General features: G+C 39.8%; 2 protein-coding genes across 2 annotated transcripts; one reads left to right on the top strand and one right to left on the bottom strand.

Moving 5' to 3' along the window:
- Positions 1 to 68037: 68037 nt before the first annotated feature.
- On the bottom strand, positions 68038 to 226095 carry ODAD2 (outer dynein arm docking complex subunit 2). Its single transcript, XM_052650822.1, has 19 exons — positions 225872 to 226095; positions 219618 to 219775; positions 217105 to 217306; positions 216372 to 216478; positions 216069 to 216205; positions 213187 to 213303; positions 199474 to 199670; positions 188524 to 188622; positions 180653 to 180800; positions 162866 to 163012; positions 162234 to 162443; positions 157238 to 157480; positions 156558 to 156668; positions 153877 to 154031; positions 152632 to 152874; positions 128176 to 128290; positions 113271 to 113459; positions 111125 to 111346; positions 68038 to 68151 (listed from the first exon to the last, which is right to left on the bottom strand). Exons 1-19 carry the CDS (start codon positions 226093 to 226095, stop codon positions 68038 to 68040), a joined length of 3138 nt encoding a protein of 1045 aa, XP_052506782.1.
- LOC128058384 (60S ribosomal protein L9-like) lies at positions 158183 to 158794 on the top strand. The gene has a single exon (XM_052650823.1). The coding sequence runs from the start codon at positions 158210 to 158212 to the stop codon at positions 158792 to 158794; it is 585 nt and encodes a 194-aa protein (XP_052506783.1). The 5' UTR covers positions 158183 to 158209.
- Positions 226096 to 227513: the final 1418 nt, after the last annotated feature.

Raw genomic sequence — 227513 nt, 5'->3', positions numbered from 1 at the left:
TGCATCCGGCAGACAAATAGTATCATTTGTTCCCGTTTCCAGATGCGTTTGTGGCACTCTCGCATCTTGCCCTGGGCGCTGCACTTGACTTTTGTGGGGTGGGTTCAGTGTAGTCATGGGTCTACAGACCTCGCAGTGGGGACTTGAAGTCAGGGATACACCATAAAATTCGAGCCACTGACTTGCAGGGAGTAAGTTTCACAACAAAAGCAGATCCAGTTTATAATTCATAGGAAGAAGAGGCTGGTTCTCTTCAAAGGACTGTGTGACTGATAGTGGTCATCAGCCATATATAATGGAATTGAATCGGCTGTAACACGCCCCTCTGATATATATTTTGGTCAGCTGTGCTGGATAAGGCACCAGGCATGCATGCAGTTGCTTGCAATTTCACAGTATTCTACTGCTTACCTAACTGTTTCTTGTAGTATTTAGTCTAGTAGAGGACAAGTGAATTTCATTGTTTAGTCTTAACTGTATTTACTCAAATGTAAAATGTATTTGAAGGATTTTGACTTTTTGAGGCATTTTTACATGTAAGATCATTATAAATCTGATATACACAGCAAAAAGTCTTTCTGCAAAATGTTTTTAATTTGTCATAGGAATAACATACACCTCAGTCTCAAGTCCCTGAAAAATTAATACATGGTAATTCCTTTAGACTGTAGCCTAATCATTGGAATCCATTTTAAAAATGAAAAAGAACAGTGGAAGGTCCATTTTAAAGTGAAATAGTGTGGAAAATCCCTCTCTAATATACAAACGAGTGTATACTGTGTAATAGACCAGAATTTTATTTTTGCAAGTGTCATCTTCTATGCAAGAGAGAAATTCCTTCTTTTAATCCACAGTCCAGATGCATTTGTCATCTTAAATTTCACCTTTTTCTAAAATGAATTTTACTCAGTTTCTTATGCTATATTCCAATCTCCAGTATATGAAATACTGTTTTATAATTCTCAGAAGTAAAACTTTTAGTTTTAGAAAGAACTATCAGAAGATTTGAGAAAGTGTGTGTAGTTTGTGGATACTGGCCACATATGGGGGAAAAACCGAAAACTTAGGCCACAAGTCACAAAACTTGAACCCTAATCTTAATTCTAATTAACCTGATGTTGGTTTAGCCTGAATTTACTGAAGTGTAAAATACAGATTTTAAGTTTTCCATAAACTTGCCTTATGCTACTAAGATTTTTTTTTATGTGCAAGTAACAATTGCTATTGCTAAAACTAGAAAAATGTTAAGTAAGAGCATTTGGCAGAAATCTTAATCCATCCTATTGAACTTTGAGTGTAATTATAAATGTAAGTAATTTGAACTTTCTAATAAAGAAAAAAATAAGAAGCCTTCATTATAAGCCTTTTGGTTTATTACCAAGGAACCTGACATTTCAGAACAATTATTGGTCAAAGTTTTTGAAACTAATATTGCTTTTAAACTCTCTTTCAGTTATTACTTATAAGCAATGTAATGAATTACAAAGCCAGGGAATGACTGTTGCTCCCCAGCCAAATAGTATAAAGTGGTAAATTTATAAACAAATAGCCAGACCTCCTCACACTTGGCCAGTTTGACTTGTAAAGATACACACTGGAGTGCATAAGTAAAATAACAGAGCAAGCAGCGAGAGAACAAGCTGTAGAGACATCCTGAGCAAACTAGGAGAACGGATGGCCCCAACGTATCTCATTTTTGCTTTCTTTATAATGTAACTCTAACGGCATACACAGCACAGAATAAACTCCCTCAGAGAGGGCCTTCTCCATAAATGCACTCTCAAACATCAAAGAAAAGAGTACAAGTGAAAGTTCCTCTTCATCCAGCTCCACCCAGTCACATTTCTGAGAGGCAACAGCCAAGAGGTGGCCATTCTTTTAAACTTTTTCTCCATGTAGTGACATACACAAATATAACCAGATCATTGTTTTGTTTTATGAGTTTTTGAAATAAATGAGACCGTACTTTACATATGTGTACGTACACACACACACAATAGTAAACTAAAACTTGCTTCTTCACTCAATGATTTCATAAAGAACTTTCATGCCGGGTCCATATAAATGGAACTCCACCTTTTTAACTGGTATGACATGCACCATAATCTGCTTATGCATTCTCCTAGGAACTTAGTCTTTTCAATTTTCACTATTATAAACATTAAATACTCTTGTAGGGGACTCTTTCTGCATGTATGTGTTTCTCAAGGAATAACTACACAGAAGTAGCATTGCTCGACTAGGGGAAACAGGATTTAAAAATTTCGATAGGTCCTTAGAAATTTCCCCCCAACTTATACCCCCAGTCTTCTCCCAACTTATACCCCTACAATGTTTCCATTTCCTCACATGCTGCATAGCATTTCATATGTTTGGTTTTCATCACATTTGTCTGTATGATGAGTAAAAAAAGGTCTCATTGTTTGAGAGACTTTTCATTAATTTATAAGCCATTTGTATTTCTTAGTTGAAGAAATGTGCTTATATCCTTGTTAGATGCTTATTCACTTATAAAAAGGTTCTTTAAAAAACATTTTTCCATGAAATATATACTTTATATATTAACAATGTGAATTAAGAAGACTGCCTTTTACCTAATTTGGTTTTTGTCTTTGGTTTAAACATGGACACAGGTCAATAGAGGGCTTCCCAGATGGTGCTAGTGGTAAAGAACCTGCCCACCAATGCAGGAGACATAAGAGACATAGGTTCAATCCCTGGGTTGGGAAGATCCCCTTGAGGAGGGCATGGCAACCCACTCCAGTATTCTTGCTTGGAGAATCCCATGGACAGAGGAGCCTGGTGGGCTACAGTCCATAGGGTTGCAAAGAGTCAGACACAACTGTAGCAACTTAGCAAGCATGCAAAAGTCAATATTTTCTTCTAATACTTCAAAAAATGGTTTTCACTCAGCTCCTTAATCCTTTTGGGATGAATTTGCATGTGTTGTAAGGGAGGACTCAAATTTGATTTTTTTTTCTTCTCCAATTGAATGGTCAATTATTCCTATGGAATTTATGAAAGAGCTTTCCCCCCATCAATCTGAAATAACTATTCTCATATATGTGGTGAATTCCTTTCCATATATAGATTGATCTAACAAGGTTTTGAGAGATGTTACACCCAATAGACTGTAATAAATTTAATCTTCAAATTTTTAAAATCATCTTGGGCTCCCGAAACTTTCAATATTATTCTGTTTCTAATTTCAGAACATGTCAAGTATTAGAATAGTAATATGTGCAGCCTGGTATGGTTCTCATTTAGAAGGCTAATTCAGTACTGTTCTAGGATGAAGCTGCCTTTTTTTTTTTTTTTTTTTTTTTCTGTCTTCATCCTGCTAAGAAACAAGAGAGTAATTTCAGGCAGCCATATTCTCTAGGATAGAATACAGCTGATTGGAGCTCTCCAAACATACCAAGTGATAACCAACCACCAGCAACATAACATTTTTTGTAAAAGTGATGAGTCCCTGCCATCAGTGATTTGAAAAAAGAAAATTCATCTTTTTTCTTACATAAATACTTAAAGAATGTGAATTAATCCCCCCCCCCCCCCAAAACAGCACATCAAGAAGAGGACCTTTGATAGGATCACAAATTAGGCAAGTTCACTTGGACAAAAATGCAAAAATTTTATCACTGCAATTAAAAAATATTACGTACATACAAGTACAGAAAATACTTGTAATAAGCAGTCAGCAGAGCTGAGATCTGGGTGAGTTCATGTCTTCTTCTACCTCATAGAGCTTGAGACAGGACTGGAAGTAACTCTGGAGCCCTAACTGAGGCTTCATCTTTTCTCTTGATTCCAGAATATTTTCTGTCTTTACTGCATGGGTCCTGAGGAGAACCTGGAGAACATTTTGTCCTCAACATGTGCATTGAAATATGAGAATTTCTTGTAGAAGTTCTAGCTTAAAAATCAATTTGCCTTCACATCAAAAAGTGGCCATTTTAATAAATATCGTGAAGACTTTTCATCATAAGCAAGGATGACTCTCCATATTTGGAACCTAAAATGGACTTAAGGCACTCAATAGGATTTTAAGATTTAATTACAATACGTACCCCATGGCTGTATCAAGTTTTTGGTTCACTCCACCGCCTCCTCTATCCACCCTCCCTGCTTTCACTTTCAGCCTCCTTGTTTTCATCTCTGGGTAGAATCTTTCTTAAAAAATTTATTGGATGATTTACATGGGTGATTTGCAGTGGTGTGTTAGTTTCTGCTGTACAGCAAACTGTGTAGGATACCTGAATAAGTTCACCCAAGGAAAGCTTGTGAACAAAACTGATATGTGCAATTTCTGCTTACCATGCTGAAAAAGAAATTTCGTTTGCCCTTCTTTTTAATTGTCCTTTGTTAAGGAGGGCTGGGGCATGGATGTGGGAGTGGCCTGAATCTGCCAATCAGAAAACAACCTCTAAAATGGGGGAGCCAGGGGCAAGATGAAAAGAACCTGGAGCCTTGGATGGACCACCTGAGTTAGAGCTCCCTGGCCTGGGCTCAGCATACTATGTCTGTAAAAGGCCAGATAATAAATGCTTTAGGCTTTGTAGGTCATAACCTCTCTGTTCCATTTTGCCATTTGTAGTCCAAAAAGTAGCGGTAGATAATACTCGACTGTGAATGAGTTGTGGGTCAGTGTTCCTGTAAAAGTTTATTTAATGGACACTGAAGATTGAATTGTATAAAGTTTTCATGTGCCATGAAATATGCTATCTTTCTTTTTTTTCCCCCAGCCATTTAAAGATGTGGAAACTACTCTTACTTTAGAAACAGACAGCAAACTAGATTTGACCCCAGGTGGGCTTCCCTTGTAGCTCAGTTGGTAAAAAATCTGCCTGCAGTGCAAGAGACCAGGGTTTGATTCCTGGCTTGGGGAGATCCTCTGGAAAAGGAAATGGCAACCCACTTCAGTATTCTTGCCTGGAGAATCCCATAGACAGAGAAGCCTGGCAGGCTACAGTCCATGGGGTCCTAAGAATCAAGACACAACTTAGCAACTGACTAAACCACCACCATGTTTGTTCCCCTTCCCCCTCTCTCCCCCAACTCCACCTAGGCTACTGAGCTCTGGACTCTACTGGGGGACAAACTTCCTCTTCTTTAAGTTGCTATATTAAAGGAACTTAGCCAGTACCCTATGTAATACACTCCTCTGCAAAGATGATCTTAGTTACCTTGAGTGAACTTGGAGGAGTGCTTTTTGCACGACTAGAAGCTGCCGCAAACAAGAACTGGAATGGAGATGGAGTGACGAATTCCTTTCTCTTCTCCTCTCCTACAAACAGGCTATGTGTTTAGAGAATCAGTCTAATTACTCGCACAGTAGTTTTGAGGCTATATACATTTAAAATTTTAAGTGTCTTTTAAGGTATTGATATTTGACTTTTGATGCTTGTTTTTTGTAGTCATGTACAATAGGGATTAATTGATAAGAATGACTATTTCTGGCTTAGCCCTCCCCTACCAAAAAAGTCCCACAAAATTTGAACTGTTTTTTCATTGTTTTCTTTTTTAATAATCAACAGTCAATATTTATGGGGCACCTGTATGCAAAATCCTGCCAACAACTGCATTAAATTTACTTTAAAAGACGTGATCCTTGCCTCGCTTTCAGACCTGTTAAGAAAACACAGGGAGACATACCTACCTCATCTAGAAAGTTTTAGAGTGTCTGATATAAAGATCGCTTGAATCCAGTAATCTGCAAATCATCTGTGGAAACACATGAGGGACCTTGAAGATGATAGAAGGGCCATTTGGTGTGTCTGCTAAAAATTTTGTAACCATATTACAGACAGTCCTTCCCAAAAACATGCAAAAAGAGATCGTTATTTCAGAAATTTGAGCCTGATTGAAAAACAGCATCTTGACCTCTTACATCAGACTTGTTCTAGGTGTATGCCCCAAACCTCTGGGTTTCAGGAGAGAATTTTAGGGCTTCTGTTGAACAGCAACAACCAAAACAGTAAGAATAAATAAATATACTGAGGTTAGTGCACCATCTTTCTTCCTTCCCATGTCCAGGCCTCTTTGAACCTTCCTCCACTTTTACACTTTTAGGAAAAGTGTTGAAGAGAGAGAGAGGTTGCAGGGGAGAAGTTGTAACTCTGGCCGATATGTCTGGGCCACAGAGCCACAGGAAAGCAGCTGCACCTTGGACTGTGTTTGTGGCCCTGAGTAATTCTCTGTCTCTTTGTTTTGATGTTCACTGACCTTCCTGAAGTGGGCTTTGATGTTGTGTTGTTTAGTTGCTAAGTCATGTCCGACTCTTTTGCGACCCCATGCACTGTAGCCTGCCAGGCTCCTCTGTCCATGAGATTTCCCCAGGCGGGAATACTGGAGTGGGTTGTCATTTCCTTCTCCAGGGGATCTTCTCGATTTAGGGATCAAACTGGCATCTCTTGCATGGACTGGGGGATTCTTTACCACTGAGCCAGCAGGGAACCCCTTTGATGTTGTAGGCTATCACAATACTGCTCAGAAGGGAGCTTGGGCTGGGAGAAAGGGAAAAGGCAAAAGATGTCAGGCCAATTAATTATTCTGTTTAAGTGACCTAAAGTCTAGGATAAGGGGAGCCTTACAATAGACAAATAGACCAGATTTTTTTTCTTGGACCTGCAGTAGTGGTCCGCTCAAAACATATGACCTCATTTTCAATAACTTGGATGGATATGGAGGGTATTATAATAAGTGAAATAGGTCAGACAGAGAAACTGTCCGATATCATATGTGGTGTCTAAAATATAAAACAAAAGGATGAATAACAGATTGGGAATAGACTAAGATAACACTAAACAGAGAATGAGCTAGTGGTTACCAGTGGGGAGACGGCAGGTAAAGGGATGAGACGGGGTAGGGTATTAAAAGAAGTACAAATTACTATGTATAAAATAAATAAGATATAAGGATATATTGTACAGCACATGGAATATAGCTAACATTTTATAATAACTTTAGATGAAGCATTATCTATAAAAATATTGAATCATCATGTTGTATACCTGAACCTAATATAATATTGTAAATCTACTATACTATAATTCTTGAAAAGACATATGTCCTAATACTACTCCTTCAGATCTTTAAAATGAGGGCATAATTAAGAATATTTTTATTTGCCCTTACTACATGAGATGGTTAGATAGCATCACCGACTCAATGGACATGAATTTGAGCAAACTCCAGGAGATAGTGAAAGACAGGGAAACCTGGTGTGCTGCAGTCCATGGGGTCGCAAAGAGTCAGACACAACTCTTTGCGACTGAACAACAGGAACGCATGCTCCCACACTCTTCTAGGAACCCAACCCATACAATTCTCACAGCCATCCTTTGGGGAAAGTACCCATTTGTATCCATCTTGTAGAAGAGGGGTAGAAGTGCCCTACGTCCCTAGTTGGTAACTGGCAGAGTCAGGATTTGAGTGGAATCAGGCAGAGACCAGAGCTTGTTTGCTGAGTCGCCCAGCTCAGACTAACCGCTTCTTTGAAGGTCCATAGGCAGGACAGAGAAAAAGAGCTGTAAACACTTGCTGGATAATTGTAGGCACAGCTAACTGTGTGGTTGCACATCTTCTGGCTCCTCACTGAACCACACGGCATCTGAGGCCACCGTGTTCTTTTTCCCTTCTGTCCATGGCCTTTCTCCTGGGTGGGGAGAATGTGGACTCTCAGTGTCACCCAGATGTGACGTCCCATGGCTCAGACATGGCGGTGAAAAGGCTGTAGGTCACATCAGTCTGCCTGTGTGAGCTCACTCAAAAGTCAGTGACTTCTGCATCTTCTGCAGGTTCTCTAAATCCAGAGAGGCTCCTTCCCATTTGGGTATTGAAGTGGTTCAGCAATGAAAAACAGCATGCTTTAGAACAGCCGCAGCAGGCTGGAACGTTGTCTGTTATAGGAGTGGGCACAGCACGGTTGAAAGTGGCTTATCTTGAGTGCGGTTAAAGCCCAGCAGCTTTGATTAAGAAGCTTTGGTTAAGATGACAGTGGTCCTTACAACTTCCTAACCCTCGGCTTGCTGTTTTGTCTCTGTTATGTTTTGTTTTGTCTTGTTTTCCTTTGTCAGGCCTGCCTCTAACATTTGCAGAGCCCACGGCAAGAGTACAAATGAACGCCCACAGACCATATGTCTAAATATTTAAAAGTTATAAAATCAGCTAAAACACAGTTAAATAAAATATGTTCCATCCTTCTACCTTGACAAATATACCATCATGGTAAAAAATGGAAAACTATGTAAAGTTATGGCTTTTGTTGGGAAAATATCAAAGACAAGTAAGCATAATTGTTATTGCATATGTCTGGGTGTTATGTTGTTGGGCTGGAAATGTTTAGATGAGTGATGAAATGAAAGAGAAATAATTCATAATTTACTATTTATCCAGTTGAATTGATTTTTTGTCTGCATTTCAGTAAGAATCACTATACCGTTTAATCAATATTCCATAATTGGTCCTGAAGGGTTGCAAATACACTGTAATTCTACTAAAAGTGTCCAAAAATTTGAATATATGTTAATCAAGAATGTGTATTAATATAAATATGGGAAATTTTAAGTTAAATTTATTTAAACATTATTTATAATATGCTATTTTATTCTAAAATACTCACATTATACATTCAAATAGAAAAGAAAAATTATAACTAATGAATATAAGATTTTTTTAAGCTGAAATTTTATTTAATTTTTGGAAAACAAATTTGAACTATTTTAAGCAAATACAAGTATTTGCTACGCTAATGTAGCTGGTTTTCAAGGTAAGGTATTGGTATTCGATTTGATGAATTACTTGTGTGGATTTATAGAGTTACCAACCTAGTAGTGATATGAATTGACAGTAGAATGTTCTGCTGCCAGGGGCAACTATTGTAAGGATTTGCTAAATGTTCAAAACCTGCAGAGCTGTGTATTGGAGAAGCAAGAAAACAGTGCGAGGCCTGCTGGGAAATGATACTGCATGAGGGAAGGCCTCTGTGGGGTCTGCCAGGTGGATTCATTTGTCTTTTCTGCCTGCTCTTGGAGCAGTGTTCACCTCCAGTGTTCTGAGCAGCATAGCCCAAACCTTTACAACGTTTGGATGTGAACACCTTCTACTTTGAGGACACACAGCAAACCCATTTCCATGGGTCCTGAATGGAGTTAGTCACAAGAGCAGATGTTGAATTTTAAAGTTGCACTGTATCCTTGTTGAGTCCTGACTCCCAAATGACAGGGACATCGTATGTTCTTTAATTCCCCTCTGCACGTGTGTGTGTGCGTGTGATACAGGGCCTTACAAAGAAGGGCTCAGGGCAGTGGCCCTTTGCCTGGGTCTAAAAGTGATACCATTTGGGGAAATGTTTTAAAATTTGTGTTGTTTGTTTACTTACATTTTATTTATTCTTTTTTTTTTTTCAAGTTTTAAACTTGGACCCTTAGCTGCAACAAAATGAAATCACAGTTATGGGAGTCTTTCCATGAGCTTGTCCTCTGATGATCCTGCAATGATTAATACAGGCCACCGCTTCTGGAACTGCAGAAAGCAGTCATTTTAAAAATTAATTATTTACTTATCTTGGGTGGCACTGGGTCTTTGCTGCTGCTCTCAGGCTTTCTGTAGTTGCAGTGAGTGGGGGCTACTCTTCATTGCAGTGGCCTCTCTTGTGGCAGGGCACAGACTCTAGGCACACAGGCTTCAGTAGCTGCTGCACTCGGGCTCAGTATTTGTGGCACACGGGCTTACATTCCAAGGCATGTGGAATCATCCCGGACCAGGGATAGAACCCACGCACCCTGCTCTGGCAGGTGGATTCTCATCGACTGTACCCTAGCGAAGTTCAGAGTCATTTTTAAAGCCCTTCTGGGGGCAATGTAGATTTTCAACAGGGTTGATTATTCCAGAATCATCCTTTAGGAAGTGATGTCTTCATTGGGAGTCAGGGGTTTATACACTGGGGAGAGGTCAGTTTTGCAAAGTTTTTCCTTCAACTTTCAACAAAGCTAGGAAGGAGACAGCTGATGATGGTCATTGCCTATGGCACGTGGCTGCCACACACAGGCAGGCACTTGTGGTCTCCATAGGAGGCTTTTTATTTTCTTCAGTACCTTGTATATACATATATATGTGTGTGTGTGTGTGTGTGTGTGTGTGTGTGTATACATACATATATATATATATAGCCCATGAACCATCTTTAGTAGGGGTGCTTGTTAAAAAGGCAGTGTCTAGATCTCAACTATACATGCCCCAAGTGAGGTTTTCTGAGCTTAGGCTCTAGAGTGATACTGACACAGATGCTTTTCAAACCAGGTTTTGAGAAATATTCATCTAGATTCAGTTCAGTTCAGTTCAGTTCAGTTCAGTTGCTCAGTTGTGTCCGAGTCTTTGCAACCCCATGAATCGCAGCACGCCAGGCCTCCCTGTCCATAACCATCTCCCAGAGTTCACTCAGACTCACATCCATCGAGTCAGTGATGCCACCCAGCCATCTCATCCTCTTTCATCCCCTTCTCCTTCTGCCCCCAATTCCTCCCAGCATCGAGTCTTTTCCAGTGAGTCAACTCTTCGCATGAGGTGGCCAAAGTACTGGAGTTTCAGCTTTAGCATCATTCCTTCCAAAGAACACCCAGGGCTGATCTCCTTCGGAATGGACTGGTTGGATCTCCTTGCAGTCCAAGGGACTCTCAAGAGTCTTCTCCAACACCACAGTTCAAAAGCATCAATTCTTCAGTGCTCAGCTTTCTTCACAGTCCGACTCTTACATCCATACATGACCACTGGAAAAACCACAGCCTTGACTAGACGGACCTTTGTTGGCAAAGTAATGTCTCTGCTTTTGAATATGCTGTCTAGGTTGGTCATAACTTTTCTTCCAAGGAGTAAGCGTCTATTAATTTCATGGCTGCAGTCACCATCTGCAGTGATTTTGGAGCCCCCAAAAATAAAGTCTGACATGGTTTCCACTGCTTCCCCATCTATTTCCCATGAAGTGATGGGACCAGATGCCACGATCTTTGTTTTCTGAATGTTGAGCTTTAAGCCAACTTTTTCACTCTCCTCTTTCACTTTCATCAAGAGGCTTTTTAGCTCCTCTTCACTTTCTGCCATAAGGGTGGTGTCATCTGCATATCTGAGGCTATTGATATTTCTTCTGGCAATCTTGATTCCAGCTTGTGCTTCTTCCAGCCCAGCGTTTCTCATGATGTATAAGTTAAATAAGCAGGGTGACAATATACAGCCTTGACGAACTCCTTTTCCTATTTGGAACCAGTCTGTTGTTCCATGTCCAGTTCTAACTGTTGCTTCCTGACCTGCATATAGGTTTCTCAAGAGGAAGGTCAGGTGGTCTGGTATTCCCATCTCTTTCAGAATTTTCCACAGTGTATTGTGATCCACACAGTCAAAGGCTCTGGCATAGTCAATAAAGCAGAAATAGATGTTTTTCTGGAACTCTCTTGCTTTTTCGATGATCCAGCGGATGTTGGCAATTTGATCTCTGGTCCCTCTGCCTTTTCTAAAACCAGCTTGAACATCTGGAAGTTCACGGTTCACGAATTGCTGAAGCCTGGCTTGGAGATGAACCTTAAACTTTTTATTTATACACCCTTCTCATTAAAATATTTTGAGCAAGAGTATCTGATATATAGTCAATTATTTACACACTGTATATATGGACTATTATGCTAATATATCATGTAAATAGTAAAACACACAAAACAAAGTTTTCTAAAAGGCAAAATGATATAAACAATATTTTGAAATAATTTTGTTTTATCTCTCGATGATACAAAAATACTTTTTGTTCCCATCAAAATGTCACTGTTAATGGATAATTATTGATATGATAAACAGGCTATTTTTAGTGAAAGCTATATATTTGAATTGCTTTATATATTTTTTAAAAATCTAGATTTAATAATGATTTAAAGATTGGGACTCAAGTTCAGGTTAATTAGAGACTTGTTTTTAATGCCATTCAGGACAAGCTAGGTTCACGCAAAAGAGGTGAATTTCTGACTGTATTTGTTACCTGTTTTCAGTCCTATCCACAAATTATATAAACGTTTTGGCTGAAGTCATGCTTATAAGTGTTCTTTGAGATCTGTCAGTTCTTGTCAATTTGTCATAAAGTGTTACATTTTTATTTTCAAAAAATTGACTTTAATAATTTGCCGAAACTCTTTGAGAAGTTTTAAAACAGATTTGAAAATTCTGTTTCCAAGTTTTTAAAATGTGATGAGTTTCCATTGGCAATACAGTCATTTCCAGGAATAAAATCACACCATGAAGGGGACATTTTTAATCACATGTGTTTTAGAAAGCAGTTACTTTTGCAATTGTTGTGAAATGTCATCTTTACCTGAAGGGGGCAGATGAAGAGTGTTTTATGGTTTTCGTTTTCAAATAACTGTAGATTCTCATGGAAATCACATCCTGGAGAAGGGGAACAAAGTACTGTGGTTTAGGCTGAAGTTGAAGATGTACTGGGCTTACCTGGTGCCTCAGATGGTAAAGAATCTGCCTGCAATGCAGGAGACCTGGGTTTGATCCCTGGGTTGGGAAGATCCCCTGGAGGAGGGCATGGCAATCCACTCTGGTATTCTTGCCTGGAGAATCCCATGTACAGAGGAGCCTGGTGGGCAACAGTCCAGGGGGTTATGAAGAATCAGACACCAGTGAGCACTGACTGAGGAGATACTAAGAAAATAGTGAAAATCATGATACGGCCAAGAAATGGCAAAGGCTAAATAAGGAGAGGCTTGTATTTTATGCCCATGGCTGTTATTTCTATCTTCTGAGAACAGAGCAGTCATAAATGGCAGTCGTGGACATCCCAGATCACTGTGGAAGGGCTCGTGGCCCCAGCGGGTGGACGATGGAATCCTCGCTGTGAGATAGAATAGTAACAGGTACGAGAGCTGACTGTAACAGAGCCCTCGGGTGCAGGCATTGTTCTGGGGCTTCCACGAGTAGCGCTTCATTTAATACACCAACCTAATTAGAGGTACCAAGGGAACATTTCATGTAAAGATGGGCTCGATAAAGGACAGAAATGGTATGGACCTAACAGAAGCAGAAGATATTAAGAAGAGGTGGCAAGAATACACAGAAGAACTGTACAAAAAAGATCTTCATGACCCAGATAATCACGATGGTGTGATCACTCACCTAGAGCCAGACATCCTGGAATGTGAAGTCAAGTGGGCCTTAGAAAGCATCACTACAAACAAAGCTAGTGGAGGTGATGGAATTCCAGTTGAGCTATTTCAAATCCTGAAAGATGATGCTGTGAAAGTGCTGCACTCAATATGCCAGCAAATTTGAAAAACTCAGCTGTGGCCACAGGACTCAAAAAGGTCAGTTTTCATTCCAATCCCAAAGAAAGGCAAGGCCAAAGAATGCTCAAACTACTGCACAATTGCACTCATCTCACACGCTAGTAAAGTAATGCTCAAAATTCTCCAAGCCAGGCTTTAGCAGTACGTGAACCATGAACTTCCTGATGTTCAAGCTGGTTTTAGAAAAGGCAGAGGGACCAGAGATCAAATTGCCAACATCCGCTGGATCATCGAAAAAGCAAGAGAGTTCCAGAAAAACATCTATTTCTGCTTTATTGACTATGCCAGAGCCTTTGACTGTGTGGATCACAATACACTGTGGAAAATTCTGAAAGAGATGGGAATACCAGACCACCTGACCTTCCTCTTGAGAAACCTATATGCAGGTCAGGAAGCAACAGTTAGAACTGGACGTGGAACAACAGACTGGTTCCAAATAGGAAAAGGAGTTCGTCAAGGCTGTATATTGTCACCCTGCTTATTTAACTTATACATCATGAGAAATCCTGGTCTGGAAGAAGCACAAGCTGGAATCAAGATTGCCGGGAGAAATATCAATAACCTCAGATATGCAGATGACACCACCCTTATGGCAGAAAGTGAAGAGGAGCTAAAAAGCCTCTTGATGAAAGTGAAAGTGGAAAGTGAAAAAGTTGGCTTAAAGCTCAACATTCAGAAAACAAAGATCATGGCATCTGGTCCCATCACTTCATGGGAAATAGACGGGGAAACAGTGGAAACAGTGTCAGACTTTATTTTTGGGGGCTCCAAAATCACTGCAGATGGTGACTGCAGCCATGAAATTAATAGACGCTTACTCCTTGGAAGAAAAGTTATGACCAACCTAGATAGCATATTCAAAAGCAGAGACATTACTTTGCCAACAAAGTTCCGGCTAGTCAAGGCTATGGTTTTTCCAGTGGTCATGTATGGTTGTGAGAGTTGGACTGTGAAGAAATCTGAGCACCTAAGAATTGATGCTTTTGAACTGTGGTGTTGGAGAAGACTCCTGAGAGTCCCTTGGACTGCAAGGAGATCCAACCAGTCCATTCTGAAGGAGATCAACCCTGGATGTTCTTTGAAAGGAATGATGCTAAAGCTGAAACTCCAGTACTTTGGCCACCTCATGCGAAGAGTTGACTCATTGGAAAAGACTCTGATGCTGGGAGGGATTGGGGGCAGGAGGAGAAGGGGTTGACAGAGGATGAGATGGCTGGATGGCATCACCAACTCAATGGATGTGAGTTTGAGTGAACTCCGGGAGTTGGTGATGGACAGGGAGGCCTGGCGTGCTGCAATTCATGGGGTCGCAAAGAGTTGGACATGACTGCGTGACTGAACTGTACTGAAGTACAGTCCAAGTGCCAGCCTTTTTATGGATGAGGACCCTCAGTAATGGAGTCAGGAGTCAGCATGTCAGTCAGCACATCTGGGGATGAAAGCTGTGGACACAAGAAGTCACAGTGTTGTTAGGGCCTGGGCCTACTCAGTAGGACTCAACTCTGCCTTCCCAGCCAGACGGAGGAGGCGCTTGAGGATACCTGGGGTCTGAATGCTCCACACTCAGAAACCAAAGTTCCCTCTTGTAGAAGCTGCCCTCTGTGGTCTTAAATCTAAAGAGCAGAGACTGAAATATCTGAGATCATCAGCTGATCATGTGGGGCATGGATTTCCTGAGGTCTTCAGGCACAGCCACCCACGCCTGGAGAATCTCATGGACGGAGAGGTCTGGCAGGCTACAGTTCATGGGGTCGCAAAAAGTCGGACTTGACTGAAGTGACTTAGCATGCATGCATGCAGACTTCTTGGCAAGAATTTTGTCTGGCTGTTTTGAACATCATTAACTTCAAAATGTGTTTCTTTAATTTTGGTGACATATACAGACGTAATATTAGTGACTGGGGCATTTTCTTGGACTGTTGTAAGTATTAGTTTATGTTTTCTTGGAACGCTTCCTCCAAAAGTGTCAATGTATAAGCAACCATTCTGTTCCAGATGTTGTGTTAAATTCTTGAGATTCAGAGGTTTCAAAGATCTGTCACTTACTCTCAGGAAAATGAGTCTGGAGAAAACCAGATAACTGGGTATGTAGTTCATATACTATGTTGAGATTGTTTATAGGGACAAGTGGCTGTTCACAGGACTCCCAGGTTGTTCAGTGGTTGGGAATCTGCCTGCCAATGCAGGGGACACAGGTTCGATCCCTGGTCTCGGAATCCCACGTGCCATGGGACAACTTAGCCCACAAGCCACAACTACTGAAGCCCATGTGCCCTAAAGCCAGTGCCCCACAACAAGAGAAGCCACAGCAATGAGAACCTCGAGCACTATACCTAGAGAAAGCCTGTGCACAGCAATGAAGACCCAGCACGGCCAAAATAATAATAATAATATTTTTTTTTAATGACTGTGCACAGATGGGAAGACAGACAAGGCTTGCAGAAGGAATGGTCTGTGGCTGCTGGGTGGAGTGGTGGCCTTTTTCCATTTGTTCATCTCAGAACCTGAAAACGGATGTCACCTGTTCCTCCTTTCACTCCCCACTTTCCTTCCCATTTCCTCTGCACAAATTTCCTCCCATCCGCACTTCTATTTTTGTCTTCTTTTCATTAAAATAGAATTCCTTTACCATCAGAAGATATATTATTAGCAGTAAACAAGAAGGAGAAGAGCAAATCTTCACCAGTACTCTTTTCCTGGGATTAAAAGTTCTCTGTTTAAAGGAATTTAAATTTATTGCAGTAATAGTGCCAGGTACCAGAAAGGTCTGAAACTTTAAGCTCATTGAATCAAGGCATGCCCAGCTTCAGCGTGTGCTTTTGTTTTTTTTTAATAAATATGTGTTATTGTTACAAAAGCTGTATATGTTCCTTGAGAAAGACAAAAAATAAGATAAAAATAAGAAAATAAAAGCACTGAATTCCTACCACTGGAGATTATCTTTAATATCATTTTGGTTACATTTTCAGGTACCATGTGTGTGTATTTATTAAGATGAAATAATACTTTGCAAGTTGTTTCATATTCTGATTCTCTAGGTTAATGAACTTTACCTTTATAATTCAAAACTTTTGTTTGTCTAATAGTCTATCCACATGTAAATTTCCTCTACTTCCCCCAAAATACACTTTAGACCTAGATTGCCCAAATTTGAGTCTACTTCAGGCCCACATGTTGAATAAAGTTGTTACACCCCTTAGTTTTCTTCTAATGTAGAATCATTTCTAATTTTTTTCCATTACTTTCCCAGACCAAGGATCCCAGAAGAATGATTCACCTTCATTTGTCTGGGTGCCTTCAGGGGCAGTCAGTGAACTTTCCCCATTCCCTCTATTTTCTTACAGTGAAAATTAGGTCTAAAACTCTGCTGGATGCATGTTAAACACTCTGACTAGAATATTCTGCAGCCAATGGTTTGCACTTTATTGTGGGTCACATCAGGAGACATGGCATCTGATGGTTCCCCATTCATGGGGCTAAATGTGACCACTGCATTAGGTGATGAAAATCTGATCCCTCCAAAAATTTACGCTTACATTTATTGTGTGGCTGGGAGGAAATCTCTGTGGTGTTACTTCGGCACCCTGTGAAAGTCAGATTCCCTGTAAACCATGGCACTTAATGCTTGTAACACTAGTTGACGATCCTTGCCCTGGGTCAATAATTTCATTCGGGATTGACAATCATTAAAGTCTAATTCAAGCGTTTCCTTGGTGGCTCAGTGGTAAAAAATCTGCCTGCCAATGAAGGAGACAGCGGTTTGATGCCTGGTCCAGGAAGATCCTACATGTTGAGGAGCAACTAAGCCCGTGTGCCACAACCATTGAGCCCATGCTCTAGAGCCCGGGAACCACATCTACTGAGCTGCAACTACTGATGCCCGCTCACCGCAACTACAGAGTAGCCCCAACTCAGTGCAACTAGAGACAAGCCCTCACAGCAACAAAGACCTAGCACAGCCCCAGATAAATAAAATTATTTTTAAAAAGTCTAATTCAGTCCTTCCTTTTCTCTTAACAGGTAGCATACTTCTGTAAAATAAAGCTTTCTCTCATCACATGAAGTTTTTTTGGTGGGGAGAAGTTACTATGAAATACAGTCTTACTGGAAATTTACTTTTTCCCATTCAGTTCAGTTCAGTTCAGTCGCTCAGTCGTGTTCAACTCTTTGCGACCCCATGAATCGCAGCACGCCAGGCCTCCTGGAGTTCACTCAGACTTGCGTTCATCGAGTCAGTGATGCCATCCAGCCATCTCATCCTCAGTCGTCCCCTTCTTCTCCTGCCCCCAATCCTTCCCAGCATCAAAGTCTTTTCCAATGAGTCAACTCTACACATGAGGTGGCCAAAGTACTGGAGTTTCAGCTTTAGCATCATTCCTTCCAAAGAAATCCCAGGGCTGATCTCCTTCAGAATGGACTGGTTGGATCTCCTTGCAGTCCAAGGGACTCTCAAGAGTCTTCTCCAATACCTCAGAGGAACTTACCACATGCTCAGTTGGCCAGTTGTGTCCAACTCTTTGTGAATCCATGGACTGTAGCCTACCAGGCTCCTCTGTCCATAGGATTCTCCAGGCATGAATACTGGAGCGGGTTGCCATGCCCTCCTCCAGGGGATCTTCCCGAACAGGGATCGAACCTGCATCTCTTATGTCTCCTGTATTGGCAGGTATATTCTTCACCACTGCACCACCTGGGAAGCCCATTGTCAAAGGAAAGAGGTGACCTAATAACTGCTTCAAGATGATGACATATAAGTTGGAGGCTACTTTCTCTCTCTCTCTTTTTTTTTTTTTTTTGGAAAATTATTTTCTATTCATGGATTTTCGGTGATTCAGTCAGTGCCCCTACACAGTTGCAACATTTTTGGTCTAAGAAGTTGTTAAGTTGAATAATTCAGTATCAGTTGTCTTACTGTTTAGTGTTATTCAGGTACAGCTCAATCTACAATTTTATGAACATTTTGAAAAAATGAGATTAACCAGACAGTAAAAATCACTTTCATTACATGGGATGGGTCACTCATCCCAGAAAATGTCCCCCACCAGGTATGGTGTCTGATGTTCAGTGTGTCAACCTCACATGATTAAAATGAATTTACTCTTGCAAAATGGGTTTACTGAGACTTGAAGGGAAATATCATTTCCAGAACTGTTCACCTGTATGCAGTGCAGACAAGATGTTTCTATCTGAGGTGGCACTAGTGGTAAAGAATCCATCTGCCATTGCAGGAGAAGCAAGAGATATGGGTTCGATCCTTGGGTCAGGAAGATCCCCTGGAGCAGGACATGGCACCCCACTCCAGTATTCTTGCCTGGAAAACTCCAAGGGCAGAGGAGTCTGGTGGTCTACAGTCCCCGGGGTTGCCGAGAGTCAGACACGACTGAGAGACTGAAAACCACACCACCATGGCTATTGAACTTTATTCTTTTTTAAAAAAATGAGTTGCTAAATGACTTAACTGCACAATTCATTACATAGCACATCCATTGAAAAGAGCTTTATATTTGGTTATTATTCTCCCCTCTAAAATGACTTTAAACCCACATGAAAATGATAATGGTAAACATGTGTGAACATGCACACACACACACACACACACACACACACACACACTGATAGGTGTTTTGCCAAATTGTAGAGTGACCTGTTGTCTCAGTTTTATAACTGAAGTTATGCGTCACAGTAAGCACTCCAGTCCCAGGCAAAATGGGATGGTTAGTCACCCAAAATTTGTGAGATAAGTAAATTTGTCCGCCTGGCATTCAAGCAACAGATCTCTGATGTATTGTCCTAGTCTTGACTCAGATGTTAAACAAAGCCTTTAATTCAGAAACAAACTGATATGTCGAACTGGCAGGAAAATAACCTTTTAAGTACATTTGAATTGTTAGAAATATCAAGAATGCACTAAAAGGATCTAAAACTGCCAGTGTAAAAGAGTCCAAGTATCTCACTACTTTCAAAGAGTTAATATAGTTTCCAATATTTTGAATATTTTAGCCAAAGCTTAGAAAATGGAATGGTGTAAGGAACAATGTGCTTGAGTTGATTTTCACCATGCAATTTTATTTATAATAAGTACTATTTCTAGAGAGACTAGTCATTGAAGGTTAGGTTGAAAGGGACCTTGAGAAGCAATAATGTTTATCTTCCCATGTCTAGTCAAGGCCACAGTTAGACCATAATGGAATTCTGTCCAATGTATTTTTAAATACCCTCAAAGAGGGGAATATTCTATTACTAATTTCATATCTTACCTAAAAGTTCTCACACTTTCCGGAAGACCAATCTTTTTTCTCTGGATGATGCTAGTAACTGTGAACTGCAGGGGAGCATTCTTTGACAAAAGTTTAGAGATTATTTTTTAATTTCCTTTCAGTATTTTAATTCTGAAAGATTTTAATTTTTTTTCAAAGTTTGTATTTTCAAAACTTTAGTTACATTTGTGGCTCTCTGAATTCCAGGAGCATAGATTTGGGTGCCAACAAAGGTCCGTCTAGTCAAGGCTATGGATTTTCCAGTGGTCATGTATGGATGTGAAAGTTGGACTGTGAAGAAAGCTGAGCGCCGAAGAATTGATGCTTTTGAACTGTGGTGTTGGAGAAGACTCCTGAGAGTCCCTTGGACTGCAAGGAAATCCAACCAGTCCATTCTAAAGGAGATCAGCCCTGGGTGTTCTTTGAAAGGAATGATGCTAAGCTGAAACTCCAGTACTTTGGCCACCTCATGTGAAGAGTTGAAGTGAAGTGAAGTCGCTCAGTCGTGCCCGACTCTGCTACCCCATGGACAGTAGCCTGCACCAAGCTCCTCCATCCATGGGATTTTCTAGGCAAGAGTACTGGAGTGGGTTGCCATTTCCTTCTCCAGGGAATCTTCCCGACCCAGGGATCGAACCCAGGTCTCCCTCATTGTAGACAGACGTTTTACCATCTGAGCCACCAGGGAATCTGTGGCAAAATACAAAAACGTTTTATCGAGTTGACTCATTGGAAAAGACTATGATCCTGGGAAGGATTGGGGGCAGGAGGAAAGGGGGACGACAGAAGATGAGATGGCTGGATGGCATTACCGACTCGATGGACGTGAGTTTGAGTGAACTCCAGGAGTTGGTGATGGACAGGGAGGCCTGGTGTGCTGCGATTCATGGGGTCGCAAAGAGTCGGACATGACTGAGCGACTGAACTGAACTGAACTGAACTGAACTGAATCAAGCAGGGCTGCAAGCAAAGGTTTTTCTTTGGAAGAAAACAATTTCTACTTTTAATGTAAGTTCTTATAGTATAGTGCTCATGAAACTGACATCTTTGTAATGGAGAAAGTATTATATAAAAACCTATTGTTGAAAACCATCAGTAAATTCACATATCAAGGAATAAAATTATTAGTTTAACTTATTAGAGTTTAATAGATTTTGTAGGATCTGCACATGGTTCTACATGTATGACTTCTGATTCTTAGGATTTACCACTAAAATCTCATTCTTCATCTCAGGACCACAGATGAGCCTAATCCTGATGCTTTCTAGTTAAAAAACAAAAAAGTGCTTTGAGCCCATGAAAGGGAAAGACTATGATGCTATGAGACATACATTTTAATTTTAGTCCTCTTTCTGGTTTCCAGATATTTGACCTGAGTTATTGCATTTGGTAGGTTGTTTAGGGATTCAGTTCGGTTCAGTTGCTCAGTCGTGTCCAACTCTTTGCGACCCCATGAATCGCAGCACGCCAAGCCTCCCTGTCCATCACCAACTCCCAGAGTTCACTCAAACTCACGTCCATCGAGTCAGTGATGCCATCCAGCCATCTCATCCTCTGTTGCCCCCTTCTCCTCCTGCCCTCAGTCCCTCCCAGCATCAGAGTCTTTTCCAATGAGTCAACTCTTCGCATGAGGTGGCCAAAGTACTGGAGTTTCAGCTTTAGCATCATTCCTTCCAAAGAACACCCAGGGCTGATCTCCTTTAGAATGGACTGGTTGGATTTCCTTGCAGTCCAAGGGACTCTCAGGAGTCTTCTCCAACACCACAGTTCAAAAGCAGCAATTCTTCTGCGCTCAGCTTTCTTCAGAGTCCAACTCTCACATCCATACATGACCACTGGAAAAACCATAGCCTTGACTAGACAGACCTTTGTTGGCAAAGTAATGTCTCTGTTTTTCAATATGCTATTAGAAGTATTTTATTTAGGTGGTTAGTATTTTGGAGATTCAAAGAGCTAACAGAAGTTAAGGGGTATTTTCCATTTGATGCTAGTACAGAAAAATTGAAAAACAGATTTCCCAGACTTTAACATGCAGGCAAATTCACATGAGGGATCTTATTAAAATCCTTTCCAATACAAGGTAGTCCAAGCTCTATGCTACTAACAAGCTCCTAGGTGGCGGTGATCCTCCAAGAACTACATTTTGAATAACAAGATTGTGAAGAATGTACCTACAGCCTAATTCAGTCTTTCTCTTCTCAACCTAGAAAAACAAATAGCACCCAATGAGATGACATCATTATCGAGATAGGTGGGGACATGGGTAGGGATGAGAAAAAAAACCTTTATGCTATTATTGGTATAGCAAAATACTTGAATTTCTAATTAAAACTGTTCATAATTAGTTTAATAAGGCCACTGGTAAACTCATGAACAACTTTTAAACTTAAGAAAGCTATTTCTGTAGCACAGTGACTAGAATGTGGCTATAAATCTGAATGCTATATACAATGGCAGTTGTAATAGCTTGATGTTTTATTAATAGTTTGAATTTTTAATGCACACTTTGCAGCTAGAGTTACACTTATTTTACTCCCTTTTAATGAAATTTATTTTTCTCTATTTTGTATCGGGAAAATACCAAATAACTTTCTACAGAGAAACTTCATATACTGAAATTTGGTATTACAAATACCATAAACCAATTACAATTTTATATTTTATACCCAAAGTTACATGTACTGCTTACATCAATTCATGGTCATTTAATAATTCAGTGAAACATTTACTGAGCAGCTGTTTATTCATTAATTATACTTTTTGAATTTTTGCCTGATCTATTAGGATTGTTTGGTTGTGAGAGACAGAAGAACACCAAATCAAAATGGTTTCAACAAGATCCTAGCTTACTTCTTATATCCACAAGTCCACCTAGCATTCCAAGATGTCAAGGATCTAGTAGCCTTCTGTTTTGTTGCTTCCCCATGCTTGGCTTTCGGGCCAGAGATTATTATCTCGGCCAAAATGGCTGCTGGAGTTTCAACCATTACAACCACATCCCAACCAGAAGAAAAGGAGACAGAAGATAAAAATGCATGCTGCTTGCACTCCCACAATATCTCTCTGTCTCCCCTAGATGATGTGCCACATTTAGCTGCAAGGGAGGCTGGGAAATGTAGTCTGTATTCCAGGCGGCCATGTGCGTATCTGCAAAGTGCAAGGTGCTGTTACTATGGGAGAAGGGATTGGCAAACTATGATCAGCTGGCTGGATCTGACCACTGTGTATTTTGTAAATGACATTTGATTGGGACCTTATCATGCCCATTCATTTACACAATTCTGGAGTTTTGTCCTATGACCTCAGTTCTCTGATGGATCTAAGAAGAGTTGTTGATTCTGTTTGTTCAGCCTTTTTTCTTTTGAGTGGCCAGGAGAGATAGATGACTTCCAAGCTCCTTGCATGCTGGGCTGGAAACTGAAAGCCTTCAAAACCTTTTACAAATCAACTGAATAAATCCTATAAGAATGGACAACTTTTGGTTGCTTCACTACCCTTGTTTGCTCTCTTGTCACAAATCTGAACCGTATTTTAATCAATCACAACATAATTGTACAGGAAGAGATGTACTGTCATTCCAGCAAAGAGTGCTTCTCAGACATGATGACGATCCCCTATGGTTGAATATTTTAGTGCACCAGACTGTTTGCATGGTACAGAAAGTCTATATAAGTTATACTACACATTTTAGTTAGTAATTCCCTGAACGAAAAGCAATGTATTCTAAATGTATTGATTACAGTATAGCCTAAGCTATAAAAGGAGGAGAGCAGGGCAACCCACTCTAGTATCCTTGCCTGGAGAATCTGGATGGACAGGGGAGCCTGGCGGGCTACAGTTCACAGGGTCGCAAAGAGTGGGACTTGAATGAGTGACTAAGCACACAGAAGCTATGATAACAAATACTTCTTATGTAATAGAGGTATACTTCTCTCTCGAGGGAACTTTTGGGAGAAGGTAGCTGACCGAAATGGATGGGCCAAAGTTAGTGTAGAGACCTGGGCTCCTTATGTGTTGTGCCTGCTGCTGTGTTGCTCTATCTGCATGTTTGAAACTGGTTCAGCTCCTTGTCCAGAATTCAGCTTGCAAAAAGAGAAACTCTAGAGAGCAAGTGGTTTTCTTGGTGATGCAGAGCTTGCACAATCACCTGTATTCCCTCCACTGACACAAACTTAGTCCAGTGGCCAGCTAGCTCTGAGGGAGGCTGGCAAATATAGCCACACATCAGGCTGTGTGGCTAGATGTCTGGAGGATGGACTGAGGGTCAATTAGGGATCTTCTCCAACACTATGTGACTCTGGGCCTATGCATGACATAGCCTTGCTTAGAAGTTTTAAAAAGCATTTTGAAGTCTGACAAAACTACCTGTATTTCTAGGTGATATCAATATTAGTAACTTTCTCTTCTTGAAAGTATGTTCAAATAAAAAATCTTACACAGAAGGCACTCTGGAAAATGCACTTTAGTGACTTTGCAGAGTTTTAAAGAGTAATCAATATATAATCTTGATGCTGGCTGTTTACTTAAGAAATATTGCATATGATCAAAGTATAAAGTGTGTGTGTGTATGTGTGTGTTGAGAGAGTGGCTTCAGATGAATCAGTTTTAACATGGTGTTCCATCTGAATAAATATATATTCCAGTGGCCCAAAGTAACTTAAAAGGAATTTCAATATTTTATATGTATTTCTGCAGAAATGTTAAGATCTATGTTGTAACCCACAACAATTATTTTTAAAATATTATTTCTCTTCCATGCTTCTCCATATTTGTTCCAGAGTCTCTCGAGCTCCCCCAGTTTTCCTAACATCCACTGTTTATGGTTTCTGTCATCTATCTCCTGCCCCTACATCAAAGCTCCTTCTTATTTAGATCAATTTAGAGTTGAGTTTCTTTTTATAGTTTCATTTCTGCTTTGCTCATTACCTGGACTCTCCTCAAGAAGGAACCCAGGGCTGACCCAGAAAGCAAAAATCCTTTCCCTTTTCTTCATGCATCTCCCCTGTCTCCTAATTTCACATCACAAAAATGCCAAGAAATGGACTGGCAAAGAAAGGATGCCAAGACGGTGAAGGAAGGATAGAATCTGCCCCAACAGAACAGGCAGGCTGTGAACACTAATGCATTCAAACGTCTTGTTTCCATCACACATATATCATTAAGAGCTCTAGTGAGGATAATGTGGACTGCTATAACTCCAAAACAGATGGAAAAATCTCTCAGTTTAAAAATATTCACAAAGCTGGATTTATACAGATGTTCCACCTGAAGGCAGAACTGAACAAATTAATGCTCACAGTGGACTATGAAACTCTAATCTATAAAGTGCAAAGGGAAGGGACGGGAACTAAGAGTTATCGAGCACTTACTCAAGTGTTGTGGTAAGCTCTTTAAACAATGTCGAGCCATCTAAAACCCCCATTAACCCTTCAGATCAGTGTTCTCAGCTTGGGGATCTACAGATCATATTCTTGATAGTCCACGAGTGGTGAGATTCTAAAAGGCTTGTGTGTTTGCAACAAAAATAGTATTAAAATGCTTAACATGATGTAGTGTAAATGCCTGACAATAAGTTGAATGGAAGTCCCTGACATTGAGCTTTTGATTGCAGAAGCATCCGTTTCAAAGATGTCATCTATAAATAGATCGCCAGCTGTGTGACAGTTAGTAACTAAACAACTTGATAAGGACCAGACTGAACTCCTTACCCATGAAGTTCCCCTTTTAGAAAGTCTGGGCTAATCTTGACAGCTGATTGCTGGAGGGATTCCACTTTTTCCTTCCTGCACCCTAACTCCCGTCTTATTTTAAAATTTACCAATAAAGAGTAAACCCATAAAACCCTAGGTATCCACCCTCAGACTCCAGTAAAGGCAGAGCCCCAGGTCCACGTTCCCTCTCTTTCCACTTGTGATCTTGCTGTGTGGTACCTGGGTGTGTGTTTACCCACCAGAACCTGTGAGCAATAATCCTTGTTATTGCAGTCCCCTGATGCTTGTGGCTGAGGTGCATCTTGTATTCATAATAAGTACGATGAGGGCTGGTCCAGCCATGGCATTGGCTCTCATTGGTCAAAGTCTGCAGGGCCGCACCCCAGGTAATGTGGGCCCTGGTGAGAGCCTTCTGCATTCCTAGGGATAACATCACTGTAAACAGATGAGACTAATACAAAACCCATGAGCATATTCTGGATCGTCAGGAGAACTGATTTCATAATCAAACACTCATAACCAGAGTCACACAGTATCTCAATGTGCTACTTTAACTGATGTAGACCAATGAGAAAGGCACAACGGCAGACCTAATAAATGACACATGTGTGCCAAGCAGAGGCCAAAAGACTTCATACTTTGTGAAATGAATGGTGGCTTTGCAGGAGTTTAGATTCAAAAGACGGCTAGGAGATTCCCCTGGCATGTGGCAGTAGAGTCATCTTCTAAAGGACATCATCAGGGCAGTGTTAGGTTAATAATTTTGTACAAACAGGACAATATCATCTGTTAATGTTGTTTCTTTGAGTTTTGTTATTTTTATGAGTATTGTAACGAATTTACAAATTTGTGTTGATTTACATTGGTGTGGTAAGTTAGATTTTTCTTCCTAATTTTTCAGTCTTTCTCTATTAGATTATGATACAGCCAAACTTGAGAGTCCCTTGGACTGCAAGGAGATCCAACCAGTCCATTCTAAAGGAGATCAACCCTGGGATTTCTTTGGAAGGAATGATGCTAAAACTGAAACTCCAGTACTTTGGCCACCTCATGTGAAGAGTTGACTCATTGGAAAAGACTCTGATGCTGGGAGGGATTGGGGACAGGAGGAGAAGGGGACGAAAGAGGATGAGATGGCTGGATGGCATCATGGACTCGATGGACGTGAGTCTGAGTGAACTCCAGGAGTTGGTGATGGACAGGGAGGCCTGGCGTACTGTGATTCATGGGGTCAAAAAGAGTCGGACACGACTGAGCGACTGAACTGAACTGAACTGACGGGCCAAAACTGTGTCCTGTGACTTTGCAGTACCTTCTACCAGAGAAGGCAGAATGTTATAGATATCTGTGAAAAAAGAAGCCTATATTACTTGGCAGTGAAAATTAGCAAAATTGTTACTTTCAATAACCTAAAGGCCAAAAAAAAAAAAAAAAAAAAGAAGTACCTAATGAACTTAAAGCATTGGACAGGGAGGTTCTGAATCAGGATGTGGAGTATATGGGCAGGCTGCAATTCACTGCATTTGGAAAAGTACAAGAAAGTGATGAGCTCAGAAAAGAATTGGCCAGTTTGTAGGCAAAGCTAAGAGGGAATGTGGAAGACTAGAAATTCCAGCAGCTGTAGAGGTGATAAATAAAATCTTTGTTTTGTTTCCAACCAGTAAAAGAGAAAATTGAAAAATGCCTTGCATTCGAAAGAGCTACTAAAATAGCTTCAGGGAAACAACAAAATCCAAGTATAACCCCAGTAAGAGAAACCTTAAGGCCATGTCTGACAGTACATACTTTTACCTGGTCTAAGGGACTTTGAGAAAAGTGGCTAAGTGCTCTTGAAGGATACCTGGATTAAGAACAGCCACATCTGGCGCTGGGGAGAGCACAGGTTCTGATCTGATCTGGCCCTGGGGAGAGCACAGGTTCTGAGCCTGATTCCAAGATCATCGGATGAGGCTATGGTGTGTTTTGAGGGGCAGGGAGAGTACTTTGCATAAGAATACAAATTGAATAGTTACTATGAGGGAGATTGGTGAATTGTTCTTGACTTCTTCTCTGTAGACTCACACTTTCATGCTTTTCACTGTGGGACTACACAGCCCCTCCAATACAGAACACACAGAGTGGATTTCAATGGAGGCTGAACTTCAGTGAGATGTTAATGAACGTGACACAAGATAAGGCTTTAAAAATGTATGCATGACTTGGTTTGATCTTTGCTGTCCTGTGATACATCAGAAAGCTTCCCTGACAGCTCAGTTTGTAAGGAAACACTGAAAATCAAACCAACTAAACAAACCCTAAAATTCATGCCCTGTGTCACCTCTGGTATCAGAGTGAAGATGTATGTGCGTGTGGGGAGCAGAATGAACCTACTTGTAACCTATCACTAATCCTTATCCAGTCCAGCTAAACTGAGCCAAACCCCGCTATGAACTGAAAAAAAAAAATGTGTAAGTTGCTGAGATTTAGGGGTTGTCAGCTCTGCTGCGCTATTTTAGTGGTTGTTGAATAACACAGTTGGCATCAGTTCAGTTCAGTCGCTTAATCATGTCTGACTCTTTGCAACCCCATGAATCGCAGCACGCCAGGCCTCCCTGTCCATCACCAACTCCCGGAGTTCACTCAAACTTACGTCCATCAAGTTGGTGATGCCATCCAGCCATCTCATCCTCTGTTATGCCCCTTTCCTCCTGCCCCCAATCCCTCCCAGCATCACAGTCTTTTCCAAAGAGTCAACTCTTGACATGAGGTGGCCAAAGTACTGGAGCTTCAGCTTTAGCATCATTCTTTCCAAAGAAATCCCAGGGCTGATCTCCTTTAGAATGGACTGGTTGGATTTCCTTGCAGTCCAAGGGACTCTCAAGAGTCTTCTCCAACACCACAGTTCAAAAGCAGCAATTCTTCGGAGATCAGCTTTCTTCACAGTCCAACTCTCACATCCATACATGACCACAGGAAAAACCATAGCCTTGACTAGATGGACCTTTGTTGGCAAAGTAATGTCTCTGCTTTTCAATATGCTATCTAGGTTGGTCATAACTTTTCTTCCAAGGAGTAAGCGTATTTTAATTTCATGGCTACAATCACCATCTGCAGTGATTTTGGAGCCCCTCAAAAATAAAGTCTGACACTGTTTCCACTGTTTCCCCATCTATTTCCTATAAAGTGATAGGACCAGATGCCATGATCTTCGTTTTCTGAATGTTGAGCTGTAAGCCAACTTTTTCACTCTCCTCTTTCACTTTCTTCAAGAGGCTTTTTAGTTCCTCTTCACTTTCTGCCATAAGGGTGGGGTCATCTGCATATTTGTGGTTATTGATATTTCTCCCAGCAATCTTGATTCCAGCTTATGCTTCTTCCAGCCTTACCTGAATGGCCTAGTGATTTTCCCTACTTCATTCAATTTAAGTCTGAATTTGGCAATAAGGAGCTCATGATCTGAGCCATAGTCAGCTCCTGGTCTTGTTTTTGCTGACTGTATAGAGCTTCTCCATCTTTGGCTGCAAAGAATATAATCAATCTGATTTCGGTGTTGACCATCTGGTGATGTCCATGTGTAGAGTCTTCTCTTGTGTTGTTGGAAGAGGGTGTTTGCTATGACCAGTGCGTTCTCTTGGCAAAACTCTATTGCTGCTGCTGCTGCTAAGTCGCTTCAGTCGTGTCTGACTCTGTGCGACCCCATAGATGGCAGCCCACCAGGCTCCCCCGTCCCTGGGATTCTCCAGGCAAGAACACTGGAGTGGGTTGCCATTTCCTTCTCCAATGCGTGAAAGTGAAGTCGCTCAGTCGTGTCCGACTCTTAGCGACCCCATGGACTACAGCCTTTGCCAAATTCAGACTTAAATTGAAGAAAGTAGGGAAAACCACTAGATCATTCAGGTATGACCTAAATCAAATCACTTATGATTATACAGCGGAAGTGAGAAATAGATTTAAGGGACTAGATCTGATAGATAGAGTGCCTGATGAACTATGGACTGAGGTTCGTGACAATTGGCATAAGCATAAGCATGAAAAAAATCATACCTAGTTTTCTATTTACACATCAGCAACATTACATTAGAAAACATCTTGAGTCAACACTAGAGTTCTTTTTTTTCCTCTTTTTTTTTATTTTTAAGTGAAGGATAATTGCTTTACAATGTTGCGCTAGTCTCTGCTATACAACAGCATGAATCAGCCATAAGTGTACATATGTCTGGGCTTCCCTGGTGACTCAGCAGTAACTAATCCACCTGCAGTGCAGGAGATGAACCCACAGGTTTGATCCCTGGGTCGGGAAGATCCCCTGGAGAAAAAAAGGCAACCCACTCCAGAATTCTTGCCTGGGAAATCCCATGGACAGAGAAACCTGGTCAGCTACAGCCTATGGGGTCACAAAGAGTCAGACATGACTTAGTGACTAAATGACAAATACATAGGTCCCCTCCTTCCTGAAGCTCCCTCCCACCTCCTACCCCATCCTACCCCTCTAGGTCATTGCAGAGCATAGGGTTCTATTTTTCAAAAGGTCTCCATATGTTAATCAAGTCTTTAAAACCCTTGAAGAGTCCTGATTAACCCCATTTCACGGATGAGGAAACTGAGAGCACTGAACGAGGCCACAGGGTCTGACTAGGGCCTGCCGGATCTTCATCATGAGTATTTTTCTACTACACATCTCACTGTCTCTTTTTATTGGTTTCAGGTAGCTTCTCTTTGGTTTGGGTGACTATTAAATTAAAATTTGACATAAGATCATGCAGAGATCAAAGGAAAGGGAAAAAAAAGTTTTCCAAAAGGAAAGACAGAAAGGACAAAGATAAACTGCCAAATTCAGATGATGAAGCCTGGAGCAAACCTGGAGTTATCCAAACCCTGGGGGATATTTTCACCATCAGAGGACTGCTTCTCATGTGTCTCTACTGTTAGCAGTTAAGCAATGCTTTCAAAATACTTCAAAACCTGTGACTGTCCACCCATCTGACGCGAACATCAAAGCGTGCAGCCTGAGAAGAGCTGTACTCGGGGCGCGGAGAGTGAGGCCCGGACAGAGGGGTGTTCTGGAGATCAAAGGGCAGATTCCTAAACAAGCAGGTTCTTTTTACGCTCAAGAAAGCTTTTCTTCGTTGGAGCATAATTTGAGTAGTTTCAGATGTGAATCACATCATGAAGGCGGGGGAGAAACCCCTTCAGAGGATTATTTTTTCCTGTGGCTTGGTGTTAACAGGTTCTTTTAAACGTGGAAGAAACTCTTAAGCTCCTTGGGATCGTTTTTCACACACTGTCCGTTTGGAACCCTGTCGACAGTCAGGCGGTGATGAGAGTCTTTGCTTCCTTAAATCATTGCCTCCCTGGGTGAGGAGAGACCTAAACACTCGGGTGTGTCAGCAGCCCAGCTCCGCCCTGTCTGTCTTGAGGGACCTGTGGTGACTACATGGGGAGGCAAGTTGATAACAAGAATGTGATGCTTATAAGCATCGGTTCCTCAGGGAACGCTGGGGGAGGGCTCAGTGGTGAAAGAAGGAAAGGGAAGACTCATAAGAAAAGGAGGAGGATAAATCCTCTTCTCCAGCCATGGACGCCCAGTTTCCTTCACTTTTGAAACTCCTTCTTTCCTTCTGAAACATCTCAAAAGATGCCCACTTCTTTTTTTAAAAAACAGATTTTTTTGATGCAGACCATTTGTAAAGTCTTTTTTGAGTTCGTTACAATATTGTTTCTGTTTTATTGTTTTAAGTTTGGGTGTTTTGTGTTTTTGTTTTTTTTTTTTTGCTCTAGGGCATGTGGGACCTTAGATTCCCAAACAGGGATGGAACCTGCACCCTCTGCATTGGAAGGCAAAGTGTTAACCACTGGACAGCAGGGGAAGACCTACCCATTTCTCAATTTACTGATCATCTCTTGGGCAAAGGACTTCCCTCTTTCGTAGGACACTCAAGGACAAAATTGCCCTGGAAACAGTTTTGAATCAGGACAGTTACTGCATGGATTGGGGGTGTCTCTTTCAGGAGCAAAAGCACATTGGTCCAGGCTGGGGACGTGAAGTGAAAGTCACTCAGTTGTGTCTGACTCTTTGTGTCTCCGTGGACTATACAGTCCATGGAATTCTCCAGGCCAGCATACTGGAGTGGGTAGCCTTTCCCTTCTGCAGTGGATCTTCCCGACCCAAGAATCAAACTGGGGTCTCCTGTATTGCAGGTGGATTTTTTACCAACTGAGCTATCAAGGAAGTGAAGCTCCTTATAAAAGCTCCCTTCGTGGCCTCACTCACCATCATGGGAAGGTCCCTTTGAAGTTTGGAGTTTCTCCCCTTAAGTCCCCAGTCCTGGCTCTTTGTCAGTGATGGCCTTGGGAGCAGAGAACAAGGAGAGGCTTCATTCTGCAACATCTTCAGGAAAATAACACTTCAGACTCTCAAACTGACATTGACAAAAATCAAGGATTTTTTTTTTTTTTGGACAAAATTGAGACTCCCATGGATACGTTCACTATTGATTAATGGATTGATTGCTCTTTCCTGGACTGTAGATGCATATATCACTGCCTCTTTTGTGACCACCCCCACCCTCACTCTTTTCTCTGAGTGCTAATTCAATTCTTCATGTCCTGGGAACAGCCACAGACGAGGAGGGTGGCTGCAGAGTTTCAGAAGGAGTGAGGTATCAACCATCTTCTCTGTAGTTTTTGCAATAGACTCTCATTAAAAACTATGTCATAAGGCTTCCCTGGTGGCTCAGTGATAAAGAATCCACCTGCCAATGCAGGAGACACCAGCACCTGCCTCGGAGCAGCTAAGCCCATGTGCTGCAACTATTGAGCCTGTGATTTAGAGCCTAGGACGCCGCAACTACTGAAGCCTGTATATCCAAGAGCCTGTACTCTACAACTAGAGAAGCCATTGAAATGAGAAACCCACACACCACGGCTAGAGAGTAGACCCACTCACTGCAACAGAAGAAAGCCCACACAGTGATGAAGAATCAGCACAGCCAAAAATAAATAAGAAATAAAAAAAATTTTTTAAAACTATATCACATTGAGCTCCTAAGATGTTTGAAACAAACTGATATGAGCAAAATGGATATAAACACATATTTTGACAATTTGAAAACATATTTAAGTGAAATATCAAAAACTCTCAAATGCTTGAAAACATATGCCTAATTATTTTTATTGAATTAGACTTCTTGCTCTGATATAAAGTTAGAGGAGAAATCATTATAACTGTTAGATGCTTGATAAAATGTGTACTAGGCGTAAATCTGAAATTAACACTAATGGAGCCATCCCTTATGCGTGTATGGAGCTTCTTTCACAGCTTTTCTTTTTTAATAGCCGAATTTAGCCTCTAGTTCCATAAGGATCTCACAGTTATAGTGTCTTTGCTTTATTTAGAGAACAGTTTTTCAGGCTTTTTTTGGGTGAAAATGCCACAGTTTCTGCGGGGTCCTAGCTTAGTACTATTCTAAAAAAAATTTTTTTTTTTTTACTTTATTTTACTTAACAATACTGTATTGGTTTTGCCATACATTGACATGAATTCACCACAGGTGTATACAAGCTCCCAATCCTGAATCCCCCTCCCACCTCCCACCCCATATCATCTCTCTGGATCATCCCCGTGCACCAGCCCCAAGCACCCTGTATCCTGTCTACAAGCCTGTAGCTAACTTTAACCTTTAATTGAGGCTGTTCTTCATGGAATGATGGTATTTTGGTATCTATCAGTACTTGCCTACATGTGCTTGGGGCTATGGATACTCACCTCTGGTTTCTTTTGAACTCCAATTGCTTTTTGCCCTGAGAAAATTTTCAGCATATCTAGACTGAGCATATTATTAGAGAAAACCTGGAAAATGAAAAAACATAAAAGGAAGGAAAAAAGATCTGTTACCCAATCACCTCAAAACAATGACTTTTTTCAGCCTTAGGAATTTTCTTGTAATCCTGTGAAACAACTATTTATAATCATAATATAGGTATTTTTGTTTCTTTTAAATTTAGCCTTATGCCAGAAGTCTCTTATACTATAATGGCTTATTTTGTAATGAGTGTATCATTTTTTAAATCACAATTTCCATGGTTCTAAAAACCTTATTTTAAAAATTTATACAAACTCCAGCATCTCCCCCCACTTCCAGCCCAATCCCTGGCACCCACTGTTCTATTATTTGCTTTTATGTATTTCACTATTGTAGATGCCTCATGTAAGTGGAATCGTTTAGCATTTGTCCTTTTGTGACTGGCTTACTTAACTTGGCATAATGTCCTCAGCGTTCATGCATATTGCCACATGTGGTAGGATTTCCTTCACTTTAAGGCTGAGTAATATTCCATTGTATATATAGACTACACTTTATTTATCCATGTTTGTAACATGTAGATGTACTTCATCTCTTTCTGTTTTCAAATAATATTCTGTCCTATGGCTTTTTGTCCAACTCTTTTTGACCCCATGGACTGTAGCCCGCCATGCTCCTCTGTCCATGGCATTTCCCAGACAAGAATGCTAGAGTGGGTTGCCATTTCCTACTCTAGGGGTTCTTCCCAACCCAGGGAACAAGTCCACATCTCCTGCATTGACAGGAGAATTCTTTACTACTGAGCCACCTGGGAAGCGCATGACTTTAGCACATTTTGTTTATTCATCGTCAGCTAACGGGCATTTGGGCCTTTTACCTTTCTCGAATAATGCTGGGATGTCTCAGGAGTCTTAAGTGGGGGAAAACCCCAAGGATTTTGGTCCAGGCATTCTTAGATGGTGCCGTGAGATGTTCCCCTGGGTCTCTCCACTCCATCTTCCTATTCCAGCAAGCAGACTTTCTTTTTCTCCCTTTCTCCTTTGCTGTCTGTCTGTGTAAATCCTCGTTTACTGCTGTCTGCGCCTCATGTTGACTGCTCCCCAGGGTCTGCTGCCTCTTGTCCTTGTCAAGAAAGTCAGGAACAGAGAGTCCATCGCTTTTCCCCGTCAGCGGTGAGATGCTGACAAAGGGCTCGTCCTTCTGCAAGAGCTGCTTCTGTTCTTGTCCACACTGCTTCCCCTCTCTCCCAGTGAGCCTCTCCCCAGACTGAGTAGGGATCACAAGCATGTTTGGGATTCCTTCTTCTTCACGTCCCCACTGTCTGGGAATGGAGAGCCAGGAGTTCATCCAAATGACATAATTTATTGTCTCTTTCTTGCCCCGACTGCCACTTTTCAAGTATTATTATAAGAAGTTGGCCTTCTGAGTGCTGGCTTTTTCCTTCTGCTTTTACCTATCTGTGCTCTTTTCATTTGTTTTTAAGGGGAAGGGCACTTTGCAAGTTGGCTTTGCTTTTTCTGGGAAAGCCTTCTCCAAAAAGATTACAAATTATTTATTTAATTGCTAGATAATAGTCCACTGAGCGAATTGTAGCATGATTTATTGAAGAACTCCCCCTATTTTTGGACCTTACATTTGTTTCCATTTTTGGCTATTATAAATAATACTTGGAGGAGCAATCTTTGCAAAAATCTTTTTGTTTTGAGATCATTTTTTTTGGCTGAACTGCCAAATGTATAATTATCTGACCAAAAACTAGGATAGTTTTTTAGATCCTTGGAACATATATGCCAAATTGTGTCCCACAAAGATTATTTTAATTTATATTCTCACCAGCATGGGTTAAGTGTGCCTCTCTGATTGAATGCTTGCTTTTACTGAAACAAAACATATCAACAAAACACACAACAATTAACTTCTCATCATTAGAATTTATAGTGCTTTGGGCGGTTAGAAAGACCATAGAAATAATTGCTATTGTCTTGCTTGGAGAATCCCAGGGACGGCAGAGCCTGGTGGGCTGCCATCTATGGGGTCGCACAGAGTCGGACACGACTGAAGCGATTTAGCAGTAGCAGTAGCAGTAGTGAAAGGCATAAAGGTGTAACAATGCTAGTATTACTGTTGTTGCTGTTATTATTGCTTTTTATATGTGCACTTTTAAATTATTTATGTCAGTCAAAAAATTTGAAAGACATTTGTTAGTATCAGTGTGAGCTAGCAAGTTTGAGTATAATTAAGTAGATTTTTCAGAATCTTGACTTTATTCAAGCCTCTTTTTAACGACTTTATCAAGGTAGGCATATATACTGAAAGATCAAACCAGTCAATCCTGAATACTTACTGGAAGGACTGATGATGAAGCTGAAGCTCCAATACTTTGGCTACCTGATGTGAAGAGCCGACTTGTTGGAAAATACTCTGATGCTGGGAAGGACTGAAGACAAAAGGAGAAGGGGGCAGCAGAGGATGAGATGGTTAACATCACCAACTCAGCGGACATTAATATGAGCAAACTCTGGGAGACAGTGAAGGACAGGAGAGCCGGGAGTGCTGCAGTGCATGGTGTTGCAGAGTCAGACATGACCTAGGGACTGAACAACAATGACAATAAGTTGCATATTTTAAAGTGTACAATTTGACAGACTTTGACACATGTGCACTGGTGGAAGCATCACCACCGACAATGCTGAACTTTTCCATCACCCTTGAGTTTTCTCTTGGTCCTTCGAACACGTCCCAGATTCTACCTGCTCCCCCCACCCCGTTACCCCATTAGGTTTTTGTCACTAAGGACTAGTTTGAATTTTATGGTTCAAATACATAAAGCCATGAATCATCTACTCATTTTTGTCTGGCTTTTCTTTGAATCAGCATAGTTATTTTGAGAGTCTTCTATGTTGTGTTTCCAGTTCAGGGCTTTTCCAAAACCATTGCTGTGCGCATCCATGCTACAAAGCCTTTGTAAGACATGTGCTCTCTCTTCTTTTCGGTGAGCACCTAGGGATGGAAAGGGTCAGTCACAGGTGAGTGTCTGCTTAACTTTTAAGGAAACTGCCAAACTGCCATCCAACGTGTCTGTCCTGTATCACATCCCACCAGCAAAGTATGACTCCAGTTCCCCCCCACCCCAGCCTCATGAACACGTGGCACAATCTTCTGGGTTTAGAAATCCTAATTGTAGTGGGTAAGTGGTGGTTTGTCACTGTGATTTTAACTTGCCAACTGGGCTACTTTGATGCTGTAAGGAAACAGAGGTATAAAATGGAACTGTTCACTCCCTTTACAGTTTGATGACATTGGATAAATTACTTAATATCTCTGTGCCTTGGTTTACTCATCTAAAAAATAAAGATGAGGAAAACCGTACTGCATACTTTAACAGAGTTGTTATTAAAATTAGTGGATGCAGTGAATGTAAAATGCTTTGTAGGCTACATAAGTATTAGATATTATCATGATGATAGTTAAATTGCTGCATGATTTTAGGCAAATCACTTCAACTTGTTTGAGGATTACTTTCCAGCCCTATAAATTGAGGGGCTACATAAGGTGACCTCTAAGTTTCCTTCAAGTACAAAAATGTTCTTGTCTAAAAAGTATACTGATGTTCCAATACCACATGTATATAACACATTTATGGAAAAGTACTCTTTAATGTGGAAAAAATGATAGCTAAATATTAAAAAAAATGCATACATTGTAATTTCTTATTATTGTAGGTATGCCAGATTTTAAAAGTCGACCACAGGTTTCTATTCTTCTGCATCCCACATGGAGGTAGTTAGTAATAAATTGTTCCTTTATTTCTGTAATTAATCTGATCCAAAGATAAATCAATTTTAGCATATTCAGAGAAACATCTTTTATATTCCAAATCTTCAAAACAAGGTGATGATTTCACCAAATATCATACAATGAGTTCTAAGTATTTTTGCAAAGTTTAAAAAACTTTATCTGTTTATTTAGATCAAGAGTTATGCCAGATCTGGGGATGATAAAAGGTCTAAGAACCACATTTATTTGGATTTGTATATAAATGGAATCATTTAAAGAAATACCTGACTGAAGTTGAGAAGACCAAATGAACTGTGGTCTAAGCTATTAGGAAGATGCCAAGCTCATTTTGGAAATAATATCTGCCAAGCATCTGCTTTATTACTTAAAGTCAGGTAAACAAGTAATATGAAATTTGATAGAATAGCAACTCAAACTTGATTGCTAAATTACTGAGATATTGAGAGCTTTAATATAGTGTCTTGAACCTAATTCGTGTATTTCTTAGTAGTTGACTACTAAGTAGTTGTTTTGTTGTTGTTGTTCAGTTGCTAAATCATGTCTGATTCTGCAACCCCATGGACTGCAGCACACCAGGCTTCCCTGTCCTTTACTATCTCTCAGAGTTTGCTCAAATTCATGTCCAAATTGAGTTAGTGATGCTATCTAACCATCTCATCCTCTGCCGCTCCTGCTTCTCCTTTTGCTTCAATCTTCCCCACCAACAGGTCTTTTCCAGTGAGCTGGCTCTTTGCATCAGGTGGCCAAAGTATTGGAGCTTTAACTTCAGCATCAGTCCTTCCAATGAATATTCAGGGTTTATTTCCTTTAGGATTGACTGGTTGGATCTCCTTGAAGTCCAAGAGACTCTCGAGAGTCTTCTCCAGCATTACAATTTGAAAGCATCAGTTCTTCGGCACTCATCCTTCCTTATGGTCCAACTCTCAAATTCATACGTGACTACTGGAAAAATTATAGCTTTGACTAGACAGACCTTTTGTCAACAAGTGATGTCTCTGCTTTTTTAAGATGCTCTCTAGGTTTGTCATGGCTTTTCTTCCAAGGAGCAAGAGTCTTTTAAACTTCATGGCTGCAGTCACAGTCCATGGTGACTTTGGAGCCCAAGAAAATAAAATCTGTCACTGTTTCCACTTTTTCCCCATCTATTTGCCATGAAGTTTATCGCTGATAGTTTCAGTGACTTCACTGATATACTATGATATGGTTTAACTGTGTGTTTTGAAATATACTCACTGTAACATTTTTTTCTTCAAATTTCCTTGACTGCTTTATAATATATCCATATTTCACAGGGATTAACAGTCATATTTAGACAGATGATGGATAATAGAAAGCAGGTGCCAAGGCCCTCCTTCCTGTTCTTTAGTATTTAACAAAATTACACCAATGATTTCCATTTCTGTTTAAAAATTCTATCTTTCCAGCCTTTATATTGAATGTATTTGACATATAACATTGTGGACATTGAAACTGTACAACTTGTTACTTTACATAATGTAACATGATCATCATTGTAGTGGTATTGATCACATTACATGATTATAATACTACATTATTGTCATATAATATGTTTATCATACTGTACATAGAATATCATACGTTTATTATTCTGTACGTAGACCTTTGCAGCTTATTTACTGCTCATTGCAGGTTTATACCCTGAAACAACATTAATTTTATCCCCCACCCCCCATACCCTGGTAACTGCCATTTTACTCTCTGATTTTTATGAGTTTGACATTTTTAGATCCCATGTATAAGGTTAATCACACAGTACTTGCTTTCGCCCACCTGACTTCCCTCAGCATAATGTGCTCAAAGTCCACCTGTGTTGACACAAATGGCAGGATATACTCTTCGCTCCTGGCTGAATAAAACCCCATTGTTTATCTGTGTCAGATCTTTTAAACATTTATTCATCTGCTGATGGGCGGTTAGATTCTTTCTGTATCTCGGCTATTGTGTATAGTGCTGCAGTAAAAATGGGAGTGCACATATACGTTTAAAATACTGTTTTTATTTCCTTTGGGTATATACCCAGTAGTGGAATTACTGGATCATATGGTAGATACATTTTTTAATTTTTTGAGGCACTTCCGTATTGAGGCACTTGGTGATTGAACCAAGTTACATTTCCACTGAGGGTTTACAATTGCTCCCTTTTCACCATCCTCATCAGCATCCATTGTCTTTGGTTTTTAATAATGGCCAATAGAGCAGGTGTGAGGTGCTATCTCATTGTGGGTTCAACTTGAGTTTCTCTGTTGATTTGTGATGTCAAGCATCTTTTCATGTGTCCGTTGACAATTTTGATGTCTTCTTCAGAAAATTGTCTGTTTAGTTCTTGTGCCTATTCTTTAATTGGACTTTTTTTTTTTGCTATTAAGTTATATGAGTTCTTTATATATTTTGAACATTAACCCCTTAAGCAATATATGACTTGCAAAATTTTTCTCCTATTCTTTTTGCTCCTTTTGCTGTGTGAGAGCTTTTGAGTTTGACTGTAGTTCAGTTTATTGATTATTGCTTGTATTGTTTGAGCTCATGGTGTCATGTCCAAAACATCATGGCCAAGATCAATCCTGAGGACTTTTCTGTACATTGTTTCCTAGGAGTTTTATGGTATCAGGTCTGTTGAGTTAATCTTTGTGAGTGGTGTTGAGGTAGGGGTCCACTTGCTTTGTTCTGCATGTGACTCTCCAGTGTTCCCAGCCCATTTGCTGAAGAGACTATCCTTTCCCATTGGGTGTTCTTGACTCCTTTGTTTAATATTAGTCACTTGTGTATACTGAGATTTAATTCTGGGCTCTCTATTTTGTTCCATTGGCTCATGTGTCTATTTTTGTGGCAGTATCATACTGTTTTTACTACTACAGCTTTGTAGTATAATTTGAAGTCAGGAAACATTTTTCCCCTCATGATTGCTTTGGTTATTCAGTTCCATGCAAATTTTAGAATTGTTTCTTCTACTTCTGTAAAAAATGCCTCTGGTATTTTGAATTGTAGAAGGCTTTGACTAGTATGGACGTTTAAACAATATTATTTTTTCTGATCCATCTTATTCAGTTTCTTTCGGCAAATTCTTGCACTTTTCATTGTACAGATCTTTCACTTCTTGGATTAAATTTATTTGTATTTTATTGTTTTTGATGCTGCTGTTAATGGGATGGTTCTCTCTATTTCTTTTTCAGATGTTTCATCAGTCATGTATGCATTCATGAATGCAACTAAGCAACAGGTTTCTATATGTTGATTTTGTATCCTGCAACTTAATAGAGAAGTTGTTGATTAGTGCCAACAGTTTTTTGATTGACTCTTTGGGATTTTCTCTGTATAAGATTATTTCATCAGCAAATAGCAACAATTTTACTTCTTTCTTTCTGATCTTGATGGCTTTTATTTCTTTGTCTTGCCTAATTAGTCAGGACTATCAGCAGATTTATTGGATAGGAGATGTGAGAGAGGGCATCCTTTTCTTGTTCATTTGCTCATGAGGTTCTTGCTATCAAATAACATAATTTGAAAAAGTCTCCCACCCAGCCCTGGCACATGGTAGTACTCAATAAATGTTGCCTATAATAATAATAATTGCTTCAATTTCTAATATATTACAAAGCAGTCGGTTCTGTTCTATTCTACTGAGGAGCTTGTTATTATATTTAGGTAATCATGTATTTTCTCAGAACTTCCAAGGTCACAAATTTTCTTCTGTGGAGTAATGTGGAATAAATGTAATATCTCTTCCAACTGAGGAGACTCCAGCTATTTGGAAGAAATGTACAATGTTTTGTACTTTGGACAGTCCTCCCCGTCTTTCCCCCTTCTTTTGGCAGATTGCCTCTGCTTCATTGCATGCAGTTATCAAGAAAAAGATAAGCCAAATGAATTAGTTTGCTCAGGCTGCCCTAACAAAGCACCATAGACTGAGTGGCTTAAACAATAGAAATTTATTTTTTAACAGTGCTGGAGGCTACAAGTCCAAAATCAAGATGTCAGCATGGCTGATTTCTTCCGAGGCCTCTCCCCTTGCTTATAGACAGTCATCTTCATATTCATGGGGAATTCTCCCTCTGTAGGTGTCTGTGTCTAAATGTCCTCTTCTGGTAAGGACGCTAGTCATCTTAGATTAGGGCCACACTAATGACCTCATTACAACTTGTGTGTGTGTGTGTGTCAGTCACTCAGTTGTGTCCAACTCTTTGCGACCCCATGAACGGTAGCCCTCCAGGCTTCTCTGTCCATGGGATTCTCCAGGCAAGAACACTAGAGTGGATTGCCATTCCCTTCTCCAGAGGATCTTCCTGACCCAGGGATCGAACCCTGGTCTCCTGCACTGCAGGCATATTCTTTACCTTTTGAGATACAGGGAAGCCCCATTACAACTTAATTACCTCCTTTAAGACCCCCTCTTCGTATACAGGCATCACGTTCTGAAGTACTAGGACTTCAACATACGAATGGGAGGAGGGCACAGATCAGTCCACTACGCCACACTCCAGACTCTTCTCCAGGACTCTGAATCTCAAGCACAAAGACCAAGGGAAAACATGACTGCTCCACCAGGGCAGGAGTGTCTGGGAGGGTCTCTCTATCAGATCCCCATGGTTGCTCTGTCTTAATTTCTGTCCTTCCTGACATATATTTCTCTTCTTTTCTATGAGTAACCCTGGTATCATTATGTCAAATTATTTTTCTTTTCCTATTTAAGCTAGCCAGAGTCCATTTCTACTGTTTTCAATAAAAAGACTCTGAGACCTACCCCTAAGTCCATTCCCCAAATGTGTTTTCTAGACCGTGGGTGCTAGAAACGAGTCTCACCTCTTTGAAGTTCCTGTTACCAGAACCAGCACATTCCCAATTTGAGCTGGAACTAAAGAAAACTCTCTGATTGTGTATGTGTTTCTACAGATATTTCACTTTACAATTGGATTAAATTGTGTATATGTTTCATATTAATATGTGCTGTAAAGTATTAGGATAAAGTGCTCAATGATTTTTTAAAAAAAATATCAAGAACCATTATTATAGGCAAATAATCTTTTTTGTTTGCTTAGTTTACAATTGTGATCTGTGATGAAGACCAGGAAAAAAGCTGAGTTAGAAGCAGTTTCGTTGGAGCACAGGTTTTGTGTGCAAAGACAGGTGTTGCTTGGGAATCAAAGGTTACAATGGAAGGTCAAAGCCATAATGCTTGATTCACAAGAAATAGTTGGCGGCTCTGGCAGATACTGCTAAACATAGTCAAGATCCATGTTTTCCCTTTTTTATATTGTTGTTATTGTCTAGTCACTGTCATGTCTGACACTTTTGTGACCCCATGGACTGTAGTCCACCAGGTTCCCCTGTCCACAGGATTTTTCAGGCAAGAATACTGGAGTGTGTTGCCATTTTTTCCTCCAGAGGATCTTCCTGACCCAGGGATCGAACCTGCGTCTTCTGCATTGGCAGGAGAATTTTTAACCACTGAGCCACCTTTATGGTATTAGACTATTCTAGCTGGGCACATGGCCACCCAGAATAAAGGTGGCATTTTCCAGTGTGTCTTGTTGGGAAGTGAAGTGAAGTGAAGTCGCTCAGTCGTGTCCGACTCTTTGCGACCCCATGGACTGTAAGCTATCAGGCTCCTCCGTCCATGGGATTTTCCAGGCAAGAGTACTGGAGTGGATTGCCATTTCCTTCTCCAGGGGATCTTCCCAACCCAGGAATTGAACCCGGGTCTCCCGCACTGCAGGCAGTAAGTAAGTAAGTGCTGGTAAGTAAGTAATTGTTAGTCGCTCAGTCATGCCCGACTCTTTGCAATCCCATGGACTGCCACCCATCAGGCTCGTGTGTCCATGAGATTTTCCAAGCAAGAATACTGGAGTGGGTTGTCATTTCTTTCTCCAGGGAATCTTCCCTGACCCAGGGATCGAACCTGGGTCTCCTGCACTGCAGACAGATTCTTAATCAACTGAGCTACAAGGGAAGCCCTCTTGCTGGTAGGTGTGACTGTATATGACTGTGCTCACCTGGATGAGATACATACACATATTTTCTTGATGTCATAGATGGTAAAGAATCTGCCTGCAATGCGGGAGACCCAGGTTCAATCTCTGGGTTGGGAAGATCCCCTGGAGAAGGGAATAGCTCCCACCCAGGACTCTTGCCTGGAGAATTCTATGGACAGAAGAGCCTGGTGGGCTATAGTCAGTCCATGAGTTGCAGAGTCAGACACGACTGAGAGACTAACACTTTCACTCTCATCATATATGCAACCTCTGAGATTTGTACATCGTCCTTCTTTTTTCTAATTGTCATTCTAGTGAGTTCTTCTGGGTTATGAATACAAGGCAACACTGCAGAGGATTACTAAGCTAAGAGAGAAAGAGCACAGACATCCAACGATCATACAGGATAGAGCTTTGGTACCAGCTTGGATGTTTGCGTGATGCAGAAAAATAAGCATCTGTCTTCTTTCAGAGTCTGTATTTTTGTTTGACCTGCAACAGTTTTTATGTTCTAAGTGATATGCATGCATGCATGCTAAGTCACTTCAGTTCCTTATGAACCCACCCCCATCTCTTATGTCTCCTGCATTGGCAGGCAGGTTCTTTACCACTAGCGCCACCTGGGAAGCCCAATTAGTTCATTTCAGTTGAGTTGCTCAGTCATGTCCAACTCTTTGCGACCCCATGGACTGCAGCATGCCAGGCCTCTCTGTCCATTACCAACTCCCCAGTAGTGGCCATTAATATGCTTTCTATCTTTGATTAAATATTGGGACAATAAAGACCATTTCAATGAGTTCTGGTGGTTTGCTAAAGGAACGTGTGTTTCAGTCTAACTGTTTTTGTTAATGCTTGATTCTATCACTTTAGAGCCAAAAATAACTTAATTTTTAATGTTGAGGATGAGAGAAGAGAATGTCTTAAGAAAACCAAACTCTGGTGCAAACAGCTCTATCACTATGTGTATGACTTCTCAAACACTGAATATTCAATTTTCTTCCATCTTTAGAGGGCAAAAAAATAATGACATCATATTGGGCACATTATAAAACCACATACATATGCTGTAACAGTGGGAATGCTTTCCAGAGTCCAGTGAAACCAAAGAATGGAAACCATTTGCTCCAAACTCCCAAGTCGAAGCCTACAGCAGTCCAGCTTTTGAGTGTGTTATACTCCTTGATTTAGTCTTTGACAGAATGTTGAAAGTAGTTGGAAATTTCTCTATAATTTCAATCCAGATATCCACATCCATTTGTCAGAGCCAGAAAACATTTTCTGCCTGTTCTGATGAACTGTAATTGTGAGTTAGAACTTTCTTATCTTGTAGAATAAAAAAGAAAAAAGAAAAAAACATTTGGACCTGGACCCTGACCTAATACTTAGCTATTCCTTTTTAAGATTGATGTAGATTTTTGGTAAAAAGATTGTAAATGTTGAAATCCCTTGACAATTACATATATTTTTAAATCCTTATGAATCTTTCTAGAGAAATTTACCTAAAAATGGATGGTCTGTATACACATCCAGTGTTCAATTAGAGGATCTTATAGAAATATAAAGAAAATTACTAAAATTTAAAGAAATTTAAAGAAAATTTAAAAGAAATTTAAAGCAAAACTACTCAAAATCCTTTTTTTTCCCCTAGAGTTTTCATTCTCAGATTCCTTAGGATTGAGATTCTTAACCTGGATCCCTGAGTGGATTTCTGGGACTATAATATGGATAGAAATGACAGGCAAAATTTCGAGAATACAGATCCATGGGTTTCATCAGATGCATATAAGTGTCTGTGACCTCCAAATAGATTAAGAACCTGTAAAGTATCGAATAATAGGTAGTAAATAAGTGTCTAATATAAGCCTGGCTCTGTAGCATGTAGAAGATTAAAGCAGTTTAATCCTGTTGGAATGACAAAAGCAGAACATCTGTTGCAAGAGTCCGTGGTTTTCAAAAACCTTGCTGTTTTTCCTCAAGTGTGCAAAATCCTGCTTGCTGTCTATGACACTGAAGCCAGAGCCTTGCAGAGGCTTAATGGAGGCTATAACCCAAGATTGGGATAAGAGTTTGATGTTTACTGCATCAGTTTCAAAGTCCAGCTGTAAATATACTATAGCTGAGAGATGGAGCAATATAATCTTTTCAAGCTTGAACAAACAGTGATGCATAGCCAAATACTTGGAACTGTTTGCTTATTTAAGAAGAAGTCTATTTCAAGATTTGATTACCACTAACTCAGACAACTTTTTCATCACTAAGTCCTTTCAATTCCATATCATGTGTTTCAAATTTAGTCTGCATAACTTATTTTTGTTCTACTTTTCTGTCAAAAACAATGTGGAAATCCCAGGTTATATAATTGAGGTCTTGGAGAGGCAATATACGTCTAGCCAACCAAAATAAAATGAAAGCTATTATCATGAAACATGCTTAAGGAAGTCTATCCTTTGTTCGGTTATGAGTGCCAACATTTGTGATCCTAGGATGAAGTCAAAGGAAACTAAAATGGGTTTTCCTTAATGCAACCATGTGCAGAATCGCTCTTTATTGTAGCAGATGATCTGTAAAAATATTTGTGGATTTTTAAATACCCATGAGAAGAAATCAACTTAAAATATAACAAGAATGCATTATTTTTATAATGTAGGTGGAAGCTGAAATCATTATATTCATCCTCCTTAGTTAAGTTTATTATCAGCACTATTAGACAAGTCAAATGAGAGACTCTTCTGCAAACCCACTCTCTTCAGGGCAGACACTAAAATGATCATTTCTTCCTTCCTTTTTCTTTGCATCAGGTTGATCACACAGTCATTTGAGTTACAGCTAGAAGGGACATGTTGTATGGTTTTGCACCAATAGAATAACTTAAATCCATAGATTTTTAAATTCATATATGAGGAATGTTCCAGCAAGAAATCACCAGTGTGCAGAGTTCTGAAGCTAATGATGAGTAGACAAGAAGATGGTTAGTCTGGCAATACCTGGGGCAATTTCTTAGTCTTGTGGTCCAAGAAGGGAGTAAGAGACTCATTTGATAATCACCTGATGGAATAAAGAGAACATTCCTCTGTGTGTGTGTGTGTGTGTGTGTGTGTGTGTGTGTGTGTTGGGGGGCAGCACAAAAAGGCTAACCATTACTGAACTGGCTATTTCTGTAAAATTGCCACAAAAATGCTTACTAAAGAGAAAATGAACAGCATATGGACTCTAGTTGAGACTTCACAGAAACACCCACGGAAAGAAAGAACAGAGGGCAGTCTTCCCAATGAGCATGGAAGAAGTAAAATGTTTCCCTAAGTTTTTCTATCAATGTCAACATTTTGGATGGAATATGCTATTAGGGGAAGATTAGCTTCGGTTTGCTTAGAAAGAATTTTCCCTGCAAATAATCCTGGGTGAGCTTTTAATATGTAGGGCTTACATTGTCAATCATTTCTATTTGGCTGTTTTTAATATGATTTCTTTTTTACCCATGAATTATTTAGAAGTGGGTTTTAAATTTCTGAATATATTGATTCTTGGCTATCTTTAGCTATTGATTGTATTTATCAATTGTATTTCTAATTTTAATGCATTAGTTGAGTAGTGTTTTAGGGTGAAGAATATGATCAGTTTTTGAAGATGTTCAATGTGTACTTGAAAATAATATGTAAACTATATTTCTGTGGGATTAGATACATGTACAGTGGGCTTCCTAGGTGGTGCTGGTGGTAAAGAATCTGCCTGCAAATGCAGGAGATGCAAGAAAAGCAGGTTCAATCTGTAGGTCAGGAAGATCCCATGGAGTAGGAAATGGCAACCACTCCAGTATTCTTGCCTGGAAATTTTCATGAACAGAGGAGCCTGGCAGGCTACAGTTCATGGGTTGCACAGAGTTGGGCATGACTGAGTACATGTGCACACACAGGGTGCTTAGAACTCAGTTGAAACACAGCAGAAGAATGTTCAAGGAAAGTAAGAAAGACTAGTAAGTCTGAAGTTAAGACATGTTAGTCTTGGTAACTTACCAAGGAAAAAGTTCTGCCATTTCAAATGCCTTTGAAAACCAATAGCCTTAGTATCTGTGCCTCAGTTTCCTCTTCTGTAAAATGGGATAATAAATAATACCAACTCTCTTTAGGTCTAGTCTGAAGACAGGGTGAACAGAGGTAAAGTGGGATAACAATGATATTATAATTATATTAAAAAAGGTAAAGTGGAAGTTGCTCAGTTCTGTCAGACTCTTTGTGACCCCATGGACTATATCCTGCCAGACTTCTCTGTCCATGGAATTCTCCAGGCCAGAATACTGGAGTGGATTGCCATTCCCTTCTCCATAGGATCTTCCTGACCCAGAGATCAAACCTGGGTCTCCTGCATTGCTGGCAGATTCTTTACCATCTGAGCCATTTGGGGAAATTGCCAACATCTGCTGGATCATTGAAAAAGCAAGCGTGTTCCAGAAAAACATCTATTTCTGCTTTATTGACTATGCCAGAGCCTTTGACTGTGTGGATTACAATAAACTGTGGAAAATTCTGAAAGAGATGGAAATACCAGACCACCTGACCTACCTCTTGAGAAACCTATATGCAGGTCAGGAAGCAACAGTTAGAACTGGACATGGAACAACAGACTGGTTCCAAATAGGAAAAGGAGTACGTCAAGGCTGTATATTGTCACCCTGCTTATTTAACTTATATGCAGAGCACATCACGAGAAATGCTGGGCTGGAAGAAGCACAAGCTGGAATCAAGATTGCTGGGAGAAATATCAATAACCTCAGATATGCAGATGACACCATCCTTATGGCAGAAAGTGAAGAGGAACTAAAAAGCCTCTTGATGAAAGTGAAAGTGGAGAGTGAAAAAGTTGGCTTAAAGCTCAACATTCAGAAAACGAAGATCATGGCATCTGGTCCCATCACTTCATGGGAAATAGATAGGGAAACAGTAGAAACAGTGTCAGACTTTATCTTTTGGGGGCTCCAAAATCACTGCAGATGGTGATTGTAGCCATGAAATTAAAAGATGCTTACTCCTTGGAAGGAAAGTTATGACCAACCTAAATATCATATTAAAAAGCAGAGGCATTATTTTGCCAACAAAGGTCCATCTAGTCAAGGCTATGGTTTTTCCAGTAGTCATGTATGGATGTGAGAGTTGGACTGTGAAGAAAGCTGATCGCCGAAGAATTGATGCTTTTGAACTGTGGTGTTGAAGAAGACTCTTGAGAGTCCATTGAACTGCAAGGAGATCCAACCAGTCCATCCTAAAGGAGATTAGTCCTGGGTGTACATTGGAAGGACTGATGCTAAGGCTGAAACTCGAGTACTTTGGCCACTTCATAGGAAGAGTTGACTCATTGGGAAAGACTCTGATGCTGGGAGGGATTGGGGGCAGGAGGAGAAGGGAACAACAGAGGATGAGATGGCTGGATAGCATCACAGACTCGATGGACGTGAGTCTGAGTGAACTCCGGGAGTTGGTGATGGACAGGGAGGCCTGGCGTGCTGCGACTCATGGGGTTGCAAAGAGTCGGACACGACTGAGCGACTGAACGCAACTGAACTGAATGACGTTTTTGTTTGTTTCTTATGGGCACAACCACCAACTTTAAGTTTTAATTTTAATGCTGAATTAACTGATTTCTCTTTGATAGAAGCTCTGGTCTGAAGGGTATCTGGCAGTCAACGTTGGAGGCATGGCACTCATTACCCATAAAGTTCATGACTCAACCTCTCTATGATGATGTTGTCACTGTTGTCACCTGACTGGTCAACGAAGGTGACAGGACACCTCAGCTTCACCTGTCTTTGAGGGGGTGCATTATTTGGTCACTTACTTGACTAGATCTGCCTACGGATATCCTGGCCCCTGGTGGTAACAGAGAAGAATATCTGAGTGGTGCCTCCATACCACTTCAAATCCACAAGAACCGCAGGGCACACTCCTCGTGGGGTTCAGAATGGTTATTTAAGCAAATGGTAACACAGTCACTAATAACTTGGTTTTTATTACTGCAGCTGATTAAGTACTTTCTGATGTCTTTTATTTCTACCCTACCCTGTATTATCTTTCCCACTTTTGATGTGGTCCTTACACATTTGTTCATCCTTGGTGATCTGGCTGGACGATGTTTCTTAGTTCCCTAATTTGCCTTTCAGACCTTTGCACAGCTCTGGTTTGCCAATTTGGCCAGCTGTTCCCTGTCCCGCACGCCCTGTGCAGTCTGTTTACCTGCCAGAATTGTTTGTTTAAAGACCATCCAGCTGCTTGGGCTCCTTTCTTCCTAACAGGTTTTTTTTTTTTTTTTTTTTTTTGCCAATGCCCTAAACTTGCTGAAATTTGCTTTCCCAGAACTGATTATTTTTTTCTCATCAGCTTCTTTCCTTTTCCTTAGGAATGTTCAGCCTTTTAAAAATTATTACTTTCACAGAAGTTTCAATTCTCTTTTAGTTATGAACCCTGCCATTATTAAAAATTGAATTAGAAAGGATCTTTGCCTTCTGATGAATTTGGTAACAAGTAATTATCTCCAGTGGACTTAAAATCTATTTCACAGTTTGTGGGTGACCTATTTTCTATAGCAAATAGCAGGATAGTTAGAAACCTGTCTGACTACCACAATGGAGTGTTAAGATGCATGTCCTTATGTAATTCTGTATTGGATAAAGCAAAATAAAGAAGCTGTAAATATGTACTTATATTGTTGGCTTATCTTAAAGACACTACAAAATTTTAAATGAAATTAACATCATAAACCCAGGGGACTTTTAATGCCCAATTTTTAATGCCCATGCCCCAACACACACACACTGGCCCTATTTCTATAAGTTCTTACGAAGAGACAACCCAGGGGCTTCCTTGATGGCTCAGAGGCAAAGCATCTGCCTGCCAATGCAGGAGACACGGGTTTGATCCCTGACCCAGGAAGACCTCACATGCCTTGGAGCAACTGTGCACCACAGCTATTGAGCTTGTGCTCTGGAGCTGGAGAACTACAGCTGCTGAGTCCACATGTGCTCACTACTGAAGCCTGTGCATCCTAGAGCCTGTGCTCCACAACAGGAAAAGCCACGACAATGAGAAGCCCTCGCACCGCAACTTGGGAGTAACCCCTGCCCACTGCAGCTAGAGAAAAAGGCCACGCAGCAGCAAAGATCCCAGCAGAGCCAAAACTAACTAACTAAACAAATAATTTCTTTTTTTAAAGAGACAACCCAGAACTTTAAGAGGTGGTCAAAAAAGTCCTCTGAGGGGGAAAAAACATAATTTTTTGTAAAATCAATTTAAGGATTATTGATTGCGGAAAGATAGCCCTAAGGATTTGTCCTGGATGGGGTCAGAGTGAGGCCAAGAGAGCTAAATGGCTGTCTGTCAGGGAAGTAAGAAACGTAGTAAATTACTGGTTGAATGCTCTGGTATTCCCACCCACCCCCCGCCTGCCATGGGCACACCTCCTGCAGTGTGACTTGTGGCTCACGCCATCAATGGAGACACTGCACTTGCTATGCCGACAGAGTGCAGCAAAGAGAAAGCGGGTCAGTTGTTCCTAAGGTTCAAGAGCCTTGGGTGCTTCTGCTTGTTTTTATAGAAACCAGCCCAACCTCTTTGTGAACAAGCCCTGGCTAGTCCACTGGAGGATAACAGACTGCCCGATGGCAGATTCAAATCAGCCCATTTGACCCAGCAGAAGCCCCAGGGAACACAAGAACCCAGCCTCTAAAAACAAAGTCAGTCTGCCCTGTCAGCAGAGGCCTGAGGTGCCCAGCCAAGTCCAGTCCAAATTGCTTCCCAGCAAATTCATGATTCATGAGGTCAGTAAATGGTTGTTTGAAATAGGTGACTTCCCTGGTGGCTCAGACAGTAAAGAATCTGCCCGCAGTGCGAGAGACCGGGGTTCAATCCCTGGATCAGGAAGATCCCCTGAAGAAGGGAATGGCTACCCATTCCAATACTCTTGCCTGGAGAATCCCATGGACAGAGGAGTCGCAGGCTATAGTCCCTGGGGTTGCAAAGAACTGGACGTGACAATTTCACTTTTGGAATGGGTGGTGAAGCAATAAAAACTAATTGATACAGAAATGTTTAAATCTCCAAGGATAGCCTCATGGGGGCCAGGAGGTGGTGTGGGGGAATGGCAAGAGTCTGGGAAGGAAAAATAGGTGGTAAGGGAGAAAAGGCTAATATGCTGTGTTAGTTTCAGGCACATAGCAACATAATTCAGTTTCATTTTTTCAGATTATTTTCCACACAGTTTATTACACGATGTTGATTATAGTTCCTTGGACCATACAGTAAATCTTCGTTTCTTATTTATGAATAGTAGTAATAGTTTGTATCTGTTAACCCCATACTCCTGGTTTACCCCTTCCTCCTTCCTCTGTGGTTTGTTTTCTGTGTCTGTGAGTTTGTTTCTGTTTGGGTATAGATTCATTTGCAGCATTTTTTTTTAATTCCACATATAAGTGATATCATACAATATTATGACAATCTCTAGGCCCATTCATGTTGCTGAAAATGCAAGATTTCATTCTTTTATATGGTTGAGTAATATTCCATTATAATGGAATACACATGTAATATATGTATACATATATATATAATTTTCTTAAACCAGTCATCTGTTGATGGGCACTTGAGTTGTTTCCATGTCTTGCCTATTGTAAATAGTGCTGCTATGAACATTGGGGTGAGTGTATTTTTTTTCCCAAGTTAGAATTTTCTCCAGATATATGCCCAGAAGTGAGATTGCCAGAAGTAGGAGGTTCTTGATGGGGAGAAACACTGGGAGACAGAGCTGAGGCTGGTATCACAGAGTGAAGTTTTCTTCATGCCACCCTAACCCCAGAATCTTCTGCAAATGTCTCCCGCTCATATTGTCTTGGATGAGTGGCATTTTTCAGAAATCAGAGAAAAGGAGTTGTATTACATATCACATACCTGCCATCACACAGTGAGGAAGGGAGGATGGAAAGGGAAGTTGCCAGAGGTGAGGCGGGAAAGAATTGAACATTTAAAGGAAGCAGGCAATGACCAGAATCATGAGGTCACTGGGAAGAATATGTCCCGCTCAAGAATTCCTGGAAATGCTCAGAGTGTTGAGTTTTTCACTCTGTCGAGGTTCAAGCCAATTTCTGTCTAAATCTTAGTGGGCAAAATCACACCCGCAAACCAGAGAACTTTCAGCCACCAGGAGCTGGCATCAAGTTATACAGAGTTTCTATTGACCATACATAATGTTTTTTATTTCATTCATTTTGAAATTGTGTGGCATATCAGTTCAGAATCAGTACGAAGTTGTTTTTGCCGCTTCATTGCTAACATGTTTTTAATACATTTGGAATCAAAGGAAAAATTTCTCACCAACCAACATGAAAAGCCAGACAACAGCAAAGCGAGTGTGAAGTCAAAACTGAATTCCTGGATGTGTTTGAAGGAACGGGAGCAACACGGGCAAGATGTGGAAGCAGCATGGTCCAGCATATTTGGGGGAATAGAAACAGTTTAGCTTGGCTGATTACAGTGGGCAGTGTTTTGAAATGCCATACAATGTCTTTTTCCTCCTTAGTAGTTCCAGAGTTGGTTTTTGTGTTTGTTTGTTTGGTTAGTTGGTTGTTTTTAAAACCCTGCAGCCTTCCCCTCCATTGAGCCAAGAAGCTGAAGATATTTTTTTACAGGGAAAAGAAGACAAATACTACCCAGAACAAAAGAAAGCCTTGCTCGGTTTTGCATTTCAAACTAGATTTTTCAATATAAAGTTGATAGATAAATAGCAGTCTCAAAAAATTAGACTTTCAAGCAGGAATGGGTATTTTTTTCTGACCTCTTCCAGCAGAGTTTTAATATAAAAAGTTTGGAGGGTTGCCTTCAAAGAAAAATGGAGAATATGTTTCTAGAAGGGCCAGCCACACAGAGGAGGACTGAGTGCCTGGCAGAGTCGGGAAGAGAAGGGAAAGCTGTTGCCCCAAAAGCTTGGCCTGCTTGGAGGTTTGTGGGAAATGAGATTGGAGAGAGCCTAGAGCGGGTACGGCCTCCAGAGAAGTTTCCAGTCCCTAACGGAGCGGGTGTGGCTGGGCTGATGGAGCTCAGGGGAGCTTCCCCAAGTCCCCACATCCGGCTTTACGGTCCGGCCCCTCGGAGGGCCTGGCTCTGCCTCCCAGACCCTCCCTGACGCCGGAGGAGGCCAGGTTCCCAAAGGAGGCTGCAGAGATGGGGCGCAAGGGGACCCAAGGCACTTTCAGGGTCAGAACCCCAAGGACACTGGCGGCTCAGCTCCTGGAGGTCTTTGCGCGCTGCCCCCACCCCGCCCCCCGCGCAGGGAAAACTGAAGTCTGTAGGAGTTAACCCCAAGGAGCAGTTTTTGGCTTTGTTTTTTGTTTTTAAATCCTTTTTCACCTTTATTGGGACTTCCCTGGTGGTTCAGCTGGTAAAGAATCTGCCTGCAATGCGGGAGACCTGGGTTCCATCCCTGGGTTGGGAAGGTCCCCAGGAGAAGGGAAAGGCTACCCACTCCAGTATTCTGACCTGGAGAATTCCATGGACTGTATAGTCCAAGGGTTCACGAAGAGTCTGACGCGACTGAGTGACTTTCACTTTCACTTTCAAAGTGAATCAGCCATATATACACATATATCCCCTCTTTTTTGGATTTCCTTCCCAGTTAGGTCACCTCTGTCCGTGGAATTCTCCAAGCAAGAATACTGGAGTGGTCGCCATTCCCTTCACCAGGCGATCTTCCTGACCCAAGGATCAAACCCCATTCTCCCACACTGCAGGCAGATTATTTATCATCTGACCCACCAGGGAAGCCCATTTAGGTCACCACAGAGCACCAAATAGAGTTCCTTATGCTCTACAGTAGGTTCTCATTAGCTATTTTATACATGGTATTAATAGTGTATATGTGTTAGTCCCAATCTCCCAATTCATCCCACCCTTCTTTCCCCTCTGGTATCCATATGTTGCGACTTTTGTTTGCTTTTGAGCAGAGTACATGTGGAGTATATTTGGAGCAGAACCTTGAGGGGAGGAGATGGGGTGGTAGGTTGAAATGAGAACACAGGAGAATCTCTGAAGAGAAAGGCAGGGGTTATTCTTGATAATGTGGGAATAAATAGAAAGCTTTCTCCTGGAGGACATTATGCTTAGTGAAATAAGCTAGTCCTCGAAGGAGAGATAGCACACAATTCCACATCTGTGAGGTTGTCTAAAACTGTCAAACTCACAGAGGCAGAGAATACAGGAGTGGTTGCGGGTGGGGAAATGGGGATCTAGACGTTCAAAGGTGTAAAGTTTTATTTAGAGTTACACTGCCTTAAACAGTGCTAGAGACCTTTGTACCCAACATTGCTACAGTCCCAGACACTGTGCACTTCAGATTTATTCAGAGAGCAAACCTCATCTTAAGTTCTCTCCACCCACAGCACACACACAAAAGCTGCACACAGCTCTGGGAGATGTTATATGTCTAGAACCTTGATTGTGGTGCTGGCGTGACTGGTGTTTGGTGGGACCAAACTCCTCAAATTGTGCACATTTGAAGTGTGCATTATTTGTATATCAATTGAAAGTGAAAGTGTTAGTCTCTTAGCCATGTCCAACTCTTTGCGACCCCAGGTTCCTCTGTCCACGGAATTCTCCAGGCAAGAATACTGGAGTGGGTTGCCATTTCCTTCTCCAGGGGATCTTCCCGACCCAGAGATTGAACCCATGTCTCCTTCATTGCAGGCAGATTCTTTACTGGCTGAGCCACCAGGGAAGCCCACTGCATATCAATTAAACCTCAGTAAAGCTGTTTTGTTTTGTTTTTCAAGAACTGAGGGTTGTCTAATGCTCATGAAGTATTCTTTCATTCTTTCTCTGAAACATCAGTCCTCTGCCTAAAGGGCATAATAAATACCCTTTTTGAAGAAATGACCGACAATATTATCCCCTCCTAAATGCAAGTCTCACACAGCCAGAGTGGAGGGAAGGTCCATTTGAGCACCTCTGGGCCCCTGTTCAGAACCTGCAGAACTCGGAGGAGATGGGCCACAGTCTTGGCTGGAACACATCTGTCTCCTGCATTCATTGACGCTCCTTTCCTTCTCCCCTTCAACTCTGTTGTTTTAGCTCATAAGTAATTCAGTTTAAGGGAATAATCCAAATAAGTTCACCTCAGGGATGACAGTGTGGTTGCTTCTCTTCTGTTTTAAATCAGTGTCAGCAGCTGTTTCTTGCTTCAAACAGGAGATGATAATTAAGGTGACCCCTTCATGTTTTATACCTTGCAAATGAAGATTAGGAACAACCATTGAAGCTGAAAAAGGCAACACATTCCCCTCAAGGCAAAACAGGGGTCTAACTGTCACATCCTCCCCACGTGTGCACAACATACAAGTGAGATTTGGTTGGGGCCAACATCTCTGTGCGGAGAAGGCAATGGCACCCCACTCCAGTACTCTTGCCTGGCAAATCCCATGGACAGAGGAGCCTGGTAGGCTGCAGTCCATGGGGTCGCTAGGAGTTGGACACGACTGAGCGACTTCACTTTTACTTTTCACTTTCCTGCATTGGAGAAGGAAATGGCAACCCACTCCAGTGTTCTTGCCTGGAGAATCCCAGGGACAGGGGTGCCCAGTGGGCTGCCGTCTATGGAGTTGCACAGAGTCAGACACGACTGAAGCGACTTAGCAGCAGCAGCAGCAGCAACATCTCTGTGTCGCAGAAGGGACAGCAGTACAGACACAGACAGAGGCATCTGCAAGCTGTCAGGGAACCAGGCACACCATCTTCATGGGCCTGGATCACACCCATGATGCAAACTGAGCAAATTCTCATGGCAGCTCCCACTCTGGTAATAGTTCTCACAACTCCAGCACTAACTTTTCAAAGGCCTCCAGCCTCTTTTTCTCTCTAAAAGTACTGAATTGTTCATAGGAGTTGCAGAAAACTCACATTTGCCTTTTAGCACAACCTAAACATCACCCAATGGAATCTATGAGTTATGATCATTTTTAGGCCATTTTGATACAATTAGTGGCACAGTTGTAAGACCTTACTATTTTTCCAAAAGTATGACTATGTCTTCTTAAATGCCTAATTTGCACCCACTGAATCACACACTGGGAGAACTTGGCTCACTCAGAATTAAAAATATACTGAACTGACTGAGGTAACACGCGGGGATTCTTTGTCTATGAGTCAGTGGCTGTGCGACTGTTGAAATGTTTAATAAACAGAGTGCCTGCTAGAGACGCTGTGGAGTGCATCTCATGTCCACTGACTCTGCTGGTAAGGATACCCCGAAACAATTTTTTTTTTAATTATTATAGATTTCACTAGTTAGGCTTGAAAAAAATGATTTTATTCAATCCAGCTATTCCACTCTTGGGTGTACACACAAGATAATTGGAAAAAAGGACTTGACCAGACGTTTGTACACTCATGCATATGGTAACATTATTCACAACAGCCTCATGATGGAAGCAGCACAAGTGACCACCCGTGGACGGATGGGCAAGCAAAACATCGCATGTGCATACAGTGAAATATTATTGACCCGTAAAATAGAAGGGCATTCTGACACACGCTGCAGCATGGAAAAACCTTGAAGACACTGTGCTGAATGAAATAAACCAGACACAAAAGGACAAATACTGTAAATGGTGCTGCAAGGAACACTGGAGTAACACAAGTCTTTTTGAATTATGGTTTTCTCAGGGTATATGGCCAGTAGTGGGATCACTAGGTCATATGGTAGTTTTATTTCTAGTTTTTTAAGGAATCTCCATACTGTTCTCCACAGTGGCTGTATCAATTTACATTCCCACCAACAGTGCAAGAGAATTCCCTTATAAACAGGCCTGTTGACACAGCAGAGGAGGAGAAGGTGGGATGAACTGAGAGAGTAGAGCTGAAACATATGCATTGCCATATGTAAAATAGATAGAGAATGCGAAGCTGCTGTCTAACACAGGGAACCCAGCCCAGGGCTCTGTGACAACCTACAGGGGTGGGATGAGGTGGGGGTGGTGAAAGGGAGGCTCAAGAGAGACGGGACATATGTATACTTACGTCTGATTCATGGTGTTATACAACAGAGACTAACACAACATTGTAAAGCAGTCATCCTCCAATTAAAAATAAATTGAAAATTGAAAAAAAATGGACAAATATTGTGAGTCCACTTACATGGGGTAACTAGGAAGATCAAACGTATGGAAACAAAGTGGTGACCAGGGACTGGAGGAAGGGGAGATTGGGAGTCAGTGCTTTTAAAGGGAGCAGAGTTTAAGTCTGGGAAGATGAAAACATTCAGGAGATGGAGAGTGGTGATGCTTACACACAACATGACAATACTTAGTGCCCTTCTGCTGTACAGTTTTAAAAAATGGTTGAAATGGCACATTTTATGTTATGTATATTTTACCACAATAAAAAATAATTGTACACAAAATATAATGTTGACTGTGGTCTTCTAGATGAATTACATTTGAAACTTCAAATCAATTTGAATTTTAAAAGTCACCATGTCAATAGAAATAGTATGACTGAGAGGTCTGTCAGGAGAAAAAGACTAAGATGGCTTAACCCAAAGAAACAGTAAAAACTCACATAAATTGAAACAGTTTTGATAAAAGAAACCAACCCCTTAAACTAGCTAAATGGATAGACTAAAACTTATCGACATGGTACCCTGTGGCCACATAAATGTGGCTAGCCCAAATTGAACTGTGCTACAAGTGTAAAGTATATATCAACTTCAAAGATTTAGCGAAAAACAATGTAATGTATTTCATTAGTAATTTTTATGTTCATTAAATGTTTAAAAAGTTAAAGTCAGTTGCTCACTCGTGTCCGACTCTTTGCTACCCCATGGATTACAGTCCGCCAGGCTCCTCCCTCCATTGAATTTTCCAGGTAATACCCGGGTGGGTTGCCATTTCCTTCTCCCGGGCATCTTCCTGACCCACGAATCAAACCCAGGTCTCCAAAATTGCAGGCAGACACTACCATTTGAGTTACCAGGGAAATGTTTACAATATTTGGGAGACGTTTGGTTAAACTAAGAATACTAAAATTAATTTCATCTATTTACTTTTTTTACTTTAGCTACTAGAAAATCTTATTTTGTATATGCATGCAATGTGTGTACTTTATTTAAATATAACTGATGTACAACATTATATTAGTTTCAGGTATACAGCATAGTGATATGGTATTTGTATCAACTGTGAAATGGTCACCACAATAAGTCTACTTAACACCTGTCACCATACATAGTGACAAAAATTTTTTTCTTGTGATGAGAACAACTCAGATTTACTCTCTTGGCAATTTTCAAGTATGCAGTTCAGTATGATAACTGTAGTCACCATGTTGTACATTATATCCCCATGACTTATTTATAACTGGAAGCTTTGTACACTTTGAAGTTTCACCCATTTTGCTCACCCTCCAACTGCCCACCACTACCACCTCTGATAACCACAGAACTATCCTTTGTATATCCTATCCTATCTATGAGTTCAGTTTTATGGGGATTTTTCTGGGGGGAGGGTTTAGATTCTGCATTTATGGATCATATGGTATTTGTCTTTCTGCCAGATTTCACTTAGTGTAATGCCCTGAAGTCCCATCCATATTGTAGCAAGTGGCAATATTTCATTCTTTATTGTGGCCAAATAATATTCCATTGTATCAGTTAGTTCAGTCACTTAGTCGTGTCTGTCTCTTTGCGACCCCATGAATCACAGCACGCCAGGCCTCCCTGTCCGTCACCAACTCCCAGAGTTCACTCAAACTCACATCCATAGAGTTGGTGATGTCATCCAGCCATCTCATCCTCTGTTGTCCCCTTCTCCTCCTGCCCCCAATCCCTCCCAGCATCAGGGTCTTTTCCAAGGGGTCAACTCTTCGCATGAGGTGGCCAAAATACTGGAGCTTCAGCTTCAGCATCAGTCCTTCCAATGAACACCCAGGACTGATCTCCTTTAGAATGGACTGGTTGGATCTCCTCGCAGTCCAAGGGGCTCTCAAGAGTCTTCTCCAACACCACAGTTCAAAAGCAGCAATTCTTTGGTGCTCTGCTTTCTTCACAGTCCAACTCTCACATCCATACATGACCACAGGAAAAACCATAGCCTTGACTAGACAGACCTTAGTCGGCAAAGTAATATCTCTGCTTTTCAATATGCTATCCAGGTTGGTCATAACTTTCCTTCCAAGGAGTAAGCGTCTTTTAATTTCATGGCATTGAATATATTTATACATTTTCTTTATTTATCTGTCAACTGATGAACACTTACATATCTTGGCTACTGTAAATAATGCTGCAGTGAGCAACAGGGTGCATGTATCTTTGCAATTTACCATTTTCATTTTCTTCAGATAAGTACCCAGAACTTGAATTGCTGGACTATAGCTTAGATGGTAAAGAATCCACCTACAATGCAATCTATCCCTGGGTTGGGAAGATCCCCTGGAGGAGGGCATGGCAATCCACTCCAGTATTCTTGCCTGGAGAATCCGCATGGACAGAGGAAACTGGTGGGCTACCATCAATGGGATCGCAGAGTCACACACAACTGAGCGACTAAGCACATGGTAATTCTATTTTTAATCTTTTGAGGACGCTCCATACTATTTTCCATGATGGCTGCACCAATTTACATTCCCAACAGTGCACAAGGGTTCCCTTTTCTCGACCTCCTTGCCAACACATACACTTGGCCTTTTGACGATAGCCATTCTGATGGGTCTGAGATGTTATCTCATTGTGGCTTTGATTTGCATTTTCCCTGATGATTAGTGATGTTGAGCAGAAAATTTTGAATTACACAGTGTCTTGTCTTGTGTTTCTGTTGGATGGCACTGCTCTAGAGTTGTATGGGGTGGTTCATGGTATGACAGCACAGAAGTAGATTTCATGACTATGGGCTTCTTCTTTAAGGAATAAGAGACCAAGTTTTTAGACTGTCAGTTCTGGTAACTTTCTATTCCTATGCTTTAAACTTGGCCTGTATAGCAGGCCCACTGTTCATTCTTTTCATTCCTCTTTATATTCTATTTGTTGTACCCCCACCTTGAGAGTCCCTTGGACTGCAAGGAGATCCAACCAGTCCATTCTAAAGGAGATCAGCCCTGGGATTTCTTTGGAAGGAATGATGCTAAAGCTGAAACTCCAGTACTTTGGCCACCTCATGCGAAGAGTTGACCCATTGGAAAAGATTTTGATGCTGGGAGGGATTGGGGGCAGGAGGAGAGGGGGACGACAGAGGATGAGATGGCTGGATGGCATCACTGACTTGATGCACGTGAATCTGAGTGAACTCCGGGAGTTGGTGATGGACAGGGTGGCCTGGCGTGCTGCGATTCATGGGGTCGCAAAGTGTCGGACACGACTGAGCGACTGAACTGAACTGAACTGTACCCCCACCAGATTAACTTTAAGGAAATCCTTTGTATACACTTTCTTTTTCATGATCAAAAAAATTACTGCCTGGGAAGTTTGCAGGTTTCCAGGTTTGCAGAAACCCAGGTTTCCCAGAAATTCTGTATGGGTAGGTCGGGGGCAGGACTGACACTTTGCATATTAACAGATATCCCAGACTGGCTTTATGCAGAAGGCCTGGGGAACTGGCCTGCAGGATTAAGCCAATTCCTCAAAATATTTCTCAAGGCTCTTTCTATTTTCATAAGCTAGTTAGTCTAATCTGTCTGAGAGAGAATGGGAAGCAAATACCTAGCTATCCTTTGCAAGAGAATCAGCCTCTGTCCTGAGCAGCTTTGATTGAGGGCAGGTAGTTGAGCCCTAAAGGTATGTCCAGTTCTGTGATTTTTTTACCCTAATCCTAATCATGATTATTTACATCCTCACTTTTTCCAAGCATCAGCCTGAATTTGAGGAAGTCAGCCTCTTCGATGCTGCATTCTGTAGTGCTGACATCATAGTATAAATCAATTTGAACCAAGACAGTTTTGACATGTGCCCTTTTCCACAAATTATTTTCCTTGCTTTTCTACTGATTAGCTCCAGGCATCATTAGGGATGTTCATGTCAGGACTTTACACTCTCATTCAATAGATAAAGATGATGACACTGTAGACTGACAAGCTGAAGGCCGCATTTGGCTCATGGAAGCATTTTGATTTTTCTGCGTGGTTGTTATTCCCTGCATGTGTGTGTGTGTGTGCTCAGTTGCTCGGTCATGTCCAACTCTTTGTGACCCCACAGACTGAAGCTTGTCAGGCCCTTCTGTCCAGGGATTTCCCAGGCCAGAATCCTGGAGTGAGTTGCCATGCCCTCCTCCAGGGGATCTTCTTGACCCAGCAATTGAACCCACGTCTCTTATGTCTCCTGCCTTAATCCCACAGGACTAGTGTTCTTATAGAAGGAAAATATACCAGAGATTAATCTCTTTCTGAGCAGACAGCAAGCTGGGAAAGAGGTCTCATCAGAAACCAACCTGTCAGCCCCTTGTTCTTGGTCTCCCAGCATCTCGAGCTTTGAGAAAAAGAAATGTCTGTTGTCTGTCAACAAACTGGGTGGCTTAAACAACAGACATTTATTTTTCTCACAGCTAGCAAGCTATGCCAATACTTACAATTTGGAAGAGTGCCTATAAATGTCTGAATTTCTCTTGAAAAAATTATAAGATCTGGTAACCATTAGCTAGAGATGAGTAGTCATTTGTCTTCACTCCCCATTTCTCCACAGTCTCCACAACCCCCTCTTGTCTCCCAGACATGGAAGCTAACGGTCAATTGGCAATTTTATCAGTATTATTACCTTTAATCTAGCTCTTATCATTCATTTACATTACTTACCTTGAGATCAGTCCAGTTGCTCAGCTGTGTCTGACTCTTTGCGATCCCAGAACTGCAGCACACCAAGCTTCCCTATCCATCACCAACTCCCGGAGCCTGCTCAAACTCATGTCCACCCTACCATTGTGAATTTAGGTTTGCAACTGATAATGTAACTAATCTATTGACAATGATCAGTTTTCTTCCAATAATGAAGTAGTACTTGCATTGAACTATCCACACTATCTTATCTGAACTCCCTTTTGATAGACGGTCTTTCTTTATGAGGACACTAACCAGCTGTAGATTCTGTATATATATGAACCACACTGAAATACACTATTATACCTGTCTATCATGAAAATAAATTAGGACATAAATCTAAATTGTAATGACAAATCTCAACTCTGAACACCATGAATCAATTACATAATTTGCAAAAGATGTCTTTTATCAACTAATAAATCAGGGTGGCATGAACTGGCAAAAGAAAAGCTCCCTTTTGTCTCGACAGATGTAAATAAAGAGTAAATTACTTTTACCTGAAAATTTGAAAATAATGGATTTGGAGTATAAAGATTCCATCTGTTACATGATTTCAAGTCACTCATGACAGTTGCATCAGAAGCATATTGAAATATTAACTTTATATCTTCCATTTATAGAAATTAAAGCATGAGACATTTTAAGAAGCAGAAAGTAACCATTTGAAAGAGGAAATGGGAGCAGAATCTGGAGACACAGAAAGTAGAACAGAGGAAAAGCAAGGAAAGTAATTGCTTGAATGAGGGGAAATTAATGTAACAGAGGGAAGAAAAAATCACAAAGAAGAAAAACATGATGCTTTATGAAACTGTACTATGTTTATTTATTGACTGGGAGTGTATTTCCATTATACTAATTCAAGCAAAATATATAAAGAGACAGTAAATCACAATAATATTTGTCTTAGAGATCTACAGCAATAAACAAATGAATGGATCAAAATCATTCTTTTCAAAACAACAGTGTTGTATAAAGCAATCCGTCAGTGACTTTTGAGTTATTTTATTTGTTTTCAGTGCCCCTGGAATAGAATTCAGCTGTTAAGACAAAACTAAAAGTTCAGAATTTACTATGGGCCATTTCAGCATGCATCAAGTATTGCTGTTGCTGTCCAGTCGCTAAGTCATGGCTGACACTTTGTGACCCCATGGACTGCAGCACGCCAGCCTTCCCTGTCCTTTGTTATCTCCCAGAGTTTCCTCAAACTCATGTCCATTTAATCAGTGATGCCATCCAACCATCTCATCCTCTGGTGCCCTTTTCTCCTCCTGCCCTCAATCTTTCCCAGCAAGTTCACTGTATATACTTCAAGTATGCTTCCAGTATACTGTACTATTCTTAGCTGTAGTTGAAAGCTATTACAAATGTCTGTTTTGTAGATTAAAAGGTATTATAGGATTTTAGATGCTGAAACAACCATTCTTATTTTATATATAAAAACTTATTTATTTTAGGTATGTTCATGGCATCTGGTCCCATCACTTCAAGGCAAATAGAAGGGGAAAAAGTGGAAGCAGTGACAGATTTTATTTTCTTGGGTTCCAAAGTCACTGTGGACGGTGACTGCGGCCTTGAAATTAAAGCAAACTTGTTCCTTGAAGGAAAGGCTATGACAAACATAAACAGCATATTAATAAGCAGAGAAATCACTACTTTGCTGACAAAAGTCCATCAAAGCTATGGTTTTTCCAGTAGTCCTGAAGGATCTGAAAGTTGGACCATAAAGAAGGCCAAGTGCTGAAGAATTGATGCTTCCGAATTGTGGTGCTGGAGAAGACTCACAAGTCTGCTTGGACAGCAAGGAGATCAAACCAGTCAATCCTAAAGGAAATCAACCCTGAATATTCACTGGAAGGACTGATGCTGAAGCTCCAATACTTTGGCCACCTGATGCTAAGAGCTGACTCATTGGAACAGACCCTGATCCTGGGAAAGATTGAAGGCGAAACAAGAAGGAGGTGGCAGAGGATGAGATGCTTATCCTCTGATGCATCACTGACTCAATGGACATGAATTTGAGCAAACTCCAGGAGATACTGGAGGATAGAGGAGCTTGGCGTGCTCCACTCCATGGGGTCGCAAAGAGTCAGACATGACTTAGCACCTGAACAAAAGCAATGAGGAAAAATGTCTGCCTTAGAAGTTTTCAAAGAATGAAAAAAAGAAAATTCACTGGGAGTGTTTTTATCATAAAAAAGAAATTCATGTTTATTGTAAATTAGTTTAGAAAACAGAGATGAACAAGAGAGACAACAGAAATCATTCTTATTCCACCTTTCAGAAATAATCACTTCTTCGACTTATCACAGTTTGGTGTGCATAAGTCATTTTCTTTCACTGTGACTAGCTATGTGTAAACAATTTTTAAAATGCACTCACACTGTATACACTGCTTCAGAATCTGCTTTCCAATTGAACAGTATCTTATGAAAACCTTTGTCATGAACTATTATCCTACAACATGTTTTTTGCTAAGGTTGAACCTGAATGGAATTAACCAATTTTTCCCAAATATCTTCATCACTATAAATAATGATGTTGTGAATACCCTTGTACATAAACCCTTGCATATAATCAAAAAGCCACAAAAATGTTTAGAGCTTCTGGTATGCATTGCCAAATTGTCCTTGTGGAATAACTGTGCCCATTTCAACAGACCCTAGTATGATGTGAGATTAGCTATTTCACTACTTCTCTATTTTAAATGAGATAGAGGGTCAGTTCAGTTCAGTCACTCAGTCGTGTCCAACTCTTTGCGACCCCATGAATCGCAGGACACCAGGCCTCCCTGTCCATCACCAACTCCCGGAGTTCACTCAGACTCACGTCCATCGAGTCAGTGATGCCATCCAGCCATCTCATCCTCTCTCGTCCCCTTCTCCTCCTGCCCCCAATCCCTCCCAGCATCAGAGTCTTTTCCAATGAGTCAACTATAGAGGGTAGGAAGTACCTAACACAGTGCCAGCATTTGGTAGCATCATATTCCACGTTTTCTCTTCCTACTCCTCTCATTGAGAAGAGATTTCTCACTCTGAACTTATGTATGTGAGGAACATAGATATCTTCAGGCACTTAATGCATTTGAGGCAGCAAGGTTCTTAAATAAGTGGGTGTCCCTACTGTTTTCACTGAATCATAAGAATGGATGTAAACTACTCCATCCTAGTCTTTTATGGAATGAGATTACACACCGTCAATTATTAGAACTATGAAATAGTTTTCCTAAGTGGAAATAAAATTTCCAAGTATTTTGAATCATTGACCTTCAAGTCCATGCAAAATCCATGCCTTAGAGAGGCATAATGGTAATTCCAAAATCTATCAAAATGATAGGATTTGCAATGTCATCTCACAAGACATCTAACCTTCCACTCACTTTCAGAGCCTAGAAGTTTTAAAAAGAAATTATTTTAGTGCAAATCATTCTGAAAGAGGCAAAATAATAGTGACTACAAACAGCAGAATGATTGTGGCCAGGATTTCTAAAAGGAATCCTTGCAAACTAAAGACAGTGGAAGAGCAAAGAATATCTATTTAAAATTCCTCCACCTTAAGGTTCTCCAGGCAGAAATAGCCAGCTATCACAGAAAGCATATTGGATTCCCAGGATGTCCTGGGGAAGAATAAAACCTAAAAAAGAACTTGCCGCTGAAAACTCAGAATGAATGTCACCAGCTTTCAAGCAGAAAATAACACACAAAAATCTTATACAGAAACCTAGGCCAAAAAAACCCCCAAACAAACAAAAAAAAAAAACCAAGGTGTTCTTCCATGGAGAGCGCCAAGAAATGGTCCTTTGGCCCAGAGTAGCAAAGAAACGGTGTGATCCTCAGCTTGTTTGTTCTGTTATCAATGGATACTTTCACTCACTGCCTCTGACATTTTTCTAATAAGGTCAGAGTTTTCTGTTATACCATTATACACACACATACACACACAGCCAAAACTGACCTTTAAATTCAGTGTCTCTTTTATTGAAAGGTACTACATCCCTGGTACATGCATGCTCAGTCCTGTCTGAGTCTTTAAGACCCCATGGACTGTAGCCCGCCAGCCTCCGATGTCCATAGAATTTTCCAGGCAAGAATATTGGAGTGTGTTGCTGTTTCCTCCTCCAGAGGAATCTTCCTGACCCAGGGATCAAACCCACATCTCCTGTGTCTCCTGCATAGGCAGGCTGATTCTTTACCACTGAGCCACCTGTGGGAAGACCACTACATCCAGGGTGCTTACCAATTAAAAGGAAACAACTCTTAGAAATACCCCAAATGATTTTCATGTTAGCTTACTGTATCTGTTCCCACAAGTTCAGTTTCCTTTAAAATGGTACTGTGGCTCTCATTTTATGTCTTTAATAATCATAGAAATGAAAGTCCCACACTTGCACATGGTAAAGGAACTTATCCTTCTCCACTACTCATCCAGTTCTCTTTGTGCTGCTGCAGATGTTTGAAGGTTTGTTTTCTATTGCTTACTTCCCCTCTCATGCATGCATGCTAAGTCGCTTCAGTCAAGCCTGACTCTTTGCAACCCTATGGACCGTAGCCCTCCAGCCTCCTCTGTCTGTGGGATTCTTCAGGCAAGCTCTCAGGACCCTCTAATTCCAAGAATATGTAACAATCTTAAAGTGATGGAGAAAGCTTCCTTTAATAATAATGTAACAATAATATATTTATTCATTTTCTATAACTGTCATAATCCATGATTTCTAGATGTATTTTTAATATTAGTGAAACACACCTAACCAGTGTTTTTCATAATATCTACTGCTGAGAGTTTGAGGATTTACACTATTATTTAAAGGGCTTCCCTGGTGGCTTAGATGATAAAAAAATCTGCCTGCTATGCAGGAGATCTAGGTTGGATCCCTGGGTTAGGAAGGTCCCCCAGAGGAGGGCATGGCAACCCACTCCAGTATTCCTGCCTGGAGAATCCCCATGGACAGAGGAGCCTGGCTGGCTATAGTCCATGGGGTCACAAAGAGTCTGACATGCGTTTGAGGATTTACACTATTATTTCAATTCAATTCTTTGTTAGCATTGCTCTTTTATAACCTCCTTTGAAAAGCAATAAAGATGAATTGGTGTTTTACAAAATCTTAAAATTCTCAGAACTGCCTTACCTTTTCATCGGAGAGTCTAACACCAGGATAATTTTCATCCTGTATGGGGTACTCATTTCATACAAATTATTTACATTTAATTCAATTAAGTTTACGATCTTCTCCAAATTATGACAAACATATACAGTACTTCATATTTTTCAATAAAACCTTGCCTGTTCTTTAAAGCGTGAGATTGTCGGTTTACTGAGTGGGTATACACGAAGCTGTTTTCCTAGCTAGTTCTAGATGGGGGGACGGTTAGTTCCCAAACATTGTAGCACACCACAGTTACATATGTGATTCTTTTAAGTGGCTTCTCATGTTTCTATAACTTGATAAAATGCTATTAATCCTTTGTAGCCACTTTTTAAAAAGTACTTTGTATGCTGAAAACAAGTTCACAAACTCCAAGCAAGTTTATGTGAAAGTAATATTATCCTTGTGTTGTGAGGTGTGCTTACATCAGCATAAATTAATTCTTTCAATAAAAGTGTTGGTGTATCCTGTGAGGGAAATAAAACATTTCACTGTTTATGCCTGGGAGATTCAAAAGTGAAAATCTCACTCAGTGCTTATGTTTTTGTGATTTGTGTTATCTGGTACAGTGACAGTTATACGTTGTCTTCTCAGATGTTTGATAGCTTTAGGAGAAACTTGGAATGACCTCAGGACATTCTCTCTCAACCCAGCTGCTGAACTCTGAATTCTGTTCCATAACCGTTTGCCAAGTCAGCACATCTCAGAGCTCTCCTGTGGGTTGCAAGTGATCAACCAAACAGAACTATAGTGACAGGACAGTTAGACTGGCTTAACAGAAAGGGAGTTCTAAAGACATTCATGGATGACTATAAATACACACAATGGGAAGACCATATCTTTTATTAAAATCACCACAAATACAAAAGCATCGCTGAAATATATATATATATGTGTATATATATATATATATATCTGTATACATATATACAGCTGTATACATGTATATATATTCTCAAATTCCTCAAAAACTATCACAAATATATTGGGTTTATGTGTCACCACATGGCATATCCCTAAATTAGAACAAAAATACCCATACAATTTTGGGATGAATCACATTCTCTGCATTTCTAACTTCCTGTGTTTTCAGTCAGACATTTGTTTCTAAAGGATCTGCTATGAAGTGTTTCCCAATTTAGGCTTCATGGCTCTGGGAGTGACATGTACAGTGTCATGTAAAATTTGGTAGCTGTCATGTCCATTCAGGTTCAACTGTATCTCGCCTTTTCAATAGCAAGAGCCAACCTGCGGATGTTGGATATACAACCTGCAGCAGCTTCCTGGAGTTCCTCATCAGGTGACCCAACCATGTCCAGTAGAAGCTGCCACACATGGAGGGAAGAGGGGGAGGAGGGGAACAAGAATAAAAACATTAATCTAAACCTGTAAAGCCAGGCTATAGAAATACATTAAATATGAAATATTTTTTAAGTCACCAAAAAAAAAAATCCTAGAAATTTCATGATGGCAAAGGTAAATATAAATGGTATTTAATCAGATGCAGGAATCTCTCATGAAATTCTCATGCTTTTTATCTTTTAGAGCTGAGCAAGACTGAAGCTCCAATACTTTGGCCACCTGATGCAAAGAACTGACTCATTGGAAAAGACTCCAATGCTGGGAAAGACTGAAGGCAGGAAGAGAAGGGGACAGAGGATGAGATGGGCATCTCATCACTGACTCGATGGGCATGAGTTTGAACAAGCAAGCTCCAGGAGTTAGTGATGGACAGGGAAACTGGGCATGCTGCAGTCCATGGGGTCACAGAGTCAGACACGACTAAGCGAGTACACTGAACTGAACCTGTTTCTCCCTTCTTTCTTTGGTCATCTGACTTTTTCTGCTTTGGAATTTCTCTTGCATCCACTGTAGCTTTTCTACCTCCTGGGACAAGCCAGCAACATGTCATGCCTAGACTGTTACTGTATCCTCTTAGATTGAATATCTCTTCATTCCAGTCTGCCCCACCATGTCATGACCTAGGTAGGTCAGTCCCTTGATAGAGACTTTCATTGACTCCAGGGCAACTAACTAGAGGCCAGTCTCCTTACCTGTCCTTGAAGGATTTCTGTGCTCTGGCCTCAGCTTACCTTTCTGGCTGTTCATCTTTCTCCATGTCATCCTGTACTCCAAGGTCACACTTTCCCATTTCTTTTGCCTTGATCAGTGCCACTGCTGCTGCTGCTGCTAAGTCGCTTCAGTCGTGTCCGACTCTGCGCGACCCCAAAGATGGCAGCCCACTAGGCTCCCCCGTCCCTGGGATTCTCCAGGCAAGAACACTGGAGTGGGTTGCCATTTCCTTCTCCAATGCATGAAAGTGAAAAGTGAAAGTGAAGTCACTCAGTCGTGTCCGACTCGTAGCGACCCCATGGACTGCAGCCCACCAGGCTCCTCCATCCATGGGATTTTCCAGGCAAGAGTGCCAGAGTGGGGTGCCATCGCCTTCTCCGGATCAGTGCCACTACTTTACCTAAAATGCCCTCCTGTCTCCTCTTTCTGTTGCCCACCCTTCATGACCCAGTTAACTTTTCTGCAAAGCCTCCACCGATTTCTGCCAAACAAAGTGCCATTTCTCCCTCATCGGAGCTCTCACAGTCATTTACTCAAGTGTCTATTGCTACATTTATATTCTTCCCTTTTCCACAGACATTTGTATTCATGCTTTTTGTGCTCCTTTAGATTGTAAACTCTGGAAGAATCTTATACCCTATATATATATATATATATACACATACATACTATATACATAGAATAGAGAATCTACTATATACTGCTTGATACAGAGTAGATGCCAAGTAAATATCAAATAATTTAATTAGAACTTTTAAGATCTATCAATTATAAGTCTATCTAATAAATCTATCTGATAAAAGACTTAAAATGTAATTCGAATTAACCATTTTGGACTCTTTACCAGCTTGTGGCTCAACTGGTAAAGAATCCACGTGCAAAGTGGGAGACCTCAGTTCAGTCCCTAGGTTGGGAAGATCCCCCGGAGAAGGGAAAGGCTACCCACTCCAGTATTGTGGCCTGGAGAATTACATGGACGCACAGTCCATGGGGTTGCAAAGAGTCAGACACGAATGAATCACTTTCACTTTCACAAATGTCATAGAATGAGATTATCTTGATAAGCAAAGAAATATTGTAAATAAAAATATTGTGAAACATCTTAAATATGACAGGCTTAGGAGTCTGGCTTTTATTCTACGGGGAATGAAAGGAAGTTATTGAAGCACTTTAATTAGGAGAGTGATATAGTCATATTTGTATTTTAGAAAGATAAATTTTATGGACTGTGGAGGGGGAGATTGATGGGTACTATAGTACATCAGCCAAGATGGACTGAATAAAGCAAAATCAGTAATAGCATAGACGGAAGGAATTCAAGGGATATTTAGGAACTAATTTATTCAACACATGGCCCAAGGACAGTTGGTTATCCAAATGGAAGAAAATAAAAATGGTACTTTCATATCACACATAAACATCCATCCTAGGTAGACTGATGATTTAAGTAAGAAAGCAAAACATGAAATGTTTAGGAGGCTGTATACGAGACAACCTTGATCAGGCTAGGGTACTGAAGGCTGTCTGGCCTCTCTGTTTCTTGACCCCCGCTCCTGTCAATGGTCTTCACCACATTTGAGCTCCCATTGCCAGAGTCACACCCTGGTTCTTATTTTTCAGCAGTCTGAACAGACTAGCCTCCAAATTCTCTTACAACAACTTCTTCCCCTCTGATTTGGCCACTGAACTTGTTTGTTCTTATCATGACCTCCAGTCCATCAGCCTATATGCTTTTCCTTAAACCATGTCCTATGTTCACTTTCTCCCATGACCAGTTTAGATTCCACAGTCCATCTTCTCATTCTCTTATCGGTTTCTTAAACCTCCTCATGACATCCATCCAACAAAACCATAATCAACTCTGTCTTCCCCATGCCCTCAGCTCATCAAGCCCTACTGGGGATGATATGTGCACAACAAAGCAAATGAATTCATCATAAATCCAACTTCAGCTGGGTTCTCTCACTCCCCAGCAATCTAAGTATGTCTCTCTCTAATTAGGTTACTTCCTGTTCTTCTCAATGCCTATTTTAAAATCCTCCTTCTTTTCTAATTGTCAACTCTTCCTCAGCAGACAACTTGTCAGGGCTCCTTTACAAGCTTGCCAGAAGTCATTAGACAGGAGTTGTTCCAACCAAGTCTGCAAACATCCCTACATCATGGGGCTTTCCAGGTGGTAAAGAATCCACCTGCCAATGCAGGAGATGCAGGAGACACAAGAGACATGGGTTTGATCCCTGGGTCGGGCTGATCCCCTAGAGTAGGCAATAGCAACCCACTCCAGTCTTCTTGCTTGGAAAATTCCATTGATGGAGGAGCCTGGAAGGCCCCAGTCCATGGGGTCACAAAGCTTGGGACATGATGGAACGAACACACATGCATGATGCTACATTAAAAGCTTGATTTCCACAAGCAAATGGGATGTAGAAATAGTCTAGTGTCCAAATGTCCACCATATGTTCTGTAAGAAGTTGGAGGGAAAGAGATTTGCAAAGACCGTCTACAGAGAATTCACCTAATGCCTCCCTCCCAGGGCCTCTGCTCTAGTCTCTGTCTCTCTTCAACAGGTTTTTGTTCTCGTTGTTTTCAAACCTGGGGAGAGGTGAAATGAAGTTCATTACTCAGGTGGTGAACCCAACTACCTGAGTAAGGAACTAGACAGCGCCCTTATGCCGTTCAGTTCCTCTGTGGAAAAGGGTGCATCAAATAGAGGTCAAAGTCATAGGCGCCGAGATCATAGCTGCATAGATGTGTATCCTGATTCATCCACGTACTGGACAAGTTATGGAACCTTTTGGTTCTGCCTTCTCAAGTGTTTAATGGGAAGATGGGTCATCTGAGGGCCATTGGGAAGATGAAATGAGACAGGACACACCTTTAATAGAAATGCTTTTCCACCTGTGTTCATGGGCTCTCTCTCTATATATATCTTTTGATCTTTGTATCTGCCTCTTTCCCTCATCCCGTTTTATGTGATTGTTTCCTGAGCCTTCTGTGGATCCAAGTGTGCCACGTATGAAAGGAAAACTCAAACATGTAAAGAGGCACAGGCAGGGGGAGTTTATGCCAGCAAGGGCAGAGGTTTCCTTGTGCGAGAGGAGAGAACTGCAGGTGGGGAAGCAGAGGAGGGAGGTGAAGGAAGGGAAGAGCTCCCTCTCACCCTGTTTTGAAGAGAGCTTGGGAGTACGGGGGTTATTTGGGGAGCAACTTAGAGAGAGAGAATGCTGAGTGGAGCAAAGGTAGGAGACTTTTAAAGAGCTTCACAGTACATACTTGTGCTCTTCAGCTTCAAAGACAGTGAAGCTAGGCTAACAATTACTTTCACTTGCTCCTTGCCTGCCAGGCTTCTGTGTCTAGGACTTCACGTCCCAGTCATGAATGGACCGTGAGGAGCTTGGCTCTATACAGGTTACACATTCGAATCCCAGAAACCCAGGGCCTAGGACAAGGTTAAGTGCTCCGTAAATGCTATCCATTATCAGAGTGATGACTTCACCAGGTCTGAAGTCTGGTTCTGGCATTTACTCTTTGGAGCCCAGCCCTGGTTAGTCTGAAGGTTAGTGTGAGAGGGACAGGGAGCAGGAGTTTTGGCCCTGGGATCAGTCTGCCCCCATCAGCACTTTGCTCCCAGGGTACCAGGGGTCCAGGCTTCACGTGGCATCACCATTGCCCCCGCTGCCTTGCAGACTCCCTTAGAAAGCAGCCCCTCTGGCTGATGCCTGTCAGAAATAAACCACTATTTTGGCCCTCCTCCCCCCAGACCTGGTGGTGGTTCTGTGGTTCCCTCTCCAGATTTCCAAGAGTCAGAGGCATTTATTCCCAAGCCCTTGATGCCTGTTACATAATGTCATATTACATAAACCATAGACCCCATATGTGGGGTACATGTGAAATGTCTGGCATGCTGTGGGCACCTGGGTCTTTGATGGAGCCCACGGTGTGCTTGCTGGCTGTCCCTGGAGTCTTCCGGACAGGGTTTCTAGAGGCGCGGGCACCAGACCGTCACACACATTATGTCAGAATCCAGTGTTTCCTCAATGCCGGTGCCCTTTATGACTCAACTCCATACATGACATTGTTACCTAACTTATAGTCCTGAGTTCATCAAAATGACTCCTACTCTTTGTGGAGTTAACTCTCCCTAAGTTTCTTGCACTAACCATGAGGTTTCCTTCCACATCCAATAATCGTGGTTACTGAATGTTTAGCCTAAAAGCTTGATCAGTGGAGTCCAGAAGTCCAGACTTTTAAATGACTAAACGGTAGACAAGGGTTGAAAGCTTTAAAAACAGATGAAAGGAGAAAAGTATGGCTTAGAAAGGTACTTGTGGTGGGCAGTGAGAGCGGCTTCCTTAAACAGAACTTCAGTGACTCATTGGCCTCAGGCCACAGCTTACCTAACGTTTGTACAACGTGAAATGATTTTATTAGCTACCAAGCTTACTCTGTGCCAGGCACTGGAATTCTTTCTTTATTGGTTAATTTTATCCTGCTCTGGCCATTTTCCTTAGCCAGGAACATTCTCAATCAAGGGTACAGAGATGGAAGTGTAAAATTTTCTGCATGCTAGAGGCCTGGAGAAGGGCATGACAACCCACTCCAGCATTCTTGCCTGGAGAATCCCACGGACAGAGGAGCCTGGCGGGCTACAGTCCATGGGGTCGCAAAAAGTTGGACACAACTGAGTGACTAAACATAGAGGTATGAAGGGCTTGACACCTGAGAGGCATTTCTAGGGCCCTCTTTTGGTGATGCTGCTCTGTGAATTTACTTTCCCTAAACTTTATTTTGCTCTCAAGAAATGCTACTCATTACATTGGTAATATACGCAGAGGCTGTGCAGCTAATGCTGCTTCACAAATTGTTTAAGGATATGCCACCTTTCCCAAACCACTCTCTGAACAACATGTGCTGGGTATGTGTCTTGGTTTCCAATCAGGTTCAGGAATAGAGGCTTTTATTTTTCTTAGGAGCTTCACAAGCAAACTAGGCCACCCAGAGAAATGCTTTCAAATGGCTCTAAACAGCCACATAATGGAAACTTAGGGCAAAATCTTGCATTTGAAGGGCAGCTAACAGAAAGTAAGGAATGGCATGACTAACACACAAGGCAAGGAGAAGGTGGTATGCAATTCTTTGCAATCATTAATTAACAGGAGTGTTTTCCTTAGGAAGAGGGCTTCCCTGGTAGCTCAGGTGGTAAAGAAACCACCTGCAGTGCAGGAGACTCCAGTTCAATTCCTGGGTCTGGAAGATTCCCTGGAGAAGGGCTAGACTACCCACTCCAGTAAAAAATCTTGCATTTGAAGAGCAGCTAACAGAAAGTAAGGAGCACCATGTTTTCAAATCACTAACACACACGGCAAGAAGGTGGTATGAAATTCTCTGTGATCATTACTTAACAGGAGTACTTTCCTATAAAGTGAAAGTTGCTCAGTCGTATCTGACTCTTTGTGACCCCATGGACTATACAGGCCATGGAATTCTCCAGGCCAGAATACTGGAGCAGGTACCCTTTCCCTTCTCCAGGGGATCTTCCCAACCCAGGGATCAAACCCAGGTCTCCCGCATTGCAGGCAGATTCTTTACCAGCTGAGCCACAAGGGAAGCCCAAGAATACTGGAGTGGGTATAGCCTACCCCTTCTCCGATGGATCTTCCCAAACCAGGAATCGAACCGGGGTCTCCTGCACTGCAAGTGGATTCTTTACCAACTAAGTTATAAGGTAAGCTTCTTTAGGAAGGAGAGATGCAAATTGGGTACAAGTGATTATGGACGTGGTACGCATTTTTTTCTGGAATATATTTTTTGATTTGTAGACTTTTTCCAACTATAAAAGCATTTAAAATATTATGAGAAGGAAAAACACCTCAGGTTTACTTTTTTGAAGTGTTTGTTCCTTTCAGAAACTTTCCTCGTTTTCACCTCCTCCTCCCCCAAACACACCCAGGTCTTACATTTATTGGCAGTTCCATATATGCGCTGAAGGAAAACCAGCTCCCTTGCTTCAGAACTTAATTGCACAGAGCGCTTTAAAACATCATTCAAACACATAACTTTTTACAGTGTTGGCGTGAACAAGAACAAGGGGAGGGGCAACGAGAGTGGTCTGCGGACTGGGCTCACGCGAGCGCTTCCTCCAGTGGCAGAGGCTTTGATCACAGGCACAAACCCTTGGAACACAGCTGTGACCCGAACTTCACATCCCCCTTGGAAGGCGAGACAGAGGTAGCAAGGGAACCTGTATCTGCGTCCAATTTCTGCTTTTACATCTAACAGTTCATGACTTTTATATAATATTTCAGTTGTATGAAAAGTATGTACCAATTTGAGTGATAACAGATTTTCTTGTGGTTTGACTTGACGTTGTTTGGGCAAACCCAGACTGGAAATAGGAGCGCTAATAGAGCCGGAGGAGCCCTGAAATACCTGCATGCACACCAAGCTCAGCGGGTTTTCCAGGCAGTCCTGGCATTTCTGGAGTTGATTGGAACCCATCTTCCATTGTCTGTTTACCAGGCAATGAGGTGACGTTTGCATAACCTGGGAAAGAGCAGGGCCTTTGGATCATGTCCTGCAGGCCCCGGGGCCCCCAGGATGTCCAGGCAGCTGGGCTCTGCTGCAGAGGCTCCCAGTGGGACCCCACCCCCACGCTGAGCCTTGGTAATTCATTTCATATGGCAGCTCCTCAGAGCCATGGGCCTCAAAACACATTTTACATTGGATGGTGGGGGTAAATCTTTGATTCTCTTTGGTCAGCGAAGTGAAGCAAGGAGTTTGTCCTTTGGTGGTGTCTGTTTGCCTCCAGGAAACAGGAGTGCATGCCCTGTGATCTGAGATCCACATCCACACAGTTTTGGAGGGGTTTGTTGGTTCCGTCTAGTGCCCTTTTGGCATAGAAAACATTCCTTCACACTGGAGTAGGCGTTTCCTCTGATTTTTCAGGTTGTCTTTTCATGAGCCTTCCACTACAGAGTTTCTGTGCCCAGAAACACAGCACAGCACAGCACAGCACACCACACACACACACACACACACACACACACACACACACACACACACACACACAGGAATACTACTCACGCATAATAAAGAATGAAGTTTTGCCATTTGTGATAACATAGATGGGCCCTGAAGGTATTATGTCAAGTGAAATAAGTCAGAGAAAGACAAAGACCATATGATTTCATTCACATGGAATCTAAAAACAGAATGAACAAACAAAAACTCATGCAGAGAAAAGATTGGTGGTTACCAGAGGCGAAGGGAGCTAGGATGTGTGTGAAATGGGTGAAGTGGGTCAGTTGTTTGATGATGGACGGCAGCTAGGCGTTTAGTAGTGATCTCTTTGCATTGTATACAGATGTTGAATTATATACACCTGAAAGTTAATGTTATATACCAGTCTTTCAATAAAACAGGGCAAAGGTCGAATATGCAGAAGTTAGAGGAAACAGCTAAAGTCAGAATTTCCAGCTTCTGAAAAAGACAAAATGGGATCATGAGTGCAGTGGGTGGGAACAGCCTGGAGAAGAAATGCTGAAGTGCCAGAGAGATGTTCACACTGAACGTAGCTACAGGTGAATCTGTAGGTGTGGGAAGCTGAGGTAGTTTCAGGTGTACATTATAATTCAATGTCTGTATACAATACTAAGTGATCACCTCCAAAGGCCTAGTTACTTAACACATAGCCTTATAATTTATAATTTCATGTAGAAGTATTTTAAAACAATAAGAGACATGCACTCTTCAATAGAAAACAATTACCTTAATTATGTAAAGGCATTTTCAATGGAAGGATTTTGTTTTGGTTTACAGCTTTGCTCTAGGAAATAGTAAGAATTTATAAAATCTGAGATAAATCTATAAAACTGAATCTTAGCAAGCTAAGTAAGAATTCTAAATTGTTTAAGAATAAGGCCAGGCCAAAAATCACCTAAATATAGAGATATTAAAATGGATAAAAATATTCCATAACAATATAGTCCACAATAACATAACAATATAGTCCACAATATTCCATAACATTGTTGCTGTTCAAGGACTTATTGTATAGCACATGGAACTCTATTCAATATTATGAGGCAGCCTGGATGGGAGATGGGTTTGATGAGAATGGATACATGTATACAAATGGCTGAGTCCCTTTGGCGTTCACCTGAAACTACCACAACATTGTTAATCGGCCATACCCCAAAACAAAATAAAAAGTTTAAAGTTACACACACAAAAAACATGTTGTTGTTGTTCAGTTGCTAAGGCATGTCCGACTCTTTGTGACCCTATGGACTGTAGCCTGCCAGGCTCCTCTGTCCATGGGATTCTCCAGGCAAGAATACAGGAGTGGGTTGCCTTTTCCTCCTCCAGAGGAACTTCCTTACCCAGGGTTTGAACCCTCATCTCCTATGTTTTAGAGTCAATCTAAATTCTTAATGTTATCTTGTTTGCATTTATATGTATCTCTTAAAAACTGGCACATTATTAGAAGGAATTCAAAATTAAAAACATGTTAGTATTTAAAAATACCTTACTGGGTTTGGAATTCATTCCTCCTAGGAGTAAACACGGAAAGATATCCAAAAGAAATGAAGCCAAAGATTTGAAGAGGGGGAAAAAAAAAAACCTTTAGTTAAACCACTTTCCCAACTTTATTTTGATTTCTTTTTAACTTTCAGAAGCAGATTAATATGGAAAAATAAAGCACAAGCCTGGAGGAAAGAGCCACAATTTTTCTTCTTCAGTGTCAAAGAAATAGCTTTCCCTGCTCCTACTAAATTGGAACTAAGCTCATAAGGTTGAAAATAAATGACTAATTTCTTGGGAAATAACCTTAAGTGAAAGAGTCTTTTGGCCCAATGACTGCTTTCTTAAACTGCAGTTGACTTAACCTCGTTCTCAAGGCCTCCTCTCCTTTCCATCTCACTCTGTCCGTATCAAGTGACCTTAAAAGTCAGCCTCGTCGATTGCTACCCATCTCGGGAATGTTTTCCTTTTCTGATACAATTTGTGGGCAGAAATAAGTCAAAAGTGATTGTGCGCTCTTCATTTCTCTTTTAAAAACTTGTCTCTGATGTCAAAGATCTTTAAAAGATGGAACCGAAACAATATCACCACAAAATTTCACAGACATTTTTACCAACTCTGGAAAAAACCATGAGTACCCTCTAAAATGTTTTAATGCATCACTAAACGTTAATTTTCATCTTCTCCTTTTGCTAAATTTATACAGAACGATACTTCTTAGTCTCATCTATATAAGAACCTCAAGTTTCAGTGAAAGAAACAATGAATTTTATAACAGAATGATCTCTTCCTCTTCTGGCAACAACCCTGTTCATTTCAGAGCCCATCTTGCATTACTTTTTACCAACTTTAGCTGTTCAGAACAGCAGGGCTGGCTCTAAGCACGGTATCTAAGCCAGTGATCAATTTTTTTTTTTCAGCAGCAGAACTCCTTTCCTTTCCTTAAAAAAATTTACTGAGTATTTATCACGTTCATTGGAAGGACTGATGTTGAAACTGAAACTCCAATACTTTGGCCACCTGATGCGAAGAGCTGACTCATTTGAAAAGACCCTGATGCTGGGAAAGATTGAGGGTGGGGAGAAGGGGACAACAAAAGATGAGATGATTGGATGGCATCACTGACTCAATGGACATGGGTTTGGGTGGACTCCAGGAGCTGGTGATGGACAGGGAGGCCTGGCGTGTTCTGCTTCATGGGGTTGCAAAGAGTGGGACATGACTGAGTGACTGAACGGAACTATCACTGAATTGCTGTATTAACAATGTATAATCTCATTTCCAGGCATATTCAAAAGCAAAGTTTACAAACATTTATCATAAAATATTAATAGTAAGTAGCAAGAAAAATAAAGTTTTGTTAATCCTGGAACTATCTTGCAATATTAATAAGAATATTTAGGCCTGAAAGTTATTGGTACAAACTGGAATGATGCAATACATCTTTACCAAATGCAGATGCATTTTCTTTTTGTATCACATATATCTCCTCTAATTTTTATTAGCAGTGCCTTGAGTTGGGAGAAATTTTAACATCTAGATGTACCATGTAAAAGTAATACCTATATAATTTTTTTAAAACTGTTTCAGTTTAAATGGAAACATTCCTTAGCTGTGTAATGATTCTTAGCATCGTTCTTTTAAATGTAGTTCTCAAAAAAGGATAAATACATTAAACTCTGAAAAGTTTTGATATATTTTCTGGCACATTTGCAATTGGTTATCATAAGCTTTAAATGACTTAGTAATTTCTTTCTTAATACATAAATGAATTTATATATACTGTTCCCTAAAGTTCTGGAAAGACTTAGGAATAGAAAGTCCTAGGAACTTTAAAGAGTAGGAGAACTCAGTTCTTTTTTCTCCCAAAACAAAAATTCAATTCTTCTATGAAATTCACAGGTACATAAACATACTATGTAAGGCAAAATGGAACATCAAGAGGAGATGCAGGGTGTGGGTTCCTAGAACTCCTCCTGTTCCCTCTTGCTCCCCACACGGAACCTCAGGATCTGGACGACTCATCTCCGAAACCTTTGACCCTGTCACCTGTTCATTTCCATCCTCACAACAGAACAGCTCCATTTGCTGCTCACTGCACACACATCTTCCCAGTCCATGCTCACTCCACCACCAGCTGCCCCACCATCCTAAAAACGGTCACGCCCTCAGTTCTGATGGTCTCAGCTAGACAGTTTGGAAAGGAATAGTTTAAGCATGCCCCTGGCTCAGTTTTAAATGAGCGACAGACTTGCCTTATGCTTCTTGGATTTCAAAATTTGCGTTTTTAGGCTCAATCTTTAGCTTACAAGATTTCAAACTATGTACCAAAGTGATATGTCTTAGGCAGTACACATGAAAGAGCTGCATCAAGGAAGGGCTTTGGGGCCTCCCCTGAAGTGATACATGTAGAATGTTGTTTCTGTGTGACTTGAGTCAAAATCCTCCTGAGGAAACCCAGATGGACCTGCATCCCTGAGCCTGCTCCAGGACCAACCCAGAGCTCCTAATCCAACATGTCAATATAGTTGTCCTTTCAATCTCACTTTAAAGTCAAGGTGGAACCCAGGTACTACTTGTAGTTCATTTGTGTCAATACTTTTTTTGTGTTAATCTAGCTTTCTTCAATGTGTATCTTACATGTCTGGTAAGATTTTCCTCTTAATTTCTTCCCTCTCACATCTTTTTGGCTGTGATGAGCACAGGAGGGCAGGTCTTTGTTTCCTTGGCAACCAGAAAAAGACTTGGCTGGTCACTTGCAATGTGAAGTGAAAGGCACAATGAGGGAGTCATGGGCTAACCCTCGAGGAGGGTAGGGGGTGCAGAGTGAGCCAAGTGGTGGACGGCAGTCCAGGAGAGCAGCCCTTCCTCTGCCCCATGTCCTCAGACTCAGAGAACAGGTGTGGGCTGTATCTCTCCCCTTTTACAAAGCAAAGCCTAAGAAGACTCAGGCAGGCTTTTCTCAGTTCATCACCCAGTCTCTATCAGAAATGACGTTTCCCACCCATCCTACCATAGAGATCCAGAAAAGGCAGGGAGGCTGGCTATCTCTCAAGGAGAAAGGGGGTAATAATAACAATGACCAACATTTCAACCAGCAGTTAGTACTCACCATGTATGAGGCACCATCAAAGTGCCCTGTGTGTACTAATTCATTTAATGCTCTCAACAAACCCAGAGTTAAGTATTATTAATATTCTAGTGTTACAGATGAGGAAACTGCAGCCCAAAGTTACAGAGCTTGGGAAAGCCAGGATTTGAACAATTAGATTCCATGCTTCTACCCATTATGAACACTGCCTCCTTTGGCATGAGTGTCCATGGAGAAGGAGCTGGTCTGGCCTGGTCCCTGGACTCCTGGTGCTGGCATTCCCCAAGGCCATCATGCCTACACCCAGTGCTGAAATCTGTAGTCACAGTCAGCTGCCTGTACTTGCAATGATCCCACTCAGAGGCGCCTCTTTGTTTCTGCGAATGCTCCCTGCGGGTCCCCTGCAGACCAAGTGCAATCTGTGGGGTCCGGGCCCTACCAGGGGCTGACCTTTCAGACGTTTGTCTGCACCAGTGGTGCACCATCACCCTGGCACCACGATGACCTGCAGTATGCTTAGAGCTTCTCCTGAAGCTTGAACCCCTTCCTTTCATCTGCATATCCTCAGTGGCTATGACAGTCCCGCACAGTTTTGAAGTTACGATGCTCTACATATTTCAGCTTCAGCAACAAATGAGGCTGAGACGGTTTTGAAATTACTCCTCTGATCCTTCCAGTCATACCCATTTTGAAATGTACTTGAGCTATTTTTCTCTGGTACAAGAGAAAACTTGTCAGTCACTCTTTCCACTCTTTTGGGCACAATGTCTGAATCTCTCTGGTTTAATATTCCTAACAGCTTACTTGCGTTCACAGACTGCGCTCCACTGTGTATGTTGTTTTTCAAAGTGTTCCATAAGATTCTTCCCAATACTGACCCTGGGAGAATGTTGCCAAGGACGACTGCTTCCTCTGTCTACTCTGCCCCTCGTCAGGTTTCTCACCCATAAAATCTCCCCCTGCCCCCTGTGTTGTTCTGCCTCAAACACACACACAACATTTCTTTTCAGTCGCTTCGGTGCAGAACTTTGTCACAAATGTCCTAGAAGTCTACATAATGGCCAGCTGGCTCTTTTGGGGGGCCATCAAAGAGTCCACAAACTACCTGTGAGCACATTTCAAGGGTTACCCAAATATACACAGCCAGAAATGCTCATTTTTCCCCCTCCAGCCTTATTGCTTCACATGTAGGGCAAAATGACTTAATGATGCATTTCAAGAGGATACAGCGCGCATCTTATTCTCCATTAGCCAATGGTATGTGAAAGCTCTCATGCAGTAAAGCTGAACATCTCCTTTTCAGCCTGTCAATTTATTCTGACACAAGCCGTTGCTGAGAAAATTAAACTAACGAACATTACAGGAATCACTAACATACACAATTTTAAAAAATTATTTCAATAAAGTTGGAGGGTATAAGAAGTCAGTATCAGGGCAAATGGCTCTGCCAACTTGGCAGCGGCAGGTGGAGTCTATGATGAAATTTTTACCTTAATGCAACAGAATAGCTTTCTCCTTTGCCCAGCCATGATTTTGAAGCTTTTCATGTACCACAAAATACATAATAGAGGGCAGTTAAAGTCACTCTGCACCCCCAGCTACATGACCATGGCATATTTGGAGGTGACTGTGAGGTGCATTCCCAAATATGGTGCAATGCCTTCTAAATTTACAGTCTGATTTCCTGCTGCCAGTTATGACTGCCAAATGCTTCTGACAGTGCGGCCAGTTTGTGGTGTCCCTAAAAATCATCAGCAATTTGAAAACATTAGCACCCGGCAATAGTCATACTTTGCCATCATTGCCTGTATTTATCACCTCACTTTTCCAGGGGACAAATTGAAAAAAAAAAAATCAAAGAGAAAAATTTTCTACTCAAGCAGCAGGGAAAAATACAGAGTTGAAAACCAAGTGCATTAGAGGAACTCAGCCCTTTTCTACATTGTCCATAAACTAAACAGTTTGAGCTCTAGGGCTTAGGTGGCTATGGCAAAGAAAAATACTATAATATGTTTCCCTCTGTCAAATCCTTTTCACTTGGTCTCCACATTTTCAGAATATTTGGATATTTGGATATTACGGTTATGTGACAGGACTGAAAATGCGGAGAGGTTCATTGCTTCATTCGACAAATATTTACTATGTTCTGCTGCGTGGCATGAACCGTGCCTGGAAATGCAGAACTGGATGAGATAGGCCTGGCTTCTGTCTTCAGCAGCCGTGGTCCCCTGAGACCCACAGTCCCATCATGATAGAAAAGAAGCAATGCACAAGTCTCAGGAGATACAGATGGGGGCAGAGGGTAGAAGGAGATGTCCTTGAGGTACAAGAGGGAGTCTGAAGCCTGAGAGACGGATGTGGAAACACAAAGTGTGGTGCAGGGGGCTGAAGCGCATTGCAGGCTGAGGAAGGGCAGTGGGGACACCTATAAGGGATTTGCAGAACACAGACATGTGACATCCAGCCTTCTACCCCACCTTGCTCTCCACTTGTACATCCTGGCTGGTGGCTGCCTCCAGGGGCATGTTTTTCTTCACACAAAAGTAGCCAGAGCTTGCCTAGCCATGTCCCATGAATGTATTACTTTGAGTCCAGGATAAACAGTTCTCACAAAACAACCCCCAAACCCTAACCCTAACCCAGTTTAGTGGTTTAAGCAACCTAGAAGTTTGTCTTCCCTTGTGTAACTCTGCAAATGGTCCAGGGCTGGTAGTGCGGCTCTGCTGTCTTCAACATGCTGGCTAAACGCTGAGTCTAAAGCTGCCCCAGTGGCCTCCACCCCTCAGCCATAGAGTTAGGAATGGGACCCAGGGATATGCATGCATCCTTGATGTGTTGCAAGAAATACAAGTTGCCCACATCACTTCCTCACACGTCCTGTGTTGGAGAACTTAGTCACGTGGTCACAGTGAGGGTCAGGGAAGGCTGAAAAACGTGTTCTGTGCTGCACTGAACATGGTGGGGGAAGGAAGAGGCAAGATGGTGGCAGAGAGGCAGGCAAGACTCAGGTTATGCAAGGTCTTGCTTAAAGGAAAGGTTAGTGATATAAGAAGTGCAGGGACAGACTTATGAGAATTCGCTTGCAGGAAAGGCTGGATCACGGTAGACGCAAGCTAAGGTTCCCAGTGAGTCTCCCTTTTAATTATCATGTGTCTTTGTTCAGCAACAATCCAAATTCTGCATTCAGAGGATGTATATCTGAGTCACACAGCCTTGAAGGAACTACTTGAGAGCTTACGTTTCAACAGAAAGGTTTTGGTGGATACAGACAGAAACCTGAAATATTCTGTATTATTCAGCTTTCCCCCGTTGTGACTCTCGGACATGCTCTGAGTTTATGTACAGTCCCAGGTCCCAACAAACCACACCCCTTTTAAGGTGCAGTGGTGACAGCATCTGTAGATAAAAAGTGTGGCCTGCACCCTGGCCAAGCCACAGGAGGACCAACCCACTCTCAGGGGTGGCACAGACCTGCCAGCAGCCTCTCTGAGGAGCATCTGATCCCGCCAAGGGTACAGGATCCATCCACATGTCACTCAGCCCCTCAGGAAAAATGCTGCAGGAAGCCAGCACCTTAGATTGTGTCTACACTGAAAACCCCGAGGCTGAGGACATGAGAGCTGCCATCTGATCTGGTTCACTGCACAAGAAGAGGATTTGGTTCCCAGGAAGAGTGCTTTAGATACCTACCCCACCCCCACAGCCTTCGCCAGTCAAAATTCTGCTCCTGATAAAAACAGCAGCAGCATTTGAATGTACCCCCGGCAGGCAGGCTCTTAATATATACAAATCTCTCTATATATACTCATTCTTCTCCTTTCATCCTCTCTATAACTCTCTGAGGAAAATATCATCATCCTTCTGGAAGCAGTAAGGACAACTCAGGGCATCAGGGTACCTTGGCAGCTGTACCCAAACCAGGACTCAAGCCCACGTCTAGTCTGGCACCAAACACACCTCATTTCTCTGCATCCTGTGTTATTTATTTAACGGGTAGTTTTCTCCCTCTGATTTATTGATTTTCTAAATTGGATTAATGAACAACCTTTGGGATATCTGTCTAAATTACACCTGTATATAGTATATCATGGATCTGAGCCACCTAAAATGATTTTTTTCCCAAAACCTATCTAAATTTGCATAAAATCACTGACTATATCCTATGAAAAGTTCTTACTCTTGCAGAATGGTTCGTGGTAGCTTTAGTGCCTACATGCTGTCAGGATCCTTAAATCATTCTTTTTTATGACAGGCCACCACTTCTTTTAGGATTTCAATGAATATGAAAATATGGGTAAGCCATACTTGGTTTGCATTTTCCCTGATGACTAGTGGCATACAGCATTTTTCACATGCTTCTGTTTGCCATCCATATGTCTTTGCTGAAGTGTCCAGACATTTTGTGAATTTTTAATTAAGCTGTTTATCTTCTTCTTGAATTATAAAAATTCTTTATGTAACTTGTATAATACTTTTGTCAGATATGTACATGTATATATATATATATGCATACACATACTAGTGGCTTTGATTTAATTATTACAAGGGTTATCAATTAAATTCTGATTCATCTATTATTAAATTAATTGAACAGTTAACACAGTTAAAACTTGAAAAGTTGCTAAACCATGGCTGCTGCTGCTGCTAAGTCGCTTCAGTCGTGTCTGACTCTGTGCAACACCATAGACGGCAGCCCACCAGGCTCCCCCGTCCCTGGGATTCTCCAGGCAAGAACACTAGAGTTGGTTGCCATTTCCTTCTCCAATGCAGGAAAGTGAAAAGTGAAAGTGAAGTCTCTGTCGTGTCTGACTCTTTGCGACCCCATGGACTGCAGCCTACCAGGCTCCTCCGTCCATGGGATTTTCCAGGCAAGAGTACTAGAATGGGGTGCCATTGCCTTCTCCGCTAAACCATGGAGGACTGATTTTAAAAAGGTCATACCTAATGAGGATAGTTGTGATTCATGACAGCCTGGGGCTTCTTTTACTTGGCCCAGTGTTTCTGAGACTCACCCATGTTATGGAATGTGTCACTGGTTTACTCCTTTGTGTTGCTGAGTAGTATTCCAAAGGCACAAAGGCACCCACAGCTATTTATCCACTCAATTGTTGAGGAATATTCTGTTTCTGTTTGGGTAACTGTGAATAATTCTGCTGAAACTATTCATAGCGAGGTCTTTGTGTGTATACACATTTTTCCTGTTTCTCTTAGGTAGGTATCTGGGAGTGAAAGTGTAGAGCTACGTGGCATGCTTAACTTTTTGAGAAATTGGCAAACTGTTTCCCAGGGTGGGGGTAGCTGTACCATTTTGCATTTTTGTCAGCAGCGTGTGAGGGCTCCAGTTCTTCCACATCCTTGTCAGCTCTTAGTATTGTCAGTCTTTTGAATTTTAACCATTCTGATAGGTGTATGGTTGTGTCTTGTAAAGTTTTGGTTTGCATTTATCTGATGGTTAGCGGTGTGGAGCATCTTTTCACGTGCTTGTGCTTGCCATCCATATATCTTGCTGAACGGTCCAGATACTTTGTGAATTGTTTTCTTTTGAACTTTTAAATTTGTCCTGTCAGTCAGTCAGTGAGTTCAGTCATTCAGACATGTCCGACTCTTTGCGACCCCATGAACTGCAGCACGTCAGGCCTCCCTGTCCATCACCAACTCCCGGAGTTCACCCAAACTCATGTCCATCGAGTCGGTGATGCCATCCAGCCATCTCATCCTTGGTCATCCCCTTCTCCTCCTGCCCTCAATCCCTCCCAGCATCGAGTCTTTTCCAATGAGTCAACTCTTTGCATGAGGTGGTCAAAGTATTGGAGTTTCAGCTTTAGCATCAGTCCTTCCAATGACCACCCAGGACTGATCTCCTTTAGAATGGACTGGTTGGATCTCCTTGCAGTCCAAGGGACTCTCAAGAGTCTTCTCCAACACCACAGTTCAAAAGCATCAATTCTTGGGCACTCAGCTTTCTTCACAGTCCAACTCTCACATCTATACATGACCACTGGAAAAACCATAGCCTTGACTAGATGGACCTTTGTTGGCAAAGTAATGTCTCTGCTTTTGAATATGCTGTCTAGGTTGGTCATAACTTTCCTTCCAAGGAGTAACTGTTTTTTAATTTCATGGCTGCAATCACCATCTGCAGTGATTTTGGAGCCCAAAAAAATAAAGTCTGACACTGTTTCCACTGTTTCCCCATCTATTTCCCATGAAGTGATGGGACCAGATGCCATGATCTTCGTTTTCTGAATGTTGAGCTTTAAGCCAACTTTTTCACTCTCCTCTTTCACTTTCATCAAGAGGCTCTTTAGTTTCTCTTCACTTTCTGCCATAAGGGTGGTGTCATCTGCATATCTGAGGTTATTGATATTTCTCCCGGCAATCTTGATTCCAGCTTGTGCTTCTTCCAGCCCAGCGTTTCTCATGATGTGCTCTGCATATAAGTTAAATAAGCAGGGTGACAATATACAGCCTTGACGGACTCCTTTTCCTATTTGGAACCAGTCTGTTGTTCCATGTCCAGTTCTAACTGTTGCTTCCTGACCTGCATATAGGTTTCTCAAGGGGCAGGTCAGGTGGTCTGGTATTCCCATCTCTTTCAGAATTTTCCACAGTGTATTGTGATCCACACAGTCAAAGGCTCTGGCATAGTCAATAAAGCAGAAATAGATGTTTTTCTGGAACTCTCTTGCTTTTTCGATGATCCAGCAGATGTTGGCAATTTGATCTCTGGTCCCTCTGCCTTTTCTAAAACCAGCTTGAACATCTGGAAGTTCATGGTTCACATACTGCTAAAGCCTGGCTTGGACAATTTTGAGCATTACTTTACTAGTGTGTGAGATGAGTGCAATTGTGCAGTAGTTTGAGAATTCTTTGGCATTGCCTTTCTTTAGGACTGGAATGAAAACTGACCTTTTCCAGTCCTGTGGCCACTGCTGAGTTTTCCAAATTTGCTGGCATATTGAGTGCAGCATTTTCACAGCATCATCTTTCAGGATTTGGAAGAGCTCAACTGGAATTCCATCGCCTCCACTAGCTTTGTTCGTAGTGATGCTTCCTAAGGCCCACTTGACTTCACATTCCAGGATATCTGGCTCTAGGTGAGTGATCACACCATCATGATTATCTTGGTCCTGAAGATCTTTTTTGTACAGTTCTGTGTATTCTTGCCACCTTTTCTTAATATCTTCTGCTTCTGTTAGGTCCATACCATTTCTGTCCTTTATTGAGCCCATTTTTGCATGCAATGTTCCCTTGGTATCTATACTTTTCAGTATAGCCAATTAACAATGCTGTGATAGTTTCAGGTGAATAGCAAAGGGACTCAGTCATACATATACACGTATCCATTCTCCCCCAAACCTCCATTCTCATCCAGGCTGCCACATAATGTTGAACAGAGCTCCCTGCACTATAAAATAGGTCCTTGTTGGTTATCCATTTTAAATACAGCAGTGTGTACATGAACATCCCAAACTCCCTGTCCATTCCCCTGGCAACCTTAAGTTCGTTTTATAAGTCTATGAGTCTCTTTCTGTTTTGTGAGTAAGTTTATATCATTTCTTTTTAGATTCCACATATAAGGGATGCCGTATGATATTTCTCCTTCTCTGTCTGACTTACTTTACTTAGTACGACACTCTCTCAGGCCATCCATGTTGCTGCAAATGGCATTATTGCCTTCTCTTTAATGGCTGGATAATATTCCATTGTATATATATATATACCTCATCTTCTTTATCCATTCCCCTGTTAATGGGGATTCAGGTTGCTTCCATGCCTTGGCTATTGTAAACAGTACTGCAGTGAACACTGGAGTGCATGTATCCTTTTGGATCATGTTTTGTGAATTTTTAATTGAGTTGTTTATCTTCTTCTTGAGTTGTAAAAATTTTTTACATAGTTTGAATAATTCAAGTCCTTTGTCAGATATGTAAATACACACACACACACACACACACAAGGGGACTTGCTCTTTTGTAGAAAAGAGCTGGACCCAGTGTTGCTTCAGTCAGGCTCCTGAGGCTCCCCTTCTAGATCCCAGACAGCCCCACCGCGAAGGTTTCCAGGACTTGTTCAAGCAAAACTGAGGGACCTTGTGGCACAAGAAAAGTATATGTCCAGATATATGATAATCTGTCATCAATACACAATTTCACTTTCAACAAACCAGCACCTTTGCTGTCTCTCCCAGTCACAGGGAGGACATCACATGTCCATCTGTGCTCTCCTCAGGCCACGCACAGGCGGCTGGCTCTCCTAGATGTGTCTCTAGGTGACCAGGCACCACAGCTTGGATGAGTGTTTCTATCTTTCTTTGGCCAAGGTGACAGTGTTCAAAGAGGCTTTTATTTTTTACTTCTCTGCATGCAAATTGGAATGAAAAATAGTAGCTCAACATTCTGACATGAAGTTTCATTGGCAAGTGACCGACCATCTAAGAAAAAGGACCTTAGAAATTTATTTTCACAGAAATTTGATCAGATTTCCCCCAATCAGAAAATCATGGTCTAGTGAAAAAAAATCAACATTTGCAGTAGTCAGTGTGCACATTTTAAGTTACTTCTTATAATAATCGGAGGTATAAATACTAAGCCCTGAGTTGTAAAGAGACCCCCTCAAACTGCATGCCGATTTTCCTTGCTATAAATGGAGCATTAGGAGGGCTTTTCTGATTTTTTTCCTCCTCAGGGATTCAAACTGTAAACTTGGGTTATAAAGAATGTTAGCTTAAACTTTAGAAATATTTTTCTTACTTTTACTCACAGGTAAACAAAGACCTAGAGAATGAAGTGATTGAAAAACCAAAAGCATATTGCAAACTAGGATATTATGAACAAATCTTGACTTGTTAACCAGAAGCATAAGCCATTCTGTTTGATCACTCCTAAACCACAGACATCGTTGTTTTAATTTAAATATGCATATATTATAATTAAGCTGATTTTTAAAAATGTAACTCTTGTTGAGCGCATGTATTTTTAAATTTGTGTCCAAAGGCATTTCAAAGGGAGACATCTTACGTCATGGCAATGGGTTGCAAAATAGAGAGAGATCACAGCCTCTATGAACTGAAGGGCTTTGTGTTTTTTTAATTAAAAAAAAAACAAAACTGATTGATCTTGAAGGAAATGAAAAAAAAGAAGCCTTAGAAGGGACTGTTAATGCATGCATAATTTCAGTACCTTAAAGACTTCAACTCGCTAATTCAAGCTCTGTTTACTTTCTGTATATAACAGGATTGCTGTTTTCAAGGGAAAAACAGAAGATATTTTCTGAGTGCCAAAAACTACTTATTCATGAAGTCTGAAATACCATTATTATTATTAATTCTTATGTCTAGCATCTGTGAATAGCTTCTTATACGAGAAAACCATTTTGGGTCAGCTGGAGGCCAAAAATAATGAGCTGGCCTCCTGCCTTTGTGCACTGAGGCCAGTAGCTGCCAATTATTAAAATTGATTTTTTTTCTTTTTTGTTCCCGAGATAAATTTCAGAAAGTGAAAACAAACAGTTGTTGGTGCTTTTTCTAAATTTCCAATGGAAACGATGTATTTCTCAGAAGTTTAAAGACTGACAGCACTGTAAGTAACCAAACAATTACGAGAAGCTTCCCGGTATATTTCTGTGGTTTCAAAAAAGGGCCAAGTCGGAAGGAAAAAACATTCCCGGCATTTTCTGAAGCTAGATAAATACAGAGAAGAAATACAGATGAACATGGAACTACTCTCTAGAACTCCTGCCAGATTCCTCGACTTTTTGGCAGGCTGATTGAATTTGGCAAATGCAGCCAGTAGCACTCTTTTCCATTAAAAGGAGCAGCGTATACTTTATTTTACCATACTGTTTGTGCATTTTTGACCCTCTCAGACTGACTCTCTTTTTTAAGAAAGTGATTCTTTCTGCAGAGTTGGCTGCAGTTGCATTTATTTGAAACGGATCATTTATTACCAAAAAAGCTGTGGGACAACAGCTACTGCTGAAGGGCTCGACGGACCTGCAGTTCGACAGGAAAAGCATCTTTTTCTGAGACCAGGAGATGCTTTACCTGTGCCAAGAGCATCTTATGCCAACCTAGCACCTTGATAGCCAGATCCATTCGAATTTCAGGAGTCCCATACTGTACAGTTCAGGCAAGATAAGCTACCTAGTCCTGTCATTTTCTTTTATCTGTGATCAGAAAACTGTAATAGAGCCTGATGTTCCTAATTTTGGTGACATGATTAGGTTAAGAGAAAGACTCACTCTCCAGGCCCAAATCTGAATTCTGTGGACTCCAACACCCCTTAGCCCTATAATTTTTTATTTGGCAGTGATTTCATAGTCAACTTATTAGGATGTATAAATAACAAGCTCTAGAAATGTGATATTCAGAAACAGATATCAAGGTCACAGTTTCTGGCTTCACCCACCTCAAGAGGGGAGGTGCACATCTGAGAGTCTTCCATGCCCTCAGGTGGCAGTGACTTTTTGTTTATACCTTTCATTGGTTTCCTCTAAACTAAATGAAAAAAATTTTTTATAAATAGTGTGTTCACTTTTTGCTGTGAAGTTTTTGAATACAGCGTGACGGACAGATGTTTGGTTTTTAAACAACCCGAAATTCAAGCAGCCTTTGTATTTGAATATTGATTTGACAGTAATTTGAATATATTATTGTTCTGATATTATTTGTCATCTTGTGCATCATTCTTAATCACAAAGTAGCAGCTAATTTAAAGATGGGGAAAAGCATTACCTTGGTGTGAGTGCCAGGTAAACCCTGTGGTTTCAATTTAAAGTTTGGAGCCAACAGTGACAGATATAAAAATAAGAATCTGTAATTTGCCAAGTTTAAAATCCCAAAACCAACATGTGAAAGCTTCACAGGTTTATATGTGCATAAAATGAAGACTGTTTTGCATAGCATTTTAAATGGTGAAGGAGTGTCTTTTCTTAAACTTCGGTTGACAGTATAATAGTTTAATCACAAAGTATCTGACAAAAAAAGAGCCAAAAGTTACTGTTTTAAATTTCAGAATGCTAAATCCATACTAGCAGTTGGCAATAGCAAGATCTGGAATATTTTCAGTAAAAATTATAAATAATTACCTCTCACATTTTATGGTTTACATCCATTTAACTCACAAAGCTTGCTTTATGAAAGAGTTCTTTAATAAAAATAAAATACTAATAATAAATAAAGCTAGCCAAAGCTGTTAGTTGAATTTATCATTTTAACAAAACAGGCACATCATTTTAAAAGTGTTAGGTACATTTTTGAAAGACTTACAATGATACTGTCATAACAAAAGTGTGTGTGTATATATATATATATATATATATATAAACTCTAAATACAGGCAATAATAGCATGATGGATAAAACACAGTCCACTAACACAGAAATTTCTCATGTTGGTGGGTCCAGAAATCTAAGTCGTGGCTTGTCGCATTGGTGTGCCCCTTTCTGCTGCCTTCTCAGCTCACCAGGAACACCCCTAGCTGTCCTCGTCCCTCATCCCCAGGGGCCACCTTGGCAGCCATTTGGTAAGAAAATACACTGTTTTCTCATCCACAGCTGATTGGACTAAGGGTAGGTACTTTTCTCAAACTGTGCCAATCAGATTTCTTTCTCTGAGATTTTTGAATTAAAAATGAAAATAATATGTTGGCCTCCCTGGGTGACTGCAGAGCAAACCTAGTCGAAACAGTGGAGACAAATGTGGAAAAACAGAGACAACTCTCAGAGAAAGAATAAAACGAAACAGACACAGAAAGGAAGCAAGAACACAGGTGAAAGAAAAGATGCTACAAATGCTGAAGCTCTTTTCCTACCCAGCATCTTCTTAGGCTCTGCTGCTTTCTGGCCCATAAGATCTGTCACAATGCCTATGGTTCTCCTTTGGAGCCCAAGTTTATCTGAGCTGTGTTGCTTGTGATTTCTGGAATCTTAAATGGATCCTACATTCTCCCTATGGGACATTCTATCCATGGGACATTGGGCACATCACTGAGACTGTAGAACTAATGCTTCCCAATCTTTAAAACAGGCATGGTAATGTCGGGATCATGGGGTGACTATGAATACAGTGAGAGAAAGAACAAAGCATCTAGCCCAGCAGAAAACACTACGTCATTGGCAGCAATTTTAAGAGGAGATTATCCTGTAATATATGTTATAAAAATATATACAATTATTCATATTAACTAATCATTAGTCTAAGAAAAGCACTGCAATCTCTTATTATTAAGTCTAATAGTCTAATATTTGCTAATTTTTCATTTAATGGATGACTCCAAATTACCTGGTGAAATTTAAAATGAAAATGGACTTGCAAGCAACTGTTATCACTATTACTGTTTCCCTCTTTATAGCACTTGGTCTGTGCTTATGTCCACCAAAAAGTTATGTCAAGGATGCTCAGAGAAGCACCATTTGTAATAGACCTAACTCATTCTCACTCTGGGCTTCCCCTGTGGCTCAGCTGGTAAATCAGCCTGCAATGTGAGAGACCTGGGTTTGATCCCTCGGTTGGGAAGAACCCCTGAAAGGCTACCGACTCCAGTATTCTGGTCTGGAGAATTCCATGGACTGTATAGTCCACAGGGTCACAAAAAGTCAGACACGACTGAGCAACTTTCACTATTCTGACTCTAATAGGTAGAGGATTCTAAAAAAAGAAAAATGCTTCATGTTCAAATTATCCATTCACAAATTTTTCAGAAGTTGGATAAATACTGTATAATTTGTGACCAAAAGTTTGAAATCATATATAAAATAATATATATTCCCTAGAATAAGAAACTGGTATCTAAAATGAACTAGAAACCCGTATCTGGAATAAATTAGAAACTGGTGTCATAGTTAAAAAAGAAAATAGACTGAAGCTACTTGTGGAGTATAAAGCCTTAAAAATAAAATAGAAAGAGCCCATCTGCACACAAACCTGTGTGTGAAAATCCTGAGGATTAGGAAAAGATTCAGCTGGATAAATAATAATAATAATTTGTTTCCTTGGAAAATAAAGCAGTGGATGAACACCATTGTAGTGGATGCTGTGGTATGCTCCACAGTGTAACTGAGTAGAAAAGTAACTGGTTGATGAAAAGCAGCTCTTCATGTACATGATTACTTGAGAGGTAGCTATAAATGTTAGCATTTAAACTTAACAAATTAAGATTACTAGTGGACTAAACGTGGACTAGTTCATCAAATTTCAGGGCATTCGAACAAAAGGATGTCCTTTTCAACTATGAAGTCAGCAATGCTGGGGAAAATAAAAGGTTGTTTTATATGGAGAGTAGGAGATTTAAGGATTTTCTTGCTTAAATGGTGGTTTGGGATAAATATATGAAATACTCAAGAAGGGCTTAGGAAAGTTATAGTGACCACATGTTCTGATCCCTAACCAGAAATTTTAGCAATTTATAGAAAAAAGTTTTATAATCACCTAAAAATTACATCTAAGTCAACTTTGCAGAATGTGTTCAAGCTACAACAAACTGGAATAGCCGGTAAAGGCAGGAATACTGCAGTATTGTTTGGTTTCTTTTTCTAAGTTTGCCTGAGAGGATGTGCCTTATCCAAGGCTTCTCAAACTTGACTGTGATACGAATCATCTGGGAAACTTATTAAAATGCAGACTCCGATCCAGTAGGTCTGGAATAGGGTCTGAGATTGTGCCTTTCTAACAAGCACCCTGTGCCGCTCTGTGCCTGGGACCACACTTTGAATAACAAGCCCTTAGTCCTGGGGCGCCAGGAGAGGCTGAGAGCCAGGAAGGGCCCCCAGCCAGCTGCCTCCAGGCCCCACAGTTTTGTCCATTAACAAATATTGAGTGTTTTTCTGATGACAGGAAAAAAAGGTTATTCTGTAGGATAATCATACAACATACACTTTGATATCCTTTCAAAGGCAATTAAGTTAAACTGGATTGGCCTGGACTGGCACACTGTCAGATCCTACATTCCTATTTTCAAAGCTGCAAACTTTGAAGATGGTATTTTAAAGTAGGTAACACATAAATTCAGTCTTGTCTCAGTCAAAGGAAATTTTATTTTTATAATATTAGCAGAAAGTCCTCCTTGTCGGAACTTCCCTGGTGGTCCAGTAGTTAAGAATCCACCTGCCAATGCAGGGGACATGGGTTCAATCCTTGGTCTGGGAACTAGGATCCCACAGGCCAGGGGCAACTGAACCCCTGCGCCACAACTACTAAAGCCCAAGCACCCTTGAGCCTGTGTCCTGAAACAAGAGAAGCCACTGCAACAAGAAGCCTGCCCAATGTAGCTAGAGAGTAGCCCCCACTTGCCTCAGTTAGAGAAAGCCCGCACATAGCAGCGAAGTGCCTGTGCACCACAATGAAAACCCAGTGCAGCCAAAAATAAATTACAAGTTAATAATGAAAAAAGTCCCCCTTGCCTTGTCTTTGATGAGGAGCAAATAAAGCATCTTAGATAGACTGTCGTCACACTGGCAGAGGTCCTGGAAAACAGAGTTCCACAACTGCCTGCTCTCCCTAATTTCACACACACAGGAGCCACATGATTCCTGTTCACCATGATATCACACCCCAGAGAATTCCGAGTGCACAACCAGCATTTTGTGGGTGCGAAGGATTCATCATTATCGGGGCTCTCTAACTTTACCGGCTGAGTTCTGCGTGTCAGGGGATGACAAATGGCAGTGATGGTCTAGTGCCCTCAGTGGATCAGTGGTTCTCAAACTTCCATGTGCTTCCCCATCACCTTAGGAGCTTGGTTAGAATACAGTTTTCTGGTATTGTTTACAGAGTCTCTGTGTCAGTCAATTTAGGGTAAGGACCAGTGAATATGCGTTTTTTAACAAGTTCCATATTGCTTTGAGATGGGCAGACTGTGGACCATGCTCTGGGACAGGATGCTGTAATGGACCACAGTACACTCAGGTGGCCCAGGAGTGGGGTTGCTCCTGATTCTCAGAATATTGGGTGAGGAGATAGGAGAGTTTTGACTCACAAGATGTTGTATGACTTTAAGAACGGACACTCTCATTCATGATATGCTAAGAGGCCTGAGACTTTTATCCCAAGTTTCCAGGTTAAACTGAGATCTTGAATTTCTTTAATTAGGGACTTTTCCTTTTATAGTGTCATAATTAGTAGTATTTATAATGCCTAGAAGTATGCCCCTTGGTGGTAAGAGATGCTTTTAAAAGTAAAAACAATACAAAGATCATGGAAGTTTGGAATATACCTCATGTAGACCTAAAAACTTGTTGTAGATTAGCAAAAAAGTTTAAATTCAGCACAAAGCTTAATGGAACTGTATTTTAGTTTCAATTTTCTTAATTCTAAAAATGTCAAGTATATACATACACACAGAGCATAAAATGCCATTCACATTACTAAATTAACCGATATTAACTAGTACATTATTACCTTTGGTAAAGGCAGCTACCCTTATTAACATCTAGCTCAGTTGGTAAAGAATCTGCCTGCAATACAGGAGACCCCAGTTCAATTCAGAAAGATCCACTGGAGAAGGGATAAGTTACTCACTCCAGTATTCTTGGGCTTGCCTTGTGCCTCAGCTGTTAAAGAATCCGCCAGCAATGTGGGAGACCTGGGTTCAATCCCTGGGTTGGGAAGATCCCCTGGAGAAGGGAAAGACTCCAGTATTCTGCCCTGGAGAATTCCATGAACTGTATAGTCCATGGGGTCACAAAGAGTCAGACATGACTGAGTGACTTTCACTTTCAAAGATTAGAAATGTAATATTTTAAATCACAAAAACCAATACAGTATTGTAAAGTAAAATAAAGTAAAAATAAAAATTAAAAAAAAATCATCTGGTTTTAAGTTTACATACTATAATTCTTTCTGGTAATAATGTTTAATTGGAATACATTAAGAATATGCAAGAGCTTCAAGGGCAGCATGAGAGGCTGGAAAATCATGAAAACGAAGGAGAAAATTATAGCATTTTGGACATAATTCAAGAAAGGATGTGAGGGTTAGGCTTAGGAGCAGGCACTCGACCACCACAAGCAAGCATGTTCTCTGCCAAGTCCCATTCCTGTTCTTGCCTCCCCAGCAGCTACTCTGCCCCATAAAGCAGTTTCTCAAGCAGACTCAGTCCTTCAGACACAGCCTTCAGTGCCAGAATCTACACCCAGGTGTGCACTGGCGGGGCTTCAACTTGACCGTGCAAGGGGGGTGAAGAGAACAGACTCTGTAACCAGATTCCTTGGGTCCCTCTTTCTCACGACCTGGATGATTTGGGGCAGGTTACTTGACCTCTATGAGATTTTGTTTCTTTATCTATAAAGGGAGAAAAACGACAATTCCCATCTCACTGGTTAGTGGCAAAAAATGAATGAAAGAATATATGTGAATGTGCTTTTAGAATGGAATCTGCACATACGAAGCTGAATAAATGAAAATGATATGACTTTCATTATTATCTAGTGCTTTTGCTTTACGTGCAGCTATCCTCTCATCTTGTCCCACCTTTAGCTTTCAAGAGGCGGCGGATTGTTTTGTAGAGGGGAGGGAGGCTGCGGGGGAGGTGGGGAGAGTGAGTGAGCAGACACAGGGTGGATTCCTTCCTGTGAAGCAGAGCTGGTGTGGAAGAGGACACGTATTCTGTTAGCTCAGACCCTCTGAGATACAGTCAGTTCTCCCCAAATGCTACCTGAATGGTTGAAAGACCACTGACCACCTCAAGGGCAAAAGCACTGCCTAAAGCTCTCCAAGGGAAACTTAGACTAAAAAAAAAAGAGTCTTTCTCATATCAGGTTTTTATATGCAGTGTACTTGTCAGAATACAAAGAATTAAGATTAGAATTCTTATTTTCTACTGGAAAGATTCTTACTTTAGAAACCTTCTATCAAATGAAAGCAAAGTGCAAAATAAATGTGAAGAGGATGTCTCCTATTAGGTTGCATAAACAACTATTAAAGGACAACATGGCTTCAGGCAGTAATTTTTGATTCTTTTTAAAGCAGCCAAAGCTTTTATGAAGCAATCTCCTACACAAGTTTAATACACAAAATGGAAAAAAATAACTGCTCTGACGAACATGGGTGACTACACCCTGCCTGCCCTGCTTTCTGGGGCCTGACTACCGGGTGCTGATTTTTCCCCCCGGGAACTCTAAGGGTCATGAGACATGGTTTGAAATTCACTCATCTAGTGGAAACAACGCTCAACTAGACATCACAATCATTAATGATGTTATGACCTCTATTGACTGTGCAGTTTCAGGAACTTCACTTACCTGGCTCTTTGTTTTCTCATCTGCAAAACATGTGTTTAAAATGGACAACTTGCCTCTGCCAGCTATCACTTTTCATGAATTTATTACATAAGAGAAAATCTAAAAGGAAAATAAGAATTCTGCTTTGTGCCAAGATAGGGTAATAGAGACTGGATTTGCTTTCCTGTCTCAAATAATGGAAAAATATAAAAAACAATGGCCTTCAAGTCATTGGACATCAGATGCAAACAAAGCACAGTGATCACTGAGAAAAGAGAAACAAAAATGGTGAGCCCTAAAGGGTCTCCCAGCCTACTGCCTTGAGAAGATTTACTGCCTGGAGAGACTTTGCTGCCTGGAGAGGGTTTCCAGGGTGCGGCACAGGAAGAGAGAATGCACACACAGCTCAGCCATCTCCCTGAGCTGAGGGTCAGAGAAGGGAGTCGGGGGGACTATGGCGACTTGAGTCTGCAGGGCAGGTTACTAGAGGCGAGAGGCAAGACCTTTCCCCACATCAGTGCCCCTGGACCTCCGGGGCAGCACTGATCATCACCCGTGTGTTGGGAGACTACTCGAGGACAGGAAAAGGACCACCTGAAAGATAGAACAATCTCTGAAGTTCATACACAGTCAGGAACAGTGCCTCAGAGTAGAAGACTTCATAATTTACAGGGTGTCAGGTAGAATAACCAGAAGGATCGTTTGCCTGAGAAGTGGGGAAGAATGAGACCTACTCTATTCCTAAATAGCATTAAAGCAAGAACTGAAAGGACCAACTTGTGTCAGAGTCGCATAACTGCACCCCAGAACAAAACTCAGGGATACTCATAAATACAAGAGAAAGATATCCAATACTCAACACATTAACAACTCATGGTCTGATGTCCAATGATTCATGATAAATAGAAAAGTCAATCGATTGACAGCAACCCAGAAATGATATTAGAACTATAAATAGAACTCAATGTTGTACGTGCAAGAAGCCAGAGAGAAGACTCACCATATTAAATAGAGATATAAGACTCAAACTGAATTTTGAGAGGTGAGAATTATCGTATCTGAAATGTAAAACTCACTGAGTATAAATAAACGCTAATTAACACTGCAAAAAAATTCTCCTTGAGGACAAAGAAATAGAAATATCAGAAATTAAAACACAAAGAAAAAGGACTAAAAAATCTAACACCATGGGAGGGAGCTGTAGGAAAACTTGAAGCAGCCACATATCAGTGGATATGGAGTTTCCAAGGACAGTAGAAAGAGACGGAGAAAAGGAAAATATTTGAAGAACGGTGGTTCAAAAATTTCCAAATTTGATGAAATTAAGCCCACAGATCCAAGAAGCTCAACAAACCTCAAGCACAAGAAACATGAAAAAAAAGGCACAAAGGCACATCATAATCAAGTTGCCCAAAATCAGTGGAAATAACACAATTTTAAAGCAGCCAAAGAAAAAAGACACTTTTTTGAAGCAGCATAAAGATGACAGCAGATTCTTTTCAGAAATAAGGTGAGTGAGAATAAAATGGGGCAATGTGTTTAAAGTTCTGAAAGGAAAAAAAAAAAAGTCAGTGTAAAATTCTACACCCAGCAAAAATATTTTTCAAAAACAAAGACAAAATAAAGTCTTTTATAGACATAACAGAAGCTGAAAGAATTTATCATCAAGAGAAGTGTACTCTAAGAAATGTTAAAAGTGCTTTGGGCAGAAAGAAGAGGACACCAGATGAAAATCTGCACTACAGAAAAGAATAAGTAGTACTTTTTTCCTGTTGGTTTAAATATATGTCAACGGCAACTACTTATAGCCCCAAATGAGAACAATGTATTGTGGATTTTATGGAGTTGCAAGAGGTGGACACAACTTAGCTACTAAACTACCACCACCAGGACTCAAGGGCATGGCAACAGTAGCACAAAAGTTGAGAGGACAGAAATGAACTTATGCTGTCTGATTCTTAGACTATCTGTTTCTATGTATGCTATAACTTGAAGTCCACTACTATGCTGAATTAAATATGTATACTTTATATACATTAAATATATATACTGATTGTAAATATGTATACTAAAATACAACAAAGAATCATAACCAGTAAGGTGACAAAAGAGATTAAATGGAATAATAAAAAACTTAATAAACCCAAGGGGAGACAGTAGAAGGAAAGAAAAACAGATGAGAAAACGAGGAAACAAGCAACATCATATATTTAAAGCCAGTCATGTCAAAAGTACATTAAATGTAAATAGTATAGGCTCTCCCTGTTACATCTCCCACAAAGGCAGAGGCTGTGATTTGAATAAAAAAGCAAGTCCCAACTATATGCTGCCTATAAATAACCACTTTAAACAAAGACATGCAAACAAATAAATGGATAGAAAAAGCTATAGAATTTAGCATGCTACTAGTAACCTAAGAAAAAGTATCAGGGTTTCTATTAATAGTAGAAAAGGTAGACTCCAAAACAAAAAATATGACCAGAGATAAAAATCATGTCATAGTGATAAAGGGTCATTGATAGGACATACTATTTCTAAATATTTATGCAACTAACAAGAGAGCGTCAAAATATGAAGGAAACGAAAACTCACAGAACTGCAGGTAGAAATTGGCAAATCCACAATAACTGGTAGGACAAATAATTACAAAATCAGTGAAAATGTAGATACTTGAACAACAATATTAACCAACTTGACTTTATTAAACTTTATAGGACGCTTTACCCCAACTACACCAGAATACTCATTTCTTTCCAGTGGACATAGAATATTAACAAGACAAACCATGTTCTGGGACATAGAACAAGTCTGAAATGTTTTAAAAGTCATACGATGTGTGTTCTCTGACTACAATGGAATTAAATTTTCTAATTTAATAACAGAAAGAATCATATATAAAGGATCATTTATAATTTAATAACAGAAGGATCTGTGGATCAATAACAGGAAAACCACTGGAAAAATCCCCAAGTATTTAGAAACTAAACATCTCATCTTTAAATAATCCACAGGCCAAAGAGGAAATCAAAAGGGAAATTATAAAGTATTTCTAATTTAACTTATGAAATGAAACAATAAAAATGAAAATATAACTTATCAAAACTTCTGAGATGCAGTATTAGAGGAAAATTTGGACAACAAAGCACATTTATTAGAAAACAATAAAGGTATCAAACCAATTACCCTAGTTTCCACTTTAAGAAACTAGACAAAGAAGAGAAAATGAGGCCCCAAAGTAAGCAGAAGATAGGTAATACAAAAGATCATAAAGGAAATCAATAAAAGAAAAAGCAATAGAGAAAAATCAATGAAACAAAACTGGTTGTTTGAAAAGATCAATAAAATTGATAGAATTCTACCCAGATTGATCAGGATAAAAAAAAGAAGACAGAAATTACCAATATCAGGAATGAAAGTTGTGCTATAACTACAGATTCTATATACATTAAAAAGATAAGGAAATACTTTAAATAACTTTAGGCCAAAGCATTTGACAATTTAGATGAAATGAAATAATTCATTGAAAGATACAAGATATCAGAGCTCACTCAAGAAATAACATGAACAGCCCTTTATTGATTAAAGAAATTGGATCCTACCAAACATTTAAAGAAGAAATAATCCCAGGGCTATAAAACTCTTCAGGAAAATTGAGTAGGAAGAAATACTTCCCAACTCATTCACTGAAGTCAGCATTATCCTGATAGCAACACAAAGGAAAGACATTATAAGCAAAAAAAAAAACAAAAAACCCCACTATAAAAACAAATATAAATGCAAAACTATAAGCAGCATGCCAGCAAGTTAAGTTCAACAATGTATGAAAAGGATAATACATCAAAACAGAGTGGGTTTACCTCAGAATGCTGGGTTTGAAAATGAATATAATGAAAATGAATATAATTCTCCATAATAACTAAAAAAAATTGTAAGGTGATATCAATAGATATACAACAAGCACTTGACAAAATGAGCATCTATTTCTGATAAATTCTCATTAAAGTAGTAATAGAAGAGAACTTCCCTAACCTGATAAACACTGCCTCTGAAAGACCCACTGCTAACATTAAACTTAATGGTAAAAGATTGAATGCACCACCTTAAGACGAAGACATCTGGTCTTACTGCTTTTTTCCAACATTATGCAGAGTTTTCTGGCCAATGCAATCAGGAGAAAAAGAAATAAAAACATCCAGATTGGAAAAGAAGAAAGCCTTTATTTGAGATGACAAGATTGTTTATGTGAAAAGTTGGCAAGCCACAATCTGTTTTTGCATGACTTACAGAATATAGAGCGGCTTTCCCATTTTTGTATGGTAAATAATAACAACAATGGCAACAATAAAAGGAAGAAGAATCTGCAATATAGACTATATGCCACTCATAAAGCCTAAAATATTTAATATCTGACTTTTTTTTAGTATCCGACTTTTTAAAGAAAAAGTTTGCCTACTCCTGGTCAAGGCAGAAAATATGAAAGATCTCCAAAAACTTACTAGAGTAAATAAATAAGTTAGTTTCACAAGATTGCAGGATATAAGATTAATATACAGAATCAATCACATTTCTATATAATAGCAACTAACAACAGAAATTGAAACTCAAAAATACTGTTTACTGTGGCGTCAAAAAAGCTTGATTACATAGGGATGATGTGAAAAACCCATACGATGAACACTATACAATGTGGCTGGGAGATTTAAAGTGAGATCTAATTTAATGGGAACATAGTTCTTTTTAATGGGTCATAAGATTCAATATTGCTAAGGCATCAATTTTCCCCCAAAGATCTCCAGATTTAATGTCATTCCAATCAAAAATGTCCAGAAGCATTCACTGTAGAAAGTTAAGGGCTGATGGTAAAGTTTGTATGGAGATGTAAAATAACTAGAATAGCCAAAACAACGTCAAGACAACAAAGCAGGGAGACTTCGGCTATGCAACTTTACAGCTCTTCCCAAAGCTGTGGCAATGAAGATAGCGTGGCACTGGCAGAAATACGGACGAATACAACAAGGGAACAGAACAGATACGTATTCACTGATTTCTTTCCCTATAACTGCAAAAGAAACCAGTGGAGAAAGGGAAATCTTCTCAACAAATGATGTCCTTATGCCTGTCCCTAAATTAACTTCAATTCACACCTAGCATCATAAACTAAAATTTACTCAGAATGCGTCATAGACTTAGATGTAAAACCCAAAGTTGTAAAACTTGCAGAAGAAAACATGGAAAAGTCCTTGTGTTAGGCAAAGGTTTCTTAGGTGTAACACCACATGCATGATTCACTTTTTAAGATCAATTGGATTTCAGCAAATATAAGAATGTCTACTCTTTAAAAGACACTGTTAAGAGACTAAAACAACTAGCTACAAACTGGGAGAAAATATTTGCAAATTATACCTATGGTAAAGAACTTGTATCCAGAATATATACAGAACTCTTGAGACTCAATAATAAGGAAACAAACAGTGAAATTTTTAAATGGCCAAAAAATGTGAACATTTTCTCAAAGGAGTTATGGAGCTAGCATATAAACACATTAAAAGATATTCTATATTACTAGTAATTAGGAAAATTGAAATTGAAGCCATGAGATATCATTACATATCTATCAAAACGTCTCAAATAAAAATGACTGGACATACCAAGTGTTGGTAGGGATGCTCCCAGACATTGCTGGTGTGAATGTACAACAGCATGAACACTTTGGAAAATAGATATGGCAATTTCTTCAAAAGTTAAACATGTACCATATGATCCAGCCACTCACTCATAGGTATTTACCTAAGAAGAGTGAAAGCACATGTCCATACGAGACTTGGACATGAATATCTACAGAAGTTTCGTTTGTAATAACCTAAAATGGGAAATAACTCAAAAGTCCGTCAACAAGTGAAAGGACAGACAAATCGTGGTACTCCCTACGATGGAATACTACTCAGCAATAAGACTGAACTCGTGATACATGTAGGAACAGAGATGAAGATAAAAACAATTCAGCTGAACTGAAAGAAGTCAAACAAAAAGTTGAGCACATACTGTATGACCCTAATTATGTTAAAGTCTAGAAAATGCTAACATATGAAAACTAATCTATAATGATAGAAAGCAGATCAGTGGTTGCCCCAAGACAGAGCGGAGCAAGAACGAAGGTTTGCCAAGGGCTAGCAGAAAACTTTGGGACATCATTATCTTGATATTTTAAGTTTCATGTGTGTGTGGGTGGGGGGGGGTGTCTGTGTCTGCATGTGTGTGTGTGTATGCATAGTACATACATATAAATGTCAAAATTGACCAAATAATATACTTTAATTATATACATATATATGTTAATTACACATAGAGTTAATAAAGCTATTACATTTGTAAGTTAAAAATAAAAATAAAATGAGGAAAACACTTGACACATGAATAATATTAAAGTTAAATATGATAAACTAAAACCTAACTTACTGGAACACTACTCAAATAGAAGCACTCTTCCCTTACTCTGCCACTGCTGGGACTACTCCAGGTTGCATTTCTGCAGCCTCTTCAATTTCCTGCCTTTCAGAAAGATATTGGTATTTTTTATCTGCCTGGTATAGACATCTGCATAAACAAACCCAATGTCACTATGGAGAAAGCAGTTTCATGCCTCTTAAAGGTACTCATCATCTTTCTATTTGATCACTTTTCTGCCTTAGGCAAGGGCTTGTATTGCTCAGTTTTTCTGCAACTTCTTCCCCTCTTTCAATCATTTTCTTATGTTACAGTTTTGCTATGATCAGCAAATGACTGATATATCTCCTGGATGTCTTATATTTTCAAGAGAGTTGCCAACAGCTCTGCTTCCGTGTTCACAAGATTTTGTGATGACACAGACCATGGGGCTGATACTTGGAGAAGGAAGTCTGCATGAAACCATAAAAGGATAAGAACTGGATTATTCCTGTCCCATTGTATCCATCGGAGCAGGGTATTTACTAGTTCCTACAGAAGAGATTTTAACCTGGAGAGGCTCTACTGCAAGGATTATTTTTAACAACTCTTTATTTTATATTGGAGTATAGCCAGTTAACAATGTTATGATAGTTTCAGGTGGACAGCATACAAGGATTTTTTTCATCATAACTGAATTAGGAAATCCTTGTTGACTGCTTAGCGTGTTTAAACACAAACCCTTGGTAACCTGTTCTTTCTTTGGCTCCCAGAACTCCTGGTTAGCCTGCTGACTTCCTAAGTTCACTGTGATGGCTCTTCCTCATGGTTTACAGGCTCCATGACTGAAAATGTAGACATTTCCCAGGCTTCTCTAAACTCTCTGCCAAAAACATCTTATCCACCCTCCATCATGACTCAATACCTCTCCAGTGACACTTCCTGAATCTTCCTGCTCTTCTGTTCTTAGGCCGATGCTGTGGAATAAGAAAACCACTAAACCACCTATGGAGAACTTGAAACATGGCCAGTCCAAATTGAGATGTATCATAAATGTAAAAACATTCACCAGATTTGGAGATTTAGTACCAAAAAAGAGATAATGTAAAACATTAGCATTTTATTTCAATGATTATATGTTGAAATAATATCTTGAGTATACTGGGTTAAATAAAATATATTACTAAAATTAATTTTGCTTGCTTCTTTACCTTCTCCTAAACTGGGGTTACTAGAAAATGTAAAATGGCACATGTAGCTCACATTACATTTCTACTGGATAGCATTGCTCTAGACCTAAAACTCAAGCTGACCGTTTGAATGGAACACATTAGAAACTGAACTCAATCTATTCCAGACCCTCAAGCCTGCTCCTTTGCTGTTACTACAGAATAAAGACCAGTTGGCATGAGACAGATACAGTACATAATGGCAGCTGCTACTGTTGAGGAAATTGTACAGGGAAACAGCTAACTCTAGAATAAACTACTTATGAACAGGGTGACAGGATGACTCTGGTAATTGTCAAGGAACCTGTCCACATTGCTCAGAAGCAGCTGCTACAGGAGTGCTTGCAGGTCTAGGAAATAAAACTACACAGCTGTCCCTCAGGGATTGGTTCTAAGACTCCCGTGGATATCTAAATCCATGGATGTTCAAGTACCTTATATAAAATGATGTAGTATTTACATATAACCTACACACACTGTCCTATGTACTTTTTTAAAAACTTCTTATTGGAGTATAGTCAATGGTTAATATTATGTTAGTTTCAGATGTACAACACAATGATTCATAATTTGAAAAGATTATATAGTCCTTTAGTGTTATTACAAAATATTCACTATATTCCCTGTGCTGTACAATATATGTGTGCACGCTAAGTCACTTCAGTTGTGTACGACTCTTTGTGACCCTATGGACTGCAGCCCACCAGGCTCCTCTGTCCATGGGATTCTCCAGGCAAGAATACTGGAATGGGTTGCCATGCCCTCCTCCAGGGGATCTTCCTGACCCAGGAATTGAACCTGTGTCTCCTGCAACTATTGCATTGCAGATGCATTCTTTACCACTGAGCCACCAGGGAAGACCAAAATGTATCCTTGTAGTTTATTTACTTTATACATAGTAGTTTGTATTAATGGGCTTCCTTGGTGGCTCAGATTGTAAAGAATCTGCCAGCAGTGCAGAAGACCTGGGTTGGATCCCGGGGTTGCGAAGATCCCCTGGAGGAGGGCATGGCACCCCACTCCAGTATTCTTGCCTGGAGAATCCCTATGGACAGAGGAGCCTGTACGGCTGCAGTCCATGGGGTCGCAAAGAGTCAGAGACGACTGGGCGACTAAGCACAGTTTGCATTAATACTGTTTTAAACCCTCACCCCTATTTCTCCCCATCCCGCTTCCTTCTCCCCTCTGCTAATCGCTAGTTTGTTTTCTGTGAGTCTGTTTCTTTTTTCTTATATTCACTAATTTGTTGTCTTTTTCAGATTCCATATATAGTGATAACATACAGTATTCACTTTTCTCTGTCTGACTTATTTCACTTAACTGCCTCCAAATCCAACCATGTAGTTGCAAATGACAAATTTTCATTCTTTTTTATGGCTGAGTAATATTCTATTGTGTATATATACATACATTATATTGTGTGTGTGTGTGTATATATATACACACACATATTGTGTATATGAAATTAAAAGACGCTTACTCCTGGGAAGAAAAGTTATGACCAACCTAGATAGCATATTCAAAATCAGAGACATTACTTTGCCGACTAAGGTCCGTCTAGTCAAGGCTATGGTTTTACCTGTGGTCACGTATGGATGTGAGAGTTGGACTGTGAAGAAGGCTGAGCACTGAAGAATTGATGCTTTTGAACTGTGGTGTTGGAGAAGACTCTTGCGAGTCCCTTGGACTGCAAGGAGATCCAACCAGTCCATTCTGAAGGAGCTCAGCCCTAGGATTTCTTAGAGAGGAATGATGCTAAAGCTGAAACTCCAGTACTTTGGCCACCTCATGCGAAGAGCTGACTCATTGGAAAAGACTTTGATGCTGGGAGGGATTGGGGGCAGGAGAAGAAGGGGACGACAGACGATGAGATGGCTGGATGGTATCACTGACTCGATGAATGTGAATCTGAGTGAACTCCGGGAGTTGGTGATGGACAGGGAGGCCTGGCGTGCTGCGATTCATGGGGTCGCAAAGAGTCGGACACAACTGAGTGACTGAAATGAACTGAACTGAACTGACATCCTGTTTATTCATCTGTTGATGGATATTTAGGTTCCTTCCTTATCTTGGCAATTGTAAATAATGCTGATATGAACACTGGGGTTCATGTATCTTTTCAAATTAGTGTTTTGATTTTCTTTAGATATACACACAGAAGTAGAATTGCTGGACCATAAGGTATTTCTATGCTTACATTTTGAAAAATCTCCATAGTGTTCTCCATAATGGCGGCATCGATCCACATCTCCACCAACAGTACACAAAGGTTCCCTTTTCTCCACATTCTTGCCAAACTTGATATTTGTGGTCTTTTGATGACAGCCATTCTGATGGTATGAGGTGTTATCTCTCTGTGGTTTTGATTTGCATTTCTCTGATGATTAATGATGCTGAGCATCTTTTAATGTGCCTGCTGGCCATCTGTATGTCTTTAAATCTCTAGATTACTTACAATATGAAATACAATGACCCTGATGCCAGGAAAGATTTAGGGCAGGAGGAGAAAGGGGCAACAGAGGATGAGATGCTTGGAAGGCATCATCAACTCAATGGACCTGAGTTTGAGCAAACTCAGGAAGATAGTGAAGGACAGGGAAGCCTGGCGTGCTGCAGTCCATGGGATTGCAAAGAGTCAGACATGACTGAGCGACCGAACAACAGCAAATACAATGTAAATGATATGTAAATATTTGCCAGTACATGTGGCAAATTTCAGTTTTGCATTTTGGAACCTTCTGGAATATTTTTTTCTGAATATTTTCGATCTATGGTTGGTTGAATCCATGGTTGTGGGGTAGAACCCACCAATAAGAAGGGCTGACTGTCAGCATTTGACTAGAAAGGTGCTGTAGCATTCAGGAACAAAAACAGTCAGGGATTTGCCAAATTAGTGGATAAAGTTTACGTACATTTGAAGTCAGAAATGTTAGCATGTTAGCAATTATACAATGCGACGCATTGACCGCAGGTACTGTAACACCCTGATATGCCTATGAGAGCTGGACCATCAAGAAGGCTAAGAACCAAAGAACTGATGTTTTTGAACTGTGCTGCTGGATAAGACTCTTGAATGTCCCTTGGACAATGAGGGGGTTAAAACAGTCAATCTTACAGGAAGTCAACCCTGAATATTCATTGGAAGGACAGATGCTGAAGCTCCAATACTTTGGCCACCTGATGTGAATAGCCGACTCATTGGAAAATACCCTGATGCTGGGAAAGATTGAAGGCAGAAGGAGAAGAGGGTCACAGAGGATGAGATGGTTGGATGGCATCACCAATGCAATGGACACAAACTTGGGCAAACTCCAGGACATGGTAAGAGACTGCATGCTGCAGTCCCTGTGGTTGCGAACAGTCAGAAAGGAATTGGTGACTGAATAACAAGTGCCTATATTTTCTTGCATTGTCTTGTTTGATGGAAACTTCCTCTTCACTTAGCCCAAAATCTGGAGTTAATTTTGACTCAACACTTTCCTTTACTCCTCACATCCAAGAAACTATCAAACCCCACTGGGTTCTACCAACACCCAGTACACTATCATCCACAATTTTAACTCTTTAAAACCAAAGAAGGGAGACACAGGTCCTCAGGCTTCCCCCACGGCTACATGAGGGAGAGCCCACCATAAAGACAGTCTCTGTGTCAGGACAGAGCAGCCTACAATAAGCTTATAAAAAGCATATATTTACACTCATCCTCTATGAGAAATGGCAGGTAGTTGGGAATGCAGGTGAGCAAGGCAGAGAGAACCTCAAGACACCCTTAGCTGACCTGGGAAGGGGTCTCAAGGGCAACAAACCCAACTTTCTTTGTTGTTCTCTATCCTGTCCCTCACCCTAATCATTTTTGTTACTTTATTTTTTGATTTACATAAGCTATGTGGATGGGTGAACACGGTTTCAACACTTTTCACAGCACAGCACAATTCGTAAATGATTTTAGATTACCTATGGATTTGTGTTAGAAGAAATAATTGAGACTTGCATTTATAGCTGGTATAAATGGAAATTGAAGTGTAACAGGTAAATATTATTAAATCTGAATTCTGAGTAGTCTAGAAATTCTCTTCTTAAAGGAACTGGCAATTGTCTAAGCATGGTCTATGTCTGACACTTTACCAGGTACTTAACTTTTATAGCTTTTAATTTTTTAAAAAGTCTTTAGGCTATGCATATTAGACTGTACTTATTCAATAATAGAATGTATAATTTTAAGTTAGAAAATCTTTTTTGAAGTGTGAACATGATCACATAGAAGTGATGGCATTTTTACCATTCTTTAGCAACTTGAAGTTAACATTCCAGTATATCTTTTATAATTAACTTTAAAAAATTGGTGCTTAGTTTAAAAGGTCCTTTTTATGCCAGTTTTTTTTCTTTTTCTTGAAGAAATCAATATGGCCTAACTGGTGCGCTGTAAAAATGGATTTATAACGGAAAAGCTGACACACTTGGGTTTAATCGGGTTTAAATTCAGAAAAATTAACATCATATTCTTCAGCTCTAATAGGGCTTAAAGGATAAATTAAAATAATCACCTCAAAAAATTACCAACTGGCATTTTAAGAATCTTATTCCTCTGAAGATGTTTTGTAAGCTAAAAGTTAGCTGCTCAGTTGTGTCCGATTCTTTGCAACCCCATGGACTATAGCTTACCAGGCTTATCTTCATATTCAGCACATATAAGTTTGAAAGATACATTAACTGAAGATTTTATTAGCTTTTGTTTAAAAGATCAAGCTAACTTTAGACGTACATTTCAAAATGTAAATGCCTCTGGCTATCATAGGCTCCAAACTGAGACACTGGACAGTAAAATTACATTGTACAAGGAAACAAGCTGTAAGTAAAAAAGAACTGTAACTTGAAACCAATTTTTCCTAATACTTGTAAGCTATACATGTACTCTTAAGTATTTTTATATACATTGTCATAAAAATACTCCACTCAGAAGCTCTAGGTAGTTCCCAACATATAGATACATCAAAGCCTATGCACAGAAACTTTCTGCTGGATATTAGTTAAAGGCAAAGAAAATTTGACGCACAGTTTGTTTTCTTTAAAAAAGTGTCTTTGTATTGGCTCTTTGCTTATGGGTAAGACTGGCAAGACTATCTAGCTGCTGTTTGTCAGCTCCTTTCCTGTGTAGCTGGTGCCTCTATTTACTATATAAGTGCTAGGTAAATAAACCATTAAACAGAATTATGAATATCACTGATTGTTCATGCACTATATATTTTGTTTGAAAAGTGTTGTTTGCTCAGTTGTGTCCAACTCTTTCAGACTCCATGGACTGTAGCCCGCCAGGCTCCTCTGTCCATGGAATTCTCCACGCAAGAATACTGGAGTGGGTAGCCATTCCCTTCTCCAGGGGACCTTCTGACCCAGGAATTGAACTGGGGTCTCCTACACTGCAGGCAGATTCTTTACCATCTGAGCCACCAGAGTCCCTCCCTAAAAACATATGTTTTGTTTAATCCAATTCGAATTATGGAACAATTACTTATTTAACTGAGTACGTATTATATTCTTTGATTTAGAAGGAATCTATTTTCACACAAATTTTCTGCAGGACAAACCATGATAATGGTAACACATAACCCATCCACAGTCGTGATGCAACAAGTGGGTAGTTTTGTGTGTTCAAATACCCGTTCTAGTAAAACCTTCACATTACTTAAGTTTCTTTCCAGTGTACACTGACTTAACTTATCACACAAAGTTGACCAACAGTACCTTCACAGCGCCATTCTCGTGCATGGTAATGCAGTTGTCGGCATCTTCCGAGAGCTGGTACAAGGCCTGGGCTGTTGCTCTGTGCACGTTGGTGTCATTTGATTTCAGGTACCGCACTAAGGGAGCCACTGCCTTGTGCTCGCCGAAGGCCACTCTGTTTCTGCCCCACATACAGCAACGTGAAATCGTTTCTGCTAGGTGACGCCTCAGTTTGTCGTTATTCTGCACAAGGAAAACGTTATTCTGTGGTATGTGCATCGTAATGACCCTGTGGTGTTTATGCTCTAGATGTGGGGTCCCCAAAACTGAACAACAACAAACCTCCAGGCTCTAATGCCTAAAGACCTGAGGTGAAGCCAATAAGAGAAACAAAGTGTACAATGAACGCCAACGAGCTTAAAAGTCAAAGTGTTAGTTGCTCAGTCCTGCCTCACTCTTTGCAACCCAGTGGACTGTAGCCCACCAGGCTCCTGTGTCCATGCAATTTTCCAGACAAGAATACTGGAGTGGGTAGCCATTCCCTTCTCCACGAGATCTTCCCAATCCAGGGATTAAACCTGGGTCTCTTGCATTACAGGCAGGTTCATCACTATCTGAACTACCAGAGAAGCCCTTGAATCATCCTGAAAGCATCCCCAAACCCCACTCCTGGTCCATGGAAAAACTCTCTTCCACAAAACCAGTCCCTGGTGCCAAAAAGGTTGAGAACCACCCTTAGATGTTAATTATGCACTGGCTACACAGTTGGTGTCTTGATGGAAACTAGTATTTTGGGGGGTCACCAATGGATCAAGGTTCTTTTTATGAACTGAATGGAATACATGCAGGCAAAGGTGATCAGGTACCGGGCATTAGTTATTTGCTCAAGGCTCAATTTCCTTCTGAGTAAGTCTACTCACAACACAGAGCTACAGATCAGCAAGTGGTCAAATAATAAAAAATAATTAAGGAGTATTGGACATTCTTAAGGGACCCTGTCAGATAACTTGGATAAGTGGATTCATTCTACTTCTTCACCCAAGGAATACGTACACATCAGCAAGATACCTTGGTTCCTAAGAGGGCGAAGACAACGCAGTAAACAAGGGCAGGTGCTGAGTTCGCCATTTTCCCTTCTGATTGTTTGTGTGTGTGTTAGTCGCTCAGTCGTGTCTGAGTCTTTGCAACCCCATGGACTGTAGCCCACCAGGCTTCTCTGTCCATGGGATTCTCCAGGCAAGAATACTGGAGTCGATTGCCATTCCCTTCTCCAGAGGATCTTCTTGACCCAGGGATTGAGCCCTGGTCTCCTGCATTGCAGGCAGATTCTTTACCCTTTGAGCTACAGGGAAGTCCTTCTGTACTGTTTATGTAAACTATATCCTTCTTTTTGGATGTAATTACCTCCTACAGGCATAATACAACTGAATAATGCTCTAATTTTCTGTTTATTAATTACAGTTATCTTTATTAAGGACTTGGGAGTCCTTAACTGGAACTGGCAGATATTCTTAGGAATTCAGTATTAGACTGGCCCAAAAGTCTTCTAGATCAAGCAGGCTTCCAATCACTGAATTTCTGCTTTATGATTTTTCTGCCAAGTGGCAGACCAAACCATGCTCAAATATCTATGGTCATGGTGAAGTCATTATCTCTGAAGGCTGCTTGTTCTATCTAGTACAGCTCTGGATAGAGAATACAGTGATTGCCAAAATCTTCTAGCTTTCACTTCACTTTTCACTTTCATTCACTTCACACTTTTCAAGACTGCCATCGACACAGGCTTGCTAAGCTTAGAAAGGAGCATTTAACTTCTAAAGTTGGCATGAATAACCATCTTAAAGATCATAATAATGACGACGGTGATATGATAGTTAACACTTCTATAGTAACATTTACATTTGCCACCCCTTTACTTGCCAATGATAAGTGAAAAATAGCCTCTATTTCTACAAAGATTCTGCATATTAACATTTTACAGTTTGAAGTATACTTTCACGATTATTTGTCTCAGAGAAATTAAATGAAATTAAATGAATTTACTAAATCTCATGCCTCATAAGTGACAGATATTAAACTCAAATCCAGGTCTCCAGATTTGGAGCTCATTGTTTTTGCTGCTACTCATGATAATATGCATTTTGAAATAAAAAGATGCATTACTTACTGTATTTGCTAGCTTGGACAGTAAAGGAACAACTCCATGATCTGTGATAACAGCTAAATTTTCTTGATCTTTTGCTATATTGGTAATAACAGCACATACACTGGCCAACACTTCTTTATTATCTGATTTCAGTAAATTGACAACAAGTTCCAAACCACCAACGAAGGAGCGAACCATTTCTCCAGCATCCTAGATAACAATAAAAATAAAGATGATATCAAACATACACCCACATTTAGCATTTTTTTTAAAAAGCACAAAGTAATAATAAGGCTGTGAGTTGTACCTTTGGTATGAAAAAATTCAGTTTATTTATATGTTATATAATTTTTATGTATGTATATGTAACACATGCTTCCCTGGTGACTCAATGTTAAAGAATCCACCTGCCAGTGCAGGAGATGCAGTTTCAATACCTGGGTTGGGAAGATCCCCTGGAGAAGGACACGACAACCCATTTCAGTATTCTTGCTTGGGAAATCCCACAAACAGAGGAGTCTGGTGGGTTACAGCACATGAGGTCACAAAGGATCATACACGGCTGCGTGACTGAACAACAATATACAGCACAGACACAGACACAGCTCAGTTTCAACAAACACGTACTGAACAACCATCACATGAGTCAGTGTGGTAACTACTGGGGATATAGCAGTTAACAAAACACAGCTGAGCAAGGCAAAGGCAATGGGAAGAAGACACAGGAATGTACAGATGAAAAGAGGGGAGGAGTTCATTTCCTTCAGGACCAGGTCGAAACAACATTCACGTATTCTCTCAATCTCCTATCTTACTTCCCAGTATGTTATTGTTGCTGTTAGTCACTAAGTCATGTCTGACTCTTTTACAATCCCATGGACTGTAGCCCACCAGGCTCCTCTGACCATGGGATTTCCCAGGCAAGAATACTGGAGTGGGTTGTCACTTCCTTCTCCAAGAGATCTTCCCAACCCAGGAAGTGAACCTGTGTCTCTTGCATTGCAGGCTGATTCTTTACCACTGAGCCACCTGGGAAGCTCTACTGCCCATTATACTCTTCTGCATAAACAATACTCCGGACTCTAGGATTATTGCTGTTCCCTAAAGTATCAAGTTATTTACTTTACCTGGAGTTTAGCCCTACCCAACTACAAACTTCTGCTCCGTTCTGAAAATCTGACATCTTTTAATAGCAGCTTAAATAACAGCTCCTCCATGAAGTTCCCCACCCATCCACCGGCCTTCCCTTCTCAGTGTGGTCACTCCCTCCCCTCCACATTCTTGTAGGTAGTTTTCTCCAAAAATCCATTTTGTCATCCTCTTCTGTTTGCCAAGTCCTGGTTTTGCTTGGTTGTCTAATTCCCAGACAAGTATCAGGAGAGCCCACCTCTGACCTGGAGCTTCCGCCTGTCCTGGAAGTCTCCTGCCCCTTGCCAACAATTTGCTTAGGGGGAGCCTACACATATGGCCCAATTATGGCACATGAGTTCTGGATGATAAATCAGAAGTCTTCTGGGAGGGTTTTCCTCTTTATAACAACACTGAGAATGGTAGAACAGGAGGAGGACAAGAGCCCGGTCCCTGGAGACACTGCTGAGATGCCGAGTCAAGTAATGCTAAAGTCTGATCTGGCTATTTAGAACCAAAGGAATCTATAGCTGTTTTTTCCGTCATATTGTAATGATGTTCTTATCGGTCCTTTCCCCGTTAATACGTGAGTTCTTCAAGAACAGTCACCAAGTGAGTCAGAAAGAGAAAATCAAATATTGTATATTAACATATATATGTGGAATCTAGAAAGATGCTATAGATGATCGTATTTGCAAAGCAGCAATAAAGACACAGAGGTAGAGAGCATATGGATACCAATGGGGAAGGGGAGGTGGGATGGACTGGGAGATTGGTACTGACAAATAGACACTTTCGATGTTATGTATAAAATAGGTAACTAATGAGAACCTACTGTATAGCACAGGGAACTCGACTCAGTGCTCTGATGACCTAAAGGGGAAGGAATTCCAAAAGGGAGGGGATATACGTATCTGCATAGCTGATTCTCTTTGCTGTACAACAGAAATAAAAATCAAATAATAAAATGTAATAAAAATTAAATAAGATTTTCTTAAATATTCAATAAAAATTTTTTTTAAAAGAGAGACACCTGGTCTTTGACTCTTACTTGGGTTATCTCTGTCACTCAGAGGACTTTTCATAAATGTTTGTTGAATTATGAAAAAATAAAAGGAATAAGGGGACTATAACTTTAAGGTACTTAACCACAGTCACAAACACTAAAAAGAAGAGTGTGCTAGCTTGGTAAAATAGAGTGTAAATGAACTGGCCTGCCAGTCTAGTGACTTCCTGGTTCTCTGAGAGCAGTTATCATGGAGCCTGTGAGCCGCAGCACTGGGCAGCCCCAGGACAAATAGCAAAAGTGACTACACCTGCTTCTGATCTGGGAGCTCCCTGAGGTGTGTGGTGCGAGATCCAGGGCACCGGGGTCAGCAAGGTCACGGGTGCGGCTCACCAGGGTCTCACAACAGTTTATATTGATAATCTGTGCTACACTCTGGAGAAGGCAATGGCACCGCACTCCAGTACTCTTGCCTGGAAAATCCCATGGACGGAGGAGCCTTAGTCCATGGGGTTGCTGAGGGTCGGACACGACTGAGCGACTTCACTTTCACTTTTCACTTTCATGCACTGGAGAAGGAAACGGCAACCCACTCCAGTGTTCTTGCCTGGAGAATCCCAAGGATGGGGGAGCCTGGTGGGCTGCCGTCTATGAGGTCGCACAGAGTCGGACACGACTGAAGTGACTTAGCAGCAGCAGCAGCAGCAGTGCTACACTCGAGGCTACAGGCCCCTCCAGAGTTTGTTTTGAAGGTGAGCTTTCTTTTTTTTTTTTTTTTAGGTTCAAAGGTTTTAGACACATGACTTCTTGCCTCACATAGTTTCTATGGAAAGGGAGACAGTATACTTGAGGATGGAAAAAGTAATTCCTCTGCCAAAACTGTCTTTCACTAATGCTGAGCGACTGGGCAAATTCACTACATTTTCCACCTTCTCACATATCTTAAAAACTAGTCTTTGCCAGTTTCGTCACTGGTACAATATTGGCTATAGACAATTCAACTTTTCATCTATAATGAAAAAATCTTTAATGATGATGATGATAATGATGATGATATTAATAATAGTAGAACAATAACAAGAGCCTTTTTTTTTTTTTTGGCAATTTACAGAAGACTTCTGCATACATGATCTCTTCTGGAGTCCACAGCTCTGCCTAAGGAACCATGGCACCTTCATTTTACAGACAGGCAGTCTGAAGGTTCATGCACAGTGAGTGACAAAGCTAAAAAAGCAGATCTCTTGATTTCTCATTTAGGATCTTTTCACTACACATTGTGTGCGTGGACTTGGAAGTACTAATAGTTGAAGTTGTCACATTAAAGTTAGTTTATAAACAGTCAGAAGAAGCCTCCCAATTTAGAGAGTTAATAATTCCAAAAGGGATGAAGCTATTTGCCAATGAAATTTCCTAAGACAAAAACCATAATTAAAAAGAGAATATGAAACACCTTCATGCTGCTATTAGCTTGAATGGTTGAATAAGTAGGGAAAGGGGTCAAGATCAAATTAAGCAAAATTAAATATTTAATATTAAATATTTTTGGTTAAAATTCAACTAATAGGAAAACATTAATGCAGATTATTATTTACAGACTAATGAATAAAACAGAAAACTGGATGTTTGGCACAGAGCAAGTAAACTAATAGGCTTGAAATTCCCTCTTTTGCCTCCAGCAAAAAGAACCGGCAGCTTTCTGATGAGGTGAGATGCATACAATGCAACTTTAAAGCACTTGCAAGGCAAGTGTAACGTGACTTAAGACAAAAACTTTTGACCAGAAAGGCTATAAAAACACTACACTACTCCGGGCCATATAGACACCACACACTGTATAACATTTGAAACAGATTTTAAAATAGCACACTGCATATAAAAAAAATTTTCAAAAATGCTACATTCACATTAGAATAGCACATCAGAGAAACTAAAACTGAATAGGCAAATCTTGCCCTAAAGGTAAATTCAATAAATTTCTTTTCAAATTCTAAATATACCTCTGTATACTCAAGAACAGTTCGTTTGTGGGCTCTATCATAATAAGGTCCTTGTTCCATTGCTAGTAAACAAGTCCTACAGCTTAAAGATACACACACATACATACATACATATATATATATATACACACACATGATTTGGAATTACCTGACACTTTCAAATATAGTCCTTCAAAACTGGAAAGTAGAACCTCAATTATTATTCCTTTCCTTCTCAACTGAAGGAAAAATAAACTGACTTTTGGTAAAAAAAACAAAAAAAAAAAAAACAAAAACAATGCAGTGGCTCAGTCTAGATCTATGTCACAGAAAATGTATTAAACTTTGAAGGTGGCTTTATCCAATTAATTTACACAAGATAAAATTTTTTTAAGTTAATGGTTCTGATTTTTCTCTATTTCCTTAGCCGAATTTAAGATAATTTTTAAAAATATCACAGTCAACTGTGATTTTTTTCCATTTTACTACGCCTTGTGTTGATTCTACTTTAGATGCAATTCTATTAATGAGAAAGTCTAAACTGTGAAGTACCCTTGTGAATCAGCCTGCAATGCGGGAGACCCAGGTACCATCTCTGGGTTGGGAAGATCCCCTGGAGAAGGGAATGGCAACCCACTGCAGTATTCTTGCCTGGAGAATTCCATGGATAGAGGAACCTGGCAAAGAGTTGTACACAACTGAGCAACTAACACTTTCACTTTCGCTATTGTATATTCAGAGGTTTATAGAGGCAATTAAAGGACATTTTTAACCGATGACATATTTTAAAGAAGTTTATAAGTACAAGATGCTAAATAAGACATATTATCATCTAGTAGCTATTATAGGTAAATCAACTGTGCATATATAAGCTTTATAAATATTTTAATTTTAAAATACATATATTTAGAATTTTTCCCACTTGTAATCAGTAACCCACAGATTAAGATGTGTAAAACACTTTCTGGTTAAGATTGAATCAGTGAATTGTATAGGTCAGGCTAAGAATAATACTTGAAACCATAAACTTAAAAAAATTTACCTGTATGAAATACTACACTCTTTAAAAAAAAGTCTCTAATTTATGAAGAGGTTCTTCTCCAACAGTTTACTTGTTGGGTCTGTTACATTATATTTTCCTGTTGAACAAATTGAGTTACGAAGTTTGCCTCATCTGCCATATTCACCTGACCTCTTGACAACCAATTACACTTCAAGCATCTTGACAATTTTTTGCAGGGTAAATTCGTCCACAACCAGCAAGAGGCAGAGTTCATCAAATCCTAAAGAGTGGATTTTTATGCTACAGGAATAAGCAAACTTATTTCTCGTTGGCAAAGAGGTGTTGACTGGAATGGTTCCTGTTTCGATTAATAAAGATGTGTTTGAACCTAGTTATAATGATTTAAAATTCATGGTCCAAAACCACCATTACGTTTGCACCAAACTAACACCTACAATGAATCCTCATGCTCAGGAATGTTCTAACATTTGAAACTGGCTCTCTGGTCTTCCTCCTCTTCTGTGTACCTGTAACTGATTTTCATAGTAAGTGGTTTTCATCGGTCTTCCCTCTCATTTATCAGATTCTCTGAGAACACATCTAGAATTTAGCAGACGTGGTCTGACCGGAGCAGAACTTGGCAGACTTCTCACCTCCAAGAGCTCCACTTGGTGCTTCTGCTGTGGTGGCTACTTCAGCAGGTACAGGGCCAATGAATTCATGTTAAGCTCTGAAATTCAGCCAAAACTCCTACAACTTTTACAAGTGAGTTACTGTATAGCTAACACTCTCCTATCCTGCATTTGTGAGGATTCTAGCTGCTTTTTATTGTATAAATTGGGTTGGACGATTTTCACGCAAAAGAGATAAGCTTTTGATTAAATTTCACATGGTAAAATTTATCTATTTCTGTTTAATACTGTCCTTTGAGAAACCAAGTAAGCTACCTAGGATATTTAGAGGTCAATAATTTATCCAAGCATTCTCATCTTAAAAAAAAATTCCTTAAGAAGGTAAAAGTACAGTTGTTAAGGCAGTAGTTCTTAAACTTTGTGGCACATTAGCATCACCTGGGAGACCTTTTAATGTTCCATCAGCTCAAGTTGGGCCAAGTGAAACAAAGCATGTGGGGGTGGGAGCCAGCACCCATAAGGTCTTTAAGTGACAATTCCAATGTGCATCAAAGTTTGGGAAGCCCTGGTTTAAGACTTTAAGTCACACAGTGAGAACAGCTGGGAGCATAGCTTGGTTTCATTACTATTGGCTGTATTGCTCGGAGCCGCTACCTTCTCTAACTTTCCATTTCCTCATCAGTAATTAAACAACACACTTGTAAATAACCACTGAGTTAAAGAAGAAATAACTATTTCCTAAAGAAGAAAATAGAAAAACAGTAGAGAAAAATCAATGAAACCAAGAGTTGGATACTCAAAAAGATCAACAAAACTGGCAAATCCTTAGCTAGATTAAGGAAGGGGGGGAAAAAAAGACTCCAAATCCAAAATGAAAGAAGGTACAAGACAATTTAGAGAAATAAAAAGGATTGTAACAGAATGCTATCAACAATTGTATGCCAACAAATTGGATAACCTAGAAGAAATGGATACATTTCTAGAAACACATTGTAGGGAAATAACAATCAGCCAAAAGGGTGGTGGTCAGGCTCTCACCTCATGTTCTATCTTTCTCGTCCCATGTTGTTTACAAAGTCTGTAAACAATGACTTTGCATGGTATGATGCAACAGCTGATATCATTTATAGCAGAGCGCACATGCATCATGCCTACATAAGCACCACGTGAAAAGCCTTTGCAACCCACTGCAGAAGCATCAACCATTAGTGAATAAAGCATTTTGGCCTTGCAGCTGCAATACTGTCTGCAGTACCTAGGGCTCCTCGTAGGGACTTTTTCCAGCTTTCCATTTTCTTCCAGCTTCCCTGCTTGTCTACTCTGGGTTTAGCAAACAATGAGACACACATAACCTACACCAACTGAACCATAAAGAAACAGAATATATAAATAGATGTATAACTAATAAGGAAATTGAATCAGTAATCAAAAACCTCAAACAAACAAAAGCTCCAGGACCAGATAGTTTCACTTGCAAATTCTGCAGAACATTTAAATAAGAATTAACAGCAAACATCAAACTCCTCCAAGGAATTGAAGAGGAGGTACCGCTCCCAAAGGCAGTGTATGAGGCTAGCATTACTTTGACACCAAAGTCAGATGAAGACAATATAAAGGAGAACCACACTCCTCAACAAAACACTAGCAAACCAAATTCAGTAGGATTATACCCCATGACAAAGCAGAATTAATACCTAGTAAATATGAGTAATTCAGGGCTTCCCGGGTGGCACTAGTGGTAAAAACCCTTCTGCCAGTGCAGGAGATGTAACAGACGCTGGTTTGATCCCTGTGTCGGGAAGAGCCCCTGGAAGAGGGCATGGCAACCCACTCCAGTGTTCTTGCCTGGAGAATCCCAGGGACAGAGAAGCCTGGCAGGGTACAATCCAAAGAGCTGACACAATTGAAGGGACTTAGCATGCATGCATGGGTGATTCAACATAAGAAAATCAATATACTGCCCTACATTAACAGAATAAAGGTCAAACCTGTAAGAGCATGTCAGTTGCTGCAGAAAAAGTATTTGACAAAACTTAATGTCCTAATGATTTTTTTTTTAAAGTTCAACAAACTAGGAATAGAAGAAAATGATCTCAACATAATACAGGCCAAGTAGGAAAAACCCACAGCTGAGATCATACTCAATGGTGAAAGACTGAAAGTTTCTCTCCATGATCAGGAACAAGTGTGCCTGCTTTCAGGGTATACAGCCAATATTTTATAGTAACTATAAATGGAATCTAACTTTTAAAAATTGTGAATCACTGTGTTGTACACCTGAAGCTTATATCATATTGTAAACAACCATATTTCAATTTATAAAAATTAAAAATACTATGTGCCCAGAGAGATGGAGAGACACAACACTGCATCAGAAACTGGGGTCCTAGTCAATGTCCAAGTCTGTGAACTGTGTTGGCACAGTTTCTGATGGTGGTCAAGTACAGGGTGTGTTCCTGGGAGTTCTTGGCTGAGTGGGAGATAATGATGTAACTTAATGGATGACATTTTTCATTTAACGAAGTAACGGGTAGCTGATAAGCTGTAGTTCAGTAGCTAAAGTCGTGCCCAACTCTTTGTGACTCCATGGGACTGCAGCATGTCAGGCTTCCCTGTCCTTTACCATCTCCCAGAGTTTGCTCAAACTCATATCCATTGAGTCGGTGATGGCATCCAACCATCTCATCCTCTATCGCCCCCTTCTCCTCCTGCCCTCAATCTTTCCCAGCATCAGGGTATTTTCCAATGAATCAGCTCTTCACATCAGGGGACCAAAGTATTGGAACTTTAGCATCAGTCCTTCCAATGAATATTCAGGGTTGGTTTCCTTAGGATTGACTGGTTTGATCTCCTTGCTGTCCAAGGGATTTTCAAGAGTCTTCTTCAGCACCATAGTTTGAAAGTATCAATTCTTCAATGCTCAGCCTTCTGTATGTCATCTGTATATGACTACTGGAAAAACCATAGTTTTGACTATACATACTTTTGCCAGCAAAGTGATGTCTCTGCTTTTTAATATGCCTTCTAGGTTTGTCATAGCTTTTCTTCCAAGGAGCAAGAGTCTTTTAACTTTGTGGCTGTAGTCACTCTGCACAGTAATTTTGGAGCCCAAGAAAATAAAATATGTCACTGTTTCCACTTTTCCCCCATCTATTTGCCATGAAGTGATGGGACAGATAAACTGTACTTTCAAATAAAATGGTTAAATGGGGATGTCCCTGATGGTCCATAGGCTAAGTCTCCATGCTCCCAAAGCAGGGGGCATCCTAAACTAGCAACCTCATTGCAGCCCTCTTCAGAACAGGGGCTGAGAAGCCTGGAAGGGGAAGCAGTCACAGGGTAGGAGGGGAATCCAGGTGAAAGCAACACATCTGCCCCACAGACAGTGGTCCTTTCAGCTGGGATCTGAAGACAAGCTTAATCACCCCCTCACCTGTTGTGGCCCTTTACGTCCCAAGCTGAAAATCAGCCGCACAGAAAAAATATCTGTAAAACAGTTCACTTTAGTTTACAGGATTTTAGAAACCATGGGCTAGAAAAGGAGCATACTTGGAACTGTTTGGGGACTTGAAAATAACAGCCGACCTTAGATAGGTAGGCCACCAAACACGGATTTCGTTTTAAACAGCTTTTCAGTGTTTTAAGAACCTGTGCAGCTTCTTTGGCACATGATGGACAGCTATACATTCTCTGGCCCAAACATGACCAAATTCGAACTCCTTAAGCTGTGTCTGTGGCCGTCGTCTCAGTGTGAAATTACAGCTCTATGCACTTCTTGTCCAGGTTCTCTCTGGCTTCCTCATTGGACACGGCTCATTGGGCAGCTGAAGTTAAACAGAGGGTGATGTCAGATTCCTGCCCGGTTTCATCAGCTATGTTCTGTCACACCTGTAGTCAGGAAACTAAAACTTCCCAAGCTTGTATTCTAATCTCTCAGAAATTAACTTTTTCTCCTTTCTTTTGGGAAACAGCTCCCAAACATCTTCTAATTGGCTTCTGTTTGGGGCAGATCCTGAGGCCACTGGTTTTGAAGTTACTAGAGATTTTTTCCCTGCCCTGAGATAAAAATTCACAACCAAATACTATTTTCTAAACAAGTAGCAAAGTTGGGTTTAAGAAGGTTACGAGGCCAAGTGATCGCATAGATATATTACTGATTTGGTAGACAGGTTGAGCTTTCTTCCTAGTGTGACAGCTGTTTTAATTACAGAGAGTATTTCAAAATAAGATACCTGTTTCCCATCTAATTCACAAGGAAGTGGTGACTGCAAATTAATATGAATTATGTGAATCATTTCTTATAAAAAGGCCAATGAGCCTGGTGGGCTACAGTCCATGGGATCGCACCGAGTCGCACATGACTGAGCGACTAACACTTTCTACTTTTTATGAACAAAAACTTTTAAAAGTCATTAATGAAAATGAACAGAATTAAGAAAATTAAGTACTATCTCACATCATTCACAAAAAGAAAATATTAAAAAAGGCAGTCGTAGTTTAAAAAAGAAACATGCTCTTATCAATGCTGGAAAAATGCTTGAGGTAAGTGGTGTAACATATTTATACATTCTTTATGTGAATTCTGTAATTTTTCATTATCTCATTGTTCACAGAGCACAAATTTTAGTTGATTTTCTGCAGCAGGAAATTTTGGTTCTTAAGAACAAAGAATTTAATACATGGATCTTTGCCAGATTCAGTTTTACATTCTTTACATCACAAGTTCATAATGCTGAACACCTGTTCAACCACTGTTTTTCTCCAAAGTGTGTTTGATCATTCAGCTGGAAAGGGACAGCTTTTCACTTCCATTTACAAATATCTTGCACTTTTTACAAAACAGCTCTTCATCTGCAGCCAGACTTGCAGCTCATGAATTTTACTAAATAACATCACTACAGAGGTCACATCTTACGATCTCTGTCCTTTTTAGTAATCTTAATGGGAAAACAACAACAAACTTTCCTTAAGTCTTAAATAAATCCTTTTAAATAAAACTACTTAGAAAAATATGCAGTGAATTTTTATACTTAGTTCACTTTTAGTTCAGCCTCTGTTCTTTAGATCTTGAGAGACTGAAGAACATTGAGCAGCTTTTAAACTGAAGATGCTCATTTCATATCTTAAATACTCTTCAAAGTTTAAGGCCATAAAACAGACTTACATTTCACACCCTGATTTTTCAATCATATAAGGTACGGACAGATAATTATTAGGCTGGTAAAACATTTATCTTTTACTTAGTACATTTTTTAATCACCAATAACTGATCAAAAACTATAATATATAGGCTTCCTCCAGAATGAAGGAATATTTGAAGCTTCTAGCTGAGACACTGGCCTCCTGGGAAAAACGTCAACATTTTGTACTACAAAAACCCCACATTCCATTTGTTAATACATCTAATTACAACATAATACAATGCAAGTCCAGTGGCAGCTTACGTAGTGACTCTTAATTTGTCACAATTAATTCATTACTGAACTACTCTTGCCTCACTCATTCACTGATAGGGAGCTTTAAATATTTCCCTGCAAGAAAAGAGGCAGTCCATTCACTACATGTAATTTTCACATCTCATTTTCTTAACAGATCTGAAAATGTGTTCTCATGGATATGCTGTTAACAGTGTAAAGAATGGGTAACATCTGTCTTCAACAGCTGACATCTCACCACGTCGACTCCACATGGACACGTACGTAGTGTGCTCAGCTTTTACGATGCCTGACAGATGTTCAGGGACCCTGAAGTAGAAATGACCTGTCTGAAGACATGACTTCTACTTTCTTCCCACTGTGGCTGCCCTTGGCTATAACTGACAATAGCCGCATTGCTGTCAGTGCCACTAATCTAGACAAAGAAGTTATTTATTTCAAAATGATGCCAACTCCTATGATTCATAAGTTAATAATTTCTAAAGTGACTTGCAAAAGTATCTTACGTGAAAAATGTGGAAATGCTTTCTTACCAAATAAAAGGAAATTTTTCCTAGAAAGCTGAGTCATAAACTTACCTGAAACAAGGATGCATAAGGAAGAGGGGGAAGGAAGAATGGGCCAAAATATTTGGCAGGACCTCATCTGATTCTGTTACTTCACTGTGAGCAGGATGCCCGGCATGTTCAAAGTGTTTCCTGCCTCTGTTCTCCCACAGAACTTACTCTTATTTGAAAACAATTTAAATTCACCTCCAAACAATAGAATATACAAAATACTACTTGAAGATTCTAAATTGAACGTAACTAAGTGGATTAACCTAGAGAAGGGAATGGCTACCCACTCCAGTATTCTTGCCTGGAGAATTCCATGGACAGAGAAGCCTGGCTGGCTATAATCCATGTGGTCTTTGTTGGGAGTGGAGGGCAGTGGAAGGCAAGAGAGGTTCAGGAGGAATGGAGCTCTCTATGGAGGCTTGGCAGAGAAGGCAATGGCACCCCACTCCAGTACTCTTGCCTGGAAAATCCCATGGATGGAGGAGCCTGGTAGGCTGCAGTCCATGGGGTCGCAAAGAGTTGGACACGACTGAGTGACTTCCCTTTCACTTTTCACTTTCATGCATTGGAGAAGGAAATGGCAACCCACTCCAGTGTTCTTGGAGGGAGAATCCCAGGGACAGGGGAGCCTGGTGGACTGCCATATATGAGGTCGCACAGAGTCGGACACGACTGAAGTGACTTAGCATGGAGGCTTGGGTCTAGACTGGTCCTTCGGGCCAAGGGTTTAAACACAGACAAGATGGGTTGTTTTTAAAGTTTGAATGTGGTTAAGTTTAGGTTGTTAGCAAAGAAGACCGGTTGGGTATTCAAGACAGAAATCCTGGGCAAGAATAATGAATACGAAAACATTAGAAAATCTTTTAAAGCCAATTACAGATAAGTAGGCAGATTTTGAGTTGAAATCCATAGGAATAAAGGATGTAATTAACATATAATAACAACATTAATAGAAATGTTATCCATAAAAATGGTACATCACCAACGATAATATTAAATTCCTATTTTCAATGATGATTGAGAGTTAACCAGTATCTCTAACAAGCTTCTCCAGGAAAAGGCAAGACCTTTGGTATGTTTTTACCTATTACCTTCCACTACCTAACATGCTTTCCTAATCATCTGATAGTTTAGATTCAGATTGTTACTGTGACAATACCATGTTTTATTTTAATGGCTTTTATTTTATGCCATTACTTTTAAAGAAATTCTTTCTTAATAATTTGATAAAAATTGAAAGCCCTATTACAATACAAATTCTTATTTAGCAAAAATTCTAATGATTTATTTGTTTATTATTATTTCTATAACTCATGTTATTTTCTTTCTTATAATCTTCTGTTTTGCTGGAAAACATTCTAAAGTAAATTTTTTTTCAGAAAAGACTCATGGAGGATAACTTTCCTGAATCCCAACATTTCTAAAAGAACAATGTCTTTATTCCATCCTTACCCTATACTCACTCAGGTGCTAGTTTTGCAGGACATGGAATTCCAGGATAAAAAATGCCTTCCTTTAAAGACAGAAATATTTTTGTTCCATTTTCCTTAGAATTCACTGTGAATGATGTAAAGTTTAATAATGGTGTGATTCTTGTTCTTATATAACTTTTTCCTTTCCTTTAATTTCTGGAAATGCCAAATTTAAATTTGTGTCTAGGTATAGATAAATTCATTTTCCCTACTTGGCACTAAATGGATCTTTCAATCTGGAGACTAGAGTCTTTCTTCAACTCTTCAGCTTATAGAAACCACCTCTTCCTTTTATAAATGACTGTTTATTCCTTTTGCTTTCCTTTTGTGTGCTTCCCATTCTTATTTTCTTTTTTACATTTACTTTACATTTTTAGTTGTTTACTAGACTTTATCATCCAGATTAATTGCTCAGTCATATCCCAGTACCATACATAATGTAGTATTTGTCTCTTTTATTAAAGTTATTGTTTCCCAAATATATTTTTAATTTCCAAAAGCCCCTTCTTAATCTATGAATACTTTTTATTTAGCCATTTTGGGCTTAGCAGTATCCCTTGGGTCATTCTAAGGATGTTAATTTTAAAAATTTAATTTTGTCTTCTGTTCCTCTGAAGTTAGTTCTGCTTATCAGTCTTGACTTGTCTCCAAAACCAATTAGCTTTTCTTAAAGATAATTAAGATCATTAAAGATATGAAAGATTGTTTAAGGAGGATTAAGATCTTTCTTAAAGAATATCCTTAAAGAAATCCTTCAAAGATGTGTAGCAACCTTTCTTCAATAGGCTTCTTTCTTACTCCCTAAATAATATCATTTATATTTTATATTTTAAAAAAATTTTGGACCTTATATAGTAGGATTATATTGTATCTCTGCTTCTGAAACTTGCTTTTATTTTGGTCAGTATGTTCATGAGATATACTGATATCGATGCAGACATTGCTGAAGTACATTCATTTTTTTACTGCTGCACTGGATGACATAGTATGACTGTGCTGTCATCTGGTTATTCATTTTCCTATAGGCTGACATTTGAGGGGTTTTAATTTTTTCCTCTTTCGTTGTTATAAAAAAAACAGTCCATTAACCAGTTTGTAATAGTCTTTTCTAAATATTAGTATATATCACAATTCACTTTTTACAATTACATCTAGTCACAAATATTAGGAAGATAGAGGCATGTTAAATTTATTACAGGAATTAAATGCTTTCTGTAAAAATACTCGACAGAGAGAAATCTCTAGACTTTACATCTAGTCTTTCTTAACAGATAAGAAAAGTGCAATTCATGACATTATGTGACTTTTTCAAGGTAACGAAGAACTTAGTGATTTTTCATGGTAGTAAATCAGGCAGTAAGTAAGATAGAGGTTATCTTGGGCTTCTGGAAGTAGCAGTAATGTAATTTTCTTTTCACCCAAGAGGTAAGAACAGTATATTTTCCTTCCCCTTGATGTACCTGTGGTATTTGTTTCAATTCCACCAGCCAGGTAGAACACAGTAAGCTCTGCCATTTTAGCCCAGTTTCATTTGACCTCCAAAAACTGACCAGGAAAAAGGTATTCCTCAAAAATTATTTTGGCACAAAAGTTCAGCATTCTTTTTCCCAGGTAAAAATCTGACCATAAAGAAGTGAAAAGCAGTTGGTGACCTGTGGTAACATCATTCACCATGGTATTAGATTCTATGATGGACTGACTTATGGTCTCTTCTTACCTTTGCATTCTGGATGCAGGGACAGAGGGCCCAAGCTGCACTGGCCTTCACGTCCGGGTGAGGATTTTTTAGCAGGGACCACAACAAACGAACTCCATCTAAGCGATCAATTATCCTATTGTGAAACAAAAAACAAAAACAAAAACAAACCCAGAGGTATATACTGTAATTAGTACATGAAAATAAAATTTAAATGGCCTATCCACACAGTTCTAATTATTTTTTTCTCCTTTTGACATTTTGCTTAGCTTTTTTTTCTTTTCCCAAAACTTTAACAACAGCAGGGACTTAACATGCTGTTGATTTGTCAGTTCTCTGATTTCAGTTTTACACGCGTGATGCAGAAAGCAAGCTCTATAATAATTATGATTCACATAAACTAAAAATCAAGCCATGTAATTTTTTAATTAGCTGTATACAGACTGTTGCCTGAATGCAAAAATACTGATTTCTTTCATATAGTAACATCTAAATACTTTCCAAGACAAATATTTACGCCTCAAAACTGTGCAGTAACCTTTTTTATTTGGTCTATGTTTAATTGACTTACCGTACAGCATGACATATTTTAAACTCCTCCAGTCCTAATCTAGCACTAGGAATTAAAATCATTACGCCACACTGCCTCCTTTGTTGGGCAGCAATAACATGTAACTTGTTTTCCATGTGCTTGCTTCCCAGAGAGACTAACATTGCAGACTGTGTTATAATTACTTAAACACACTGTAATCAAAATATCTTCTTGACTAGCTGAAAAATGAATTATCATCAGAGTCATCTCCACACCATCTGTCTTCTGTTTATGCATCAATCAGTCCAGGGAGCATAACCTCACATTAAGGTCCGTTGAGTACTCACAGTTGAAAAGAAGGCCAAACAAAACTTAATATCCTTTACAAACATGGCTTTGTTCAGAAAGATATACTAAACTATGAGCAGATGGAAAAAGATAAAGAAATCAAAATTCCTTTGATTTTAAACCTCGAGTTAAATACATGTAGTACTTAGCCACAGATAGAATAAATATTCCTAGCTTAGTGCCATTCAATATTTTTTCTTAAAAACTGACTAAAAATACTACATTTCTTGATTATCTGAGATGAGTTTGCCAGAAAAAAAAAGTATTATTCAAAAGGTTCCAAGTTGGATATAAGTTTTCCATAACCTTAAAAAAATTGGAAGTGCAAATAGCTTATAGTAAGATATAAACTATCTCTTTAAAAGATGATCTTTAATGAGAAAAAGTACATTGAGAAAGTGTTTTAACCCCATGTTTAACTAAATAGTTTTCTAAAACTAAAGCTCTCTTTCACTATCTTGCTAAGGGAAATTAAAGATTTTATTTCTCAATTTACAGAAAGTATAAAGAAAGATGGTGAATACACTGTACTTCACAATGAAGGATTTACTTTACCAACTTAAAAAAGCTTACTGTTTTACACATGCCACTGAAAACATAATTAATGGAGATCCCTGGGTCTCTATGTATTTTTTTTCACGTGTGATTTCCCAGAGAACAATAGTGAATGATAATCTGTTCTACTCTCTCACCAATGTAGTCAGTACTAATATTTGCATTAGGAATATTTAGCCATACAATGCAGGACATAGCTTGTCATTAGAGAGGAAGTCACTGGGATGGCACACATTTTCAGTTATAAAGAGGGATAATTCAACTTTGGATCCCTACCCCAGGCAAAATTTCACAATTAACAATAAAAATTCACTGTTCATTCTAAAACCAGATATACTGTCCTTGACTGTCACCCCAAACCCTAGACAATTCCTCAGCTGCTTAGTTACAATGGATGAGGACTATGACCTCATTACAGATGACTTAAAAGATAGCATGGTACAGAGTAATTACCTGAGATGAGGAAAACATTAAAAAAAAATTGCAAACAGAGGAACTAACAAAGTCAAGGGCAGCAAACTTCAGAGTTTAACCTTGTTCCTCCATTTCCCTCATCCTCTGCATCGAGTCATACTGTGGATTCGCTTCACAGCAAGTCAAGCGTCTCCCCTACTTCTCTCTCTCCCTGCCAGCACCCTAACTGTAGTCTCTGTTACCTCATATGAATTGCTACAGCAGTAACTTGGTTTTGCGTCTTCAGTTTCTCTCGATTCCAATCCATCCTATAGATCCCTACAGGATGGATTCCAATCCATCCTATAGAAATTAATCCTGCTGAAAGAGTATTTTAGAGTTTCTGCAGTATCTCCTTGCAAGCAAGGCCCCAGGGATATTCATTCTATCCATCGCACCAGCCAACACATTCAGTTAACGCTTGGTGAACAGTTCACAACTGAGAGATCACTCCCAGGGGACAGTCTCGGACGGCTTCCCACTGCCTGCGTGGTATTCACACCCCAGTCTTGAACTCAGTATTTAACATTTCCAACGAGCTGGTTTATTCCTCCCAATTCCCTGTATTCAGGTGTTTGCTCATAAAACTCTGTGGCCACCTACTAAACATTAAGTGCTGAGCATACAGAAGTAACAGATACACTCAATTCTGGTTGCTCAGGGTAGTTAAATTGTATAAAGTCACAGCAAGCAGTGGATTTGTAAATACCAAATCATTGCTCTCTGGGGAATATGAAGTTTTGTTCCTAACAGCCTCTGGTGAGAATACGTTCATTAACTGATCAACATATAATCTTGTTTTATGTGTGTTTCTGTTTAAAGACACTTTCCTTAATAATACATTTTTGATTCATTAACACTGAACCCACGAGCAATACAGCACACATATTTTTCTCTGTAAGGCACATGAAAGTCTTCTTGTACTTTGGCATTAGGCTTAGGGGCCATTTCAAACAGGACGATCACCAGCTCAAAGCACAAAAATGCAAAACATGTGGCACTAAATACTATGAAGATGACACATTTACAAAAGGAGAGCGGAAACAAAAAGGCAGAGTATGGCCGTGTTCAGCTCCAGCTGGAAACACATGCATGGAATAACTGCAAAAGTGCTATAAGGATTAATTAGGGGGATCACAAATACACTTCAGCAAGATATGAATACAAGAATAGTGAAGTGAAGTCGCTCAGTCATGTCTGACTCTTTGCAACCCCACAGACTGCAGCCTCCCAGGCTCCTCCATCCATGGGATTTTCCAGGCAAGAGTACTGGAGTGTGTTGCTATTGCCTTCTCCAAGAATACAAGAATAAAGGCTCTGCAAATAAAACGGATTTTCACTGTCCTTCAGGAAACTGCAATCTAGTGAAGGTGATAAAGAGACCATTGCAATCTATTCTGGTAAATGCTATAGGACAGTGGTTCCCAACCTTTTGGCACCAGGGACTGGTTTCGTGGAAGACAATTTTTCCATGGACCAGGGGTTGAAGGGATGGTTTCAGGGTAATTCAAGCACATTACATTTATTGTGCACTTTATTTCTATTATTATTATATCAGCTCCAACTCAGATCACCAGGCATTAGATCCCAGAGACTGGGGACCCCTGCTAAGAGATGTGGGCATCAGGCTCCATGTGAACACAGAGGGGAGACACTGGTTAACTCACAAGTCACAGAGATTCTCCCAGCTCTAGACCTTTGCCCACACCACCTCCATCTTTTGCTGTGACAATGCATATTTTAAGATCTACAATAAAACCCCTCCTCAAATCCTCTGGCTTCTCCCTCCTCTGAGAGCCTTTTGAGTTTTGCTGCCCTTGTTTCTGGCTCTCATCATATACTGCTTTGCAGTGTGGTCGTGTGTGTATGCATCTTATCTCCCCAAGGGCCGTGTAATCTCCTTGACAGCAGGAATCTGCTACTGCCCACCATGCTTTGCACATGTTCCTGAGCCAGAGAATATTGGTTAAATGGCCCTGAAACAGAAGTCTTTGCCTACTCCTTTTATTGCTGAATCAAAAATCTCTCTCAACACAAATACACTCATTTTTAACCTCATACTTGAAAAGCATATATTCAAATTCAAAATCTAACCAGTAAATTTTTATTTGGAGTTCCTTCTAGGTTGAAAGTGCATTTTCATAGATATTCTTTACAACTTTATTGCTTTTTGAATATACAATGATGGGCTTATAGGTGGCATTAATTACACCACTGTCCATTTTCAATGGACACAGGTAGTGTCTCCTTTTGTACAGTTCTTTAATTTTACTAGTATCTTGCTCTGATTTCATTTCCAGCACTATGTTAACTCTTCTTGTTTTTATTATCAGTAGAATTTTACATTCATACTTTGATATTATAAAAACAAAACTGAATTACATGTTTCTAAAATCTTCAGCTTTATCACAGAAATCAAACTGTGGGCTGACAAAATAACAGTTCTTGAAAGATGAATACATGTTCATTGACGCTTTATAAAAAGAAAAAAACACAAGAAAACACACAACGGCTTGTTATGAGTCTCAGTTTCTTTTGTTGTGTTAACTCTTGTCAGGATTGTTAAGAAGTCTGGCTGGCTTGCCTGCCCACCAAGGCCACATATATGAACAAATGTAGACGGTCTGCACCCACATGGCCAGTATGGCTGAAGTTGCAGAATTGCTGTCTGGCAATGCCAGTACATCTATTTTGAAACCGTAATTTGACATCATGTCTAAAACTGTCATAATATTTGCAAATTATGCTGATAAATACCATTGTCAATGGCTCAACCTAAATGCAGTTAGCCTGAAAGAACATGATGTTCTTAAGCCACATTATAAACTGCAACTGAAATCTATACATTTTAAAACCACATTGGCATTTCTGTAAAAATGGAAACATAAATGCTGCTGCTGCTGCTAAGTCACTTCAGTCGTGTCCAACTCTGTGTGACCCCACAGACGGTAGCCCACCAGGCTCCCCCGTCCCTGGGATTCTCCAGGCAAGAACATTGGAGTGGGTTGCCATTTCCTTCTCCAATGCATGAAAGTGAAAAGTGAAAGTGAAGTCGCTCAGTCGTGTCCGACTCTTCGCGACCCCATGGACTGCAACCTACCAGGCTCCTCTGCCCATGGGATTTCCCAGGCAAAAGTACTGGAGTGGGGTGCCATTGCCTTCTCCAAACATAAATGCAGGTCAGAATTAATGATTGTGAAAAAAACTATGATTAGAAAAATTTTAACACTTTTATAAAATTCTCAAAGTTTTAATGTTTCTATCTCTATGTATTTTTTTAAAGAGACTATAGGAGACCATATAGGCAGCTGCGTGGCACTGGAGCAGCTGTGAGGAGATAACCCACATTCAAGAGCAAAGGAAAAGCCCCAGCAAGATGGTAGGAGGGTGAAACTGCCTTTAGAATCAAACCCCATACCCGCCAGAGATGCTCAGAGGGCCCAAAAATACCTTGTCCACACCAGGACCCAAGAGCCCACAGAGACTGAGACAGAACTGTGTTTGGTTGTCTTCTGTGGAAGTACAGGTCAGCAGTGGACTGCTGGGGCAGGGGCTCTGGGTGCAGGAGACCTGGGTATGGCATAAGCCCTGTTGGAGGAGGTTGCCATTAACCCACCACAGAGCTGCCAGAACTTACACAGGGCTGGGGAAACAGACTCTGGGAGGACACAAACAGAACCTTGTGTGCACCAGGACCCAGAAGAAAGGAGCCATGACCCCACGTGAGACTGACCCAGACTAGCCCATGAGTATCCAAGAGTCTCTGGCAGAGGCATGGGTCAGCGGTGGCCTGCTGCAGGGCTGGGGGCACTCAGTACGGAAGTGACCTGCATGGGACCTTTTGAAGGAGGTCACCATTATCTTCATTACCTCCACCATAGTTTGTCCTCAGGTCAAACAACAGGGAGGGAACACAGCCACACCCATCAACAGAAAATTGGATTAAAGATTTACTCAGATTTACTGCCCATTTAAATAAGACCCAGTTTCCCCCTCAGTCAGTCTACCCCATCAGGAAGCTTCCATAAGCCTCTTACCCTTATCATCAGAGGGCAGACAGACTGAAAACCACAATCACAGAAAACTAACCAAACTGATCACATGGACCACAGCCTTGTCTAACTCAGTGAAACTATGACCATGCTGTGTAGGCGTATCCAAGACAGACAGGTCATGGTGGAGAGTTCTGACAAAACGTGGTCCACTGGAGAAGGGAATGGCAAATCACTTCAGTATTCTTGCCTTGAGAACCCCACGAACAGTATGAAAAGGCAAAAAGATAGGACACTGAAAGATGAACACCCCAGGTTGGTAGGTGCCCAATATGCTACAGGAGATCAGTGGAGAAATAACTCCAGAAAGAATGAAGAGACAGAGCCAAAGCAAAACAACACCCAGCTGTGGATGTGACTGGTGATGGAAGTCAAGTCCAATGCTGTAAAGAGCAATATTGCATAGGAACCTGGAATGCTAGGTCCATGCATCAAGGCAAATTAGAAGTGGTCAAACAGGAGATGGCAAGAGTGAACATTGACATTTTAGGAATCAGTGAACTAGAATGGAATGGAATGGGTGAATTTCACTCAGATGACCATTATATCTACTACTGTGGGCGAGAATCCCTTAGAATAAATAGAGTAGCCATCATAGTCAACAAGAGTCCAAAATGCAGTACTTGGATGCAATCTCAAAAATGACAGAATGATCTCTGTTCGTTTCCAAGGCAAACCATTTAGTATCACATTAATCCGAGTCTATGCCCCCACCAATAATGCTGAAGAAGCTGAAGTTGAACGGTTCTATGAAGACCTACAAGACGTTCTAGAACTAACACTCAAAAAAGATGTCCTTTTCATTAAAGGGGACTGGAATGCAAAAGTAGGAAGTCAAGAAATAACTGGAGTAAAGGGCAAATTTGGCCTTGGAATACAGAATGAAGCAGGGCAAAGGCTTACAAAGTTTTGCCAAGAGAATACACTGGTCATAGCAAATACCCTCTTCCAACAATACAAGAGAAGACTTTACACATGGACATCACCAGATAGTCAATACTAAAATCAGATTGATTATATTCTTTGCAGCCAAAGATGGAGAAGCTCTATACAGTCAGCAAAAACAAGACCGGGAGCTGACTGTGGCTCAGATCATGAACTCCTTATTGCCAAATTCAGACTGAAATTGAAGAAAGCAGGGAAAACCACTAGACCATTCAGGTATGACCTAAATCAAATCCCTTATGATTATACAGTGGAAGTGAGAAATAGATTCAGGTATTAGATCTGATAGACAGAATGCCTGAAGAACTATGGATGGAAGTTTGTGACACTGTACAGGAGACAGGGATCAAGACCATCCCCAAGAAAATGAAATGCAAAAAGGCAAAATGGTTGTCTGAGGAGGCCTTACAAACAGCTGTGAAAAGAAGAAAAGTGAAAGGGAAAGGAGAAAAGGAAATATATAACCATTTGAATGCAGAGTTCCAAAGAAAATCAAGAGATAAGAAAGCTTTCCTCAGTGATCAGTGCAAAGAAATAGAGGAAAACAATAGAATGGGAAAGACTAGAGATCTCTTCAAGAAAATTTGAGATACCAAGGGAACTTTTCATGCAAAGATGGGCTCGATAAAGGACAGAAATGGTATGGACCTAACAGAAGCAGAAGATATTAAGAAGAGGTGGCAAGAATACACAGAAGAACTGTACAAAAAAGATCTTCACGACCCAGATAATCACGATGGTGTGATCACTCATCTAGTGCCAGACATCCTGGAATGTGAAGTCAAGTGGGCCTTAGAAAGCATCACTACGAACAAAGCTAGTGGAGGTGATGGAATTCCAGTTGAGCTATTTCAAATCCTGGAAGATGATGCTGTGAAAGTGCTGCACTCAATATGCCAGCAAATTTGGAAAACTCAGCAGTGGCCACAGGACTGGAAAAGGTCAGTTTTCATTCCAATCCCATAGGAAGGAAAGGCAATGCCAAAGAATTCTCAAACTACCGAACAATTGCACGCATCTCACATGCTAAGAAAGTATTGCTCAAAATTCTCCAAGCCAGGATTCAACAGTACATGAAACATGAAATTTCAGATGTTCAACCTGGATTTAGAAAAGGCAGAGGAACCAGAGTCAAATTGCCAACATTCTTTGGATCACTGAAAAAGTAAGAGAGTTCCAGAAAAAGATCTATTTCTGTTTTATTGACTATGCCAAAGCCTTTGACTGTGTGGATCACAACAAACTATGGAAAATTCTTCAAAAGATGGAAATACCAGACCACTTGATCTGCTTCTTGAGAAATATGTATGCAGGTCAAGAAGTAACAGTTAGAACTGGACATGGAACAACAGACTGGTTCCAAATTGGGAAGGAGTACATCAAGGCTGTATATTGTCACCCTGCTTATTTAACTTATATGCAGAGTACATCATGAGAAATGCTGGGCTGGATGAAGCACAAGCTGGAATCAAGATTGCCAGGAGAAGTATCAATAACCTCAGATATGCAGATGACACCACCTTTATGGCAGAAAGTGAAGAAGAACTAAAGAGCCTCTTGATGAAAGTGAAAGAGGAGAGTGAAAAAGTTGTCTTAAAATTCAACATTCAGAAAACGAAGATCATGGCATCTGGTCCCATTACCTCATGGAAAATAGATGGGGAAACAATGGAAACAGTGAGAGACTTTATTTTGGTGGGGGGCTCCAAAATCACTGCAGATGGTGACTGCAGCCATGAAATTAAAAGATGCTTGCTCCTTGGAAGAAAAGTTATGGCCAATCTAGACAGCTTATTAAAAGGCAGAGACATTACTTTTGCCAACAAAGGTCCATCTAGTCAAGGCTATTGTTTTTCCAGTAGTCATATATGGATGTTAGAGTTGGACTATAAAGAAAGCTCATAGCCGAAGAATTGATGCTTTTGAACTGTGGTGTTGGAGAAGACTCTTGAGAGTCCCTTGGACTGCAAGGAGATCCAACCAGTTCATCCTAAAGGAAATCAGTCCTGAACATTCATTGAAAGGACTGATGCTGAAGCGGAAACTCCAATACTTTGGCCACCTGATGTGAAGAACTGACTGATCTGAAAAGACCCTGATGCTGGGAAAGACTGAAGGCAGGAGGAGAAGGGGATGGTAGAGGATGAGATGGTGGATGGCATCACCGACTCAATGGACATGAGTTTTAGTAACCTCCAAGAGTTGGTGATGGACAGGGAGGCCTGGCATGCTGCAGTCCATGGAGTCACAAAGAACTGGACACGACTGAGTGACTGAACTGAACTGAACTGATAAGAGACCAAGTACCTAGGTAGTCCTTGTCATGGAGAAGAACTCATTCTCAATAAGTGTTAAGTGGAAGTTAGTCATCATTACAGTCATCAGGTATTAGTGCTGTCATAGTGAACCTCTACTCAAGTGCTTTCATTAAAAAACAAAAACAGGTAAAGTGGCTTAACTAATGCTGTATAACGTATTTATTGTATAAGCAAATAAAACAATTTATCTTTTCTTACTTTCATGAAAAAAAGGCAAATGGTTTAGATGGGTGCATTAAAGACAGGTGAGGGAAGGTTCACTCAAAGCAGAAATAAAATGAACCAATGCAAATGTTCATATGCTTGGTCACATCCATATAACCACCCTTCTGGATATAAAAGAATAATTTTGTAACAGTGGTCTGATGAAACTATAAACATCCCTAAACATTTGGAGTAGTAAAATAAACTCTTTCTCAAAGTAGTTAGACATTGTAAATCATTACTGGATACATTTACATTTGTATCTGTATTTGAGGGGTTTTATGATTATGACTTATATAACTGTCATCATATGATTTATGATATGTATTATCACTGGGGGTTTTCCTAGTGGCTCAGATGGTAAAGAGTCTGCCTGTAATGCAGGAGACCTAGGTTCAATCCCTGGGTCAGGAAGATCTCCTAGAGAAGGGAATGCTGCTGCTGCTGCTGCTGCTGCTGCTGCTGCTGCTGCTGCTGCTAAGTCACTTCAGTCGTGTCCGATTCTGTGCAACCCCATAGACGGCAGCCCACCAGGCTCCCCCGTCCCTGGGATTCTCCAGGCAAGAACACTGGAGTGGGTTGCCATTTCCTTTCTCCAACGAGAAAGTAAAAAGTGAAAGTGAAGTCACTCAGTTGTGTCCGACTCTTAGCGACCCAATGGACTGGAGCCTACCAAGTTCCTTCCTTCATGGGATTTTCCAGGCAAGAGTACTAGAGTGGGGTGCTATTGCCTTCTCTGGGAGAAGGGAATGGCTACCCACTATTCTTGCCTGGAGAATTCCATGGACAGAGGAATCTGGCAGGCTACCATCCATGGGGTCACAAAGAGTCAGACACAACTGAGTGACTAACACTTTCACTTTTTCTTTTTTTCATGATTATGACTAAGTGGATACTCTTCAAAAATTGCAAAATAGACAAAGGAATAAATTTAAGAGTAATGAACACCTAAGTGTGTATCCATTGAAAGAGCATAAGAACTGTGGTGTTGAAGAAGACTCTTAAGGGTCCCTTGGACTGCAAGGAGATCCAACCAGTCCATCCTAAAGGAAATCAGTCCTGAATACTCATTGGAAGGACTGATGCTGAAGCTGAAACTCCAATACTTTGGCCACCTGATGCAAAGAACTGACTCACTGGAAAAGACCCTGAGGCTGGGAAAGATTGAAGGCAGGAGGAGAAGGGGACGACAGAGGATGAGATGGTTGGATGGCATCATTGATTCAATGGACATGAGTTTGAATAAGCTCCAGGAGTTGGTGATGGACAGGGAAGCCTGGCATGCTGCAGTCCATGGGGTCACAAAGAGTCGGACACGACTGAGTGACTGAACTGAACTGAATTGAAACTAGATAATTATAAATCATGTATTCAAATACCAGGACTACTACCTAGAATCATGATATTGGGCAAATATTTAATCTCCTGAAGCTTGAATTTCCTCATCTATTAAAATCAGGTCATATTACCTTACTAATGAGATAGCCAATATAATTACAAATAGATATGCAATTAATGTTAGTTTCATTTCTGAGGTTAATAAACATGCAGATAAACTTAGATTGATCTGTGGCTCTATCTATATCCAGTGATTAGGCTAAGTCAAGATTTAAAGTGGATATTTATTCAGAGTATACTATAAACTTACTAATATACACTAGAAATATACAGTATTGAACCAAAAAATTCTGATTTTATTCAGGCATTCAGCCTCACTTGAGTATATGAGCACTACATTATCTGTAGAGATAGGAAAGATAATATAGTTGATTTGGATTTGAATTCAATTAAATAAATTTGCATTGAAATTCAACAAAGATTTATCATACACTATTGATTAGAATATTGCAAGAATTCCACATTTCAGTAGTAAATTTAAATCCCTATTTCAACTTTATCAGAAATGTCAGAATTATATGCATATAGACTAAGAGAAATGAAAGAGGCATTTGCAGGCTAAGAAGATGAGCGGGCAGGGAAGGAGGCAATGTGGGCAGAACAAGAGGGACAAACACTGAGAAATGGAATCAATAGGTAAGGATTTTATATATTTTAAAGTTAAATATGTATCAATAGACTGTCTTCCATAAAAGTTATGTTAATTTAATTCCCATAAGTGCAAACAATTTTTGATCTTATTTTTTTCCTCCCTTCTCACTATGAAAAATTTCAAACACACTTAAGAGTTTTCTTAAAAACAGTAAAAATAAGCATCAATAGACACAGCTTTCAAAATTTGATCTACTTGTGTCATCTATCAATATGAGTATTCATTTTTTCTAAACGGTTTGCAAGTAAGTTACAGATACAACAGCGTATAACTAAAACTTTCATGTTTTAAAAATAAGCACAATCTTTTGCATTATCATTATACTATTCTTGCATTTAAGAAAGGTAAAAGTAATTCCCTGATATAATCAAATATCCAGCTCAGATTCAAATATTCCCAATTCTCAAAACTTCCTTTAGAGCTTTTAAAAAAGCAAATGAAACCTGGATTCAAATAAGGATCATACACTATGTTTTTGATATATCTATTTAGTCTCTTTTAATCTAGAATTTTTTTTATGGCACTGACTCTTAAAAGAGGAAGACTGCTGTAGAAAGTCCCACCATCTGAATTTGTCTGGTTGCTTTCTCAAGATCTCATTTGACTTTCCCCTCTTAACTCTGTGACTTACCTGGTGGCTCAGATGGTAAAGTGTCTGCCTACAATGTGGGAGACCCGGGTTCAACCCCTGGGTTGGGAAAATCCCCTGGAGAAGGAAATGGCAACCCACTCCAGTATTTCTGCCTAGAAAATCCCATGGACAAAGGAGCCTGGTAGACTACAGTCCATGGGGTCGCAAAGAGTAGGACACAATGGAGCGACTTTACTTTCACTTTCTTATCTCTGCACATATCTTTCTCAACTGAATGATGCATCTATATCCTAACAAAAATAAACCCATCGGAAGTCAAAAGTATCATACACTGAACACACATTTAACACATCTAACCTACGAACATTAAGCTTAGCCTGTGCGCATGCATGCTCAGTCGCTTCAGTCTTGTCCAACTCTTTACGACCCCATGGACTGTAGCCCAGCAGACAGCTCTGTCCATGGGATTTTCCAGAAAAGAATACTGGAATGGGTTGCCATTTCCTCCTCCAGCGAATCTTCCTGACCCAGGGATTGAACCCACATCTCCTGCATTGCAAGTGGATTCTTTTACCACTGAGCCACCTGGGAAGCCCTTTTACCCTGTTGCTGCTGCTGCTGCTGCTGCTGCTGCTGCTGCTGCTACTAAGTCACTTCAGTCGTGTCCGACTCTGTGCGACCCCAAAGACGGCAGCCCACCAGGCTCCCCCATCCCTGGGATTCTCCAGGCAAGAACACTGGAGTGGGTTGCCATTTCCTTCTCCAATGCATGGAAGTGAAAAGTGAAAGTAAAGTCGCTCAGTCGTGCCGACTCTTAGCAACCCCATGGACTGCAGCTTACCAGGCTCCTTCGTCCATGGGATTTTCCAGGCAAGAGTACTGGAGTGGGTTGCCATTGCCTTCTCTGTTAGAAGGACTAAATTAAAAAAAAAAAAAAGGAACCCTAAACGTTGGCACCAATGGGAATGTAAAATTGTACAACCACAGTTGTGTACTATCTGGAAGTTTCTAATAAAGCTAAACTTCTACCCAATGAATCAGAAATTCTACTCCCAGAACAGGCAAAACTAAGTGATGGAAATGAGAAAGTGGCTTGGGGTTAGGGTGGGGACTGACTGATAAATAGCATGAGTGCACTTTCCTGGGTGAAGGACATGTTTTACATTTTCTTTTGGCTGGTGGTTATATGATTGTATACAATTGTTAAAATGCATCAAACAGAACAGTTAAGTATTAAAATAACCTATAATTTTGAACAAAAAAAACAGACAAAAATAAACACATACTACATGCTTCCATTTGTTCCCAAATAGAAATAAAACAGAACTATACTTTAAAGGGAGGCATTCTCAAGTGTAAAATGTGTAAAACATGGCAAGATAAAAATTACCATAAAAGGTAAGAGTGGGCTCTCCCCAGCCTGCAGGGAGGTGGGCACGGGGTGGGCTGGGAGAAGGACAGGCAGCTAGGGGGTCTTGTAAGGCGACAACAACATTCTGCTTCTTGGCTTAGGGGGCAGGTACATGAGTCTTCCCTTTTTAAAATTTACTAATATATACACTAACGTATACACGTACTTTATGTATACAACATTTTACAAATTAAAAGCTTTAAAAATGTGTTTTAACTTCATTGTAAATACACACACACACACTCTCTCATACACAGGAAATAATACTGAACAATTAATTTATTCAGCTATTGAATTTATGCACATGCCACAACTAGATGAATAAGATATATAATGCAGATAAATAAAATCCATATAACCTTCAAATTAAACATCCTCAGAGCTTGTTTAAAATGAGAAAACTAAGACTCAGAAGATAAAATGACTCACATAATTACTTTTCATGTGGCATTTCGGTATCTCAGTTAGATTCATATACTTTTAAAAGTATGCAGATGAGAAACAAATAACCAAAAAATGTAAAAAGGAAGGAAAAATATTCTTAATGACACAAACATATGAAACATATATTCTATTTTATATCTTGCATAAGCCCTAAAAGGTCGTAAGGACTGGTTTTGTGGTAAATGAAATTTCTGAGTGGCCTGTTTGTATGCAAACAAGCATAGCTTTATTTTTTCTCCCCTTTTTAAAAAGAAGAAATAAGCCCAATGTAAAAAGAAAAACTACGTAAATGCAACATAATTATGTTTAAACCACAGAAGACAGGAAATTTAGAGTTACAGATTCCATGGTAAGTTTTAATTCTATCCTTGTGTATATGTTTTATAAAAGAGTCTTTCATTACATGATCACATAACACTGGACTATGTAACAATCAGTTCAGCAAATGTTTGTTTTATAATGTGTGGAAGGAAAATATTTTATAGGATAAATTGTAGGAAATTAGTATATTATTTAGCAAAATGTTACGTAAAACTTCTTAGAATCTTGGGCATTTATGGAATATTAATATAAATATTTTTCTTGATTATCTTCTAAAACAACATGAAATTTAACCCTTTTGTAGGCTCAGTAGTAAAGAAGCTGCCTGCAATGCAGGAGCCACAGGAGATGGGGGTTTGATCCCTGGGTCTGGAAGATCCCCTCGAGGAGGGCATGGCAGCTCACTCTAGTATTCTTGCCTGGAGAATCCCATGGACTGAGGAGCCTGGTGGGCTACAATCCATGGGGTCGCAAAAGAGTCGGACACGAATGAAGTGACTTAGCATGCATGTAGGCAGGCACTTACAGCTGAAAGCTGATCTGTAGGTTTAAGGTTAGTCTTAAGTAATGAAAACCTTGAGACATTAGAACTTTAGCATGTTTTGAATCATGTGTGGAAGGAATTCTGTCTTAAAATTAACAGCAAAGACTGAAGTAAACCATGAGGATATATAAGTTCCTACTAAGTCCAAAAAACAGCCTTTATCATCACTGTTGGCATTTGCCAGGGCTCCTGACAACTCATATATCTGAAATTTGACTTTTTCAAAGGGAGAAAAAAGCATTTATCCTGATTTTTCTGTATTAATTCTATTTCAGGTTAACCAAATGATTATCAATGAACTCTAAGATAAACCTGGAGATGCGGGTAAAAGTATTAGATCATAAAGGTAAAGAAAAATTTCTCAAGGCCTCGAAGCAAAAAGATAAAAAAACTCACAAAGAATCACAGTTTTCACAAGAAACATATGAAGTAAGGCAACAATGAAGCAGACTTTTTTTTTAATTCAAGAAAGAAAATGGGAAACAAGAATTTTACATCTAGCAAAACTGAAATAAAGAAAAGAGCAAATATAACAGAATATGAATAATTATAAAATATTATGAGACCAAACATCAATGAGTGTATGTGGGTTTAGCTCGATTATTAAAAATATGTTTAATTGGATGTACAAAGCAAGACCCATCTATAGACTACGTAAGACACCACACCTAAAAGAATGTGGTTCAAGAAAGACTAAAAACAAAAGGTAGGCCAAGATACTCCCAGAAATGGAAAAAATATGCGAGCAGGGGTAAAGATTCTTATATCAAAGTAGAAATATCAAGCCAAAACCCATTAAACATGACAAAGAAGAGCTCTTGAAGTATTAAAAGCTATAATTCACAATGATTAGAACATTTATGCACCAAATAATATAGAGCCTGCCTTTAAGTAGCAAAAGCTATACAAGCTGTAAGACAACACAGGTAGAAGCACGCTAATAATGCCACCACGTTCAGTATGAGACAGATCGTGTGCATGAAAAATAAATAGTAAGGATAGAGGGCTTATCTAACATAATGAAACAGATCTTCAGAATATACATCAGATTCTACCCTCTGTTGTATATTCTTAAGATCTGTTTCATTATGTACCCTCTGTTGACCTCTGGTGGCTCAGGTGGTAAAGAATCTGCCTGCAATGTGGGAGGCCCAGGTTTGATCCCTGGATCAGGAAGATCCCTGGAGAAGGAAATGGCAACCCACTCCAGTATTCTTGCCTGAAGAATTCCATGGACAAAGGAGCCTGGCAGGCTACATACAGCCCATAAGGTCCCAAAGAGTCGGACATGACTGAGCAACTAAAACTTCACTTCACTTCTAGCCTCTGTTGAAAGAGAATATATCTTCACCCAAAGCACCTATAGATGTTTTGTAAAAATTCATCTTATAGTAAGTCATAAAGGAAATACCAGTATGTTCCATAAAAAGTAGAAATAAAACACTCTGAGTAAACTGCAACATAATAAGGAATAGCTAAAATAAACAAAAAATAAAAAGCTTCCCTTTTGTGGAATTAAAAAAAAATGCATTAAGCAACACATGGAAAATGCAAATTGAATTTAAAGAATTTCTTAAAAATAATGATAATGAAATCACTACATATCAGAATCTACAAGGGACATTTAAAGACGTGTCAAAGAAATGTTCATAGCACAAACTACTTTTGTTATTATGAAATGAGGGAATTCCCTGGCAGTCCAGTGGTTAGGAGTCCACACTTCCACCACAGGTGGCCTGGGTTCAATCTCTGGTCAGGGAATTAGGATTCCACAAACTGCACAGCAAAGCCAAAAAAAATAAAATAAAATATCGTCCAAGCTCAAAAAATTAGAAGAATAGTCACAAAATAAACTCTAAAAAGACAACATAAAGATAAGAGAAATTTATGAGGTAGAGAATAAAAGCACAGTGTATCTAATTAATTAATTTTTTTCCAGAAAAAATCAAAATAGGAAACTATACCAGATAATTTCATCAGGGAAAAAACAGGAGAAAGCCCACACACACAAACATAAACTGACAAGTGGGAAATAACCACTGAAAAAAGACAAAGTTTAAAAATCATAAGACATTGCTTTTCAGATCACTGTTTAAATAAATTTGATAATGTAAATGAAATTGATCATTTTATGAGGAAATGCAGATTGCCAAAACTGACCCCATTTGAGTAAAAAGCATAAATGGATCAGGTTTCATAGAAGAACTAGAGGAAACCAATAAAGAACTAATAAAACACACACAGATTGGGCCCACATGACTGGACAGTATACTTCTACCAAACCTTTATGCCATTGTTCAAAAAATTATTCCAGAGCACTGAAATAAAAGAAAACTTCGTAATTTCTTTTTAAAGCACGTATAATACTGATACCTAAATTTGATAGTCTTTTTAAAAAGGAAGGAAAAGAAACAAACTACAGACCAAAATTAACTTGATATCATTATTGAAATACTAAGATTAGCAAACAGAATCCTATACCACATTAAGAAATCAGCACATCATGACCAAGTGAAACTTATTCCCAGAATGCAAGGTTGGTGCAGTGTTTGGAAACCCATGAGTATTATTCATGATGTTGATAGATATAAAGGGAAAATCATACTGGAGCAAATGGAGCATAATCTCCATACATGCTTAAAAAGATATCTGACAAAATCTAATACCTATTTTTTTTTCTGGGAAAAGTCTTTTCAATACCTATACATGACTTAAAAACCACTCTTCAAAAATAAAAATTAAGAGGTTTTGAAAAATATGATAAAATGTATATACCTTAGTCCTCAAGACATTATTTCACCTAATAAAATAGCACTAAAGGCATGTCCACTAAAACCAGTAATCTCCTCTGAGTGAAGTGAGTGAAGTCGCTCAGTCGTGTCCGACTCTTTGCGACCCCGTGGACTGCAGCCTGCCAGGCTCCTCTGTCCATGGGATTCTCCAGGCAAGAATACTGGAGTGGGTTACCATTTCCTTCTCCAGGGGATCTTCCCGACCCAGGGATCGAACCCGGGTCTCCCGCATTGGAGGCAGATGCTTTAACCTCTGAGCCACCAGGGAAGCCACTAGTCAGCATTGTGGTATGAAATCAGCTAATGAAATCAAACAAGAAATCAACCTAAAGAATAAGAATTAATAAAGAAGACATAAAACTTCCTCAGGAATATCCTAGGAAAGAACTCAGCAATTTTTAAAAATTAAGCCCTGGTAAAGGAGATCAACCCTGGGATGTCTTTGGAAGGAATGACGCTAAAGCTGAAACTCCAGTACTTTGGCCACCTCATGTGAAGAGTTGACTCATTGGAAAAGACTCTGATGCTGGGAGGGATTGGGGGCAGGAGGAGAAGGGGACGACCGAGGATGAGATGGCTGGATGGCATCACGGACTCGATGGACGTGAATCTGAGTGAACTCCAGGAGTTGGTGATGGACAGGGAGGCCTGGCGTGCTGCGATTCATGGGGTCACAAAGAGTCGGACACGACTGAGCAACTGAACTGAACTGAACTGAGCAAGTATATCAGTCTTTTTGGGTTATTTGGTCTTTGTCACAACTACTCAACTCTTTCATTTGTAACATAAAAGTCATCAAAGACAATACAGAAATGAATGAGTGTGAGTATGTTACAATAAAACTTTATTTACAAAAACAGGATTTGGTCCATGTGCTATAGTAAGTCAACAACTGTGCTAGAAAATCAGTAATAAAGTGAACTTGATAAGAGAATTCTGTTAGGTAGCAGCATATAGAATTAATACACAAAATTCAACGGTTCTCATGAAGTGAAGTCAAGTGAAGTTGCTCAGTCGTGTCCGACTGTTTGTGACCCCGTGGACTGTAGCCTACCAGGCTTCTCCGTCCATGAGATTCTCCAGGCAAGAATACTGGAGTGGGTTACCATTTCCTTCATAGAGACAACCAATTGAAGAATATAATAGCAGTGAAAAAAAAATTATACCACCAATAAGGAAGATTAAATACTTGGAAATGAACTGAACAAAAAAGGACAAAACCCACATACCACACTCTTCAAATTCTAAAACATTAGACTTGAACAAATAAAATGTTTCTATAATTTCACCATGGTGTGTAGGATGTTAAGAGCATATGGGAACTCTCTATTCCACGCATTCTATATTCTTGCGACTTTTCTGTAAGTCTAGTGTTATTTCAAAATAAAAGTTTAGCTGGTGGGAATGTAAATTTGTGCAGCCACTATGAAGAACAGTATGAAAGTTCCCTTAAAAACTAACAACTGAGCTATATCATATGATCCTGCAATCCCACTCTTGGTCATACATTCAGACAAAACTATAATTCAACAAAATACATGCACTCCAATGTTCACTGCAGTACTATCCACAATAGCCAAGACAGGGAAGCAACCTAAACATCCACTGACAGAGGAGAGGATAAAGAGGAGGTGGTACACATATACAATGGACTATTTCTCAGCAATAAAAAGAACAAAATAATGTCATTTGCAGCAACGTGGAGGGACCTAGAGATTATCATACTAATTAAATAAGTCAGGCAGAGAAAGACAAATATTCGATGTTATTACTTACATGTGGAATCTAAACAAGAATGATACAAATGAACTTATCTTTACAAAACAGAAACAAACTCACAGACAGGAAAACAATGTCATGGTTACCAAAGGGAAAGGAGTGGGAGGTATAAATTGGGAGTAACATATACACACTACTACATATAAAATAGATAAACAACAAGGACCTACTGTATAGCACAGGGATCTATACTCAATATTTTGGAATAACCTATATGGGAAAACAATCTGAAAAAGAATATATATTATATAAATATATATATATATATATATATTCTTTGCTATATACCTTTTCTTCCTATATATATTCTTTGCTATATACCTGAAACTAACACAACATAGTAAATCAACTATAATTCAATAAAATTTTTTTTAATTTTCTAAAGGTAAGTAAAGAGCCTGAGGTATGGAAAAGAAATTTTAGACATATAGGTTTTTAGCTTCAATACTTTTTAGTTGTTTGAAATTTTATAGTACTTTATGTGAAAGTTACATTCCCCAAAACATAAGCGTTAACAGTTTTTTGCAACGTTCGTGTGATTTTTATATACTTGAAGGACAAATTACCTCCAGATGAATTCTGTACATATCAAATAGGCATTAACAAGTCAACAAAAAAAGAAAATCCAGCATGAATAAATCTACTTTTTCATGAACCTAATACATCAGGATACTGGCTGTTCATGTAAGGTCCTCAGGAAGGGCATAATTAATATGAACTCTTTATACTGAGTCTTTAAGTAGTCTGATGTACTGAGAAAAGTCAGTAAAGTTTTCTGAAATCACTGGTGTCTTAAAAACAATTTTTGATTCAGTAGCTAAACTGTTATTTTTAACATGTTTTGTATTCTTACTGAAAAATAGATATGGGAAGAGAATTGTGCATTCTATCACAGAGCTAATAAAACTCTGCTATGTGTATAGATGTTTACCCTCATATGCCACACCTAAGTTTTGGCCACAGCCACAGACATCTCAAAAAGCAACATAAAACTGCTAATCATTAAAACAAGTTCCTAACCTATGAATTATTTAAAACTTACACAAGAGAGAGGTATTTGTCATTTCCTTACCATTTAACTTGAAGCTTGAAGACTCAATAAATCCTACAAATCTAGCAATAATAGCCACATCTGAAATATGACGCCACATGTAATGCTGTTGGATCCTTACCAAACTCAAAACACTGTTTTCTAAAACTGACTTTGTGTGTTTCTAAAAATATCTGTACGAAAACCATATCCACAAGTACAAGAGGGTTCATCAACCTCCTTGTTGCACAAGAAAGAACAGTTTAGTCTTATCTTACGAGACTCTGTCACAAAATTTGACACTTTTGACCACATTTCCCCTTACATGCTCTCTTCCCTTTGTTTTTTTCAGTATCTTGTTCTTCTGGCTTCCCTCACAGCTGGGGCTGTTCCTTTGCTATTTCTTTACAGGCACCTCTTCTCTGGTCCACTCATTCTCTTAGAAGAGCAGGCTGAATAGGATTCTGTTTTCGTCTTCTTTTCCCTTTTCTTTCTCTTCCTCACAACGTCACATATATTCATCACTTAAGCTGCCAAATGTTCATAATACTACATGCCCAACCCACATTCTATCCTAAGTTTTAGACATGAATGAATATCCAACTGACTAGTTATCATCACCACAAAACCTCAATGTGTACTGAATGTAACTGAATTCATCATTCATTTTGTGTACTTATAAATGTTCGCTGAGTGCCTGTCCTGAGCCTGGGACTGGGTTAGACAATGAATGCACCATGATGAACAAACTGGCTTTGTTTCTGCCCTAGTGAAGTTCATTCTGCCTTCACCATTCGTCCAGCTACATTCCCTATTATCAGTAAGTGGTACAAACATCCATCTCATCTATTCATAGTTATCCAAGTCAGAAACCTAATTATCACCCTTGACTCCTCCCTCTTCTTTGCGACTCATGCTCAGTCATTCACCTGGTTTTATCTATTCTCTTATTTTGTTCTTCTTTAATCTTCACTTTTTTATTCTTTAGTATTATATATTATATTCCATATGCTTAGTGTAAACCACCTTCACCTCTGGCCCACAATGGTTTCCTAAATAAGCTTCTCTGTTCCAGGTTATGCCTAAAATCCTTTAGTAAACTTCAACCAACTTTAAAACAAAACCCAAGCTTAGCACAATACACAAAGGCCTGAATTATAATCACCTACTAACATGTGTATGTCACACCCTCAAAATTCCTGATTGCGGCTGAGAAGACCCATTCAAGATCCTCTTATTCTTGATTTATAGCAAGTTAAATAACATGATTAATTTGATAAAAGAGAAATGGACTCATCTATAGACAAGTACAGATACTAGACACTCTGACTTTAATTTTGTATTTGTGTTATTATTGGTTTAAATTGCTATTACTTAAAGCTACTGCTATGTGAATGATACTAGCCAACACTCACCCAACACTATTATCAAGTACTTTACATACATTAATTCACTCAATCATTACAACAATCCAATGAGACAGGTACCATGACTGTCTCCAAGTCATATACTTAGGAGCCAAGGCACCAAATACTTAAATAATTTGCTGTAGGACACATAGTAAGTGATGAGACTGGCATTCCAGGCAATGCCTCCAGAATCTATACTCTGAACCACTGTACACTATTCAGGAGAAAATGAGATTGTGCAAGGTACTAAGCAAGAACTTTATTTTAAAGATGATACATATTTATCATACAAATTGTGTAGAAAATGTAAAAAAGAAAGTACAAAGATCCCAAATACTACCATGCAGAAATAATAATCATTAAAATTATTCCAGGGCTTCCCTTGTGGCTCAGTGGTAAAGAATCCGCCCGCCAATGCAGAGGACACAGGTTTGATCCCTAGTCCAAGGAGATCCCACATGCCACAGGGCAACTAAGCCCGTGCATCAAAACTACTGCACTTGTACCTAGAGCCCTAGAGCCACAATTTCTGAGCCCACATGCGACAACTACTGAAGCCCACGCACCCTTGAGACCGTGTGATGCAACAAGGGAAGCCACCAACAAGGGAAGCCACCACAAACAGAAGCCTGCACACCACAGCAAGAGAGTAGCTCTGCTCACTGCGATTAAAAAATAGCCTGAGCAGCAATAAAGACCTGGCACAGCCATAAATAAAATTATTTAAAAAAAAATCATTTCAGTTCAGTTCAGTTCAGTCGCTCAGTCATGTCCGACTCTTTGCGACCCCATGAATCGCAGCACACCAGGCCTCCGTGTTCATCACCATCTCCCAGAGTTCACTCAGACTCACGTCCATAGAGTCAGTGATGCCATCCAGCCATCTCATCCTCTGTCGTCCCCTTCTTCTCCTGCCCCCAATCCCTCCCAGCATCAGAGTCTTTTCCAATGAGTCAACTCTTCGCATGAGGTGGCCAAAGTACTGGAGCTTCAGCTTTAGCATCATTCCTTTCAAAGAAATCCCAGGGCTGATCTCCTTCAGAATGGACTGGTTGGATCTCCTTGAAGTCCAAGGGATTCTCAAGAGCTTTCTCCAACAACACGGTTCAAAAGCATCAATTCTTCGGCACTCAACTTTCTTCACAGTCCAACTCTCACATCCATACATGACCACTGGAAAAACCATAGCCTTGACTAGACAGACCTTTGTTGGCAAAGTAGTGTCTCTGCTTTTGAATATGCTATCTAGGTTGGTCATAACTTTTCTTCCAAGGAGTAAGCGTCTTTTAATTTCATGGCTACAATCACCATCTGCAGTGACTTTGGAGCCCAAAAAATAAAGTCTTACACTGTTTGCACTGTTTCCCCATCTATTCCCCATGAAGTGATGGGACTGGATGCCATGATCTTCACTTTCTGAATGTTGAGCTTTAAGCCAACTTTTTCACTCTCCTCTTTCACTTTCATCAAGAGGCTTTTTAGTTCCTCTTCACTTTCTGCCATAAGGGTGGTGTCATCTGCATATCTGAGGTTATTGATATTTCTCCCGGCAATGACTCTACATATGGACATCACCAGATGGTCAACACCATAATCAGATTGATTATATTCTTTGCAGCCAAAGATGGAGAAGCTCTATACAGTCAGCAAAAACAAGACCAGGAGCTGACTGTGGCTCAGATCATGAACTCCTTATTGCCAAATTCAGACTGAAATTGAAGAAAGCAGGGAAAACCACTAGACCATTCAGGTATGACCTAAATCAAATCCCTTATGATTATACAGTGGAAGTGAGAAATAGATTTAAGAGACTAGATCTGATAGAAAGAGTACCTGATGAACTATGGATGGAGGTTCGTGATACTGTACAGCAGACAGGGATCAAGACCATCCCCATGGAAAAGAAATGCAAAAAAGCAAAATGGCTGTCTGAGGAGTCCTTACAAATAGCTGCGAAAAGAAGAGAAGTGAAAAGCAAAGGAGAAAAGGAAAGATATAAGCATCTGAATGCAGAGTTCCAAAGAATAGCAAGAAGAGATAAAGCCTTCCTCAGTGATCAATGCAAAAAATAGAGGAAAACAACAGAATGGGAAAGACTAGAGGTCTCTTCAAGAAAATTAGAGATACCAAGGAACATTTCATGCAAAGATGGGCTCGATAAAGGACAGAAATGGTATGGACCTAACAGAAGCAGAAGATATTAAGAAGAGGTGGCAAGAATACACAGAACTGTACAAAAATGATCTTCACGACCCAGATAATCAGGATGGTGTGATCACTCACCTAGAGCCAGACATCCTGGACACATGGATAGATAGATAAAACTTCTGTTTTAAATACTATCTTTTGATTTATTTATGTGCAAGACAGAATTTGCACACCTACTCAACCACTCTTCTCATTTTGTCAGTTGTATTATTATATTGTTATCAATATCTATAAAATATAGATGATTCCCCTAATGATAATTCCACCACTCTTTTGATTGATCACTGGGTATTTTAGTCAGTACCCTCCAGCTTATTCAAGGGAACAATCTGGCTTTGTAAGTCCGATTTGGTCACCTTGTGGTTACTTACAAGCACATTTTACTCTCTCATCACTCATGCACACCAATTCTAAGAGATGACACTCTTCCATGACTTCTCAGCATTCCTTCTAACACTCTCAAAACCTTTCAGCCTTGAGGATCACTTACATCATACTTTCGGGCTCCATCGCACAAGCACCAACTGCTTTTGTGACATTGACAAGTAGAGCTTGGTTTATCCCAACGAGGAGGTTCACGAGTGGCTGGATGCCACCACATCTCCGGATGATGACTCTGTTCTCATGTTCTTGGCAGCATTCTCCCAACGCACCAACCACATTCACAAGCACTTCCTCGGGCTGGTCAGTTAAAAGTCCCACCAGGGTTTCGATGGCTTTGTATTCCCGAAATCTGAGTTCATCACAAAGCAAAAGAGGGTAGGAAGGGAAGGAAAGAGGTGAACAGTGTTATTTCTGATATTAGCTGATAGCAATCTTAGTGATAATATTAATAGCTAAAATGTACTAAATGCTAACTATATGCTCATTCAATCATTATAACAATTCTGTGATATGGATACTATTATTACCCCCATTTTCAAAAGGCTAATCTGAAGCTTGGTAAACAGTGAAGCCTGCATCCACATCCATTGTCTCTGCTCTTAAGTACCACCCTGTACAGCCTCTGAGACAACTATAACTTTTTTCAAATCTGAGTATCGACAATCTCACTGCCCTAGGGGTTTTCCCTCACATTTCAGGAATTATTTTACATGAACAAAGCAAAATAAATCATCATTGTGTTAGACAGAACATGTAAATTTCTTGTCAAAGAAAATCATCACCCTGAGATAGGGAAAAGCTTGCCTAGAACATCCATCATAGAGTGTGTAAACTCTAAAAATATATAAAAAGATAAATTCAAAGATTAAAATTAATCAAATGATCATAAAGTTTACAAATACTTTAAAATTCAATGAAAGCGTATTTGAAAATGACTACACTTGAAGATTAATTGGTTAGTTGGTCTTTAGCTGACTCATCTTGTTTATCTTTAGAAAAAGAATAAAACCAGTTCCTTGTCTAAAGATTCTGTGGGAAATTCATTCTTTCACCTTGAAGGGTCTCTACAGGAAATATCAGGGATGCTTCTCATTTAAACGGCTGCCCACATGCAAAACAGCCCACGGAACAGGGAGAATACGTCAGCCCCTTCCTTCTATTAATGCATGAAAATCATTTCCGGGTGGTGGGGTGAGAAGCAGGCACTTTCATTTCATTTAGTCCAGAATGTGCAGCTTTCAAAATTATAGGAGTAGCATTAGAATCAACTCTTTATTAAAATAGCATTAAAATGGAAGGATGTGTTTTGATGGCCATAGCTTAATACAAAACACTGAATGCCTTCTCTTACTTGGTCACGTTCTCTTTGCTGATGGAACATTTCCATATGGCCCCTGTGACAGCAGCCAACCGCTCTTTGTTGTCAGTGTTGTTGAGGAGGGAGGCCAGGGGTTTAAGTCCTCCATGCAGCCTCACCAGGTCGCGGGTTTCCTCGTCTTCCGCACACTACACAAAAAGCCAAGTCAGACGCTGTCATGGTCAAGGTTTATCAAGCTTTCAGTGACTGATAAAGAGGCTGCCAATCTAGTTGCCACGAAACTACTTTTTAAAGAGTGTCATTTTCTGAAGGAGCCTTCAAGTAAGACATAATTCTAGTCTATACTGACCACTATCTGACAGTGTCTCTCCTCCTTTACGTGGTTTTGGGAATATTAGCAGTGTTTATATGTTGGGTTAACCTCTCAAGCCAGTTCTGGGGTAATCTGGGCTTCTACCAAGACAGAGGCAAGGTCAGTGAGGAACCTAGAAAACCACATGCATGGCTGGAGAATTTCTGCAGTGACGTAACCCACAGCCTTGGGAAAACACAGTAGAGAAGACAGATGAGGGAAGGGAGTTCAGCCAGATCTTTAATAACCCCCAAAGTGAGGAATTTCCCCAACAGAGGCTAGAGCAGCGGGTGGTAGGGACAGCAACCGACATTTTATTCATACATGTTTATCCGTATGTTTGTGTTATCCTTTGAAATAACACTAAGACTGCATAGTGAAAAGTGAAAGTGAAGTTGCTCAGTCGTGTCTGACTCTCTGCGACCCCATGGGGTGTAGCCTACCAGGCTCCTCTGTCCGTGGGATTCTCCAGGCAAGAGTACTGGGGTGGGTTGCCGTTTCCTTCTCCAGGAGATCTTCCCAACCCAGGGATCAAACCTGGGTCTCCCATGCTGCGGGCAGACGCCTTACCATCTGAGACACCGGGGAAGACGGCATAGCTGTTCCCAACTCATGATGCTTCCCAATTTATAAAGCCAAAAGATGACAAATGTAGCAGAGATTTTATATTCTAAGCATCCAGTTGGTCTCTAAGGTTGTAGGCTGCATGTTATGTACCATATGTGCCAGGTACAAGCCATGGAAGGGCTTGAAGGGCATTATGCTAAATAAAGTAAGTCAGAGAAAGATAAATACTGTATGCTGTTGCTTATATGTGGAACCTAAAAAATACAACAAACGTGAATATAACATAAAAGAAGCAGACTCACAGATCTAGAGACCAGCCTAGTGGTTACAGTCAGGGAGAGGGGCATCACGGGGGTGAGTGAGGGGAAGGGGGGAGGGACAAGGCACTGTGGACGAGACAGGATTAAGGATGCACGGTACCACATGGGAGTACAGCCAAGATTCTGCAATAACTGCGCATGCCAGTCGCTTAAGTCATGTCCAACTGTTTGCGACCCTATAGATTGCAGCCCGCCAGGCTCCTCTGTCCGTGGGATTTCCCAGGCAAGAATACTGGAGTGGGCCGTCAGGCCCTCCGTGAGAGGATTTTCCCGAACAAGGGATCAAACTTGCGTCTCTTACGTCTTCTGCATTTGCAGGTGGGTTCTTTATCACTACTGTCACCTGGAAAGCTCTGTGATAACTGTATATGGAAAGTAACACTTAAAATTACATAAAAACTAAAAATACAAAAGTTTGATAGATCCCTGCTATGTGTGAGCTGTTTCCTCTCACAACTCAGACGTTGAGGGCCTCACCCCCCTATGTCAGAATGTGATGAAGGTAGTTACAGTTATATGCGATCACGGAGGTGGGCTTGCATCCAGAGTGCCAGGTGTCCTTATAAGAAGAGGACATCAGGCCACAGAGGAAGACATGTGAAGACAGAGGGACGAGGGCAGGGGAATGTGAAGATGTCCGTCCACAAGCCAAGGACAGATTTCCCAGAAGGAAACAATCCTGCTGACACCTCCCCTGAGACTTCCAGCTTCCAGAACTGTGAAGAAACCTCTTTTCTTCTCATTGAACCACCCACTGTGCATGGCAACCCACTCCAGCATCTTTGCCTGGAGACTTTCCATGGACAGAGGAGCCTGGTGGGCTACACTCCATATGGTCACAAAGAGTTGGACACGACTGAGCGACTAACACTTTCACTCATGTACAGTTATGGCAACTCCAGAAAACTAACACAACCCTTCACTGACATGAACCTTCCTCTGACTCCATCTTTCTGGCTCATTCTCTCACTTTGCACATTTAAAATATGTTGTTCTAGGAAATCTACTCTGATTAGGCAGAAACTGGTGCTGCTTGTAGCCAGCCAGAGACGAATCTGTCAAGGCCAGCTCTCCGTCCCCTTTACCATTCTAATCTGGTGTTTTGGTATACTATGGAACTTGTAACTCACAAAGAGTTAATGTAGATTTTAAAAAGCAAATAAATAGAAAGATAAAATTAATAAAAAGGTAAAACAGGAATACACACACTCATTCATCTATTGCATCTTGGTGGGAGATGTATTTCCCAAAACTATTGTGTTTGAATAGGACATATGAAAGGCAACACAGAGGCACCATGTACATATCTGGCTATTTTACACAAAGCACATCATAATAGAATAGTAGTTCTCAAACCTATGTGTGCATCAAAATCCCTAGGGGTTCTTATATATGTAGATTCCTGAATCCCACCCCCAGGCAATGGGACCTCGTGAAACACCACCTTAAACTCCATGCAGGAGAGCCCACTGTACCTGGTAGATGGCCATGGCGCAATGCTCCTGCAGCTGTTCGTTTTCACTGTTCAGGTTCTTTACCAGATTTTCAATTATCCTTTCAGCTTTGATTGCAGCTCGGTAATTTTCCTAGGAAAATAAACTTCAATAGTTATACAACGCTTAAATAGGCATAAATGTGTCTATTCACATTTGTTAATAACAACACTGAACAAACTTTCTTAATAAACACCATAGTCTGAGCTTAACATACTGATGTAACAGTAAGAGAATTTAGTCAACATTTTAAAAAATATATCATCCAGGTACCAATGTAATTCCTTCCCTGGTACCTTCCCTGGTGGCTTAGTCAGTAAAGAATCTGCCTGCAATGCAGGAGACCTCGGTTCAATCACTAGGTCAGGAAGATCCCCTAGGGTAGGAAATGACGACTCACTCCAGTATTTTTGCCTGGAGAATTTCATCAACATAGGAGCCTCGCAGGCCACAGTCTACGGGGTCACAAAGAGTTAGACATGACTGAGCGACTAACACCATTGTAATTAATTTTCTATCTGATTCGAAAATCTCTTGCTTTTCTAAAAGAATGGTGACTTCTTAAAAAAAAATTCCTTAGCGGTTATAACTTCATAAATTATTTTTCCATTAAAGGAAGTCAAGGTAAATTGGAGCACAGTGGGCAGAGCTGGCCTGTGTACCTCTGAGGCACATTCCTGCAACGTCCCCACCACTGGGATAAGCATGTTTTCATGAGAAGTCTTCAGGAGCCGAGCCAGCAAAGGGATGCCTCCTGCTTTACGAATGGCCTCTTTGTTCGCATAGCTCTTGCTGCAGCTCCACAGTGCCAGCGCCCCACAGCGGGCCACCTCCACGTCTCGGGTCTCATACAGGCTGGACTGAGCAGGTTCTGCAGAATGCTTCCCACAGTCAAGCAGAGCGACCTACGAGGGCAGATCAATACAACACAGACGGGGATCTTTAAACCAATCACAATAGCCAGGACCTGGCAGCAACCCAACTGTCCACCAACAGAGGAACGGATAAAGCAGATGTGGTGCACCTATGTGATGGAATATTACTCAGCCACAAAAGGAATGGAATTGGGTCATTTGTAGAGACCTGGATGGACTGAGAGACCGTTACACAGAGTGAATTAAGTCAAAACGAGAAAGACAAATATCATGCCTATATTTACACATATATGTGGGTATATGCATTAGAAAAATGGCATAGGTGATCTTATTTGCAAAGCAGAAACAGAGACACAGATGTAGAGAACAAATGTATGGATACCAAGGGGAAGGGGTTGGTGGAATGAATTGGGAGACTGGGACTGATATATATATATATATATATATATATATATATATACACACACACACACACACACACACACACACACTATTGATACTATGTACATAAAACTGATAATTAATGAGAACCTATTGTATACCTATTGTATAGCACAGGGAACTCTACTTAGGGCTCTATGGTAACCTAAATGTGAAGGAAATCCAAAAAAAGAGGGGATATATATATGTATATAGATAGATAGCTGATTTTCTTTGCTGTACAGTAGAAACTAATACAACATTGTAAAGCATCTATACTCCAATAAAAATTAAGTTAAAAAAATAAAATACTATTTGGCTCTCTTTGCCGCATCTACTATGAGAATGAAGACCATTCTCAGCAATCAGACTGTCGACATCCCAGAAACTGTTGACATTAACTTGAAGGGATGGACAGTTATTGTGAAGGGCCCCAGAGGCACCCTGCGGAGGGACTTCAATCACATCAATGTAGAACTCAGTCTCCTTGGAAAGAAAAAGAAGAGGCTCCGTGTTGACAAATGGTGGGGAAACAGAAAGGAACTGGCCACTGTTCGCACAATCTGTAGTCACGTACAGAACATGATCAAGGGTGTTACACTGGGCTTCCATTACGAGATGAGGTCGGTGTATGCTCACTTCCCCATCAACGTTGTTATTCAGGAGAATGGTTCTCTTGTGGAAATCCGGAATTTTTTGGGTGAAAAATACATACGCAGGGTTCGAATGAGGCCAGGGGTTGCCTGTTCAGTATCTCAAGCCCAGAAAGATGAGTTGATTCTTGAAGAAAATGACATTGAACTTGTGTCAAATTCAGCTGCTTTGATTCAGCAAGCCACCACAGTTAAAAACAAGGATATCAGAAAATTTTTGGATGGTATCTATGTTTCTGAAAAAGGAACAGTTCAGCAGGCTGATGAATAAGAAGATCTCAGTGATCCTGCTGCAGAAACAACAAGATAGCAGATGGTTCTATGGACTCAGTTGTGATCTTTTAAAGAGACAATAAAAACTCTTGATTTGAAAAATAAAATAAAAATAAAATACTATTTGAAAAAAGAAAAAGACAACCCATCCTGTAATCACCTCAGGGTTGCTACTAAGCTCACCTCCCTCAAAAATAAGAATCCTTTAAGAAATTAACTTTCAGCAGTCAAAAGAACACACAGAACCTTCAAAACAACGTCCTTCAGATTTGGGAGCTTTTATATTTCCTTCCCACATGAAATTTAATCCCCCCAAGATAGCATTTTCTTAATATGGCTCTAACGTCTAATGAGGAAGATTTGCAAACCACATCCTGATTCCTGGTATCTCAGAAAGTAGGCTCCCTAGAGCCGTGAGAACTTTACAGAGAGAACTGAAAAGTTCTCTGGCCTGTACACGCCTAAAACCATGAGGCCTTTCTGGAGGACACAGCCATCACCCTGAACTTTCGAAACCTACTGGACCAAATGCACAGCTGTCAGGACCCTCTTTCCTCTCTGCAGTAACCAGTCACCGAAGCCCTCAAGGGAGAGGCAAGGTACGTGCACACAGCGGGGTGTCAGGCTGCCCACGAAGGACAGGGTGTGAAGCCAGCCACCCTGAGCTGTCTTTATCCCCCGCATGTCTCCTCCATTCCTCTCTCACCAGAGACCAAATTCCATGGATACTGACCACTTAATCTTGTCTGCCTTTTAGAAGGGAGCAGCAGACAATTCCTAATTGCACTGATTCCTACTTCCACTGATTCCTAATTCCAAGATCATAGAGAGAGGACACTGCCTTTAATTAGTGCTGACTCATGGTCTAATCGGACTTCTCAGGTGGTTCACTGGTGAAGAATCTGCCTACCAGTGCAGGAGATGCAGGAGTCTCGGATTTGATTCCTGGCTCAGGAAGATCCCCTAGAGAAGGAAATGGCAACTGACTCCAGTATTCTTGGGGGGATAATTCCATGAACAGAGGAGCCTGACAGGCTACAGTCCACGGGGTGGCAAAAAGTCAACTGAGCACACATACACAAGCCCATGGTCTACACAGCATGTGGTCTCCACCCAACAACAAGGGTGGAGACTATTTAGTGGCTCTCAGGTAACTTCTAGGCACAGGACAGCAGGAAGATGGGCTTGATCACAGGGAGAACTTTCTAAAAGGACCTGCCCATTGGTTACTCTAACTGTACCAAGTCCAGTCTCCACAGCTTACTGGATAAGACTGTGTGTGATCCCCATGGTCCTCCACCTTCATCTCTCACTGCTCAGCCCATCTCATCCTGGGCCTGGCCCTGTTACACCACCTACTTTCCAAGCACGCAGTGTTGTTTTCTAGCTCCAGGCTTTACCAGCACAGCTCCATCTTTAAACGCTTTTCCCTGCATCTCCCTAACACATACCTGTTCACCTTTCAAGATGCAAGTGACATCTCCTCTCTTTAGTCTCTCTTTTTAAAATTTATTTAAAAAATTTTCTATCTTTATTAATTAATTTAAATGTTTAAAATTTTTATTGAAGTATAGTTGATTTACAATGTTTTATTATTTTCAGTTGTACAACATTCACTATTTCTATATGCTCCATTTAAAGCTATATATTTAGAATTAAAATTAAATAGATGTCATTATTTTGATTAGGTGACTGCAACTGTCCAAACTCCAGTCTACAACACACGTTGCATAAGATGCCCATAAAAACATTTTATTGTTACCAGCCTACCACATGAGTCATTATTTAAGCAGAATAATGATAATCACAGTAATAATTCCCTTTCTCTCCAACATTTTATTATGAAAATTTTCAAATATTCATGAAGGCTGAAATATTCATGTGGCAACATCCACACATCCATCCCCTAGGTTCTATAATTACCATTCTTCCACATCTGTTTCATTACATAGCTATCTATTCATCTATCTATCCAGCCACAAGTCCATCTTATTTTTGAGGCAAATAACTCTAAGCTTTGGTGCTCTACAGATTACAAGTGGCTATACAGCATCTCTTCCAGGAAATCTCTGAACATGTTTCACCATACATATTCACATGGAATCTGCATTGATTCAATAGATATTTCTTAACTGTTAATGTGTGTGAGGTCCTAGGTAAGGTGCTGAGGATGACACTGAGATGAATAAGACATGTCTGTCATCTTCAAGAAACTTAAAGTAGGAAAGCGGTGATGTCATCCGGTGTGATAAATGCTGTGGGAGCGACTCAAGACACAGTGCGAATGAAAACGCACTTCCATACTGCACGTTATAAATATCCCTGCTGATGGGGCAGGGACCCTGAGCCAGCTTCTTTCTTCCAGTGACAGTTACTGAAATAATCATGTTTTCTGATTATATATGTAATATAACAAACTGGCCAATGTAGAATAGTAGGGAGGAAATTTGGTAGTCATTTCAGAGAGAACCCCTTAGGAAAAATTTTGTGTATTTCAAGTGATTTTTCTATACTTGTTAGCTAACGTCTTTAAAAATTGGGATCATGGATATCATTAGTTTTTAATCCTGTGATGATTTTATATAATATTAAACATATATTTGGGGTTTCCCTGGTGGCTCAGATGGTAAAGAATCTGCCTGCAATGCAGGAGATCCAGGTTCAATTCCTGGGTCAGGAAGATCCCAGAGAAGGAAATGGCAACCCACTCCCATATTCTTTCCTGGGAAATTCCTCTGTTCGAGGAGTCTGGCGAGCTACAGTCCATGGGGTCGCAAAGAGTTGGACATGATTGAGTGATTAACACTTTCACTTTCACACATACATTTATTTCTTGTTACTAAATAAACTTCTAAGATACAATACTGACAGCTGACAATGGATACTTCTTATGGATGTGTCACTTACAGTTTTACTAATCTCATCCTGTAAAACATGTTGTTTTCAGTTCTCACTTCTGTAAGTAACAGTAGGATGAGTGCCGCTCTGTCTCTGTGGGGGCAATTATCTCTATCTCCTCATAGGATGTGGGTCTCCAGACGGTGTCCCACTGCAGAGGGCTTCATCCATTGTCACCCTCTTTTTTTCAAACTGCTTATTTCATATCGGACTATAGTTGATGAACAATGTTGTGGCAGTCTCAGACTGAGTGAAGTCAGTCACCACCCTCTCACCGCCACTGCCCCCTGCAATATGAATGTATCCCCACCTGTGTGATAGGTGAAAATGACATCTATTTTAAAAAATTCATTATTTCTTTGAAAAATTAGGTTGAACATGCTTTTTTGGCTGCTTGCCAATGTACATACACAAAAATAATTTTCAAGGGCGTGTTACACAAGAAAAAGATTCCCAGAACACAGCCAGGTGTTACTGAGCGTCCAGGAGGAGCAGGGAAGGACAGGGGATGCCCGCCCCCGTGAGTGGCACCTACTCACCAGCTTGGTGATGCCTCCATGGCGTCTTACCACCTGCCGGGCTCTCCTAAACTTGGCAACATTCGCAATTGTCTCAGCCGCCAAGCATTTCAGACTCTTATGTGGAGAATCAAGTATATTAACCATAACTGGTAAGCCCCCAAGGTCAACAATATTACGTCTGATTTGAGGATTATGACTGATTTCCTTCAGGATTTTTAATGAACCAATCTAAATGAGAAGAAAAAGTTACAGATGAATGGGTGCTTAATGCAGAACCAGTGCTATATTTTTTAAAAATTCCAAGTCTACCTAAAATCCTTCCCCAATTAAGTTTTTTAAGGGAACTGTTTATTCCCAGGTGTTATACACATCCCCCGATTCCCTGCATTTTCCTGCAGTTAAATAAACAAACATTCATCATTTAAGAAGCATAAGCTAATGGAAAGAAGCCAAAAAGACAAGGAAGAAAAACAGAGAGTCGACAAAGGTAGCTAATTGTAGTAGAAGTGAGTTATCAGTAAAAATTAAAGACCAGCAACAAGCAACAGGAAGGGCAGATGCCCAGCACTGAGAAGAGAAACACGTGAAGAGACACATGAGAAGCACATGTGTATCAAGGGCTCCTCGTCCACTGTGATCAAGACACTCACCTTACATTTAACTTCATCTGTCTCAAGTAAATTTATTAAAACTTCAAGGCCTCCAACATCCCTGATCGCCAACTGGCAGGTCTCTTGTGCTAAGTTAAAATCCTTCATTGAACACAATGCAATCACGGTAGCCGTCTGATTTCCTCCCTGCAAAGACCCAAGGCCACAGAAAGGTTAAATAAGATCATGCTCTCATAGAAATTTACTAGATGTTGATGAATCCATGAACTGGGAAGTGTGTGTCCCCATACACAGCATGTTTCGTTTTTAAAATTCTCTGAGTAGGTTATAATTTGTTAAATGGATCATGCTGAGCTAAAGCACAAGAAAGCTGTCCAGGGTGTCATAAAACATTATTCCAATTAAGAGTCAACCATGTTAAGGTGGTCTGTCTGCTTTAAACAGCTACAACATCAGGTGGAATTATGATATTAAATAGAGTCAGGGGCAAGCCTTGAGAGAGATTCTGAGGAAGGTGAGGTTTACGTGGGGTTTACAGGCAGTCCCTGAACTGTGTGTGCTACAGTGCAAACTGTGTCTGAAAATTATTCTTACAGATGTACACAGAATGGTCTAGAACATAGAAAACGTGAAGAAAGCAAACTGCCTGGTAGGCAGCACAGTGATCCATGTGGGATAGAGAATAAGCAGGGTGAGGCTGTGAGGCTGGGAAAGAGGAAGCGATTCCACTAAAACCTGGGAACCAATGGGTGGACTGAAGGAGAGAAAAAGATCGTTTCACTGTCATGAATGAAATGCTGGCCGAATAACATGCAAATCAACATCTGTTTAGCTAATCACCACATGTAAAGAGCAGTGGGGAACAACTTCTTCAAAAAATCCAAGAGATATAAAAATGTTTTGATGATGATCAGTGAATCAGGCCTGCTAGGAAATTAAATAAGAATTCATTGCTGAAATAAAGTAACATCCACTGATCATTAATACTTTGAAAAACTTTTAAGAACATAGCATATATTACTTCTACATACATATATTACTGCTACTGCTATTGAGAGTGGCTGCTAAATAAGAGTTCCTAGAATAGTTAATAAGACAGAAAAGCAACACTTCTAACGGAGCCAAGAAAAAGCTATTTTATGCAAAAGGTGTTCATAAGACAGCCTTGGGTTTCTACGTCAAAACACAGTAGCAATGGCCTAAATACATATTTTTCTTTTCTTGAGGGAAGACGTCTTCAAATTATGTTTACTATCATTTGCTAATCATGGCTTTACATTGCTATATTTTATATATATATATATATATATATTATATGTGTAGGTAGATAGACTTAGCACAAAAAAATGGAAATTATACTCAAGCTTCCCACCTTCATATCATGCAAATACACGCATGCCAATCCTCCTATAAATTCAACACAATATGTTTATAACTAAAGTGGGATCTGTAGAGAGTGAGCATCAAAAAGTGAGGATAGAAATGTTTAGGCTTCCGAGACTCTGCTTGCTCCCTTCCAGAATATTCCCTCCACATCTCTAAAAGTGCTCTGAACAACATTTCTGCTTTTCCTTCTAGTTTTCCCTCTGGGTCATCTAGGCTGTCTTTCATATTCAAGATTAAGTTTAGAATGACAAGAGCCTTAATTTTTTCACTTACATTTAAAATAATAAGTTTTGTTCTTAGAGCTTTTAGCATCTTTTTCTCAATAACAAGAGAAATTTTAATGCCACCAATTTTCACACAGCTGGTTTGAAAACATAAAGCGTTGTGTCTTCTATCATTACTGTCAGTATCATGGACCCCCTGTTTGGGACACAGGACACCACACACCAGTTCCTCTGCTGCCTCTCTTAGAAAAAGGTATATATTTTGTAAACCATAAGAGAGAATCTAAATACTAACCGTAATTAACTAAGGAAAATAACATAGAAAAAAGAAAAGCAAAGAAGATAAGAGAAACAACTCATTAAACAAGGCTCTTTTTCTGAATTTAAATGGTGAAAAGGAGGCAGAAAGTTCCTCCCAGGCACCTGCAGGAACAGAGCTGGGTTCTTAAAGGTTGGACAATGGAAGCTGAGAGCCTCAGATCAAGAGGATTCTTCAGGCAGTGGCTTCAGACTCAGCGCAAGCAGGAGTCTGAGCAGGAAGCAAGTAGTCGTCCAACAACGTGTCCTGCCCCAGTCAGGCCAGGAAAGCCCTTCCCACCAGGTCCAACTCCGTGAAGAAGAATTTCTGTCCTGCTATTCCCAGTCATACATGATGGGGAATCTTCCTGACTCCCTATTCCTGTGTCTAGTTTCTTTGGTAGCAGTTTTCTGCTTAGACATTCAGCACCAGCTTGGCTTCCTCTTTCAAGTTCTTTTCATTTTTCTCTTGTAGAGTATTTCCACCTTTTGAGTTTTACTTCATTATTTACACTATAACGGATGACATAAACTTTTAAAAGTCATGTAACTGCAGCTGATGCCCAAAACATAAGATCTTGTATTTTGCTGAACTATCTTTAGGCCAATTTTGAAACCAAATGATAGAAAATATACATTTATCATTAAGAAGTTAGATCTTTATAGAAAAAAATTTTTTTCTGTAAATCATCAGCTTTTTTGAAAATCTGGAAACATATTCATAGGCTTGAGGGATTTTTTTAGAACAGTTTTTTATGAGGGAAAGTTAGTTTTTCCACATTTCAGGATTTACTTCTACTCTTGTCACTGACCACATTCCCCAAAGGATTATAAATCTTTCAGAATGAATACCAGCAGATGGGAGCCAAAATATTCAATGTACAGAGCCACAAACGTTAGCCAATTGCTATTCTTTAAATACCAGCTATGTTGCAGGATTTTCAAATGTCCATTCTACTTTGACCAGATGCCATAAACATCTTACTGAAGAGAAGTAGTACAAATATGCTCCTTTTAAATTAAATCTCCCCGAGAATGTAATTAGTTGCCAATACTTATTTTCACGTTTTATCACAGATTTACGTTTGTGAGGCTTTTTAAGAGCTGGAGAAAAACATAGTGAAGTATTATTTTACTAGCTTCTGAAGGGTTTTGAAGAATGCTTCCAATAAGCTTTTCCATGTCTTGAATTAATGCAATTTCTTTGCTAGTTGTCCTCTTTCCCCTCCTGCTTCTTAAACATCTCCAACTTCTGCCAGCCTTCAGATATTTACAGTTCATGCTCCTTTCCATGACCAGCAGGCCCTCATGCGTGGTTGCAATCATGCTTCAAACACAATGAGACTGGATGAATGTTGCTTCTCGCTTTTCGCAAAATTTCTTCTTAAAAGATGAATAGAGGATTTTTAAAAAATAATGATAATGATAATGTTTTCCTGGACTTAAATAAAATTTCTGAAGTAAGTATTACCCCATCCAGTATAGAGTAATATCCTCCCTTACTGTTGATAAAGAAGCAATACACATTGTCTAAGTTGAGATGAAGAATGTATTCAGGAATAAAACAGAGAGAAAGCTGCCTGAAATCACTTTTGTATTCTTTCATTCAACAAATTTGCTTACTATTTACTTAGCTACTTGCCAAGTCTGATGCCAGGCCCTGGAGACATCCTGGGAAACAAAAACAGACTTGGGCTCTGCTTTTATGGAGCTCACAGTTTAGTAGAGAAGAACAATTTTAATTTTCTAAAGTCCATCCCAGTAAACGGAAACTTTAAGTCTGAGCAGTGCCTAAGGGAGAGGGGCACAGGGCCAGGGAAACCCACAGCGGGGAGGCTTCAACTGGGCCAGGGGGCATCAGGGAAGGTTCCCCTGAGGAAAGAATGCCTGGGCTGAGGTCTGGACAGAAAGCAGGCTCAGGTGATTCATCAGGCGCTGTAACGGCTTCAAGTAACCCAGTTCAGGAAAGGATGCCAGAGTGGGCAGATGGGACTGTGATGGCAGACACGCTCACAGGGTCATCCCTCCTGGTGTCCTGTGAGACTCAGGGAGACAGCAGGGTGGGCAGGGGTGGCAAGGGGAGCAGAGGTCCCTCTGTTCCCGTCTCCACCGTCCACAATCAGAGGGCGGCGGGTAAGACCTGGTGTGGTGACGCAACCATCACAACCATCCAACTGGCTTCCAAGGTCCTCAGCAGTTTTTCCTCCAAACATGCCACTCACCGAGCGAGAGCCATGACCCCTGCCAACGACTGTTTATTAATGATGACGGGGGGCAGGCACCCAGCGCGGGGCTTGGCTCAGGGACACTTTTCGTCTCTCAGGAGCAGAAATGGTCGAGAGTCAGAGCCCCAAGTGAGTGGCACAGAACCACATAAGCTGAGGTAGTAAAACATATTGCTTTGCCTTCTGTTTATTTGAAGACTGATTTTATGCTGAGATTCGGCACTCTTAAATCTGGGCTGCAAGAGATGAGACTCAAAAGGAAACTGCAAGGAAAAAGAGAAAATACTGTTCCAGAAGAAAAAAGAAATTAGGCTCAGAATGTTGGATTGCAGGCTTGCTAAGAATTTTATTTTATTTTTTTGGTCAGGAATGGTCAAGGAACAATGCAAGGATTCCCTATGCATTCTTTTTAAATCACCATGGAACATTTACAGAAATTGATGATTTACTGGAATGTTACGGCAATGAGCAAAAGTCTGTAGGAAATGTAACAGTCTTTCTAGAAAGATTCACAAGAATGAACTGAATAATTATGGTAATTAATAACAGTAGCTCAGTAAAGTGATTGGATACAAAGGAAATATTCAAAAATGAGTAGCTGAGAATAACAAATCAAAATATGTAATCTGAAAAAAGTTCCCATGCCAGTATTGGCAAAATAATAGTAGTAAAAATATCTCTGAGTGAATCTCACAAGAAATGTGCTGCAAATATATGCAGGAAAAGCTATGAAGTTTTACTGAAGTATATTAAAGATTAAATAAGTGAATGGTCATACCATATTTCCTAATAGGATAATTCAACATTATTAAAACTGTAATTTATCCAAAAATAATTTACAAATTAATGTAAGCCAACCAAAATCCTAGCAGCATTTTTTAGCTTTAAAAAAAAAAAAAACTTGGTTCTGGAATCATTGTCAAGATGATCTGGAATGGAAAATATGCAAAAAGTAGTTTAAAATATTTTAAGAAAACTCTCTGGCCAAATATTTAAATATACCAAAGCTATAATAATTAAAACAGCATGGGATTATCCAAATAAATCAATGTAGGAAGATCTGGACACAAAGTCTTAAAGTGAAATGACAATATTTGATAAAAGAAGCAACTCAGATCACTGAAGGAAAGAGTGGCTGAACCTGTCATCTGACTTTGACATAGGACAAATTGAGAGAAACTGGCACATAACAAAGGATTAATTTGCATCAAGAATCAAAAGACATCCACACAGGGAAACAGGCAAGGTACACAATACAAAACTCATATGTTAACTCATGTGTCAATCTCACTAACAATCAGGAACATGGAAATTCACATAAGATACATTTTTCCCCCTATAAAACAAAAAAAGACTGCAGGTTAAAATTTATAACAGTAAATCTTAATCCTAGTTGAGTAATTTTAATACCCTAGGGAGATTTTAAAGACTATCAAAGCCCAGACCCCATTCCAAACCAATTAAATCCAAACTTCCATGAATGGTGCCTGGGCATCAGGTCTTCGTTTTGTTAAGAGCTGGGCTGATTTCATTGTGTGTCTGAGGTTGTAAACCTTTGATGTTATTACTGATAGAGTGTCAATGGATGTTTATTTTCTGAAGGGAGTTATCAAAAATTTTTTATGTGGCTGATTACTTTTCATTATATTTCCCTCTAAAATAAAAAAATGCAGTACTTCTCCAACTTCACTGTGCACATATTCTTTTTTAAAAAACACATCTTTACTGAGGTATAATTGATATGCAAAAATACTATATATATTTGACGCACACAATTTAATGAGGATGGACACATTCATATACCTGTGAAACCAGCACCACAATCAAGACAATTAATATACTCATCAACTCCCAAAGTTTCTTTATGCCTCCCCACTTTTTGTATGCTAATAGCACATGGCAACCTGCTCCAGTATTCTTGCCTGGAGAATCTCATGGACAGAGGAGCCTGGCAGGTTAAAGCCCACGGGGTCACAGAGTTAGACATGACTGAAGTGATTCACACACAGCACAACACAATGTGAGATCTCCCTCTTACATTTTTTAAGTGTAAACAGTATTGTTAACTACAGGTACAATGTTACAGAACTTGTTCACCTTTCATAACTGAACTTTTACACCATTGAACAACAGCTCCCCATTAGAACTATCAACATTTGAAATGTGCATACTCTTTCACGCAAGCAATTCTATTTCAAACAACTCATCCTATGGAAATACATACAACGTCCGAAGCATACATAAAAATATTTGCGGCTGAATCATCAGAACAAAAATTGATTTGGGGAGAAAATCTAAAAGGTTACCAACAAGGGAACTGTTAAATTACTGATTTATGTATAATGAAATACTATGGTGCAATTAAAAGGAGTAAGGTAGATATGAAAGATCACCAAGACAGAGTATGAAATATTAAGACAAAAGGTACAATGTAGAATCATAGTCTGACTTCATTTTACGTATGAAAGTTACATATGTATATGTATATATACAGACATCTGGAGGGTATTCACTTTTATTCTTTTGCATGGCTTGAATAGGTACAATGAGCATATGTCAATGTGTCATTTTATAATACTCTAAACACAGAGGAGATAAAGGATGGACCAGAAGAGGAACACAAGCCTCTGACAGGCTCTGTGTGTCATGGAAGAATCAGCAGGGCATTGCCAGCCAGACCAAGAGCTGGATTAGGATCGACAGCCCCTGCCAGCAGGAAGCTCAAAGGCCAGTGGATGAAAAACGGACAGAGGATTTCTAGAAATATGTGAAATGAAACATCATTTATATCAAATTTGGTACCTCTTACTCCTCAACCCCTACACTTAGAAATTCTTCAGCATTCAAACTTCTGTAACATGTGTTTTTAACCCAAAAAAGTGAAGCAATCCACTGGATTACATAAATCGGGAACTAGACATAAACTTCTTTTCTCTATTTAGCCTCTCAAATAACTTTGGGTTGGAGGCATGCTTTGAGGAATAAAAAATATTGTTGTTGCAAACACATCAGTCAGCAAATTCCCTGAACAGATCTGTTACATTTTCAGATCATTACACAAAACTGCCTTAGATATCAATATTCTTTCTAATCAAAAATCATATGAATTGCTAGATGGCAGTGTGTATGCTCTAATTATGCTCTAGCTGAACTAGTTAGTGGTACGTGTTCCACTAGAGAATGAATAGAGTTAAACCTTAAGAGACCTCCCTAGAGATTTTTCATATTGTCATTTTTCAGTAGTTAAGTGGATGTGATTGCATAATGTGAGCTAGGGGCCATATACATGGTTAGGATTCAATGGTGTGTTTACCATACCCATATAGTTATCTTTGCTTTTTCTCCACTCTTTTATTTATGATTGCCCAGAGGCAAAGCAAGTTTAAAGCTCAAAAACTGAAAACAAGTTACTGCTGTATCTGTAGAGCTCAGAGGGTGAGGCCCCTTCACCACTTTCACCGTCTCTTCTGCTATAAAAATAAAAGATGACTAATCCTTTCTTAGTGGGCATTATACAAGTCACACATCTCAATCTGAATAAGTAAAATTCTTACACTACACTATGTAGCGGTTTCTCTGGTGGCTCAGACAGTAAAGAATCTGCCTGCAATGCAAGAGACCAAGGTTCGATCCCGAGTTGGGAAGGTCCCCTGGGGCAGGGAATGGCTACCCACTCCAGTCTTCTTGCCTGGAGAACCCCATGGACAGAAGAGTCTGGCAGGCTGCAGTTCATATGGTTGCAAAGAGTTGTATACAGTTGAGCGACTAACACTTCCACTTCACACTATTTAAGAAAATGTACATGCAGACTCTGCTGAGTAGGAATTTCATTAGAAAATGGAATTGAAATATCTTCTGATGACTATCAGGGAACTTTTTTTAAAGTCCTCCCACTCTTTTCACCTTGGAGACTATTTTCAAAATCAACTCATAACAGTGTCAAAACATACGTATTAACTTAAAGCATGTTTCTCAGGAAAATGGTACTAATTTTCCTTCTCAACTACTGGAGTTTATCTGGATGCATAAGCAGTGACCACTGTTTCCCGTTTTTGGAAGATTCTCTTTAATAATAATAGCACTGCTCTGTCACATTCTTTTCCATCTTTTTAAGTAAAAACCTAGTGTACTCTGATACTGCTTCCTAAAAATGAACACTGAATTCCTTTGTGCAGAAGTAGTCCATGCGTAACTAGTCACTTACTCAGAGTGAAAAAAAAAACAAACATGAGAGAAAATAGGAGGAGAAAATAGTTCAACAGTGAGGCCTTTGGGTCCCCTGGGCTCTGAGCTTCTGGACAGAGGGACAGAGCAACCAGGCAACGAGCAATAACCATAGACCCTGGACGCCTTCCCGGCCCACAGCCACCTTCTGTGTGGCCTGGAGTGAAGTATTTCTCAACTTTTCCACCAATGAAACAGGGATCACACTACCTGCCACTCCATCCCCAAAACCAAGTAATGGGAAAGGAATTTAATTAACTGTAATTGACACAAAGTACATCAAAATTCCTCTGATGAAAAACTATATAACTCCCAGCTTCCACTTAGGAGAACTTTCTAACCAATGAAGGTCACGTGTGTGTGTGTGTGTGTGTGTGTGTGTGTGTGTGTATGTCTATGTGTGTGTCTTAATCAATTCGTGGAAGATCATGCAGGAACTGAGCCCCACAAATGCAGTCTTTAACAAAGGTTTTCAAGTCTGAAAATGTCTTTGCCAAGAATACTCCTCCAGAGAGGAAATCGAAACATTCCAGGGAAGGAGCCTGGAAAGTCTTTTCAGAAGCCTCCTGGGATTTCTGATGTGACATCCTCTATTAATAGATGTTGCCCTGAAGTAGAGTCCTTGTCACTGCTGAGCTGGGGGAACCACCATGTATCTTCACATCTCATGGCCTGAGGATTCAGAGCTTGTGGATACATAACAGAAGAAGAACCAGCAAGATCCCTGGCTCACGTGAAAGGTGAAACCAACACAAGTTTAATCACATAGAATAAATAAATTAGTCACTAGCTCTCACCAACACATCACGGATGGCGGGAGAGGATTAATATGTGATGCCTCGCCATGATCATAAGCTGCCACTCAGCAGCCCATGCCAGCCACTCTCTGCTGAGTGACCTGTGATCAGATGCCACGGTCACCCTTCTAGAACTTGGTAACAAAGTTGGCCCCACCATCATACTCTAGGGTGATACCACATTTCTGAATTTAAAAAGCCCTTCTTTCCCCAGCCTTCATATATCTAGCTCTTCACAGTGTTAACATGTAGGAGTTATCAACTGAAGGAAAAAATGACTTTAAAATAAACATTTTTTCTCTTATTGTTTCAAACTTTAATTTTTTGTCTTCCTTTAATTAATCTTTTTAATCCACTAACTGGTTGCATAAAATTACCAAATAAAATGCTACCCCTTTTTTAAAGACTTTTTTTAAATGTGGACCATTTTTAAAGTCATTATTGAATTTGTTACAATATTGTTTATGTTTTGTTTTTTTTTTGGCCACAAGGCAATGCAGGATCCTAACTCCCTGACAAGGAATCAAACCCACACCTCCTGCATTGTAAGGCGAAGCCTTAACCACTGGATGGCTAGAGAAGTCCCCAAAGGTTACTTTCTTTAAGATTAAAAAAAAAAAAAGACCAAAAAAACAATCTGCTTATAAGGTGGCAAACTAATATTTAAAGGCTGCCATTTAACATAAATATTTTGATTCATAAACACTGTGTTAGTTGTATGTACTAATTCAAGCACTATAGTTTCTGATTAGCTTGCTAAGAGGTCACGTTCAATCATGAATAAAAAGACACAAACAGGCCCATCTGCTCCACATTTTCCTAAGCCTTTCATTCCTCTACCAAAAAGGTAACCCCATTTCTAACGAATAATTGGAGCATCAACCCTTTATTTCCAACTACCGTATGGACCTTTCTATGTGGATATTTCACTCTCCAAACTTAATCTGCACCAGCCCAGAGCCTCCTGAGAAACTGGCCTGCCTTCTCTCTTGGCCCTTTCCTGGCTGCTTCCAAGAACACTACCCCATTCCAAGGCCCCAAACACCCTCCATCAGGGCCACAGGTCACTGGCTTCCGGTCTTTCCACTGGAATTCACTTTTCAAACCACCTGCTGCTGAACTCAGCTTTTTAAAGCAATGCTTTTATCTGCCTGCTTCCCCAGGGTGGACTCCGATCAAAATCTCAGGTGCAGAAACAGTCATCCTGCAGGGAGGAGTTACACCTGAGGAAGCAGCCCTGGGGAACACACCCTGGATTCCTCCATTAGGGCAGCAAGTAACCAAGAGTAAGTCTAGAGGAACAAAGCACTTCCCAGTAGGGCTCCAAATCTGCTTGCTAATGTCATCCCAGATGAGCCTGGGACTATGGGGGCAGAGGTCTTATCCTCAAAAGACATCCCTCCAAAATGCCCACAGGGTAGATAAAGCAGGATTCTAGAGCCAGCCTCTGAGATCCCTTCCAGCTATCTAAAAGTTCACCAACCATTTTCTAGTCTCCTTTATGTTCTCTTGAATTTCTCGATCCTATAATTTTAAATTCCATATCCAAACCACCTTCAACCCACAAACAAATGGATTCCAACAGGCTTTCAACTCTGGATCCAGAAATTCATTCTTCAGTTTTGAGGATACTTACACCAAGGCAGTAACACTGTGTGGATCACAATAAACTGTGGAAAATTCTGAAAGAGATGGGACTACCAGACCACCTGACCTGCCTCTTGAGAAACCTGTATGCAGGTCAGGAAGCAACAGTTAGAACTGGACATGGAGCAACAGGCTGGTTCCAAATAGGAAAAGGAGTACATCAGGGCTGTATATTGTCACCCTGCTTATTTAACTTATATGCAGAGTACATCATGAGAAACGTTGGGCTGGAAGAAACACAAGCTGGAATCAAGATTGCCAGGAGAAATATCAATAACCTCAGATATGCAGATGACACCACCCTTATGGCAGAAAGTGAAGAGGAACTCAAAAGCCTCTTGATGAAAGTGAAAGAGGAGAGTGAAAAAGTTGGCTTAAAGCTCAACATTCAGAAAACAAAAATCATTGCATCTGGTCCCATCACTTCATGGGAAATAGATGGGAAAGCGGTGTCAGACTTTATATTTTTTGGGGCTCCAAAATCACTGTAGATGGTGACTGCAGCCATGAAATTAAAAGATGCTTACTACTTGAAAGGAAAGTCATGACCAACCTAGATAGCATATTCAAAAGCAGAGACATTACTTTGCCAACATAGGTCTGTCTAGTCAAGGCTATGGTTTTTCCAGTGGTCATGTATGGATGTGAGAGTTGGACTGTGAAGAAAGCTGAGCACCGAAGAATTGAAGCTTTTGAACTGTGGTGTTGGAGAAGACTCTTGAGAGTCCCTTGGAATGCAAGGAGATCCAACCAGTCCATTCTAAAGGAAATCAGTCCTGGGTGTTCTCTGGAATGACTGATGTTGAAGCTGAAACTCCAATACTTTGGCCACCTGATGCAAAGAGCTGACTCATCAGGAAAAGACCCTGATGCTGCGAGGGATTGGGGGCAGGAGGAGAAGGGGACGACAGAGGATGAGATGGCTGGATGGCATCACTGACTTAATGGACATGAGTTTGAGTGAACTCTGGGAGTTGATGATGGACAGGGAGGCCTGGCGTGCTGCAGTTCATGGGGCTGCAAAGAGTCGGACATGACTGAGTGACTGAACTGAACTGAACACCAAGACAGAGGTCCCCAACCTCTGAAATCTAATGCCTGATGATGTGAGGTGGAGCTGATGTAGTAATAATAGAAATAAAGTACACAATAAATGCAAATGCTTGAATCATTCCAAAACCACCCTCCCATTCCTGGTTCATAGAAAAATTGTCTTCCACGAAATCTTTCCCTGATGCCAAAATAGCTGGGGACTGCTGCACTAAGGCATATGAAATGTAGATATACTTATAATTATGATCTTTTAACATTTTATATCATGTTACTAAAGAGCACCTGCATACATGTGTGCTAAGTCACTTCAGACATGTCCGATTCTTTGCGACCCTAGGGACTATAGTCTGCCAGGCTTCCCAGAATTCCCAGATGGGATTCTCCAGTCAAGAATCCTGCAGTGGGTTGCTGTGCCCTCCTCCAGGGGAACTGCCCAACCCAGGGATCAAACCCTCATCTCTTGCATTGGCAGGTGGTTTCTTTACCACTGGCACCACCTGGGAAGCCCAAAGGGTACCTACTTATGTTAATAATATTAGAATACTTGTGATGAAGAAATCTACATTTCCAAGCCACAACAAATCCCCCAACTTGCCTCCTATCTCACAAAGGTGTTCAATACATTTCTGATTTAGAAATGAGTAAAACTTGCTGTATTTTTAGAGCGTTAATGTGGGGTATAGACCTTAACAACTATCTCCCCCAATCACTAATACTCATATACAGCAAAATATTTTTGTTGCAAGATTTTGAAGCAACCATGAATGGGGAGAAGATAATATTGACACAAATGTGGCAAGGAAACAACACGTCTCCAAGGAGAAGGGGGCACGAAAGGGAGGAGAAGGGGGAGCAAGAGAAGGTGGAGAAGCAGGCGGGACAGCACTGTTCTCGAGGGGCTGAGAGTGAGGGATGGTCTGGCCCTTTGGGAACCTCATTTTGTCACTGTCCCTCCTGAGCAAAAGATGGAGAGGCAAGCCTGCGCTCACCTGAACACATACTGCAAGATTCAGAAACGAGATTAATCAGCTGTAGCTAATAAGACAGACAAGCTGGGAGAAGATAAGTACAGAAGGTAGCTGAATAAGCAGCTTGTTACTTCATTTAGAATTGAAGCCCAGAGTCATCAGTGATGTGGGGGAAAAGACATTGGAAGGCTGGTGAATAAAAATGCAATGTATCCATTAGTTTAAAAATTAAATTGTGTTCTAAAACTCCAGATTATAAGAATATACACAGATGTAAAATGTGCAAGTTGAAATGGATGTGTGTCAAAGCCAAATTATTAAAGACTTAGTCCCTTTATCATGTGCCAAGATCTGAGCTCATAGCTCTGGATAAATACTAAGCTGTATCACTCATTGGCTTGTTTGGGTATTAATGAACTCATCAAAACTTTTTCAACAATCACAGACATTGCTGTACTCGGAAAACGGTAAGTGAAGAGTCAGCTCAACATGAACTCTTTGCTGGATGAAGTCTAAATTTATATAACTTTGTAAATTACAGTATCAGGTTTATTTATTTTGAGATTACCTAGAGACATTCAAATTTGCATTTCATAGATTTTTCATATCCTTTTGTGTCTCCACAGAAAAACATATATCTGTGTTGAAAATCCTGAAAGCTTTTGTAGATATACTTTTTCTTTTATTGGGTATGTTAAGAATATTTACCTGTGGGGAACTATAATAATTTCAAGCCATTTACCGTCTGGCCAAAAGTATCACATTTGCACACAAGTTACTGAGGGGTAACTTGTGTGAGTTTGAGTAGCACTTCATCAATACACGCTTTCCTGAGCTGTTCTGGGAGCGCATCAATGCATCTCTTTTTGATCCACCACTATATGCATTTATCCCAAATAGCTGAAAAATGCAAGCTCTTAGCAGTGTTCATGGGGAGGATACTGTGGAGGACGTGGGGCACCACCGAGCCACGGTCTATCCCCTTATGTCCTTGGGGAGGAAATTCTTTCTGTCTTAGCACCAGGATCAGTTACACTCATTGGCAAGGGGGTTGTTTTCACCTTATGATGGAAAGAGTCCCTCACTGTATGAACTCACTGTATTTCTTCCTTTTATTGGTTACCAGAATCTTAAAGCAAAAGCTGAAGACCATCTGTGCGGGTCATTAGACTCCCCACCTTACGTTGTTTATAATAATAATGTGCAATAGAAAGAATTATCATTGCTAACAGGGGCTGAGCCCTTCATGCTAAAGCACTTAAATGTGTTAGATCTCACCTAATACTAATAATAATCCTAAAAGGTGAGATCTTTTATTCTGCCATCTGGAACAATTAGGAGACCAAAGCTTACAGCGGATGGCCAGCACCCCCAAGGCTGCTGAGATAGTAGGCGGTGGAAGCCCAACTCAGTTGAAGACTTGTTGACATTGAAGGTCATGTCTCTTAACTGCCCCATTATTCTGCCTCCTGACCTGGATGATACTTCTGCTGTTTGGACTCTTTATCTCCTTTTATTAATGAAAAAAAGTTAACAGACCCAAATTCTATGCATAAACACCAGGGCTCTTCCAAATCTTCTTCCAGAGGCTGTGTCCAAGCCCTAGCGCCTGTCTGACTCAAGTGTTGGTGGCAGAGATCTCTGCGGCCAGAGTGTCCTCAGATAACACACTCCTTGTGCGTAGAGGCCATGGGTGGCCCTTGTGACTCAGGAAACGTCAGGAAGGTCTCCAGAGTCTGGACATGGCTGCCCTGCCTGCAGGACTGGCCACTGTGTTGATTGGGTGGTTTGTGCACAAAGACTCCTGCCAAGGTAGGGGCAGAACTGTGGGACTGAAACGTCAGTCTGTGCTCCACAAGACTGCCTCCAAATTCCCAGCAAATGTCAATCTTCCAGATTCCAGAATAAGAAATTGGAATTCCCAGCAGTGGTCAGAAATTCCTGAACTCATGTTATTTCACATGTGTTGCCAAATTTTATTTACATGCAACTAAATAGTAAGGATGACTATAATGGTAAATTATTTCTGTAATAAACCACAAGTCTTTTTTGTGATAGAAATGCTAAAAATTTCAGAGGTTTTTTTGTAAGGAAAAAACCCCACTATACATATTACAATCCCATGTAAAAGTGATCTCCACCTGATATTTGATAACAGTAAACACTAGAAGAGGGAATATCACACAAAATAAATGCTAAATAAAAGCCATTTAAAAAGTTGAAAGAAAAAAGTAAAATATCTATCATTTATAAGATATTCTTAAAATATAATTTTAAAATACACAAAGCAAAGCGTCAATTGTCCTAATCAATATTCTTGATTTTTATTTCAGTACAAATATGCCCAATGTTAAAAAATTTTTTTCTTTCATTTTGCATTGACAGCAGTCACACTGTTAAGAAGCTTCCAAAAGCAGAGCCAAGGTGGGTATTAGGGTTTGCTTCATATACCCTCATTTTCTTTTTCAATGATGAAAATATTTTATCTGCTTGCCCTGATTCTGATTTAATCATTGAGGTTAAATGGTTTGCTAATTATCATTAGCTAATCAGATCGTTCGCTAATTCAGATTTTAGATCAGTTTCTGGTATCACGATGGACTGCTGCACAACCCACATTCACATCTTCCTCACTCTGCATTTCTTGTGTTAAATTACTTGCAAAGAACAAACTGTAATACACAGTGTACACAATATAGTGAATATTTAAACACTGAAAAAGTGTCCGAGTACATCTAAATGACTTACTGTTCAGATTTCCAGCAAGTTCAGCAAGGCTACAGGAATCATAGGTCAAAATTTCACATTTAATGACTTATTTTGCTTCACAAATTTGTTATTTCTTAGAACACCACTAATAGGATTTGTGTAAAGGATATGATGCATATAAATGCACCATTTATTTTTGCAAGAATGACTCACCATCCTGCATATACACATTCAGAGCACGGCAATAAGTGAGGCCGACCACCTGGGCTGGGACCACTTTTCTCTCACTGGCTCCTGTCCTGATGCCTGGAAACATCTTCTTCCACCTTTGATTCTGCTGCCAGAATTTTCTTTTTCTAAACTTTATTGAGGGATAACTGGCAAATATAATTGTATATCTCAGCAGTCCTCAACCTTTTTAGCACCAGGGACCAGTTTCATGGAAAACAATTTTTCCATGGACCAGGATGGCGATGCTTTTGAAATGATTCTCATAAGGAGCATGTAACCTGGACTCCTCACATGCGATGTTCACAGTAGGGGCCACACTCCTATGAGAATCTAGTGCTGCCACTGACCTGACAGGTGGCGTAGCTCAGGTGGTAATGCAAGCAATGGGGAGCTGCTGTAAACACAGATGAAGCTTCACTCACTAGCCTGCTACTCACCTCCTGCTGTGTGCCCAGTTGCTAACAGGCCACAGACTGATACAGGGGACCCTGATACATTGGGAATCCTTGGAATATCTAATGTGCACAGTGTGTTGCTTTGACAACCACAAACACTGTAGAATGATTACTAAGATAATCAACTTGTCCCGCTCTCCATGATGTCAGTAGATTCCTTTGAATCTGTCATGTCTTCAGGAAGATTATCAAACTTTAACTGCCAACTTTAATTCTAATTTTCCATTTTCCCAATTTCTTGGCTAATTTTTCTCAGGATTCAGGAAAACATAAAAGAATTTTCTGAGAAGTACTTAGAACTGCAGCTGAGATGATGCCAACAGAGGAAGTGGACATATATTTTTCTTTTAGGAAAAACTTTTTTGGCTACTTATACCTACCAGACTGCTCACCTGGCGGCAGGGAGGAGCTTTTCTGAATTCATGAAAATGTGCATATAGGCTGTTTGAGCTGTCAGCTTGGGATGACCTCAAAGGTACAGGAAAAGTACCCTTTAGTAATTCAGGAGTCATGTAAATTTCTTTAAATATGCAAAGCCTAGCAAATGCAGGAGGACAAGCTGAGGTAAGTCAGAGTGTTCTTTTCATAAGGACTTCTGGATGGTAACTTTAGACAGGGCCTAGCTATTACCAAGAAGGCAATGGCAACCCACTCCAGGACTCTTGCCTGGAAAATCCCATGAACAGAGGAGCCTGGTAGGCTGGAGTCCATGGGGTTGCTGTGAGTCGGACATGACTGAGCAACTTCACTTTCACTTTTCACTTCCATGCGTTGGAGAAGGAAATGGCAACCCACTCCAAGTGTTCTTGCCTGGAGAATCCCAGGGACGGAGGAGCCTGGTGGGCTGCCATCTCTGGGGTTGCACAGAGTCGGACACGACTGAAGCGACTTAGCAGCAGTCGCAGCTATTACCAAGATTCACTGTCCAGCATCAGAAATTAACATTGATTTGGGTTTGAGCAAATAATTTTCCTTGCCCCACCCTTATTTGAGGACTTAAATACAGTATTATATGGGTCATTTATTTATTATTACAAAATATTTTCACACATGGCATCTCACTTAACAGAGTAGCAGAAACAGACCAACATGTATTTTAAGTGCCTACAATGTATCAGACACCACACTACATCTTTCAAGTGTGTTTTCTCAGTCCTTAAAGTAATCCTAGAGTGGATATTACTAACTTTACTCCATGGGTCAGGAAGATTAAGGCTGCAAACCATACTTCTCAACAGTCACAGATGGTTAGCGACACAATCTAGAATTCAGTCTAAGTCCAACTTCAAAACCCCTTGCTCTTTCCATCATGCCATACTGCTAGACACACAATGGTGTAAGTCACAATATCTGATGGCTGCCATGGTCCACTGCCTTCTCCTCACCTAGGGGAGAGGGCTGGCACTAGGCAGCCCAACTGCTCCATGAGGACAAATTTCACTATCCTCAGAGTAATAAGACCTTCCCATGTGCACACTTAAATAATAATAGGGATAGTTACTATCCTTACTTGAAAGAAATATATAGTAAACTTGAAAGCAGAATACATATTTTGGGGAAAAAATTTAAAATAAACATTGCAAATACAGTATAAAAGGTTTGTCTCTCACCTTCAAATATTTCACCAGCTTCTGAATTTGCCAATATTCTGAGGGCAAATCTGCATTTGCTTCCTGACGATGATCAGGTTGTTCTTCATCTTCCTCACTTTCTGAGGAGCTGTCACTAATAATTTCCTCAATCTTTTCAACACTCTTACTAGGAACAACAACATATAATAAGTATGTTTATGCTACAGTATGCTTATGTTACTATTTCAGCAACATACATTGATACATAAGCTATGGATAAGATACCAACACCATCTGAATTGTAGAAGATCTTTGTTAATGTCTACACGAGGGGATGAATAAACACATGCCTTTATAGCAGGTGCATTTCAATATTATTGCTATGGTGCAATAATAATTTTTAAAAAGTAGTAAAAAATGAAAAAGGTATTAGGTAAATGACCTAAGACTCCCACTTGTCATAGTGATTAGATAACTTAAATAATAGGTGGCTATTTATATTTATGTTTCTTCTACTTCTTTACTTGAAATTGAATACAATTCAAAATTCAGTTTTCCAATTGCATTGGCCACACTGAAATTGCTCAACAGTCATGTATGTCTAGTGGCTACCACAAAGGACAGCTCAGAAATAAACCATTTCGATTACTGCAGGAAGTTCAGTTGGGCAACACTGCCAGTGCCCCAAAGGGAAAAGCATTTATTCCCTTACCAAAGAGAGTTCACTTTATTCCATCCTTCTCTGAGGCTTTTAACTCAATATCAAGGTCATGGACACATGGAACATATTGAATTAATTATTATTTTCTTTCTTTCTCTCTCTATCCCCAAGGTGTACTCTCCATAAATATCTTTTTTATTTTATTTTTTCCATTTGGAAGCGTAGTAGGAGGATGGGTAGTTGTCCAGTTTCATTAATTCTAAAGGTTCTACCATTCTCTTAATTTCTCAAAGACTTTTTGGCACAGAGAACTCCAATTCTTGTACTTTCAAAAGTCAGAATGGTACAACTGTGCTCTCTGAGGTGAAATCCTGAACCGAAGTGCCTGGTCCAACTGAATAAGCCACATGAACTGTCAGTTTTACATATTCTCTTGTCCAAAAGATGTCAGGAAACCTGAATTGGTTACAGAGGAAAATCTGATAGATCAAATTAGTAGATCAAATATGTATATATAAGTTATTAAAGGGTACACCATAAGCTTTGACTGTGTAGATCACAACAAACTGTGGAAAATTCTTCAAGAGACTGGAATACCAGACCACCTGACCTGCCTTCTGAGAAATCTGTATGTAAGTCAAGAAGCAACAGTTAAACTGGACATGGAACAGAAGGCTGGTTCCAAATTCAAAAAGGAATACATCAAGGCTGTATACTGTCACTCTGCTTATTTAACTTATATATAGAGTACATAATGCAAAATGCCAGGCTGGATGAAGCACAAGCTGGAATCAAGATTGCCGGGAGAAATATCAATAACCTCAGATATGCAGATGACACCACCCTTAAGGCAGAAAGTAAAGAGGAACAAAAGAGCCTCTTGATGAAAGTGAAAGAGGAGAGTGAAAAAGTTGTCTTAAAACTCAACATTCAGAAAACTAATCATGGCATCTGGTCCCATCACTTCACGGCAAATAGATGGGGAAACAATGGAAACAGTGAGAGTTATTTTCTTGGGCTCCAAAATCACTGCAGAGGGTGACTGCAGCCATGAAATTAAAAGATACTAGCTCCTTGGAAGAAAAGCTATGACAAACCTTTTTAACAGCATGTTAAAAAAGCTGCTGCTGCTACTAAGTTGCATCAGTCGTGTCCAACTCTGTGCAAAAGACGTTATTTTCTGAAAAACGACTGTCTAGTCAAAGGTATGCTTTTTCCAGTAGTCATGTATGGATGTGAGAGTTGGATCTTAGGGAAGGCTGAGCAGCAAAGAATTGATGCTTTTAAACTGTGGTGTTGCAGAAGACTCTTTAGAGTCCCTTGGACATCAAGGAGATCAAAACAGTCAATCCTAAAGGAAATCAACCCTAAATATTCATTGGAAGAACTGATGCTGAAGCTGAAGCTCCAATACTTTGGCCACATGATGCAAAGGACTGACTCACTGGAAAAGACTCCGATGCTGGGAAAGATTGAAGGCAGAAGGAGAAGGGGACGACAGAGGATCAGATGATTGGATGGCATCACCGACTCAATGTATGTGAGTTTGAGCAAGCTCTGGGAGTTGGTGCTGGACAGGGAAGCCTGGCATACTGTAGTCCATGGGGTCTCAAAGAGTCAGACACAACTGAGCAACTGAACTGAACTGAAGAAAAGAGAAGTCTCAATTCAGTAATCTAAACTCACATCTAAAGAAACTAGGAAAAGAAGAGCAAAACAAACCCAAAGCAAAGAGAGAAAAGAAATCAATAAAGAAAAGAATGAACAAAACTGAAAATAGAAACAACTTGAAATATCAATTTTAAAAAACTGCTTCTTGAAAAGATCAATAAAATTGACAAACCTCTAGCAAGACTGACAAAGAAAAAGAGAAGACACAAATTTCCAGTATCAGAAATGAATGAGGTGTAGCATATCACTTCAGATCCTGCTAACAACAAGAAGATAATAAAACTATGAAAAACTGAACATAGATTGAACTGATAATTTAAAGAAACTGATTCCTTTAAAGGTACAAATTACTGTCACTTAACCAACATGAAGCACATAATTTGAACAGCACTACAGCTACTAACGGATTTAATTCATAACTTAAAAAACAAGTGTCTTCAGTTTCAGATGATTTCACTGGAGAATTCTACCAAGGATAAAAAAACTAACAATTTTACACAATCTTTTCCAGAAAACGGGAGAGAACTGAACTCATTTTATGAAGTCTGATATCAAAACCGAAGTGCATACAAAAACAAAACACAGCTATTGAATATCCCTCATAAGTGTAGATGTAAAACTTCTTAACAAAATGTTAAGCACATATAAATATATATATATATGTAAAGCTGGGCTGGAAGAAGCACAAGCTGGAATCAAGATTGCCAGAAGAAATATCAATAACCTCAGATATGCAGATGACACCACCCTTATGGCAGAAAGTGAAGAGGAACTAAAAAGCCTCTTGATGAAAGTGAAAGAGTTGGCTTAAAGCTCAATATTCAGAAAACTAAGATCATGGCATCTGGTCCCATCACTTCATGGGAAATAGATGGGGAAACAGTAGAAACAGCGGCAGACTTTATTTTTTTGGGCTCCAAAATCACTGCAGGTGGTGACTGCAGCCATGAAATTAAAAGATGCTTACTCCTTGGAAGGAAAGTTATGACCAACCTAGATAGCATATTAAAAAGCAGAGATATTACTTGGCCAACAAAGGTCCATCTAGTTAAGGCTATGGTTTTTCCTGTGGTCACGTATGGATGTGAGAGTTGGACTGTAAAGAAAGCTGAGCACCGAAGAATTGATGCTTTTGAACTGTAGTGTTGGAGAAGACTCTTAGGAGTCCCTTGGACTGCAAGGAGATCCAACCAGTCCATTCTAAAGGAGATCAGTCCTGGGTGTTCATTGGAAGGACTGATGCTGAAGCTGAAACTCCAATATTTTGGCCACCTCATGAGAAGAGTTGACTCATTGGAAAAAACCCTGATGCTGGGAGGGCTTGAGGGCAGGAGGAGAAGGGGGCGACAGAGGATGAGATGGCTAGATGGCATCACCAACTCGATGGACATGAGTCTGAGCGAACTCTGGGAGTTGGTGATGGACAGGGAGGCCTGGCGTGCTGCGATTCATGGGGTTGCAAAGAGTTGGACACAACTGAGCGACTGAAATGAACTGAACTGAAAGCTATATATATGTAAAGAAGGACCAAGTGCGGTTTATTCCAGGAATGGAAGTCTGCTTCAGCATTCAAAAATCAACCAGTGGAATCCGTTACAGTAACAACCTACAGAAGAAAAATGGCATGATCATACCAACTGATGCAGAAAAAGCATGTGACAAAATTCAACACCCAGTGGTATTAAAACTCTCAGAAGAACAAGAGTAGCAGGGAACTTCCTCAACTTAATAAAGAATATCTGCACAAAAACTATCATCATACTTACTGGTGAAAGACAGAATTCTGTCCTCTTAAGACTAAGAACAAGGAAGGAAGCCCTTTCACCTTGATCACTGATAGTTAACACAGTACTGGTGTTTCTACTTCTGGATGTAAATCTAACAAAACAGGTACTGGACTTTTATGCTGAAAATTACAAATTGCTGGTGAAAGAAAGCAAAGCCTTAAATAAATAGTCATACAGACTACACAGTAAAGATATCAATTTTCTCAAAATTGATATAGGGTTTCAAGGTAACTTCTATCAAAACTTTCAGTCGTTGTTCAGTCACTCAGTTGTATCTGACTCTTTGCGACTCCATGGACTGCAGTAAGCCAGGCTTCCCTGTCCACCGTCTCTCAGAGCTTGCTTAAACTCATGTCCATTGAGTCGGTGATGCCATCCAGCCATCTCATCCTCTGTCGTCCCATTCTCCTTCTGTCCCCAATCCCTCCCAGCATCAGAGTCTTTTCTAATGAGTCAGCTCTTCACATCAGGTGGCCAAAGTATTGGAGCTTCAGCTTCAGCATCAGTTCTTTCAATGAATATTCAGGATTATTTTCCTTTAGGATTGACTATTTTGATCTCTTTCCAATCCAAGGGACTCTCAAGAGTCTTTTCCAACTCCGCAGATTAAAATCTTCAGTAAGTTTTTTCTTTTTTTGTAGATATAGCATGATCATTCTAAAATGTATGTGGAAAGGAAAATAACTAGAATAACTCAAAACAATTTTGGGAAAAAATAATAAAGAGAGAGGAATCATTTTACCAGATTTCAAGAATTACTATAGAGCTATAGTAGTCAAGCTATAATAATCAAGATTGTGTGCTATCAAGATTGTGTGCTAGGGCTAGATATAAAAATTAGCTGAATAGAATGAAGACTCAGAAATAGCCCCACCAAGTACACCCACCTGATGTTTGACTAAGGTGAAAAAGCAGGTCAAGGGTTGAAGGATAGCCTTTTCATCAAATGATGCTAGAGACACTGAACATCAGTAGGTTACAAAAAAGAATATTCACCTATATATAAATTTTATATAAAATTAAACTTAAAATGAATACCAGCCTTTAATGTAAAATTATTACAACTTTTAGGAAAAATCATTGGAGATAATCTTCAGGATCAAGGGCTTCATGAAGAGTTCTTAGACATGGCATCAAAAGCACAATCCACTAAAGAAAAACTGATAAATCAGACTTCATCAAAAACTGTTCTCCCAGAGGCCCTATTAAGAGGAGGAAAAGACAAGGTACAGAGAGAGAGAAAATATCTGCAAACTAACATATACAACGAAGGATATCCTAGAGAGATAGATGACGAGCTCTTAAAACTCAACATTTTGAAAAACAAATGATTCAATTAAAAATGAGCAAAAGACATAGACATTTCACTGAAGAGCATAAACAGATAGCAATAAGTTCATGACAAGATATTAACATCATGAGCCATTAGGGAAATGCAAAGACCACAATAAGCTGCCACTGCACAGATTTTAGGACAGTTAAAATAAAACAACAAAACCAAATGTTGGCAAGGATGAGGGGAACTGAGTCTCATACATCACTGGTGGGAACACAAAATGGTGCCACCACTCTGGAAAAGCTAAGTAGTTTCCTAAAAAGCTAAAAACACAGTTACCATATGTATCAGCAACTGGGCATTTATCCTAGAGGAATAAAAACTTTCATCTGTACAAAAACCTGTATGTGATTGTTTATAGCAGTTTTATTTTTAATAGCCAAAAGCTGCAGACAGCTAAAATGTGCCTTAATATGTGAAAAACTTTAAAAGCTGTGGTATATCCATACAATGGAATGCCACTCAGCAATTAAAAGTGACAAACTATCAATACATGCAACAATTAGGTGGATCTCAAGGGTATTATGGTGTTGGAAAAGAAGTCAATATAAAAACAATGTATGAATCTATTTATACGGCAGTCCAAAATGACAAAACTATGAAAACAGATGACTGTTGCTAGGAAGAGGGGATTATGGAGGAACCAAAGTGGTTGTGACCATAACAGGGTAGCCGGAGGACATGTATGGGGTGAACAGTTCTCTAGCCTGGTCGCCACGGCCACCATAAAAAATTACACATGATAAAATGACACTGAACTCTACATTGTACCAATGGAGGGAAACAGCAAATTAGCCAAGATGGTGGTGGTCAGGCTCTCTTGCCTCACAGCCTCTTACTCTTGCCCTACACTTTGTAAATACATGGTTATGTGACAGCTGACATCACTTACAGCACTGTACATCTGTATCATGATGTACCCACTTGGCCATGTGCCACTTCTGCTCTGATACCTGAAAAGCCCTGGAGGCTGGAGGCTGCCTTATGTCTGTGTTACGGCCATGTTATGGCCGCATTAGGGACGTGTTGTGGCTGTGTCTGCTGGGTCAACCACAAGAGAATACAGCGTGTCTGCTGCTACAGCTGCTATGCCAGTCAGGACAGAATAAACGTGTCTGCAGTTTCTACAATTCCTTACATTTTCTTCCAGCTTTGCTCATTGCCTACCCTGGGTCCAGTGAACAGTGATACAGCAAAACACATATACATTGTACCAATGTTAATTTCCTGGTTTTGATCTTGTACAGTAGTTATGCAAGATGCAGGATTTAACTGTTGGGGGAAACTAGGTGAAGGGCATATGGGATCTCTCTGCACTATCTCTGCAACTTTCTATGAATCTACAAATATTTCAAAGTAAGAATTTTTTAAGAATTGTCAAAAAAATTGAATAATTTATTATTCCTAACTTCCCAAGATGGCATACATGTTGTAGAGTGTCTTAAAGTTTGTTTTCTTTTGAACTGTGCAAATTTTATAATATGAAATTCCTGCCATTCCTCCCTGCCTCCCAAACGTAAAAGCAGCTGAACTTTCTTCCCAGATATGCCACTTTTATTGTCAAACTGAAAATTGGGTAAGAAGCTTAACAGTTGGTCTTAGACTAATGGCTGTTTTAATGAGAAATAACATATGTCACTTTAGAATTAGCAGAGCCATTGGTGATCAGTAAGTAAGGCTCAGAAAGATGACGATTTTGCTATGACAGAGGCAAGAGATTAGCTAAGAGTCCTGTTTTGCTACCATTCCCTGGGTTGGGAAGATCTCCTGGAGTGGGAAATGGCGATCCACTCCAGTACTCTTGCCTGAAAAATCCCATGGACAGAGGAGCCTGGCAGTCTACAGTCCAAAGGGTTGTAAAGAGTTGAACATGACTGAGCAACTGAACACGCATGCAGTTAATTGCTTTTTGCATTAAATACATGTGTTTACAAACAGTTTGCTAATACCAGTAGATCACTGTATATAACTCCACATTAGGGACAGACAGTTTTCTGGGGCAGGAGCCCACTGTACCCCTCTTTTCCTGGCCAAGCAATAAAGCTATTCTTTTCTACTTTATCCCCCCCAAAATAGTTCCACATTGAAAATTATCCTATATATTTAAAGAAACCCATTATTACCATTCTTATAGCATTTCTACTATATCAATATAGATATCATAAGACCCTAACTTGAAAGTAAAGCACCATTAACCAGTATTAACTAGCCGTTATGTAGGAGTAGTTTTAAAGAACTGATTCTCAAATGGTAAAGAATCTGTTTGCAGTTCAAGAGACTCAGAAGACATGGGTTCAATCTACAGGTTGAGAAGATCCTCTGGAGACGAAATGGCAACCCACTCCAGTATTCTTGCCTGGAGAATCCTATGGACAGAGAAGCCTACTGGGCTACAGTCCACAGGGTCGCAAACAGTTGGACATGACTGCGCACACACACGTTAGCAGAAACTCACCGAATTAACTGTGCTCTTCCAGGTGAAAGAGATGATCTGGACTTTTCAAGTTTTCCTCCATGTTTTTCTACTTGGGTGTCTCTTAGCGTATTTCTGCTCCTAAAGAAATATTAATTGTATTAATTACTTTATGCTAATAGAATATTAAAAATATAAATGTGTACAAATATTCCATCATTATCATGCACCCAAATGATGTGTTTTCCTGACAGAATAACTATGAGTATCAGTCTCATCTGACACCTGAGAGGTCCCTTCTGTCCTGCAAGCAGAACCATGCATTTTATATAATGGAGAAACACTTGTCCAGTATTTCTTCATGCCAGAACAGGACTTCACAGGTTGCTATCACTGGAAAGGTCCTTCAGTCTATGTCTTCTGCCCTGAGTCCCAACTGCCTATGTTCTCCTTGCCCACCTGACATCACAGCAGGGCCTATGTCTGATTTTCTGGACATTGTCAAGCTTAGTATACTCTTTGGCACATACTGGTTTGCATCAAATCCTTGTTGAGTAAATTCTTAACTGAAAAAAAAATTAGCCCATGGAAAAAGCAGTATTTTATAATTCCATCCCTCAGTTAACAGATGAGCCCATACACTTATAATTTTCAGACTCACCCTTTCAAAGGGAACCAAAAGGTCAAACACCCCCAAATCAGGGAAAATCAGAGGAGCAAGGTATCTCACCTCCCTCAAGTTTCCCTTTTCAAAGCTCTCTGAGTCTATATCCAAAATACAATCACCTGAGGCTCTTGGAATCCCTATAGGTGAGTGTCCCCACATGACCAGTAGGGAGCCAGTTCTTAAATCAATAAGGGGACCACATGGAACACTAAAAATGACTGAAACTTGTAACCCATTTGCTAAAACTTCACAAAGTGCTCTAGGTACTTCTGACTGCTTTGGTGTTGGTAACATTGGCCTTTATTCTTTGCTTTGGCACCAATTTACAAAGGGTCCTGAATAAACCCAGGCTTGTACATTTCTGACTTTCATAAAACCAGGTCCACTTTACTCAGGCCTGTCACATGTTTCAGATTCTATCCTTTTTATAGTATTCACTTAAAGTTCTCTTAATACACATGGTACCACTGCTATGAAGTTTCCCGTAATTAATTCCACATGATTTTATATTTATTAACTAATTTATTTAATTGGAGGCTAATTACTTTACATTATTGTAGCAGTTTTTGCCATACATCAACATGAATCAGCTATGGGTGCACATGTGTTCCCCATCCAGAACCCCCTAGCCACCAGTGGTCATCCCAGTGCACCAGCCCTGAGCACCCCATCTCATGCATCGAATCTGGACCAGCAATCCGCTTCACATATGATAATATATACGTTTCAACACTACCCTCTCAAATAATCCCACCCTTGCCTTCTCCCACTGAGTCCAAAAGACTGTTCTTTACATCTGTGTTTCTTTTGCTGTCTCACATATAGGGTCGTTACCATCTTTCTAAATTCCATATATATGCATTAGTATACTGTATTGGTGTTTTTCTTTCTGACTTACTTCACTCTGTATAATAGGCTCCAGTTTCATCGACCTCATTAGAACTGATTCAAATGCATTCTTTTTAATGGCTGAGTAATACTCCATTGTTTATATGTACCACAGCTTCCTTATCCATTCATCTGCTGATGGACATCTAGGTTGCTTCCATGTCCTGGCTATTGTAAACAGTGCTGAGATGAACAAGATGAACATTGTCTCTTTCAATCCTGGTTTGCTTGGTGCGTATGCCCAGCAGTGGGACTGCTGGGTCGTATGGCAGTTCTATTTCCAGTTTTTTAAAGGAATCTCCACACTGTTCTCCATAGTGGCTGTACTAGTTTGCATTCCCACCAACAGTGTAAGAGGGTTCCTTTTTCTCTGCACCCTCTCCAGCATTTATTGTTTGTAGACTTTTTGATGGCAGCCATTCTGACTGCTGTGAGATGGTACCTCATTGTGGTTTTGATTTGCATTTCTCTGATAATGAGTGAGTTTGAGCATCTTTTCGTGAGTTTGTTAGCCATCTGTATGTCTTCTTTGTAGAAATGTCTGTTTAGTTCTTTGGCCCATTTTTTGATTGGGTCATTTATTTTTCTGGAATTGAGCTGCAGGAGCTGCTTGTATATTTTTGAGATTCTTTGTCAGTTGCTTCATTTGCTATTATTTTCTCCCATTCTGAAGGCTGTCTTTTCACCTTGCTTATAGTTTCCTTTGTTGTGCAAAAGCGTTTAAGTTTAATTAGTTCCCATTTGTTTATCTTTGCTTTTATTTCCATTGCTCTGGGAGATGAGTCATAGAGGATCCTGCTGTGATTTATGTCAGAGTGTTTTGCCTATGTTCTCCTCTAGAAGTTTTATAGTTTCTGGTCTTACATTTAGATCTTTAATCCACTTGAGTTTATTTTTGGATATGGTGTTAGAAAGTGTTCTAGTTTCTTTCTTTTACAAGTGCTTGACCAGTTTCCCAGCACCACTTGTTAAAGAGATTGTCTTTTCTCCACTGTATATTCTTGCCTCCTTTGTCAAAGATAAGGTGTCCATAGGTGCATGGATTTATTGCTGGGCTTTCTATTTTGTTCCATTGATCTATATTCCTGTCTTTGTGCCAGCACCATACTGTCTTGATGACTGTAGCTTTGTAGTATAGTCTAAAGTCAGGCAGGTTGATTCCTCCAGTTCCATTCTTCTTTCTCAAGATTGCTTTGGCTATTTGAGGTTTTTTGTATTCCCATACAAATTGTGATATTATTTGTTCTATTTCTCTGAAAAATACCACTGGTAGGTTGATAGGGATGGCACTGAATCAATAGATTGCTTTGGGTAGTATACTCATTTTCACTATATTGATTTTACTGATCCATGAACATGGTATATTTCTCCATCTATTTGTCTCATCCTTGATTTTTTTCACCAGTGTTTTATAGTTTTCTATATATAGGTCTTTTGTTTCTTTAGGTAGATTTATTCTTAAGTATTTTATTCTTTTTGTTGCAATGGTGAATGGAATTGTTTCCTTAATTTCTCTGTTTTCTGATTGTTAGTGTATACAAATGCAAGGGATTTCTGTGTGTTCATTTTATATCCTGCAACTTTACTATATTCATTGACTAGCTCTAATAATTTTCTGGTGGAATCTTTAGTGTTTTCTATGTAGAGGATCACGTCATCTGCAAACAGTGAGAGTTTTACTTCTTCTTGTCCAATCTGGATTCCTTTTATTTTTTCTTCTGCTCTGATTGCTGTGGCTAAAATGTCCAAAACTATGTTGAATAGTAGTGGTGAGAGTGGGCACCCTTGTCTTGTTCCTGAATTTGGGGGAAATGCTTTCAATTTTTCACCATTGAGGATAATGTTTGCTGTGGGTTTATCATATATGGCTTTTATTATGTTGAGGTATGTTCCTTCTATTCCTTCTTTCTGGAGGGTTTTTATCATAAATGGATGCTGAATTTTGTCAAAGGCCTTCTCTGCATCTATTGAGATAATCATATGGTTTTTAATCTGTCAATTTATTAATGTGGTGTATCACAATGATTGATTTTCAGATATTAAAGAATCCTTGCATCCCTGGGATAAAGCCCATTTGGTCATGATGTATGATCTTTTTAATATGTTGTTGGATTCTGTTTGTTAGAATTTTGTTAAGGATTTTTGCATCTATGTTCATCAGTGATATTGGCCTGTAGTTTTCTTTTTTTGTGGCATCTTTTTCCAGTTTTGGTATTAGGGTGATGGTGGACTCATAGAATGAGTTTGGAAGTTAACCTTCCTCTGCAATTTTCTGGAAGAGTTTGCATAGGATAGGTGTTATCTCTTCTCTAAATTTTTGGTAGAATTCAGCTGTGAAGTCATCTGGTCCTGGGCTTTTGTTTGCTAGAAGATTTCTTATTACAGTTTCAATTTCTGCGCTTGTGATGGGTCTGTTAAGATTTTCTATTTCTTCCTGGTTCAATTTTGAAAAGTATTTGTCCATTTCTTCCAAGTTTTCCACTTTATTGGCATATATTTGCTGATAGCAGTCTCTTACAATCCTTTGTATTTCTGTGTTGTCTGTTGTGATTTCTCCACTTTCATTTCTGATTTGATTCTTCTCCCTTTTTTTCTTGATGAGTTGGGCTAATGGTTTGTCTATTTTATTTATCTTCTCAAAGAACCAGCTTTTAGCTCTGTTGATTTTTGCTACGGTCTCCTTTCTTTTTCATTTATTTCTGCCCTAATTTTTATGATTTCTTTTCTTCTACTAACCCTGGGATTCTTCATTTCTTCCTTTTCCAGTTTCTATGGTGTAGCGTTAGGTTATTTATTTGACTTTTCTCTTGTTTCTTGTGGAAAGCTTGTATTGCTATGAACCTTCCCCTTAGCACTGCTTTTACTGAATCCCGTAGGTTTGGGATTGTTCTGTTTTCATTTTCATTCATTTCTATGCATATTTTGATTTTTGATTTCTTTTTTGATTTCTTCTGTGATTTGTTGGTTATTCAGAAGTGTGTTGTTTAACCTCCATATGTTTGTATTTTTAATATTTTTCCTGTAGTTGACATCTAATATTACTGCATTGTGATCAGAAAAGATGCTTAGAATGATTTCACTATTTTAAAATTTACCAAGGCTAGATTTAAGGCCCAAGATGTGATCTATCCTGGAGAAGGTTCCGTGTGCACTTGAGCAAAAGGTGAAATTCATTGTTTTGGGGTGAAATGTCCTACAGATATCAATTAGGTCTAACTGGTCCATTGTATCATTAAAGTTTGTGTTTCCTTGCTAATTTTCTGTTTAGTTGATCTATCCATAGGTGTGAGTGGGGTATTAAAGTCTCCCACTATTATTGTGTTACCATTAATTTCCCCTTTCATACTTGTTAGCATTTGTCTTACAGACTGAGGTGTTCCTATGTTGGGTGCATATATATTTATAATTGTTATATTTTCTTCTTGGATTGACCCTTTCATCAATATGTAGTGTCCTTCTTTGTCTCTTTTCATGGCCTTTATTTCAAAGTCTATTTTATCTGATATGAGTATTGCTGCTCCTGCTTTCTTTTGGTCTCCATTTATGTGAAAAATCTTTTTCCAGCCCTTCACTTGCAGTCTGTGTGTGTCCCTTGTTTTGAGGTGGGTCTCTTGTAGGCAGCATATATTGGGGTCTTGTTTTTGTATCCATTCAGACAATCTTTGTCTTTTGGTTGGGGCATTCAACCTATTTACATTTAAGGTAATTATTGATAAGTATGATCTCATTACCATTTACTTTGTTGTTCTGGGTTCTAGTTTATAAAGCTTTTCTGTGTTTCTTGTCTAGAGAAGATCCTTTAGCATTTGTTGAAGAGCTGGTTTGGTGGTGCTGAATTCTCTCAGCTTTTGCTTGTCTATAAAGCTATTGATTTCTCCTTCATATTTGAATGAGATCCTTGCTGGGTACAGTAATCTGGGTTGCAGGTTTTTCTCTTTCATCACTTTAAGTATGTCCTGCCATTCCCTTCTGGCCTGAAGAGTTTCTATTGAAAGATCAGCTGTTATCTTTATGGGGATCCCCTTGTGTGTTATTTGTTGTTTTTCCCTTGCTGCTTTTAACATTTGTTCTTTATGTTTAATCTTCATTAATCTTATTAAAAATGTGTCTTAGGGTGTTTCACCTTGGGTTTATCCTGTTTGGGATTCTCTGGGTTTCTTGGACTTGGGTGGCTATTTCCTTCACCATTTTAGGGAAGTTTTGAACTATTATCTCAAGTATTTCTCATGGCCTTTCTTGCCGGGAGCCAGCACGGGAGATTCCACCCATGACAAGGTCATGTGGAAGAGACCTGACGAGCAAGGCAGATCAGGACTCGAGGGACCCCCTGGACCTGCTCAAGCATCTACCCCAAAACCAGAATCTGTCTTACTATTTTATGGCTTTCACCAACTCTTCTGACATTAACAGGGGGCTATCCCCAACCACCTTTCTCTGGAGAAAATCAACTTAGGGCTCTAGTTGATAAGTCTCTTGGGCATGAAAGGAATATTTCAATTCAAACCCCCTCTGATGGCTTTCTAGCTTGCTTGGCAGGTTTATACAGACTCTTGCAGCTACGCATGTGATTGTTCACAGCCTCCCAACTGTGAGAGGCATGGGAAGCCTAAAACATTCTAAAAATATAGAGCTTTTCAAAGAGTTAAAAACTATTAGAATAGTGCTGGTGTAGGATTTCATTGTTGAGCCAATGCTTGCTGCCAAGTTCCCATATCTCTTATCCACTGTGCACCTGGGAGAGCAATAGTTAATGCATTTGGAATTTAAGAAAAACAAGCAGTAGCCTTGGAATTAACCACATCAGACCTTTGAGCTAATTGGTTCTTTCTTTGTTGTAACTCACTGCACCTTTGCTCCGTGAGAATGTAACTCTGTTTAGCACTTCTGAGGCTGACATACATTAGAAATATAAAGAAAAAAACATTTCAAGGGAAAATAAGTTTTCTGGTTGAGCAGTCTTTATCAAAAAAGGGTCATAAAATGTCCACAGGCCTCCAAGGCCAGAAGATAATGTACACAACATTGTTTATGGGAAAGATATGCAGAAAAAATCCTGGTTTCAATAAAGACAAAACAGATGTAATGTTTGGGCTGACTCTGTATGACCTTGCATCTTTCATTTCCCTCTATGTACAAGTCAGGTTATAAAAGTTCCTTTTGAAAATAAAGTTATGGGTCTCGCTCACCGAAGCTTGCTCTCCCCATGTCAATCATTCTTTCTTACTCTCTCTCTCTCTCTTTCTCCCTCTCCCTCCCTCTCTTTTTCAGGCTGATCCCTTGGAGCACAGAGGCTCTCTGCGTTCACTTTCCTGCCTGGGCTTCTAAGACCCGATCGAGAAGGCACTCTGCATCTTCACTCCAGTGAGAGGGTGTCTGTGGCCTCCGTGAACAGAGCAAGTCCCTTGTCTGGGGCTTTACTGGCTTTCTGCATAAACCAAGGAATATTAGCCTCTATTCTTTTGTCCATTCTGAAGGAGATCAGCCCTGGGATTTCTTTGGAAGGAATGATGCTAAAGCTGAAACTCCAGTACTGTGGCCACCTCATGCGAAGAGTTGACTCATTGGAAAAGACTCTGATGCTGGGAGGGATTGGGGGCAGGAGGAGAAGGGGACAACAGAGGATGAGATGGCTGGATGGCATCACGGACTCAATGGACGTGAGTCTGAGTGAACTCTGGGAGTTGGTGATGGACAGGGAGGCCTGGCGTGCTGCAATTCATGGGGTCGCAAAGAGTCGGACACGACTGAGTGACTGAACTGAATTGAACTGAACTGACTCTTTCTTCTCTCCCTTCCCCTCTTGCCAACGTTGTCCATCCTGAGGGTACCCCTGGATCCTGCTAGGGCTGGACCCCAGCACTTTCTTTTTGTGTTCTTCTGGGCTCATGATTCGAATGTTGGGGTGTTTGACATTGTCTCGGAGGTCTCTGAGGTGGTCATTTCTTTTAATTCTCTTTGTCTTTTTTCCTCTCTGCTTTATTTATTTCCACCATTCTCTCTTCCATCTCACTTATCCTATCTTCTGCCTCAGTTATTCTACTGTTGGTTCCCTCCAGAGTATTTTTTATCTCAGTTATTGCATTATTCATTATTGATTGACTCATTTTTATTTCTTCTATGTCCTTGTTAAACTTTTCTTGCATCTTCTCAATCCTTGTTTCCAGACTATTTATCTGTAACTCCATTTTGTTTTCAAAATTTTGGATCATTTTTACTATCATTATTCTGAACTTTTTCAGGTAGACTCCCTATCTTCTCCTCTTTGGTTTGGTTTCATGGGCATTTATTGTGTTTCTTTACTGCTGAATATTTCTCTGCCTTTTCATCTTATTTAGATTGCTGTGTTTGGGGTGGCCTTTCTGTATCCTGGAAGTTTGTGGTTCCTCTGTATTGTGGAGGTTCCTCCCTGTGGGTGGGATTGGATGAGTGGCTTGTCAAGGTTTCCTGGTTAGGGAAGCTTGCATCAGTGTTCTGGTGGGTGGAGCTGGATTTCTTCTTTCTGGAGTGCAATGAAGTGTCCAGTCGTGAGTTTTGAGGTGTCTATGCGTTTGATGTGACTTTGGGCAGCCTGTGTATTAATGCTCAGGGCTATGTTCCTGCGTTGCTGGAGAATTAGCGTGGTATGTCTTGCTCTGGAACTTGTTGGCTCTTGGGTGGAGCTTGGTTTCAGTGTACGTATGGAGGCTTTTGGATGAGCTCTTGTCAGTTAATGTTCCCTGGAGTCAGGAGTTTTCTGGTGTTATCAAGTTTTGGATTTAAGCCTCCTGCCTCTGGTTTTAAGTCTTCTTCTTACAGTAGCCTCAAGATTTCTCCATCCATACCACACCAATGATAAAACATCTAGGTTAATGGAGAAAAGATTCTCCACAGTGAGGGACACCCAAAGAGGTTTGCAGAGTTACAAACAGAAGAGAAGAGGGAGGAGGGAGATAGAGGTGACCAGGAGGAGAAGAGGAGGAATCAAAAGGGGAGAGAGCAATGTAGCCAGTAATCAATTCCCTATGTGCTCTCCGCAAGCTGGAACACCCAGAGAGGTTCACAGAGTTACATAGAGAAGAGAAGAGGGAGAAGGAGAGATGACCAGGAGCAGAAGAGTGGGAGTCAAAGGGAGAGAGACAGATCTAGACAGTAATCAGTTCCCTAAGTGTTCCCCATAGCCCGGAATACCCAAAGAGATTCACAGCACTGGGTAGAGAAGAGAAAGGGGAGGGAGGACATAGAGGGGACCTGGGGGAGAAAAAGCAAAGTCAGGGGGAGAGGGCAATCAAGCCAGTAATCATACACCTATGTAAAAATGAGTACCAAAGATTGGATTCTTAAAGGTACAAATACCAAAAAGCAAAGATTAAAAATCTAGAGTAGAGGTTAGACTCTTAAAAATACAATAGTAAAAAAAAAAAAAAAAAAAAAATCACAAAAATAATTTTAAAAATATATGAAATTTGCTTTAAAAATAGGGTCTTTTTTTGTCAAGGTAATAGGTTATAAAAATGAAAATTAAAGGAGTAATAAAAGGCTTAAATTTTTTTAAAAATTAATTTAAAAGTGATAATAGTAAAATATATCTAGGAATTTCTCTAGAGCTGTTGTGGGTAGTATGGGGTCAGTTCAGTTTCAGATAGTTCCTTGTTCCAGCTTATACTTCTTCTCGAGGCCTATAGGCCCCTTCCAATGTAGTAGGTGCTAACTATAGGGTTTTAATCTGTTGTACCTGTCACTTCCCTCTGTTTATTTTGGCTTCTTCTGTTTGCAAGTCTCTTCAGTGTCTAATTTCCGCCCTGACACACGGAGGTGGAGGTGGTCACTTATTTAGGCTCACTTGTTCAGTTGTGCTGTGGGGAGGGAAGAACACTGCAAACAAATATCACTAGCGTGTGTAGGGAGCACCCGCAGTGTGTGGGCCACACTGGGTTGGCCCCCATTCACGGCATGTGTGCCTTTGCAGTCTACACTGCTCAAGCTCCAGGATGCTCTGCAGGGGAACTGTCTAAAGCGGGCCCTGGGTTACATGCACTTCCCAGGTCTAAGCCACTCAGGTTCAGGTTCTAGGGTACTCCACAAAGGCACAGACTCAGTTGGGCCTGTGTTTTGTGCTCTTCCCAGGTCCGAGCAGCTCAGGCAAAAAAGTCCTTGGCAAGTGCACTCTCCCCAGGTGAGGCAGTGTGTCTTACCTCCTCCCCTGTCCCAGCTGCTCTGTTTCCTGGATGTGCAGCAGGAGCGCCATCTCAGGTGTGCTGTGTGTCTCCTTTAGGGAGCTGATCACTGGCTGCAACCTTCCTGGTGGAGGTCAACCGTCCAGGAACTCAGGAAGACTTGGTTAGCAACTGGGAGCCTGCTCAGAGAATGCCATCTCTAGGGCAGAGATAGCCCCTCGCTGGCTCTGGCTGCCACCCACCTGCCTCTCTGCCTCCGGTGGGAGATGGGCTGGTCTGCAGCTGGCTAGCTCTCCTCTGGTATTCACTCAGTCCTTTGTTCTGTGAGCAGCCTGGCAGTGCCTTAGGTTAGAGCTTTTCATGGGAAAGTTCTCTCTCTCACTTGTTTTCTTTTTTTCTCTCTCTGGCTATCCCAGTTTGGGTTGCTATCTCACGTTAGCTCCCTCACATTGCCCTCAGGGCATTCAGGCCTGGTCCTTAACCTAAGCAATGCAGCCTGCACCTCCCTGTTCAGTCCCAGCTTGCTGGTGGCAGATGGGAGCATCTGGGCTACTTCCCTGCTGGGAGTTGTAGTTAGGCACGTAATCTGTGGGTTTTATTTATTTATTTTTTCCTCCCGGTTATGTTCCCCTCTGAGATTCCAAAACTCCCCTTAGACCTGCCGGTGAGAGGGTTTCCTGGTGTTTGGATACTTCTCCTTCTTCGCGACTCCCTCCCCAGGACGGGTCTTTGTCCCTAACTCTTTTGTCTCTCTTTTTATCTTTTATCCTACCTCCTTTTGAAGACAGGACTGCCTTTCCAGGTGCCTGATGTCCTCCACCAGCATTCAGAAGCTGTTTTGTGGAATTTTCTCAGTGTTCAAATGATCTTTCAATGAATTTGTAGGGGAGAAAGTGGTCAGGACTGCCTCCTGATTTTATATTTAATCACATAATTTAACACTACTTAATCAGGTCCCTACCACAATGTTTACATTCCTCCATGAGATTCCTCCATGTGTTTTATCATCATTTTCATTTGTTATTTGCCCTGACTCACCAAGCACATGAAAGTGAACTGTGCTCTCCTTCCGTGGTCCTCTGTACACAAACCCAGTTTGATGTCAAATCTTTCTGCTTGGAACATGAAGAGGGGAAAAGGGAACCAACCTGTAATTACTTTGGAGGGAGGTGTATGTATATACTCTGTATTTTCCTCCAGTAAAATAAAGTTATGTGAAAAGTTAGATAAACATGTGGTAGGGAAGTATGTATCAGAAAACCCATTATGTTAATATCTACCTACTCTTTGGAACTGACACTGGTCCTCCAGTTTAAACTTGGCTCCAATCTCTTGGTCAGTTGACTCCTTCCCAGATTAATTCGGTTCTTCTCCTGTGTACTCTTGCGGGAAGTAATACTAGTTTTATGTGTAATGGCCACTTCCTCCTTAGGTGCCTCGTTAGGCTGATCCTTTTGTGGTTGTTCACTGAATTTAATTTCCTTCAATTAATAAAAAAGGAAAAAAAAAGCATATTTTTATAATGATACCACTTCTGAATTATCTCTTGCAATCTGAAAATTCGACACCCTAGTGATAAATTTAAGATGTCTCAAGATGCTCTAACTTGTGTTGCTTAGCAACACAAATTGAATCTGGGCAACTTCAAGACTAAGCCCTCTACTGGAGTTAGGCTGACAGTAATGGGATGATCCTAAACTCATAGCTCTTATGCAGCCCACACAGATACTGCAACAGGGCTGCTGGATTGACTCACTCCTCACTACCACCTGAAAAAAATTATACTCAAACCCTATAAAGGCTGAGATGCATCTTAGTCAAATTGCTGAGACCAAGGATAAAGACATCATCTTGCAGGTAGCCAGAAACTGAAGACACTTCATAGACAGAGGAAAAATATAACAATTAAAACACACTTCTCATCAGAGACAATGCAATCCAGAAGACAAGGGAGGGATACAGTTAAGGTGATGAAAAGGAAAAAAATTCACATCCTCTCAACTCAAAATTCTATACAGAGGAAAAAAAATCTTTTGAAAATAAGGATAAAATAGACATTCACAGATGGAGAAAAGCTGAGAGAATTCACTGTCAGAAAGACCTAAGATAAAAATTGTTCATGGACCTCTTCTGTCAGAAGGAATCTCATACTAGACAGAACATAGATCTATATAAAATAATGCTGAAATGATAAAAAATAAATATAAAAGACTCTTTGTGGTGAGGGGTTACTAGCATGTTGGAAGTAAAATTCATGACTACAATAGTACAAAGGACTGGGAGTGGCATTTGAAGCCACTTGTAAGGTTCTTAGACCAGTGGTAAAACTGTACATTATTGTTCAAAGGCACACTCTATAAATTAGACACATATATGCCCAAGTGAGATACTTTTAAAAAGTAGCATAACTGATGAACTAATATCATAAACAAAATGGAATCATTTCTAAAAGTTCAATTAATCCAAAAGGGGAAGAAAAAAAGGAGACAAAGAATAAATGGCACTAATAAAAGCAAATAGCAAAATAGTAAATTTAATTTAACTCTACCAGTAGGAACTTTAAATGAAAGTGATTTAAAGACTTCAATTAAAAGAAATCATCAGATTGGACATAAAAGGAAAACCTAATTATTTGTAGTCTAAAAGAAACCATTTTATATATAAAGATATAAATACATTATAAGTAAAAGGCTGAAGAAAAATATTCTATGAAATCAGTGATCAAAGCAGAAATGCCTATATTAATGTCAGACAAAAAGGGACTTCAAAACAAATAATATTATCAGAGGTAAACAGAGAGACACATAATGACAGAGCCAATTACCACCCAATTCTAATTATGTTCACAATAGAATTTCAAAAGACATAAAGCAGAAATAGAACAGGAAAAACAGATAAATCCACAATTAGGAAACTTCAAAACTCCCCTCTCAGAAATCAACAAACTGAGCAAAATAAAACTTAATAAGAATATAAAAGACCTGAGGAAAACTATCAACCACCTGAATGTAACTGACATTTACGGAACACACCACACACAACAGCAGAATACACTTTCTTCTCAAAAGCACAAGGAAAAATTCACCAAACTGACCAAATTGTAAGCCATGAAACAAACATCCACAAATTTAAAAGAACTCAAATCATACAAAACACTTTCTCTTAATAAAATGGACATAAGCTAAAAACTCGTAAAAAGACATGTGGAAAATCTTCAGATATATTGATTTGCATGAAAACATATCAGAGTCTCTGGGAGACAGTTCATATGGTGCTGAAAAAGAAACTCACAGCATAAAATTTCATATTAAAAAATATAGGTCTCAAACCAATTCCTAAGCTTCCAACTCAAGAAATTAAGTAAGAGCAAATTAAGCTTAAAGAGAGCAGAAGAAATAAAATTATAAGAGCAGAAATAAAATAAAATAGAAAACAATAAAGAAAATCAATGAAACAAATAATTGTTCTTTGAAATGACCAGTAAAATTGATCACTTCTTTCCAGATGAGTTAAGAACAAAGAGAATATATAAATGACCAATATTAGGCATGAAAGAGGGATCCTTCAGAGAGCAAATCGTTTAGACATCAGAAGATAACAGTGGAGTAGTATTTGATGTCAATACATTAGGTAACTTAGACAAAATGTACAAATTCATTGAAAGCTATGAACCACCAAAGCTTAGCAAGAGAAAGAAATACGAATAGTTCTGTATCTATTAAAGAAATAAAATTCTCAACATAAACCCTTTCAACAAAGAAACCTTCAAGTAGAGATGGCTTCCTCGGTAAACTCTACCAAACATTAACAAAGAAATAAGACTCAATCTATATGAAGAATTCCAGAAAGAAGAAAAGTAGTGAATACTTCCAAATTCATTTGCAGCCACATTACCCAGATACAAAAAACCAGACAAAGACTTTTATTAAAAGATAACTACTAAGCCATAGCCTTCATGACTACAGATACAAAAATCCTCAGTAAAATATTATCAAATTACATTGAACAACGCTAAACAGGGTAAGAGATCATGACCAAGTCAGAATTATCCTGGGATTCAATATCAGTTCAACATTCAAAAATCAATGACCATATCAACAGACTAAAGGAGAAGAATTATGTGATCATCTCAAGAGATGCAGTACAATTACCACCTCCAAGCAGGAATGGACTCATTTCCCACAGTGTAAGCTGAGGCCCCATGGGAAGCATGTCCTCCTGGTCAGGTGAGTGTAAGCAGAGATGCAGTGGGGAGACCAAACTTCTACTCACTGCCCAGTGGTGTTGAGGCACCCTACACTACTGGAGTAGGGTTCTCAATGGAGTCTAAGCGAGGAACTTGGATTTTTACATGCACTTTGCAGTACCCCAGACCTACACCATGAGACCCACACTTAGAGAAATCCTGCTAAAACAAAAGACTTCCATGAAATCCAAAGTTTCATAATATAATCCAAAAATGTCCAAGACACAATTTCAAAAAGATCACTCATCATACCAAGAACAAGGAAATGTCACAACCTGAATGAGAAAGGATGATGAATAATTGATGCTTATACCAAGATAAAATAGATGATGGGATAATCTCAAACAGATGTTTGGAGTAAGATTTTAAAGTAGCCATCATAAAAATGGTTCAACAATCAACAATAAGACTTGAAACAAATAACAAATTAGAAAGTTTCAACAAATAAATAGATGATATAAAGAAGAACCAAATAGAAATTTTCAAATTTAAATTTACAAACCAAAATAACTCCCTGGATAGTTCGGCAACAGGATGGAGAAGAGAGAACCCGTGATCTTGAGGACAAACAATAGAAATTACTCAGTTTGAACCACAAAGAGAAAATACATTGGAAAAAAAAAATAAACAGAGCCTCAAGATCTGTGGGACAGTAGAAAAAAATCCAACATTCATGTTATCAGAGCACCAGAAGGAGAGGAGAAATAAGGTCAGACTCTAAGAATGTCAGAAGTTTTCCCAAACTTGGAAAAAGACATAAATGTAAGATTCAAAAAGTTGAGCAAACCCTAAACAGAATAAACCCAAAGAAATTTCTATCAAGAAACATAATAATCTAACTCCATAAAACCAAAATCAAGGAAAAGTAACAGCAATGAGAGAGAAAAAATATTTTACCTATAAGACAGAAACAATTAAAATAAAAGCAGATTTCTCATTAGAAAACATGGAGGCCAGAAAGACTGGAAACATTTTCCAAGTGCTGAAAATAAAGAATGGTCAACACAGAATACTATATACAGTGGAAATATTCATTAGGAATAAAGGGGGATTGAAGATGTTCTCAAATAAAGGAAAACAAAGAGAATTTGTCACCAACAGACCTACCTCCAAAGAATAAGAAGTTCTTAAACAGAAAGGAGATGATAAAATAAGGAAGGAAAGAATCAGAGAAAGAATAAAAGCATTCAGTTCAGTTCAGTCGCTCAGTCGTGTCTGACTCTTTGCGATCCCATGAATTGCGGCACGCCAGATCTCCCTGTCCATCACCAACTCAAGACTTTCATCCTCCTCTTGAGTTTTCTAAATGACGTTTGATGGTTGAAGCACAAATTATAACATTGTCTAATACAGTTTATCAATGTGAAGGAAATAAAGACAAATATAAATGAGAGAGGGTATAGGGACTTAAAGGAAGACATGGTTTCTATACTTTTCTCAGGTGGTAAAATATCAAACCAGTATATTATGACAAATTATATATAACACAATATCTACAACCACCACCAAAAACTCTACACAAATAGATATACCTAAATACTATGGAAAAATCAAAATGGTATTTAAAAAAACGTTCAAGCCAAAGAAGACCAGGAAAAAGAAAAAGATAAAACAGAAAACAGAAGGAAAAAACAGAAAATAAAACTAAGCTGGCAGACTTAAGCCCTAATATCAATAAGTAAAAGTAAATAATCTAGGGACTTCTCTAGTGATCCAGTTGTTAAGAATCCACCTGTCAATGCAGGGACATGGGTTCAATCTCTGGTCCAGGAAGATCCCACATGCTGCACAGCAACTAAGCCCATGTGCCACAACTACTGAGCCAGCATTCTAGGGTTCAACAACAGAAACCACCGCAATGCGAAGCCCTCACACAGCAACTAGAGAGTAGCCCCTACTCACAGAAACTAGAGAAAGCCTGAGCTCAGCAACAAAAACCCATCACAGTCAAAAATGAAAGAATGAATGAAAATATTTTTTTAAGTAAATGATCTAAACACACCATGGATATGATACATCAATATACAGCATTTCAGAAAGTGGATTTTAAAAATGACTCAACTATATGTTATTCACAAGAAACTCACTTCAAATATAATGATATAGGTAGCTTGAAAGTAAAAAAAGGGGAAAAGATATACCATGCAAACATTAGTTAAAAGAAAGCAGGAGTACCTATATGAATAGTTGATTAGCCTTCAGAAAAAAAAGAAAATCACCAAAGACAGAAAGGGACATGACATAATGATAAAATAGTCAGTCAAGAAAATGTAATCCTAAATGTGTATATAGAACTGCATATACAAAAACAGAACTAAGAGGAGAAACAGACAAATCTACAATTATAGTTGGAGGATTTCAAATCCCTCTCAAAACTGATAGAAAATCAGCAAGGATATGAAGAATTCAACCACACCAAAAACCAAATTTATAAAGTTGTTCAGAATTTGTTATCTCAATACAGTGGAATCAAAGTAATAATGAATCATGTAACGGGAAAATCTAACACTAAGTAACAAACTTCTAAATAATCATGGGTCAAAGAGGAAGCCTCAAGGGAAAAAAAAAAAATGAGGTATAGTTGACTTAAGGGAATTTTTTTTTTAATACAAAAACTGAATGAAAATGAAAACGATGAGAATAAAACACCAAAATGTGTGACAGCTAGGAAGTTCTGCAAGGAAAATTTACAGCACTAAATACTTAAGCCCTAATAGACTTAAGCCCTGGTAGACTAATACTTAAGCCCTGTAGCGCAAACGGTAAAGAATCTGCCTGTGATGCAGGAGACCAGGGTTTGATCCCTGGGTGGGGAAGTTCCTCTGGAGACGGGAATGGCAATCCACTCCAGTATTCTTGCCTGGAGAATTCCATGAACAGAGAAGCCTGGCGGGCTACAGTCCATGGGTTTGCAGAGTCGGACACGACTAAGCAACTAACACAGACTTAAGCCCTAATATCATTAAGTAAAAGTAAATACTCTAGGGACTTCTCTAGTGATCCAGTTGTTAAGAATCCACCTGTCAATGCAGGGACATGGGTTCAATTCCTGGTCCAGGAAGATCCCACATGCTGCACGGCAACTAAGCCCATGTGCTACAACTACTGAGCCAGCATTCTAAGGTTCAACAACGGAAACCACCGCAATGCGAAGCCCTCACACAGCAACTAGAGAGTAGAAAGGAAGGAAGGAAGAAAGCTCTCAAATCAAGACTTTAAGCTGTTACCCTAAGAAACTAGAAAAAGAAGAGCAATATAAACTCAAAACAGGCAGAAGGATATAGAAACAGACACATCTCTGAAGTGTCAAAGCTTTGCTGAGAGCAGGAAAGTGGAATGTTCCCAACATCTTACCACTGCCATGCCTAAGAGAGGTGCTCACTGTGTCTGAGAGACAAAATGTCTGAATGTGTGTCCAAAAAACAAATAGCTTCTCTATAAATGAATGTAGACTGAAGAGAATTCTTTATCTTAATATTGGCCATATCCAAAATCACCAAAATTCCTTTCAATGCAAGTATGACTAGATTAAATGCGTGGTTTAAAAAAAAAACTAGAGAAGAGTAAATGAAACCAAAAGTGACTTCTTTGAGAGAATTGAGTAAAATGATGGACTTCTAGCCAGATGGATCAAGAAAAAAATAAAACACATTGATTAATATCAGGCACGAGACAGGTAACAATAGTTACAGCTTCTACAGTTGTTAAAAGGTTAACAAAAGAATACTATAAACAAGTTTACACCAATCAGTTCAACAACTTTAGACAAAAGGGATACACATTCCTTTAAAAACAACCTAGCAAGCACCCTCAAGAAGAAACATAACCTGAAAGGCCCTATAACTAGTAAGTACATTGAATTTGTAGTTAGAGATCTTCCCACAGTGAACACTCCAGGCCCAGATGGCTTCACTGGTGAATTCCACAAACAGTTAAGACAGGACACCAATTCTAAGCACTCTTCCAGAAAACTGAATGGGAGATAAAATCTTCCAACTCATTCTATAAGGCCAGTATTAATCTGATACTCAAACCAGACAAAGATATTGAAGAAAAGAAATCTACCATTGATAATCCACACATTGATAATCCTAAACAGATGTAAAACTTCTTGATAAAATGTTAGCAAATTTAAAATTTTAAATAAATAAATAAAAAGGATAATACACCCTGCACAAATGTAGTCCCAGAAATGTAAGGCTGGTTTCTCTTTCAAAAATCAATATAATTAACCAAGTTAAACTAAAAAATAAAATAAAATGACTAATGCAATAGGTACAGAAATATCATTTGATAAAATCCAACATCCAATCCTAATAAAGTTCTCAACAACTTTGATAGAGGGGAACTTCCTCAACCTTATAAATTTCGTCTATGAAAAGCTGATAGGTGACAATAATTAGAAACTGAAAGTTTTCCCTTTACCACAAGGAACAAGAAACCACGTCTACTCAGTTCTGTACTGGAGGTTCCAGCTAGCGCATTAAGGAAAGAAAAAGAAATAAAATGATGGAAATTGGAAAGGAAGCAGTAAAATGATCTTTATTCAGAAACAATATGATCATCTATGTAGAAAACCCCTCAGAATCTACAAACCAGACAAAACTATTAAGTGACTTTAGCAAGGTTTCAGGATATGAAATCAATATACAAAAGTGCATTTTATATAGTAGCAACAAATAACCAGAAATTGAAACCTTAAAGCTATTGTTTAACAACAGCCCCGAAATAGGAAATATTTGCAGATGTTTCACGAGAGATGTGTAAGACGTGTGTTGTAAGTTACAAAACAGTGCTGAGAGAAACTGAATAAGATGGAGAGACATGCTGAGTAACATTAAACAGGGAGAAACACTGAGTTCCATGACCTGGAAACTCCAATACTGTTAAGATGTCAGTTCTTAAGTTGATCTATAGATTCAATACAGTATCATTCATAAATCCTTTGGGGTTTTTATGAAAAAACTGACAAGCTGACTATAAAATTGGACTGGACATGCAGAAGATACATAATAGCTGGCAACTCTGAAGAACAGCAGCCACATTGGAGGACTGACAATACCTGAACCAAGACTGACTGACTACAGTAACCAAGACAGCGTGGCTCTGATATAAAAATAAACAGATCAGTGGAGTGGAAATACACCCATACAAACGGACAACTGGGCAAAGAAACGACAATTCTTTTCCAACAAATGATGCTGGAACAATTAGGTGTCTGCATGCAGAAGAAAAAAATGAACTCTCATCCATACCTCACAGCATGTACAAAATATATATTAAACTGGATCATATGCCTGGATATAAAACCTAACATTTAAAAATTTTTAGAAAAAAAAACACTGGAGAAAATCTTTGTGACACTGGATTTGGTAAAGCTTTGTTAGATACAACACTCTAAAAAGTTAGTAAGTTGGACTTCATCAATATTGAGGACATTTGTTCTTTGAAAGACTTTTTGGAGAATAAAATGACAAGTCACCCCCTAGGAGGAAATATTTTACGAATCTCCTCTCTGAAAGAAAATATAAGCTTATATGTATGTGTGTATGTATGTATGTAGGTAGGTGTATATCTCACAACTAAATAATAAGAGATTTTTTAAAAAATAAGAAATGGGCAAAAGATCTGAATATACACTTTACCACTTAAGATATATGAATCACGTTCAATTAGCATATAAGATCCCTTCAAGAAGTGCAAATTAAAATTCAGTGAGATAGTGGTACACACCTATTAGAGAAAATCTAAAATAAAGGAATGGCAGTACCACTCATTGACAAGTATGTGGCACAGCTGTCAGTCTGGTGCATAGAGTGGATGGAAAATGTTACAATCGCTCTGGCAAGCAGTTTACCAACAATTTAAAAAGTTAAACATATAACCACCACATAACCTTGCCATTTCAGTCCTACATTTTACCCAAGAGAAATGAAAGAATATGGTCTGAAAAAATATAAACACCCAAAACAAAACATTAAAATATGAAAGCTTAAATTTTAAAGATTTACACAATGTTTGGAAGACAAAGTAAAGGTGTATTTCCAGAAAGTGGGGTGGGGTGTACGAGAGAAAAGAAAATCAGAAGATCAACCTCAGAGGCCTCAAATCCAACTAGAATCTCATGAAGAGAACAAAGAGAACAGAGAGGGAAAAAAATGATTAAAGATGTAATACAAAAATATTTTCCAGTTCTAAAAGACATATGTCATCATTAATGAAAAACAAACAGAAACCAGCACCAACCATATCATCATGAAAATTACAGAACATCAGGGATAAGAGAAAATCCTAAAGGCTCATTATATGAGAAAAGCCAAAACAAACAGGTCACATAGGAAAATGCCTTTAAAATTCTAAGAAAAAAATTATTTTGAAACTGTCATTACAGAAACAACAACTAAGAGAGAAGAATAAAGATATTTTCAAACATGCTAACCATCAATTTTTCTCCTCCTATGTGCCTCTTTTACTCAGGAAGCACTACCAAAATGATGGGGTACACCAAGAAAAAGAAAACTGATGAGACGATAAAGGCCATATATGGAAAGCCCACAACTAACATCATATTCAATAGCAAAAGCCTGAAAGCATTTCCCCTAAGATCAGGAGTAAGACAAGGAATCTACTTTCGCCACTTCTATTCAGCATAGTTCTGAGAGTTCTAGCTATGGAATTTGGTAAGAAAAAGAAATTTAAAACATCCAAATGGGAAAAAAAAATGTTCACAGATGACATGATCTTATACGTAGAAAAACCTAAAGATTCAAAAGAAACTGTATTAAATAAATTTGGCAAATTAGCTGGATTCAATTTTGAATTTCACGTCAAAAATTACTTCTGATTTTAACATTCAAGTATCAGTTGTATTTCTATACGCTGCTGCTGCTGCTGCTAAGTCACTTCAGTCGTGTCCGACTCTGTGCGATCCCATAGATGGCAGCCCTGCAGGCTCCCTTGTTCCTGGGATTCTCCTGGCAAGAACACTGGAGTGGGTTGCCATTTCCTTCTCCAATGCATGAAAGTGAAAGTGAAAAGTTAAACTGAAGTCGCTCAGTCATGTCCGACTCTTTGCAACCCCATGGACTGCAGCCCACCATGCTCCTCCATCCATGGGATTTTCCAGGCAAGAGTACTGGAGCAGGGTGTCATCGTCTATATGCTAGCAGTGGACAATCAAAAAGGAAATTAAGAAAACAACTCTATTTGCGAAAGCATCAAAGAGAATAAAATACTTAGGGATAAATTTAACTAAAAAGACAAAAGACTTACATGAAAACTACAAAACACTGCTGAAAAGTAGACATAAACAAGTGGGAAAACATTCCACATTCGTCAGTTAAAAGATAATATTATTAAGATGACTATACTATACAAAGCAATCTACAGAGTCAATACAATCCCTATGAAAATCTCAATGATGTTTTTCTCAGAAATAGTAAAACCAAGACTAAAATCCACACAGAAAGTCAAGGGACCCCAAATAACCAAAACGGTCTTGAAAAAACAAAGACAAAGTTCGAGGATTCATACTTCCTGATTTCAAAACTAACAGAAAGCTATGATAGTCAAGAGTATGGGACTGGTATACAGATACACATACAGACCGATGGGATTGGATTGAGAGCCTAAAAATACGCCTTGAAATTTATAGTTGATTTATTTTTAATGAGGATGACAAGACCATTCAGTGGGGGAAGAATAATCTCTGAAACAAATGGTGCTGGGAAAACCAAACATCCATATGCAAAGGAGTGAAGGTAGACCCTAACACTATACACAAAACCTAACTCCAGATGAATCAAAGACCTAAACTTGAGAGAACTAAAACAAAAATTGTAGAAAGGTAGAAAAGTTAAGGGCAAATCTTTATTATGACAGATTTAGCAATGGTTCCTTAAATATGATACCAAAAGCACAAGTAACAAAAGAAAAAATATAAATCAAACTTTATCAAAATTTAAAATATTTCTATACCAAAGGGCACTACCAAGATAAGATAACCCACAGGAAAAGGGAAAACATTTGTAAACCTTCTAATAAAGAATTAATATCCACAATATATAAAGAACTCCAGCTCAAAAATGAGACAATTTAGTTTTATAAAATGGACAAAGGATTTGAACAGACATCTCTTCAAATAAGATATACAAATCACTAATAAGCACATGAAAATATGCTCAACATCACTAATTATTAGGGAAATGCAAATCAAAACCACAATGGGATACACCATGTTCACACTTACTAGGATATCTATAGTAAACACAAATACAGAGAAAAGATCAGGTGTTGGTGAGGATGTAAAGAAGCTGGAATCTTCATACACTGCTATTGGGAATGTAAAATGATTCAGCTGATGTGAAAACAACTTGGTGGTTCCTCTAAAAGTTAAACATAATTACCATATGAGCCAGAAAATCAACCCTGATGTGTACACCAAAAAGAACTGAAAACAGGGACTCAAAGAGATACTTGTACACCAATATTCATAGTATTTTTCACAATAACCAAAGGTGGAAAACAGTGTCCATCAAAAGATGAACAGAGAAACAAAATTTGGTACATACATAAATGGAATGTCATCCAGCCATTAAAAGGAATGACATTCAGATACAGGCACGTCACAGATGAACCTTGAAAACATTATGGTATGTAAAATATACTAAACACAAAAGGACAAATTTTGCATGATTCCACTTATATGAAATACGTAGAATATGTAAATGCATAGACACAGAAAGTAGGTTAGAGTTTACCAAGAGCTAGTGAAGAGGAACTAAAAAGCCTCTTGATGAAAGTGAGAGAGGAGAGTGAAAAAGTTGGCTTAAAGCTCAACATTCAGAAAACGAAGATCATGGCATCTGGTCCCATCACTTCATGGGAAATAGATGGGGAAGCAGTGGAAACAGTGGCTGACTTTATTTTTGGGGGCTCCAAAATCACTGCAGATGGTGATTGCAGCCATGAAATTAAAAGACGCTTACTCCTTGGAAGGAAAGTCATGACAAACCTAGATAGCATATTAAAAAGCAGAGACATTACTTTGCCAACAAAGGTCTGTCTAGTCAAGGCTAGGAGAAGGCAATGGCACCCCACTCCAGTACTTTTGCCTGGAAAATCCAATGGACGGAGGAGCCTGGTAGGCTGCAGTCCATGGGGTCACTAAGAATCAGATACGACTGAGAAACTTCAGTTTTACTTTTCACTTTCACACATTGGAGAAGGAAATGGCAACTCACTCCAGTGTTCTTGCCTGGAGAATCCCAGGGATGGGGGAGCCTGGTGGGCTGCCGTCTGTGGGATCACACAGAGTCAGACACGACTGAAGTGACTTAGCAGCAGCAGCAGCAGTCAAGGCTATGGTTTTTCCAGTAGTCATGTATGGATGTGAGAGTTGGACTGTGAAGAAAGCTGAGTGCTGAAGAATTGATGTTTTTGAACTGTGGTGTTGGAGAAGACTCTTGAGAGTCCCATGGACAGCAAGGAGATCCAACCAGTCCATTCTAAAGATGAGTCCTAGGTGTTCTTTGGAAGGAATGACGCTAAAGCTGAAACTCTAGTACTCTGGCCACCTCATGAGAAGAGTTGACTCATTGGAAAAGACTCTGATCCTGGGAGGGATTGGGGGCAGGAGGAGAAGGGGATGACAGAGGATGAGATGGCTGGATGGCATCACCAACTTGATGGACGTGGGTTTGGGTGAACTCCGGGAGTTGGTGATGGACAGGGAGGCCTGGCATGCTGCAATTCATGGGGTTGCAAAGAGTCGGACACGACTGAGTGACTGAACTGACTGAACTGAGGGGGAGAAGGAAGGAAGAGTTATTGCTTAATGGAGCTGTTGCTTAGTTTCAGATGATGAAGATGATTTGGAAATAGTAGTAACAGTTGCACAGCTTTGTGAATGTACTTCATGCCACTGGATGGTACACTTAAAATGGTTAACATGGAACATTTTGTATTTTACATATATATGCGTTTTATGACAATAACAACAACAATGGAAAACTGAGATCCAGGAAACAGGTGATCAAAGACCAGCAAACAAAAAGAATTCATGAAATGATGACAAGGAGCCACGCTGAATAACAACGGTCTGGCAAGAAAATAGAGCAGAAGCAGCGGCAGCAGAAACGCAATGAACCTGATCAATGAGCTCTTGCTGGGGGGTCTATAGAGCTGCCATCAGCCTGAGAATCAGCCCAGAACCTAAGTGGATCATGTTAGTATTCTTAGAATTTTGTTTTCTACCTACATCAGCTTCAACCAAAATTTTATTTAACAAAATATCACATTGACTGATTTCTTTGTTCAGCACTATTTTATAAACCATGGGAGACATAAACACTGTTCTTATGCACATGTAGTTGACACACTTATCAAAGCAGTCCAACTAGGTAGAAATCATAGGATTCCCGGAAAGGATGAAAATAATCAAAACATGAAGGGTTCATTACCAGGACTGAGTCCTTTCTTCTCAGTGTAATTAATTCAAAACGGAAAATGAAAAAGTCCTATTTAGAAAGCACTTTGAAATATCATTCCTGTCACCTAAAGAAAACCAGAAACATTCTTAAATTGCTACATTTACAACATGTATTACTTTATACTATATTGTGGAAAACACTCCAATAATTTAAAGAACTGTCCAAAACAAGGCAGCATTAGTCTCCAGTTTTTTATACTACAGAAAGTTGCAGCCAAAAACTAGGATGATATAAAAGTTCAAAAGAGACTGTAAAACTTACCTGTTTAGACATATTTTCTGAAAATATTGCTGATTTTTCTTTTAAAAGTGTGACAAGGTCTTTATAAATTTCTCCTTTTCTCTCATAATTAATTTGCCCTTCATCATCTGTTTTGCCCTTTGGAAGAAAAAGTGTGGTGCTGTAATTAATGGACTAGCAACATAAGAACCTGATCAATAAATCACAACCCAACCACAAGTAATGTTTTCTTCTCTAAAGGATCCATGTGCTTGTCTTTACACATGAAACGTGCAGGCAAACCCTTCCCTCTTACTATAATGTAAATTCATTTATCTATTCACTCATTCAGCAAGCCTTTACCAAGGGCCTCCTAGACACACAGGGCTTCTAGACACATGGCTTGCTGCTTCAGTAGAGACCTGAAAGCCCCTTCCCTCTACTGTTCTATCGTGTGAAAATGCATTACGACTTCATGAGACTTTGACGAAGTCATAAAGGCCTCTGAGTTGAGAATGTTACCACACAAAAGCCTATGGTTCTGTTGGTCACAGCCTGCTCTTATTCTGTGTGGAGCATGATTACTATAGGCTCATTTTCCAGGGGTTTGACCTCCATGTACCATCTGTCCCTCTTCCCTTGGCCTCTGTCTGGCTTTCTTGTCTCTTTCCATTCCTGTTCCTATACCACATATGTGTGTTTGCATATATATATACATATACATACCCATACACTGTAGTATGTTACATATATAACTGTGTCTGTGTATGTGTATATATATGTAACTTCCCAGGTGGCTCAGACAGCAATGCAGGAGACCTGAGTTCAATTCCTTGGGTCAGGAAGATCCCCTGGAGGAGGTAAAGGTAACCACTCCAGTATTCTTGCCTGGAGAATTCTGTGGACAGAGGAGCCTGGTGGGCTTCAGTCCACGGGGTCACAGAGTTGCACACCACACATATATACATATATGTATGGTACACATATATATACATATATGTGTATATATGTATACATACACACACATACACATATATATATGAAAAGTGAAAGTGTCAGTTGCTCAGTTATGTCTGACTCTTTGTCATGTCCCCTGGAGGAGGATTGCCGTTCCTTCCTCCAGGGGATCTTCCCAACCCAGAGATCGAACCAACTGCATTGAGGGGAATATTTTTTACTGCCTGAGCCATCAGGGGAGCCCCCTGTGTGTATATATATGTATATATATACACACACATATAACATAGTTATACATATCAACTGTAGTGTCTAATACATTTCCTTGTGATTACTGAACAGCTTCAGTTCCTTGTCTTCCATTTATTAAGCTGAGGAACACCCGGGTATTTCCATATCAAACCAAGCTGTACGTGCGTCAACAGCCTTTTATAGAAGCAAAGGCTCCTCTTCCCACTCTGGAAGGCCAAAGAAGACCATTCCTCTTTTTTTCTCAATCTCTTATTTTCCAATTGGATATTCTGCTTTTCTATTAATAAAAACAAACTGAAAGCAAAATCATATTTAGGTTTTCTGCTTCCTCTGTGCCGAAACAAGCCCAGGGTCACACTGACAAGACGAGCACCGAAAGGCAGGTTAAAAGTGCCTCCTGCCACTAAGAATACGGCTCCGCATCTCGATACCCACCCAGGCCGAGGCATGAGCACTCTCCAAACAGTCCTCTGGGAAGGCTGGGTCCCCGTTAAGAAGGTGGATCCTCCCTGCAGAATTTTGCTGCGAGTCCCAAGTTTACATGAAGACAGCGAGGGCAGGGCTTTGCAGAGAAGAAAGCTGAGCTGCTCCTTCCAGCCAAGTTCAGTAAAGTAGGTGTGGGCCTCAACATCCAGGGTTTAATCCAGAAGATTCAGAAGGCCATGTGCCACCTCCCTCAGGTGGAGGGCCACCCACCCACACTCTGCTGACACTCGGGCCGAAGTCTGTAGAGCTGTTTCTCCATTGCCAGGCCGGCTGAATTTCCGTCAGCAAGAGGGGAGAGGTCGCCGGGGAGGCTGGACAAGGCAGGAGGGACTTGCTCCCTCCTACGTCCTCTCAGAGTCACCCAGCAACGGCCCCTCACCCCACAGTGGCAGTTGCTTCCAGTAGCAACAGTTGGTTCTAGTTTCTGGGGGCTTTTCCCAGAGGCCCAGAACCAGGCACATCAGGATCCCTCAGGAACACCAGCAACAGCTGCTGGGGCCCCTCCTCAGAGACCCGGCTCTGTCAAATCCTATTCAGCCCCTGAGATGCCAGTTGCTAAGTGGGCAGCACCCACTCTTCAGGGGCCCCAGCTGGTTTCAGGGAGATACCTGGGCTCCGAGGGGACCAGCACTGCCTGGAGGTGCCTGTTCTGCAGATGTGTGAGCCCCAGCTCTGTGGGGATCCTCTGGGCATCTAAGGAACCACTACCAAGTGCAAGCAGGGCCCACTCTTCAGAGGTGTAAGTCCCAGTTCCGTGCAGGCACTGTCCTGAGATGCTGAGGTCCCAGCACAGCCTGGAAGCCCCTCCCTGGGTAGCAGGGTCCCCTCTGCAGGAGCCCCTCCTCTGTGGACCCCCTCCTCTCTTTTGTTGGTCCCATCAATGCTGAGGACAGAAGCCAGTTATGGCTTTTGCATTACCTTGGAGCTCCTTTTTTGACTTATTTTCTTCCCTCTAATACTTGAATCATTAATCAGCGAACTGATCATGTTAAAGAGGTTTTAGTTTTAGATAGCCGAATGCGTCACTATGAAGGTCACTTCCTAGAACGCTGACCTGAGGACCTGTAGGGGACACTGAGGCAGCAAACACAGCAAAAGGATCTGCTTGACTCCCACAGGACAATCCTTCAATTGCCTGGTTTTGGGGTTCAATCCTGGAGACATGCCTGCACTTACAAATCAACCTCAGGAGTAAAGTAAATACTAGTTTTTTTTAAAAAATTACTTACACCATTTAAAAACACTCCTTCTTTGCTGCAAGTAACACACAAAGTTTCAGCATCGTGAGGTTTCACCAGCACGTAACAAATTTCGCCTTTAATCTGTCTCCAAGGTGGGGCTCGACATCCATTTGAAAATTCATAATCTGAAACCAATTATCACACAAGTAAAAGGAGCTCCTTAGCCTCAACTTGTAACATAGCTTGGCTTCAAAAAACAGGATTGATATTTCAAGTTTTTGTTTCTTAAATATTTAGCTATTGAAGCATTTTGAAATGTAATTATGAAGATAAACAGAATGTAACATGAACCTGAGGTGTACTCGATAGATTCCAAGACTGTCTGTTCTCCCTTTCCTGAGAACTGTTTAAGCAGCTCTATGTCATTCTTCACAGTCCCTGGATTTAATCGTATTTCTCTGAAATAAATGTTTAAGAAATTCATTTTAAATACTTTAAAAGAGAATCCATAGAAAGCAACAAGAAAACATTCTATTATATTGGATAATATTGTTTTTATAATTAAAATATCAGTTAAATTATACATCAACAAAATTGTAGTGAATTTTAACCATGTTACAATCTCATAACACTGCCAGACATTAAAGAATTAGTGATTTGCATTTAATGCTGAGAATGTTGAATGTAAATACTCATTTAAATAGTCACTTCATTTCTTAATGAAAGTATTAAAGTACTAGAAAAGACTAGAAAGATGAACAAGTTTTAAATCTGACAAACTCTACATGATAAGTGTATTATAATTTTAAAATTTATCTAATGATTTAAGAGACTTTGGGGATAAAAAGCCACATAATGGCTTCAGAACTAGATGAAATTCTACTAGAATGTTTTAGCTGAAAATTTTACTATTTGGAACTAGAAATATTCATGCAAAAACTGAAATTTTATTCCAAATAATGTAATGTTAAATCAATAGCAAACACTTCTAAACATTATTTTTCTTATGTTTTCCTCTAAGGCTCTAAAAGTACTTTTTAGAACCCATTTTCAAAGGTTTCTTAAAAAAAAAAGAAAGACTCACAAGGAAATATGTTTCAGAGAATGACTGAGTAAGTGCAGATCCAGCTGCTTGAGTTGCAAGGCAATCTTCATCTTAATCTCATTTTCAGAATCATTATCTTTGGTAATTTTGTCAAGAATACCAGATACAAATGAGTTTCCATTTTTTTCATTTATTATATTACAATCCAAGCCCAAGATTTTTGCTACTGGATTTCTGTTTGCTGACCAAAAAAGTAAATTTTGAAAATTATCTTCTTCTTGTCTATTACTAGAGCCATATACAATATCAAGTCCTTTAGGGCCCACTCTAACATGTTTATTTCATTAAACTTTCTCTGACTGACCCAATTTGAATTAAGTTCTATTTCGCAGATTCTACTATACTTAGAAACTTTCTCACTCCTCTTGAGATGTTCGCCTTGTGCTATAATATCATGTATATATGTCATCACCCTAATAGGCCAGAAGCCAAGAGGTCTGTTTAAGCTGACTATAGGGCCTTATTCAGAATAGGCATTCAATTAATACATCCAGAATTGATTTGAAGATAGAGAAATATTGGTCTCCTTAGAAAAATGATCACTAGAACTGTGTGTGTATCAGTGAACAGTATTCACAAATGTTTTCTCTCCAAAATAGCATGTTTTTCTCAGTCTACAGATCTATTGCCAATCTTTTCCACCTGTTTGAACTGCTTATATTTCCAATGTCCTTAGATGTTAACTGGGAAAACAAATATAACAAGTATTTACCTAAATGCTAAAATTATAGTGAAAATTTTAAATACCAACTCATAACCAAGGCTGAAAGTTGAATCTAGAGATGTTGAAAACAGAATTTAATAAAGGCCAAATTGGGGCTTCCCTGGTGACTCGGATAGTAAATAGTCTGCCTGCAATGCAGGAGACCCAGGTTCAATTCCTGGGTTGGGAAGATCACCTGGATAAGGGAAAGGAAACCCACTCCAGTATTCTTGCCTGGAGAATCCCACGGACAGAGGAGCCTGGTGGGCTACAGTACATGGGGGTCACAAAAAGTTGGACATGACTAAGCCACTAACACTTTCAAAAAACTATATGGATGAAAATGAGGGAGAAACGGGCAAAACCATGTTTAGGAAGGAAAAATTCAAGTCAGATGAAAATATGTATGCATTTGGATTGAGGGGCAATGCCCATGGAACTAATTCAGAAAGCATGACCTGATGGACATGAAGAGAAGACAGCAATGGTTTTTAACTTTCCCACAGGAAATGGACTGTTAGCAGGAGAGGCTGGGGGCTGTGAGAAAAACCTGCATGGGGTAGGGTGCGGCATCACGAGAAGGAGACCCAGGGACCAAGCACTTAGTGAGCATCTCCATTCATCACCTTACAACTGTCATCTCTAAAGATTATGAAGAGAAATATTAGGTGAATTCTGGGGAAAGACACAAGCTGACTTCCAAACTGCCAGGTACTATACAATTTGGACCTAAAACTAAGAGCTTTACCTAGAACTCTTACAGAAAGGGCAAAATGCAGCAAAAGTTGCATAATTAGCCAGATTGGGTATATAACACTTTGTGGATTTAAGTTTACAGATTAAGTTGAATTTAATGAATGGGCTGTGCCCTCAATTAACTCTTCTAAAATTCAGTTTTATTCTCAAGATATCATCCGTCCTCAGAAAAGTAGCTTTGATGTACAGGAGGAGTAGACAAGGCATAAAAAGCAGCTGCTGTCCTAAGGTTCACATCTTTCAAAAAATTAAAAGAATATAAAATGAGCAACTTTCTACCTCACAGACACAGATAATGGCAAAGAATGATGAGAGACAGAACCCATGTACATTATGCCTGGGAACCACATGTCACATGATCACAAAGAAGCAAAGCACACACATGACATAATTACCTACTGTTAGGTATTTCTACTCATAAGAAATATTTAAAGCCCAGTTATAGCAGGCAATCACATTCTGTTTTGCATGTCAGATGATTAGGCAATAAGAATAACATTCTATAACTTTAGTGAAGAGGAAAAATATTTCCCACTGAATGAATGTAATGATTCACAGAAAGCTGAATATTTGGGCTGAGACAAATGGGAAGTGAGATTATTATGGGTTGTCTGCTAAAGGAAGGGGCTACGTTCATTTTAAAGGAAACTGATCACCATCTGGTACAGCAGAATGAGAGAGGATGGCTCCTAACACTGGCCCTGGACATCTGTCTCTTTCCCTGACATGAACCTTAAAGGCCACAGGTCTTTCCAGAAACTAAGAAGGCTCGCTTTAAACCACACACAGAGATTAGAAATCTAGAAGTTGACTAATGGTAAAGCATTAGGGTTTTCATTTAAAGTGGAAAGCTGATATGAACATAACATTTCAGCCTAGAAAAATCAAGGACATTTTTATGAAGATGAACTTAGTACTTTTTACCTTTTAGTTTAGAGAACTTTTTCAAGAGACTATAACAAATGATTCCCTCCCCAGCCCCGAAGATTATGTTTCTGAAAGTTCAAATCACAGAGTGGAGTATAAATATTACCTTCAATACATGCTTGTGCTTCCTTCAGCTTCATATTTTTAGCAATATATAACATACGTGACAGCTGCCCAAAGCTCCTAATTTTAATTTGTGGTACAGAGAGATATAGCAAAGGCTCTCCATTTTTATCAACTTCTTCTGACTTGACTGTTGTTCCACTAAAAAATGAAAAAAAAAAAAAATGTTTTTTTTCTTGAAGGCTGAGGGTTACCTGAATGCCAGTAGAAGTTAATTTAAGACATCTCAACACATTATTTCCATGTCTCATGATAAAATACAGAGAATATAAATAGGTCTTGTTAGAAGCTCATCTATTTTCCCACTTTCATCCAGTTTTAGGCCCTTAAATCCCCAAACTTCTTCAGCAATATGATATATCCAGGAAAAAAATTTTTTAGCAATCTCCTGAATATCTGTGTAAACTCACAGTTTGGGGTTTTGTTTTTGTAATAATGCATTGGACATCTACTTTAAAATCACTAGTTCTGTGGGAATCATTTATGTTTTGTGGATTTCCAATGGTATTTTATTTATAAAATTTTTACACCACAGTAATTAGTGGTTAGGAACTTTCTTGGCTACTGTTTCTGAGACCCCCCGCCAAAAAAAAGTGCTATGAAAAAAGACAAACTAGATCCTCTCTGTGGATTATTTCCCCCCTCCAAACCCCTAATTTGGTTTACTTTAGGATAACAAGCAGTTTTTCTAACTAGGCTTTATCCTGATCAGAAATTGTTAGCTCTCTTAGATCAGTATTTTTCCCATTTTAACTTTTTTAGGTTGTCATTTCTAAAATATTAAGATTTTTTTCATGGCCATGATATAGGTATACTACTTACAACATTACGTAAACTGCCCAGTTTTTCATTACATACTGATAATCTCTAGTAAAAGTGTTCACATCTGATTTTTTTATTTTTTAAATATGTATCTATTTATTTATTTGGTTGTACTGGGTCTTAGCTGAGGCATGTGGGGATCTAGTTCCCTGACCAGGGATGGAACCCTCACTCCCTGCTGTACTTAGTCACTCAATCACATCCAACTCTTTGTGACCCTAAGGACTATAGCCTGCCAGGCTCCTCTGTCCATGGGGATTTTCCAGGCAAGAATCCTGAAGTGGGTTGCCATACCCTCCTCCAGGGGATCTTCCCGACCCAAGGATCAAACCTGGGTCTCCTGCATTACAGGCAGGTTCTTTACCGTCTGAGCCACCAGGGAAGCCCTGCATTGGAAGGCAAAAATCTCAACCAGTGAACCACCAGGCAAGTCTCAAGACCTGCTATTTTAAATTGTAACACAGATAAACAGTTGTGAGATGCTGACAGTTCATCATAAAAAGTAAATCGACAGACTCAGTCAATTACTATTTCACTAAAATAGGAAGAGGGTCAAAACTGGGGGATGGGGGGTGTCCCTAAACCTTATATGGCAAAAGGGACTATGCAGATGGCTGACATTAAAGACTGTGAGATGAGACAACTGCTCTGGGGTATCTAGGTGGGTCAATGTAATCAAAGGGATCTTCAGAAGAGGCAGGTAGCAGGGTCAAGTCAGAGATGGCAACATGACAATGGAAACAGGGTTCAGTGATGCAGGCCACAAGCTGAGGGATACAAGCGGCCTCTAGAAGCTGCAGAAGGCAAGAATGAAGGAACATAGACTTGCCCACACTCATTTTTAGAAATTTTGTCACCTTCAGAACTGTAAGATTTAAATCCATGTTGTTTTAAGCCATTAAGTGCATTGTAATTTGCTGTAGCAGCAACCAGAAGGGAAGACAGGAGCTTCATTAGTCTCCCCCACTGCTCTGTTCCCAGGACCTTGAAGAGGAACTGCACACAGAAGGTGTGTGACAGATGCACGAGGAATAAATGAAGGAGCAAAACGGTTTTAGATTTGCCAGTGCTGGGCATAATTTACAGAATGTTTATTTTCCCTGGAATAAAGCTTTTGAAAGAACTCCCTTAGGACTGAGGAGTGGTCTTAGAGGCCTGTGGGCAGGGCCACTGGTACAGAAGGGATGAGGAGAGGATGAAGTCACAGGCAGAATGAATATCCACAGGATCAAGCTCCTGACCTTGAGAAAGTGAAACTCCTGGGGAGACCAGGAGAATGGCAGGGCATGGGGACATGTTTCATTGTCCTGCCAGCTGAAGCCTGCAGCTGAACAGAGCCGGAGGGGCTAAAATGCCGGCGACCGAGAAGATTCTTGAAAAGCAGGCTCCCATTTCAGGCTCGCAGTCTCTAGCCCTGAAGACAGAGCTCTTTGGAAGAAAACTACTGTAGACATCTTGATAAGGTTAAGAATAACAGAAGAAATGAAATCCATCGACCTGATCAAGAGACTTTTAAACTGGAATTGAGGAGGGAGCTAAAAATGCTCAGCTTATACAATAGAGAGCAGGAAAAATGTCTCATTTATTTAATCCCCAAAGTCAAGTTCCATGTCCAGAACACAGTAGTTACTCCACAGATATACATCTGAATAGTAACAGGAAATAAGGCTATAGTTGAGAAACTATTCAGTAACTCTCAGGGATGGGAAGCAAAGAGTTCAGTAACAGAATTTCAGGCCACTGATCTGTGACTTTGAAATTTTATCAAAATAAAATCATTGTCTCATCGAACAATACCATTTTAAGGCTGGAGATCACGTGTTTCAGCCCTTAGTGATATTGATCAGAAGATTAAGGACCATAAAGGTATGAATTGGATGTGAAATGTGCATTTCCAATAGAGGAGGTGTCCTGCTTCAACGTCTTGATGTCTCATCCACACAGAACTTATATCAGCATATAATTTCTCCCAAATCATTTATTTATAACAACTGAGACACAGCAGACAGTCACTCACAACTAACATACAGCAATATTCAAGCAGACATGATTCAAAAATCCTAGTTCTACCAGAGGGGAGGAAAGAACAGGTAACATCATTTTCACCAAGTGATTCTGAATGCTTACCCAATTAAAAAAAAATATGGATACTAAGGGAGAAAGAGGAGGTGGAATGAACTGGGAGATTGGGACTGACAGGTACACTGTTGATACTGTGTATAAAATAGACAATTAATGAGAACCTACTGTATAGCACAGGGAACTGGACTCCATGCTCTGTGGCGACCTAAATGGGAAAAAGTCCAATAAAGAGGGGATGTATGTATACGTATAGCTGATTCACTTTGCTGTACAGTAGAAACACACATGGTGAAGCAATTATACTCCAATAAAAATTATAAAAAAGAAAAGGGGCAAAGGACTTAACATACATAGCACTAACAGGGATTTACAGATGGCAAATGAGCAAATAAAAAACTATTCAAAAATAACTAGCAATTATACATATTCAGGAATCGATTATTTTTCAAATTCTTTTCCCATTTAGGCTATTACAGAGTACTTAGCACTTTGCTGTCCACCTGAAACTAACACAACATTGATAATCAACAATGCTCTAATATAAAACAGAATTTTTTTAAAACAAGAAAAAAATGCCCAAGCTACCCTGTAGAGTCTCTAAGTAACTAAGTTCTGGGTATCACCCACAGATAGTGTCACCACTGAGTGCTGTCACCTGTCCTTAATTTACAGTGACTTGGGATTCATGGAAGGTGTTTTAGGAAGATTATTAATCTCATCCTGTGTGATAACAAAAAAAAAAAACAACTGGAAACTGATAAAAGAGACCTACGATTTCCATCAAAATGAAAGCAGAGATATTTCCTCCTCAACACTGAATGTGGAGAGATAATACAGGATGAACAGGTGCACCTCGGGAATGAGTCTAAAGGAGATAACAGAATCTCTTTAGTGCTTATCTAGTCAACTAATAACCAACTGCACAAAAGGAAAGAAGATGGGGGATGAAACATAAAACTTCTCACTGTATGACTAAAGGATCAGTTTCGACATCATATGCCAACAAGTCAAGCTCAGAAGAAGGCTCATCACACCTGTGTTGACGGCTACAGAGTGTGCTCTTGGGGATGCACAGCAACTGAGAAGTAAGGCCACACATAAAAGTGTGGTCTCCAATATATCCGCAGAGATCAGCAAAAGCTGGGGGGGGGGGCGGTCATTTGGCTGCTTTAACAGAGTTTTGGTATAGATGAAAATTGCCTTGCTTTGGAAGAAGATGGCTGAGAGAATGAATCACCCCAAGAAGAATCTACCTTTGTTCTGAAACATCCAAGGGTATTACTATTTGGTAGAAACATGTCTGGAAACTCCAGGCTTAAATTCTGATGATGACTTGGGTATCCACGTGGTCTTACAGATATGAATCTTGACTAGGGGGCTTCCTCCACTTTAAATAAATGAATAAATGTGTTCTAAGGCCCTGCAGCTAAGCAAAAGAGTACATATGAACCAAAGAGCAAAGAAAGAGGCAGAGGGACTGTTTAATTACATGTTATTCTTGCCATTGAGGGCATCGCTGGTTTACATCACGTGATGTGCTGCTGGATGGACCAAACACCACGTGACTTTGGGTGCTGAAGGTTCCTTGGTTTAAGGGATAGAGCACAGAGTGGGTCAAGACCTGGATGTGAGAGCATTTGGTGTTCTCCTTCACTCCCTCATAGTTCAGTCAGTAAAGAATCTGCCTGCAACGCAGGAGACCCAGGTTCAATTCCTGGGTCAGAAAGATCCCCTGGAGAAGGAAATGGCAACTCAGTCCAGTGTTCTTGGCTGGAGAATCCCACGGACAGAGGAGTCTGGTGGGCTACAGTCCATGGGGTCGCAAGAGTCGGACATGGCTTAGCAACTAAATGACAATGAACACCAAAATCTCAGCTATATCTTTTGCCTTCTTTGGGTCAGTCAGTATCTACCTGGTTTCCATCAAGACACACAGGAATAGTTTCCACCCTATGCAGCAACGGCTACTATCACACCTCTCATTTCTTCCATCATCAAAGAGATCATCAACCAAGGTCAGAAACAGGAATGACAAATAGAAAAACTGGCCCACTGAAGAGCTGCATGGTAAGCTTGACAGAAGCAAGACAACAAAGGGGTAGCTGGTTCAAAACATACATGGTGTCAAAATGTGTAAACATCCGGCTTGATGCTACACTGAACTCAGGTGAGAGAAATAAAACACTTTGGGAGAAAGTGACCATTAGCACAGTTAAACATAAAATATAATTTAAAAAAAAGATTTCTGAAAATTCAGAGAGAAAATAGACCATGATATCAGAACCAAAGCGCCCTTGAAATAAAGTTCAAGAATGATTTTCCAGGGACTTCCCTGGTGGTCCAGTGATTTAAGACTTCCAGTTAAGGGGTACAGGTTTGATTCCCAATCAGGGAGTTAAAATCCCACATGCCTCGGGGCCAAAAACCCAAAACATAAAACAGAAGCAATATGGTAACAAATTCAATAAAGACTTTAAAAAAAAAGAATGATTTTACAGTTCTAAAAATTAAATTCTGAGTTTATGCTCAAAAATAATCCCAAATGGAAAAGGCATGTATAGCAAACTTTGGCCAGAGAACTGTTTTTCATAAGATCAGACTTTAAAAGTTCATATGCACAACTGAAGAGGAACAAAGGAAGAGGGTCAGAATGCCTAAAGTGACACATAAACTAAAGGTGACCCCCCAAAAAAAGAATATATGAATTTACATATATTTATCATCTACAATGTATACTTACAGAATACATTTTATACAAGTATAATTATATTTATATAAACCTATGTAATTCATATAAAATATATATTTAGCTATGATCAAAAGAGATAAATTGCTAGCCTGCTGTTTGAGGTGGAGGTAGGATTCTTTTTTTGAATCTCAGATTTGGAAGGTTCTCATTTAAGGACAATGCCAATTGTTAAGAAGTCTTTTCCTTATATTAAGCAAAATGTACCATTCTCCCTTTGCTGCCCCACAGATTTTACAGATTTAAATACCAGAAGGGGTTTTGTCTTTATCTCAGGTCATGAAACCAATGCCTGGTGGCATCTGGCAGTTCGTGTGAGTGGAAAGACCATTCACAAAGCAACAGCAAATGTTGGGGAGTGCAGTGACCTGGAAACATATTCCCTATCAAAAGAAAATTCAAATGTAATAATTAGATAAACAGGGTATTGGCCAAACTACACATCCTCAGATTTCACCCAAGTGCCTCCAGGTTTCTGAGATTTCTGAGATTCACCCAGGTTAAGCGATTTGCCTTAAACCTACAACCAATCAATAAAAAACATGCAACCGAAGACATTAAACTCTAGAAGCAATTCACTGGCTTACCTGACAGCATAGCCTGATCCAAATGCCGAGGGATCCAAATTTGTTTTCCATTCCAGCGGTTCTACAAAAACATAGTTTGCCTCTTGGGGATATTTATAGATAAAACTCTCCACAAACATAATAATTTCCTTCACTATAGCCTCATTGAGAGGAGTAACTTCCAGGGTCTTAGCCCCATGCCCCGCAGCAGTCCACTGAGCAGACCTGGTCAGTGCCACGCCCATGGGATTCCACGATGTTCAAACCTGAGCTCAGCACACACACTGCATCAGAGCAGAGAGAGAGAGATAATAGCATCCATCTTCCTAGCGGAACATTTCTCATTTTCAAGATTTTAAGCTAGTACTTACCCAACCCACATTCTGCTTGTTCATCTTAGAGACGGATTTTTTTTTTTAATTATCCAATTGCTCTTCAAGTCAATAAAATAGTTAATGTTCCCTGAACCAGCTTTAAGTAAATCAGACCCAAGGACATAAAGATTTTCCAGTATCTGCCTGCCCTGGAATGAACAACGTCTTTCTCATTTTCAGCCTAAGACAGAGAATTCCGGTCAGAAAATAGAAACAGGAAAGTCCAAGAGAGGAAAAAAAAGAATCGGAGGAGGCATGGCTTCTGGTTTGCAGCTCTGCTGGGGCCAGCGATTATAAGAGATGCTCTTTTGAGCTGGGTCACACGTTGTTTAGAATTATGCTATTAAACTGAATTCTGTCATTCTTTGTTGTAACATGTATCTGTATCTGTGCAATGCTGGCTGATGAAAGTTCCCCAAATGCCATCAGAATTCATAAAAAATGGAATAAGAACATTAAGTAAAATAGAATTTTTTTTCTGAAAATTGGTAAGGTACATATTGATGGTATTAGTCAACATATTTGAGTAATTCAAATTCCATACTCCCTGCATATATCCTGCTCAGAATATTTTATCATAATTCATAACTTAAGAGCAAATGTGAGCATGAATGAGAATCTTTTTAGCCTGTTTATCTAAATTGATTATCAGAGGATTCTAGCATTAAAATGTAAAACAAATTGAAATAAATTTCACTTTCAATAAAATTAGCCTTTAAAAGAGGTATCTGAAAAGATAACATTATCTGCACACTTAAATAAGAGCCAAGTTAATAAATAAGTCCTGATATTACTATATTATGGAACTTTGTCTTTTTTTTCAAATAATCTATACTTGTTTATTTTCTCTTTGGCAATTAACACTGATCATTAAAACCTTTCACCTGGAATAATAGAAGAATGGTTTAAAAGTTAAATAAAAAATATAACTAGCTTCCTGCTTCCCATAATTATTACAAAAGCTCAGAACCAAGATTTTATAGAAATGGTTTGGAGATTTTACTTTCCTTTCTGTTGTTATATCTTCAAATCCAGTATCAGGGACATCTAGATCAGAGGTCCTTGACTGGGCAGTATTGGCTGCTGAACAGCAGTGAAGAAGTATCGTACAGATGTTTTCTTACCAAAACGATAGGGGACATTGTGAGCACTTAGTGATGAAGACAGAGAATGCCAGGTGTCCTGCCATGTGCAAGACAGTTCCCTAGAAGGAAGAACTATGATGCAACCTCCAACATTTAGCACGTAACCAATTTCAGATAATTCATACCTGAGCCTACAACCTATTG

This window comes from Budorcas taxicolor, chromosome 13 (genome assembly GCF_023091745.1).
Source record: "Budorcas taxicolor isolate Tak-1 chromosome 13, Takin1.1, whole genome shotgun sequence".
Classification (NCBI taxonomy): Eukaryota; Metazoa; Chordata; class Mammalia; order Artiodactyla; family Bovidae; genus Budorcas; species Budorcas taxicolor.
Note: the sequence above shows the minus strand (reverse complement) of the source record. Positions and strands in the feature narration are given on the sequence as shown.

Bases quoted from the DNA above. Each gene is read 5' to 3' on its own strand.
- LOC128058384 (XM_052650823.1), top strand. From the start codon at position 158,210: ATGAGAATGAAGACCATTCTCAGCAATCAGACTGTCGACATCCCAGAA.
- ODAD2 (XM_052650822.1), bottom strand. From the start codon at position 226,095: ATGGGCGTGGCACTGACCAGGTCTGCTCAGTGGACTGCTGCGGGGCAT. The intron at 213,304-216,068 runs GTAAGTAATTTT...TTTCTTCCAAAG, and splicing joins AAGGAGTGTTTTTAAATGGT to GGCAAAACAGATGATGAAGG. The intron at 68,152-111,124 runs GTACTGTTGGTC...CATGTGTGGCAG, and splicing joins ACGAGAATGGCGCTGTGAAG to CTTCTACTGGACATGGTTGG.